Source organism: Camponotus vicinus, unplaced genomic scaffold (assembly GCF_025532165.1).
Source record: "Camponotus vicinus isolate PSW18456_S1 unplaced genomic scaffold, iyCamVici1.0 SCAF_1, whole genome shotgun sequence".
NCBI classification, from domain to species: domain Eukaryota; kingdom Metazoa; phylum Arthropoda; class Insecta; order Hymenoptera; family Formicidae; genus Camponotus; species Camponotus vicinus.
In genome coordinates this window covers 36,833,047-37,078,512 of record NW_028141945.1, presented here as the reverse complement: position 1 = coordinate 37,078,512, position 245,466 = coordinate 36,833,047, and the positions used below count along the sequence as shown (strand labels likewise).

The 245,466-nt window shown below is 34.8% G+C and overlaps 12 protein-coding genes and 1 non-coding gene across 43 annotated transcripts in view; 8 read left to right on the top strand and 5 right to left on the bottom strand.

Moving 5' to 3' along the window:
• Positions 1-1,911: 1,911 nt before the first annotated feature.
• LOC145970087 (uncharacterized) lies at positions 1,912-8,837 on the bottom strand. Its single transcript, XM_083096584.1, has 8 exons — positions 8,612-8,837; positions 6,783-7,043; positions 6,259-6,700; positions 5,963-6,096; positions 3,664-3,847; positions 3,291-3,467; positions 2,823-3,126; positions 1,912-2,733 (listed from the first exon to the last, which is right to left on the bottom strand). The coding sequence occupies exons 1-8, from the start codon at positions 8,767-8,769 to the stop codon at positions 2,549-2,551; spliced, it is 1,845 nt and encodes a 614-aa protein (XP_082952710.1). The 5' UTR covers positions 8,770-8,837; the 3' UTR covers positions 1,912-2,548.
• A 1,226-nt stretch (positions 8,838-10,063) lies between these two features.
• On the bottom strand, positions 10,064-13,542 carry LOC145976685 (uncharacterized). Its single transcript, XM_083107994.1, has 6 exons — positions 13,416-13,542; positions 13,109-13,290; positions 11,736-11,946; positions 11,376-11,534; positions 10,889-11,210; positions 10,064-10,760 (listed from the first exon to the last, which is right to left on the bottom strand). The coding sequence occupies exons 1-6, from the start codon at positions 13,512-13,514 to the stop codon at positions 10,591-10,593; spliced, it is 1,143 nt and encodes a 380-aa protein (XP_082964120.1). The 5' UTR covers positions 13,515-13,542; the 3' UTR covers positions 10,064-10,590.
• Positions 13,543-41,836: 28,294 nt separating this feature from the next.
• On the top strand, positions 41,837-43,131 carry Rpl17 (ribosomal protein L17). The gene is made up of 5 exons (XM_083088074.1): positions 41,837-41,966; positions 42,224-42,310; positions 42,401-42,560; positions 42,671-42,841; positions 42,929-43,131. Exons 2-5 carry the CDS (start codon positions 42,230-42,232, stop codon positions 43,072-43,074), a joined length of 558 nt encoding a protein of 185 aa, XP_082944200.1. The 5' UTR covers positions 41,837-41,966; positions 42,224-42,229; the 3' UTR covers positions 43,075-43,131.
• Positions 43,132-43,684: 553 nt separating this feature from the next.
• Positions 43,685-59,798, bottom strand: LOC145964892 (synaptic vesicle glycoprotein 2B). Of its 5 annotated transcripts, none has more exons than XM_083088066.1 (10): positions 59,642-59,798; positions 47,143-47,379; positions 46,999-47,058; positions 46,383-46,466; positions 45,976-46,300; positions 45,737-45,858; positions 45,356-45,594; positions 44,800-45,244; positions 44,245-44,532; positions 43,685-44,160 (listed from the first exon to the last, which is right to left on the bottom strand). In XM_083088066.1, exons 2-10 carry the CDS (start codon positions 47,177-47,179, stop codon positions 44,105-44,107), a joined length of 1,656 nt encoding a protein of 551 aa, XP_082944192.1. In that variant the 5' UTR covers positions 47,180-47,379; positions 59,642-59,798; the 3' UTR covers positions 43,685-44,104. The 5 variants fall into 5 exon arrangements, with proteins under 5 accessions (XP_082944192.1, XP_082944185.1, XP_082944178.1 ...); XM_083088059.1 differs by lacking the exon at positions 59,642-59,798 and adding an exon at positions 55,182-55,295; XM_083088052.1 differs by lacking the exon at positions 59,642-59,798 and adding an exon at positions 52,718-53,352.
• Trnar-ucg (transfer RNA arginine (anticodon UCG)) lies at positions 50,214-50,286 on the bottom strand. Its single transcript has one exon. It is a non-coding gene; the product is annotated as a tRNA-Arg (tRNA).
• A 3,749-nt stretch (positions 59,799-63,547) lies between the features above and the next one.
• LOC145964885 (uncharacterized) lies at positions 63,548-67,351 on the top strand. Of its 2 annotated transcripts, XM_083088047.1 has the most exons (4): positions 63,548-63,761; positions 64,795-65,052; positions 65,268-65,729; positions 65,811-67,351. In XM_083088047.1, exons 2-4 carry the CDS (start codon positions 64,804-64,806, stop codon positions 65,928-65,930), a joined length of 831 nt encoding a protein of 276 aa, XP_082944173.1. In that variant the 5' UTR covers positions 63,548-63,761; positions 64,795-64,803; the 3' UTR covers positions 65,931-67,351. The 2 variants fall into 2 exon arrangements, with proteins under 2 accessions (XP_082944173.1, XP_082944170.1); XM_083088044.1 differs by lacking the exon at positions 63,548-63,761 and having other exon boundaries at positions 63,989-65,052.
• Positions 67,352-69,080: 1,729 nt separating this feature from the next.
• Positions 69,081-74,328, bottom strand: Ari-1 (E3 ubiquitin-protein ligase ariadne-1). Of its 5 annotated transcripts, XR_014436567.1 has the most exons (10): positions 73,624-74,327; positions 72,928-73,108; positions 72,319-72,597; positions 72,059-72,232; positions 71,917-71,979; positions 71,613-71,828; positions 70,974-71,531; positions 70,603-70,829; positions 69,638-70,496; positions 69,081-69,540 (listed from the first exon to the last, which is right to left on the bottom strand). XR_014436567.1 is itself a non-coding variant. In XM_083088014.1 (9 exons), the coding sequence occupies exons 3-9, from the start codon at positions 72,526-72,528 to the stop codon at positions 70,415-70,417; spliced, it is 1,530 nt and encodes a 509-aa protein (XP_082944140.1). In that variant the 5' UTR covers positions 72,529-72,597; positions 72,928-73,108; positions 73,624-74,327; the 3' UTR covers positions 69,081-70,414. The 5 variants fall into 5 exon arrangements, 4 of the variants coding, with proteins under 4 accessions (XP_082944140.1, XP_082944157.1, XP_082944150.1 ...); XM_083088014.1 differs by having other exon boundaries at positions 69,081-70,496; XM_083088031.1 differs by lacking the exon at positions 72,928-73,108 and having other exon boundaries at positions 69,081-70,496; positions 72,319-72,678; positions 73,624-74,328.
• Aduk (unc-51 like kinase 3 homolog Aduk) lies at positions 73,644-79,919 on the top strand. Its single transcript, XM_083088038.1, has 8 exons — positions 73,644-74,960; positions 75,755-75,906; positions 76,223-76,437; positions 76,566-76,792; positions 77,599-77,860; positions 78,013-78,210; positions 78,414-78,598; positions 79,678-79,919. The coding sequence occupies exons 1-8, from the start codon at positions 74,853-74,855 to the stop codon at positions 79,780-79,782; spliced, it is 1,452 nt and encodes a 483-aa protein (XP_082944164.1). The 5' UTR covers positions 73,644-74,852; the 3' UTR covers positions 79,783-79,919.
• Positions 79,920-80,506: 587 nt separating this feature from the next.
• Positions 80,507-96,528, top strand: LOC145964796 (uncharacterized). 5 transcript variants are annotated; one of them, XM_083087944.1, is made up of 7 exons: positions 80,507-80,648; positions 88,206-89,557; positions 89,698-89,879; positions 91,301-91,327; positions 92,617-92,859; positions 92,989-93,246; positions 93,349-96,528. In XM_083087944.1, exons 2-7 carry the CDS (start codon positions 88,274-88,276, stop codon positions 93,542-93,544), a joined length of 2,190 nt encoding a protein of 729 aa, XP_082944070.1. In that variant the 5' UTR covers positions 80,507-80,648; positions 88,206-88,273; the 3' UTR covers positions 93,545-96,528. The 5 variants fall into 5 exon arrangements, with proteins under 5 accessions (XP_082944070.1, XP_082944042.1, XP_082944060.1 ...); XM_083087916.1 differs by having other exon boundaries at positions 80,517-81,164; XM_083087934.1 differs by lacking the exon at positions 80,507-80,648 and adding an exon at positions 81,402-81,629.
• A 399-nt stretch (positions 96,529-96,927) lies between these two features.
• On the top strand, positions 96,928-104,502 carry LOC145964812 (ubiquitin-conjugating enzyme E2 Q2). 4 transcript variants are annotated; one of them, XR_014436565.1, is made up of 7 exons: positions 96,928-97,247; positions 98,310-98,657; positions 98,736-98,895; positions 99,260-99,411; positions 99,529-99,826; positions 99,907-99,999; positions 103,620-104,502. XR_014436565.1 is itself a non-coding variant. In XM_083087958.1 (6 exons), the coding sequence occupies exons 1-6, from the start codon at positions 97,086-97,088 to the stop codon at positions 99,936-99,938; spliced, it is 1,152 nt and encodes a 383-aa protein (XP_082944084.1). In that variant the 5' UTR covers positions 96,928-97,085; the 3' UTR covers positions 99,939-100,461. The 4 variants fall into 4 exon arrangements, 2 of the variants coding, with proteins under 2 accessions (XP_082944084.1, XP_082944101.1); XR_014436563.1 differs by having other exon boundaries at positions 99,907-100,061; XM_083087958.1 differs by lacking the exon at positions 103,620-104,502 and having other exon boundaries at positions 99,907-100,461.
• Positions 104,503-104,632: 130 nt separating this feature from the next.
• LOC145964822 (zwei Ig domain protein zig-8) lies at positions 104,633-220,699 on the top strand. 7 transcript variants are annotated; one of them, XM_083087987.1, is made up of 10 exons: positions 104,633-105,105; positions 105,533-105,652; positions 114,465-114,635; positions 140,100-140,232; positions 144,004-144,077; positions 144,705-144,854; positions 154,631-154,844; positions 182,511-182,688; positions 209,196-209,335; positions 216,177-220,699. In XM_083087987.1, exons 4-10 carry the CDS (start codon positions 140,154-140,156, stop codon positions 216,272-216,274), a joined length of 933 nt encoding a protein of 310 aa, XP_082944113.1. In that variant the 5' UTR covers positions 104,633-105,105; positions 105,533-105,652; positions 114,465-114,635; positions 140,100-140,153; the 3' UTR covers positions 216,275-220,699. The 7 variants fall into 7 exon arrangements, with proteins under 7 accessions (XP_082944113.1, XP_082944134.1, XP_082944117.1 ...); XM_083088008.1 differs by lacking the exon at positions 216,177-220,699 and adding an exon at positions 210,284-210,575; XM_083087991.1 differs by lacking the exon at positions 114,465-114,635.
• A 4,494-nt stretch (positions 220,700-225,193) lies between these two features.
• LOC145964777 (cilia-and flagella-associated protein 96) lies at positions 225,194-228,892 on the top strand. Of its 4 annotated transcripts, none has more exons than XM_083087880.1 (5): positions 225,194-225,415; positions 225,821-225,930; positions 226,009-226,196; positions 226,645-226,921; positions 228,260-228,882. In XM_083087880.1, exons 2-5 carry the CDS (start codon positions 225,858-225,860, stop codon positions 228,652-228,654), a joined length of 933 nt encoding a protein of 310 aa, XP_082944006.1. In that variant the 5' UTR covers positions 225,194-225,415; positions 225,821-225,857; the 3' UTR covers positions 228,655-228,882. The 4 variants fall into 4 exon arrangements, with proteins under 4 accessions (XP_082944006.1, XP_082944014.1, XP_082943996.1 ...); XM_083087888.1 differs by having other exon boundaries at positions 225,663-225,930; positions 228,278-228,882; XM_083087870.1 differs by having other exon boundaries at positions 225,663-225,930.
• Positions 228,893-244,384: 15,492 nt separating this feature from the next.
• Positions 244,385-245,466, top strand: part of LOC145964745 (uncharacterized) — an 8,560-nt gene continuing 7,478 nt past the window's right edge. For all 6 annotated transcript variants that reach the window (XM_083087852.1, XM_083087814.1, XM_083087805.1 and 3 more), the window contains exons 1-2: positions 244,385-244,913; positions 245,132-245,466. The exon at positions 245,132-245,466 is cut by the window's right edge and continues 2,071 nt beyond it. In XM_083087852.1, coding sequence (XP_082943978.1) covers positions 244,433-244,913; positions 245,132-245,466 — 816 coding nt within the window. In that variant the 5' untranslated portion in view covers positions 244,385-244,432. The remainder of the gene's footprint in view (positions 244,914-245,131) is intronic.

Sequence of the window (245,466 nt, the reverse complement as noted above, 5' to 3'; positions counted from 1 at the left end):
AAGTGTCTATTATTCTTCTCCATAGGCACCGATACAGCAACATACATATTTTGTATCACAAGTCTAGAGACGCCGCTATGGCGATATATATTTTATAATAAAAGTAAGATGTGTGTGTGAAGAAGAATAAAGAAATTATTTATAATATTTATTTGTCAGTCGATTATATATAATGAAATTATTTATGACACTGAGAGCACAGCAGTGACAATAGTAAAATAGAATTTTTTGTTTGTTTGATATAGTAACATTTTTTAATGTTCATCAATCAAAGTACTGTACCACAAAAATATCTTGGAGTTGCTGGTAGGTCATATTAAAAAAAGGTGGAATGCAAAGAGTTAATATATATTCGAATGTGAGATCTTTATTTGCCTCATGTGATTGCGTTACCTGAAATTTATGTTGTAATGAAAATATTTCGGAAGTTTAATTATGTATTCTTAACAATTATTGATATTTTTTGTACATATTTATATGAAAGTTCTTCACATGACTGCAAAAAGCAGCATGTTCATTGTTGTAAATCACTGCCGTTTTATTCTGTGTTGATATAGCATGTGTGGTATGTTCGCATTCTGTATTTCTACAAATAATGAGTTCAATTGAATAATTTTTAATTTTTTTACTATTTTTTTTTTGATAACGTAGACAAATTTTAGATTTCTCGTAAATTTTTATCCTATTGTGATTATTGACCTTATAAAAATTTTTTGCCTCTTAATTTTAGCATTTTTAATAATTAATAATTAATATAATTAATTATTTAAGGAAAATTATAAAACTAATAAATGAATCATGTACGATCGTGAAATATGCAAGGTACTGTAAGGAACTATTGCAGTAGACGAACATAAGTATTCGGCTTTGCATAATAACTTCTATATAAAAACTTTCAATTTACGAATATATTCAAACATTCAAATTTATTTATGATCTTCTTACATCGTTTATTTCTTCAGTATGAAGAAAAGAAAACAAGTCAACTTCGTCTTTTTTACATACAAATACAAAATACAATAAATACTTTTTTTTACATCGATTTTCAAAAATTTTTTTGTTAACTTATTCTATTAATTATACATTGCTATGATCGAATTCAGAACATAAAGTACTGACATTTTAGAATCTTTTCCTCATTTTTCTGACTTAATTACTGATTAATGACTGTTGAATTTTTGTAATATCCATGATAAAAATACACATTACGTTAGCATTACACGCTAATTAACGATATTATGCTTTGTATCTCATTTGACTTGTAACTGATCGGCCTGATAAAAATTTATAAGATGCATAAAACACGCGTATGCCTAAATTGATACATAAAATTCATGATATGTATGAATTATATAATACATAATAAATTATATTATATATTATATATTTATATATAGATAGGTCTAGTAAGCGCTCTATATATAAATATATAAATATTATATATTTATATATTTATATATAGAGCGCTTACTAGACCTCCGCGGGATGCAATTTAGCATCACTTACGCGTCGAAAACAAATTCGTCTAATGTAACGCGTCACTATCTGTAATATATAATGTTAATATCACGCTGAAGAAGGATCAAAAGATGATCCGAAACGTTCGCTTTTTGTTATTATAATGTGTTTTTTAATAAACTAATATTGAAAAAAGAAAGAAGTGTTGTTGCTTCTCTGCGCTCCAACTACCGCGCGTTGGCTCTTATGCCATTTTTTTTTTACTTTTTTGATTACTTGAGCCAAATCTCTAATTATTAAATATTATATATTATAATTATATAATACATAATATATATAATACATTGCATATGACAAGAGCTGAATTGATAATCTTTCGGTGTTATGGAAACTATTGTGGAAATTCGTCAATAAAAGTGATTGACTAGTTAAGAGGGATCACTAAAGTTTATTACATAATTCGATATAATTCTACATATATTCTTATATGACATATGTTTTAATTTTAACACGTTGTATTTTTAATCTTAAAAAGATTGGAAAACTACAATATACTCATAGAAAAAAATTAAAAAAATATTATTCACAATTTTAATATATTTATTACAATCGTATTAACCTCTAATACTAGACTGACCATCAGGGGGGTCACTTTCGATTGATCCGCCATTTTTCGGCAACACTCGCTCATATTCAAATTTTAATTACTTTATTTTGAATGTAAATGATACTTAGTAATAAATATTATAGATTATAATGAATATTATATGTAGAGAATAAATCTTAAATAAATTATAATGATAAATTTTATAGTATTTCTATAAGTATTATACTATACTATACTATAGATTAACAATTAACGTTTTTAAACCATGCGGTACGATGTCTAGCGTTTCTAGGAAATATTTTCATTGTGTATTTTTTTGCTGATGTGCGCTCATTCGCCAATCCTTTGTAATTAATATTTCAATAATTATTGCGAAAAATGCAAAACGGAAAAGGACTTTCCTGTTCGATTTACTGCGCTCTATCTTCTCACGAGTTTTGGTCTAATCTTTACATCCTGTATTTCTATTACGAATTGTAGATTTTATGGTGTATACAACAGACTGTGTTCATCATAAAAGGAAAGTATTTCGGAAATACGAACGCCATCGAGTGGATAAAGTTCTGCCAAGCTTTCATTTGGTACATAATGAGTGCCTTCAAATTTAGAAAAATATCGTCCTATTTCAAAGTTATTGATCCATTTTGCTGGACATATCGATATAAGATCTAAAATAAAAGATATACATAGTAAAAGTGAAGATCATACGTATAGAAAATATGTTATTTATAAAAATGTTGCAAATCTCTTTTCATACCTTGTTGCACGTAACACATTTTATGATTTTCAGAGAGAATCATGTAACATGGTTGATCGATAATATCTTCTCTTTTGCATATGCATCGATATGATGTATATGGGGGCCTAAACCAATTAATGAATTCTCTTACGAAAGTCGAATTGTGTTCACAATGCCAACCAATTATTACACCATAATGTTTTTCCTCTTCTTTATATATCTCTGAATAGGATACTATCATTCCGATCGCAAATTTAACTTTATCCATCCTTTCCACATTTCCAAATTTTAATTGTTGTCTTATTCTATCATCGGATCTAACCTGTGTGAATATATAATAGCAACATTCAAATATATAACATTCTATCAAGCGATTTCTAAAATAATATAATAATTTAAATTTTAAATAATTATAATGCGTATATAATTTCTTTATAAATTGATACATGGACATTAAAGTATATTACATGATGTGCAGTAACATACCTTTATTATCTTTGTAATTTCTTTACAGTAAATATCATATTTTATGTCAGAGTCATTTGTCAAGGATCTTAAGATATCAGTTAACATGCTAAGCCTCCATTCGTAATTTAGATTATGATTATTCAATAGACTATCATCACAGAAATAACACACCCTCAAAATAATTGTCCTTGTTTCCTAAAAAAAAAAAAAAAAAGATATAGTAAGCCAAATTATGATTGCTGAGAAAAAAATAAAAATAACATTTATTTTTATAATTATAACACTTATTAATTATAAAATGTATTGACTCATTCACTTATGTACTAAACATTTAAATCTATAAAATAATATGCTATTTTTATTAACCATAAAATTAATATAAAAAAATTACACGACTTTGCCATTGATTGTAATGCCATGAAAATTTTCTGGGGTCTGACAATATTATATTATATCTATTATTATATCTTCCTCTGACAATATTTGATGAAAAAATATTAAAATATTCTAAATTGTCCCAACTTTCGTTTAAAAAGAATTGTTCTCCTTCTTCTTTTTCTATTTCTTCTGTAGAACTGAAAATAAAAAAAGATATTCATATATGTATACATAGTCCAAATATGTATATGTATACATATACATATTTTGATATATAGAAGGAATGTTCATTATAATTAATGTTCATGTTTTCTGGAGCATTTGCAATTGATTGATTAAAAATGTTATGCATATGTCTTATTTTAGCAAAATGCATTGTTGAAAATGCATGTTGAAATTTGTTGAAATATCAAAATTATGAGACAGCAAACTTTTTTCAATATAAAAATAAAAATAAGATATTAATTGCTTAACAATATAGTTGCTTACTGTATTTTTGAAAAAATTATACAATTTTTTATTTAAATTATATTTATCATTCCGTATAGTATCATTTTGTCATTCTATACATGTTATATAATAGATAATTATGAAAAATTAATAGTATTTATCAATGAAATATATTTTTATGGTAAATGTCTTGGAATATCTGCAACTTTATCAGTAACCTTGACCTTGACATATGTTATCAAAGCCATGATCTCCTGTAACCTCCAAAAGATATTAGACGACGGTCATTGTTTATTAAAAAGTTATTAACAATTAAATTATATAGTAAGAACAAGTATTAAACACGAGAATGTATATTAATTAAAAGAACATATATTAGCTGTATATTTAATTATTTAAATGCATGTGGGCAGGGGAAGAGCCCTTTCCTTTGCAATCCTACTTCGAAAAAATTGATCTAATTCAAACCTATTTGTTTTTAAATTTAAGGTAGGTTTGAATTAGGTTGATAGGAGTTTTCGAGATGGAGATGCAAAGGAAGGGGCAAAGCCTTTCCTCCACCTACCCGTTTATTTACAGAGCAAATGCATGTATCTTTTAAGTAAACGCGTAGACGGGGGAGGGGTTCTATCCCTCTCCGTGCATTATCATCCCAAAAAAACTATCCTAAGTCAACTCGTATCCAAGATATGGGGATATACCTCGCTTCGCATGGTTCTACGTGAGTTTGCAACTTTCTATATGAAGTGAGATATATTCCCCACTCCCAAGAAAGCTAATTTAATCCAACTTCTATTCGAGGTATGAGATGTATCTCGCATTTAATACTTATACTTACTATACAATTGAATTGATAATAACTTTTTAATAAATAATGACCGCTGGCTCAAACTTTTCGGAGATTATTCAGGATCATGACGTTGACAATATATATCAAGATCAAGATCATTGATGATCATTGTTGTTATTCTAGACATTTATAATTTTTCATAAACTTTAATAATTTTTATAAAATAAATTTTATTATAACGTTTGCTAATTTTAAAAAAATAATGGATATAATCGACTGATATATTCACATCTTTATACAAGCGTAACGTTGCATCGAAAACATATAATTCTTTAAATGCATGTGTATATATAATTGCGTGTAACTTTTTATATAAATCTATTTATTTTGTATTGATGACATTTAAAATATATTCAGATAACTCCTCGAAAAATATATAATTCACATAATGATATATATCAAAAATTCTATTCATAATATAAGTAAAATGTAATATATATCAACTTTATCATCTTTTAATGTGATTATCTAAATATGTGAATCTATTTATGTATAAAATAAATAAAAGAAGTTTTATTTATTATAAAGAAAAAGAGATTTTTGTAAAAATAAATTATGTTTTGTTTAAGATTCTCAAGATTACTTTGATCTTTTAACTGAAGAAAAAGATTTTGATTATACTTTCTACGCATATAAAAATGCAAAGCCTTTCCCGCACTCACCACTCCTTCCCTACTCATCGCTTTGCCGTGCGCTTGGTATAAGGTTATAGTGAGACGATTCTCGTCGCCGCGCACTTCTGGACGCACACCGATTGGCCGAACTTTTTTAATTCATTTAATTAATTAATTTTAATTAATTTCTCATTAATTATTGCGAAAATCACAAAATGATAAAGAAGTTTCCTTCTTAATTTGAGCCAATCTATCTTCACACTTCAGACGTGCAAAAAATTGTCGCACGCCTTGTATACACACACACACACACACACACACACACAGAGGGAAATGTATATACATATAAACAAAATCCAGAAAGTTTGAAAGAGCGCTGAAGGTAAAATTATACTTACTATTTCCATATGATTTGAATTCTGTTGATATTTAAGTGATACATATTATTTTCATTATTTATCATCGGAATGCCGAGTCTTCTGGCTACGATTTGATATGTAATAAACAATACACATCTGTGAAATTCTGAAATCTATGTAATAAATTATATTAAAGAATTATATATATTAAAAAATTATATATATTAAATATTTATAAAAACATTTATAAAATATAAAAATTATTATAGTTTTTGTTTATGACAAATTATTTATTATTATTACTATGTAATTTAACATAATCTAAAATAACTTACAAAATGTAAATACTTGAATTCCAGATCTGATATCATTAATAATTCATATAATTCAGAGATGTCTAAATCAGAAAAAATATATTGCTCAAGTATACTCATAATTTGTTTCTCTTCTGTTAGCTCCCAGAAATTGTCATAGATATTATTATCTCTCCAAAAAGAAAATTTTTCCAATGGGATCGAGGATATTGAATGCGTAAGATGTTTATTTTTAACACGCAATAGTATTTCTTGCACAATACCATCTAACCATGTATCTATGACTGAATACGACACGCGTGGTAGAAAATATTGAGCCATAATAATAAGTTGTCGTTCGGAAAGCTGCTTTTCTCTTGGCTTATTTAAAAATTTTACTTGTTTGTATAGAAATCGATATTGTATTAGACAATCGAAAATTAGGCCAAAGTAATAATTATTTGTTAAATTGGAACCGTATTTCCTATACAAAAATTTCCATATTAATTGTAAAATAATTATTTTAATTTGTAATATTAATGGCTATTTAGTTTATGGAATTTTACCAGGGTATTTCTGCAGAAATAGTTCTATTTAGCTCATCCCAAACAAAATAATAAATCATATCATGTTTAGCTATGAAATATAGAATTCTTTTCAATTCTTCTTTGTTAGTTTCTGATAAATTATCATCAGACATTAATAATACATAATATTGTAGCTTTTTGATATATTGATTTCCTGCTTTTATCTGTTCTTTAAAATTTAAATGATCGAAAGTTTTCTTCCGCTTCTCTGTATTATATTTTTTCGTAGCAGTAAAACATCTAAAATTTATAAAAGGTAAGAAGAATATTCTATAGGTAAATCTTGAAACATATATATGTAAAAATGTGTATTTATTTAACTGTTATTATATAAATAAACATTTATACATAATTGTATATTGTTCCAGAGAAAGATAGAGATGTATGTGGAAGGAGGTCGGACGTGTCTTTACGCCCATTTGATCAACGAGCGACAGAATCCATCCGTGGCAACGGCATTGACGCATATCCTGTGGAGAGAGCATTCACACATTTTTCAGCCTAACGAATAATTGCTAGAAAACAATATTCGCAGACTAGAAAAATATGTGAGGCGCAAGTGGCTGGATCAGGAATCGAACCCGAGTCTTTCGCTTTCCGGGCAACTGCTCTAGACCACTGAGCTATCCTCACACCTAATGCTGCTTTTTAACACAGTGATATGCGACTCCAGAGCGATGTTGGTATCTCGCTCGATGGATGCAATGCCGATTGCCATGGAGGATCCTTGAAAAGGTCGCTCGCTGACCAAATAAGTCGGTGGAGGTATTCGCGTGCATGCTGGCTTCCGACTGGCCTTCCGTATGAAACGGCACCGACGAGCACAACGCCATAGAGTGACCATATCCCCCAAGATCCCTCTAGTATATACTAAAATCCCCACTGTACCAAATAGCAGTGGCGGATGGACCCTAAGATAGGGCCGGGGCAAGCCTCCAGAGAAAGATAGGGATGTATATGGGAGGAGGTCGCACGTGTCTTTACGCTCATTTGATATACGTTGCATTTTATATTGTTGCACTTTGAAATTGAAATATTAGAAAATATAACAATATCATAATTTTATGTTTTATATTGTAAAATATACTTTTTTCAGAAAATCGAAATAATAAAAATGAATAAACTTGTAGTGCAACAGAAAGAAAAAAATATTTTTGGAATATATGTTTTGTATAATTGAAAATAATTTATATAAAAATTATATTCTTAAGCATGCATTAATTAAAGACAATAATAAAATATAGAATAACTTTTATGTTCATAATTTAACAGTGGAACCTACGAGGTAAAAAGAGGTTGAAATTCTAATTTATAATAAGAACAAGTCACAAATCATTAATACATTAGTAAGCTTTCTTTATCAAATGGTGCGCAGTTTGGAATTGATCAATGAATCCCTGTATGACTCTTAAGATTATGGCTTTACTAGACTTCGAGCCTTTACTATTATCGTATTTAATCGTACACCGAAAAAATTGTATTCTCAACTTAAGAATGTGCCACTTATTTTTAGAAATAGCGCCAAGAGGATTTCTTTTTTTTAGTATATAATCTAAAGATAAGTGGCATATACTTGGGTCTTTTTTTCGGTGTAACATAAAAACGAGTTCAATATGTAATAAAAAGATAGATAATAGACACAACTTAAATTAATAAAGTAATTACATAAATTTCTTTTCGACTATTTTTCGACTATTATTTTTGAGGTGGTTAAACGATGAATATCGACTATTATTTTTGAGGTGGTTAAACGATGAATATCAGGTGTGAAATAAATATAAAAATTAATATAAGAAACTTATAAGTACCTTTGGTAATATTTTCTCTCCCAAAACCTGTTGCTTAGCGTTATTTGGTGCAATCTATTACACGTGGATTTAAGACTCGCGATATCGTCTATGCTGATATTCTTGTCTTCCAAAATTATAATAATCACTTCGTCGGACAAATCTGTTATTGTAACCATTGTAAAAAATCTAATGAAAAAACTCACAATGAATATTATTTGTATCACTAATTTTGTTTATGTACTTATATATAACGAATTAACTTATACGAAACGAATCACGAATGTGAACGCACGAGGATTATCTTCTAGCACTGTCCATAGACATATAATATATAGACTGTGCGTCCCCTCTCTCTCCTTTGTTTCGGTAACATAAAATTTTGGAAAGAGAGAGCTTATGTTCATGATAGATGAATTTCTTCTTTATCTAACGACGCGTGGTGGGGCGGAAAGAAGTCCATCATGTCATATGTCAAATACAATGGCCATATTAAATTTTTTGCTCCATTCTAGGTATTGATAGAAACAAAGAAATTAATACCGCGAAAGCATATTGTCTTCTAAAATTTGTACAAATTTTTAGCCAAACGCGAAGTGTATATACGTCTATGGGTCTGTTCTTTTTAGCTGCACTGCTGCACTAGTGCAATAAGTTGGAAAGAGACAAACATACTTTCTTTCACTCTAACTAATTGCACTAGTGTAGCAGTGCAGCTAAAAAGAACAAGCCCTATGGCGTCTGTAACGTACACTTTCTTCGATGTGGACAAAAACTAAAAATGCACCTTTCTTAATGCCAGCAATATTTCCATGCGTTTGGCCTACCAATAGAATGGATAGAATAGACACATATTTCTTGGTCTTGATTGGTCAAGAAAACTAGTGAAGGGATGGAAAACTAGGAACTCTTAGAAAATAAGTTTCTAGATAATCCTTGCAACTGTTCTAGAAATTTGGTTTTATGGTTTTGTTCTAATATTATATTCTCTAATCAAATTCATCAACTTTATGATTGCCAGTTGCCTATTATTTATAATAAAAAGTCATTGGGATTTCAATCGGTTGATATCTTAAATTTTGAACAATTTAGTTACATCCTGTAGAATTTATAATTCTTTTCTTTCTCACAATCTATTTTAATACTAAACATGAAAAAAATTATAAAATATCAGAAAAGAATAACGTGAAATTTGGCAATCAAGTTTCAATCACTCGAAAGTAATGTATAGTTTTAATCAGAAATAAATGTTCAGAAATCATAAATCAATAGAATCATAGAAATCATAGAATTATAGAAAATCTCCCGGTGTTGTGAAAATTCAAATCAATTCGTCAATAAAAGTGGTTGATTATTTAAGAGGGATTACCAAAGTTTATTACATAATTCGATATAATTTTACATATATTTTAATTTTAATACGTTGTATTTTTAATCTCTTAAAGAGATTAGAGAAATACATTATATCCATAGAAAAAAGTTAAAAAAAATTACTAATACATAATTTTAATATATTTATTACATTAAATGTGTTGTATTAAAAACCCTCTAATACGAGACTGGCCATCAGGGAGCCATTTTTGATTGATTCGCTACTTTTCGGCAACTTCCGCTCATATTTAAATTTTAATTACTTTATTTTGAATATAAATAATATTTAGTAATAAAGATTATAGATTATAATGAATATTACATATATAGAGAATAAATCTTAAATAAATTATAATGATAAATTTTATAATATTTCTAAGTATTATAGACGATTAACGAGTAACGTTTTTAATCCATGCGATACGATGTCTAGCGTTTCTAGGAAATATTTTCATTGTGTATTTTTTTGCTGATGCGCGCTCATTCGCCAATTCTTTATAATATTTTAATAATTATTGCCAAAAATTCAAAATGGAAAAGCACTTTCCTGTTCGATTTACTGCGCTCTATCTTCTCACGAGTTTTGGTCTAATCTTTACATCTTGTATTTCTATTACGAATTGTAGATTTTATGATGTATACAGCTGACTGGAAAGTATTTCGGAAATACGAGCGCCATCGGTTGGATAAAGTTCTGCCAAGCTTTCATTTGGTACATAATGAGTGCCTTCAAATTTAGAAAAGTATCGTCCTATTTCAAGATGATTGATCCATTTTGGTGGACATATCGATATACGATCTAAAACAAAAGATATATATATATATATATATATATATATATATATATATATATATATATAGTAAAGGTAAAAGATCATATTCGTAGAAAATATGTTATTTATAAAAAAGCTACAAATCTCTTTATACCTTGGTGTACGTAACACATTTTATGATTTTCGGAGAGAATTATGTAATATGGTTGGTCGACAATCTCTTCGTATTTAACATTTGCGCAGAAATATTTATATGGGAAGCTAAACCTTTTCATGAATGTTTTTACAAAAGTCCAACTGTGTTTACAATGCCAACCAATAATTACCCCATCATGGTTTTTCATTTCTGTATTTTTTATTGAATGGGATACGATCATTCCGATTGCAAACTTAACTTTATCCATCTTTTTCTTTATCTTTTTCTTTTTTCCAAATCTTACTTTTAATTCTTGTTTTATTCCAACATCACGTCTAACCTGTAAAAATATAAAAGTAACATTCAAATATATAACATCTAAATGAGCGATTTCTAAAATAACATAATGATTTAAATTTCAAGTAATTATAATAATATGAATATAATTTTTTTATAAATTGATATATGGAGGTTAAAATATATTATACGATGTGTAATAATATACCTCTATTATCTCTGCAATTATGTTATAATAGCTATTATCTATTATTTCATTGCTCCAATCAGTTAGGATACATGCACATATGTGGAACCACCACATGTAATTTATATTATGATTATTTATTAATTTATTTTCAAAATAATACATCATCTCATTTATTATCTAAAAAAACAGATATAGTAAACAAAACTTTAATTGCTAAGAAAAAAATAAAAATAACGTTTATTTTTCTCACTTATTGATCATAAAATGTAAATGTAACTTATTGATTTAACGTACTAAACCTATAAATTAATTATTTTAAATCTATAAAATTGCATATTATTTTTATTAACTATTGCTAAAATTAATATAAAAAATTACATTTTTTTGCCATTGATTGCGATAGTCATCATATATATTCCATAAAAATTCTTTGTGGTATCTTCCTCTAACAATATTTGATGGATAAATTAAATTGGATTCCTTTCTTATATAAAAATACTCTGCATTATCCCAAATTGCATTTGTAAAAAGTGTTCTTATATCTCCATTTTCTTCTACATATTCCAAATATGTACCTTCTTCCATATAACTGCAAATAATAAAAAAAGATCATCTATACACACACACACACACACACACACACACACACACACACACACACACACACACACACACACACACAAGGTGTGTCATTTTAAGTGATGCAGCTGAATATCTCTTAAAGTAAAAGAGATTGGAAAAAATGTTTCAGACAATAGTTGTATGGTTTCGAGAGGGACATAAGACGGTGCTATTAGTTTGACCTTGAAGAGTCAGCTGAAGGTCACGTGAAGGTCACCTCCAACTTTTTAAATGGGATACCCTATATGCTTTGCATATTCTTGTAGCTCATCTGGAGAGCTTTCCAAAACATTATAATTAAGTTAGTTTTCATTAAGTACTTTCCGAGTTATGAGGCTTGAAATCATTTCTTAATTTTACATAAACTGGAAAATATCTTATAAAATATTCAATTTTCAATTATCTTACCTTAATACTTTTATGTACAAAATAATGAGAGGAATCAATTGGTGTAAAGAAAACACATAATTGTTTAGAAAAAAAAATGTAATTTGCAATTACTAATTACATTTTTTTTCTTGAAAATATATATATATATATATATAAATTTTAAAATGAAAATAAATGACGTTGATCAAAAATCGCGAACAATTTTTAAGTAAATCAGGTATTTGAAGTTCATTATTTCATCACAGTTACTTTCAAGGTCAATTTTAAGATTGACAGAGGCACTTTTAGAAAAAACGTTTGATACAAAAGTTTCTTAATTTTTCACGTACAATTCGAATCTGTAATAAAAAGTATCATGTTCCTCTAAAAAAATTCAACTTCCGATCCGAATGGCGTATTTTCGGTCGGAATCAAAAGTTGAAAATATCACCATTTGATAGAGCGTACCCGATTTACTTCAAAATTGTTCGCGATTTTTGATAAAAGCCATTTATTTTCATTTTAAAAGGGGTGTACGGGTAGTCTGGGACACCCTGTGTGTGTGTGTGTGTGTGTGTGTGTGTGTGTGTGTGTGTATATATATATACACACACAATATATATATAAACAATATATATATATATATACAATATATATATATATATATATATATATATATATATATATATATATATATATATATATATACGTATAAACAAAATCCAAAAAGTTTGAAAGAATTGTAACATAAAATTGCTTACTATTTCGGTTTCCATATAATCTTAATCTTTTCAAATTCACGTATATAGTAGTCACAGTATGTAAAATTATTTTTGTCATATTTCTCTTCCTTCTCTAGGCCCAGCACACAGCGTATGCCGAGTCTTCTGGCAACGATTTGATATGTAATAAACAATACACATCTTTGAAATGATTCTGAAATCTATGTAATAAATTATATTTAAAAAATTATATGTTAAACATTTATAAAATATAAAAATTATTGTAGTTCTTGCTCATAGAATGGCAAATTAAACATGTAATTTAACGTAATCTAAAATAACTTACAGAATTTAAATACTTGACTTCAGAATCTGATATTATCAATAATTGATATAACTTAGAGAGCTCTAAATGAGAAAATATATATTTCTCAAGTATATGCATAATTTGTTTAGCTTCTGTTTGCTCCCAGAAATTGTCATAGATATTATTATGTCTCCAAAAGGAAAATTGTTCCAATGGGACCGAGAATATTCGATGCGCAGGTTTATTTTTCTTAAGGCGAAATAGTATTTCTTGCACAATACCATCTAACCATGTATCTATGACCGGATATGACACATGTGGTAGAAAATATTGAACCATAATAACAAGTTGTTGTTCGAAAAGCTGCTTTTCTCTTGGCTGATTTCTAAATCTTATTTGCTCGAAGAGAAATCGATATTGTCTTAGACAATGGAAAATTAGGCCAAAATAATAGTTATTTTTTAAATTGGAACCGGGTTTCCTATATAAAAATTTCCATATTAATTGTAAAATAATTATTTTAATTTGTAATATTAATATTATTTAGTATATTAAATTTTACCACGGTTCTGCAGAAATATTTCTATTCAATTCATCCCAAACGAAATAATAAACCATAGGATGTTTAGCTATAAAATATAGATTTCTTTTTAATCTTTCTTTCTTAATTTTTGATATATTACGATCAGACATTAATAATATATAATATTGTAGCATTTTCATATACCGATTTCCTTCATCTATATCTTCTTTAAAATTTAAAAAGTTAAGAGTTCTCTGTATTGAGACTTTCTTTGTTTTGTACATTTTCACAGCAGTAGGACAGCTAATATTTATGAAAAATAAAAAAAATATTATATAATAAATCTTGAAACATATGTATATAAAAATATGTACTTATTTAAATATTATTATGTAAATAAACATTTGTGCAAAATCGTATTTTGTTGCATTTTGTATTGTAGCACTTTGAAATTGAAATATTAAAAAATGTAATAACATTACAATTTTATGTTTTATATCATAAAATATATATATTTTTCTCCAGAAAATCAAAATAATAAAAAAGAATAAGCTTGTAGTGCAACAAAAAAGAAAAATTTTTTTGGAATAAAAAAAAATTTGGAAAACATATTTTGTATAATTTAAAATAATTTATATAAAAAAAGTATTCTTAAGCATGCATTAATCAAACACAATAATAAAATATAGAATAATGTTATGTTCATAATTTAATAATAGAACCTAGGTAAAGAGAGATTGAAATTCTAATTTATAATAACAAGTCACAAATCACTAATACATTAGCTTTCTCTATCAAGTAGCGCGCTGTTTGGAATTAAGCAACGAAGCTTATCATCGACATATAGTACTGGACGGAGGAACCGAAATCGTTGACAGATGTAGAAAGAGACAAGACAAGGGTAGTAGCGACTCATGAAGCTACTGAGCCATGAGATACTTCAAAATTTTATATATCTCATCTGTGTCTAACCCACTCGTTTTGCATAATAAACATGTAGAAACCATATTATTAATTACATAATATCGCTGTATAAAGTATTATTTTTATATGCTGTTTTTGCATATGTATAGAATAATAAAGGTTCCAACTTATAAGAATACGGTACTGTTCTCTTTCTTCTTTTAAACAAAATTCAACCAATGAGAAGAGACTAGAATGAGAGATCCATGCTCCCACATCTACTTTTCTCTTTCTAGCTCTCTCAACACGAAAGATCAAAGAAATCTTGCCACGTGCTCCGTCCAGTACTATATGTCGATGTTTATTATGACTCTTCGATCTTTTAGATATATTAAGATTATTGCTTTACTAGATTTCGATTTTTTACTATAATCGTATTTAATTGTAATATAAACAACGAATTTAATGCAATAAAACAGGCACAAAGTTAAATTAATAACATAAATTTTCTTTTCGACAATTGTTTTTGAGGGGGTTTAACGATGAATATTGATTAAATTATTGAAATTAATATAAAATTTTTATATATTAAAATTAATATAAAAAACTTATGAATGAAAAAGTACCTTTTCCAGTATTTCCTTCTCCAAAATATTCTATTCAGTGTTATCTGTTGGAATCTATTACACGTGGCTTTAAAATTCACGATGTCTTCTGTGCCGATATTTTTATCCTCTAATATTAGAAGAATTACTTCTTCCGGTAAATCAGTTATGCCAATAATCATTGTGAAAAAACTCACAGTATTTGCTTTTCACTAATTTTGTTTATGCATATATGTATAACGAGTCGCGAATGTGAGCGCACAAAGGTCTTCTAATTGTCCGGATGCATCCGTAACGTGCACTTTCTTCAATGTGGACAAGATTGAAAATACAATTTCTTTTAATGCCGGAAAAATTTTCATGCGTTTAGTTCGATCAATAGAATGGATAGGATATACAATAGTTTTGTCTTGATTGGTCTCAGTAAAATTAGTGAATAGCAAATCTCACGAACTCTAGAAAAAAAAATTTCTAGACAATCTTTGTAACAGTTCTGGAAATTTGATTTTGTTCTAATATTATTCTAGTAGAATTCATGGACTTTATGACTGTCAGAGTTGCCCACTGTTTCTAATAAAAAAATCACTAGGAATTTTAATTGATATCTTGAACTTTGAATAATTCCATTACATCTTGCAGAGTTTGTAATTCTTTTTTTTCTCAATTTATTCTAAATACTAAACGCAAAAAAATTATAAAAAGATCAGAAAAGAATGAACTGAAATGTGGCAATTAAGTTTCAATCACTCAAAAGTAATGGTTTTAGTTTCTTAGAGATAAATGTTCAAAAATCATAAATCAATAGAATCATAGGGATTATGGAATTTTAAAACAAAATCAACGCGGTTTTTTAGAAAATAAAATTGCACGCAATCTAAAATGAAATTATTGAGAAAAAAACTATTATTATTCACTGATATTATAATTCCATATTTAATAGATGACCTATTGACAGATAATTCATTAATTATAAGAAGTAAATAAATATAATATAAGTAAATATAAATAAATAAAATATAAATATTATATGCATTCGGAGAAAATCATTCAAAATACATGAGCATTTACTCAGAAAGTCAACCTCACGCAATATACATATATGCTCTGGCAATTTCAAAAGGGTATTTAAATGCCAATTACATTAGCGCTTCGAGCTCTTCATAAATAATTATCAGTATCAAATAAATGTCTCCTTAGATATAAAAAATTCCAAAATCTCTCATTTTTAAAAGACACTCTCTTTCATAGAAGTTACAGGAAACCTTCAGTAAATTTTTGATTCGTTATATTTTTCTAATTAGTCATCGGAAGACGTAAGCTGAAATCAGTGATATAAACAAGAATGAGAGAGAGAGAGAGAGAATAGCTATTCGAGAAAGAGTATTCCACCTGAAATCACCGATATATTCACTGATATTTCACGCTGAGTCAGTTACATTTTTATTTAATATATAATCGGACGTGGAGACCTTTATTTGCCTCATGTGGTTGCGATGTTAATCTGAAATTTATATTAGAAAATATTTCGAAAATTTAATTATGTATTGTTAACAATTACTTATATTTTTTGTACATATTTATGTGCAATTTCTGACTGCAAGAAGCAGCATTCGCTGTAAGCCACTGCTGTTTTATTTTGTGTTCGCGTGTGTAATTTCTACAAATAGTCAGTTCAATTGAATAATTTTTAATTTTTTTTTATTGATAATGTAGATAAATTTTAGATATTTCGTAAATTTTTATGTTATTGGAATTTTGACCTTATAAAAATTTTTTGGCTCCTAAGTTTAGCATTTTTATATTTTAATACGATTAATTATTTAAGGAAAATTATAAAACTAAATGAATCATGTACGTACATGAAATATATACTGCAAGAAACTATCGCAGTAGACGAACATAAATATTTGCAACTCGGCTTTGCATGGTAAACTTTACGATAAAAATTTTCAATTTAATTTGCGAATATATTTGAACATTGAAATTTATTTTCGATATTCTTTTATAATTTTTTTCTTTTGATAAGAGAATACTGATAAGATAAACAATTTTATCTTTTACACATACAGCAAATATTTTTTTCGTTTAGATTCTAAAAGATTTTATTTCTTTAACTTATTTTATTAATTATATATTATAATAACCTAATGCACATACGGTTTTGACATTAGAATTATTTCTTCATTGTTATCACTTATGACCGTCGAATTTTTGTAATACTAGAACCTAACATTGCGCATGCAATATGCACGCCATTTATCTTTTTAAATGATAAATAAAATCGAAACAAAATCTTTCTATCTAATTCTTCCTTTTGTCTATTTTTCATTTTATCTTTAAATAAAACATTTGAAAGAATATTAACTACCCTAAAAAAAAACTTATAAATGTAAAAAATACGTCAAGTACATAAAAAATCAAAAAATCTAAAAGAGTGATAAAAATAAAATATTTAAAAATCGATATGAGATCAATACTATTAGCCAAGTACAATAAATTATGTGATATTAATTCGTAATCGATACTAAATGAGTTAAGATTACTTTAATTCCTAAAGCATTTTTCATATGATGTATATAATTTAAAAAAGTTTTACACAAATCCTAAATCGCATAAACGACCTTTAGGTCGAAGTAAGATATGAAAATTTGGCGTGCCCTTCTCTCCGTCGTTTACATATCTTGAATAAAATAAAAAATTTTAATATACAATATATATACAATATATATTTGTTAATCTCCTTTCATTTAGTAAATACAATTTACATTTTTATAAAATAAGCTTTGGACTACAGATATTACTACGGTATTTTCGCAATCATAATTTAATAATTTATTTTAAGAATATTCAGTTCCGCGCGATATGGAATAAATAAATAAAGTTAACGGAAAGCATATCATTAAATTTACAATAATTGACTCGCGATTCTGTAACGAAGGCGTCAAATTTTATAATGCTTATATTTAATCATTAATTTAGCATCGAATTTTTACATTTTATATAAAAATTTTCCGAATTTATTAATGACTCTTTGACATGAAAATACAAACAGTTACTCTTTTATGAATATTCCAAAAATATATACTTCAGAAACAAATACTTTAATTTAATGAATTATTATTATGTTAATTACTATTATGTAATCATTATACGTATACTTTCGACAATTCTTCGTGTAATTTACATAAGAATTTACAATCGTAAATACAATTTCATATAATATAATTATAGTCATAATTGTATTGTATTTTACAATTAAAATATCAATGTTAGATTATAATTAAAATATAATTATAACTATTTATAATTTACAATTTACAATTTACAAATTTATGATGCTATCAATATCAAATAATAATATTCGATTTATTCAAATATTTAATAACATCGATATAATAATTTGATATTGATAGCATTAAACATTTGGATTTAATATTATATTTGATTTAATACACATATATTTTTAAGTTTTAAAATAAAATATAACATGTTAAGATTTCTTAAACGTTAATAATTATGCAATTTCTTTAATATTTCTGAAGATAATTTTGATAATTTAAATTTCACTTTTAAAACATTTTTATTTTTAAAACATGTTATATTTATTTTCACAACGTTTTTAAAAATAAATTCAACTTAATTAAAATGATTTTAATTTACCCCTAGGATTATTGGAATATTAAAAGAAAGAATGAATCTTTCTTAATAGCCCTAACAACCCTACTATTAAAGGATTCTAATAATTTTAATAGCTCTAACAATCCTACTATTACAGAATTCTAATGATTTTAAGAGCCCTAACAATCCTAATATTAATAGAAGAATTCTAATGGTTTTTCTTAATAGCCTTAACAACCCTACTTCCTGATTAACTAAAATTATTCGAGATTTGAGGGACCTATCTCTAATCATCACCTTACCTAATCATGTATATATTTTAGTCACGTACCCTAACCGCGTGCCCTAACCGCGTACCCTAACCGTACTCTTCAGGCCAGTTGAACCTACCTTTCGTTGATCCTGGCCACTTTCTTTCTCGATCTCTAATCAGAGATCGAAGAAGGAGATAATTACTCCTTCTTTTGCCGGATAATTACCGGCAAAAGAGCGTGAAATATTTACGCTCATTTAGTAACGATCGTTCGATTTCACGATCGTTCGTTAAATATTGAATATAACTTTATTTTAACTGAAATAAAGCCAAATTACTACAAATTTCTATAAATTATATTTTATAATAAAATATAAAATTAATATGTGTATTTATCATATTACAAATTATATAATTAATTAATCATTTGGCTTTATATTCAGTTAAAGTAAAGTTTAAAAACAATATCTACAAACAAATTCTACGATGGATGAGCTATGAGCAATTAGAAGATAAGTGCGTATTATAAGAATAAATTAGCATCAAAAATTGATAAAATTGATAATTGTTAATGCGTGTCCTTTATTTAATAAATTAGACAAAATCTTTACAAAAAAATCTTTTCTTGATCTCTTCTTTTTTTAATTAATATTTCAATAAATTTTTGCAATAGATGGAAAGCATGAGTTCGAAAGAACTTATTAAAATTATTTAATTTAATTATATATTTAATTTAATTATTTAATTTAATTTCTTTAATTTAATCCATTCTAGCTTATCCATTTTAAGGCAACGGATTTATCTACAATCTACAATCTACAATCTACAATCTACAATCTACAATCTACATTCTACATCTACATCTACATCTGCAATCTCTACGAATCCGTTACCTTAAAGTTAAATATAAGTTTTTTTCACTCACCGGCACTGATGCGCAACAGCGGAGTTGTTGTTATCGAAGCTAGTTGTCTGTAACATACAAATATAAAATTCATTTATAATAATGCTCACAAAATGCAATTAATATTTAAAAAAATTTTTATCACGCGGAATTTTATCCGATGTGTAAAATAATAAGCAGATAAACACGTATGGAAAAATTTTATAAATTTTTGAAACTGTTTTTTAAATAGAAAATTTTATATGACTTTTATAAAAATCTTTCTCTTTAATTCATTTAAATAATAAGATCGAATTATTGTTCGTTTATAACAAGTTAACGATTTATAACAATTAATATATAAATAATAGATATTCACCATCAGGTTGCTCCGCCGATGCAAGATGCCTCTCCCAGGCCTCCTCCTCCTCTCATGTTGTTGACGCGCGATATTTTAACGGCACTCCCGCACTCACGAGCGATATTTTTATATCGCTATTTCCGCTATTTTACGCGCGATACTAAACGCCACTCCCGCACTAATTCGGTACGATTAAAAATTTGGTCGCGCGATGTATATATTTAATATATATATACTTTGTACGACACTCCCGGTTTCGGTACGAGCGAAAATCCCATTTCATTTCACGAGAATCAACTTCGAGCCAACAGGTCGGGAATGCAACGATACAATCGAGTTCTAACTAATTCGGGCCGAATCACTTGACGAAGCACGAAGCACGAGTGTACGTTGCATAGCAACGTGTGCAAACTCGAAATCCTAGTTAGTTGGCATCGGAAGTAGAGACTCGTGACAATAATGAAATTTGGATTTTTATACGAAAAGTCCAACGCGGAAGCGCGAAAACGCGACGACGCGAGAATACTACAACGCGAAAACGCGGTAACGAAACGCCGCCGTCCGCGACACGTTGATGGCACCGACGACGCGAAAGGGTACTTGGCTTCCCCTTCAGGCTCCTTAAGATTCATCCTAAATAGAAAAAATTTAAGATAAACCTCAAGGCACCATCCAAGTACTAAGCCCTCCCACCCCGACAAGGTGTACCCCATGGGAGGGTTATATTATATATACTTTTATATATAATATAATATATAATTTATTTTGTAATATACTATATAAATTTTAATTTGCAAATATGAACGATAAATAAAAATGTAAAAGATAAGAAAAAATTTATTATATAAAGCAATGTTCAAAATAATTGATTTTAAAACTAATTATTGCGCGAAATTAAGTTTTACATTTTTACTTTTAAATAGATATATTTTAATGTTATAAATTGCGTAATTACAAAATAATTTATATTTGTTAAATATAAACTTTTAAAAATATGATAAATAAAAAATTTCTATTTTTTTATATATGAATTATTTAAGTAAATATAATAATATGAAATATTTTGTAAAATATAAGTATCTAAAAATAAAAATTAATAAAAATTTTATAAATGTTTTAATCATTTTAAAATAAAATGGAATATTTTTTATAAGTATATGTATTATATATGTTACAATTCAAAATCACTATTGAATCACTAACAAAGAAATAAAACGAAACGTGAAATATGTATATTTTGAATATATACTAATGATAAATAATTTATATATTGTTGAGTCCGCGGAACGATATATATCGAACGCGCGCGACACAATCGGCATACGCTGACGCTCGTGCACTCGTAACTAATAACGCGATTTAACGTGCACAAGAATTTTAATAAACCGCGAGTAACATACAAAAATTCAGAATAATCGTAAAACGGATCACAAATAGACGCGCGTCCGCACAGCTTGACAGCTGGGCTCAGACTCTCTGACGGTCGTTGTTTATAACAACATCTTGACAACGCGCGCGGAAACGATCTTCTTCGAAAGAATTCAACGGGTGACGAATACATTCAGCGGGACGGGACGCAAAGACGCAACAATATAATAAATAATGAATGCGATAAATAATTTATATTAATGACTTACATTATATCTCTTATTGGTCCATCCATTTCCAAAACCTCCTTCTTTCTTTTGCTTTCTTCGCTTTTTCCTCGTGGCACTTTAATCCTCCTTGCACTCATTTGAATTCCTCGTTGCACTTACACTCATTCACGAAAAGTTCCTCGTTGCACTTGCAATTGTGTTCAGAGAAAGAATTTGATAATATATAAATCGTCTCACATCACTACTTCACTGCTCAAGAGCCACTGAGCGAATGATCGTAAGTCAGAAACACTACCGCGGTACTGTTTATATCGCCAAGGTTGACTATGTAAAGAAAGAATTTGATAATATGTGAAACGTCTCTCACGTCACTACTCAAGGTTGCTGTGCGAATGATAATAAAGCCGTGTAACGTATTAACAATAGCGCGATACTGTTTATGAAGGTCGAACACGGTGTTATTGATAATTCTCTCGTTGCCGAAATATTTTCTGTAATATGAAATATTTGCGCGAGGAATATTAAATTATAGAAGTATTTTAATTTATTGATTAAGATTAATTGATTATTTATTAAACTATTCACTCATGAAGTCTTTCGTTATGCTAATTATTTCCATCTATAATTCGATTGTTTCATTTCGTGTTTCCTTATAATCTATTATATTTAGATTATCAAGTAGAACAATAAAGTAACACGGATGAAATATATTTTATTCTAAGCATTAAAATAATAATTATTGTCCGTAAAGATCGCAACGATCGAAGTGATGATTTAATATTTTGGATTCCTATAATTAATCGATTCTCGATTAAATTGTGTTTAATTAACAAGGATTGAGAAAATTTAAAGCATTGGTCGAAATATATTTAATTCTACTATATTGTTAAAGAAATATTATAATAAGTATCAATGATCGATATCATAACATAATTAATTCTCTTATCCCCTTTTACGTATCCCCTGTTCCAATTTTTATTCACAGTAATGAATGATTGCGATTCGATAAAGATTTATCGTTCCGATACAGTTTCATGTCGTTAATTAATTTTTAATTAATTAATTTTTATTAATATTTATAGCAAATTATGTTTCGATATTAATCGTAGTTGTGTTTAGTAAAAGAATTACAATATACGAAGCGTTTCTCACCACTACTTTATTATTCGAGAGTCACCGTCCGAATAATGACAAAGCGGTAACGTATAGCGCGCTACTGTTTATATTATATTGCCAAAGTCGAATGCCGTGTTATCGATAATTTCGAAATATTTTATACATTATAAAATATACACTAACGGAATATTAAATTATGGAAGTATTTTAATTTATTGATTAAAATTGATTATTTATTAAACAATTTATTATAGAGCCTTTCGTTATGTTAATTATTTGCATCTATAATTCGATTGTTTTACTTCGTGTTCTCTCACAATTTAAATTATATTTAGATTGTCGAGTAGAACGATAAAGTAACACGGATGAAATATATTTGTGACTCTAAATATTAAAATAATAATTATTGTCCGTAAAAATCGCAACGATCAAAGTGATTATTTAGTATTTTGGATTCCTATAATTTAATCGATTCTCGATTAAATTGTATATTGTTTAATTAAGAAGTATTGAGAAAATTTAAAGCATTGGTCGAAATATATTTAATTCTAATATTGTTAAAGAAATATTATAATTAGCATCAATGATCGAAAGATCATTACACAATTAATTCTCTTATCCCCTTTATGTATACCCTGTTTCAATTTTTAATCGCGGTAATGAAGCATTACGATTCGATAAAGATTTATCGTTGCGATACAGTTTCATGTCGTTAATTAATTTTTAATTAATTAATTTTTATTAATATTTAAAGCAAATTATGTTTCGATACTAATCGTAATCGTGTTTAGTAAAAAAATTACAATATACGAAGCGTTTCTCACCACTACTTTATTACTCGAGAGTCATCGTGCGAATGATGACAAAGCGGTAACGTATAGCGCGCTACTGTTTATATTTTATATTGCCAAAGTCGAACACCGTGTTATTGATAATGCGTTGCCGAAATATTTTATACATTATAAAATATACATTAACGCTAAATATTAAATAACAGAAGTATATTAATTTATAGATTAATTAATCGATTATTTATTAAACAATTAATTATCATATATGTTAATTAATCGTTTAATAAATAATCGATTAATTAATCTATAAATTAAAATACTTCTGTTATTTAATATTTAGCGTTAATGTATATTTTATAATGTATAAAATATTTCGGCAACGAATTATCAATAACACGGTGTTCGACTTTGGCAATATAAAATATAAACACTAGCGCGCTACATTACGGCTTTGTCATCATTCGCACGGTGACTCTCGAGTAATAAAGTAGCGATGAGAAACGCTTCGTATATTGTAATTTTTGTACTAAACACGATTACGATTAGTATCGAAACATAATTTGCTATAAATGTTAATAATTAAAAACTAATTAACTTTTGATAAACAACATGAAACGATTGTATCGCAACGATAAATATTTATCGAATCGTAATCATTCATTACAGCGAATAAAAATTGAAACAGGGGATACATGAAAGGGGAAAAAAGAATTAAATATATTATGATCTTTTGATCATCGATGCTTATTATATGCTTATAATATTTCTTTAACAATATTAGAATTAAATATATTTCGACCAATGCTTTAAATTTTCTCAATCCTGGTTAATTAAACAATATACAATTTGATCAAGAATCGATTTAATGTGATAGGAATCCAACATATTAAATAATCACATCAATGTTTGCAATCTTTACGGACAATAATTATTATTTTAATACTTAGAGTCACAAATATATTCCATCCGTGTTACTTTATTATTCTACTTGACAATCTCAATATAATTTGGATTGTGAGAGAACACGAAGTAAAACAATCGAATTATAGATGGAAATAATTAGCATAACGAAAGACTTCATGAGTAAATAGTTTAATAAATAATCAATTAATCTTAATCAATAAATTAAAATACTTCTATAATTTAATATTCCTCGCGCAAATATTTCATATTACAGAAAATATTTCGGCAACGAGAGAATTATCAATAACACCGTGTTCGACCTTCATAAACAGTATCGCGCTATTGTTAATACGTTACACGGCTTTATTATCATTCGCACAGTAACCTTGAGTAGTGACGTGAGAGACGTTTCACATATTATCAAATTCTTTCTTTACATAGTCAACCTTGGCGATATAAACAGTACTGCAGTAATGTTTCTGACTTACGATCTTTCGCTCAGTGGCTCTTGAGCAGTGAAGTAGTGATGTGAGACGATTTATATATTATCAAATTCTTTCTCTGAACACAATTGCAAGTGCAACGAGGAACTTTTCGTGAATGAGTGTAAGTGCAACGAGGAATTCAAATGAGTGCAAGGAGGATTAAAGTGCCACGAGGAAAAAGCGAAGAAAGCAAAAGAAAGAAGGAGGTTTTGGAAATGGATGGACCAATAAGAGATATAATGTAAGTCATTAATATAAATTATTTATCGCATTCATTATTTATTATATTGTTGCGTCTTTGCGTCCCGTCCCGCTGAATGTATTCGTCACCCGTTGAATTCTTTCGAAGAAGATCGTTTCCGCCCGCGTTGTCAAGATGTTGTTATAAACAACGACCGTCAGAGAGTCTGAGCCCAGCTGTCAAGCTGTGCGGACGCGCGTCTATTTGTGATCCGTTTTACGATTATTCTGAATTTTTGTATGTTACTCGCGGTTTATTAAAATTCTTGTGCACGTTAAATCGCGTTATTAGTTACGAGTGCACGAGCGTCAGCGTATGCCGATTGTGTCGCGCGCGTTCGATATATATCGTTCCGCGGACTCAACAATATATAAATTATTTATCATTAGTATATATTCAAAATATACATATTTCACGTTTTGTTTTATCTCTTTGATAGTGATTTAATAGTGATTTTAAATTGTAACATATATAATACATATACTTATAACAAATATACCATTTTATTTTAAAATGACTAAAACATTTATAAAATTTTTTATTAATATTTTCAGATACTTCTTATGTTTTATAAAATATTTCATATTAATATATTTATTTAAATATTTCACATATAAAAAAATAGAATATTATTTTATCGTATTACTGAATGTTTATATCTAAAAAATATAAATTATTTTGTAATTACGCAATTTATAATATTAAAATATATCTATTTAAAAGTAAAAATGTAAAACTTAATTTTGCGCAATAATTAGTTTTAAAATCAATTATTTTGAACATTGCTTTATGTAATATATTTTCTCTTATCTTTTATATTTTTATTTATCGTTTATATTGGCGAATTTAAATTTATATAGTATATTACAAAATAAATTTCACAAAATATATTATATATAAAATTATATATAATATAACCCTCCCATTGGGTACACCTTGTCGGGGTGGGAGGGCTTAGTACTTGGATGGTGCCTTGAGGTTTATCTTAAATTTTTTCTATTTAGGATAAATCTTAAGGAGCCTGAAGGGGAAGCCAAGTACCCTTTCGCGTCGTCGGTGCCATCAACGTGTCGCGGACGGCGGCGTTTCGTTACCGCGTTTTCGCGTTGTAGTATTTTCGCGTCGTCGCGTTTTCGCGCTTCCGCGTTGGACTTTTCGTATAAAAATCCCAATTTCATTATTATCACGAGTCTCCACTTCCGATGCCAACTAACTAGGATTTCGAGTTTGCACACGTTGCTATGCAACGTACACTCGTGCTTCGTGCTTCGTCAAGTGATTCGGCCCGAATTAGTTAGAACTCGATCGATTGCTCGGAATGGTCGTTAATGGGTCCCTTCTCTTTGCTCGTCTACAGCCACACGCACTACGTGTGTTAACCCTGTCGAGACTCCGTCGAGTGGATTCCCCTAGGCACGATTTTCGCTCGGTAAAAGGGGTTACCTCCCCATTTTTTAAATTGCTGAATGTTAGCATTTAAAAAATTTGGGTATCCTCTTCTTTTGCCGTCTACCAGCCTGGTGTAGCATATAGCATCCGCGGGAGGCATAATATGTCCGGGCGGAGCATCTGAAATCGTGCTTAGCGGGTCCAGGTTCGATACGAGATAGGATAATTATGAAAAGCGAAAAAGAGTTGGTGAACTTCATTTTCCTCTATTTCCGTCAATCGTTTCGTCTTCTTTCCGGTTCGGGCTTAGTCTTTGCTCGTTGTATCGTTGCATTCCCGACCTGTTGGCTCGAAGTTGATTCTCGTGAAATGAAATGGGATTTTCGCTCGTACCGAAACCGGGAGTGTCGTATATACAAAGTATATATATATTAAATATATATATCGCGCGACCAAATTTTTAATCGTACCGAATTAGTGCGGGAGTGGCGTTTAGTATCGCGCGTAAAATAGCGGAAATAGCGATATAAAAATATCGCTCGTGAGTGCTTGAGTGCCGTTAAAAGTATCGTGCGTCAACAACATGAGAGGAGGAGGAGGTCTGGGAGAGGCATTTTGCATCGGCGGAGCAACCTGATGGTGAATATCTATTATTTATATATTAATTGTTATAAATCATTAACTTGTTATAAACGAACAATAATTCGATCTTATTATTTAAATGAATTAAAGAGAAAGATTTTTATAAAAGTCATATAAAATTTTCTATTTAAAAAACAGTTTCAAAAATTTATAAAATTTTTCCATACGTGTTTATCTGCTTATTATTTTACACATCGGATATAAAATTCCGCGCGATAAAAATTTTTTTAAATATTAATTGCATTTTGTGAGCATTATTATAAATGAATTTTATATTTGTATGTTACAGACAACCAGCTTCGATAACAACAACTTCGCTGTTGCGCATCAGTGCCGGTGAGTGAAAAAAACTTTTATTTAACTTTAAGGTAACGAATTCGTAGATATTGTAGATGTAGATGTAGATTGTAAATTGTAGATTGTACATTGTAGATTGTAAATTGTAGTAAATCCGTTGCCTTAAAATGGATGAGCTAAAATAGATTAAATTAAATAACTTTTAATAAATTCTTTCGAAATGCTTTGCATCTATTGCGAAAATATATTGAAGTATTAATTAAAAAAAGAGGATCAAGAAAAGAAATTTTTTTGTAACGATTTTGTCTAATTTATTAAATAAAGAGCACGCATTAATAATTTTATCAATTTTATCAATTTTTGATGCTACTTTATTTTTATAAGGCGCACTTATTTTTTTCTAATTTCTTATAGCTCATCCATCGTAGAATTTGTTTGTAGATATTGTTTTTAAACTTTACTTTAACTTAATATAAAGCCAAGTGATTAATTAATTAAATAATTTGTAATATGATAAAAGTTATACACACACATGAATTTTATATTTTATTAGAAAATATAATATACAGAAATTTGTAGTAATTTGGCTTTATTTGAGTTAAAATAAAATTATATTCAAATATTTAACGAACGATCGTAAAATCGAGCGATCGTTACGATGAGCCCGAAATATTTACGCAGATTTGTCGTTAATTAATCGGCAAAAGAAGGAGTGTTTATCTCCTTTTTCGATCTCTGATTAGAGATCGAGCGAGAAAGTGGCCAGGATCAACGAAAAGTAAGTTCAACTGGCCTGAAGAAAAGCTTTACGTACAATAGTACGTAATGTCGGACATTTATTCATACGGTTAGGGCACGCGATTAGAGAATGTAATTAGGGCACGTAATTAAAATATACGTGATTAGAGATAGGCTTTCCTCGAATAATTTCACTTAATCGAGAAATAGGATTGTTAGGGCTATTAGGTGATCATTAAGATTTTTTAATTTTTCTTTCAAGAAGTAAAGGATTGTTAGGGCTATTATGTGATTAATTTAGGTGATTAATATATTTTGTATCTTTTAAAGAATCAGGAAATGTAGGTTTAAATAATATTAGGGAAAACAGATTAATAAATATTTCAATAATTATATTATTAATATTATCAATTTTTAAGCGGTCAATATTTTTTGAATGTTTTTTTATAGGTATTTTATTTATATAAGAATGAAAATTAAATTGTTAACACTCAATAATTTTTATAGTAATACGAATTTTTTTGCGAAATTTTATGTACTTATGTAATACGAAATTTATGTACTTTTATGTAATACGAAATTTTATGTATGCGAGAGCCCAACACTACCCCGGCGGGACCGCTAAATAGATCCCGCCGGGGTGTGCATAAGGAGCATTTTCCACGTAAAAAAAAAAGGATTGTTAGGGCTATTAGGTGATCATTAAAATTTTTTAAATATTTCTTTAGTGCTAAGGAAAATATATTAAAATTCCAATAATCTTAGGGATTAATCATCGCAAATCTTGTTTGGACTATGTAAAAATTTTTAGTAAATTTTATATATAAATATTATAAAATTATATATATAAATATTATAAAATATTATACATATATTTTGGATATTTTTGTGTAATAAATTATTCCATGTTATAAATTATTTTGTATTACATTTCAAATTATATTATATTTTACATTAACTTTTGTATTAAATTCTGTATTGAAAAAAAATAAAAAATTTTTCCTCCTCGATGGTATCTCTCAGCAGAGAGAAGACTGAGAGATGTCATGGCCCGCTTTTAGGTGATCCCTGGAAGCGATACTCCCTGTGTGGACATTAAAAACATGGACATGAACTACAAAACCAATGTCCACGAATGTTCTCTGAGGGTAACATATATGTCCCTCTGATAATATAAATAATATAAATAATAATATAAATAATTTAATTAATAATAATTTATTATATAAAAATATTAGTATGTTCTCTCTTTTCATGCTATTATTTATTTATGTGTCTTCTTTTTCTTTTTCTCAACATCATTTATTTATTTATTTATTTAGTTCACTCTAAGTAAGTCTTTTAAAATGCAAAACTAAATATTATAAAATTTGACTTCGAAAAAGCGCGGTAAAACAATCGAATAAATTCAAATTATTAGCATAACAAAAGGTTCCGTGATACATCAATCGTTTAATAATTAATGGCTGCGTTCAGCAGAAAAAGCTGCTTTGCAACTGTTGTAAAATTCGTGAGCCTGATTGGTGTATGCTCTTAATTTTGATTGAAGAGCATACACCAATCAGATTCACGAATTTTACAACAGTTGCAAAGCAACTTTTCCTGCTGAACGCAGCCAATTTAAAATAAAATATACCTCTATAATTTAAAATTCCGCGTGTATATGTAGTACGTAAAATATTTCGGCAGAGAATTATCAATAATATCATGTTTGGCGACGTATAGCAAGCGCGCTATTCATGTCACGACTTTGTCATCATTCGCACGGTGACTCTCGAGTAATAAAGTAGTGATGAGAAACGCTTCGTATATTGTAATTACTTATTTTTGTACTAAACACGATTACGATTAGTATCGAAACATAATTTGCTATAAATATTAATAAGTATTAATTAATTAAAAATTAATTAACGACATAAAACTGTATCGCAACGATAAATCTTTATCGAATCGCATTCATTCATTATTGCGAATAAAAATTGAAACAGGGGATACATAAAAGGGCATAAGAGAATTAATTATGTTATGACCTTTCAATTATATTGATACTTATTATATGATATTTCCTTAACAATATTAGAATTAAATATATTTCGACCAATGCTTTAAATATACCATATACAATTTAATCGAGAATCGATAAAATGATAGGAATACAAAATATTAAATAATCACTTCGATCATTGTGATCTTTATGAACAATAATTATTATTTTAATACTTAGAGTCAAATATATTTCACCCATGTTACTTTATCGTACTACTTGACAATCTAAATGTAATTTGCATTATGAGAGAACATGAAGTAAAACAATCGAATTACAAATGCAAATAATTAACGTAACGTAATGCTCCGTGATAAATTGTTTAATTAATAATCAATAAATTAAAGTGTTTCTGTTATTTAATATTTCGCGTTAGTGTATATTTTATAATATATAAAATATTTCAACGAATTGTCGATAACACGGTGTTCGACTTTGGCAATATAAAATATAAACAGTAGCACACTATACGTTACGGCTTTGTCATCATTTGCACGATGACTCTCGAGTAATAAAATAGTGGTGAGAAACGCTTTGTATATTGTAATTTTTGTACTAAACACGACTACAATTAGTATCGAAACATAATTTGCTATAAATATTAATAATTAAAAATTAATTAATTTTTGATAAACGACATGAAACTGTATCGCAACGATAAATATTTATCAAATCGTAATCATTCATTACTGCGAATAAGAATTGAAACAGGGGATACATGAAAGAGGACAAGAGAATTAAATATATTATGATCTTTTAATCATCGATGCTTATTATAATATTTCTTTAACAATATTAGAATTAAATATATTTTGACCAATGCATTAAATTTTCTCAATCCTGGTTAATTAAACAATATACAATTTAATCGAGAATCGATTTAATGTGATAGGAATCCAACATATTAAATAATCACATCGATGTTTGCAATCTTTACGGACAATAATTATTATTTTAATACTTAAGCCCAGTTCCACAACTTACTTTAACCGAAATTTAACTCGTTAAAGGAGAATTTATATTGCGTTCAATGTCTGATGTATGACGTCCGATTGGATACAATGGGTTTGGGACGCAACGTAAATCCTCCTTTAACGAGCTAAACTTCAGTTAAAATAAGTTGTGGAACTGGGCTTTAGAGTCACAAATATATTCCATTTGTGTTACTTTATCATTTTACTTGACAATCTAAATATAATTTGGGAGGGGGGGGTTGTGAAAGAACACGAAGTAAAACAATCGAATTATAGATGCAAATAATTAGTATAACGAAAGACTTCATGATGAATAGTTTAATAAATAATTAATTAATCTTAATCAATAAATTAAAATGCTTCTATAATTTAATATTCCGCGCACGAATATTTATATTACAGAAAATATTTCGGCAACGAGAGAATTATCAATAACACTGTGTTCGACCTTGATAAACAGTATCGCGCTATTGTTAATATGTTACACGGCTTTATTATCATTCGCTCAGTGACCTTAAGTAGTGACGTGAGAGACGTTTCACATATTATCAAATTCTTTCTTCACATAGTCAACCTTGGCGATATAAACAGTACCGCGGTAATGTTTCTGACTTACGATCATTCGCTCAGTGGCTCTTGAGCAGTGAAGTAGTGATGTGAGACGTTCCATATATTATCAAATTTTTTCTCTAAACACAATTGCAAGTGCAATGAGGAACTTTTCGTGAATAAGTGTAAGTGCAACGAAGGATTCAAATGAGTGCAACGAGGATTGGAGTGCCACGAGGAAAAAGTAAAGAAAACAAAAGAAAAAAAGGAGGTCTTGGAAATGGATGGATCAATAAGATATGATGTAAGTCATTAATATTTTAATTATTTATCACATACATTATTTATTATATTGTTACGTCCCCGCGTCCCATCCCCCTGAATGTATTCGCCACCTGTTGAATTCTTTCGGCGGGAAGTACGTCGACGGAAGAAGATCATTTCCGCGCGTTGTCAAGATGTTGTTATAAACAACGACTGTCAGAAAGTCTGAGCCCAGCTGTCAAGCTGTGCGGACGCGCGTCTATCTGGGATCCGTTTTACGATTATTCTGAATTGTATGTTACTCGTGGTTTATTAAAGTTCTTATACCTTAAACCGCGTTATTATTTACTGCGCGAACGTCAGCGTGTGCCAATCGATTGTGTCGCGCGCGATACATTCGATTGTCGCGTTCGATATATATCGTTCCGCGAACGCAACAATATATAAATTATTTATCTATAGTATATATTGTTGTATAACAACGATGGTCAGCTGAGTCGAAGAATAGCTGTCAAGCTATCCGGACGCGTTTTACATTACGGATCGTTATTGCGAGATTTCCCCTGTTATTATTTGTTGTTTGTGTATTCTGTGTTTCTAATTAAAATTCTTAATTTCCGTTAAGAGTGTCTTATTTTACGCGGTCCGCGAGTGCCCCATTGTGTTGTGAACGCGCTTCGATATCTCGAAGTCGGCGCCGCGGACCTAACAATATTCAAAATATACATATTTCTCGTTTCGTTTTATTTCTTTGATTGTGATACAATAGTGATTTTAAATTGTGTAACATATATAATACATATACTTATAAAAAATATTCCATTTTATTTTGAAATAATTAAAACATTTATAAAATGTTTATTAATTAATATTTTCAGATACTTCTTATATTTTACAAAATATTTCATATTAATATATTTATTTAAATATTTCATATATAAAAAAATAGAAATTTTTTATTTATCATATTTTTAAAAGTTTATATTTAACAAATATAAATTATTTTGTAATTACGCAATTTATAACATTAAAATATATCTATTTAAAAGTAAAAATGTAAAACTTAATTTCGCGCAATAATTAGTTTTAAAATCAATTACTTTGAACATTGCTTTATATAATAAATTTTCTCTTATCTTTTATATTTTTATTTATCGTTCATATTTGCAAATTAAAATTTATATAGTATATTACAAAATAAATTATATATTATATTATATATAAAAGTATATATAATATAACCCTCCCATGGGGTACACCTTGTCGGGGTGGGAGGGCTTAGTACTTGGATGGTGCCTTGAGGTTTATCTTAAATTTTTTCTATTTAGGATGAATCTTAAGGAGCCTGAAGGGGAAGCCAAGTACCCTTTCGCGTCGTCGGTGCCATCAACGTGTCGCGGACGGCGGCGTTTCGTTACCGCGTTTTCGCGTTGTAGTATTCTCGCGTCGTCGCGTTTTCGCGCTTCCGCGTTGGACTTTTCGTATAAAAATCCAAATTTCATTATTGTCACGAGTCTCTACTTCCGATGCCAACTAACTAGGATTTCGAGTTTGCACACGTTGCTATGCAACGTACACTCGTGCTTCGTGCTTCGTCAAGTGATTCGGCCCGAATTAGTTAGAACTCGATTGTATCGTTGCATTCCCGACCTGTTGGCTCGAAGTTGATTCTCGTGAAATGAAATGGGATTTTCGCTCGTACCGAAACCGGGAGTGTCGTACAAAGTATATATATATTAAATATATACATCGCGCGACCAAATTTTTAATCGTACCGAATTAGTGCGGGAGTGGCGTTTAGTATCGCGCGTAAAATAGCGGAAATAGCGATATAAAAATATCGCTCGTGAGTGCGGGAGTGCCGTTAAAATATCGCGCGTCAACAACATGAGAGGAGGAGGAGGCCTGGGAGAGGCATCTTGCATCGGCGGAGCAACCTGATGGTGAATATCTATTATTTATATATTAATTGTTATAAATCGTTAACTTGTTATAAACGAACAATAATTCGATCTTATTATTTAAATGAATTAAAGAGAAAGATTTTTATAAAAGTCATATAAAATTTTCTATTTAAAAAACAGTTTCAAAAATTTATAAAATTTTTCCATACGTGTTTATCTGCTTATTATTTTACACATCGGATAAAATTCCGCGTGATAAAAATTTTTTTAAATATTAATTGCATTTTGTGAGCATTATTATAAATGAATTTTATATTTGTATGTTACAGACAACTAGCTTCGATAACAACAACTCCGCTGTTGCGCATCAGTGCCGGTGAGTGAAAAAAACTTATATTTAACTTTAAGGTAACGGATTCGTAGAGATTGCAGATGTAGATGTAGATGTAGAATGTAGATTGTAGATTGTAGATTGTAGATTGTAGATTGTAGATTGTAGATAAATCCGTTGCCTTAAAATGGATAAGCTAGAATGGATTAAATTAAAGAAATTAAATTAAATAATTAAATTAAATATATAATTAAATTAAATAATTTTAATAAGTTCTTTCGAACTCATGCTTTCCATCTATTGCAAAAATTTATTGAAATATTAATTAAAAAAAGAAGAGATCAAGAAAAGATTTTTTTGTAAAGATTTTGTCTAATTTATTAAATAAAGGACACGCATTAACAATTATCAATTTTATCAATTTTTGATGCTAATTTATTCTTATAATACGCACTTATCTTCTAATTGCTCATAGCTCATCCATCGTAGAATTTGTTTGTAGATATTGTTTTTAAACTTTACTTTAACTGAATATAAAGCCAAATGATTAATTAATTATATAATTTGTAATATGATAAATACACATATTAATTTTATATTTTATTATAAAATATAATTTATAGAAATTTGTAGTAATTTGGCTTTATTTCAGTTAAAATAAAGTTATATTCAATATTTAACGAACGATCGTGAAATCGAACGATCGTTACTAAATGAGCGTAAATATTTCACGCTCTTTTGCCGGTAATTATCCGGCAAAAGAAGGAGTAATTATCTCCTTCTTCGATCTCTGATTAGAGATCGAGAAAGAAAGTGGCCAGGATCAACGAAAGGTAGGTTCAACTGGCCTGAAGAGTACGGTTAGGGTACGCGGTTAGGGCACGCGGTTAGGGTACGTGACTAAAATATATACATGATTAGGTAAGGTGATGATTAGAGATAGGTCCCTCAAATCTCGAATAATTTTAGTTAATCAGGAAGTAGGGTTGTTAAGGCTATTAAGAAAAACCATTAGAATTCTTCTATTAATATTAGGGTTGTTAGGGCTCTTAAAATCATTAGAATTCTGTAATAGTAGGATTGTTAGAGCTATTAAAATTATTAGAATCCTTTAATAGTAGGGTTGTTAGGGCTATTAAGAAAGATTCATTCTTTCTTTTAATATTCCAATAATCCTAGGGGTAAATTAAAATCATTTTAATTAAGTTGAATTTATTTTTAAAAACGTTGTGAAAATAAATATAACATGTTTTAAAAATAAAAATGTTTTAAAAGTGAAATTTAAATTATCAAAATTATCTTCAGAAATATTAAAGAAATTGCATAATTATTAACGTTTAAGAAATCTTAACATGTTATATTTTATTTTAAAACTTAAAAATATATGTGTATTAAATCAAATATAATATTAAATCCAAATGTTTAATGCTATCAATATCAAATTATTATATCGATGTTATTAAATATTTGAATAAATCGAATATTATTATTTGATATTGATAGCATCATAAATTTGTAAATTGTAAATTGTAAATTATAAATAGTTATAATTGTATTTTAATTATAATCTAACATTGATATTTTAATTGTAAAATACAATACAATTATGACTATAATTATATTATATGAAATTGTATTTACGATTGTAAATTCTTATGTAAATTACACGAAGAATTGTCGAAAGTATACGTATAATGATTACATAATAGTAATTAACATAATAATAATTCATTAAATTAAAGTATTTGTTTCTGAAGTATATATTTTTGGAATATTCATAAAAGAGTAACTGTTTGTATTTTCATGTCAAAGAGTCATTAATAAATTCGGAAAATTTTTATATAAAATGTAAAAATTCGATGCTAAATTAATGATTAAATATAAGCATTATAAAATTTGACGCCTTCGTTACAGAATCGCGAGTCAATTATTGTAAATTTAATGATATGCTTTCCGTTAACTTTATTTATTTATTCCATATCGCGCGGAACTGAATATTCTTAAAATAAATTATTAAATTATGATTGCGAAAATACCATGTTCTTTCCGCGTTCTTTTCGCGTCCTTATACAAGATTATCATTTTAACAAAAGAATTTTATCGCTGTCTCTCTCGTCAGATAATATTCCTAAATATTGCTAATTAAATATAAAGAAATGTCGAATAAGAGAGTGAAGATTCGATGTGATAAACCAACGATTAAATATTAACTTTATAAAATTTAACGATCACCTTTGATATTATAGAATCGCGAGTTAATTATTATGAATTTAATAATTTGTTTTTTCAGTTATATTTGTATTTACGAATTTTGTATCGGAAAATATTCATACATAAATTAATAAATTATGATTGCGAAAATCAAATATAATATTAAATCCAAATGTTGCGAAATCATCGTGTTTTTCCCGCGTTCTTTTCACGTTCTTTAGACGAGATTGTCGTTTTAATAAAAGAGTTATCATTGTTCCTTCCGTTAAATAAACGTTAATGAAAGTTGCGTGGCTCGTACCGCCGAGGAGTCAAAACGATTTTCATCATGGAGAATTATTTCTCACCGGTTCTTGTGAGATCCATTCGCGACGTCTAGTTCGGTGCCCTGTTGAAAATTGGGAATTTTTATTGTAAGATTGAAGGAACTAATCCCAGGTTTTCTTGGCAATTTCCGAAAGCAATGATTTCGGTAGTAATTCAACGACGATACGCTTCTTTAACGTCGAATTAATTTAAATAATATATATTTAGATGAGAGAAATGTATGTTTTCTTTTCTTTGTTAAAAATGTTCTATCATTATTAGGACTGGTATTATTATTGTCTATATATGTAATGCTAGAAAGATTTAATAGTAGATTAAATATGGATATAGCGTTGTGTATAAATTTTAATTTTTCAAGTAATTTCATATTGTAATTAATTTGTATAAATTTTTTGATAAAAATGATTACGAACGAATATATTTTTAATTAATATAATTTGTCTCTTTTGAAAAATTATTTCTAGGTGCTGGGGATATTAACATTAATTTTTAGTTTCTTTTAAGAAACTACTTGCAGGTATTGGACATCCATCGCCATTTTGAAATATTAGTTTTTAGGTATATACCATTTTATATATATGTATAATAAAATACATGCACAAATTCACGTATCCAAAATATTTTTATAATTTTTAATAATGTTATATATTATATATAAGCGAAATTATACATGAATGTTACATAAAATGTGCGAATACTTAAAAATTTCGAGACAAATCGAATGGGTATCCCTATATCAGTAAGATATTGATTAAAAGAAAATTATTAATTTAAACGTTATAAGAATAAGAATCTAGAGAATTAATCCAAAATTAATTGTTTAAAATTATTTGATTTATTTTATTTTGCATACTGTTCGAATTGAAATTTTTTAAATCTTGCTGATATCGGGTTCGATTCGTCTCGCGCGCGCGAACGGTACCTTAAATTATATGTGTTCGCACATTTAACACAAACTCCAATAATGCATGTATTTTATTATTTATAAATATAATCGTTCGTAATCACATTTCAATAAAAAAGGTCGTTAAATCCATTTAATTTTCAATAAAGAAATATATTTCTTAATAACGAAAGAACATGTTTTCTGACGTGCATATATCAATTTCGTGAATTGAAGATAATGACGAGGGATAATTGTCGTTGATTTATTACTGAAATCATTGCTATCGGGAATAGTCCGGAAGATCCAGGATTCGTTCCCTCCTACAGTGAAGTTCCCGACGTTCAATGGATCACTTAACTTTTCTTCATAGATTGATCTTGCGAAATTTGATGTAGAAACAAGATGTTAATCGTTCTCCATTTTTAAGATCGCTCCTCTTTTTATCGGATATTACCGGTATGTCACTCGCGTATCTGATGGCTTCGATTATTATATTATAAAAATTATGCGCAATATTTTGAATATTTTCGATTTATTTATTCGTCGCGTTTTATCGCGAATTTTAAATCGCGATTTATCTTATAAAAATTCGGAAATAAATCGGTCGGTGAATTGTATATTCGCAAACATTACAGACCTCAAATGTTTGTCGAAATATTTTTTATTTTCTATATTTACGTGATAATAATTATATCGCGCTCGTGTCTATTGAGAGCTAGGATTATTATATTATAAAAATTATACGTATCGCGATCAAATATTCCACATATTATCGACTTATTTATTCGTCGCGTTTTCGCGTGAATTCAAATCGCGATTTCTCTTATAAAGATTCGCAAATGACTCGGACAGCGAGTACTATATATAAACATTACAGACATCAAATTGTCTATCAAAATATTTTCGCATTTATGTGATAATAATTATATCGCGCTCGATATAATAATGTCTATTATATATATCTAATGTAATTGAGGGCGCTTCGATTATTATATTATAAAAGATATACACACACATATCGCAATCGGATATTCCGAATATTATCGATTTATTTATTCGTCGTGTTTTCTCGAGAATTTTAAATCGCGATTTATCTTATAATTTAATATTATCTTATAATTTAATCGTTGACTTATACATCAAAGCTTTGTCTATCTTTCCACGTCTTTGAATATTGTCTTTAATAATCCGCGTAAAATGCACTAATAATATAAATATTTTTTTCTATAATTAAAAAACGGTAACTTTATTAATGACTGTTTTAATCGGGATTGTTTACACTAGATAAATCTTATTAAATTCTATTATTACATCGATTATTAGAGGGACCTTAATAAAATCATTCAATTTTCTATTAAACGTGGCGATAACGCGATTTTTTAATTATATTTCAAAGCTTATAAAGCTCATTTTATCTTATTTAGCTAATCATGCGCGAGATAGGATATGTATTTTATTCTCAATCGCAAAATTCGTATAAAGTCGCGTATTAATCACAAATAAATTGGACAGTTAATTTTATGTTCATAAACAATACGGACCACAAATGTTTATCAAAATATCTTCGTGTATCATCATTTGTATGATAATAATTATGTCGCGCGTGTATCTATTGATGGTTTCGATTATCATATTATAAAAATTATACGTGTATCTCTCGTAATCGAATATTCTGATTATTATCGATTTTTTATTCGCGTTTTCTCGCGAATTTTAAATCGCGATTTATTTTGTTTTTAATTGTTGATTTACATCGAAACTTATTTTATTTTTTCGTATTTTGAATATTTCCTTTGATAATCTATACAAAATGAGCCGGTAATGCAAATACTTTCTTCTACAATCGAAGAAATGATCAATAATCTTATTAATGACTCTTTTAATCACGATTATATATATTTACGTTACATAAAACTTATTAAATTCTATTATCGCATATCGATTATTAATGATAAATGTTGCGTAATTAATCACTAATCAGGCTTGTCTGGACGATATAAAAATTTTTAGTAAATTTCATATTATACGTATATTTTGGACATTTTCGCGTAATAAATTATTCCATGTAATAAATAAAAATTATTTTGTATTAAGTTTCAAATTATATTTTACATTCACTTTTATATTAAACCCTTTATTGAAAGAAAATAAAAATAAAATTAAAAAAAAATTTTTTCCTCCTCGTATCTCCATCTTAACGGAGGCATTTGCCGGGTGAGGAGGTTTGAGTACTCTAATGAACCTAAGAGCTATGCCGGCGGTAACGTACGTCGATATTCATATAGACTATTTTTATATTTAAAATAATCTTAAGTATGATCTTAGATCGCGTCTTGAGATTTCGTTCAGTTAGTAAAATAGTTGCATTTTCCAACTTACTTAAGACGATCTTAAATATAAGAGTGAATTATGAATGCCGGCCGTAGTTAAATAGGGTTACCCATGCCGGAAAGGTCGAAGGGAAAGAGTCAGACTAAGAGAGATCAAAATTATATATATATATATATATATATATATATTATATTAATTATATTAATATTTTTGAATAAAATGAAAGAAAAAGACAGTAATTGAAAAAATAGAAAAAAGGCAACTACAGTGATTTGAATATCTCAAACCCTCTCTCCTCCTCTCTCTTTCTCTCTCTCTCTCTCTCTCTCTCTCTCTCTCTCTCTCTCTCTCTCTCTCTCTCTCTCTGAGTGATTTGAATATCTATACCCGAGGGAACAAATGTCCATAGAAAATAATTTTAAATATTTCGATGGACTCCATAGGGAGGAATAAGCATGACAAGTGATGGTAATCTTTATGATGTTAACACAAAGGAATACAATAAACCATAATAATCCAAGAACTCGAAGAAGAGAATATATTGGATAGAAATGTATAATGATTGGAAATGATTAGAAACTAAAAGATAGTATGCATACAACCTATTTATTAATAGTAATACTATTTTGTAATTATATTAAATTTTATAATTTAATACATATTATTATATAAAGTATTAAGCATAAAAATATTATGCTGGTATGAAAATTATAATAAAAATATATAAAAATAATGTTAGCTATATTAAAAAGGAACATATAAATTCTTTATATTTTATATAAAGGAAGAGACTTATAATATTTTGCAACATCTATGCTATATTTTTCGAATCTTAATTATAAAAACTTCAGAAGAATCAGTGATTAATTTGACAAATTCTATATATGTATTAATAATTAAATTTTTAAATAATTAAAAAAATGATTGATAAATATCAAAGATCAGTTTAATGCTAATTATAAAGATTTATAGAAATACGGTTAAAAGTGTTTTTATCCCACAGCAGGCATTTTGTGTTTTGTAAATAAAAAGATATAAATATAACAATGAATATAGAAAAATATTTATTTCATCTTTGAATATTACAGTATCTTTCGCGATTGAATAATTTATTTACTATCAATTTACATACATAAGTATCTTGTTATACAGCACTAGTGCTACCGGCATTTCGTGCATATAGCACGGAACAAAACCAGAAATTGTGCACATTATGTATTACCCTCTGAGAAACATTCATGGACATTGGCTTTGTAGTTCATGTCCACGTTTTCAATGTCCATAGAGGGAGTATCGCTTTCAGAAATCACCTAAAAGCAGGCCATGACATCTCTCAGTCTTCTCTCTGCGTACAGGAAGTCGGACGCCACTCTTTCTCTAGTTACGAGAGACGACTTTTCCTTCAAAATCGTGGTGTCGAAAGGTACGTATCGGCCGGCGATGTCATGTTTCTCGAATCTGTCCGCATCTAGCTCAGCGTTGAAATACGCGTCCTGCGAAAGATAATTTCTCAAACAGAAAGTTTCGAACTGCAGGCTAGGCGTGATAAATGTTGCGTCCGTTCGCGATAATTGACGCAAAATCGCGAGAGAAATACGGCATGACGGATCGCTGCTGATCGTCATACTTGTGGTCGCGGAGAGCTAGCTCAAATTGTGATCGATTTGTCTGTGATTTCAGGACGCAATGGGTCGTTACTCCCACGAACCGGTCAATCAGACCAAGTCGTGCAAGGCACGCGGTTCCAATCTTCGCGTGCACTTTAAGGTAAATATTTTTCTCTTGGTCTTTTCGAAGGAACATAACCTCTCAAAAAAGATCTGTGTTTACAGTCGATATTTCTCTCTTGTGTTGCAGAACACTCATGAGTCAGCTCGTGCTATCAAAAATATGGCTCTGCGAAGAGCGCAGAAATACCTGAAAAATGTCATTGAACATAAAGAGTGTGTTCCTTTCCGTAGGTTCAACGGTGGTGTTGGTAGATGTGCGCAAGCCAAACAATTTGGCACTACGCAAGGTATCTAGTTTCTGTGTACATTATTTTTAGGTCAATATATATAATTGACCAAGTGCTTGAGCTATCAGAAAGTTTAAAATATATTTATAGCAGTTTTGTCATTATTTTAGGTCGTTGGCCTAAAAAGTCTGCAGAGTTTCTGCTGCAGCTTCTGAAAAATGCAGAAAGTAATGCAGATTATAAGGGACTTGATGTGGATCGTCTTGTAGTTGAGCATATTCAGGTTAATCATGCGCCTTGCCTTCGCAGAAGGACATATAGAGCTCATGGTCGTATAAATCGTAAGTGCATTACATAAAAAAATTTGATTCTTTAAAAATTTATTCCATTGAAATGCATATTATTGTTATGATTTGTAATATTTATAGCTTACATGAGCTCGCCTTGTCACATTGAAGTGATATTAACAGAGAAGGAGGATGTTGTTGCGAAAGCCACGGAAGAAGAGCCATCAAAGAAGAAGCTTAGCAAGAAAAAGCTTGCTAGACAAAAGGAGAAAATGATGAGGGAATAATTTCATACTTTATGTGGACACGTTAAATAATTGAAAAAAATGAAGAATTTTACTTCATATATTGTCTTTTTATTTACTTCCTATTCTAAAGAGCAATATGCTCTAGGTATATTTAATTGCACTGTATGTATACATTTGCTATAGTTTTCACTTATGATATAAAAAAAGAAAATTAGGGAAGTATATAAAAAGCATACATATCTCTCAAAGGATATCTCGTTTTCTCTTTCATGTTTGCTTTTAAATTACTTTAACCATTATGCTCAATATATATCAAATTGTGTTATCACAATTAAATAGATAAATTTATATTTACTGAATTTTTACATAAATATCTTAAACATATACACGGAGAAAATAAAAATTATAATTTTCCTAATTGTGAAACAAATCACGATATTTTTATTTAATATTATACATATATTGTGTTTTTTTACAAAGTATTGTAATTGTTCAAATATTTTGATGCACAAACGAAGATGTATAATTCAATTTTTATAGTAAAAATATCCTAATATTACATTACAGCTTTACAAAAAATGTAAAAGAGAATGTATTTTTCATGTAATTTATACAATTTTCTTCGTGTATATAGTTGGACACATAAAAATTATATGATACATTAGTTTATTATATATCATTTAATTCATACTTTAATTACTTTATCTAAATTCAATATGATTATATAATATATATTTATATATATATAAAATTCTACTAAAATCTAATTCTGTTACATCTTTCTTATACTGATTAGCATCTTAGATGCTATGCTCATATTTTCTTTACTATTTCACTGCTATTGTTCCTTAAAAAAATTTTTTTATCTAATAAGAGTAATTACAAACAATAGAGATTCTGAGATTTTCAACACTTCAAAAAATGAGAATATTTTCGCGATATTTTAAAATTTTACTTTATATAATACTATAATGTAATCGTCAAGATCCTTTAAAATTCAACGCGACGCTTTTGTACTCGAAAGAAATACATAAATGATTGTAGACTGATGGATATACTTCTACTAGGGTCAGGAAAGTGGTTCGCGTGTTGTGTTTGGTAAGAATAAACACAGTAAGCCTCCTCCTGCGAAAAATAAAGTATGTAGAATTAGAAAATTTAAAAATAAGAAATTAATATAAAAGAAAACGTATATATAGACGTATTTACCAATCAGGAGAGCAGCCACTATGAAGGTCGGTGCCGGACAATACATGTCCAGGAGTTGGGCTATAACGATATTACCAATTATCCCGCCAAGGCGGGCGGCGACCATTGATATAGCGATTCCGGTTGCACGCAGTTGCGTCGGGAATACCTCAGTAATGAGACAATCCAGAGCCGCGTTACCGCAACTTATCGCTCCGCTAAAGATTGCTGATACGATCAAATTCTGATACTTGTTGTATACGAAATATAAGCCGATCGAGCAAAGTCCCGATGAGAATGTACTAAACACTGCAAAGAAGTACATAGATTGTTATATTCATTAATATTTGTAGTATAAAACAAATATCTAAAAAATACTCAATATAAAATATCGTATTTTTTTCGCGATAAAAATTATATAATAAAATTATATTATTATATAAAATATACAATATAATTATATAATAAAATTATATTATTATATAATAAAATTATATAATAAAATTATATTATTATATAATAAATTTATATAAATAAAAATAATATTCTTATTGTATCTATATATTTTTTAAATACCTAGAAAAAATTTACGTCCAAGGCGATCCATCCCCAGGACAGCGATGATGTTGGCAGGTATAGCGGACGCCACCGTGATAAGGGATTCCATAAATACGGATGTTCCGATTTTATCGGAGCAAACGTTCTCGATGCTATGTGAGCCCTTATTAACGACATAGTCGGTGACCTGGCATATCGAAGCTACTATGCCCGGTTGATCACGATGAAATTCGTCGAAACGATTGAATAATTCCGGGAACCACATCATGAGACCGTAATAACCGATGTGAAAAGTGAAATTAATAACGATCGATATTATCGTGAAGCGAAGAATAGGCGTTACAAATAGCAGTCTGCTATTCTCCACAATGTCACTCAGCATAGTTTTGCACTTGCTCTTTTCCTCGATTTCGTCTTTCACCGGATTCGATTCTTGAAAGTCATCAAGAATCAGTTCTCTTACCTGTGAAAATGTGAAAAATTACGTTACGAATATTTTATGCATGGATTCGATAAAAATTGATTTTACTATCTTCATGCGATTATACGTTAAAGTCGCCTAAAGTCTAATTACCATGTAGGTATCCTGTGGTTTGCCGGTATTAATGACATATATTTTGCGAAAGATCTCGAGCGCCTCCTCGTACTTTCCGGAGGACAAGAGATACTTGGGAGATTCGGGAAGTAACAGAAGCAGCCCCGTCACAACGAACGACGGAACAGCGCAGATCAACAGGAAGATTCGCCAAGAATTGTAGGTGAACGTTGGACTCGTGAAACCCATCTCTCTAGGAATGATCAACCACGCCAAACCTATGAATGCAAAGCAGATAAATCAATGTATATATATAAAGACAAAATATTATTTAACATTAAATTATTAATATATAATTAAATTAATATTTAATTAAATTAATATTTAATTAAATTATAATATTTAATTATCAAAGCTTACCGGCCACGAAAAGATTTCCCAACGTCCAGAATGCCGCCATGAAAGACAGCATGGAGCCGCGTTTGGACTTTGGCTGAAATTCAGCAAAGTACGACCAGATGACCGGTCCGCTTCCTCCCAGCCTAGAATGTTACTAAATTATTTAATCTTTTCGTTGCTGAGAGATTACTGCGTGATCAGATCTAGCTACGTCGTGCTAGCTAACGATTGTCATCGCGTCGTGGACTCTTGATACTTACGCCGCACCGTTCAGGAAACGGAACAACATGAAGAGTTCGTACGTTTGGCTGAAACTAGAAGCGACGATGCACAGGGCGTTCATGAATGAGATGGCGACCAGGACTTTCCGACGACCGAGAGCGTCCGCTACGGAGCCCCACGCGTACGCCCCGGCCATCATCCCGATGAAGATAATCGAGTTGAGCCATCCCTTCGTTTGGGTGTTGAGCTTCAGATCACATTGTGCACTCGGCAGGATGAAGGACATGGAGATCACGTCCATCTCCTCGCTCGTGCTGACGAAGCCGCATACCGCGAGCAGGAAGTAATGAAACTTGCCATATTCTACAAAGATATATGATAAGTAATGATAAGAGCATTTTTTTAAAACAACCATTAACGTCTTTAATCGTCGGAATAAACTCACCGCTTAATTCGATGGCTTTCTCGAAATCAGCTTGAACATAGGATCCCTTCTCTGGATCGAGAGTCTTGCCTTTTAATCCGATACCTATGATTCCAGTACAGATATAATTAATTATATATATAATTATAATATATATATATATATATATACAGGGTGTCCCTCAGCATGTGCTCACGCACTTGTGAGGAGGTAGAACGCAGTAAATTAAATAAAGAAATCCTATTCCATGTAACGATTTTTGTAATAATAATAGAAATATTAATTATTGAAAGTTCATCATAGTTACTTTCAAGGTCAATTTTAAGATTGACAGAGACACTCAGAAAAAACGTCTGATACAAAAGTTTCTTATTTTTTCACGTACAATTCGAATCTGTAATAAAAAGTACCATATTCCCCTAAAAAAATTCAACTTCCGATCCGGATGGCGTATTTCCGGTCGGAATCAAAAGTTGAAAATATCACCATTTCTTTATTTAATTTACTGCGCTCTACCTCCTCACAAGTGCGTGAGCACATGCTCAGGGACACCCTGTATAATTAATTTATTAATTTATAAATCGCGAACTCAGCTTATGATTATAAGAATACATAATCTTTGGGATTTATAACTTACGGGCAAGTTCGAGGTCCTTGGAACCGCAACCGTTTAGCCGCTCGTCTTTTACATCACACTCTGCGATATAAAAATTGAAATTTGTGACGTAAAAGTGACCGAAAGAATTTTAGTAAGTTTAGAAAGGAAGAGAGCTATACGTACTAATATTGCGCTTTGTGTCGGGTTCACCTTCTACCATTCTACGATGTCGGCGCGTGTGGGTGAAGCTGCCTTGGTTAACAAAATCAGATATCGAGCTCTCGCGTTCGACAGGATACTCGGTCGACTATCAAGCCGGTGTAATTGTTACGGATCGGTAAGTCTGGGCGAAGTCTTCCTGCTGAATCTGCGCTGATCTGCTGCTCGTCGGCGGGGCTGGGTTTTGCGCTCGCTCGTAAACTGAAACAGATCGAATGGAACTTGTTAAGGAGAAGTGATAAAGTTTAATTTTATCGTACATTCCCATACAGCACCGAATATTGCAGCAATATTATTAATATTGTTGTAATATTGCAGCAACATTGCAATATTACTGCAATGTTCTGTGCTGTATGGGTTGCATCGATTGTGTCCATATCAAAATTTCGTTTCTACCGTTTCTACACCGTTCAACGATTCACTCACTTGATAGAGATCGGAGAAGCGCGGATGACATTATACGAATTCATCTAGCAACGTCGAGTGTATGTGTGATGCAATATTCCTAAAGTACTAGTCGTTAGTTCGGTACAGTGGGTTGACATTCCCTCGCGTATGAACCTATAATTTCGCGATGAAACGCTATCGCGTGTTGTCGTTAATGCGAATTCGAGCGAGATTAGCCAGTAATTGGATTAATAGTGGAACAGAGCCTTCCCAGGTAGCACATATTCGTTTCAAAAAGTTCTCACGAATGTTTCTTTCAAGCGTTTTATAATCGACTATTGAAAATGTTTCTAATTGGTTAAAATGTCGACTTCAAAACCATTAAGAGATAATGTTTCTTTTCTGATAAAAAAAACGTTTAAAAAACGTTTCAAATATGTTTTTTTATGTTAAACGTTTTTGTTATGCGTTTAAAACACGTTTTTTTGTCATGTTAGTTTGTTTCTCATGGAATTAATAAAATAAATGCATTCATACACACTCTCTAAAAGTAAATCAGTATTTTATCAATGAAAAACAGTAAATAGAGTCACTGATACAGCAGTTATCAGTTATTATAGCACTGTAAATCAATAATATTTCACTGAAAGAATTAATAACACATTGACTGTTTTAATCAGATTATCTATCCTTGTATAAAATTAAAAATTTTATCTATATTTACATGCATATTAAACATGAATCTTAAATAGATGATGATTTATTTTACTTAAATAGATAATGAACGGATCATTTTCGTTTATTGGCCGGACATTTACTTGTCACGACACCGACTTATAAAATCGATTTAATATCTGAAGTTCCCCTGTTGAGTATCAGAAATTAAGTAAATCGAAGTAATACTTTTAATTTTATCTGTCGTCTTTTGCAAGCTATATAGTTCTTATGATTAAATCTTAAGTACGAAAAAAATAACTTACCGTAGCAGTAAATGAACCAACTAGCGATTACTGATTTTACAGTGAAATTTTACTTCCACTGACTAATTAGTGAGATATAAGATAAAGCAACAAAAAATAAGCGTTTCTACTGAAGACCAATGAAATATTTCTTAGTAATCTTATTCATATATTTATAAATACAAATTAATATAGTTTTCGTAATAATTATATGTGTGTGTGTGTGTGTGTGTGTGTGTGTGTGTGTGTGTGTGTGTGTGTGTGTGTGTGTGTGTGTATGCATGTATATGAATATGTATGTATATACAGGGTGTCCCGAAACTAACGCTTGATATTAAGGCAGATTCTCTAGCCAATTTAAAAACGATTTTTCCTCAGCGAAAATGTCGAGGGAGATCATTATTTTTTGCATATTCCCAATTTTTGTCATCATGTATCTTTCTAACTAAGCCTTAAATTAAAATTCTATTAAAGTAAACTCTACCTAAAATTAACTAAAGAATGTGACTTTATTAATATTTTATTCCCATAAGCCTTAGTTTGCGAAAAACCCTTTATTTTCAATCGTTTATAACGAAAACTATTAGTGCCGCGACATTTTCGCTGAGGAAAAATCGTTTTTAAATTGGCTAGAGAATCTGCCTTTAAAATATCAAGCGTTAGTTTCGGGACACCCTGTATGTATATATAATTTGAAATTAATTAAAAATTAGTTTTTATTTTGTTTATAGAAAAATTTCCTTAACTATGGTTTTAAAAACGTTTCTTATTAGTGTTTTACGATTAAAAAACATTGGAATTACGATTAAGAAACGTATATAAAACGAACGTGTGCTACCTGGGTTAAGATCCGAATAGTGACCTAGCATACGTCTCGAGATTATTGGCTGTCTTTTGCGCACACACACAGATAGTCTTTTTCCCCATCTTTCTTAAGACCAATATTATCAAATATATGTCGCTGCGCGTTTAAAAAATAATACATTAAATAATATTTTTTTTTAAACTTATTAAATACATTTTTTCCTCTGCAAATGTAATTTTTTACGTTTGAAATATGAGATATATAAAATCCGCGCATTATATAATTTATATTTGCGTTACTTTTTACTCTGTGATAATCGAACAATGTATTATTACATCGGGCATATTAATCGCGATTATCACCTTCGAAGCGTAACTTCGGGGTCCTTGATATACTCGGGAAAAACATTGAACGTATTTTAAATTTATACTGTGTTTCGCGATCATTTTAATTATTACTAGTTCCCACAATTCTATTATGAGCGGCGTATAAACCATTGTACGTAATATCTTTCGCGTTCTGATTCTCGCTCGGTATCATTAGCTATCGACGTTACTAATCATTAACTATATCGACGAAGTAATCGTAGCACACACACACACACACACACACACACAAGTAAAATATTATAAATCTTAAACAAATTATCATCGTGGATAGCAAGAGATAAAGTAGCAATTTCTCTGAAGCAACATAATACTAATACTATAAGAACACAATAAAATAAAATAATTATTTTAAAAAACAGAGTACTTTAATTTTTTATTTACACAGAAGAAAAATGATGAAAAATAATTAATTAGTTACATATCCGTCATCTGGATCATTTCAAGGATAGATTATGCAGTACCCATGATTCAATTTGAAAACAAAAAAAGAATCTCCGACCGTGACAGGACTCGAACCTGCAATCTTCGGATCCGAAGTCCGACGCCTTATCCGTTAGGCCACACGGTCTTGTTGAAGGGTAGTTTCTCAAGGGAAGTATTTCACCACTCGAGAGACAATTTACCCTCTGTTATTATCGATTTGCCTCGGAGGTTTAATAAAATCTGATGCATACATTTTTTTATGTTTTACATATTAAAAATAATAAATATTCAAGTATGAAGAGTAGAAATAATATGTCAGATACGTAATATGCTTGCTGATAATTAAGTATATATAGTGTAATTTAATTTTATATGTATATATATATATATATATATATATATATATATAAATATATATATATATATTTTTATATAATATATTATATATTTTTTATATATATATAATATATTATATATATATATATATATATATATATATATATTATATATTATATATAATATATTATATATGTGTGTGTGTGTGTATATATATATATATATATATATAATTTATTGATATTATATTTTTATTATTTTCTGGCACATATATTATACGTTATAAATAAATACGTCCAACAATTATTTAACAAGCTATATATTTAATAATATTGTATTTAGAGGACTTTATTAAGAAGCTTGACTGGTCATTTATCGCCGGTACTGAAAAGAAGAAAAGCTTAACGATATAATTGAGAGGGGGACGTTTCGCGGTTTAACACCACTCTAGAAAACGACACGACATCCTGTACCAAATACTCGCTAATGAACGAATATCACGCGCGTCCCTTTACGACGCGACACAAAATCGTTTCATTTACGATTAAATTTGTGAACTTGAGCACATTTGTTCCATCCGGAAATTTTAAAACTTCTAAATTATGAAAGTGGCTCTATTTTTCAATAAAGTATCTAATATTCAGTAAATAAAAGAAATTCTCTGGAAATTATTCTTTTGTAACTGATTGACTGCAAAAACATTATTATATATGTACAACTATTAAGGGAACGGCATGAAGTGGAATGTGTCGACACAATCGAGATGCATAATTTATATTTAAATGCAAAAACATTTATGCAAAAACATACATCCGTCGAACTTTAAGACAGATTCTTAGCTAACTTGTAGTTAGCGGTTAATTTTTTTTCTTACTAAAAATATCGAGGGAATAAATGTCATTACTTCTTGCAACTTTCTATTTTCTTGCATCATACATCATTTACTTAAACCTCAAAATAAGATTCTATCAATAGAAAAAATGTAGTTTTATTATCCATTTGGCTATCTATTTGAAACGTAGTTTGCGAGAAATCTTCTTTAATCTTCTTTAATCTTGCATATAATTCTAAAAATATTTATACCTCAATATACATTATACATTTATATTGAAAAAAACACACTCAAGTTAAAAAAATTTATCATTAAAAATCATATTTCGTGAAACTTTAGAATATCTTCTATAGATTGCAATTATAGATGATTGCGAACATAAAATTGCGATAGTTTTTGTGTTGTATTTATAAGCGATTAAACACATATATGTAAAATGTGACAATTATTCTATTAAATATTATTTTTACACTATTACTTCAAATTTATTAAGCTTTTTATTTTTTAATTTATTTTTTAACTATTATTGTAGCAATGTGAAAGTCAAAATATAGTTGAAGATTTTGAATATTTAAACAGCCAATACTAATCATAAAATCATAATCGTAAAAAAGGTCGATTATAACATTACATAAACAATGTCCGAGTTAACATTATCAGCATTGTTCATTAACGAGTTAAATGTTGTATCAATATTTATGCACGTCATTGAAATGGAATGTAAATTTCACAATTGTAAATATCTTGATAAATAATAATGATAAATTAATCTACTTTAATCGCCATAAAAAATAAAAATCAACAGGATTGAAATATTCTTTCGATCCATCTGTAGATCTTTTGATTGTAGATCCTTTTCTGGATATTTAATGAAATAATACGCATTTTATTTTTTCAATGTAAGGCTCCATTTCGATGTTTTGCAGTGTCAGAAATAAAATCGGGAGATACGTTATTTCCTGTAATATTAGTGCTGAAAATGTTTCTATGACAACACTTGTACAAACGTCTGTCTTAATAAAAACACAAATAAAACAATTTCGTACGCGCGCCTTAGCGACGATCGCATGTGATGTTGAAGAGACGATGCTAATGATACGCGAAGAGGATACGAGGTCGAGTCATTTTATAGAGAGCTCGAATTGGCGCGCTTGTTAAAGGGTTCTTTACTGAAAGGTCAAATGATTTGTAATTACTGTTAACTTCAATATCGAAAATATCATAATCGATCTAACATTGCCAATGATTTTGAAAGTGAGGAAAAAAATGCGTAGAATGTTGGAAATCATGTTATGATATCATGCACGTTAGACGATGACGCAAAATAAGGATTAGAATAGATATAGTGGAAATTTACAATTTGATGTTACAGATTGATGCATTTGCTCTTCGAGTACTTTCGACTTACTTTGATACGGCGTTTCTTAATAAAATCCTGCGCGTGTATTCTTTCTGTAAATGCATGTGGTGCACAGAATGCTTTTCTGCGAAGAACGTTTTCTATCTCGAAAACGATTTCTCTCGGCGTGTACGATTTAAATCCCTCGCAAGATGATTCCTTTCGTGAATGCTGAATCCGCGATACGTATTACAATCACAATTCTCGCGAATTTCCGCTGCGTTTCGTGCGTAGAACAATATCTTATCTCACTCAACTATCTCTCGAGGAAACTTACTAGGACCGATCGCCAACATCTCGGTGTCCTCAGCAATGTATCATAGCGCACGTTTGCTTTCTGCGTGTCGTCTTTACGGAAATTATCGAGCGTCGTAGCTTGCTGGCAAATATACGTCGCGCCAACTCCAAATATGTGTTGAATATGGCACAAATGTGACATGGACAATAGTTTGACAGGCAAATACCCGCGATTTGAGCCTACATCGACGACTCAGCAAGATGCACTTGTACTCCACGAAAATCGCGTGAGCTGGAGATTTTGATTCTGACTAGGTCTATCGTTGTATCAAGTACGAGTTGCAAGTCGACATCTAATGATGCTGGACCTACGATGCTTGCGGACGAAATGAGTGTCTGAGCATTGAAACGTTAAAAGAGAGCTACCTGCCACCTCCCACTAATATGAACCAATATACTCTTCAGTGGTAGAGTGGCCACTGTACGTATGATTTCAACTGTAAATTACACTTGGAGGGGCAAATGAGTGATATACGTGCAAGAATAAACGCAGTCTTCTGCGAGTATGAATTCGTGAGACGTGAAAATTTTTCAAACAAGTTTATTTGCATAACCAACTAATAGTGATGTATCTAAAAATTACATGCAATACTAATATACATAATTGATATTTACTGAGAAATACACTATAATAGCCATAAATATATATCGACTTTATTATCGTAATTGGAACAAGGATTATTCCTTGGTGGAGAAGGTTCAAAGATCGATATAAAAATATTGAAACTCAACATTTATATAATCAAAGTACGAGAAAATGTAGAATCAATCTGAAAGAGAAATAAAAAAGAATACGCGTGAAATAAACATATTGCACGAGCATCATTACACGAAAAAAAATTTACAGAATAAATTACATGAAAATATATTCCCTTTTGGAATATTTATTGTAAGGTTGGAAAATAACGATATTAAGATATTTATATATTATAGAAATTGTAAATTTACATTTATTCTTTATTAAATATTTGTATCAAAATATTTAAATAATTACAATATTTTTTTGTAATATGTATATTAATAATTATTATTGAATAAAAACGTTGCGTTTTTTTTTATATGTTAGTGTGTTCCACGAAAATTTTATTGCAACTTTTACTGTAATAATTTCTTCGCGTATATACATGCGTGTATCAAACGAATGCGATTCATCAAACAAATGATTGTCCATCCCTTGGACAGCGCGCAAACGATATTAAGATCCTCGAAAGCAGTTTCAACCGGTTACGTAAACGTAAACGAATAAACTGAGACAGCAGTTTCAACCGGTTACAAAAGAAATAAAGTGTCTCCGCCGCATCGTCGCCCCAGAGTCACATGACGTGATTCTTCGGCACTGCAACAATGTTTGCCAGGCATTTTTAGATTTTTATGCTAAATGGAGCAGATTATTTTACCTCGTCACAAATTATCAATGCAAATGAAGCCTTCGATTGCGGCCTCCGAAGCTACAAGTAGCTAGGATGATACATACTGTCAATATTTTCGAACCGGTCAACAGGCTTGGCGTCTCCTTTACCATTTATTTATTTTACCAATAAAAAACAATTTCATTGAAAAAGAGTGTTCGCACTTCAATATATTAATGGTCTCGATCGTGCTTTATTCTTCAAAGTCTAATATAAATTGCATATGCATTGAGAATTTAAGATTCAAAGAAATTTGTATCTCTTTACTTTAGGAGAAAAATTACATATTAATTAAGGATTTAAATACTTAGAGACTTATGTGAGAGATACAAATTTCAGATAATAACTTCTACATTCTAATTTATATTTGTCATGATATTTTATGACAAATAAATTACATTTAATGACAAGTAAATTAGATTTAATGACAAATAAATTAGATTTTATGACAAATAAATTAGGAATTAATATTTCATCAGTTTCATAAATTAGGTATTAATATTTAATCGTAATAAAGAAAAAAACGTATTACAAAAAAATATGTAAAAAATTTTATAGTGAATAATTATAAAATTTTCTCAGCATTATATATATTTTATAAATTAATATTTTTAGTTAAGGTTCTTGTCCTTTAAAATAATAGAGATATGTATATAAAAAATTCAATTACACCTAATATTTCGTTAATTTCATCATTCACTAACATATCTACTCTACATGATACTCTTAAGATTAATAATAACAGTTTTGCGAAACAAGTAACTTACGATCTGTGGGTTGCCAAGCTTCCTTGTGAAGTGTTCGCCCGAATTGGGGAACTACCAAAGTGAAACGAGAAATCACAAAGCTTATATAGTTACTAAGACACATCGAGATCCCCCACTCTGATTGTAGATATACAGCAAAGTGATTTCTATCACGCGTAGCTTCAGACATATATTGGAAATAAGGGCATAGAGAAAAAAACATTTCAGCTCGGACGTTTCGAATCCTCGACATTGATGAAGGGTGCACTCACCAATTGCATCGGCCATGTAAAGGGTATCGTTATTTTCGAAAAGAAAAAAATCATACTCTAAATTCATCGGCCAGATTTCATCAAATCGTCTTCGATGAAATCTGGTGCGAATTATTCATTATCCTGCATGATATCATTTCGTCGTGCTTGTCCCATTCCGATTGACACAACATGCGTTACAACCCGCGTACGCATATGTCAGTGCGTGACGGCCCGTGTTAACGCCTGATTTCGCATTTCCATTCGCGTTCATCTTGTTGCGCAATCTTCGCATCTTGAGAAGACATCCCATGATCACGGCTCTCTTGATTCGACATGTTGCCGCGATGTATTACAACGATAGGCACCATAAGTGCCAACGATGCCGAATTATAATATGTGTATTCAGCTAAATATTGTATTTCGATAAATTAACACTTTTGATAAATTAACATCTTCATTTGCTTTGCTAAATCTTCTGTATGCACTTTGAATAATCGATGCCTTCCATCTCAAGACTGAATCTCAATCATACTATTCCCTGGTATCACTTCTTAAGACATCTTATCTAAAATTTCGTTTTATAGCATTCTCGTCGCGATTAACGAATAATGAGAAGATACAAAGAATATATAATATAATACACAGAAAAGAGAGTCATTTACGCAGAAGATTTTACGCACACTTTTGCACAAATGCATATGAGGACTGGAATGTATTAATTGACCGAAGATTATTCATTGCTATTAAATCATCATACATATATGAATGATGATACAATATTATTTTCGTGTTTGTCGATTCTCGAATGAATTGCACTATCAGTTAACTTGCCAAAAATAGCAAGACTGAAATAAATCAATGATAACGCATAATGAGTAAGCAATTGTATCCTATATTTACTTTAAATATCAGATTAATTATACTTGACGTTTATATTGCGCATGTCATTGTACATTATACGTTTTCACACAAACAAGCTTTATATTTATACTCAAATTAAGAGGAATGAATATTTCCCCGATATTTGTGTTATATGAATTTGCAACGTTTATTGATTGTTTCTTGATCTTGTCCTGTTGCAAATCTTATTCATTATTCTTATAAAATATTCGAAACATAAATGTTACAATTGATTTATAGATTCAATTAAAGAATGATGCGAGCCAAACAACTAGCAGGAAAATACATATATAATCGTTAATTGCGCAGTAGCGGTATTAATCATTTATGTTTACCGGACTTAAAAACATGTATGTTGATACGAAAGATTCACGTATGATTCGATGGAAACGTGCGATAATTGCGTGAATGTTTGCTAGAAATTTTACCACGGGATTTAAATGGCGCCGAATGAAAAAAACACAGCTTCTCGACTTACTCTTTGCATTGCGTGAATCATCCTTTCATAACCGCGATTGAAATAGAAAAATTTACATAAAGTTTGTTTGTCTAATTAGAATTTTAAGGAATTTTATAGTACTTTGGAAATATGTTCAACGATTGATTCATCATTTTTAATCGTATCTGCGATTTGATTAAAATTTATTTTTCGATCGAATGAGTTTTAATTTGTCGAGCTTGATAAACTCGCAAAAACAACAAGAAGATGATGCGTCCTCTTATCTAATTCCAGATCAAAATTAAATGTAACATCGATTTACAAAGTGCTCCTGAAAATTATTGCATCACGATATTGCACTATTTATCATTGACGTCACGTGTCGATTGATATACGCGACGATAACGTAATCGATTGTACATGTGTCTTGTTTCTCGTCGTTAGAAAATATTACAAGAGCATATGCATATAAATTATCGGATTACCTGCTACATATTTATCTTCTCTTAAATTTAATGCGCACTTTTTCTACTCTTTGATTTTTATGATTTTTTTTTCCCATTTATGTATCTCGTTGCAACATCTCGAAAAAAATAATATCGATATGTGTCGATAATGTTTGTACAAATTTAAATTTGCAATGTAAAAACAGCGTGACGTTATATAATAGGTAATATATTATGCATACGTGCAATTAACAACGTTTGTCCTTGTGTTGTACACACTTACGGATGTAGCGCGAGTATGATGCATTTATCATTAGACTGATATCGTTTTCCTATCTGAAAATTCGTGCAAAAATACATGACAATTCTGTCATGTGCGAATGAATTTGTCATAAAACATCTAAGATATCTTTCATGTAAATGTAAATGTTAACTAATTAATTAACAGTATTATACACCATCTGAATTAATCAATGCATGATCTAGTTAAAGGTAACATGTAACTGCGCTTTTTTCTTGTTAAAGTATCCATTCTAAAATACGGAGCGAATCGTTGTACACCTCTCATTCCGGTGCCGTAAATTTAAAAAAGCCACGTGATCGATAAAGCAATCGTATATCTATCAAAGTTTGTCTCCGAAGACAGGCTGCGATATCGCTATCTCTAATGTTCTAGCACAAACTCCGAGAAGATTGCGAAAGGAAAACTATAATCTCGCGGGAGAGAATCCCTGAAATGTATGTATATATATGTATACAGGGTGTCAGGGCAATCTCTTCCCAAAAAAAAGCTCTTCTAGCTTACCTCGAGAGCTTTTCAAAACACTATAATAAAGTATTTTTTCATCGAGTACTTTTCGAGTTATGAGGCTTGAAATAATCTCTTAATTTTACATAAACCATAAAATATCTAGTAAAATATTCATTTTTCGATTATCTTACCTTAATACTTTTATGTACAAAATAATGAGAGGAATCAATTGGTGTAAAGAAAACACATAATTGTTTCGAAAAAAAAATATGTAATTTGCAATTAACAATTACATTTTTTTTTCGAATCAATTATGTGTTTTCTTAAGAGCTTTTTTTGGGAAGAGATTGCCCTGACACCCTGTATATATCATATACATATGTGCCTTGCATATTCCGTGCGACGCTGTCATTGTACGCGTATAAATGTGCAAGACAAATTATACGTGCATACGATACGCAGCTCGTGCTGTACGCAGTGACTCATCCAGAATGCTGACGTCATCATCGGCGTGCTCGAGGGGTAATCAACCGGCAAACAATGCAAAAACGTGTTGTGGATTGAGCGAGCGCCGCGTAGTGCCCGACCGTACCATCGTAGGTATTAACGTTATCCAAGAGTGTAGGTGCAGAGAGAGAGAAAGAGCGAGAGAGAGAGGAAAATCCCGACTCTCTCGCCGAAGAAGCGCAATCGCGAGAGATGATCGGCTCGCGGAATCTAGAGGACTCGAAAGAAGCTCGCCTTCGCTCGCCCATTAAACGATCCGGCATCATCAATCTTCATTCTCTCGAATTTTATCCTTCAATTTCACGCTTCTTCCAAATTAAGCGATTGTCTCCAAATTGTCAATATTTGGACCACTGACGACTTTCCAGATGGACCGATTTACCGTTTAACTTTTACCCTTATAAAAAGTGCCCATAAGCCTGTTGCTCAACATTTTTCCAACTCGAGATTGGACTTCATTTTCGGCTTAAAATAGAATCTATGAGGTAAATAGAATTTATGAGTAGATTATGAATATGCAAGTTTCCAGATGGATCGAGTTATTGTTTCAAAGAAAATAATCGATGAAATTAAAATTTTTTATAAAGGTAAAAATTAAAATTTTTATAAAGGTGAAAATTTTAAATGATAAATTTTATTTTAAGTCGAATAAAGTCCAATCTCAAGTCGGGAAAATTTTGACCAACAGATCTAGACATTTTTATCCGCATTCTTTAGATTTGATATTCAAATTGCCTTAACTTCGCAGCGAAATTACGAATGCAATGTTGAAGGTCTCTTAATTAAAATCATTATTCACTATCTTTCTACTGCTTAAAAAAATGTTCATTTTCCGTCGTAAAATTAAAAATTGTGATAAAAATTAAAGATAAAAAATATCAAGAGATTATCAAAGATATAATTAGGGGAATATTGCTAATAATAAATGATATATTTTTATTTGAAAATTTGAAATATATTGTGAAAGTCGCTTCTTCGAGAAACACAAAATCAAATTTTGTTTAATTAAAATTTTCAGACCAATTTTGATTACTAGTATTATATAATTCCATACTTTTTTTGAAGCAAAAATCGATTGCAAATTTATTCAAGAATCTGTGTTTCTAAAATATATATTTCCAATTTCAAAACAGTCTAAACTTCGTTGCAAAATACCTACAATACGACGTAGATAACAGACTCACCTAATCATAATATCTCGAAACGAAACGATGTCGAACCAGCGGAAGCTCATTCAACAAAGAGGAAACGACCCGACTTGAACCCTTTGAACACCTTATCCACCGCGGGACCTGTCACTTCTATTTTCTATTACACGGTATGATATCAAACACGCGTGACTTGGCGATGCATCCATAGAGACATAACTAAATCACGGAGAGGTCAGTCCGCGGTGAGTATGTGTCTACCAATCTGTTAGCAGGGTTAGTACTACTGTCATTCCAGGGACGTCGAAATCGGGTGAACTAAATTCTAAGTCCCTTCCAACCGGCCGGAATTCTCTTAACATTCTCTATCGCCCATAAAAAATTTAATCGGATATAAACATGTCCCGGACTTAACCACTTATCAGCCAATAAATATATTTCGTATCGCGACACATGACATATGACACGCGACAAGACCGAGAATGTCGGGCAAATCATAACATCCTACATTCGATTTATCGTGTGTCTTCAGATTGCGATTGCGGGCAATTAATGCGGCGATTAATATGAAAGAAACCAACGATATGCGATGCAAAAGGAAGAGAGATGGGCCCAATCTCTGCGCTCCTGCGCCCTGGCTCGTGTTAGATTGCTGTAGAAGGCTTTATCCACTTTAGTCACCGACCGTCAAGCAATCATCCTATTGCCGTGCTGTAGTATCATGAATGACAGTAAGAAAATGCTACCGAGAAGCAGGCGATTGCCACGAGTTCCCCTGAAATATTGCGCGCTGTTCACTCGCGCCATCGTATTCCCACGGTCCATTTCGCGAGACAAAACTCGTCATTTGAATCGCAATGTCGTAAGCGCGTACGCGACATTACAATCGAAATAGCTATTGCAATGCTAATTTGATAATTTGATAATAAGAATTGATATTACGTTATTATCGTCCATGTGACGGCTTCTCCTCTTGTCTTAATTTTCGTTGCTTTAAAAAAAGACATGAAGAAAAATTTAAATTTAATAAATTAATTTAAATTTATTAAATTTATTAAATTTCATTTATGACTCGTTTTCAATTTATTCCGAAATATCTCAGCGTCTTGAGTGCCACGTGTATCCTACTCCGATGTGAAAGGCAAGACTTTGCGAGATGCTCCTTCGCAGCTAAATCTGCGAAGGAGCTTTAAATCGAAGATCGAAACTTTGCAGCATCGATACTCGCGTAAAGCTTGTACAGGCCCTACATGTATGTAAGTTAATCCGATTTAGCTGGCAACGAGATTTGCATCCGTCTTTCTTCCCCCGTCTCGCTAGACTAGTTCCGGAATCGAGTTCATATCCTGGCAATTAAAATAGACCGGCACGCGAGCGTTACCTATTCTAAATAGCTGAACTCTATATATGTGTATATCTGTGTAAAGAGACGCATAAAACGCGATCGCGGATATTATACGGTACATTAATATCACCGGCAGCGATCTAGAACTGGTTCCGATCGACAGTCGCGCACGCTGACGTAGCGCGGCGGCTCTTGTTTTCTTACCCACCTAGTATGCATACATCCGGTCGATCTGTACTCCAGCAACTTTCCTACTTCATTCATGGACGCATTCAGTGGCCTTTGAAGGTTGCACCGCCGGCAGAAAGGAGTGGTAGGCATGGGTCGCGCGTGTCGCGGCGCGGGGGGAGGCGGCTACAGAAACGTGTGACCGAGGGAGGGAAACTTGGCCCCGCGGGAGAGAAGCCGCGGCACGTATGTTACACACACACACACACATACGCACATGTGTACGTATATGCATGGACCGTACGCGGATAAACGGATCGAGCATTCTGTTCGAACGAAGTGAGGCCCATACAGTACGGACCATTGTTGTTACATTGCAGCAATATTGCCGCAATATTGCTGCAATATTACGATGTTGCTGTGCGTGACGTGAGAAGCGAGAAGGATCCAAGCAAACACGCACATCCAAGCACACAACTCTCCCCATACAGCACAAACCATTGTTGTTACATTGCAGTAATATTGCGGCAATATTGCTGCAATGTAACAATGGTCTGTATGGGGAGAGCCTCGGTCAATAATCCCAGCAAACATCAAGTAACAGTTATATAATTGTTAGGTATAATTTCCTACTCAACAATATAATTGTTATTTAATACGTAACAGTTATATAACATGTAACAGTTATATTGTTAAGTGGGAAATTATAACTAACAATTATATAACTTGATGTTTGCTGGGATTATTGACCGAGGCTCTCCCCATACAGCACAAACCATTGTTGTTACATTGCAGTAATATTGCGGCAATATTGCTGCAATGTAACAATGGTTTGTGCTGTATGAGGAGAGCCTCGGTCAATAATCTTTCTCGCTTCTCACGTCACGCACTTCTGTGTCAAAAAATATCGCGAGAAAGATAAGGGATCTCGGCGAGAGAGTGTGCAATGTGCTCTACGTTTATTACGTATAAACGTGCCACCCTGAGAGCGAGATACGGGTGCACGCTCACCTGATTACGACACTGCGGGACCAACCGGCGCGGACCAGTTTCAGCATAATCCTTTCGTGGAAACGCACCGTAGAACCACCGTTGACCTGTCGTGTGTGCGACGCATTCACCGAATATGCCTCGCGTTGTCTCATTGGCCCATATTCTGAATCCTCTTTTATCGATAAAAGTGCTCCTAAAAGCGGCCTGTAGCCAATCAGAAGGCTTATATGCCACTTTTAGAGGCACTTTTATCGATAAAAGAGGATTCAGAATATGGGCCATTGTCTACGGATTTACTCGAGCGCCTGGATATCTCATAAATTCCGATGTCAAACCGAGCCCTCTCATGCGCGAGATTAGAAATATTCCCGGCAAACACCAAATAACAGTTATATAACTGTTATAATTTCCCACTCAACAATATAACTGTTACATGTTATGTAACTGTTGCATAACATGTAACACTTATATTGCCGAGTGGGAAATTACAACTAACAATTAAATGTTATTTGGTGTTTGCTGGGATTATCTTTAATTAATCCGGATTGAAACAGTCGCTCCGAATATGTGTCGTGAATGAGATTTAAATCCCCTTCCTTTAAGTGCCCGATCCAAGTCATGAATTCTCAAGGAGCGAATATATTCTCGAGCCAATTTCATTGTGGATGATTTCGGTCTCGCGTGGGGGGAGAAGTATGCATGGGGGAGGGGGAGGGGAAGGGGAAGGGGGTAACTACGGCCGCGAGACTTTCACCGTTTCTCGCGTTGCTACGGGGAATAATGCATCTCTCTTGGCGAGTATGCAATTCTCTGAGGAATCCGAGACGCGGGAAAGCTGAATGAACGCTAATCTACAGTGACGTAAGCAACGCTCGAAGAGAAACGAATACCACCGCAATGCAGATTGAAATTCAAGCCTGTAAACGTCATTCCGAATATATCGCTCGCTCTTGTCGTCGCATCCCATACAGCACAGACCGTTGTCGTTACATTGCAGCAACATCGCAATATTGCTGCAATGTAACAACAATAGTCTGTGCTGTATGGGATGCAACAACTCATACAGCACAGAACATTGCAGTAATATTGCGGCAATATTGCAATGTTGCTGCAATGTTACAATATTAGTAATATTGCTGCAATATTCTGTGCTGTATGGGAAACAGTACAGACTGTTGTCGTTACATTGCAGCAATATTGCAGCAACATCGCAATATTGCTGCAATGTAACAACAATAGTCTGTGCTGTATGGGATGCAACAACTCATACAGCACAGAACATTGCAGTAATATTGCGGCAATATTGCAATGTTGCTGCAATGTTACAACAATATTAGTAATATTGTTGCAATATTCTGTGCTGTATGGGAAACAGTACAGACCGTTGTTACATTGCAGCAATATTGCGATGTTGCTGCAACATTGCTGCAATGTAACAATGGCCTGTGCTGCATGGGATGCGACAAAGAACGACGAGGAACCCTCTCAAGAACCCAAGCAGGGTTTCCTCTCGAAACCCTCCGCGACAAAGACCGTATAATGGCCGTATCTTCTCGCGGACGAGCGTGGTAAGCCTCGTCGCCCCACGAACGTACTCCCGGCGTTCCAACGAAAATTCCGTTCCCAGGTACACACAGGTACACCACACAGGTAAGCACGTGCGTGAGAGCCGCGCGCTGGAAAGGGTTGAGGTTATCGGCGGCGCCTCGCGAGGGAGGCGAGCGGCCGCGCGGGACGGACAGAGACGGGACGCGCACCACTACGCGTGGCCGGGCCTCGTGTATGCACACGGTGCACGTGTCGAGGCGGCGCGGTGGTGGGGCGAAAACGTGAATGATCCATAGAGAGCCGGCGCGATGGTGTGCGAAGGTGTAGCGCGCGCCGCGCTGGTGAGAGTGCCGTCTCGGCGACTCGTTCTCTCGCTCGCCGACCGTGCTCTCTGTGTTCGCGTCAGGGTCTCTCAATTCGCGTCCGCTACTCGACACGGTGACCGATGTAACCGTCTCTCGAATCGTCCATCGTCCGATACACAATATATAAGCTCGTTGTCGAGGGGAGTCGCGAGTGACGTTTCTCGCTTGTCAAAGTCGAGCGTCGTGACAGCGTCTTCCTTATCCTCGGGTCGGATCGAGCCGTGAAAGACACTGAGCTACGTCATACAGGGCACCGCGGTGAGGTTGGAGTCTCGAGATAAGCGGTAGTGGTAGTGATGTGAACATTCGTGAGTCGGGCTGGTCGGCAGGCCAAGGGAGCGGTACGGGAGAGAAGTCGAGAGGCGCGACGCGGAGCGAGAGCGGAGGAAACGGCGCGGCGCGGTTTCGGCTTCTCGGCATCGGCTTCGGAAATGGCCGCGGGAAAGTAGAGAGCGGAGCGGTTTGTCGCTGGCTGGCTGGCTGGCTGGTTGGTCGGTCGGTTGGTTGGATGGTCGGTCGGGTGGCCGGGTTGGATCGGTCGGTCGAGGTTCGAGTTTTTGGAGCATCGCGCGCTCGCTTCCATCCCGGCGCATCGGACGGACGCGCGCGCGCGCGCGCGCGAGATCGATTCACGCATTCGGACGATCTTGGAGGGACCAGCGTGAGATGTAACGTAAGAGCGGTGCCCGTGTGTGTGTCACGACGACGACCCGAGAAGGCAACGGGAACTTGTACGCGAGGGACGGAATAATTCGAGAAACGTTTGATAGCGGGACAGGATGGCCGGCGACGACGGGACGACGATGAACAATGAGATTCTTGGCGCACGGGGTGGCGCGGAGGAGGGGCAGGATACGTCAACGCGCGGGGAGCTGCATTCCAGAGTGGGCGGCATTCTGGAATGCGATCCCCCCGGTAACAGGAATTCGTCGAACGAGCGAGCTGCCGCCGACGACAGCGAAGACGGTGTCTGCCGATATGCGGTCGGCGCTGCTAATCGCGCTATGTCTTTCTTCGAAATGTGTCAGGTATCGTATATCGGTTATTACGCTTGTCAATTATCCGCACCGGTTCCTAGCCAGCAGCCAAATTATCAAAATGCTTATCGATATCTACATTTCTCAATTGGATGTAGAAAAAACTTGTCAAGCTTATTTAATCCTGTGTCTCTTACGATGTAACTTTTGCGATAATCGCTATAAAATTAGTTTTACACTCGAGAAAAATGTCTCTTATTTTTTAGATTCGACTTCAACATCTCTTCCCACAATTGGGCCCACCACCACGATACAACATTCACGACGATTCTATAGAATCGACCGCAGAGAGTCTGGCCAATGATGTAATACGGTACTTGTTAAAAGAAGATATCTATCTTATATCCCAGGATCCAGTATCTCGTAGCATGAGGCACAATGTATATCAAATGCTCAACAAACACAGCATTCTCTTTACGAGTATGGTAAATCGTTTAAACGTTGTTCCGGACACTGCGTATGAAACATTTATGGGAGTTGCCAATGAACTGTTCTTACACGGCGTTATTACATGGGCCAGAATTGTTTGCTTGTATGCTTTTATGGGCAGATTAGCTTTATGGGCTAGAGACAGAAGAATGCACAGTCTTAAGAAGAAATTGCCACTATATGTTTCTAGATATGTTGGTGAAAATATAACACATTTTATTAAAGGCTATGGTGGATGGGTAAGTACTTATCGCTAAGAGAGAAAAGCATATTCAAATTTTTACCTAAAGTACATATACCTTGTATTGTTTTTTTTACAGGAGCAATTATGCGTAGAATATCCTGTGGCTGAAGAAATTAGCGGAGCAATTTGGAGGAGTTTATTAATGACAGGAGCCACTCTTGGTTTGATCGCTACAATTTTGTCGGTGACTTCCTGATGGAGCCTCACAAGATCATGTGGTTTGAGTATGTTTTGTCCAAGAAATTATCGCGTACTTATGTTCCACGAGAACACGTTTGAAAGAGAAATGTGAACAGATTTTTTCTACAACGTACGTACAATATTACAACATTTCACACGACATTGGAACGATTCGATTCAAACGGAGAGTTTGCTACGTCTAAACGAGAAACGTACAAGATTAACAAAAGATATTTCAACGCGTTGACGTACATAATTTTCATATCAACGTCACTCTGCTTAGAAACGTCCTACTTTTTATATAACTCCAGCCAGCATATATAGCATGAGCGACAGACAATGACGCTAGTTTCCTATTACAATACCTTATAACACAAACTAGTGAAATTTATATATGTATAGTAAACAGAATATATCTTATTTAATTTTATAATAGACATTTTTTTTAATATTAAAGTAATTTTCAATAATAATACTCAAAATTAAAGAAATTATTAGAAATTTCTATGAAACAAGAATCTCTCTTTCTCTCGAAATTTTATTGCATTTAGGTAGAGAAAGAGGGAGAGAAAGAGAGAAACACAATATATTTATTTATAATTTATTTTAGGTAGAGAATATATTAAATAATAAATTTTTCGAATATCTTTGGTCGTAGAACTGATTACATCCACACAATTTTAAACATTAAGAGATGTATGTAATAACAAAGGGGAAAAAAAAAACAAGAAATAGTTAAGAACTGTACCGTGATGTATATTCAAATAACGGCTACTTTTTTACTTCGATATATTCTATTATTATACTTGCAAAAATTTTATATTCACAATAAATACTTTTATAAAATAAATATGTTTTTCTTATAATCATTATTGAAAGAAGAGACAGGGAAGAAAGATTGAAAAAAAATACTACAAAGAGATAAAACTACTCAGTTTATAACTTCACAGCAAAAATTTAATATAATTTCTTATCTTTCAATCTAGGTGAGATTTGCATCTGTATATTTGTATTATTTATGTTTGATAAAACTCAATAATTTCTCATATAACACTATCAAATATTATTATCAATGGAAATTTACAGGGTAGAACACACACAACTTACTGTTGCTATGAAAATTTCAATATAGTTTTATGCTACTATATATATATAAAAACTGTGCTCACACATAAAATGATACAAGGACTTACTTGATATGATGTAAGTAAATTTGTTTTCTTGGAAAACACATTGAATCAACATTGTAGAAAGCATTTTAATGTATCATTATAAATTATAAGTAAAATAAGTTTTAATATATATATATATATATATACTGTTGCGCATTATGTCATGTCAAAGGGGGGATCAGTCTTAATTACTACGAAATACTGTAAACGACATATTTCTAATGTATATATATGTTTGCAAATAATCAAAAATAATAACTTCATATATGTGAAACAATCGTTATTCCTATTATGATGAACATAATCCTTCTAATACACACTATATCTATATTTAATCTTAAAATATGAATTAATGAAGAACACAAAAAATACATAAAAGTGTTTGACATTCCATTGATATTAATAGTACTTTTAAAATATTACATTACATTCAGTACATTATTTTCTGCAAAGAAAAATGTGCTGCAATGTGTAGAAAATTAACTATTTTTTCACATCACAAACTTTTATACATGATATGGATAGTTTTGTTTAAAATAATATGATTTAAAGAGACTATGCTTATATACGAATTTATCGAGTTCTTTATATGATTAAAATATTTCAATTATAAGCATTTTGAATACATAATAAGTATAATGTTATAATAGGATGCGGGATAATAATTTGCCTCTCTTTATTTCTTAATCAAAGATGAAGATACATTTCTGCCAAGGAAATATATTAACTGTCATTTTCAGCATTCGTGAAATCTCATACATATTTTCATATTCTCATGAGACTATTGAGATCTAAATCACTTAAGATTTACAATGTATGTATATGAATATATATATGTAGTATTTACAATATACATTATGTATTTAATTATGTTAACAAAAGGCAACATCGAACAATGATGACAAATCTATCCCTATAAGAATATGATAAAGATGATAATGACTGTATTCTGAAATTCATTGCTAGTACTGAAAATTTATGATATACATAATGTGAAATAAATTTGCAATATCAACAGTGATTTTCAAAATGCAACCAATGTATCATATTCTGATTTATAATTAGTCATAAAAGTAAAGCCGCGCAATTTTCTTCTATATTACAATTTACTAATAAAATAGTTTGTTTTATTATTGTGTAAATTTTGTAATATTTATTTATGAAATATTCTCATAAAATCAAACGAACGAATAATGAAATCTTTGACACAAGAATTTGCAATCTATCCCAACTAAAATGCAATTAAACATTTGCATCGTTGACAAGAGTGGTTTCTTGGATATGTTTGACAGTTTGACAGCTAAATATTTCAACTCCATATATACCACATATTATTTTTATGAATACGAAGACTCTCAGCCTAAAAAGCTCAAGTTTGGGTCATGTACAAGAAATTTTGAACATTTATGAGTTTTATTTTTATACAGGATCATATCAGAGCTCTTTTAATATGCTATTGTAATTTACGAATTGAATGAATATAATTATAAAATCACAAACTAGAGACTTTTTTCTGGCGGAAATATATCTAACAATTTCTTTACATCTAATCAAATTTTGCGACTGTACAGAAAACAACTGCATTTCAACTTTTATTCAGATCCTAATGTATAATAGCAAGAATCAACACACAAATTCCGTTTAATAAATCTTCAAAATTTTCTACATTTACTTTGTTATTATTGATATTACTATGTTTAAAAGTATTTATTTTTATTATATATATATATATATATATATATATATATATATATATATATATATATAATATACACATACATTACATTAACTGTACAAATGGAACTCATTTCGTCTGCCACTTATATTGACGATAATAAGTGAATATTTTATTGTAATCATCAACCTTTAATTATTTAGCTAATGTACACAAAACATATCGTCAGCGTTATGTAGAGATAATAATAAAATTAAATGAAAGAAATAACACAATGATAAAAGAATCATGATAAGGATAATAAAATAACCTGAAATAATTGTAAGATTAAATTTAAAAAATATAGTCAAATTTATGTAAAATTACAATCAATATTTTAATTAAAACATGGTAACATATAAAATACCTAAAACATTATGTAAACAGAGAAAGAGAGGGAGAGAAGAGAGAGAGGGGGAGGAGAGGAGAGATGTGTGCATATGTATATTACAATTATAAATTATTTGGAATATATCCATTTTTAAAAAATCGAAATGTAATATAATGCAAGTTAAGATAAAAATATATTGTATAATTTATCATTTAAATTATATCAGATTTACAAAAAGAGAGAAACAATGATAATAGTGTAAGTATTTTGTTACAATTTAATATAAATGTGTGTTCTACATCTGTGTAATGTTGTTTTACAACATGCAATATGATACATGTGAAGATATCACATTTGGCCCCCTTTGAACTGCGCAACGTCAGTATGAATAACAAATTGAAATATATGTCTGTAGAGAAAGAAATAAGAAATGTATAAAAGAAGGATAAATATAATAAAAATTATTTCCTTATTGTTTTACAAGATAATAAAGATTATATCCTTACTATTTTACAAGATGTTTTGTGTTGAAATCTTTTTTAAAATGATATAATAAGGACGGGTATCATTTTAAACATTAACAATAAAAATACATAGCACTGACGATACGCATATAATTTAGTGTCCCTTAAAGATTGGCAGTTATAGCCTGGACGTATTGTGGTCCAAAATAGCACAAAACAGTTGAGATGTGATCCATCTTAGTTGTACATACCTGACCCATTTTATATTTTAAACAGCTATCCTTAAAATAGTAATGGGAAGAAAATAAATCATCAGTATTTAAAAATTGCAATCGATTAACATCAGTAAAATACATTAAAATATTAATTTTTTAGCTGAGTTATTTTAACATATTGCTAAAAATGTTAATAATAATATTTGACTAATAATGATGCGCATGTTGTTCGTCTTAATGAATATAACTAATATTCTTACCATTATCTAAAACAATGGGGCATTTTATCAAGGATTAAGAATCTACAATGATGTACAACACACAGCAAGCACAAATTAAGATAGTGTCCAATCAACTATTTGGCGATCAGATTGAATTTTAATAGTTCGAGTTCAATATTTATCATAAACGATAATATATGTGTGACCACAGAACATATTATGTATAAAGTGCATATAACACATTTATCACTTTGTGACATACTCCATTTTTGTCTCTTGTGTTAGCTCCTTTTTTTTCTTAGTTTATCACAGCTGGGGCAGAGGTGGGAAGGAAGAGAACTTGTGTGTCACACCCCAAGAAATGAAACTCTAATAAAGATCCTCTATTCCTTGTAATCCCACCATTCCTTCTCGTACCCTTCATGGACATGTTCTAAAAGTACCTTTCTTCGACTATCGCAGTATCTTCAAAAGCAAATAAAGTGTTGTTTTAACATTGCAGTTGTGTAAACAAGATAATTTTATTTTCCTAAAATAAAGAATATATTATATACAGATGTACAATTCTCACCTATATTTATCTTGAACCTTTTGTTTAATGTCTGCAAGATTTTCACTGGTGATATCTCTTTCGAGATATTCAGAGAGGCATTCTGTGGCACTCTCTAAATCCTTTTGGTTATCTTCAAAAATCACAGATTGATTATTCTTTTTCACATAATAAGCAAAGACATAAGTATACATGAGAGTCTGCCTACAGGAACATAAAATATCCACTGCTTTTTTCAAAAATTGCACCTGAAACATATATAAAAAAAGATTAGTTTGTATAATTTTGTATTCAATAAATTCGAGTGATTATATATATATATATATATATATATATATATATATATATATATGTATTATTAAATATATATTATTAATATTATGTTGATATACCTCAATCCATGACATATTATGTTGTTGCATTTCTTCCATTTTTTCTTTCACACTGGCATACAATTTACTCTCAAATTTCAGCGATTGCATGTGATTCATATATCTATTGCAATAAAATAAATATCTCTGTAAAGCTGATCTGGATTTTTCTTGTGCATTCCTAGCTACTTTAGCTTCCTCTTCATCGTAGCGATTACAATTATACCAGCTGGAACCGTGTGGTTCCCATGGCCCAAGACACACCCAGCAAAATTCAGTTTTACAATTTTGATTTTTGCAAACCATGTGATTACACCCGCCATCTTTTTCGATAGTAACATTACATTTAGGGCATTCTTTTGTATTGGCAGCAATCCAGTTTGACGTTTCGGAATCGTCGTCGCACTTTTTAATCCATTTTCGGAGTAAATGACACTTTACAGGATCATGCCAATTTTCACCACAGTGAAAACAGAAAATATGTCCACATTTGCAAGTAACTGGTCTTGCTTCTACATACTGCACCTTAACAGCATTATTACAATCAGGAGAAGGACACCATCTCAATAACCTATTGCACTAAGAAAAAAAAATACATGTAAGAGACACTTATATTTATAATGTCCAATAAGTGCAAATATATTCATTACAAGTATTTACTTCGACAAAGCTGTTGGTGATTAAATGTTGATACTTTAATTTAACTTTGGAATCTTTGACAAGCCGCATAACACTAGCATCGTCGACTAAAATGTCGCAAGCATGAGCAGCACATGCAATTGTTTGTCCAACTCCTTCTTCCATGATTTTAGTCGTCAAATATTCTCCCCAGCACCCGGTACAGAAACGATGCCCACATTCGAGACCAGTCATCATCTAACATTTTTTAAAGTTTTTTTATCTTATTCCTTTTTATTAATACTTTTAAAAACTACTTTTAAAGACCTTGTTATAGTAAACTTACTGAGGTTGGTAAGATCATAAAGCAAATTCCACATTCCTCTGTTCCATTTGTCATTCTTTTGGACTTAAACATAAACAAAATAAATTTTATTGTAATTTGTGAATGACACAAAATATAATTCGAGTAAATTCTACACATTTACCAAAGAACTTTGTGAAGATCGACTTCTACTTATTAACGGACCCTTTCTAAATGGATTAATGACACGTGCTTCAGCAAATAACTTTTCTTGATCACCATCGTAAAAACGCTCCATCAATTTTTCTTTATCCCATTTAAAGTGATTTAATAAAATACGTGTAGTTGTTGCTGGTATCTGCAGATTAGCGTATACATAAAACATGTGTTCTAATATTTATCATGAAATGTATACTCTTAATTATTGTAATCTGTAAAGCTTACTTCAACAACAGTGTTGACTTCCTTTATAGAATCAACCATGTGTTGTACAATCTCTTCTGTAGAAAGTACTTCAAAAGGATATTCATCGACATCGGTAGCTCGTTCACGTGGATTACCAGATTCTATTTCCATGGCAAAGTCAACATCATCGCCACTTGATTCATTACCAGAATCAACATCGTCATAAAGTGTTTCCTCTTCCGAATCCATTGTTGTGAGAAAGTAATAGAAGCAATCTCTCTGGATTAAAATCCTTTTCTTGATCAATATATACCGCACCTATACACGTAGAATTTGATAGAAAAGAGTCGCAAGAATATATCTTGGGATTCGCGCTGTATCAATTCAATCAATATCAATCTTGAAACACAATATAAAAATATATAGTAACACAATATAAAAATATTCACATCTCTGAATAAACAATAGATATAAGTCACTATCACATTAATATATACAATACAAATTCATTAATCGTGTAATTTACATTTTTATACGTGATATGTATCTGGCAAAATTAAACCGAAAATTGATGTTTGTCCACCGCGTGTCAACTTCAACAAGATAATTCGCAAATAATTCGCGACTCCGAAAATTTGATACGCGCACCTGCTACGAGAAAACAGCTTATGTTTCAGTACATGACGTCATCGTTTCGATGCTTCCCAATAAAGCATCCAGAAAGGCAGTCTCTCGATAGGCGGATTGTTGACACGTCGGAAAACCAAATTCCCGTGATAATGTTTAAACTCTTCGGCAGTGTAAAGGGTTGCAAAATTTTCAAACGTTTCTGTTACGGAAAGAGAAAGGGGAGCAAAATCAGCTGCCAAAACATCCGAAATGAACTCCGGTAGCTGACGGACTAACGGCTAATCTCACGGCGAAAACGGCCAACAGGCTCGCTTGGTCAACCAATTAACGACATTTACCGCGACCAGGATAGGTGCGATCAACGGCTGGACGATAATATGTTCGCGGAATTGATATTTTGTATTATTAGTTTCGTCGAGGGCAATTTTCATTCTCTAGGAATCGCGGGTATCGTGTCACGTGTCGAGCGAAATGCGCCTCTAAGAATGATCGGAGGCCATCGGAAGAGTCGATTCCGATTCGCATCCGATAAAAATACATGCGCGAAGGACGAACGTGTCGCAATTGAGATTCGCTAATTAGTGCGCGTTATAATAAAATACAATGACACGCGTATTTCAAGGCTGGTCGCGCGATCGTGACCTAATCTCGCGTGCGGAGCATCATTTCGAGCGATGAGAAATTGATGTCTCTCTTCTTGTAAACAAGCCTTACCGAGAAATTTCACAGTTCCTTGCGAAATTGAGCGAGAAATCCACCGTAAACAAATCGACGGCGCGAAATTCGCGTTACATCGCAACTTATCTGCGTATCTTGCTAAACCTGTATTATATTCCTGGGACGTTTTGTCGAAAAACAGAGTCGGTAATTTTTTTCTTTTTTTTTTTCTTTCTTTTCTTACGTCGCGGGGACACCGAGTTACTTGGAAATGTCGCACTCGCGAGTACCACCACAACACTGGAGTTACGAGATCACGTCGATGAACGATAAACGCTTATCTTATTTATCCTTTCCCATCGCGGACAATAACCACGATTCAAGCTCGAGGAACGCACAAGTTTGCCGTGAAAGAAAGCGTTGAACGAGTCTATAGCGGGAGCGCTGCTGTCACGTCCACGACGACGCGCGGCATCGGACCAACTCTCGGCGATCGAACGACGAGCATGCCGTCGTCTTCCGTCGTCGACGTCCGCGACCGAAGACGAGCTCGTGTACGGGATAATCGCACGGGAAATTTCGCGAGACAGAGAGAGACAGAGAGAGAGGGATCGTTTCGCGAGGACGACGGAAGAGCGATGTCGCGCCAACGTCGGCTCGTATCAACGAACGGTCGCAAACTGCCGCCCGTCGCGCCCCCTGACGCACGGCCGTGACGTTAACTCCGTCGCGATAACCCTCGTCCGCAGCGCGTCGTGAAGTGAGCCTCGCGACGCGTCACGCACAGCTGACGCACACGCGACCGTATTCGCGCTAGTTCACGCCGACGATTTACTCGGCCGCGCATTGTTTACCAACGAGTAGCATCCGAGGAGTAATTACGCTTCCGATGCTGAACAGAGATCGCGTTAGAATGATCACTCGTGCTTTCTCGCGTCAATAAAGATCGTGACAGTTGTTGCCTGCGCATCTTTTACAGCGTCGGCGTTAAACATTAACCTGTAAACTGTAAATTACACATAGCACTTTGAGCACTGTCACGTGAATTATTCCTTTTTCATGACATTTCATACCTTCCACCGAAGAATCGATTAATATATTCAGTTAAAAAAATGAGATTTATTAATTTCATGCAGTCTAGTTCTTTGATTTTATGAACAATATGCAATTATTTTTATATATCTGTTGAGATAACGCAAAGTAGCGCGCATGAGCAACGCGTGCTGGAGCAAAAATTGTATTATCATAGTAATATTTAAGATATTTCACTAGAAATGTCGCGATAAATGAACCTACTTTCGGTAAAAATGAGCCTACCCACCGTGAGTGATTATTCTATGCTGGAAAAGATTGGCTCCGGAAGCTATGCGACCGTTTACAAAGCATTTAAGAAGGTACGTGTAGATTTTTCAGATTCGAAGAGTATGCATATGTATCGAGACCGAATGGTTATGATCTGTTTGTTTTGCACTTCCTTAAACTTTTTGATCTTTACATAAAATAAATAATATATTCGCGTAAAGAGAAAGGAAGAAAAAGAGAGAAAGAGAAAGCGAAAAAGCTGAATGTAGAAAGTGCAAGCGGAACAAATAGACTTGATATCGTAGTTATCATATATATATATATATATATATATATATATATATATATATATATATATATATATGCACTTCTTACATTGCAATGTGTTGTATATACATACAAAGATTCCCACGTGTAGATGTATGTATTTACAACTTATAAAAAGATAAATACACGTTCGAACGATAGCATTTATTTGCATATTTATTATCAGATTACAGTCGTATTTGCTTTCTTTGGCACCCGTGACACTCAACTTTCAAATAACATCTGATTTTATAGATCTCATGTTTCACGATAAAATACAAATTTTTCAGTGGAGATTACAGAGTTAATTTTGAGCGTAAAATATATCACTCGATGCGGCTGTATTTTTATTAAAATATATAGTATATATATAATATATTTTATATATAATGTAATATATATTAAATATATAATAAATATATATATTTTATTAAAAAAAAATATATATATATATACACATATATATACATATTAAAATATATTTCACACGTGGATTCTCAAACTTCTTAGATTCAAGACTGCATTAATATAAGTTATGAAATCTCTAAATTTCATTATCTCTTTTGACGATTATTCTTAGGGTGGGAGTCGAGAGGTAGTCGCTATCAAGTGTGTGGATAAAGGATCGCTCTCTAAGTCAGCGATCGACAATCTCGTGACAGAGATTAAGCTGTTAAATGTCCTCAAGCACGAGCATATCGTAGAGATGAAAGATTTTTTCTGGGATGAAGGGTTCGTTACATGAGACTTTATAATATAATATTTTAATATAATATATTAATATAATATATTAATATATTAATATAATATATTAATATAATATTTTATTGAAAATATTACTGAATTGTACTAATAATAAATACTTAATACTTAATAATAAATTTTAATAATGTTTCACTATTTTACTGAATTGATGAATGAATTATATTATATAATCACAGACAATTCGATAAAAAATCATTTTCATCACTATATTAACATTATATTTTTATATGTATTTTTTTTCTAAAAAAGAAAAAAATAATAATGCTTATATACGTATAAACAGGCATATATATATGGTTATGGAATACTGTGACGGTGGAGACTTGTCGAGATTTATAAAGAAAAAACATAAACTACCCGAAAACATTTGTCGCAGATTTCTACAACAGCTCGCGTTAGCGTTGAGATATTTGCGCGATCATAATGTTTGTCACATGGATCTCAAACCACAAAATTTACTGTTAACGAGAAGACCTCAATTAGTGCTCAAAGTTGGAGGTATATCGTCAATTTATTTTATTTTTCATATATTTTCGAAAAAATTGGAAAGAAATATATGTACATTTTTTTTGTTTTAACAGAATGATATACTCAACAGTCGAATCATTACTTCCTCGCCATTTCAGATTTCGGTTTCGCTCAGTATCTCTCGAATTCGGAGCACAAATTCACGATACGTGGTTCACCCCTTTACATGGCACCTGAAATGCTGTTGAAACACAAATATGACGCTCGCGTCGATCTGTGGAGTGTCGGGGTGATCATGTACGAGTGTCTTTTCGGGAAAGCTCCCTATTCTAGCAGTAGCTTTCAGGAGCTAGCAGAAAAAATCAAAGATAGTCAACCTATTGAGGTGATTGACATTTATTTTACTTGTATAGTATAGACAATATTGTTACTACACTGAGAGAAAAATTATTAACTTGACTAAACTATTCAACTAAATTATTATTTCTTTAATTGAAATATTTAAATATTTGAATTAAATACGACATATTAAATCTAACATGACATCTATTTAACTTAAATATTTAAATGTTTCAATTAAAAAAGTAATAATTTAGTTGAACGGTTTAGTCAAGTTAACAACTTTTTTGTCAGTGTATACCTGAACTTTAAAACTAAAAGTATTTATAGATATGATAGAATGGTTTCTATCATATCCATAATGTTTTTAGTTTAAAGCTCAGATAAAAGAGAAAAAAAATACAGTATCTTCTTGTCTATTCTTGTCTATTCTATAGCGAAAACACAAAGATTTTGTCCATTATTCTTCTCTTTTTATGTCCTTTAGACTTTGTTCTCAGATAATCCTTATATTATTTGTCTACAACAAAAAAATTTGTTTATTGTAATCGGTAAAATCAAACAATTCAAAATATTTGTAACGCTGAATAGGATACATTTCTACAAATATATATGAGGGAAAGTTAGTAAGAATATATAAAAGGGAAATTTTTAAAAATTTAAACGCATCGTTTTGAAATATTTCTCTTAATATGACGTTATAAAATAAATAATACAATAAATGATACACAAAAATTGTTAACTTGATCGATACGGTATAAATAATACGCATATTAATTCGCGTTGAGAGAGCTTCATACATAATTTTTAATCATGAATCATTTGTGTAAATGTTAGTATTATTCATTATAGATACCAAAGGCGGCTCATGTATCGGCAATGTGTAAGGATTTACTTATGGCTCTGTTAAAGCATAATCCTGCCGATCGAATAACGTATAACGAATTTTTCGCGCATGAGTTTCTGGACTTAGAGCACGCGCCGACGAAAGAAAATTACGATAAGGCTGTGGCATTGGTGTATCAAGCCGTTGAAATGGATGCTGAGAAGAATGTAAAAGAAGCATTTTATCTGTATTGCGAGGCTCTTAGATATTTTATTCCAATTTTAACAAGTAAGATCGATATTTCTCATGAATATTTTTTTTTTCAAACTCGAGTTGAACAATCGTCTAAATACGATCGACATTTCGATTTAAATTTCTCGTATTTTAATTTAAGTATTCTCTTACGAATATTTTATTATAATTAGACATTATTTGATTAGATGAAAGTGATCTAAAGCGAAAGGAAATATTACGGCATCGTGTGAATGATTACATAAGGAGGGCAGAAACGCTTAAAGTAGCATTTGTAGACGATAACGATGAAAAGTGTGCGCCATCTGAAAATAAAGGAAATACTTCATCCTTGCAAAGGATACCGTCTTTAGAGAGAAGCTCGGCATTCGCGTACAATGAATTACGTTTGTATAATATTGAATCTTTCAGAATAAAATGCTTATAATGCAATATATATCTCAAATGGAATTTCATATAATCGAATATCGTTTCTGGTTATCTAATGCGAAAAACTAAGGATATTAAAAATATTTTAAGATAATAGAGTTTAAAATTCTTCATATAAATCATATAAACAATAGTTGTGACATAATTTATTTATCAATAGGAATTCTCAGTAAGAGTACTACAGGTATGACGGATGCACTTGAAATAGGAGAAGCTGCTGAACAATATCTTGCTGAGGGTAATTATACCCTGGCTTTAGAAAAATTTCAATCTTGTTTAGGTATACTTGTGCCTTTATTGGGTAAGGAACCATTAGGCCGAAGAAGAGATTTACTACATAAGCAGGTGATTGGATGAATTAGAAATAAATTATATTCTATATCAAACTATATCAGATTAGAAAATCTTTGTACATTTTTTCATAAATTTTACTGCAAAAATTTAATATACAAAATATCGAATACAAAAAATGTACAAAATGTTAAAAAGTTATTAAAATCTATCATTAATATAATTTTTTTTCTTTTTCCATCGCTTGACTAGTTAATTTATGTCCATTCAATATATTTTGAATTATTTCAAATATTTTAAATATTAAAGAACATATATACACAAATATAATATGTAAACATTCTTAAATTATTCAAAATGCATTAACAAATGAATATTATTTTTACTTTTTCTTAGATTAATGTCCTTAAATTAATAATTAATCTTAGATTAATGTCCTTAAATTAATAATTTGATGATAAGATGATGAATCATTTATAATGACTCATTGATCGTATCGATAAACATCGATATTTCTCGCTATTTTATTCTTTCTTTCAAAATATCTTGTACATCCCTTAACTTTAATAGCTTAAACGAAAAGTACAGAGTATTAAAGAAAAAAAGTAGTAAAAGTAGTAAGGTAAAATCTTGTAAACTCATTTCAAGTAATATAAAGCAAGTATGAAAAAAAACTTTAAAAATAAATCTTCCGGAAATTGTATTAATTATACGACGCTCAACTCACGAACATGAAAATAAAATAGTATAAATAAAGCATGAACATCAATTTGAAATGAAAATATTGCAATGTTTCCGTTTACTTGTATCGGTACATGTTACACGAGGCAACTTGTGAGCTATAAAAAGAATATTGCCAGAAGGTTAAAATGCTATTGTGCTATTATTACATTAGTTAAACTAGAATGTAACGTTCACGTCGAATTTCTTTCATAAAATCTAATTTAAAAGATATAACTCTTACATTATTTTGTTGGTTTTGATCGAATCGATATATATATATATATATATATATATATATATATATATATATATATCGATATGTATATATGTATATATGATATATATATATACATATGTATAGAATATAATTTCTTGAAATGTTTAAATAAGTTATTGATCTTTATCAACAGATACAGATTTGGATGAAGGCAGCTGAAAGTACCAAAGGACTCCTAGCTACAAAAGACATAGATTCCTCACAACGAACATCCGACGAGCAATGTGTACTACAGTAACGTATAATACGATGGGGATAGCATCGTAATTATTTTATTTTAATTTTTTTGCATTTCTGTAATTTATAAATTTGCAATTTCGCACTCATGTATTATTCTTTAAATTAATTTATACAATAAATAATTTTGTACTTATACACCGCTCGGAGATTTAATAATTAATTTTTGTGGTTATTAATTATAACGCGCGCGCGGTATATATAATATAAATATTTGATAAAGATACATTAAATTAATGTCCTTACGGATCAATGTCAAAAATCAATATTTCCCTCGCAAACGGAAATGAAGGATTTTTTGAAAGATGGGGGCGCGCGTGTCGCATGGCGCCCTTACCGATTTCTAGTATGGTCACGTGACCAAATAACGGTCACTGTTGTTTCAACACGTCATGGAAAATTCCCATTTCTGAGCTATAAACCTCCCCCCTTTTATGTGTATATATATATATATATATATATATATATATATATATATACATATACGTATATATGTACATCCCCTTCCCACTCTCTTCCCATTCGCCATGCAAAACCTCGCTACACCCAATCCGCCATGTTTGCGCTTATATACAAACCCCCACCTCTTCGAAATTCCCGTTCCCCCACCACGCGGCCACCGGATGTGCGGCAACGTCGCAACCGTTAAGTACATAAGGACTGCAAGGGGGGTAAGGGGGGAACGGGCGAGGGGGGAAAGGAGATAAAGGGGGACTGGGCGGCTCGGGGATAGGAGAGGAAGTAACGAGAAAGAACTGGCAACGTGTACAACATTCAAATCTGATCTGAAAGTGTCTGAAACCCAGTCCCGGTTACTTGGTAAAACAGCAGAAAACGCGGAACGGCAGAGAGTCGGCGACGAATGAGGTGCGTTTCGTTCGCGTCGCGATACAACACGATATATAACACCGGCGATGTGATATCGCGCGGCTGGTCTCGGCTTGTTTCGACGTGTCTTGACGTTCCCCGGCCTGTGTTTCGGCCTTCCCCCTTTTCCCCTACGCCATCCTCGACCGTTCCCTCGGCCATGTACACGAGTGCGACACGACGAGAACGTAGCGCGACGAATGTATTCCGCGTTAAGAGCGCTTTCTGAGAGTGCGCCGTGACTTTACCGCGTCGGTCGTGTCTTCCTTCCGGTTGCTCGCCGGATCAGCCGTGTACGAATTTTCGCGCGCGTTCCCGCTCGCGCTCGTTGGCTCCCTCAAGCAACTTGATGTAAATGTCACGGGCGCGCGGTGCTATCGTGGCCGTGTCGCGAAGAAAGTTCCGCACGGCGGCGTGGAATTATGTGCATAGATATCCAGCTTAACGAGAAGAAGAAGATGGGCGACAAGATAACCGACGAGGAAGTAGAGATCGTCGAGGCTTACGTTAAGAAAGGTAACGTTTGAGGTTAGCGGCGACGAGAGGTTAGGTAGACGAGAGGTTAGGCGACGGCGACGGCGACGGTAGCGGGAGCCGACGCGACCGCGCCAGCGGAGTTCGCCGCGGCGTGTACCTTTATGCCCTTCTTCCCTCGTTCCCCCCCCCCCCTTCCCTCGCCTCCCTCGCGTCGTCCCGCGCCTCGCGCTGTCCTCTTTATTTGTGGCGCGCACACATCGCGATCCCCTTCCCTTCGATTAATCGTACTATTCTCGCTCATGCGAGTGTTTATGCCTTCCACGAGACGCGTCTCGTAAGCCGGCGAAATGTGCCGGTAATTGTTGGTCGGCCGCTGACAAGTCGAGCGTCTGTGTCGTTCGATGATTCGATTCTGCTCTACTGGAATGCAACGTGGACGTCTCTCCTCTACGATAAGAATAAATTGTTAAGAGAACCGACGTAAAGAAAGTCGATATCTATTAGGTTAGTAATGGTGTACTTTATAAATGTTTTGGAACATCTTTCGATTAGTGAATTAATCTCTTGGTACGCGCATTAATTTTAGAGAATCGCCCGGTACAAATATTAAACGTAAACAAACGTTCATTACCAATACGAACGTCAGACGATGTTTGTGATCTTTCATTCTCGCTCTACTTGTTTATCATGTGTATCTAAATTTATGTGACAAGTATCTTTTAAATATGTAAAATTATTACATCATATATATTAAAAACGAGAGTTTATATTCTCGAACAAATACGGTTTATTTGATGAATTAAAATTTGATTTCTCATATTCCAGAATGCAGAATTAATAATATATTACTATGGATTGCTTAGTAGTTTTAATATTTAAATATACGTGGTTTTGCAATTTAAGGATTTCTTACATTCAGTCATTTAAAACCCTAACAGCGCACATGCCCGAAAAACATCCAGAGGTCATCCAGAGGATATAAGATATCCTCTGACTGTCCTTTGAATGTCCTTCGGATGTCTTTTGAACATGTGTGTTGTTAGAGAATATGCTATTGTGCTGGGACATTCAAAGTTCTGAGGAACATTCGCGAAAATTTCAAATTATTTGTCGAGTAATGAAACTAACAAATGTGTCTTCTCTGAAATATTATCTCGCGATATTACAAATGTTGCGCAACATTTATATTAATATGGTGTTGTGCGCGCGCGCACCTACACACACACGCGCAAACATACACGTACACAAACATTACACAGTATAAAAGGTACATCGTCTCGAGATATTCTTTGGATATTTGCCGCATAAATTTGAAGGGACGTCATCGCGCTCTTAAATTTTTCGCGAATCCACCTCGCGGTACATTTTTCACGCCATTATTACGAAGGTAATAATGCCGTGAATTTCCTATGCGTCGTATATTTGCCGTTAAATTGCTTCGCCACGCCGTGCTTCTACGTAAATTACACGTAATAATGCAATACGTCGAACGCGCGGCGTCTTGTTTGCGAGCGCGTCGTGTAACATGGAGCCAAGCTTTACTTGCCGCAAGTGCGCGCTGTGTGTCCGTCGACCGGCTTGCTTGCCTGCGCGCGCTATGTGTGCGCTATATACAACGGGAGAGAGAGAGAGAAAGAGAAAGAAAAAGAGAGACATATATATATGTATGGCTCCGCGATACATAATGTATCCGCCCCTATGTACTACATAAAGCGCGAGGAGTGATGTAACAAAGAGGCAGCTCGCGCCGAAGATGGCCGAGACTTGCCGAGCTCGCTCGCGTAGCGCTATGTCTCTGCGCGTGCTTTCGGCGTTACATGGGAGCCGCGCGAGCCTCGTCAGCTGCTACGAGTGAACGGCGCCATATGCAATTTTGCGCGAGCTGCGCAAAAAAATTACGCCTGCGTAAAGGATGGCGGTCCGGATCTTTTTTTTCATTCGTCTTCGGCTCCGACCCCCCTTTGCTCTATTTTACTTTTCGCCATCCGGAGGATGAGAGCGGTGGGGGGGGGGAAGGGAGGAGGGAGCGGAGACGAAATGACCTTCGTCGTGTTGATTTTATTTCATCGGCCGCGAGAAGGAAATGCGCGCCTTATTAACGTTCTATCGTGATCTATCCTTATATTTCGCCCGCTAGAGTTCCCGCGCATTGCGTAACATTTACTCGTCATGGTCGTACTTTCGTAAGGTGCAGGAAATGTCGGAGAGGCTATTATCATGTAGATTAGAGGATCGTATAGCGCGCGCGGGTAGAGGGAGAGAAAGCGTGGATGCGGAAGCGAGATAGAGAAAGTCGAGTTATAGCAGAATGGTGGATAGATTGGGGCAGAATATACATGTATCCGGTCCGCCATATTGTTCTGTTAGTAACTTCCCTCCCCTTGCTCTCTCCGCGCCACCTACACTTTGCCCTTCTTTCTCCCTCCACTCTATCCATCCCCACCTATCTCCACCCCACCCTTGGGCCAATATGCCTTCGCTTGGCATAGCAACAGCGACGTTAGAGGGCTACTATAAATAGATCACTATGACTTTCCAGTGTTGCCACAACAACTGGCCCAACATGCTGCGCGATAAAACTAGATGCCATCAAGGCCGCAACGTCGCACGATATGAGCTAATCAGATATATATATTTCCGGTATACATACTATATTTTTTATTTAAGGGATATATAATATATTGTAAATAATAGATATTTAAGGGACATATAATATCTTGTAAATAATAGATATGTATACTCGAGTATGTATATTGTGCGCAGTTTTGGAAATTATTTGAAAAAATGTGCATTTGGCAGGAAGTTTAATTATATTTACATTAGACAAAATGTGCGTAAGAGAATCCTTAATCTATATACTCGCGGGCCATCGAAGAAATGTATTCACGATAGTCATTTTTTTATTGCAAGTTTCTCAAGTATCGATCAAGCGACGTTGCTTTTCCGCGCGCGCGTTTCTATGTATTCGCCTATATGGCTGAAAAGTGAGACAAGAGAGGGAATGGGCGTGCCCGGAGCGAGAACCGGCAACGCCGCGCTCGTAAATCATGATTAAAATAATAAGTATAATACATATGTAGTACATAGGCGGCCGACGGCTTTATATACGTAAGAGCTGCGCAATGGCGTGAGCGGGAGCTAACGTCTGGCTGGGTTCTGCGCAACTTCCATACTCCTACTCCTCTACGCGAACCCCCACCATCGGGGTGAACCCCACGGATGAGTTCCAGGAGTGATGGAGAGCAGCGAATCAAGCGCGGGCGTTAGAGGGAGGGGAGGGTTAGGTACCTGAAACGACTATATACTCCCGCGTGCGTTTACCAATCTTGGCACTTTGCCTGAAAGAGCATATCGACCGTGCGATGTTGTCACATCGTCTGCGCGATCTTACGCGCCAGTCCTGGCTACTCTTTGAGTGGTATGTACCTAGCCTGCATCTGATCCATGTCACACGATGCGCGCGATTCGAGATCGAGGGCCGTCATTCGTTTCGACTATCCACGTATAGGCGCTATCGCATCTCAGAAAATCAGAGATATTGGGATCAAAATTGTATTTGCAGCAAATTTTGCAAAATTGCATGTAAAATAAATGAAATTCGTTTTCGAATGAGTATATATCGAGTGTGCACAATGATACATTTATTCCAAAAATGGCGGGATTTTATTCATCATTTCAATGAAATAGTAACATGACGGTTTCCCTTGAAAGTTGGTTCTATAGTAGAATATTTTTAACATGATTTTTAGGGACATTTGATATATGTTTAATATAGAGTTGTGTCTTATCCTTTTATTCGTTCAATTTCTTCCTTAGTTTGTAAAAGATAAATTTATAAGGAAATGATTTTCCTCCTGTAGAATATAGAATGTAATTAATTTTTACTTTTCTAATATAAAGATTAAATTATAATTATATTATTAGTTAGAAACTCGGTTGTATCTAGCATTAAATATGCAGTTCTATTTATAGAAATAGATAGATATGGAAAATTTATATTTTATATATATATATATATATATATATATATATATATATATATATATATTTCCTTCAATTAATATGAAAGATTTAAAGAAGAAAGATTCGAAAAAATATGTGTGCAATATTATATGAGCATTATAAAGAGGATATTATATTTAGACACACACACACACACTCTTGTAATCACAGAGTTTGCATACTAATTAACTGAAATTAATTGGACGTGCGGGAGATTGACGATTCTGCCTTATTCTGTTGAAGAACATTTTAACGTGAAAATATCGCGTTTTTTCTCGCGAATCTATTTTTCGATCGCTCCATTTTGAGCATTATTGAACGCCGATTGCACTCGTTTCGAGAATTATTCTTACGCTTCAAGTGACACGGAGTGAAAAAAAAAAAGATGAAAAAATTTCAATCAAGTCTCCTCTGCAAGTATACAGGATGTCGCAGAATCAGTGGGTCACTTGATCGAAAACATGCTATACTTATTGACCGGTGTCTGTCAAATATACTACACCAATGTATTTGAACACATTTCCAGACACGGTCGCGGGCAATGACATGTCCGCGTCGAAACATCGCGCTGTCACTGAATCCGCCGTGAATCCCCAAACGATCTCCAAACGAAGAGCCGCGCGGGCTCGCGGATATCTCAAGAATGCCGAGGCCGGTTCGAACGCGATCCGTCGAGGACGACACTGGCGGGCACATATACCTACTCGGTACAGTCCGCGCAGAGAGTGCTGCCAAGTTAGCGTAGAGTACGCGGACTAGACTACACGGAAATGCGCCTAGTGTCCCCGTGGAGCCGCGGGCGGACAGCTCGTCGTTACGACGCGGCCTATCGGACGGCTTGAAATCGAGGCTTGCGCCAAAGACTGGGAAAACGCGCCCGATAAAATATGCTGCTGCTGTCCTCGTTCGAGTGCGCCGTGATCCTTGGGAAAGCTCCAACGGCTCGCGGAGATACGCCCGGAGCATGTACGTAGTCGGCGGAGGAACGATACCGTCTACGTACCCCGTTCTTCCCCAGTTTCACCTAAACCCTCAACGCATATCGAGCGCGATGGTGGTGATGGTGGTGGCAGCGGCGGCGGTGGCAGCGACGACGACGACGAAGACGACGACGACGACGACGACGACGACGATGACGGTAGCGACAGCGATGATGGTGTAGTGACGATGAGAATCTTTCGCGCCACCTGGTATAATCGTATCGGCGCACGAAGTGAAACGTCGTCCTCATCGAGGGAAAGCGTGAAAACTGCAAGAATCGAGATCATCATTTAGAGAAACGACTTTCTCGTGTGTGTTTCATCCACTACAACGTCCACCGTTGATACGTCATCCTCGTCCTCGTCCTCTTCTCCTCTTGTTCCTCGTTTTGCTCCCCGTCATGTAACATGGGTCGCGCGCGATATCGTCGGCGGTACCCGTAGGTGGACGTACCGCACGTTATAACCTCAACGAAGGAGACACTGTGGTCTATCGGACCGTTCAGCTGCGATGTGATTTCGCGACTGAATCAAGGGAAACCCTCTCGACCGTCGAGGATGAGGAACGGCTTCACGGATATACCGGTCGCGAGTGCCGACAGCAGCACCGACGCCATATGGCTCGAGAAAAGCAGTCCATCGCGGATGGCACCTGAGCGAATGTCACTCAGTATGTCTTTCCTTCGTACATGTCTTATTCGCTTGACACTTGAATGTCGATCCGGGAATTCAAGCCGGTGTCCAATGTCTTAGGACAATGACACTTTGTTTGTCATCAATCATACAAGTAGAATGACTGGCGTAATGCGTCCTTTGATAGATGTAGGTGGGAAAAAAACAGAGGTCACCAAAATTATACATGTCAATTTCTTACGTCGTCACGTAAGGGTCCCCGAGCGAATGACCGATTAAAGTATGCGAGTGTTCGAATAAGTTTCCGATAGAATTGTAGAATCGACAAGTTGTAAGAATCCTCGTTGCTATTGGAGAAGGGAGGATTGTTTACCCTGCGGTTTATGTTTTGATAATCGCGACGCGATGCGCCATCGTGTTATCGAGTGTGAGAAATTGATCGAGGATCTTTAATTAAGGCTCATCACGTGCGCGGTGATTGGTTTTACCTATTTATCTATTTATTCTATCTTTGACTTTACACGAGACTCGGCACGTTTACTCCTTTATTTACGCTACATGAAAATTTTCAATTGTTTTGACGCGGTTTCGGTAAAAGGAAGCTTAAAGCGTGCGATTGTCTTTTAAATTGTAAATATTCTTTTGTATTTTAAATGTATAATCATTACGTCGTAAAACGAAAAGTTCAGTATATTACTTACATTCGATGAAATAAATTGTGCGATAAAAGATCGTTTTAATATATAATATATAATATTTTTAATATATAATATATTTTAATATGTAATATTTTTATAATATATATTTTTCTTTTTTCTGAAATTTAACTTGATTTTTCATTGAGAAATTTAATTTGAAAAAAATGCATATTTTAACTTACATACACGTGAAAAGTGTTGAAACTCATTTGTGTTATCATTGTTTCATTAATTTGGCAAGGCTTCCAGTGATTAGTATCGCGTGTTAAAGCCAGTTACGTCAGCTGTGTAGTGGCCAGAGTAAATAATTATTTGTGTTGGTGCATAGAAATTTCGTTTGCATATTCTGTTTAAGATTTATTCCTATGATACATACGTATATATATGATATATGAATACGTACTTCCGCGAGGTGAATTAATAAGTTTATAAAGTGTTTGAAAATAAGATTTGGTCGAGTTTGTCATTAATCAAAGAGATAATAATGTTGAAGACAATATAAAGAACGTGTCTATATATCAGTAGAATTTTTTGCGATGCTCACTCTCTTGTAATGTAATTAATTTCTTGACTTTTACAATATAATAAAAAAAGTGTGTGAGCTTTCTACACTTAATGTAAATATTTTATATCACACATCATCAATCTTAATATAAACATGTCATATTTTTTTGATGCAACATACATAATTAGTTGTAAAAATTAAGCATTGAATAATGATGCTCGCAGCAGAGACAAAGCTTATACGTTCCTTATTTCTTTTCCAGGTTTCGATAAAGTTGTTGTTAAACAAGAACGTCCAGATGAAGCGGAGATCCGTGAATTGGCTGCCAAAATGGTGGAAGCGAACAAGACGAAAATGTTAAACATGCCAGCGGTGCAACAACCGAGGCCGCAATGCCTCGTACCGCAGCAGCAGCAGCAGCCTAATCTTCCCAGTATTCTTGGATATCTGAACAAACGGCCAAACGATGGATCGTCGGCTCCAAAACCGCCGGTTACTATGGAGATTAAAGCGCCAGCACTCGACGACGACAGCCAGAGAGGACGATTCGGCTGGACAAGCTTCGACGAATGTCACATACCTTATATATTTCGGTCCGGCGAAAAATATTGCGCCGTACGCATCCTAGAATCTAAGCTTCTCAACAAGTACCTGAGCTATCTCCACGCGGACATCTACAGCTGTACGTGTATAAGAAGTTATTATATCACGGAGGCTGAAAGCAAATTATTCAATGATATTAACACTAAGCATTGTGAGAATCAATTCGGGAGGGACACATTTACGTGCAAGGATTTAGTGGTGCGACTCTCGGACGCTAAGGAGTTTTATACGTTTCTCGATGTATGTTACACGAAATTGACCGCAGGTAGCAATCCGAATGTAACAAGCGGACGCAAAGCGGAGAAATGCGGTTTCATACGAATAAATAAGGAGTCTGTAGTACCTTACACGGTGAAGGATGGTCTACAGTACGTGCCGTTATTTTATTTCGAGGGTGAAACCGAGAACCTCAAGTTAAAGGCGGAAAAACTCGAAGGGTGGGATCTATCGTACTTGAAGTTCTGCTGTAAAGTACAGGGTATACGTAACGAACTGTTTGCCAGTGAAACGTGTTCAGTGATTAGTTTGAATGATATTAAGAGTTACTTTCCACCGGGTACCGGCTTCGAGGACTATTGGCCGACCAAAGTAATGGACTCGCAGTTACTGGTGAACAGCAATGGCAATGGTAGCGGCGGGGGATGGACGAAACAACCGCCCACACCGCCGGCGACTAAGCCTACTTCTGTGCAAAGCGCAAATAAAATAGTACCACCTTTAAACGCGCGTGCCACGCCGATGCCTAACATAATGCCGCGGGGAACTGTCGTGAGTACAGCGCCGCAAATGACGCGACTACATGGACAGACCAGGTCCGTAGTGACAACACATCCCGCGCATTCTTCTCCATCGGGACTTCCCGCCGGTAGATCGAACATAGTATCACAACCTATGCTAAATAATGTACAAGGTGTAGTTAACGGCTGGTCGGGTCTCGTCGGCGGTCAACCTACCTTTCAACCGGCCCTCAGTTCCCAAGCTAGTTCCCTTATACGTGCGAATATGCTCAACGTAAGCTAATCTCCTAAGTGTTTAAAGTCGACTATATAATAGTGATGCCTATTTTATAAATCTCAATATTATTTATGCTAAATTTCTATTTATATTTTTGTGTTCAACTTCACATCAAATGTACAGTTTTTAATTTTCAGCAAATGTCTGCTGCCGCCAAAAACTATCCCCAACAATCGAGAAGTAGAACGGGCAGTAGTGGAACAGCAGCTCAATATCCTGGAGTATATCCGACTACAACCATGCAAGCCCAAGTTGCTCAAGCTCAGCCACCACCACCTCTTGTACGAGCAACTGTTCACTCCAATCAACCCAACCTTGGGTAAGCATTAATAAAATTTTCTAAAAGTCATGCCACTTATACACACACACACACACACACACACACACACACACACACACACACACACACACACACACACACACACACACACACACACACACACACACACACACACACACATATATATATATATATATATATATATATATATGTATGTATATGTATATATAAGTGGCATATGACTTTTAGAAAATTTTATATATATATATATATATATATATATATATATATATATATGTATATGTATATGTATATATGTATATGTAATAAAGTTTACAAAGCTTTAGATAATTTCAAAAATATCTTAATTTTTTTTCCAGTTCTCTGATATTTATTCAAATTTGGCACTTTTCACTTTTAATTAAATTTTTTAATACAGAAAATGATAGTATCTTGTTTTTAGTTGTTTAGAAAAATATTGAATCTGTGGTACATAATCTCCATCATAATTTCTGATGATAAAAAAATGAAAATTATTCAAGTAAAAATACTTATGAAGGTCATTTAGTTCTTTTCTGTACTTTTTCGAATCTAATATTTGAAATTTAAATGATTCTGTATCTTTCTTTCTTTATCATATGAGTAGAAAACATTAAAAAGTACACATAATAAAGAAAGTTAATTAAAATTTCTGATTTGTACATAAAATTTCGAATAAAAATATTTACAAGATCAGTTCCAATTTTTTACAAGATCTAAATAGATACTTTGAAACAATTAGAAATGAAATACTATCATTTGTTATATATTGAAAACTTAATTTATTAAAAGAGGTATATATATATATCAAATTTATATAAATATTTTGGCTACTTTTTTGGCAATTTTATAGTATTTCCACCTACACACAGAGTACATGCTTGCTTATGATATATGGAATCAATTAGCACAGTAGCAATTGTATAATATCCTATAAAAATATTGCATCTGTTTTATATTGTTACATGTGTGTTATTATATTGTTTAAATTTTAATCACCTATAATTTTATCTTGTTTTTGGAATACAAAATAGTTTTTCAAAAAAAGAAAGATCGTACATTTAATGAATCTAGTGCAGTAATATTAATTATAAACATATTGTTAAATAAATTTTTAGTTTAGAAAAGAGAAATTATAAGTATATTCTCTTTCCCTAATCAAGTAAATTAATATATTGAGTATATTCTCTTTCCCTAATCAAGTAAATTAATATATTGAGATAATTTGTGAAGGAGAAAATGTTCACTCTTTGCATACAACACATTAAGCATGAAATATTAATCTCATTACTGCCATATATATGTTTATATCAGCTTAAAAAATTGTGTTATATATAAAGTATAATTATTTATTATATGTAGAGTATCTGCACTATAGCTTTCTGCATTTGTACATACAACGTGTTTTTGTTTTTATATAGTTATCCCACCTATGGGAAGGATGACTGGTGAGTCTTTGTAAAATATACTATAGTCGTATAGATTATCATAAGAAATAAGATAGCATGCACAAGTTTATATCAAACTGATTCATACAGAAATAAAATTCTAATATTAATACTTATAATTAATCTATATGACTGTCTTTGAAGCTTCTTTGCGTGATAAATACATTGACTCAGTTGTAAATTTCTGCTTTTTATAATATATTTATTAATATTATCACACATAACTAAGAGAAAATTCGTGCAGTTTTTATGAGGAGCAGGAAGCTGCACAAACTTTCTTGGTTACTTGCATACACTTGTTACATAATATGATACATGTATTTAATATTTTAAAACATTTATAGTTTTGTATCATAGTGCTGTCAATATGAGTACAATAGTCTCAGTATATAAATATGCAGATAATTGAGCCAGGAGTGTTTGTCTCTCATCTAAAATGATTTAATGATTGAGTAATTCCTATATTTAGAAAAAGATTATGCATTAATTATAAACGAGTCCACTAGTTTGTCCATACAAATAGAAAAAATGGTAGTATTATACCTCAATTAACAATTTTATGAGAAATAGTATCATTTCATATTATTACACATTAGTTTATATAATTATAACTTGTATATTCCAATATTATATGTATTATTTTATATATTATTTTTATATATATTATTTTATAATACCAACAAAAATGCTTTGGCTAATACTTGAAATAGTGTTGACAGCACTATTATAAATTTTTTTATAAAATTAATGAATATATGTTTATGTATTTTTATATATATTTTTTATTTTCACATAAATTGTTTTTATATAAATTAATTTTAATAACATTTTGAAATTTTTTACAATTTGATTGCAAAAAAATACATTTATAAATTTAATTATTCTTGTTTAAATTTATTGTAATTTATATAAGCACATAAATGTCATATAATTATATAATTTAATCACGCACAAAATCACTTGTATATACAAGTTCTATATTGTTCATGTGTATATACAAATTTTTATTTCTTATTTTCTGATGTTGCAATGTATTGAGCACTTTATTTAAATGAATTTAAATTAATTTAAATTAATTTAAATTAATTTAAATTAATTTTAATTTAATAACAACATAAAAATAGAAGCAATAAAAAGCACAAAAAATATGCATTTATCTTCATTACTATTCATTGCTAAAGAGGCTGAAGACTTTAATAGAATATATAAATAAATAGTATAATAAAATTAAAAAATAACAATTATTCTACAAAGTAATCAAAAATAATGTAATAAATTTTCTATTTCAGGGTGACCACTACATATACAACACCTACATTAGGTGTACCTAATGCAGTCACAGCAAGTACATATCCACAAATGCTTGGCTTGAGCGAACAAGTTCAAGCTTTAATGCCAGTACATACGTCAGCATCGACTTTATTACATCCGCAAAGACATACACCATCTGTACATAACACATCTCATGTAAAATATCCACCTCCCCTAATACCAGTCAATGGTAGCAGCGGTAGTAGCAGTAGCAGTTCCAGGTATATATTAGACTTATCATTATTTTAAAAGTATTGAATGAAGAGATATGTGCTTAATAGGAATTTTTTTTGCAATATTTATTGCGTTTGATTTAATGAACACTTTGTCATATTTAAGTAATTTTTTAGGGATACCCGAGGGAGAAAACCATTAATACCGATATCAGAAACACATATGTCAACTTGCCATGTACAACCTTACCAAATACAGAAAGCACTGGTTGAAGAAAAGATGGTACCTTGCATCAACTTCAAACCTTATATCTACACTGAATTGTTAATGACACTTCCTGATTTTATTTCCAACTTTTTTCCTGCCTGTGACATTGAAAGTTGTAAACAAGTCCTTACAGATGTTTTACATATAGACTTATATCAAGGAAATAGGTAAGATAAAAATAGATATGGAAAACAGTATATTCCACGACATGTTTTATACTTTTGCATAAAGAAAATTATATAATTAAATTATATAATTTATATTTACAGACAACAAATGAAGATGTTAATGGAAGCAGGCAAATGTTCTTCGTTAGTTGAAGATCTACCTTTAATCCAAGTTAGGAGTGTAATGAAATACATGCCACAATTCAAATATATGTTTAATAGAGGAGATATGGTCATGCCTTCCCCGGCTCATTCATCTGAAGAGCACCCTGCCAAAAAGCGCCAACGTACCAGCTAGGATTGGCTACAGCCTTACTGGCCTACTTACGATTACTATCATTCGGCGTTCTAAATAAGCCGATAACACATTGATTTACACATTGATTACGTGCGTAACATTGTTATGAGACGCCCTCGAGATATTTAACTAAAGAATTATATCTCGTGTGTGATACTTAACAAAGTACATACGACCCGAACGATTCAAGTTTATGTACAGTGACACCAGAGAGCTATTTCTTTCTCCAGTGTATTTACTGAAAAGAATGTAACTGTAAATAAAACCGAAACATGTAAATTATGGTTGACACTTAAGATCTGCTTTTTGTTTATTTTATTTTATTCAAAATCTGCTACAATGTGAAAAGCTGTTGCGGCACAAAATAGACAAAAGAGAAAGAGAACATTCTTATTTTCAAATTAAATATATCTTATTATATCTCATCATTCCACACATACACATACACACATAGCATACACACAAACATACATACATACATACATACATACATACATACATATATATATATATATATATATATGTATATACACATGCACCTGTATTTAAACGTGCGGATGCAATATATATATATATATATATATATATATATATATATATATATATATATATGTAATATATATTTTTTTTTATTTCTACCTCTTTATAACACTAAAAAAATAATAATCTTTTAGACTCTCCATTTTTCATAGTGTTTTTGTTACATTAATATTTTGTTTGTTATATGAAAATTCTGTTTTAAAAAGAAATCCGGAGAAAGAAAATGCTGTTATCCAATTTACAGATGGACATGACGTGAACGCTATGGAGTTATTCAAAGTGAATAACCTATTTTGCATATTAAATGTATATCAATAAAAAGCGAAAAATGGAAGTAATGCTTCTTCAAGTTCCTAGCTATTACTAGTACGTATTCTGATAACTAGCTGCAAGCTAATTTAAAAATGTTAATCCATTTATTCATTGTGAGTTTTTATACCATTTTCATAAAATTTTGTTTAATAATATTGAACAATTTTTTTCGTTTCATCTGTTTAACAAATACACTGTATACAAGAGAGTGCAATGATAGACGTATGAAATGAATAAAGTGAAACAAATGCCTATTTAATGTGAAAAGATTGCAGTAAGCAATATTTTTGGGGAATTACATTTATGAAGAATGAATAATATATAAAAACTGACATTTTCACAAAATCTTAAAAAAAAAAAGCAAAATTGACGTTTCTTTGTTTCTGTATTTTAATATTTATATTTACAAATAACATTTCTCTCAATATTGCTGCTGCATCTTTCTGATATTCGTATTGTAAATTTTTGCATTAGACAATTTAAAATGGCAAGTTTTTTTCACATTTAGCGAAATTTGTTACACAGTTACACCTACATTTTTATACCTATATTCAGTATTTGTCGAGGATAAGTATCTCACAATGGGGTTAACGTGAAATTCATCACATGTGATTAAATTAAGAAATATCAAAAATATATATAAAATTATATGAGATAGAAAAACAATATTTATTTATGTTAAATGTGTTATATTGAGAAGGTAACAGTAAATTTATCTTGTCAAGATTTAAAAAGGAAAAAAACAATATGTGTGGTAGAGTAAAGACCAATGCAGTTGTGTTCAAAGTCAAATTCAGTTGTGATTGCTTCACGTTTAACCCGGTTCATATATATATGTTAAATTTATGTATGCATTTCAAACTCTACAACATGTATAAAAGATTATTAAAACATGTAGAGCGTAACTGTGAAAGAAAATGCAATGACGTTCGAGCGATGAAAGAATCTATTTAATATTAAAAATACATTGAAATAGTCTTCCATCTTGATCCACAATACGTCACGAACCAAATTTTGTTTAGTTAAATTATTTTAGAACATTATCAATGCACACATTATTATTAATGAGTCTTCGATAATTGTCATTTAATTTCATTTATAATAATAGAATGCAGGACGTAATAGTGCCCTACGTGTTGGGACAGTGTATAAGATGCTATTTTATCTCTTCTCAATGTGGGACAGAGGTTTAAATAGTTATTATCGACCGGCTATATACTTTCGTCACTCACTAACTTTAGCATTAAGAAAGCTCTAAAAGAAATGTACATGGCAAATACAAGTGTATATAAAGAGATAATTATAACGACTGATTCACGTCGAACGTGAATCTTCCACACAAAGCAGAAAAGATTATTCGTATATCCTGTCGTAATATGAATATATTTCATCATTTATGAATATTTTGTTGAGTTACAACTTTTGAAATATCTTATTGCTATTGAGATTCTGTAGTATCATCTACTGTTGTAAGCTATTCAAAAGATTGTAGAAAAAAAATTCAAAAATGACAAACACAATTTACAGTTATTATTTAAATAAAAACATTTGAGCGATAAAATATTTTATTAATTTAATTTTGATACAAATAATTTTTTATTTAATTTAATTTCTATGATATTCGATATTATATATGTACAACAGATTTATCAAAAATACCATGTATGAATTTTTACATCTTTTACCTCATTTTTACATACATGAGTAAGTTTGATGCGATTATCAAACAATGATATATTTTACAGAAAGAGATATAGGACTGCATGTATATATGTAGCAAAGAGTAGTATACGTTGATTTTACATGATTCTTTAGTGCAGCAAGAAATGTTTATAGAATTTCTTGAATTATTTTAAAAGGAGCAGACACATACCAATTTTATTTTATTTTACATAATTATGTTGTATGCGTTGTATTCTTTAGAAAAAAGAAAAAAAAAGACGCAAGAGATGAATTCGTGTCCCCGAACGCGTTTAGAATAATAATTATTTTTAATATATTAGATTAGCATCTTTGTTAACGTCTGTTAAAATAATGTGTATTATACTTTATTACGCTATCGTTTGTACATATAGAATATAAGAGAAATAGATCTATACTAGATATTTCAAATAAATTCATGATACAATCAATGGAAACGAGTTTTCTTGGCATTAGACCTGCATTCATCAGACGCATACATATTTGAAACGCGCGAACGCGTTTATCTTTTGCTTTTTGTATTCTCGGGAATTCATTCGAGAGATCTTTCTCTCCTGTCATTTCGACTTCGAAAGAAAATTAAATAATATCTATGCAATTATTTAATTAATTAATTACACGTACCTAGACTGCCGTTGATAAGAATCGCGGCGCAAATTTAGCCGCAAGAAAAGAGCGCAAGCCTCGTCGTTCGAATTCGTTACACGCGTTCGTCTACTTCCAACTTCTGCCGCATTCGCACCGGAAATACGTCACGCGCTCGGTTTTGACAGACGGCAACGCGATGGCGCCATCGACGACGAAGTATAACGAGCTCGCACGAGACTGGCCGAGGTACTCAGTCGCAGTCGCCATTTTGTCGGGTAGTCGTCGGGATCGTCGTGTCTCTCTCAGTCGTCGGTATTTCGTCCGTATTTCGTTCGGGCGAAGTGAAACGCGCCACCGAATTTGGATACCCGATAGCCCCACGCGTAACGTCACCCCGCAAATGGCTTGTCTGAACACTCTCAAGCAGGAAATCAAAACGCTCGAATCCGTCTTCCCCAAGAGCCATGAGAGGTTTCAGATAATGTCTGCGAGCGTGGACGAGCTCAGCTGCAGATTCGTCGGTAAAAATGGGAAGAAGTACGAAATACACGCCAATATCACAGTAAGTGTAACCCGCGCGCGCGGGTCTACGAGGAAAAGTACGCGAGTGTGCTTTGAACGTTTATCGGCTCGTTGTGTGCGTGCGTGCGTACGTGCGTGCGTGCATGCGTGCGTACGTACGTCCGTACGTACGTGCGTTCGTTGTTTCGTTGCTTCGTTCATCTCGCACGGGACAGACACTCGCCTGGTGTCCGTCTTCTCCGGACGTACGTGGACAAAGAAACAACACTCGCGATTATCACTCGGTGCTGGACAAGACGATATCATTTTATTGTTTCCCTTTCACGCGATAGCTCGATCATTTCGACGCTGGTGCGATCGATTTTCTTTTTTCTAACATCGTATTTCTTTCGTAGGGTGAGAATCCCCATTAGCGGATTAATAGCGTGATAAAGGTTGATGCCGGGGAGATAGTACGGTCCTTTTGCGGAGGATAATTGCCATTTTTTTACAGTTATCAAAATTGTTTTGACACAATGTCAGATGAATGTAGAAGGAGAGAGAAAGAGCGAGCGAGCGAGATGGATATGGACAGAGACAGACGAAGAGAGATAGACAGACAGATAGACAGACAGACAGACAGATAGACAGACAAAGAAGATTCGTTTTCAAATCTCGCATCGTACGATGTTTCGCATTTCATCGATCCCGCACATCGAATGCAATTTAATCGCAAAGTAGAGTAGCAACGAGTTTGATTTTTTTTTTCACGATACAAAAGGCGCAACGATAGTGACGTGTGTGTGTGTGTGCACGAAAAATATTGCAATTAAGCGCAATCCTTTTTTGTAATGCATATCGTCCTTCGTGGTTATATTCACGTAGGTATTTTAGCATCTTTCGTGCATCATTTACTGATTATACGACAGATGTCAGTGTGTGCATATTTCTTTGTGTGTGTGTATTAAATGTATGACGCGCTTGCGTGTATTCGTGAGAGACCAGTCTGTGTTAAGATTTTTATTTTTTCTGTTTTTATATTTCAATATAATTCCTATTATATATTTCAATATAGTCCTATTATTGTATAAGAATTGTATTAATATTAACGATGTTTATGTAGGAAACTTACCCTTCAACGCCACCAGTTTGGTTTGCCGAATCCGAAGAAACTAGTGTTACAAATGCTGTACAAATTTTAAGTAACACGACGGGACGCGACAACCACGTAATCAACCAAGTTGGAATTCTTTTGAAAGAATTATGCAGATTACATTCGTTACCAGAACCACCAGATGTCGAAAGACTCAGAACTGCTTTGGATCCCTTACGTTTAGGAGGACCAAACGAAGCAGTGGCGCAAAGGATGGATGCCGAAGATATAGATGATATTGACGAGGACGAAGAGAGCGAGACTGAAGAAGACTTACACTTGGATATGGATGAAGGAGACGCTAATGCTAAGAGTAAGGTAAAGAAGATAAACTTATGATACTGATCTAATGCACAATCGCTACTGTTGTTATGATCTTAATGTTTAATGATACAGAGCGAAGAAATGGATTTGGAACATCTTGCAACATTGGAAAGGTTGAGACAGAATCAGAGACAAGATTATTTGAAAGGATCTGTTTGTGGAAGTGTGCAAGCTACTGATAGACTCATGAAAGAACTACGTGATATATATCGAAGTGACAGCTTTAAAAAAGGTAAAAATTAAATCAAAATTGACATAGCGCGGTAGTTGGGGCGCAGGAAAGAAACTAGACTTTCTTCTTATTAATTGCTGTTTATTTCAAACTAAAGAAAACTACAAAAGTAACGAATTGTTACTTCTGTAGTTTTTTAGTTTGAAATAAACAGCAATTAATAAGCAACTTTGCTAAACAGCAATTTTGATTTAATTTTGATTTATTTATTTGAGCCAAATTCTTAACTATTAATTTTAAAAAAGGTAATTTTTTAAAATTTTGGAAGAGGAATTTCATATATTTATACACATACATACATAATTAAGTTGTAATAAGCGATTGACTTATTATATGTATATAAATGTTTTTCGATTCTTTCCAGGCATGTATAGCATAGAACTAGTAAATGACAGTTTGTATGAATGGAATATCAGGTTGATGTGTGTAGATCCTGATTCACCACTTCACAGCGATCTCATTCTTTTGAAAGAGAAAGAGGGCAAAGACAGTATTCTTCTCAACATGCTTTTCAAGGTATTTTGTTTTCTATATAATATTTATAAGTTTAAATTTATACATATTAGCTTGTGTAGATTTAAGCAATTTTATAAACTTTTTAACTATGTTAGATATTGTAATTTTCTATCACAGGAAACTTATCCATTTGAACCTCCATTTGTAAGAGTTGTACATCCCATCATTTCTGGTGGTTATGTTCTTGTGGGAGGTGCTATCTGTATGGAACTTCTTACAAAACAAGGATGGAGTTCGGCATACACAGTAGAAGCTGTTATAATGCAAATTTCAGCAACGTTAGTGAAAGGAAAAGCACGTATACAGTTCCAAGGATCAGGCGGTGCTGGAAAAGTGTGTGGTGGACAAGGCCAATATAGTTTGGCGCGTGCCCAACAGTCATTCAAGTCTCTTGTACAAATACATGAAAAAAATGGTAAGTATTTACTTATTTTCTTATGCTATATTTAATTTGCACATTGCATACAGAGTAATTATTATTTTGTGCTCTGGCAGGTTGGTTTACACCCCCGAAAGAGGATGGCTAATGAACAGCGATTACAAAGTACCGGAAATATGACACATGCTTACAACTGAGACTTTAATTCGGTGTGTGCCCAACAAGTAATTGTTATGATAATGATTTGATACACAAACACAACAGTAACTAGGTAACTTAAGATACTAAATTAATCTATTGTATAATTCCTTTCATGGCTAAAAAGCTGCCGTACTTTGGTTGTATCCATATATTTTCGGTCACTAGCTGTAGGTCGCGAGTTGTATCAGTAAATGTAAGGTATCATTTCATTCGAAATTGATTCTTATGTTTCGAAAAAATCCCAATTATTATTATACTATGTAATAATTATTACTATATAGTAATTATTGCTATATGTAGTAATTATTATTATATATAGTAATTTAATACCCTTGAAGATACATATGTTGTACGTGCGAAACAGTATAAATATTCTGAAAAATGCGTTTGCGCAATCGTGCTTCCTGTCTTTTTAACGGGAGGAGATTATGTGTGGTTAGCATTTTAGATTAATATAATACTGAAGAGATTTTTAAGTGTTTCTTTTATTGTTTTATCATTTTGTAAGTATCATTTTTTTTATCTCTTATAAAAGAATGGTTATCCTCTGTGCAATTTGATTGATATATTTATATATAAGCAAGTAAAAGTATGATAGTGAAAATGCATCTCCAAGGAACATGGATACCATTTCTTTTCTCATTCTTGAAAATTTTTGTCAGATATCTTACAAGCGATATTCAAATTATGCAAACGCACAACCAAAGCATTTCTCTGTAAATTATTTGGAGATAAAGTGACTAAATGTGTAGCATATAAGTATAGCTTTTCATTAGGAGGCTCTAGAGAGTACAATCATAGAAATGACAAAAGTTTCTGCAAACTTTTTAAACTTGCAATTAAATGTTTCGTACAACTAATTTTATCTACATTAATCAAGTCAGATTTTTGACACGAGAAGCGATATTTTTTTACATTCGGCAAATATAGCATATTTTGTAGTATTAATAGATTAGGTAAAATGTAGAATCTTATATATTATATACTGCTTGTATATTGTATACAGCACAGTATAATTAATATAAATATTTATCTTTTGCATAGAAAGTAAGATACTTAATATATAGATGCTAATAGAAAAAAACACAAATTTTCTTTCTTAAAATAGTAAATATTGCAAAAGTTTACGTTAGTCTTTTCTTTGTAATATTATCAGTGAAATGTGGCTTATAACTTTCTATAATATATATAAATGTAAATATATATATATGTGTATATTTATATTTATATATATTATAGAATTATATTATATAATATATCCCTTTATTCAATATTCGAATATAAGAATTTGAAAGTTGTATAGATGTATATATTGCAAGTACTCTTTAGGGTCTTTTTATCAGAAGACACAAATGCAATAGAAGCTTCAAAGTTTTGGTTGTGTGTTTCATCTAAATTCGTCTAAAATCTTTATTATTTTCTATATGTGTGCGACACATCTGCATGAATATAAAATAATATATATATTGAAGCTAAAATTATAAGAGATGCATAAACTACATATTATTTGTGACAGAATTAATTCTTATGTACAAATTTGTTTTTGAAAATTTGTCAGTTTTGTACAAATGTTAGAATCTAGTAACAGTCATAATAAAAAATGTCCTTGGACAATTTTATGCATTATGATAATAATGCATAATAATCAATTTTGCATAATGCAGTAAGTGACCAATGGTGTTACGTATGCATTTTAAAAACAAATTTGTCTATTAGAATTAATAGAGATATTATAATATTTATAATTTTAGCAAATTAAATTTTCACTATCAATTATTACATGAAAAATGACCCAATGTCCGTTTTCATAAAAGTCGTATTATATTTGTTATTGTTAAATGCATTTTTACATTATGGCATTGAAACAAAGCCGCTGAAATTGTGAAAATTACAATTATTAATTGATAATTGCCTTCTAATATTCTTTAGATTTGTATTGCACTTCTAAACATCTATACAATTTGTTTCGTACATACATACATACATAAATACACACATCCTGATTCGTATACACGCATATACACACGTATATACGCATACATATGTACATACACATACATTCTGTTCCTTCTCATGCTTCATCTTCCTACGTAATTTCAAATACGTAATCTCTCTGCACAACCATCATATTCATAATTATGAGCAATTATGCTATATTTCCAGTAAGAGTAAAAAATCTATAACTTCTGTTGTAAATATCATCAATCGACAAGTAATGGCTGATTAAACTATTATATTTCAGGGATTTTTATTTCATATATCATTACTTTGATAATAACTTTGTTAGAGTACATGTCTTTAATAATTATCGCGTCTAGTTTTGTTAGAATGAATGAATATACCTGAACGCCTATTAATCGTATGGAGATGGAGCAGTACATATGTTATTGGCAATAACGCATGTACAATGTATCAGTACACATGATTATTGGTATAACAATCGTGGTAGCGTGGAGGTCACTAGTTTCTGTTCGCGGTATAGTTAAATTCATTTGTGAGCAGATCATATGAGAGCGCGCGCACAGTATCGTCATATAAATAATAGATTCTTAAGTATAGGTGTGCGATCATCGAACTCGTTGTCAATGGGTACTATTATTTGTACAGCCACGCCCGTTTGACATGCCGAGTACTGGTTGTTCAACGTCGTTAAACGTTACGTTTCTTTGCCAAAACTTTCTTCGTGTCGTCTGTTAAGTTTCTTTCCTTTTTTTTTTCTTATAATGTAAACGTGTATAATCGCGAGGAGCAATGTGACATGTATATTTTTGCTACAAATATCGTTAAGACTCTTTGTTTTCTTGTAACATTCGACTCTTGCTAACATTCATAACGGCTTCAGAAATTTCAGAGCCTCGATATAAGATATAAACGTCATATGCGATTAGTTTAAATTAATTATATTTACAATAAACGAGATACTATATATATGGTTAACGTGCGAGAGGTGTGTAATAAGATAAGAAGATAAAGATAATTCCGCGCAGTGTATCGAGGATTCGTTTCCAGACTGAATATTTTGATGAAAAGTATGCGCCTAACAAAAGAAAAAAAAAACACAAGTGGAAGTTTGAATTATATAACTGTGAAATGCATTTCTCAAATTTTTAGATTATGCGCAGTGATATATATAGTTAATATAAATTTTCGTTATATTTCAAGTGATGTTTCTATTTAAAGACTGATAAAAATAGAACTTGACGTTCTTTTTCTTCCACATTATATTTATAAAATGTGTCTTTCACGCGAGACTTCGATTCGTGAGCATAAGAGTAAAAAGTACTCGAACAATTCACCCGCATTGTGTGGGATGTGGATTGAATGAAACTTTCTATATACATTGGTGAATGTGGGACATTATATATGAAATTGATTCTCTTAAGATTTTCGTATGAAGGCACTAGTGCCTGTTGAAAAGACATGGATTACATGTATATATATATATATATATATATATATATATATATCTGATTTTTGAAAATGTATTTGTGGCAAAAATAATCGTCTCTAAAGTCTCTTCCAATTTTTGTTTACTTTCCACACTTTGTTATTATGTGGATATTTGTTTATTATGCATTAAGTAAATAATCGATTGATGTAATGACGAATTGTTTCTTTTTGTTTAAAGGGAGAGCACCCGGTTCACGCGGAACATAAATAAGTGACCGAAGCCTGATATATAAAGTATGATACAAGCATGATATGGAAATCATTACATCCACATGTACCTGGTTCCGCATTCTAATCAAGATAGCACGAGAAGTAATAATCTCCGTTTCGCCTGAACCGTGGTATTTGATCGTATCCATTTGATACTCTGGATATAACGACTTTGTGTATCATGTTAAGTATGTGGTATAACTTAACTCTCATATTGTAACATTTTCTGACGAGGGTATAGACTTTCGGATCGAAGCAGCGTGTGTCGTGCACGTCGAGAGAAACTACGGTTGAAATTCCTCTCATTTTTTAGTTTTTACCAACTTTTTCGCATTGCACGCCCGCTCTTCTCTCTTTTCCGCGAAACATTCTCTCGTATATCGTTACCTTCTCGACGTGGACGATGTTCGTCGAGTCTAAGCCCATAAGTTAACTTATGTCTCTACTCTGTCCGCGTACCTACTTGCGTAATTAATTCATCGGTCAATCGAGAAAGATCGATTAATTTTTGTTAATCGGTCAGGTCGTCTCATTGTCAATATCTCTATAATCTTAAGATTACTCTACGTATCTTAAATCTGCTCCACTTGTATATCGTACCATTATTGATTTGAGTGAAAGTTTCCATAATTCTAATAATCGAGCATTATACTTTCTCTCTCTCTCTCTCTCTCTCTCTCTCTCTCTTTCTCTTCTCTGTCTCTATCTCTATTTCTATCTCTTTCTACATTTTCTTTTCTATTTCACACACCACAATTTCACGTTAAGTTACGTTAATTATTGTTTAGGAAAACGCTACGAAAAATACAGAAAATAAAAGATTTTAATAAAAAAATGATCTGAGGATTGTATGTGTGTGTGTATAGATATAGATGTTTACCCTTTTTTATAATTTTATAATTGTGTAAACATATAATGTAGAATGATTTTACATGCTATCTTATGATTCCAACATGGTCAAATATTCACATTTTTATTTATCGTAAATATATTATAAAACTTGCATTTTAATACGTGCGATTCGCTTTTTTTATTTTTTTCTTTTTATTTCAAATTTTTATTTCACTTATTACGAAGATTACAGAGAACACTATTGATTACAATATATAAGATCAATATACATTTTTTCTGAATCATGCGAACTAGTAAGTTATTAAATAATATTGTATATTGGTGAGTTTTTTAGATTTTTATTAATTATTTCGAATATCTAACAAAAAAATCGAATCGCGCGCTTTAACCAGGCTTGAGATAAATTTACAAAATCAGTTGGCAATCATGGCCATGTAGGGATAAAAATCCACTAGAGAAGTACCTTCTGATCGAAGCGATCGATCGATGAAGTTCGTAATTATATTTAACACACACCGAGGTTCGTGATTTGAAGTTAACATCATCGAGATCTTCGCAGGAATCGGATAATCGAGGATAAATCTTTTCGCTGCGTAAATCATGTACGTATGAAGCTCGCGTAGTAAAATGTAATGCATGTATATATATGACGCGTAACTACACGTAACGTCAACGAAACGTCAAATATCGGTTTTTGATGTCGACGACGGTCCATTTTTGTCACGGTCGATATGTATTGCTTTATCCGAGAGACTCGTAGAAGAATATTTAACGTTATGTCGCTGTAACGTTGACGTTACATACAATGTATATTTTGCTTAATCAATGATAATGGACAATTTGAAACAAGTAATATCGCACATGTGGCTGATATACATATAAATGATGGTTTTCCGACCTGATAGTTTGAACACCATCATGAACATCGTCACGAAATTGCCGCGGATTTCAGTTCGTAAAGATGGCTCGCGCACCGGCAGTATTTAATGCGCATTTCGCCGACATTAATCCGCGCATTTTTTCTCGCAGATTCTTCTCCTCTCGTGATTGCTAAGCGAGCGTTATTAAATGTGTCTTTGTTCATGGAAAGCCGCAGGAGTATGAAAATCGGATTTAAGCGAGCACATTCGGATGTGGTACAACGGACTGGTAAGTCTAATTACTCCGATTGAGCTCGTGTGATGATTTGATATTTATATCGTATTCAATTTTGCGAGACGATATGGAAGCTAGAAAGATTTTCATACAAGTGAATCGTGTTTTTCTTTTCCACTGAACTTGATTTCAATGCCCGTATTATGTAGCGTACGATATTACGTAGGATATAAACGAAGAGCGAGAATTTCGTGCTTATAAAAATAAAATTTTTACCGATTTTGCGCTTTATCTGCATCACACACACATACACGCGTGCAATTGCATTATCCGGAATATTTTCGTAATCGTGAAAATAGAAATTTATTTCTGACTTTATGCTCGCGAGGTGGGAGATAAATAAAATTACCGGCATTTCCGCAGGGGAAAGAAAAAAGCGAAGGTAATATTTAATCCCGACTATTGAGTTTTTGCGAGATTCGCGCAGTCTCTTTACGAGAAGCATGAAACGTACTGATTGAATTTTGCTTATTTTTTAGCTTTGAACTAGCACGATTCTATTTAGCAATTTTTTCGTAACATTGGTAACGTATTAGAAAAAGATTGTTTTCCCATTTGTTTGTTTCTTTAATTAATCATCTCGTCAAAAGACAATGTATCTTTTTAGATTAATACTTGTGCAAAATAATTTGAATAAAATCTTTGTTGACAATCGCAATATTAGATTGATTGACCATAAGCCAGAGAAGAGATCAATCATATTCAGAATATAAAGCTTCCTAAAAAATTTCTCTTTTATATAAAAATCTAATAAAAAATAAAAATATAAAAGTATAATAAAAGTAAAAATATAAAAGTATAATAAAAATTTTTTTCTCGGTAGATTGCAAAAACTGATATATAATATCTACACATGTTTTATCATTAAATTTAAATATACATATTATTCTAATAATACACACGTGGAATATTTAGATTTGAAAATTGACTCCACGCATCGAAATTGATATTCATCGAAACGGTATATATATATTTTTTATATAGAGAATAATATGCCATATTTTTAAATTAAATACTAAAACAAATGTGTATATTATATATCAGTTTTTGCAATTTACCGAGAAAAATATCTCGCATGCACTCGTGATTTCGCAAACAGGATTTCAGAAACGCGACGCGATGCATTTGGCTCACGCGATTAGTTTCGACAGAACTCATTGATATTGCCCCCCTATATCGCGCTAGTTGTTTGTGACATTACGTTGTTGCGGATGTGCGTGCATTGAAAGATTCACATACGTTCAAGCAATTTGATCAAGCTAATTTCCTCTGCTCTAATTCTCTCGGAAACGGAGAATGAACATTTTCGGTTATCGCGGTAATCGCGGCTGCCATGGTCGTTTGGATTAATTCGCCACGAATAGCTTCATGTGGAATTAATTAGTTCGACGATGCACAAAAGGATATCTCTCAAAGGAAAGTTTTCAATACTGAAGCATCTCTGTGTGAATCTAAACTCTCAATTTAAGATTCCATCAAAATAAAGTTCGTTTATAATTAATGGGATTAGAGATTGGATTGGTCGAATTAGATTAATTGGAGGAAGAGTTTGTTATCAGTTAAGAAATTATTGTTTTTAATTATATTATTTATAATTAAAAGATTAAAAATTGATTAAAAATTAAAAATTAATAAAAAATTAATAAATATTAAAAATTGATAAGACTAATTTGTTTCCGATATTTTCGATGAAGAGGAGACATTTTTCACGAAAAGATGTACATCAAACGCGTTTTTATTGCCAAATATAATTGCTTAAGATATTCATTGCGAATTCAGCTCGTCTCTTGTAAAGTAGATGGGATAAAGATAAGAAAATGCGATCGTGATACTACAGAATCTACGTGAATCTACGCGCTAGAGGAACCGACAGCTTCATATTCGACCGTCCGTAAACAATTTACGCATGCGAGGGCCGCGTTTAAATGCGGATAATACGCTGAATCACGAACAAAGGGCGCTCATAATTCGAATATTAACAGGGTCTCTGGCACGATTCAATTTATCGCTAGGTGTATTATCCAAAATAGGATATTCTGCTGATTTCGTCGATCTTTGCGAGTTGGTCCTCCCTGTTCGTTCTGCTGATTCTCGTCCTCGATGGATCCTCGTCCTTCTATTTCACGAAGCCGACACCGGACATCGGCCGCGGGTGCGCAAACAAGTCGCATATACGTCGAGAGTCGCACGTACATGATGCGCGAATGCACATGTGTATGTGTGTTGGTGAATCTACACCTTCGCCACGAGCTAGGCGAAGTATCAACAGGTGCTGTCAGTCGTTGTTTCGCTTAATCGGTTTCTATTCTCGAGACTTCTAAGCTCCGTTTGGCAATTCGTGACACCCCCTCCCGGGGGATCTTGGACGTTACCCGTTCTATGCCAGTTTAGTAGTCCGATCGTGCAGCTTGTTAAAACTACAAATCGCGCGTTTATCCGATAACAAGGAAAGGTAGTCTCCCGGATCGCAGGCGGGATTCCAGTGCAACGATATAATTCAATGCTCAACAATTATTTTCCACGATTCACGTTTTAGACATTTAGGTGGAGAATTCATTTTGCAACGATTTTTATTTTTTGCTGGAAAATCAAGATTTATATTTCGCTCTCTTCCTTTCGAAATAAAATCCCAACGATTTCGCTTGTAATATAGAGATTGCGAGTGCTATTTTTAGATTTGTTTTTATAGCGTCAATTTGAACCATTTTTTCCCGCACCAGGCCGTATCGCCCCGGGCCAATTTTATACCACTTGATTCACGTGTAATTGAAGACACGTCTCTCCACTCGAAAGTAATAAAACGCGTCGTAAGCGCGGTCGACGATGAGAAGTTTGGCATTCGTTCCACTCGCCCACGCCAAGCCCATTCCGAGATTGAATCCCGCAAAACTGACTGCACAGTCACAGTGTTATAATTAATTTATAATACCTCTAATTGCGCGGGCCATGTCGGATGCGGCCGTCCTGGCATTTAATTTGCTCGCTAATTAAACAGGCTGCGCCCCGTTGGAACGCAACGTGCGACCATTTCGCGACGCTCGTATCGCTGCGCTCTACATCGAGTCACTCTTCCGAAAAGCCCCGGTGCAACGCGACGCGAAATGCAATCGCTCGATTACGCTCGCGCTTCATTCTACGGTCGCAAGGACGCGATTTACAATATAATGCGAGATGCGTGCGGAGATGCGAAGCGGTAATTACTTATACAGCACAGACCATTGTTGTTACATTGCAGAAATATTGCAGCAACATCGCAATATTGCCGCAATATTACTGCAATGTAACAATGTATATAATGCAATAACCCATACAGCACAGAATATTGCAGCAATATTATTAATATTGTTGTAACATTGCAATAACATTACAATATTTCCGCAATATTGCTGCAATTTTCTGTGCTGTATGGGAATATCTCGGACAATTTTTTTTCTTTCTATCCATACAGCAACATTATTGTTACATTGCAGAAATATTGCAGCAACATCGCAATATTGCCGCAATATTGCTGCAATGTAACAACAATGTATATAATGCAACAACCCATACAGCACAAAATATTGCAGCAATATTATTAATATTGTTGTAACATTGCAATAACATTACAATATTGCCGCAATATTGCTGCAATTTTCTGTGCTGTATGGGAATATCTCGGACAATTTTTTTTCTTTCTACCCATATAGCAACATTATTGTTACATTGCAGAAATATTGCAGCAATATTGCCGCAATATTGCTGCAATGTAACAACAATGTTGCAGTATGGGTAGAAGGAAAAAAAATTGCCCGAGATATTATTGCATTATATACTTATTGCGTTACATTACATTATCGCGAATATCGTCAGTTTCTCATTTAGAAAGAACCTCCCTGTGAGGGAGCCTCTCATGAATATTTCTCATTTCCACGCGGCGAGAGGACGTAGAGGCGTTTCTATCTTACATCGCTGCAGATATGCCGTGCTATTGCAGCTTGCCGCTGTCACGTTTTCTCACACCTGCAGTCCATTACATCTTCCGATGATTCGTGAGGCATTCGTAGTTCCGATTCGTGCTTTTCACCACTACGTGTCCAGCATAGCTCTGCGCGACGAGAGACGTAATATGTTAGTAAAATTGCAGTCGCTTGGGCGTTACGTCGGGCATGAAAATGGCACGCACCCCCGCCCCCTCCCCCAACGGGACGGGATGCAGAGAGCTATTCGCGCAATATATAATAATAAATGATACTTAAAATATATTATCCGTATTAACATACACGCGATATATAAGCGCGCAGGGTATCGTTCGCCGGACCGATCTCGCAATTTGCCGCCAGTACCCAAGTATAATCATTTCATATGACGCGTAATCATTTTACGAGCGCTATTAGCACATTATGCAATTATTACGAAAGTCCGAGCCGGCCGCGTGCAACGTCCGGGATGATTATCGACAGACAGGTAACGATATGTTGATGGCTCCTATTCCGGCAGTGGTCGATAATATAGTAACGTGTACAGAGGGACGGGAGAGGGACGCGGTTATGTATTTTAGATAGACAATTGGCATGTAAAATGGTAGCCCCCGCGCTGCACGTTATAATTGTATTGCACTTTCAAAATCAAGTTGAACTTCATCGCGAGTATACTCGACGCTCGACATTGTGTACCGAGTTGTGTACGCTTGCGGTCTATTTTATTAACATTTGCGATCGATTTTATCGGATCGGCCTCTGAATAATCGATATTAAATTCCTTTACGTATGCATCTCTGTATTATGGGTCTAAGTTTCACTTTTCGGCATCGATTCGATTTTATTTTTCCTTTTCATCGTAAATACATCTTTATTATTTTAATTTTTATTTTTATCATTAGATATTTTATTGAGTCCGATACTATCAAAAATACATCGCAAGATACATAATTATGCATGACGTGAAAATAAAAAGTATATTGTATTGTAAATACGTAAAAAAGGGGAGAAGGAATGAGACAAAGGAGCGGAAGGGACGAATTACAGTACGTGAAAATTCATGTCGAATAAGAAAAGATCTATAACACGTTCGCAGCTCGTTCGGTCGGAGAATCGATAGTAAATCGGTGAAGCGTGACGTGTCGCGGAAAAATGATGAAGTATTTAATATAAAGTTAATGTAGCTTGTGAGAACGGAAGACTTGATCGATGCTAGTCATCAATCAGATCTATATCTTGGGCAAATGTGCAGTCATTGATCTCACTACGTTTTATAAGTTTTTGAGATGCAATACGCGAGCGTAAAAAAAAATACTCTGCGCTTGCAATAAAATTATAGATACAATTGCACGATATCGAAATATCAATAAAATTTCTACGAAAAAATGTAGGAAAAATGTTATGCCAATTGTCATGAATACACGTCAAATTCCAATAAATTTTATCATTTTTTGTCGAAATTGTAGTCGCTTTTAGAATAGAAGGAAATAGAGAAAGAAAGAGAGAGAGAGAGAGTTTTGAAAATATCAAAAGGGAACCGAAGCAGTGCTGCCGTATAATTTTGGGGTATGCTGAATTTTGTATCCCGATACATTCATTTGTTCGGCGATGCTGGAATCTGCCATCGATGTGGCGGAATGAAGGATACCTGACATCACCGTTATTGCATAATTATGTAAATTACAAACTCCAGCGATCGACAATCATACGGATGTTTCGATTGGCATAAAAGTATTCGATATATTTGAATATCGAGGACGAAAATATGAAACGGGTTAAATCAAATTTATTCTCTTTCGTGTGTTGCAACATTACCTGTCATATACCGAGTCTGTGGCATGCCGCGCAGTTTGCAGCGCTCGGAATCAAAATGCGTCATATTCATACAGCGATAGGCTATCGAGTGTCAGCATACTTGGTCGGCATTTAATTTCGGTTTCAAAGCTCTCGCGCTCTGATATTGCTCTTTTCGGTTTTTCACAAAATGGCTAAACCTTGTTTTAATGTTTTACACATGCAATTCAAAAATTGACAGTCGCGATCTCCGCTTTCATTTCATTTTTGTAGAATCAATACTTTAATTAATAATAGGGAAAATAAAAAATTATGAACAAAGTTTGCCGTCCAGATGACAAATATAGTCTTTTTTTTTTTTTAATATTTCCTATCCGGTTTTGTTTTGGATATAATCCGGATACCATTTTTTTATCATCAATTATTTTAATTTAAAAAAAAGATGACTCGATTTATATCACGTATTTTCTTTGCATTTAGCCGATGGATTAATGTGATTCGCCGTGACGATGTGGGATGCCGTTGTGGGAGATGGTCGCGCGAAAGCCGCGTGTACATCCGCACAAACACACACTTTTGTGCGTTGTCCGTGTTGCGTTTTACGGAGTCGTGAAAGGCACAAGTCTCTCGCGCGTGGAGAACGAGGGGGGAGCTCGACGGGTTGTACGGGTTGGTGTCGGTGCCGCAAAGCAGGGGCCAGCTTGGGGGTTGCAAGGGGGTAGATGCGTCGGCGTGTTGCGCCGTAGCTTTTGCCGCGGCGCCTGGCAGTCCATTGGCGAAGCCCTAACGAGCAGCGGGCGAGAGCGGAGCATTCCTACGGAAAGATTCATAAGAACTCGAGCGGGCGAAAGTGGACGTGCTTTTTTTTTCCTCTCGCGAGTCGGTCCATTTTTTTCGACGCACGCTGCTCCAGTTTCCCGGCGACGGTGCGCCGGTGCATCCCGATATATTTCACGTCGCGTCGTGATAAATAAGCGTCGCGTACGCGCAAACACGTAAACACGGGGGATGTTTTTTCGTGCGGTCTCTTGAGGCGCTGTGAAGTGATTCGCGCGATTCGCATGTCATTCGGAGTCTGACGGAAAATTTGAAAAACGGATGTTTTCCGACGGATCCTCGATGAGCGAGCATCGTGAAATTTTAGTGCTTCGGACCTCGAATCTGTCGACGACATGTGATCGTACGCGAGAGAAAGGAAGATAAATCGCGCGTGATTTGCACGCCCGATTTCAAACTAATCGCTTTTCGTATCGGCCGCCGTGGCTCGTGGAGTGATCGTCAAAATTGGGATAAGCTTTATTGAATTGCTAATAGACCGAATGTGTGCTGCTCTTCCATTTCTTCGTTTATTACGTAAACGTAATCATTGTTTTATTGTATATCTTTCAAGAATAATGATAAGTAGGCGCTAAAAAGTTTGCGACAATTTTTTTTCTCAAAAACGACCTCACAGATTTCGTCTTTATGCAATTTCAATAAATTATTTTATTCGCATTTTTAAAATTTATAATGATATATATAAATTTTATATCATCTGTAAAGTTTGATGGCATCGTATTCATCATGCTAGAATGAGCGGAATAATGAACGATGCGTTGTGTAAATAAATTTATCAATATAAATATTCATCAATATCCGTGAGAATAAATGTGAATAAAAGATGATTAGGCGTCACGATTGAAATTTCTGTAGTGGCGAATGTACGTGAGTTCTCTTTTCGACGTGTGACATAATCTTACCGCACAGCTAACCCCCGTCACGTTGTTAGTCTCGGATTAAAAACTGTACACCGGTCATCGCAAAAGTAGGACACGTCCGGTCCCGCCCTTCGTGGCATTATCTGGTTCGGTCGAGGAGCAAAGGGAGGAGATAGATAGAAAAAAAAGAGAAAAAAAAAACGAAAAACGCACATGAAATTACGCGGGGAGAGATCATATGAGTTCCGTGACATGACTCCTCGCACCATCGATTGTGCAATGGGATTGACATTACGAATGCAGAAATTTTCTGCGCTAGACGGCGATAGATTTTTTTATGACTTTCATCGAGAGCTATGGTTTTTTTTCTGACGAGCGGGACAGAAGAGCCAAACGTGGATGGTTGTTATTTAAATCTCACATTCAATTATCATTATCGGGAACAACTTTGTGTTTATCGGAAATCAGAATTTATAAATTAACGAACGATTCGACGAGTGGCACGTATTTTGTTTACGTTTTTGCAACGTTTTAATGCCACTTAGTTTGCTTACATTAATTCAAGTCAAATTCGATAACAGTTTGCAAAACGTTCGATGATGTAAACATCGTTAGTGCAGCAGCTTTCGGTATGTTTAATGTATTTCGTGCCGCTTAGAACATGAACGAGGGCTTCCACTCACGTAATTGAATAGACGAAAAGAGAAATTTCCCTTTTATTTATATTTTTCCTTTCCTCCCTTTTATTTATATTTATACTTTGATTATTATTTCTTTATAAATATTTGAAACATGCGTATGGAATAGGGGTCTCTTCTCTTAGCTCCGAATAATATTTGTACGTAAAACATGAAACACATGAACAGAATGTTTCTATTTTATACAATAATTTCTAGATAATAATAACGTAATACATCTGTTTGAAAAATTCAGCAGATTAATTCGCGCGTTAGGAAATTTCAGCATCGTTCCAAACGACTGATTCGCTCGTGAAATTGTAAATCGGTGGTGCGCCGGAATTGTTTCGACACATTGAACCGTGATTTCGCGCGATTATTCTCGGTCGTGGACGATATCCCAGCTCGCAGATGTACCGTAGTGTCTGACAGGATACCGCCTCCTGATCGACCGTGGATGTCCACTATCATTTGGAGCGATATTTCGCGCGATGCTACGGGACAGATTCTGCTTCGCAGCGATGACGACGGACGAACCATAAGTACGATGGCGGAGGAAGTAAATAATTATATGATTTAGCCGTTTAAGCGACAACGAAGGGTGGGAAGAGCAGTCGCGTTAATATAGTCTCCTAAGCGTGATTCTTCTCTCCACAGCGGAAAGTGTTAATAAGGGAGAAAGTTGTGATTTTTGACAGAGCCAGTTTCACAGTGAAGTCGCATGAAGACGAACGAGCCTATGAATAATACGACAAAAGGGCGGAAGAAATAAAGCGGAGGGGGAGGACGGAAAAAGTGGAAAATTGGAGGGCGCAGCGCGAGGGGACTTCTAATTTCGTTGTCACAGAAAAGAGTAAGTGTATCGATAACATTGATCGATAATTATCATTCGCTCGTACGTGCCCGCTTTATTAGCACATTTGCGTTCCCTCCGCGCGAATCGATAGCGCTGTGATTTACATATTTTCCGATAACGCCGCATACTTCAACATGGTGCGTTAGAGCTGTAATCGCATGTAATTATCCCGCATGCGTATAACAAGCTCGGTGGACTGTTACCTGATTCAGAATTTCAATGCTTTTAATTTACTCGCGATTTAAGGTAGCATTTCGACACGTTAATTTTGCCGCGAGCGATTATTCGTCGGTAGATATATAGATTCGATGAGAACCACGCATACATTTCGTGCTAATTAAATCCATAGGCGTGAATATTTTATCACGCCACCTTACGTATATACCTGCTCGCGAATGTAAATACACTGTACATATATGATTACACTTTATTAAAAAATTATATTAACATTCCAATTATATATTGTTATATTTGATTTTATTCGGAATAAATTATGTGTGATAAAGATTGAATGACGGGCTCTGTGCGAACATCTATTTCGTAAAAATTATAACTCGACATTTACTCGTATTACCATTAACAATGGAATATTCGCCAATTAGAATAAATGCAACACGTAACGACGCGTACTCGCGATTTTACAATATGGCGTCTGGGAGAGGAATAAGTTTGCACACTCGCGGTTTTATCGCTCATCCCGATTTTCATTACATCTCTCTCGCTCGTGAAAATATTTTAGTGCGGCAACGTAAGACGCGATATCCCGTATAATATCCCGTGATTTGCATTTTCACGCTTGCGGCCGTCCTCACATTATAGAGGAGAAACACTTTTCTATCTACATTAATAAACGAGATTTGTGGGAGCCATTCGTTTCGGCGGGAGCGGAGCGTATAATAACCGACTGCACACAGTATCGCGATTTCGGATTGAATTTATTCATTGCGTGTAACCGTTGTGCAATTGTTTATTTATGTACTTAGGGTAGATGCATCGGTGGATAATCGGTTGACGGGGATATTGTTAAATTAAATGATAAATTTTACGCGATCAATTATTCCGCGGCTTCCCGCGAACATTAACGCTGCCGTAACTGTATTTTCGGATGATTAGATCGGAATTATTATTATACGTGGCTTATTCTTGCGCGCGCGCGCGCGGAAAGGGACGAGCTGTCGGATAAATGGCTGTATCGCAATGTCGTTATGTACATACGTGACGCGCGTCGAACGCCACGCTACACCACCACGTAAGGTGAAAACGGGTCAAGAGGATCCCCGTCATAAGAAAGTTAATCCCGCATATGTCGCAGCTTACCGAGAGTGTCGGCAAGAACAGGCCACTTTTAAATGATAAATTACTTCTAATGGCGTCAGTTTGCTGGCTGGCGCGAACTTTGATGAGTTTTTATCCGTCGTGCGGCATCCACCCCCTCAGGTGGGGGGGTGGGAGGGAGGGAGGAAGGGAGTCTCGCGTCTTACGCGCGCTTTTAATCCCGACAAGCTTAATCTTTGCGACGCTCAATTTTTGCCGCCTCCAATCTTTGATATGACTGGACTTAGATGGAGAAATTCATTTAAAGATACGCGCACGCGGTTAACAATTCGCTACAATAGAATGTTACGTTTCACGTGCAAAACGTGCGTCCCAGATGTGACTTTAATTTAAAGGTCTCCGCTGATATTAACGGCTTTCTCAGCAACGAATTGTCATTCGTGTTCCCTTTACGAATGAATCCCATCGTGACGCGTATACTACAGGATTCCCTTAAGCTGATTTACATCCAGGTAGCTTAATTGGAGAAGCGGAAGAGCCGTTACTAGTCTCTATGATTCCATACTAAATTCCAATCAGAGTCGCGATGGCAGTTCTCGCAGTCACTCACGATTTAACTTTAATTACCGTCTTAGTTTTGATAACGGAAGAAATTGTTCCATAAAGTGAATTTTCCATTTTCCGACATTCCGCAACGACGCGCTCGCATTAACCCGTCGATATGTATCGCTGATATTTTGCTAAACACGATATACGTATCATGGTATGGCTTGCGGCGATATCGTACTTTAACGTTTCAGGCGATTATAGTAATTGTATTGCGACGTTATCGGTAAAAGTGTCTACGGCAGGAAATTACAATTCTCGAAATGACAAATAGCAACAAAATTAATTGCCTTCCTGGATAAAATTTGATTTAATTCATTTAAGACGATCGATTAATTATGATTGATGTAGAATAAAAATCTTGTGGACATAAAAGATTTGTGATAATAATAAGGAAATAATTGCAGCGAGATATTAACGCACTGAAGAAATATATAAATTATTTCTTTTTAGCGCGCCATATGTATATTCTGGCATAGCCTCGTTCCATTCCGTGAAAGTTCGAGAGAAATAGTAAGTAGGGCGAGAAATAAGTGGTATTAGACAACTAATTAAATATTTTATAGCGGAGCAGTAACAACTTTACCAGTAAATCTTGCGGGGAGAGAAATCTCATGGTTTGTGAGGAAGAGCTTGTGTTACAAGGCTGTACAATATAAATTGTGAAGTGCACGGAGCTATCTCTCGACACTCGGCGCCAGACGGTTACCAAATACTCGAGAGTCTTCATCTGTACCTGAATCTTTTGGTATCTGTTATTATCGTCGATTTAATCATACAATTTTGATTTTCCTTTAATCTGCCTCTCTCTTTCCTCCATCTGTTTTGTTTCTCCCTCTCCCACCTGGAACACTTGGAATAAACACGGCTGCTTTTATAAACGAGAATTTAATATTACGATTTGTCGGAATTATACAGGGTATTTCTTAAGTGCGAAAAATTTTAGGAGATGATTCTTTGTCGAAAGTTAAGGGAGGTTTTTCATATAAACATGTATTCCTACATCCCTTCCTGTGGAGTTACACTCCTCTAAAAATGAGGGTAAAAATTAGGTCTTTATTTTTTTTCTCAAATTTGAAACAAGTTAAGGAAATGAAATTAGATGGATATTTTCTACTAGTAAAAAGGTTACTTATTAATATTTTTTTCAGCCTCCCGTATTCTTATAAGGGGATAAAACTAGCAACCCCTATTCAATTTTTTATTAAAACTTTTTAATGTTTATATGAAAAACCCCCTTTAATTTTCGACAAAGAATCATCTCGTAAAATTTTTCGCATTTATTAAGAAACACCCTGTATATTTAAACAACAACTTTCCCGATATTTGTAGCCAGCGACCTTTGCAATGAATATTTCGCAAAAATCCTACCTCCCGCGCTAAGAGGGGCTTATTATCTCAGTACCGTCGATTTATTCGCCGGGAAATATGTACATGATCTTCGTCTGGTTATCTCTCCTCCCGTGTGGCCGAAGCTGAATGTAAGCCGCATTGCTGGCGACAGCTTGATCGCTCCTTAAATTACTTTCCACGCCCGCGAGCATTGCTCGTGGCAGCGAAACGTTTATACTTGTCTTCCCAGCCGTCCCTACGGCATCTTAGAAGACGCAATCGCGCATTCGTTTAACTCGCTTGGCGTGTTTACTGCATCGCAAGATTATATTTTGCTTTATAACGGTGTAACTGCAACGAATGTTTAATGGAGTGGCACAATAGAGGGGATGCACGCGCCTATGCGTCTGTCTTACGATTTCGTTCCAGGGGGAGGAAGAGCCCACCTCCTCCGCCTCTTCATCATCCTGCTTCTCCGCTTCCGTTGTTTCCCTTATACTCCATATATCCCGTATTCTACATCGCGCCACGTTGCACAAGCGCTAAACGAATTCTCTCTCGCTGCAGTAACGTCTCCTTACCCTCGATACGCTCGTAAGTTGCCACGAAATGTCGTCTTGGGGCGAAAGTTCGCAGTCGCTGTAATTGAACCGCCATATCGCGTGCAGTTATCGACCACGGATCCAGGATTGCTACGTTATACCTTTGAGAGTGATTTCTGGATGTCGGGCGCGGATGTCGTTGCCATTTACGGTATTCGCATGTGTAGTCCACTTATGTTCCAGCAAACCGTGGGTATTCGAAATACAGAGCTAGGAAATGATACCGCACTGACGCGGAATAATGAGGCGTGACAAGCGACGCGTATCATTGAGAACGTTTTCCATGGAGTGACGGATGATATGCGTATTGTCAACATAATTTGATAGAAATGTGCTTTTACGTTTGTAAAAGGGTCACCCACTTTCAAGGACCATTCCTCACAATCATTTTCATTTCGTTTTTTGTCGTGATTTTGATTTGCTTTTGATGACAATTGCCATGGCACGGTTTTTTGCTCCAATATTCGAATTCGGAGTCGATTGCCTTCTATTGCTTGGGATAACGCGAAATTCTGTTATCATTCCTGAAGTAGCTGTACACGCGCAGTTCATCAGCTGCATCGTCCCGATAATTCTTGTTCTATTGCTTGCTTCTCTTCAATAGCATCCCGAGTTTTCGTCTGAAACTCTGCGTTTCTCGATAGAAATCAGTTGCAGCGATCGATATATTGACTATAGCAGCCGTTCCGAATGGCTTATTCCCATCGTACCGATTCGATTATGTTCATTCTCGAAGGGATCGTAAGACGAGCCCTTCGACGTTCTTTCGAATAGTCGTTCTAAAAAGATCAGAAAGTATTTTAGAATGCGTCGCAATCAACTCCTGATTTCTAGTTTAATGTTATTAGGGCTAGAGCTGTCGATGCTGTCGATGTTTGAAGGAAGGTATACATAATGAAAAAGAATTCTTCTTTTCGTTGCATCTTGATGCCAATGTGTTTCACGTTGAATCCTCTTGCGATCGAATTATTTTGCAATATATCAGATGAGAGAGAATTGCATAATATAAAACTTTACTCAAATATAATGTAGAACACGTTTTACATTCGCATATATAATACAAAACTTCATTCGAAAAGATAGAATACGTTTTATTTCGCAGACAAATAATTCATTTTCAATTATTATTATATAGTATTTTTTTAATATTTAAATTGATAATTTAAACTTTATAAAAAAATTGTGCGTACAATTAATATTTTTAAATTTTGCGAAGAGAAATTTGAAATAAATCCAAAGTGGTAGAAAAATCTCTATCGCGTTGAATCAAAAAGCTTATTATCAGATACATTTTATGCTCGATTTCTTATATCATGAAAACTTTACACAAGAAGTTGAAAAAGGGAGTATATATTAGCAATGTCCTTGGTTGTATTACATTTGCGCTTGTACAAAAGCGCGAGTTGACTCCCTCGTTACACTGGTAAAACCATTAAATTTACATAAAAATGTGCCCTCTTGAGATCCGGCCATTCGGTGTGGGCGTGAGGTCGAAGAGGCGAAGTTTATCTCAGGATACGGCTTTATGCTGTCAGATTAAGGAGTCGGGATTTAACTTTTAACCTGAGATTAACTGCTAACCGATACGTCAGCGTGTGTACATTTCTCAAATGGCTGTAAAGATGGTAAATTTCTTTTTCGCTGATGAAGAAGATAATTGTGCTGTGACATATAAAGCCTTCTGTGCAAAAGTAAAACTGACAGTACAGTTATTGTATCATAGCTAAAAAAAATTTCGAGAATTATAATAATAAAAAAATCTCAAAAAAAGATATAAAGTTCCAACAATTTAAGAAGATCAATAAAGCTCTGAAATATGATACACGATATAAAATTTCATTTTTTTCTATAAAAATTCAATCAAATCATAAATCCCTTTAAAGCTCTTTATAATCGATCTCAACATTAGATTTTGCTCAAAGTCGAAAGGTAAGCAGTTTGTTGCGCGTGCGTGCTTAATATTATACAGTGAGGTAAAAATTAATGAACAAGCAATGTAAATTTTCCAAGTTTCCTCCCTCGATACTGTCCTTCGATGCAGAGAGCCGTTATCCATTAGTCTATAGCATCGTTAATGACAAAATAAAGGATACTCGCGGCTATTCGTATTTTCACTTCCTTTCCGCTCATTCGCGGGCGGTTCGGGATGGCAGGAAAGAAAAAAGAAGATGGTATATCCGAATCTCGGGTCCCAGAGACCCATTAACGCGCCAAGGGAGAAACTTTCCACGCGAATAATGCAAATTATCCTCGAAACGCCCGAAGGTAGTCGCGCGTCGCACTTTGTCTCTCCTTCCGCTCGAGCTTTTCCTCCCCCTAGTTCCAGCCTTGTAACCAGCAGTCTCTATCTCGCAACACTCCGTTCTTCTTCATCCCCCTTACTTCTTTTCGCTTGCTAGTACTTGCCCTCTCTCTCCTCACTTCCTACTCCTTTCGTGCGAGATTTAATCATTCGCACGAAAGTCCGACCTCGCGACCGAAACGACTTAATCCGTTCACATTAAATGCGAGTAGGAACGCGTGAAATCTACTTTGGGACCGGAATTATTCACAAACGTATCAGCTATCGCGAAACGGCCCTTTCTTTCAGTCTTTCATGATGTTTTTTTCACATTTTTTTTCCTTCTGAAATATGAATAATATAAATCTACTGATATGTGTATGTGATATATTAGATATTCGCGAACAAAAATGTCAATCGATATCTTTAATTTGCTATTAATGTATATGCAACATATACGCATCCTGTTGTGCTTCCGTGATGCACGGATGTATAATGCACCTTAATTATAAAATCGCCGGTTCGCGTAGATAACATGAAGTTATTTCCATGCGGTCGTTACGCTGCTTAATTAATTCCAGAAAAAAATTGGCGTGACGCGAATCGCTGGATTCGAAACAGCTGTCGTAATGCGTCATGAGATTTTGTTTTTTTTTTCAGGGAAAAAGGAGATTCAGTTACAAACGTTCTTTCTCGTAATATATCAAATATTACTATTTTTTTAGTTACAATATCGCGCGCAGCTGCATGTCACATTTGACTAATTAGAATGCTGTCAACTGTGACAGATTCTTTTGCTTTTTGATATTTTTTTTGCAACGCATGCGAATACATATGCATTTTATCATAGAACGTTTTGCGTAAAATAATGTTGCGTTAGATTTTGCAGGGCAGCTCGCGCATTATGTAGCATTCGTTCCGAATGTACGACGGAAACCATACAGCTTGTTCCACATGCATGACGTGTGTATTGTTTCCCGTAATTTTTTTCCACAATTTTTTTCAATACATATACCTCGTTTCTATACTAGAAAGTACATAATGTTTTATATTCTGCGTTTATAAACTGAAAAATATATAACATTTTACATTCTAGCGTTTTGAATTACCTTTACTGCACGAATTATTGAACGATTTATGCATCGTAATATATGTACATATTTTACGTGCATGAAATCGTACATTTGCCAAATTATGCCAAGTGTCATGCTGATTTTAACAATCATTAATAGATATAAAGCTAGGCATTGAACATCGGGATTATTTCAGTAATATAAAAATGTAATAAAATTACGTTATCATGACATAGGGGAAAAATATGCCAAATGATACGTGGAGAATTGCCGACATTAATTCAATTTGCGAGCCGCATCAGCGGAGAATTGCTCTAATCGCGGAACTAGAAGAAAGGCCTCCACGTGAAATGATGACCATTTGAGATCTTATCGGAACGTGTGTGTGTGTGTGTTCATTTGTTCGTGGATGTTGCAAGGCGATAGTTTGACTTTCCTTTCATTTTTTTATTCGTTAGACTATAAATTATTCTCCGGGAAATTACGGCCCCGCCTCGCGATTGACCTCGATATTCGCTTTACTAATTTTAGAAGCGCTTGCCGCAAAATACATCATCTGTGTCGCGGCTCTACTCATAATCGAATCAGCATTTTTATAGCAAGAGTGATCACCTATAATAATGGTGCTCATACGCATAAATGCAATGAAAAGACGCGAAAGGTTGCGGCGAAAAAGTTTCTGTGCAATAAATCGAGAAGCATTAATCCTCAATACTTTACGATGGATAACAATGGGCCGATTATTTGATAGTTTCCGAAAATTGCGGTATTGGTATCAGGAAATTTTTGGTTTTTGTCGCGCTTCGACGAACGGTTCAATATATAAAACTAATATTTACGAGCGCCGTGTTTTCGCGGTAGTAATATTTTGCCTCTGAAAGCGATAGGCGAGGTTAGCCAATGCGACACGAGCGAAAAACGTTGTAAATATCGCTACATCATTGATCTATGCTGAGAGATAAAAATGGAAAGGTGATATTCCAGGTTATTCGATTAATAAGTACTTTTCGGCCGATTAAAATCTCTCATTTTATTCTCCTTTAATTTTTTTACAGCACTAGGTAATTAAATCTTTACTCGGTACATTTATCAGCGCGTGATATAATCTTTTTCCGCTGAAATAGCTAGTTAAAAAATAATTTAGAAGAAGCTCAAAGCTAATATACGAAGTCTTGTTTTCCCTTATACGCAACTTTGTTGGCTTGCACACACACACGAGAAAATTAAATCGGATTTTTTTTTCACCTAGAGATAGCGTAACCGTAGAATATTATTATCGATCTGACAAAACACTTGCGGTTCATGAGAATCAACCCTCTAGGAACTATGCTGTTGCAAGCGGGACGTTTTCTAAAAGCTTTCGTGCCGTATCTCCAGGCACAACGATGGGCATCTGGCGGTAGCTGCATCGGAGTAAATTAACATCGTTGTACAAAATTAGCGTCTCTATCTAACGAATTTTCGAATCATTAACGCGAAATCGTGAGATGAATTTTTTTCAGCCTTAGAAATAAAAGCACGTCACTACTCTCGACGTTAATCATGGTTTGTTCAACGTCTGACGTCGATTTCATACCGGTTAGCTCATATTTCATATTTCCATGACGCGATTAATGGACTTACTTCACCTACAAAATTGAGCTGTAAACTCAGTATGACGAAATTATGGCAAGAGCGTTTGCTGTGAAATTACAGACTTTTTTTCTTTAGCTGAAAGCGTAATCATAAAATATTTAAGGGTAAAAAGAGAGAGAGCGAAAAGGACACTTATAAACCTTTATAAAATATTTATGGAGAAGTTATCAATATTAAAATTTGAAGAGAGAGATAGAGAAAGAGAGGCGGACGCGAAATCGACGTTAAGGGAGTTTACAAGTAGTATTAACAGTCTCGGGGGATTTTTATCCATGAGAAATACATGTTGTCGCTTTCAGTCGATGTAAAACCAGTCAGATAATATGAGAAAGTGTAGGGAAAGAATATCTGTTGTAAGCAATGGCACAACGTTCCTTCGATGCTTTTATCGATTTCTTTATTGAGAAACACAAATATAATCCCGTTTCCTGTATCAGAGGATACTAAAAGCATATTATTTCATATAATACCGTTTATATCTCGTAACAAATATGGGGTTAAAGCGTTCGATAAATCTGATACGTTTATCTAGAGAATAACACATGTGTAATATCGATTACAAGTTTGTAGTGTGTTTATCGATCATCTTCATCATGTGCAAACTCAACGATCCTGTTACCTGAATAAGGATTAAAAAGTTCTCTTCAGATTCAAAGAGAATCTTTTTTTCTTCAAATCGCGATGGACCTATCAAAGACAATTTGCATCGCGTAAGCGGGAAAAATTTCTCAAAGTTATTCGAACATCGGAGAGGAAGAGTTTTTAATAATGAAATGTTTTCGAGGAACGAGAGCTCGAATGTCAGACAGACTTTCTACTAATAAAATATCCTGCAGCGGGATAAAGGAAAGGGAGGAGGAGAGAATAAAGAAGATGATGAGAGGAAGAATTGAAATATCCGACGGTCTGTATTCCCGATAATGATATCTCCGGAGGGTGACGATCCAAGTCAACCGATTCGCTTCTTTTCACGAGGGTTAGTCATCCGCGTGCCTTAACGACGCCAGCACCGTGTCGTGTCACGCGGCTGCTTAGTCGGCAAACTTCGGCTGATGGTTCGAGGTTGAGTAATCAGGCCGTGTGGCTAATTAGGTCGTTAATGAACAGATCGATGAACGCTGGCCGTTAGAAGGGTTCCCTTTGACGTTGCTCGACGATGTCGTCGGTGGTCGGTGCCAACAATGGCAGCGAGTACAACGAAAACGTGGGAATTAATGTTAAGAGAGGTTCTGTCGCGGAACCAGGAGAGGTTGTGATTTTTAGCAGGACTTCAAGCTAATAATTTTTCGAGAGAAAATAAAGAACTGTTATAAAAGAAATATATCCCCTTTATTGCCATTCGTTTTATACTCTTTTAAATGGAATCGGTACAACATTATTGATAAGTAGTGATTTCAATTTAATAAAGTGTAGCGCTATAAGCGAAATGAAATCTCACTGAAAAATCAATTAATGCTGGTTTCAATTAATAATATTTTAAAATGCTTTTCAGACATATATGTATTATAATATTATATGAGATAAATTCATAGTGTAATATATTTTGTAAAGAAATATCTGATATAGTCTTGTAGCACTTTTTGTGAGTTTGTTATTTTTTAGTTATTTGTTATTTTTTTATATTTTAAGAATACAGAAGTGTAATATATACGTATAAAATTTTAAATTTGAGTACTAGTTGCACATGTTTTATTCTAGACATGTATGTGTGTATATTTCTCTCAAAAAATAACAGAAAATCTAAAATAAATAAACTTTAAAAACTACATATTGCAAATAAATATTGTTATCGATTTTTCAATGAAATCTTACTGCTTTAATCAACGAAACACATACACACACATAAAATAAAATAATGGAACAAAGTGTGTTTTCATTGATTCATTTTAAGAGAATACTATGCAACTTGAGAAAATTATCCTTTCGTGCTATGCATTGTTTCCAGGATGATTGGATATCTGAGACTGAAGTATCGTTAGTTTCTCTACAGATCGGTTCTTACGAGCGGAACCATGAATCTGGCATGATATTACTCAATGCGATGTAACAAATCGTTTTGAAACAAGCTGGTGCGCGCAACATGCGCGCGTATTTGTTTCCTGTACATGTAATGTAAACTGGTCATAATAGGTCACGAAAATGTGATGAAATTGAAGCGAACATTAGGTTACGAAAACTTTGTCACATGTACAACGTGGAACAATCCACGCGTTACTCGGGAATATTTCGTGAAAGAGAATTCGAGGCATGCATGTGCACGAAAAGATAATACGTCAATTATCTATTTATTAGAGGAATGGCATTCGGAGCGACGAGAATCGATTGATAGACGTCACTCTTCAACATAGGCATTCGCATTAGATTCGGTTTAATCAGTTTATCATTTGGCGTTGATATCGATTCTGTATTATATTAGGTAACGTAATTAACGCAATTAGTTTGGTATCAAGTTTTTCATAAAACTATTATCGATTAATGAAGTCGAATGACATTTGCCTAATATATTTAGGGTTTCTTAATAAGTGCTTAAAATTTTAGATGATTCTTTGTTGAAAATTAAGGGGAACTTTTCATATAAATATATACTCCTACATCCCTCCCTGTAGAGTTACACTTCTCCAAAAATGGGGGTGAAAATTGGGATTTTATTTTTTAGATTTTTAGGTTTTTATTATAATTTTGTTTTTCCAATTTTTCCAACATTTACTCTAATTTTATTTTTATTTTAAAATTTAACGTAATTCGAAACCTATGCTATTTAGCATCGTGCTGTGCACGATAACGTATTTTATTTTTTTCTTGAAAATTACTGATTTTATGAAAAAAATAAAAGAAATAAAAAAGTTTCTAAATAAATCAAACTTTTTAATGCATATTTTTAGATGATCATATTTCGGCCCATTAAAAAGTTCTAATAAAAAATTGAATAGGGGTTGCTAGTTTCATCCCCTTATAACAATACGGGAGACTGAAAAAAATATTAATAAATAACCTTTTTACTAGTAGAAAATATCCACATAATTTCATTTCTTTAACTTGTTCCAAATTTGAGAAAAAAATGAAAACCTAATTTTTACCCTCATTTTTGAAGGAGTGTAACTCTACAGGGAGGGATGTAGGAGTATATGTTTATATGAAAAACCTCTTAATTTTCGACAAAGAATCTCCTAAAATTTTTCGCATTTATTAAGAAACACCCTGTATATGTTCATGTATAGATATGTAGCAATATTAGACAAAACTTTCACTTTTTTCTCTCTCTTTTCTATTTGCTCTCTCTTTTCTCCCTTTTTTTATACATTCCCCTTGTTTCTAACGGAATTTATTGTTTCGTGTCTCTTCGTTTCCGCCAGTTTCCTTCGATTGTGATATTTCAAAGAAAAAGAGTTTCGAACAAATCTGAAGTATCACTTATTCATATCGTAGCGCGATGCTCTTCTTGTTGTCGACGGGTTCTCTCGACGACGGATTATGCGTCAGTATGGCTGTTGAGATCGAACTAGACTTAAATTTCAATTGCACGTATGCTCGCAAATTCCGAATAGTTCACGTGAGGCTTCGTATTTACATCATTGTTGCTGCGTTGTTTTGCCTTTCTGCAGTTACGTGCATGCAGATGATACGATTTCGCCGTAAGCGTGGGTATTGCGTTCTGGATGATATTGTTTAAAGAGTTTTCCCGTGTGTTTGTTTCGTATTGCGCTATTGTCAGACACTCTCGTTTATTTACAACTTTTACTTTTCCCTTTATCCCTTTTTGAACGCAGTTAGGCGCAAAGTCAGTTAGCTTGATGATATACATTTCAAAATTCTCTCTCTCTCTCTTTGTGTAGCCATTGTGTATTGCTAATTTTATAATAAGGAAGAGGGAATTTATGAACGTGTTATAAACCCGCGAATGTCGGACCGATGTATTAACTTTAATGTGTAACGCGCGTACGAATTAAGGCACGTTCCTTTATTAGCATTTCGCAAAACGAGCGCAATAAGCCGAATGTTCCGGTCGGCTCGCGTGTTATCGCATTATGCAATATTAATTCAAAGAGCTTTTGAATGGGGCATTAAGGGAAGAACCGAGGAGGACGCGCGAGCAAAAAAAAAAAGCTGCGCTCTCTTTACATAATAAGCGGGCCGCGCTCGCTTTTCTTCTCCCCCGCTCTCCAACCACCCCCTCACCGCCTTTCTTCGTCGCTCGTATCTCTGCCGCTCGTCAATCTGCTCCGTTCGTGTTTGCCGCGCGGAAATTTCTTTTCTTCCTTCACGATTCTCTTCTCTCACGCCATCGCCTCGTCCCCGTTTATTTTTCCCCTTCTATCCCGGCATTATTCCTCCTTCGCTTTCTTCCGTTCGTCTCGGCAGCGAAGCGAAGTAAAATAAGAGAAAGGGCACGATAGCGCGTGACGTTATGGAAGTTATCTGCGAAATAGGAATTTGCAGTCGAGGAGAGAGGATGTCGCGCGAGCGTGAGGGAACTTTTCCGAGAGGAGAGCGAAGTCAAATGTCGACGGGGGAAAAAAGAAAAGAAAAAAAAATAGAGAAACGGGACGCGATCCTTACGCGCGTAATTAAAATCTTTCTTCGAGAGAATGCAGACATTTTACGGAATAAAATCGCTAATGCCTTACGGGCAGTGGGAGACTCGTTTTATTGCCTACTTTTCGTTGCATTAGGGAGTTTTTATTAAGTATATTATAATTAACTTTTTCCCTCTGAATCTTCCCTCAATTAAAAAAAAAAAATTCTCATGCGAGGACTTTAGAAATTCATATCGCGCGAGGACGGAAGCGATATATCTGATTTACCGGTCCATAAATATCCCTAATCTATACCGGAGACATAACTCTTTTGCGTTCTCCCGCTTTTTGCTCGTGTCTTTCTCTTTTTCTCGCGATCATGATTCGTTACTGCATCCTTCATCCCGTATCTGTCACTGTCTTCTCTTCTTTTTGCTAGCCTAGTTCTTCTTTCTGCTCTGCATGTCTCGACGGAACGAAGGCAATGGCTGGCCGCTGTGTTTGTAATCGCTGGTTGACATAACGAGCTTGTTATAATACGGACAATGTAGCATGATTTCTTTCGCTGACATTTTTCTGTTATAAAACATTTGAAAAGTTACCGCATTTATTCCCATCTCTTTTTTCCGTGCGTGTATAAAACAATGCATTTTTATTTCTTTGTGTATATGTTTGTATAAAACATTGCAATTATATTTTTTTTCAAATGAGACAGTTACACATTTGTGTGTAAAAATGTGATTGTATTTTTTCGAAAATAGAAACGTATACGTGCTTGTACACGGAGGACAAACTCTCGACCGAACAAGTAAAATAGTATTGCTCGTAACAACAGGATGCGGCTATTTACTGTTACGGTGGGGATTCCATGCACCTTACGAGCTATACTATTGCCTGACATTTGCATTGTCGTCAAAATAGCAGTATAAACATAAATCCAAGTTATCGTAAAGATCCGTGTATCCGTGTGTGTGTGTATGTAAAGTGTGAGAGGAGAAAGATATTGGTTTCCTTCGAATTTACTTTATAAAAGAGATTGCCAACAGTATTAAAGAGTTGTACGCTTGTAAGCGCTCGATAACATGATATCATTATCGTGTAATTACGAAAGTTAAATTTCTAAGTGAAATCTTACTAATTAACGTTAACGACGTTCTCTTTTTGTCACTCGTTTGGGTAATCTTTCGGATATTATCAGTCGCCATTCGCGCGACTGCTCTCTGCTGGAAAATTAGACGGACATTTTGGCCTTATCGTTAAATAATATCGAGGATGTTAAGTAATATCGTTGGACGTTATCGCGCAAAAAGATCGGTTTTTGTTATGAAAAAATTTACATATATATAAATAAGTACAATATCAATTATATTCTTTGCGTTAATTATGTATGTATAATAAATTAACGTATAGAAAGTTATCCGGAGTTAAAGTATCATCAGCGTTATAGAGTTTCAGAAGCGTTTCGAAAACAACGCCAAAGGCCAATTCGCATCACTCATGGATTTCGTTCTCTTTCTCCGATATATAACAGAGAAGCGACAATACCGCAGTTGACTTTCCTGTTTGTTGTAGTATCGAACTTTAATTAAGCTAGCCTCCCTCTATGCGAAGTTTCGTCGCGGATGACGAAATCGTTGAGAGAGAAACTCATCATTTCATGGAATAATTACACTGACAGATATCAGTATACGCGCAATCATTTATTACGTTTCCGTCTGTCATAATATTCAAACTTGGATGAGGAGAGATGAGTAAACAGAAGTATACATATACGTTTTTTTGACGTTTTTGAAAAGAATAATTAATATGTTGGGAGACTTTTTTCTTGTTTTGTTTTGTGAAACTGTAATTTGCGTCTCTTGGATCCTCTAATATTTTAAGAAAAATAAGTCCCTTTCTTCCTTCCAAGTTTTTGTTTTATCTTTCCTTTCTTTTCTTTTCTTTTTCTCCTCATTTCTTCTTTCTCTTGTATTTATTTTAATTTTTTCAGCAGCTAACGTTTTAATAGTATTTTACTACTATTCTAAAGTTCCATTTGTGTCGCATTCTTTTTATATGTTTAACTATATTTTACTCTCTATATATTTTTACTCTCTGTATCTTTTTTTAGAAAAATTATTTGATTCTTTATTTTAATAAAATCTTAAAAAGTTTTTGATATCTAATTTTTAAAAATCCATTCAAGAGATTAATCCTCAAGAGATTAAAATAAGAAGTACTTTAACTCATGATGTGCAGCAGAAGAGTTACATCGTTGACCTGTAAAATATAAAGTTATAAAAATACAATTTATAAATTGACGTATTCGAAATAATTAATACTTGAGAGAATTATATAGGGATATATACATTGAATTTTTTATTCTTTCTTTAAACAGATATATTAATTATTTTAAATCACAAAATAAAATATAAAAAATTTTGTATCCATTACATATTACGCGCTATATTGTAAAATGGTGTACTAAGATTGATATAGATGTTTAATTAATATCACAAATTAATAAAAGAAATAAATAAATTATTTAATTTCTTATTTCGCCAGCGCTTAATGCTTTTCGGAGTATCTCCTCTCTTGTTCATTGTTGCCTTTTCACTTAGCATTCACACAATATTCATTCTTGGAAACATCGTTAATTACAATTGAACACGAACTAATCAAAATATTAAATTATACTTTGCACAGCATGCCTGATATTGATCACGCGCACTTTATGCTTATCGCGTGACGAGAGAATCACGCGAAAAGAATACAATCATATAAAGTTATAACTGACGATGTTACGCAAATTAATAAAACTAATGATTCTCATATAACAGAGGAAATACAATGCTTGTGTGGTGAATAAGATTATTCGCTTTATTGACTGTTTACGTGATAGATTCCGAATAAATTTTGCAAAATACGCTTTTTAACAAATCATTGATATATAAATGCCAATAATTATTTCACGCAATTAACAAATATTAAAATGCGGACTTAATTAGGATCGTATTTACTAATTAAATATATCGTGAAACCGTTTTATTTTGGAGTCTATTAGTTTTATATCCGCGACGTTCTCTTAAAGACTGAGAAGTTCAGAAATCGCATTGACTATATCATCATGAGATATGATATGATATTATATGATATTATATAATGCAACGTATTTACAATTCGACTGATAAAGATAATCGACTTTTTATAGTTTACAAACTTTATAACATTCGAAAATATACAATAAAAATTTAACGTTGCATACCATAAATATTCAATCTTGTGTATCCGATATATTTTAAACATATACCGCGAAATAAACGTATTATTATTAAATGTATTGTTATGCATAATATTATTGTTTTTTATTATTTAATTCGATTCGCCAATTATTCTATTCTATTCAATCGAGAACTGTGGCCAAATTGTATTTACATCAGCAAAAAATTCAAAACAGCGATATGTTTGAATAAATATATAATTATAGAAATAATAATGATAAAAATATTATTAATTATCGACCGTAAATTACTGCCCAACAATTTATGATTTTTGTCCTTTTATTTCGATTTCAACTTGAGATGAATAAAATATATGAAAATAAATTGCCTATATTTTTATGAATTGTTAATTGTAAGAATTAATTAATTACGACTATTCATAATGGTTATAATTATTTGCAAGAAATGATTGTAACGATTTTGAGAAATAATAATACAGTTCACATTATTATCTGCAGATTCGACTCTCGCCAACTCTCTCGACTTTGTCAATTGCATACACAAATAGCGTATTAGAGGTTTTGCGCGTTAAACTTTATTACGTACGTGTTTTATATTGCTATGAAATATTTAAACATTATAAATTATTACACATCGTATATTTTGCTTTTTATATTTCAAATTAATCTTTCGATAAATAGGGAATATTGTCACATGTGTAAATTCAATGTTTCTCTGAAGCTTAAATTTATCTTCGCAGTTTTTACTCAAGCAAATACGTTAGACAATAAATTAGCTTCTTATTATAAAAAATATTGCGACTTAATCGTATTTTCTTGATTTATTAAATTCATACAATTTTTCTTGAATGACACCGCATGATTTTTTTGTCGGTAGATTATATATCGACGATATTTTATTTCGGTATTTGCGTTTGTTATGTTTTCAACAATCGCAAATATTGACGGAACACGCCGCGCATAAATTTTATTTGGTCAACGTACAAAATACGCACACGCGTACACGCACACGAAGATACACATAATCTCGTATCTGCAGTCGCGAGAAATATCAACGTGTTGTATTGTATATTCCGTCACGTGTGGAATAGTTTTATTGTATGATAAAACTTCTTTAGCTATTTTATCATTTATCGGATCGAATGTAACACATCCGTGGAACACGTATAAAAGCATTTCTTCCCTTGCTTTTTCCACTTTTATTGAATATTATTGGATGCTGCACTCAGGCCTGCACGTATTCATGTGATGCACGTTACGAGTGATCATGATATTCCGATTACTGATAATATGCTTTCCATTATTCTCCGACTATTTTTGCCTCCACGTTTTATCTCCGATATATTCGCTATTTATAGATCTTGATAGACAGTGTTATAGATAGTATATAAAGTGCTACATATAGAATAAAGATATGGATAATATTTTACAGACGATAATTTCAAAATATACACGTTCTCTTATAATAATTGTTATTTAATTATACTCATTATTTCTATTTCTTTTTCGCTAAATTTTGCTAATTTTTCGTAATAATTGAATAATCGATTTTATTTTATTACAAGCGATATGCGGTAAAGTATCGAGAATTTTGAAATAATATCGACACTTGTTGCCATTAAAGCAGTAAAAATATCGATAGTCTATTATATTTAAGCATTTTTAGATAACGCATTGTAAAGAAAAATGATCTCATCCCATTCGTTCGTTATCGCGAGTAGAATATCGCGAATTGTTAGCCGTCTGGGACAGTACGATGATTAATCGGCGAATTTCGTGATACGACAACAAAATATGGCAATGTAATGCCTTCTGATTCTACTGACGTGACTTTTTGCATTGCACGTTTAGAGAATATGGAAGTCCGGACAAGATTTACAGATTCACCGTAGTTTGGCGAAAAGCGATTTATTGCTGGCATGTATCGACGTTGAATACATAATGAAATTATTGATTCCCTACTGGTGTACATTAGTCATGCTGTCTATGGACCAAACAATATTTCTGGGAGACGAATTTACGGGGCTCTATTTGTATACTTTTGAGAGCGCGCGAGTCGTCGTTCCTTTCGTTCCTTTTCGTGCGGAAAATTAATCGAATGTTCGCGCAATTTGCAGGTCGTACAAGGCACAAAAAGATAATAATACATGCAGATTCTCAACCGATGCTGAAGATATTCTATCAGGGAAATCTTGCACAGCCGCGTGCATACATACATCACTTAATGGGTTCTTCCATTACACACGTAATGCGAAATCGCATTAGCATCCAAGGAAATGCTTGGCTAAGTCGAAACTTGGAATCAAGAACTGGAGGTTTCTAGAAATTCAGAAACTCAATGGCGATTACGTAGTTTCTCGCGAAACAGCGTGCATACCTATATTCTCCTTTCTTCGTTAATGAACGTAAGGTAATCGGACGGTGGTCATTGTATTCGAATACGTGTGTCTATGAATGCAACGCGCGTAATAATCTTGCTTAATTCGGATAATAACTGTACTTGCCACTACAAAATGTATTTTCCTCGATTAATCAAATTTAAAAAAAAAAAGAAAATAAAAATGATTCCATATTATATAAGGAGAATTATATACATTCGTATTCTACGGAATATAACGGAAAGAGAGAACATTTTACAACGACTGTATCTTAGAAAATACAATAACGTGTACCTAGCGATGCATATATTCTGATCAATCCGTTCCGGCATCATGGAAATGAGAATAACAGAACCGCATCATAATGTCGATACAAAGAGATGCTATATACATCTATTTTCCCTCGAAGCATATTCAGACGAACCGATGTACAATTGGCCAGTACGTTTACAAGAAAAAGCATCCGCTCGTGTTTGGTGAAAAAGAGGAAAACACGTAAACGAGAAAGAAATTACAGTGGAAAATATGTAGTATATCGAAAACATGTTTCATATTTTTGTGCATATATACAATTGACGAATTTAATTATAATCTAATCGGATTAACTTGCTCATCTTTGCATTCGTTGTGCGTCACGCTGTTGAAAATATTTATTTATCAATTGTATTAATAGATTTTGCATGCGTAGCGTTTATGGGCATTAAATTTTACGGTCAAAAATTATACAGTCAGGTCGATAATCGAGTAACATTTGCTACTACTGCTCTGCGCGCATCCGAAACAGCGATATAATTTTCTCTTTGACAAGTGCTTTCGTATTGCCAGAGTCCAATAAAATTTTCATTTTCGAAATACAGGGCTCTCTCTCTCCGCCAAATTGATATTATTGAATTCATCGAGAAAGAGACGAACGGTAAATGCAGTGAAACGAAGTATTTATCACCACATTAAGTAAAATTCGTGCGAATTTTACTTAATGTGGTAATAAATACTTCGATCAACACGTGCGTACGACGACGTACGAAACGATTCGCGTATGAAAATCCCGGCGAAGTATCAAAAGTGTACGAGTTGAATATGTGTAAACGATTGCGGGTTGAAGCGAATGTCTCTCCATTTCTGTCGCAAACACGCAGCGCGGATCAGCTTGGTAATCGCAAGTACGAATTGAACGACACGCACGTCAGTTTAATAGAAGTAAACGTGAATACAGAGGCGCAAACGTACGTAGGTGTATCACGTATCTGTTTCAGACATGTGTGTATGTGTGTACACGCGACGTGTATACACATAGATACACATAGGGATGCGTATCCACGTGTTCCAGTGCAATTTACCCAGGTATGACTGACGCAATGTACATAGGAATAGAGATCGAGCATTAGAAATGCGGGTGCATAATAATAAGACGTTGCAGGAGGGTTGATTCAAGGGAACGACAATTGAACTTTGGAAAACGTAAAGGTTTGAAAATTATTCAGGCGAGATTTTCCAAGGAAAAACAATGATAGGAGAGCTGCGGTTTGCTAATTTTCGCGGCAAACCGCTTCGCCAAGGGGTGCAATGTTAATGCGAGCCGTTATAGATGAGCCGATTCGGAGAATTGACAGCGTAACGGTGTGACATTTTGTGAATTTTAATTCCGTCACCGCAAAACCATTCGCTACTCCTACATCGAGAGACAAAGCAATGGAGATAATCGAAACGGTAATTGTTATCGCGGTCGTTAACACATCGGTGTTAAAGGGGTACCAACGATGCGCGCGCACGTAAACGCATCAATGGAATTGTAAATTGACAATTCCATTTTAGTTGATGACAGAGAGAAAGAGAGGGGGGAGAGAGAGAGTGTGATACAGTCTTCTTATTGAGTTGCTGCCGGTTCAATGGCGCGTTTAATGAATTTAAGCTTCCTCCTCCACTCAGGCTGCTTAGGTCATACACCGTTTAACCATACCTCTGTACACGTAATGAACTGTGATCCAGGTTGATAATGTACGCGACACTGCAACACCTCACAGATTTTTATTAATAGAATATCTTTAATGAATATCCTTATCTCACGCCCCGTAAAAAGATAAATCGATATCGGGAGATTTTAACGTAGCTTTAATGCAAATTACATATACACCGTCATTCTATTATATGCTATAGTTAAATCTCTAAAATACGCAAGAGAGACCTTAATACAGAGCAAAAATGCGTATAATAAATGTATATAGTTGGCGCGAAGAGGATATAAAAATTCTACCGTGTTCCATCAAACTGTCGTTAGGATGCCTTTATGGCATAACGGCGGTAACGGGCATTTGTCGAGCTAGAGTACAGTTTGTGCATTCGAAACGATGGTCGGTAGCCAAATGGAGAAGGGACCGCTTTTGCAACGCGCTCCGGTAGGATATTGCCGTACATAACGCGCGTATATGCATTTTGTTGATTCTGGTGTTACACGCCATCGTACTCTGTAATGTATCGTCAAAGTCGCGTTAGAAACGATTATTGTAAAAGTTGCCGAGGTAAATTGCTGCAATAAATTCGTATGAGCGTCTTATGGATGCGGGAGTAAAATCGTATCAATGCGTCTGATGCGACCAAATTGCACACTCATCATTTATATCTTTCAGAATTTTTTACGTGCAGCGGCAGTAATAATATGAAAAAAACTTTGCATTTTGATGCAACATTTTTCTACGTGAATTTTATAAAAATCTCTGCGATCTACTGTGTTATTGCTGGCGCGAGTGTGGCTGTGTGATACAAACGTGGCCGCTGTTGTCCTAACCACGACATGCCACTGTCGCCTTTATCATAGCATGGTCATTGTAGCCGCAACTACTTGATTGTTGTCATTTCGACATCAAAGCGTCATCAGTAAACAGCGTGTTGTGACCTGAGAGAACTTTTATTCAGCTCCGATCTGCATTCAAATTCATCTCTATCGATCCGACACACCCTTTTTCTCTCTTCTTTTTTTCTTTCGTCAGAATTTATTTACACGACAATATCATTATTTATATGATTAAAATAATTTGTAAATTATAATATTAGCGAGTCATAATTAGCGAATTATAATAAATTTTATTAATAAATTATATATTATATATTATAATATTAGCGAGATATCTGACATTTTATTTAATATATAAATAAAATATATAAATAAAATATATAAATAAAAAATTAATTTTGATGTGTAGCATATGATACATGTTGTAAATAATATGCTGCATATTAATACTTTATGTATTCATTTTAAATGCTAATGTACATTTTATTTTTCTTATGTATTTTAAAAATCTAGTCCAATTGATTTGATCTGGTCGATTTATATCGAACTTCTGCAATCAGCACGATTAATAACTTCCAGATCGAGGACTAACGGGTTAACAGGGTAGTTGGTTCGTCGGCTTTCGTGAGGTTTATTGAGCAAACATTGGCTGAAGTTGCGATTGCGGAACATCGTATTGCCAAAATCGATCGCTTTAGGCGACAGGGGACTGAAAAGGGAACAATCATTGTGATGCATGCGGTTAGACGTCGCAATTTTTGATTTCCCTCACTGATTCGTCTTGAATTTTCTTTTATTTTCTTTTTTCCACATATGAGTCAGCGCATAAATATAATAAATATTTAATATTATTCCCAAACAAGTGTGTTTCGCGTATATGCGACAGATTACATTGAAAAGTTAAGTGTAGGAAGTTGGTTACCGTTAGTTTAGGATGATCCGAGGAAGCGCTCGCGAACTCTTGTTTGCTAAGTTATCTCGTAGCATCGATGTTATCAGATAATTCTCGCGATCGATTGATTACTTGCATGTCTTAATAAAGTTCCGAACTTGTACTCTTAATAAAATTAAATTGTAATATAGACGCAAATGCGAAAGTTATATCCTTCCGTTATAATTAACAAAATAGAATACCACAGCAAAAATTCGAAATAAAAACATAAATCTGTTTGTTATTAAATAAAATTTTAATATAATTAAATATATTTAAATATAATTAAATATAATTAAATATAATTAAATATAATTTTTTGACATGATACGGAAAACTTATCACTGTCCCGATTGTTAGAATTTTCATAGCATTTTATTTTGTATACGATACAAAAATATGAACACAAGAAACTCTATGGATCGAAAGAACTTGAAGTATTTACAACGTGTTGCGTTACTTCCGTTTGGTTGATCGGTTTGTGGCGATCATCTCGATCGCACGTCGTCCACACCGACTGGAAAACGAGAAAATTTGAGCGCTTCGTTCACATTTCGCCTAGCGATGCCGCGATAGCATACTGATCGTTTCTAGCCCCCGGTGGTGCTCGCAATCTACGTGTCGTAATTTGCTCAATCGTTCGATCTCTTTCTGGTCCAGCAGTCTTTCCCTGCCAATCGGCCGGATCGCGCTATCGAGTGGGCGGATAGAACATTAGTTATCGGTAACAAGCGCGCGGAACAAGTACGTTACAACGTACCGAGGGCATGTTCTACACAACCATAAAGTGCGTCACACCATACTATTTGTGCAAACCTCACCGCGCCTAGGTGAGGATTTGTTTATCGGTTCGTGGACAAGGATGCTGAACAGACCATATCGAAATAGATCGGATTCGCCTGTGATCGAATTTTCCAATACCTATGTAAACCTTGTGCAATTTGCGATTATTGCCGATATCTGTGCGATTTTTCAGCGGTAGCAATTGAGAAAAATAATCGATCGATCACGACGAGAAGAATAAATCCTTCTCAATCCGATTGAATAATTGAATTAGAAAGGATAAATATTCCTCGCATCTCCCTGACCATTTTTGCTGACGCGGCTACTCCGTTTTTCAGCGACGCGACAGCGTTTACTTTCGGTTTTCCGGTTACCGGAATTTCTCTTACGGTCATCTCCCTGATTCGCGCTGTCTCGTTGATTTGTACGTAGTTTCGTAGTTTGTCTAGTTTAAACAAGCGAGCAGGTAGAGAGATACGACAGACTTTTATTCGACGCCGCAACTCGTTATCAACGCCGACATCTGCGCTAGATGGTGAAATAATTTGAAACTTGCGGATAAGCGACAGGTCTTCGGTTACCGCGTAACCGAAGGAAGGAAAACTGAAAATTGCTTGTCCCTTCTTAGTTGCACAGGGGAGGCGAGATCGCAATCGGGGAGGAGCACAAAGGTCCCTTATCCTTTGCCGGCAGGAAGCGGATCGGAAAAGAGGGAGAACGCTGTACGTGGAAGGTGACAGCCAGTGAAAGAGCCGCTACGGGATGTGGAGAAACTCCAAACTTGTCGATAGATTCGTTAGAGCGAAACCGAGGGATGGTTCTCTTGTGGAAACCGGGCCGACTGTCGAGACGCGCACCGTGTTTTCCACCCCGAATTTCCGGCCAAATTGAATCACGCGGAATTTCGCGGTAACAATCTTCTGTTTGACTTCGAGCGACTGGTTGATTTACTTCGTACTTGGGATCCGCGCGTCCTCGTAACCGCACAGGGCCTGGCGATTTCATTTCTCTCATTGAACGGTTCCGAGCTTCTTCAGCACATAACTCGATCACGGCGTAGATTGAGAAGATCGCGACGCAGCAGCCATATCAATGCTGAAGGATAACTTCTTGTTAGTAAATTTTTGCGAATGCGTTATTGACATCATTTTCTATTGAAATAATCAAATTTGATATATTTATACGTGAAATACCTATATTTAATAAGAAGCAGAGGAATACATATATTTCGATACTTTTATATCATAATAATTTATGATGTTTGTATAACAATGCGAGATATTATTACATTGTTTTAAATTATCTCTTTTAAGATGAAACGTTTATCGATAAGATATAAAGGGTGTAACCAACGCAATACATTTATAATGTTGTAAATAACAATGCACGAATGTATTATTCATAAGTCAGCGCATATTTTTGATTAAATTACCTTAGAATTTCCAGATGTCCTCGTTTTCGCAAAAATGTTCTCCAGTTAGAGCATCCATGTGGATATTTCAATTTATCCAACTTTCGTATATTTACACAGTCTGATTAAAAAAAATTTACATGTACTTTGCTTAGATTTGCCGTCGTGCTTTTTGTACAATTTCAATTTCACGTGGCTTGTCTGAAGTTTCATATTGTAGCCTATTCGAAAAGGTGCGATTCCCTAACATACAGCTTACACGTGCATGGCACACACATTGATTTCTCTATCGTAGAATGTTCTGTGTACTGCAAACTCAAGTAGAACAGACGCAGAAAATGAGAAGTTGGCTTCACAAGGCGTCCTGAGGGAATCGTTTGATTTGGCAGGAACATTTGATGTTCAAGTAGACCGATATTTACTGATGTCTGACAGTCTTACTTCGTGTTTGTATTAATTACTACATACTCGATCGTTTATGCATCCATGTTTTTGTAATACAATACAAGACATCGACGATTAATCTCACATGAGATTGTTGCGTGCGTTAATGATTTATCTGTCTTGTACAACATTTTCATTAAAATGATGATTTTAATTTAAATACCAACATTTGTTTCTTGTGTTTGCAGTAGTACCGGTGCTTATCAACTTTGAGAATAGAGATGAGTTGAGGATTGACTACGATGTTGAGTTGTCTTTCGGCCGTGGTGGCCTCCATTTTGGTTCACCAGATACGTTTTCTGTGCACCGCCAATACTTTGGGTAAGTTATAAAAAAACCACTCTTATAATATAGAGGAGACTGCTTACAACGGTAATAATTTTTATCATTGAATAAATAATTGCTACGGTAAATTCAGTGAATACAAACATGAAACTAATAGAATTAAGGATTAAGAGCGTGAAATATTGAAAAGTGAATTTAATGATACATGTGTGCACGATATTTTTACACCATTGTTTTTACTTAGAGAAAGTTAGTTTTTTATCAATGAAAAATATGGCAGGCGCAATTGCCGGAAAAGGGAAAATCAGATTATATTCGCTGAATAACGAGCCATGAGCTGAGCGGTCGATATCCAGACATTGTCCTATAATTTTCCAATTAAGGCATTGGATTCTCATAAATCCATGAGCACGGACGGCTTCCATAAATTTGACGCCGTACCGTACGACAAACCGCGGTTGAACCGACGTACTTTTAGATTCGAGGCGGCTTTTACAACGGTTGGTTGAAATGCTGAAATTGAAGGGAAAGAAGAACGACGAGAATCGTGCAATTGGTCACGATACTTCTGAACGGTACGAAAGTCTGTTTTCCTTTGGCAGAAATAATATAGGGCACTTCCGGAATGTATTGGATCTGGGCGCGAGAGCTTGCTGTCTTTGTAACGCGAAAATATATTACAACAAGGCATCTTGAGAGAATTCGTCGAAAAGTGCTTGTCCTTATTTCTGATGTACATATTCTACAAAAGTACGTATCCGAGCCAATTTTATTGTCAACGTTGCCAATTCGCTGTTGGATCAATCTATTTTCTTGTATCCTTACATTTAATTAGAATTTAATTTTAATTATAATTTTCTTCTCTCGTTCACATTGTTCTTCCAAGATGACTATATGAATTTTCTCACGTGAAACGTTAAATCATTTTTACCGACGATTTCTTTCAGATACACGTTATTTTTTGCGTCGAGACGTAAATCGCGTCTGCTAAAGTATCTAAATCGTATTTCGAAATCCTCGCTCGGAGTTTATCTCTGCCGTAGAGATTATGTGCCTCGTCTTTCTAGCGGATATTAGAAGTCCGTTCGCCTCATTCCTTTTCCGGAGCGTCTCTCTGCAGCGAGAGAATTCAACTTGTTAGATTGGTGTAAGCACGGGGAGAGGGTCCTTTTGCAGTTACCAGAGCTGATATATCTCTCGAGGATTATCCCATCGTTCTACAAGAAATAGTTAGGTCGAGACCTTGAGGAACGAGGATAGGAAAGCAGCGGGGAAAGCGAGGCAATTCGTCAAGGCAAGGCGGAAGGAAGCTTGCTCGTCGCGCGCGAGGGCGATCAGCTGAGAAAATAATTTTAAAGTGCATCTTTCTCACATAGTCGAGATTTCTCGGATCCTTGTGGAAATGAGAAAAGGCTCCCCGGCCAAGTCCCACCGACTGTTGAACCGAGTTCGTGCGAAGCAGCCGGCTCGCGGAGAGAGCTAGGACCGTTCGAGAATCGTCGAGTTTGATGGAGAGAGATATTGCCATTTCCCCTTGCGTGGCCTTCCCGAATTCTATCGCGGTTTTCTTTATTTTTCTACACTCCTCGCTTGTCTCTTCCAGCGGCGCGGCCTTTATAAGAGACGAGATTGCACGGTTTCCCGGTATCGTCTCGAAAAACGACGACGTCGCTGGGAAACTGGCTTTATTACCTCTTTCTGTTCGATCTGCGCATACTGTGCCAAGCTATGTAAAGCTATGCTTATAAGACGCCTGGTGTCTTCGATCGCGCGCGAGAATAGATATGACGCGGCTGCGGAAATTCTACCGAATAGCGTTGAAATGTAACGATATAACATTATCGTATTATCACTTGATCTTTTTTGCCATGGCATATTGGTTACGATATAATTAAAAATCTTAGCTAATTTCCGATAAATTTCCGAGTCTTTTATATATTCATTAAACTTTGAGAATAGACTTTTTTCTCTGCAAATAATTATTTATCTTGTATTACGGGTAATTTCTACTTCGATAGATATACACGCATAATACGACCATTGTTTGCAACATATCTCGTAACGGGACGTTTACTTTTGTCATATGTGTCTGTATGAATTTTCGAGGAAATATTTATTCAGTGCAACGTAATAAAAACAAACAAACGGTATTCGTATGCGTTCTAGCACGTCAAAATTATTTCGTGCTTTTGCATTTTAAATGGAAAAACACATGTATGTTGTTGCCAATTTATGTTAGATTTTAACGAATACGATTTTATATATTTATTCTGTCGCATTATAAATAAAATATTTCAGTAAAGTGATATTTCTTATTTAATCGTATTATAAATAAATATTTTTTAGAGAGTTTGTTATAATGTTTCTGTTATAATGTTTATTAATATATATGTTTATTTAATATATAATGTTTATTTCATATAATATATAATAATATAATTAATATAATATTGTATATATATTGTAATATTTAATATAATCTCTCTGTTATAATGTTTATTGACATAATAATAATGTTCTGTTATATAATGTTTCTGGTGTATTTAGAAATTTGCCATTGGTTACGCAGCTTTATAAGGAGAATATATTCGCGCGTACCATCTCAGAAAGTTATACATAGTCGCGTGTGCTTTCCGCTGATAAGGCCATTCAACGTGTCAGCAAGTAAAAGGATTCGCTTCGTCATGCGTTGCATTAGAATGGAAAGTGAAATCTTTTCCAATATCATACACAAACCGTATTATTTTTTCGAATGTAAACTTAATCTTTTGACGATTTTGCTTTTCAGAGTGGAAATGCGAATATTTGCATTTTTTTAAGTTTTCTATTTTGTCGTCGATGAAAAAATCTGTATCTGTGTAAAATGTAAAAACGATAATTAATCATGTATCAGAACGAAGAAGAGGGAAGAAAAAGAAATGTAGAGAGAAAAAGTAAAGCAAGTTTTTTTGCTTAGCTTTTATCTTTTTTTCGTTCTTCTATTAAAACGTAATTTCTGTTAATGAGAAAAAACATGCACATACATGATTGTAAAAAAATGTATATTTAGTAAACACGATAATTAAAGTCAATATTGTTTCGCTCTGATTCATCTCTGGATGAGCGATGAGAAATAAATGCGCAATTGTATGTCAACATTGAGCAATTAATGGATATCAGGGGATTTTTCACCCAAGATGATCATTTGATGTGCTTGTTTTTCTCAGAACGAACCATAGCACACCAAGGGATGCAATGGATGCTAGGGCTCGTTCTAACTATTAGCTCATGCTGCGAAAAACGCATACGGTAGAAGTATCTACAAGAAACCAATCCGACTGGCAAGAAACGTAGACTTAACTATTCCTGAAGGAAAATATGCACGTCAGCATTAAAAAGGAGACGTTTTACAATAAGAAATCACTAAATTTAATTTAACTTAAGAAATATCCTAAATGAAAATAATTCGCTAACTTTTATCAGAAACTTAATCTTCTTTCATTGCAGATAAATTAAAAATTTCTCTGTTTGCTGATTTGAGACACTTGATATCTCACTTCATCTATTTACGATTGAGTTTCTGTCTCGATATCTGAAATTTTTTCTATTTTTTTTCGTAGTTTTCCTAGTGTGCGTGAGTTTTTTATTTACTTTTTTTAAAATATTGAATCTATTGACTTTGAAAACAAGAGGAGAATATTCTATTTATTTTACACATGTTAAGTTACATATTTATTTTAGACAAAATTTGATCATAAATTAATCCTAAAATAATTCCACATATTTTTCGCTATTTAAAAAAATTTCTCTCTTTAAATTTTGTTACAGGTGCGAAGCCGTTTCCAGGATTTGAAAACTTACCGCGCTCAATTTGGCATGAACTTAGTTCACCTTTCACAGAGGTAAGTTGCATTTATTGTCAGACTTTTCAAGTTGCTAAGTTAGAGAGAGCTCAATGTGTAATATTTAAATTCTCTCTAGAGTAAGTCTCGTTTTATTTTCAATGTTGTATCACTTTTTGAAACAATATAAGTTTTTTTTTTAATATTTTAATAAGATATGAATATAATATACACTGGCCTTAATAAAATTGTCGAAATTATATTTTAAAAATAAATAAATAACTGATATAATAGCATATTTATAGCATATTAATATATTTTTTATATTTAATATTAGTTTTTATTATATTTTTTGAATAATTCTCTCGCCGCAAAACGCGTTTATTAATATAGATAAGTTTACTCGTGTCATCAAAATATTTACGTTTCAAGTTGTTTTTATGTATAAATCTTTAAAACGATAAATATACAACACGCTCGTACGGTGAACGTTTGAGCATTTTATATTTACTGTTTACTGTATTTTGGATGAAGTATTATATGTATTTAGGATTAACTACGTAGTGGTTATAATACACATGGTTTGTGTCGTTTTAAAAGCAAACTCTGGTTTCTTTAATTATATTACAAACATTTTAAATAATAGAAAGTGTGCGGATGTAAATTTCGATGCATTTCTCACCGTAGGTGTATGAAGTGGAGAGTTTCGTGACTGAAACAGGCGGCACTCCTGAACCGAGGCCATTTTTCGAGGATCCCGAAAGCAACATTACTGTACAGCTTGGTACTCAAGTCTACATGCACTGCAGGGTACAAAATTTACAAAATACCCTTAAGGTAAGTTATATGTTTTTATCTTTCGAGAAATATTCACCATAATATATAAACTTCGATTCATGCAGTTTTTATTGCGTAATCGAATATATAAATATTTCTGATTAATATTTTAAAATTCATATTCATATATAAATCTTTGTGATATTATTTTATAATGTTATAATTATTTTATAACATATGGAAGAATGATATTTTATTGTTAAAATCTTTTCAAAACGTTTTCGTGAATAGCATACGAGTATGTATACATAAACGAATATGTACACATAAACGTACGTATGAATGAACGTAACATTTTCAACGTATGCGATGTTACATTTCCTTCTAAAATTCAAGCACTCTACATTGTTTTATGAAGAGATCTTGTTGGTTTTCTCATCTCTTCTCTCTCATGTGCAGCTACTATAGCGGCACTTAGCTCATCTTAATTCTCCCAAAGGAAATTCCACGAATAGCGGTGGGATATTTTCCTCCCAATTTTGTGGCTATACTGCTCTATCACCATGATATAAATAGCAGTTATAATATCTTTGCGAACTCTTTTGTATTTTTTAAATAGATCTCGTATGTATTTATTCAATTTTTTTTCTATGAGAAGTTAGTTTGTCTAAAAACATAAATTATTATTGCATCCTAGGGTATCTCGCGTTAAGAAAACATTTGAAATCAATATATGAATAGTTTAGTTCGATATTTTTAGCTAATTATATTATTTTTAGCTAATTATTAACTGCTATGTGTCATATTTTAGTATTTTTTTTTTTCAAATTTCGTTATATATAACCAAGTTATTAATAAATATAAATGAAAAATTAGAAAACTGGATTTTGTGAAATATGATATGATATTAATATTAATATTAATGTCAGTAAAATTTTGCAAAGATACTGAAAATTTACAAATAATGAGTAATAAACTAAATAAATTATATATTGCTCATCTCCAACAATTGCTTGATGTTTTTCCCCGGAGCTCTTCTTCTCTTATTTCGCCGTTCCCTCATGAAACTTACATGATATTTATCGAAAACATAATTAATTACGATCTCGCGCACGTTAATTAGTAAAATATGATAGTTGCTCGGTGCATTGTATAGTACTCTCAATATTGATCTCACATGATGCAAATCGTATTATATTACGATGAAAGAGCAACGTGGAAACTATGCGAAAACTACGATTGCACAAGTATTACGATCCGCTAAATATCCGAAAATCACGTTACTAAATTCACGCGCCGTTGGTGATTCTAACAAATAATATATATTTCCTATATATATGCTTTTACATTGATTATATTGTATTATAATATAAATGTAAATAAATACGCGAATTAAAATTAAAATTCCGCATAATTTAGTACCTGAAAATACGTCTCTCTGATATACGTTACTTACTATTCGCGCGATAGATTTCGATCGAATAAATCACGTAAAATATGTGACACAGATCTCGCGAGATATACCTACTATTATTAAATGGTCGATATATCACGTCTTGCTATTACTTGAATCATTCGATTCAGCGTATATATTATTTCGCGTATTTCTGAATCCGAACTAATGGAAAAGATATAATTAAAATAAAAAATTCAAAGCGCGTAAATATAATTTTGATTCCAAGTATATTTAAAATGATTATCGTATAATAAACAATTTATAATTCAAAGTAACAGAAAATGGAAATTCTTACAACTGCAATAATAGAATGTTTAATTTAATCTGCTCTTTTATCACGTTACATTTTTCCATGTAAATGTGATTTACATTATGTTTTAATAATATATTCGTTAGTCTCATATAAGGTAAAAAGGAAAGTCTCTCTCTCTATTTTAATAGTGTTTAATATATTCGCGAAAAAAATTTATTTATCTCTTTTTTGGGATATATATATATATATATATATATATATATATATATATATATATATACATACATATAGTCATCTATAATTAAAGTTTCTAGATTTCACAAACACGCAAAAATAGAGAAATATCAAGATATATTTCTAAATATATTTTAACGGAGATTCTCTTTCTTTCTCTTTGATATTTATACCAATATTATTTGTAATAATGATTTATACAGATAACAATATTATCAGGATAGATGTAGTAATTTCGGTATATAATAATACCTATATAATAATAATAACAACCTAATAATAATAAACTACCTAATATAATAATATTAATATAATAATAATAATACAAATCATTTTCGCTCGAAGCTTTGTGGTTTAATTCCTGGAGGCAAACGCATTTGCCATTTATGTAATGTTTCTTCGCATGATACTGTTTCTGATCGATATATACCTATCGAGCTTAAAGCTATCTAATCCCTGACATATAAACGTAACGAGAGCATTCAGCAGAAACTAGTAGTCGTGAACCTTTGAAACAGTTTCGAACTTGATATTGCTGAAGCTCTTAAGACAAGTAACACTTTACTGTCAGCAAATACCAATATTGACACAATGACAAATAATTTCACTCTGACTTTCTAAGGAAAAAAATATTTATTTGCAATAATTTCATAAATGTTGAGTTTTCTATTTTATTTTTTAAAATTACTATTATTAATAGTTTGCTTTCGTTTCACTTTTTTTATAAATGATAGTTATTAAAATTCATATTAAGGCACGCGACGAAAATCACTGATCCATCTATTTCAACTACAAACCACTTTATATGGGAAATGCACGTTTGTCGATACATCGTTTATCATAAAAAAGAATAGCGTAAGTGCACCGTTACATTTACGATATATCGTGATCTATAAATCGTTGCTGAACTTACCAATCTCTCGAGCAAAGCTCGAGTCGTGTAGGAAGCATTCACAAACAGTGTAGTGGAACATTTCGCTCGTTGGTTCGCGAGTGCTTGAAATTCAATCTTTCTAAGTGGGAGTGCGATGGGTTGGGTGAAACAAGTTGTTTCATATAGTGAGATGAGAATTGTATGCATTTACCTGCATCATTTCGAATTTTTGAGCTCGATTTAAGAATTGATTTGTGATTTTTTTTTTAATTTATTGAGAATATATAAAATAAATTAAATAATATCAACTTTACACGTTATTACGAAATTAGGATTGTCATATCATGCCATATTACATTACGCAAATAAATATATTAAGTTAAAATTCTAATAAACACACGTGTCTGATCGATAGATGATTAATGTGTGCTTTTCTTTATAAAATATGCTAAATATTCTCAAAACTATAGAAGGGGCCTTTTAGGAGGAATTTACATCATGATCGATATTATCATACCGACTTTATCGTAAGAAATTTCCCGTCTTAACAAAAGTTAATTATTCCTAATATTTATGAGGCACAAGTCTAGTCAAAATTATATATCTATATATATATATATATATAATTTTTGTATTTAATGTTATAAACCTTAAATAATATAAATCACGTTATAAATAAATATTATATATGTTATAAATAAATATTATATACATGACGTGAATTTAAAAATATTTTATTAATAATTTATTAGATTATATATACATATATCACATAAATAATACATTTTTGATATATTTAACGAAAACGGAAAGTTATTTACTTTATTTTGTTTGACGAAAAAACAACTATGGGCCGGCAACTTCATTAATAGTAATAAAGACCCGTTTCTTTTCTTACGATCAATAATGTTAATAAGACGGTTGCTACTTTCTAATGAAGAATCCATGAATTTGCTGTTCCAGCTGTTTTATTCTCAGTCGCCTAGTATCGGGCAAGTACGAAGAATGATTGACTAAAACTACTTAAAGACAGCCCACGTCCGTAAGCTTCCATCCGTTGGCTGATGAAATAATCAATTTATGTAAAATATCTCGGCGTGTATATTTTATCGGCATATTATGTACACAGTTATATCAAACTACTATTTTATTCTCATTTTAAAATTTTAAATTCGCATATATGTATACGCTCAAGTAAAAAACTTGTATTATATTCATATGTTAATCAATAATCTCATTAATTAATTTCATCCTCTGAATGAAACAAAAAAATATTTGCAAAAATTATTTATATTTCATAATCAATTACATATAATATGATTTTAATTACATTTTGTTATTTTTTTCGAAATTATTTTTTTATGAGATTTAGATTATTAAGTGTGAGAATCGTAAATAAGTAAAATAAATGGGTGTATATAATTTGAAGTTACTAGTGCGATGCAAATAGCTGCGGTTCTTATAAGCAGAACTTCCGTACTTTGAATTGTCTCGAAGTCGTTTCGAACTTTTTCCCGTTTTCGCGACTTTTTGTGCATATAACGCGTGCGTTGACCAAACTTTTAACGGCATTCTCGTCTCGCCATATTCAAGTTTATAATTAGCTCAACGAAAAACTACTAGTATATTAATTATAAGCGAGCCGAGACTTTCCCTATAGTGATATCTGATATTATATAAATTAATGCATCGCTGAAACAAATATAAGTAGTCGTAAGTCGAAAAAAAAAACATTGCATTTAATACATATGTAAAGAATATTATTATTTACAGTCATATACGTTATGCAAATAATATATCACTCTTTTTGGATTAGTAAATCTGATATTCATATTCACATAAATCTGTATTTCATAAATTATATTCGTTTACAAATATTCACATATTTTATAGTATATTTTATTTACAATTAGTATAACATTCAATTATATGCGTATTATTCTTTGAGAATATATTAATGTATAGCGCGGTAGATTTAATACATCGAGACACATTCGAGAAATTTATTTGCGTTATAAAATAACATGCATTAAATATTTTGATTTTATCATATGTTATAATCTTTTCAAAATTATTAAATCAATGACATAGAAGTAATTTTAATTAATTAAAGTAGAATCCTTGTTTGATTAAAAGCTCTCTCTTGGGTTTTGTATGTTCCATTTCTTTTTCTTGTATTATTCTCGAGAGAGTTGAATTGTTAGAAGTTGCATAGGATTAGTATATAAATGGAATAGAGTTGTAAGTGCTTCTCAATTATCCACTCACACTGATTCGTTTGTGTGCATCAATTCCAAGGGGAATCGCATGCTAGATCGTCTTTCTAGTAGTGCAATATTGTGACTCACTGTGATATTGTTTTTTTAAGTTTGAGAGGAATACTTGCCTTAAAATAATATTGGAAGCCAAATAAATGCTTTCTGAATGTTACAGATACATAAATTAGAAATATGAGATTCTAATAATTCAATTCATATAACACACATAATTATAAATATGAAAATTTACATATAGTTACATATGTATACATATACATATGGTTAATATATACATAATAATATATACATAATTACATATACATGTAGTTAATATACAAATGCATGCTGATAATTATTGAGAATATATTATTTTATGTGAATATACAACGAGCCACTGAAATTGAAGCTTGAAAACAAAATTGTGCCTGGAAGGAAATTACATATTTATTTTTTTTATTTTTGATCTAATCAAATTAATTGAAACATTAACATATAAATCTGCAGTAATAATTAACAAACAACATAAAATTTTACATTTTTAACATTTTGCTTAAGTTTTTTAATTAAACTTTATTAAATTTTCATTTTGTAACGTTATTCATCTTTTTGTTGTTAAAATTTTCTATTATTATGTAGAATATATAACTTCATATTCGAATATATATCCTAATATTTGAATATCCATTTTTTTTATTATATCGCTTTCTCTGTTAAATGCAATTATCATATTATCGACGTAATCGATTCCCAGAGAGGATTGAATTATTAAGCGTTATGAGCTGGTATATTACATCCGCGCGAGTCTTGAGCTACGGTTCATAGCTCAAGACTACATGTATCTGCAGCTGCATATGCCGATACATGTGGTTAGGAGGATGTGTGCCTTCGTACTATAAATGCCAGGCTGCGCGCTTGTGTACGAGATTGTTATAGTCTACCATAACGTGAAAATTATGAAGGAAATTGGAAAAGAGGAAAAAGAGAAAAAGGAAAGTCTGGCAAAAATCTTTAATATATTATATATTTTTATATATTAAATTATATAAAAATACATATAATTACACATATAATTTAATGTATATTATAATTATATACATATAAAATATTTAATTTTATGCATAGAGAGAGAGTGTGTTTATGCGCGTCCACGCACACGTATGACTTATCATATATCATGTGCTTTCTGCATCGCTATATTTTTAATTAATTATCTGAGCAACTACTTCATTATTATACGTAAGTCGCGAAGAAAATCTTTTTGTGAGTTCAGTAATAGCGTATAATTATGCCAGCAATTACTCGTTGGTGTTTCAGAGCTTTTTCCTATGAGATATATTTTGTTCTTCTTTCCTTGGAGAGAGAGAGAGAAAGAGAGATAGAGAGAGAGAGAGAGTTTCGTACCATTTTGCACTTCGCATAAATTATTTTTATTTAATTATTTTTCACCTTTCAATTTGCGTTTGCTTTGTCTATTATCTTGTATTTAGTTCACCTCGCGTCATCGCTGATGAGCCTTAGCAGCTTCTTTCCTTCGTCCATGGGCAAAGTTTTGCCGCACAGCTCGTCAATAAGAGGTACAAGGATTAATTAAAGTTTCGCAAGCGTGATTCCCCTTCGACGATCCTTTTCCAACGGTGGACAATGAAGTTATTTCCCCTCGTTTCCCGTCCTTTTCAAGATATGCGCGAATTTGCGCGCTTCCCCGATATGACGCCATTTTTTTTTTCAAGTTTTGCGCGCAATTGTCGATGACACGGAGTTCGATTGCGGTTCTCTCTCGTCGTTTCATCGATGAACTAGCGAATCCAATTTTCTTACCTTTGTACCCGGCGATCCGAATTCCAGTTAGAACTGACTTTACGGATTTCGACAAGCGTCAGAGATCACGGTTACCCGAAACGAGATCTCTACCGTTAAAGTTGTAACCACGTAACTCTCGCGCGTTTCGCGGTGATTTAAGAGACTTCGCACTTAACCAGAGAGAGAGACTAACGAATTCCGAAACTTTAAGTATTCCAATACTATTTGCTATTTAGCATTATCAGTCACAAATCTATATTTTTAAAGATATAAAAATATTAAAATATTTACAAATGTTAAAAATTCTTTAGATTTCTAATATCAAGGTAGCAAAATGCAGATTTGAATTTCAAACTGGAATATTTTCAAGAGTTTTTACTTTTGTCAGCAGCAAAATAATTGCTGTATTAAGTAATATTCAGAAATGTTAAATTTCAAACGTACAAAACATTTAGAAATTCAATATCAATGTTGAATGGTTATTTGTCATGGAAAACGTAATGGGAAATGTGTAACATTTTCAAAACCGTTAATTGCATAGATATAACTTTTGTTTTTGCGAGTTTATTGGATGGTTTTGCGTTTAACTTGAGTGATAATTGATTGACGCATGAATATTTTCATTACATTCTTTGACATACTTTCAAATATAAAATGCGAACACGTGGCTAATGGAATATAAAAGAGGAAGTCGCCCATGTGTGGTATATCCGGGATAAATGTTTGCTTATAATGGAGTAAATAAACAAACAGCGTATTGCCATGTATTGATCAGCAACCGAAACATTGAATATATAAATCATTAATTTGACGAATGTCCGCGTATACTCGCGTGCGAGAACAAGCGTATCTATGAATATTTTATGAATAAATCCATCGTATCATCAAACTATCCGCGCACCAAACACCGAGTGATACGATAACACTTTAGTTAAGTATTGACGATTCACATTAATAGACTACCTAAAATATAAATATATAAAGAGTCGCTATTATATAAAGTTTAGAGAGTGCTAATATTTGCTACTCATCCATTACATATTTTAACAGGTAATTTGATCTTAAGTTAATCTAATAAAATATATACTTAGCAGAGATTGAAGCGATTAAAAGATGCGATTGCGCTAATCTTAGTTCGCGGTTAATTTTAGTCGAATCGATAATGCAGTTATATCGCAAATATATCGGTCGATGACAGGATGAGATTTCTGAAATAATGCGGCTGTATGCTTGTCGCAGCGTGGACAGACTCACGTGCTGCTTTGACGTTTGGTTTGCGGCTTAATTTGCATGTGATAAATGCGCCAGCACGGTCTGTTCCGCTTTCACGGATGGCAGCGGAAACGCGGTCTTCTGCACGCATAAATGCAAAATCGAAACTTTGGTAACCTTTCACCTCTTGTGGTGGCTCGGCTCCGATGACCAGCGGATGGCCGTTCGTGGCATAACTTTACCGCATATTTTACGCGGTAAGCACGCTTATTACACTTAACATGCGAAGCGATACGTAACTATGCTAATTATGAACGCGAGAGCAAATGGTGTTAGGTTTGCACGTGCTGAGGTATTTAATTTATATAAATAATTTTGGAAAATTATGAGGGAAAGATGAGAAAAAGAAAGAGAAAGAGAGAGAAAGAGAGAGAAGATTTATAGCATCTGAATAACAACGCATAATTTAATATACCCGGTTGTAAATGATATGCTTGTGGAGCGTCACATGGAAATCAAGTTAAATGTTGCGCAGGCGACTTAGACATAAACTTACTAAGATGTAATTATTCACTGCTGAGTCCTTTATAATAATGACAAATGACTATTCCTTCCGTTCTCGCTCTGTTCTCTATTTTAGGGTACGTTTCCAGAGAAAGAGAGGGAGAGAGAGAGAAAGAGAAAGAGACAGTTGTAACGGTAGCTGCAATGCGCCTATAAGGATTCTTCTAACTTCTCCATTATTAAACTTTCGTATGCTGGATCATAAGTATCGGGATAAATTGTTTCGACGTATTATCAAAGAAGAACTTGTACGATATCGCATCTGGCCTCAATTTGCTGCGATTCATGAAATTTGTACATGATGCGTGAATACAATTACCTCTCTCATATTCCGTAGTATTAATTAAAATTTGTAGATTCTGCTGCGCTGTGTATTATTTCGAGAGCACATTACGAACGAATCGGGGAAAACTTTAAATTATACCTTCGCAAAGACGAGGCTATTTTTCTTTTGCAGCAAGACTGGTATATCGATTTCCGTTCTCCCTGTCTCACAATGCAACAACGAAAGAAATTAAAATGCTGAAAATATTCTATGAGTTTATCTCCTTGGCTAAATTTGTCGAAGCTGTCAAAACTTTTTTTGTTTACACGCGAGGCTTTTATTTGCGCTTAACAGGAAATGGAAACGATACAATCGATTTTAAAAATACGGACATATATTTGCGTCAGATAACAGCCGTTAACGGTATAACTTAACGTGATTTACGGGTAATACGGTCCTATTTTTATGGCACGCTCTTCCATTAGCTTCGATGAGCATGATTTATGCAAAGTGTTCTTGGCGCTTTCGTGAAAAGAACAAGATTATTCTTGCACGTCCACTTAGAAACTCGACCGCATATAAATGTGTCCTGTCTGCGCACTCGTTTGTGTGTAAAGTCACAGGACGAATAGCGATTTTTCAAGAAATCCTTGGAGCTAATAATTTCGAAGATCACTAGCAGGTGAACAAGAAATTAAATGAGAAATATATGGACTTCTTTCCAGTTTTGTGACTTAAAGTGATTGTTGAGAAAAAAATCTGATTTCTCTAGACTATTATTTTTATTTAATACTATTAAATTTTATTTTTTCATTTAAAATTCACTAATTAAAAATTATAACACTTTCAAAAAGTGGAAAAATGACTACGAAAATTATCACGACGAGATCTCATGATACACTGTTTCCTTCTTATTACAGGTATCTTGGGTGCGTAGGCGGGGAGACGAGCTCCATTTACTCACCATCGGCTTGGACACATACGCAAGCGACTCCAGATTCTCCCTGGCCTTTGAGAAGCCTAATGACTGGCGATTGCTCTTGCGCTCTGCTACAGAACGCGATGCTGGCCTTTACGAGTGTCAAGTCAGCGCCCATCCACCATTAATCAGAACTGTCCATCTAGCGGTGTCAGGTAAGTGAGCGCGTCATTGCGCGTATGTTCATTTGACCGTCCGGGACTTGGCAACCTCGAAGCAATCAAGAGAGCTGCTATTTCCCACTACCAACGATATGCACTTTGATCTGACGACCGCAGTGCGGCTCGTAAATCAACGCTGTTTGTACAGGGTGTCTCGGATTCGTCGCCATTATCGAATATCGCGGATATTAATGGCGAGAGAGAAGAATGCTTATGTCGAACGAATTTTGCTTTAATTAGAAACCTACTTAAATGTACCCCGAATGTCGAATAATTTTATTTAAGAAAGAATCAATTTCACAAGTATTGAACAATTCGCGATTGGAAAAGCTAGGGCACCTTGTATAATCAGTTTCAAGTCCTTCCTCTAGTCTTGATGTAATTACCGTGATGCTTGTTTCGGGCTATATCGCAAAGTTTGTAGTCGTTCGCGTGTATTAACGCGAATGAGGCTAATTTCGCTAATGACGAAGATGACAAAGGCCACATGCATTAGTCTCTTAATCTACTCTTGTAAAGTACTTTCGAAAACTTGTTCCCCGTAGATATATAATCCAACGCGTCTCCCGGCGCGTTTTCGCTGGACCATAAATTACGGGTGGCCACTACGTCGTTAGGATCGTCCTCTTCGCGACATAATGGCGATCCCGATGCTGTAACGATGTTCTCATGACGCACGCGTTCCATGCCACTTAATTGCAGTCCTGTCTCTTATTCGTACCTTCTCTTTCTATCTCTCTCTCTCTCTCTCTCTCTCTCTCTCTCTCTCTCTCTCTCTCCTTCTCTTTCTCTTTTTATTCATATGTCTCTGGTTCCCTCTCGTTGTTGGCAATATATGGTCAGTTTCTGATATATGAGTTGCACGATCTCACATAACTATGCATAATAAAACAAGGAAAATAAAGAAAGATAAAATTATAATATCATCAAATAATATCGTCTTCTTTCAATCGCAGTGGATAAAAATATTTAATGGATGTATCGTGTTCTCTAACGCATAGTAATCTCATTAGCATCTATCATCGATGCACACGCTAACGGATAATTCGCGACTGACCTAGGCAGCTATCAATGATTGATTGATAGCTGGCAATATCGCAGTTGTCAGTTATATTTGATTAATGACGGACGTAAGACTGATAGACACTTTGAAGATCAAATTCAGCTTTCATCTAGGACGTTTGACGGTATCTCTATCCAGTTCTAGCTCCGTGTTGAGTGAGTAGTTGAGCAAATAGTTCTGTCGAGATTAATGAGACCAGCGCGAGTTGAAAAGAGAACTTGGAACACTTGCAGTTTCAGAATTTATATATTCGAACGCGAGCGATTATAATTATGCGCATAGGATAACTGTGAATTAATCACGGTGCCAAGAACACAGAGTGACGTATTTCACGAAGTATAAATTTACGATGACGAGCGCTTCAAAAGTGTTGGTAGAAAACGTCGTTTCGAGGATACGGTCTTTCTCGTTAGAAAAAATAGTTAAGTCTCGCATCTTTATTGGTCGGCGCGACGACGGTACTTCTTCAACTTTTCTTTTCTCATATTTTTCTTAAGTTATTTAAACTTATTTATATCTGTATAAGAAACGATGGATGAAGTTACTGATATATGCAAAAAATGTACCTGGGTATAAGATGCATCAAGATATATCACATCTTGAAGTTTCGTACTTTTAAAACATAATCTAAAACTTATATATTTTTAAGTAACTTTTTTTTTATAAGTTTGTTTACGTAATCTCGATTTGACGGATACAAGCTTGTTCGAAAGTGCACAGGGGAAAAAAAACATAATGCGATATAAGAAAACTAAAAAGATATAGCGAAAAATGAATGAAGAGAGGAGAGAAAAGAAAGGTGCAAGAAATATAAAATCAATAAGTATGCAGATATCGAAATATTTTTCAGTCACCGTAGCTGCAATAGAGGGTTATGAAATATCTGACCGAAATACCAGAGAGAGGTACAGGCCCGGGATAAATTCCATGTTCTGTGAAATAAACGGAATATTTCGTGGACCCAAATGGTGGAACGAACGATCGTGGTATATTATTCCTCTACATATCATTCGACTTTCGTTTTAACTTATAAAGTCCGCTCGAGCGTATCATTTTTCCATAACCCTTCGAAGTCGAATGTCGATACAACGAGTGAAGAGATCTTTCTTATACATTAAAGATTTCGAGGAGTGAGATACGTGATCCGCCAGACTGTGAACAGCTTGACCGTACATATTTCGGCCTCCTTTGCTATGATAATATGATTTCCTATCAAATTCGATTATGCGCATACAGCATACATGTATACATATATATAATATATATACATATATATATATATAATATATATATATATATATATATATATATATATATATATATATATATTCAATTTTAAATGTTTAATTTTAATTTTTATTTAATTTTTATTTTAATTTATATTTTATTATTTACGCGTCGTAAAATTTTGCTTAGTACTTGTGCCACATTCCCGTGTACAGAACATACATCACGAGGGTCTGTTCGAAATTTATTATCTTACTCTTGGGCAAACGGAAAAAAACCGCGAGTAATGATTTCCTTTGAGAATATGCCGATGCGTTCGTTAGCGTCGAGAATTCCCAAGTTTTATCTTATTTTCCCGACCTTTTTTCGCCCCGGCTGGCTGTTACTCGCCGTTTTTCCCTTATCGCGCGTTAAAGATTTCTATAACGATCTGTAAAAGTTGTAAGAGACAGTACATCTACATCATTTAATATCATGACTTTACGTTTCCATCGTTCTTATCTTTCCATTAATCAAGAAGCTGTCGTCGTTTTCCCACGAGCTTTATGTTGAAAGCGACAACGTTGTTCATTGCTATAGGCCGTTAAGCATCGGGGCGAGCGGGCCGTAAAAATAAAGTTGCATTGCAGAACTCAAGAAATAATTTCTGGTCAGCGGCAACTGCCTCGGAGGCTTTATTTCTGGCAACCGTTCAAATAGTTAGGAACTTAAATTCCGCGCGCGACACCGACTTTTTCGAGAGCGTAAACTGCTTGTGCCAGCCCCGCGGTCCCTCATTTCACCACCGTGATCCGTATCCGAGCTTTGGCATCGTGAATTTTACGAGCCACATTCTAATCGGGTTCCCATAATGGCCCGTCGATTGATGTCGGTTCTGTACAAAAAGAACGCGGGATTAGCGCGAAGACGAGTTTCTTCTCACATCGTCGTTCTAAATAACGGATATACAGAATAATCGGGAGCTCTTCGTTTAAAATAAAACGCTTTTAAAGGGAGAAAAAGCTCTCAAAGTTTTTCCCCCCCTTCTTTGCGATGCTATTATCTAATCGATCGTCGAAAAAGCTGCGCCAAATATCCTATACCGTTCTCTCCGAGACGCGATTTTATATTCAGTTAATATTCAAGAAGGGGGATACCTTCGATCCCGATGTGGCTTAGGAATGTCGAAATTTTCATGTGGAGATGCGATATACATTGTGCGCGATTCTAGACCAAAATCGTCGGGAGAGGAATATTCAAGCGAATCTCAGATCGAGGACGAAATATCGATAAAATTTCGCATTTTCGATGCGCGACGTGTGAGGGGATTTTTCGTAGGGGAAAGGGTAGATTGGTCTCTCTACGAGGGGACGATCACATCCGCAGACAAACCGTTTCGTTCAGTTATAGAGCCGAGATCCGAGGAACATAGGAATTCTAACGGCAGCTTATGCAATCCCATGCTGGGACGAAGAGAAGGAAATGTGTACTCTCGACTACGGTTCTCGCCATCCGTACTTTTCTCTTTCCTTCCTGCGTTTCTTTCCTCTCTACTTCCGATGCTCCCGTCTCAGTTGGTCGGAATAAATCAGGACTTGCCAATACCGGGCGCTGCGAAGTCTTATTACACAGTCGCAACCGATCTGTAGGCAACCGATCACGCTTATTTATAAAGAGAAGTTTATTTCCTCAACAGTCGATTATTCTCTTTCTTCGCTCGAGATCTCCCTCTTTGCCTTCCCCACAGTCTCATTATCCGAAAGTATATATCTAAAAAAATATTAGAATTCTTATCAGATTGAAGAACTGATTGAGATGGGGAACTTTACTGATACTTCATCTCATCGCTTTATTTTTTAATTCGCAATACATTTCGAATGAGAATTATTAAGGGATTATGCCTAATCATAAAAGTAAAAAAAAAAACCGATTTTTATGTTTTTACATTTTCTAGAAGTATATCATATTGAAAATATTTCCTAAAAGTTTCAAATTAATTGAATGCAAATTGACGGAGTTATAAGTGTTTCAAGAAGCGCCAGAATGTATAACTTTGTTTAAACACTACTATAAAGCTTCAGCTCTGATGTTTTGAAGATTATCAAGTCAATATAACAAAAATTTAAATAAACTAAAATTATATGGGCTCGGATTAGTAAACTTGACACAAATCTTAAACGCGTTTTTCTCGGAATCACTTTTTCAAAGTCGGTAAGCAAGATATTTCGAAAACCGTTACACTGATTTGCTTGAAATTTTACAGGCTTCTTCTACATATAAAAACCTAGTAGATGAACGAAGGATTTTGTTTTTTAATGAATACTTTTTTTTTACTTAATAAAAAATGAGCAATTTTTAAATCGAAAAAGAATATCTTAGTGTCAAATGGCTGCCATTTTGTCCCAAAACAATTTTTCGATTAATCCTTCGTTCATCTACTAGACAATTTCGTACATTAATTACAATTTATCGAATTTTCGATATCAGCTTCGAATAGTACTCCTCACCGCGCAGCGCTTTTTAAAAAACAATATCCGGGAGAATAGTTATAACTTTTACATTTTTTAATATTTTATTTTAAAAAAATATAATAAAAAATATAATAAAATATAATAAAAAATAATAATATAATAATAATATAATAAAAATATAATAAAAAGAATATAATAATATCCTTAATATTTGTATCTTTGAATAAAAATTTATTTGTAAAAAGAAAATGATTACACTTTAAAAAAAAATTCCCAAACATACTTTTTTTGGTCTGCTGACTAGGCATAACCCCTTAAGTCTGTTAGGAATATTTAAGACTAACGTAGCAAGTTTGATCTCTGTTGAAACTACATTGAATATTCCAAACGAATAGCGAATAGCAATCGCGTGCGAAAGATATGTATTAAAGAATTATTATAATATCGATTTTAGTATTATATACGTTATTCGCGTGTAAAATTTGAATGGCGATCGATCATGCAGCAATCACACCATCTCGGAGCCCTTATCGCTGGGAAATAGCTCGGCTGCGTTTATAGTCCGTATAGTAATATTGCCGACGACAAAAGAACGCAAATTCCAACGTGTCGCTCTATCGTTCGCGCGAAATTACATCGACAAATTCCTGGCGCGGATCTCTCTTGGCATCGCGAGGGAAAAGAAGAGGATGGTAAACCGAGGACATTATCTTGATGAAACAATGAGATCGTCCTTCGCATCAAGTAGGGATGTTTTTACCCCTTCTCTCGTAATAGCGTCGCATTAAATTATGTTTTGTAACGTTATATATAAAACGAGTCGCCTTGCACGTTATCGGGCGGGGTGAATTTTCATCCTCGGCGAGAAAAAAATCAGACGCTTTTTAAGCAGCTGACGTACGATTTTCGCGAAGCGAACAATTCGCGAATCAAATAAATTGCCTTCTCCTAATTATTTTAGTCGCGTTTGTTACAGCAATAATTTCGAATGCCTTAGATGCTACCGCGACGCGTACGCTTTATCTTCGACTAATGACTGTTATCGTTCTCTGTCTCTTATCGTATTCGATGTTAGGGATTCTTAGGGAATCCTGCTGCGCGAAGGATGCTCCCCCAAGCGGCATTATTAAGGAGAGCGTCCATTAAAATGGCAAACGTTGCAGCTAAGCACGCGAGCTCGCGATTTTCCGTAGAAATTTTCTTCGACTGGTACTGTAATTCTCCGTGGGACGTTTATAGGTGCATCGGAAGAAACAGCAATACGAGAACATTGGAAAGAACGTGGCGCGACGACGGTCCTGACGAGATCGAGGGGTTTTTGTGCCGCCGTAATTTTATCAGAGCACCTTTTCGGTTGACGAGCATTTCATGCTGGATTTCTGTGCGCAAAAATTTCCCGCTTTTACACTATCCCTCGATATATATATATATATATATATATATATATATATATATATATATATATATCTTTATAAATAATGTTATTAAAGTGTCGCGACAAGTTTTGGATGAATATACGGATGTGTATTCGATAGATAGAAATAAAGTTTGCACACGTAATATCACGCGCTTCGCGCTCGATCTGCGTGTTTATTTTCGACGAAAAAAAAATCTGTTAAATTTCCGCTCTTCTGAAAAAATTGGTTAATTCGACCGTTCATTTCGTGCGAGCGCACGATTGTCCAAGCAATATTCGAATGCGCACAATCGAGGTGGCAAATCACGGAAGATCGAGATTCGGAACGCATGGCTGGTCCTCAAGCTGCGTAATCTAGATGATAACGCGCAGATTAAATCCGACGCCGAAATACCAGGAGTTAATCGCATTCACGGGACACGCAGCGTCCCAGAAGCGTATAATTATCGCGCGCAAGCGTTTAACATCGAACTGGCTGCCTCGGAGGGATTCCTATAGGAGTAGCGACGATCCTAATTTCTCAGGGGCAAACGTTAAAATACGCCCTAATTTGCTGAATCGTGGATACTGAAACGAGATTTCGTCTCTAGTTTCCCTCTCATCTTACATTATCTCGAGCTTTGCGAAACTTTTCCATATGATAATTGCGCTTGATTATCTCTCAAAGAGATAAAACGAGAATCTATTCTGTGATGTAGTATTCGATGAGTTTCTAAAAATAACAACGTGGGGATGAAGGGAAATAGGACTAAAGAATCGTAAGGAACATGCCATAGAGATAAACCGATCATAATTATGAGGGTTGAAACGCATTGATGTAACGACCACGTCTCTCAAAGAGATAAAACGAGAATCTTTTCTGCGATATGACATTTGATAAGTTTCTAAAAATAACAACGTGAAGATGAAGGGAAGTGAGACGAAGAATCGTAAGGAACATGCCATATCGGCTATAGAGATAAACCGATCGTAATTATGACGGTTGAAATACATCGATGTAACGACCACATTCACATCGGCGACAGCTTTGCGTGCGACCGCTATCATTTGATATCTCGTTAACGCTGTCGCACGTGGAGACGCTTGATCGCACCGCGCCAAATAACAACCATCCATTAGCGCGATGCCGATTATGAGCACCGGTGTTGCAAATGCTCGTTCCAGCAATGCGAATTATCAGTCAGCCCTCTCTCCCCTCCTCCCTCCCTCTTAGCATCCATTAATTAACAATAACAAGATGAACGCAATCGGATTTTACCCTAATATTACCGATGCATCACTTTGAGCTCGATTTATTCAAGAATTTATCTTATTGTCGCCTCTGTAATTATCATGAGTATTAATTTTCTTCATTGATTGATTAGTTTTCTTCATTGATTTGTCATTCTGTAGCAGTATATCGGCGAACGATAAAAATAAATTATTCATGTAACGGAAGCTGTGATGGAATCTCCCTATTTTGTTGAAAAATTATATTTTTAAACTTGCTGTAATGATGCACAGTAAAAAATTGTGCGTCCATATGTTAAAATTTTCTTGTGTTACCACGTTTTGATTAGTACTTTAATGTAAAATTAACATACAATTTATATGTTATTATTTCTATAACGTTTTCATGTGTTTCATTTATGTCAGCTTCATAACTTGACACTTTGTATATGTCTCTTAGAAATGGAATATTATTTTGAGTATTTTTAACATAATTATTTTAAACAATCAATATGTCTCAAAGTCAGTTTAACATTCTAAGAAAAGTTAAAGTAAATCTTCAAATAATCTTGAACTTTGACACAAAATAATCAAATTTACTTTGATACAAGATAATCAAATTCACTAAAATCAAATGTTTCTATTACAAATAATTTAAGTTAAAATTTAAGTTGAAATAATTACTATTATATGTTAATGTCCTCAGCATTTCTTACGAGTTATTGTAACTATTTTTTCATGTAATTTTCATGAAATTGTATGTTATTTTTACATTACACTTAAAATCACAATAACAAAAATAAATGTAAAGTATCGTGTCAATTATTTAACATTTTTAGTTTGTCAATAAGTAACATACGACGAGAATGAGTTATTTTAACTTAAAATTTAGAGTGGACTTTCTGGGACATGTGAAAAATGTTAAAATCAACGTTTTATTTTGTACTGTGTATGTATGCATAGGGATGGATTTCTCAAATTAGCTTAATTTAATTTTAAAAAAATGGAGGATTTGTAATGCAATAAGTGTAAGGATTAGAGCGGTCGGAAAGCTGCGCGGAGGTATTTTCTCGAATGCAAACGTCAACCGCAGGGTTGAGAATTCACCACGCATACGATGCGAGTATATATGCGGTTCGCACGTATATTTGCCATTAAACTGCAAAAGTTGCGTATGTAAATCGAGTCTCCCCTCGTGATGATAGTCGTGTCGCGCGAAGCTAGCGCGATCTCGTCGTGACGTTGCATCTGGTCCGCCGACTCTCCGGAATCTTCCCATAAATAAATGCATGAACGTGTATATATATGCGGTATGTACGTATGTACAAAGCGCGAAAATGTGATTTATACATGCGTGTATTCGCGTAACCTGACGTCATCGTTCGTCAATCGTTGCGGATGTCTAGTCCAATCGTCGGATGCAATGTATCCGTGCAATTTTTCAACTGTGCCACGACGATTACCCATCTTCCTGTTTCATATTCTATTTTTTTTCCGCACCACAAGAGACGCGCACATGTATATATATACATGTATTGCCTCGCCGATTGTGTCACATATATAACGCATGCAATGTTATATATGTTCACGTATGCATTGTTTTCATAAAGGGATAGAAATGGATTAGCCGAGAGAATTTGTATGCGGAATTGATCCGTATTTTCGTTTGATCTTTGATTTAACCCGACAACAAAGTGTCGAATAATAGAAAAAAAATGTTTCAATTGCACGTAAAATCTGTTCTTATTAATCAAATAGATGTATAAAATATATGAAAAAAATCTGACAGAACGCTTCATATTTTATCTTTCAACCGTATGCCCGAAATATCTCGTTTGAACATGGCAGAAACAATCAGTATGCTACTGTACGAATGTACGGTATTCGCTCGCATGAAACTACAATCGATTCTCGTGGGAGATGTGCACCAACTACACCGAGTGCATTGTTAATACTCTCCAAGGTATAAATGAAAACAATATGCAGAGAAACTGCGAAGAACAATAGTCGGGGAGAATAATCGACCGTGATCGCTGGCGAAGCTTGCGGAAATGTGCCAGCTATTTATTGTGAAAAGGATTATGTTTCTCAATAATGAGAGCAAGAATATACAAGTTATCAGGAGAATACAAGATAAATTGGCGCAAGGATGACGAGTACGTGAGCTCATTGTTAAATTTCATCGATTTGTTTAAAAATTCTTGAACTTAAATTGCGGCCGCGAAACTATAACATGTGTAAATTTAAGTGAATAATTGTGTAATGGTTAGCAGACTTTTCAAAGTTTCTTACATTTTAACGAAATAAAATAGAAAGTTACAAGCATAAAAAGAGGCTAATACAGTTAAATTAAAAGTTAACGAACTTTCAACATTTAATATGAGTTTTAATTCTATTTAACTCCCTTATTAGCCACACCTGGTTACCTATAACAGGATAGTAGAAAAGGCAACTTTCTTTATTATGGCTTTATCTAAAGTAAAAGACAATTAATATTCTCAAGGAAGACACGTAATTAGATGCGAACAGTACAAAATAAAGGGTGAAAAATATCCGATGATGTGCGAAATGCAGTTGGATTAGAGCGTTTGAAATTTGAATTTCTCTTGCAAATTATCGCTGACATCGAATGCGTGCGCTTTGTGCTAGCGTAGATAGCGTGTAATACGAGTATTTTGTTACCGTGTAAAATACTAAAAAAAAAAAGAAGGAATCTGACGCAAATATCCGCGAAATGTTTTTCTAGCCGGTTATATCCGGTGTATTATTGAAATGGCGACGTGCATTAGATCTTTTCACGGTGCAGCGACTTCAGGCAAAGCTTTTAGCTCGCCGAGCTGATTTACGAAATGGCAGAAGGCCCTTCTAACAATGCTCGCTCGTCTCGCGGTTGGCCGGTGGCGTTGTTCACGACCGATGCAGCAATGGGGCTCTCGCCACGACTACTACCTCGTTTTTCTCGGGTTTCGCTCCGGTAAATAACGTCGGAGTTGGTTTGGCCGCGCGGTGAGAAAAATTAATGCTCGCCGTGGGCCTAGTAGCTCTTGAAGCTTTTCCAGATGGTTAGTAATGGCATTATACCGTGAGCATTAGGCTGCACTGTATTATGCAACCATTCTCCACGCTAACATATGCTCCAATATATACACAATGAAGTCTTCTGATAATTAAAATTGTAAATAAATAAATAAGTAAATAAGTAAATAAATAAATGTATGTATAAATAATAATACATATGTATAAATAAATAAATAAATAAATAAATAAATGAATATATATATATATATATATATATATATATATACGTTTAAAATTTAATTATCGGAAGATTATTTTAATATACAATATATATATCTTGCGAGTTGGTTCGTTAATATGCAACGCTGCCCGTATGCATGCCAATATTATTGATATCGGCATTCGATAGCACGTTATTTTCTTGGTAAATAATTAATTTTTGTCGCTTCTTTATTAAAATTTTAGAGCATATTTAATGGAATAATTATGACACCGTGTTAATTACATTATTAGCTAGTGCATACGTTTGATCCAATAATGTTATGCATTTCGTGCCTATTATTTATATATATATTATACGGCATTATCTAATACGCTGCACGTACGTTGGTATGGATATTACATACATTACATTATATGTGCATTATACATGTAAATTTATACATTCGATGCATATGATCACTCGCCAGTTCTTTCTTTGATATTTTATTGATTATACGACATGCATGCATGACAACATTTAAAATCTTTCGTAAATAATTTTACATAATATTTTTGCAAGAGCAAAGATGAAAGAATTGCCAAGGTAATTCGATTAAATCCGAGAGTGAGAGAAACGAGTGGATGTGAAAAGGGAAGATCCATATTGTACGTGACATAAAAACTGATTACGAACGATGCGCTTACTGTCAGTTTTTAAAATTCATGTCTCGAGGTGATGGAGTGGTGATTTGGCATCTTTAGGACGAGGAAAATTCGCGAATCGGCGTCCTTGAGACGAAAGGGGATCTTATAAATGTTCGAGAGGGCAAAAGGAAGAAAGGGAGACGGAATAGGTGGAGATGGGAGGGAAGGAGCGAACCAAACGTCATTCGAGGGTATACTGCCTCCTATTACCGAACTTTTAAAGCGTCTTTAAGCAATATTGTCTTCGCGGTGTAAGATGGAATGCCATCCATTTCGTTTTCCGCCTTCCTCGCAATTCCGGCCGTTTCAACCTCGTCGAGTTGCACGCTGCAACTCTTTTCATTCCCTCGCTACAGCATCCAGTAGCCAGATAGATGAGATCGCTCCGGTACAGCGTCACGCTTTAACTTTACTGATGAATTTCGTCGAGTCGAGGCCGTTTAGAGACTTTAAAATATTTTATAATATATTTCGAGTCAATTTTTCCTCTTAGTTTTTCACATTTCCATGACAAGCCATCGTTTGTTGAAATATTTATAAAATATTTAGCATTAGAATTTTTTTCACGATACTAGATATGTAGTTTTAAATCAAATTTCTTTATTAAAGCAAAGTTCGGTTAAAACAAACTGAAATATTAAAGTCCGAAATTATATTTGTATATTACACTTATGCCCGAAAAGGATTTTGGTAACATCGTGAGTTGTGTCGAGGCCGTTTAGAGACTTTAAAATATTTTATAATATATTTCGAGTCAATTTGTCCTCTTAATTTTTCACTTTTACACGACAAGCCATTGTTTGTTGAAATATTTATAAGATATTTAGCATTAGAAATTTTTTCATGATACTATATATACAGTTTTAAATCAAATTTCATTATTAAAGCAAAGTTTAGTTAAAACAAACTGAAATATTAAAGTCCGAAATTATATTTGTATATTACACTTATGCCCGAAAAGGATTTTGGTAACATCGTGAGTTGTGTCGAGGCCGTTTAGAGACTTTAAAATATTTTATAATATATTTCGAGTCAATTTGTCCTCTTAATTTTTCACTTTTACACGACAAGCCATCGTTTGTTGAAATATTTATAAAATATTTAGCATTAGAAATTTTTTCATGATACTATATATACAGTTTTAAATCAAATTTCTTTATTAAAGCAAAGTTCGGTTAAAACAAACTGAAATATTAAAGTCCGAAATTATATTTGTATATTACACTTATGCCCGAAAAGGATTTTGGTAACATCGTGAGTTGTGTCCAACATTCTGGAAAATATTATATTACCCACGTGTACGCAAACAGAAGTGACCTGAAACGCCGGTTTCAAACACGAGTTTATTCCAACGAAATTGAATTGCACCTGTAAGGTATTTGCTTCGTGCTTAGTTTTATCCGTTAACATTTATATACGCTTTTACGTACGATTCGTAGAAAAGATGTCTAGCGATGTGCGTGCCTGTAGAGAATAGAAAACCTTTTTCGGTGGATTTACCCCTCTTGAGATGAAACGGTCTATTCCAACTCAATCTTTGTATTTCCCCTTACGAATTTTCCGATCTTTACACAATTTCTTTTGGCGCGGATGCGAGTTTAAATTTATATCTGACAATCTGTAGTCGGAAGAGTCTCATAATGTCTCAATATTGACGCTAAACGATGAATTTTTTTTTTCAGTAGTTGATCGCAAAGTTATTGAGAGATATAAATGACCGTAAAGTTCGCTTAACACGACACTGATCATCTTTTAGTAGGTGATAAACGTTACGCTTTATTGAGATAAACGCGTCGTTTTCCGAATGAAATGCTGATCTTATCGCGATCACGTGCGCTACAATGGAAACAAGAGTTAAATCGCTAAGGGCGGGAGCGTATTTTCGTTCCTCTCTTATTGGCTCAAACGGGGGTTGTCCTCTTGGTTATCGAGGATTTATCTTCTGAATGTGTGCGAGCCATCGATTCCTCTTCCTTACCGAGGTTAAATCGAGCATCCCTCGTGAGCGCTGTCACCCTTCTCTCTACCAAGCGTGACTTTTATTTTATCCCGAGGCATTTTTCTCGCGTCCACGTCCCGCGCGACGAGGATGAAAAACAGATACGCCTTCTCGAGAGGTAATGGAGTCTACCAAGATGTATCTCTTTGTCTCGGTTCGCACGAATTGCTTCGTATCGTTTCGCTTGTTATCGGTGAAATCCATGCATCGCGAATGCGGATTACATTATATGCGATTGGTTATATATTACGCTCGATTGTTGAGATTGATCATTCTTGTTTCGAAGAAAATAACGAGTAGTATATTATAACAACCCGTATCAGATGTACGTGGTAACGTATATCGAATACATGTAGTAACTGTATGTACCTCTCTGCGATATATATCGTATGAGGCAGCTGCGGGAATTACGACCCTTCGGGGGTTGATAATTCTGTCTGTTCGCGTGCGGAGTTCAGACGATGGATACTTCATTGCAGATCTGTACTACATACGCCCTTGCGCACCTAACCGGTATGAATGCAAGTGCTCCTCTGCAATTTATGTCCCTATTGGGAATGATCGTTTCTGTTGCATCGTTACGTTTATAGCGCGCATTCGCACGACTCAAATGAGGAGCATTGACAGTTTCCTCTCTGTAACTCGCCCTATCTCTTTTGGTTCATCCGTTTGCCTGCCATTGTTGCTTGCAAAGTGGCTTCGAGCATCTGCGAAGCGAACGTACGTGCTATTCGCAAAAGTTGTAATCACGATATAAACACGTAACGACACCACAGCGAATTATTTATCTTTGACGTTTCGTAATGTCAATCGGATGTCGTACGCACGAGTTCACGTGTGCGAGATTTCACGTAGTGTTTAAATCCTTCAAAGCACAGTCGGAATTGCTAATAAGCAATTTCTAAAGCATTCTCTCTATAAATAAAACAGTTTCGCTTCTTCCCGCGCCATTAATTTCAAGACTAGACTTTATTGAAGAAGATTCTAACAGATTATCATTTCATAAAAATTTATTTAAAAAAAATTAAATTTTTCAAAAATATACAGAGTGAAAATTGCGAAATAATTGATCGTAAAATTTTTCAAATGTTCCCACAATTTTTATGAAAAAATTTCATGTGTGTAAATGATTTATTGAACGAGATTCGCGTTATTAATATTATTCATTTTCAACACAAATAAATTGTAATTAATATCGTTAATACGTTATTATTGATAAAGGGATTTATTGTGATTTTGTTGAAGGCTTCAGTACGAATTTTAATTAGTGTCGCTATATAATATTTGTCAAAATACCAATTATATTTGAAGTCCTGATTAATATTTATAATAAATATATACGTTTATTCTATCATCGACGAAATTCATTGTTGTAAGTGCTTACAATTTTGTTTGTGGCGCATTTTTAACAAGAGCAATTTTAAGAATTGAGCTAGTTTGATTTATGTTAAATATGTTCGTTATATTAAATTTTTTCTCCTTCTTTTTCTCTTTTTCTTTTGCCTGAAACCGGTGCTCGTACAAAACGCAAGACAAATATTAAATTCATCAGACATAATGTGCGGAAGGAGAAGAATAATTCATGGTGAAACAAAATATGTAAGGCAGCTCTAGAACAGAATAATGCGAATAATACATGTATATTTAGTATCACGCAGCGAGTCGTGCATTTCGGACGATAAATGAATTCAATTCGCAGTTCGCATTAGCAGTTCACCTCGCTGATGTACTCGACCTCGGTGCAGATGCATTTTCGTCGTGCCGATGTCGGTATGTTCGCCTGAGAGCGTCAAGAATAGAGTTCTGGAATTTAGATTAACGATCGTGCGTGACTTCAAAATTACCGTCGATCCCGTATCCGGCACTCTTCTCTATTTTTCTAACTTCCCCTTCTGCCTCACAGTATTTTCCATTTCCTCCTTTCATTCTCCATTCTTCGCGCGCAGGATATCGAATAAGTTGCGCGCCGTTATCCGCCTTACTGCGAAAATTAGGACCGTCGTTAACGAGCAGGCAGAGCAGAAAAAAGCTGGTAGCTCCGAGAGCTCTGGAAATTTGTTAAGGACCTGTATAACGCACACGATAATCGTACTGTTATCGTAGTACCCGCGAATTTTCTCTGTATATTTATATCTCCCATATTCCTTTTTTCATATTTATCTTTTATATTCTTTAAATTACGTGACTCGCATGAGGTGCGAGAAGTTACCAATGCATGGGAATATAATTTCGCAGATTGAATTAACTACTTTTCTGAATAATTTTATCGCGAATGCGGATAAAAGGCGGATTTCCGCCAAGTTTTTACGGGACAATCTGTCGCGCCACATGTTTCTTGCACAAAAGTTTGTAGGAAATAAAATTTTAAAAATATTCGCAATATCTCTCTTTTTGTTTACACAACCGCGTCACTATTCCTATCTCTCGCCGCGAACATATGTCGGCTTTGCTCGAGATGAAATGCACAAGAGCGGTGTGGCTCATTTACAATTCCGGGCTATATCGACAGGTACGACGCGAGGGGTGTTTTCTATTACCCTCCTCGGCTTGTAAACTAACCCTGTGTTAGTCTCTCGTATAGCGAGGCCCGCATCCTAGACGCCCGCGCACAGCTGTGCGAGAGATAGACCGGGTGTATGAGGAGAAACACAGACATGTAAGAGGTAGCGGCAAGCTGTCGACGAAAGATCTGAAACGAGGCGTGTGATGTGCATAAAAAGAGAAACGAAGGCGACGAGAACATAGCTGAGAAAAATGGCTGAGAGGCTCGGTTTCATACGAAACGTGGCCCGGATCTCTCGTGGTGTAGCGGCCGTATATAAGTTACTACTCAAAACAGCACGAAACTTGTTTACCCCGCTTTCGTGGGGTTGCAAGCCAATTTATTCTCGCGACGCTCGGGGCTTAATCTAAGAAAAAATACGCCTACAAATACTAATCATAGACACTAGAGTAGTCCAAGTGCTATTTAATCATCTCGATAGGTATTTTTTGGAGATGTAATCTTCATTTTGTTAGGCTTGAGATTAGTATGCTTTTTATTTTTCTACTTGAATTATTTTCTGCAATGTATCCTGGGTACGTGTTTGTGTGTGGCGTCTAGTTTACTTTCAAATATATGCGATAATTTTTCTTTAACATCCGCTCTGTCACAATGATCGATGCATCTGTACCTTCTTCAACTACTTCTACTTGTTATATCATGGTACGTTATGCCGGGGCCTATAAAGTGCCAGCTTTATACACTGATCGATAATGTCTTATTTCCGTACGCTATCTTGATGACTTCCGCCGTGTCGGAAGTTACAAAGTATCGCGTCACTTACTTACTTTTCAGACAATCAACGCTTTATCGCCGGCGTAACTAGACGTAAGAGAAAACGAAGAATTATTTTATAAGGCTTTCATTTTTATTTACGGTAATTGCAGCTTCGTCGATGTAGTTGAAAAAGAAACTTTGTGCAATCTCTGAGAATGTTTCAACTTTTATCCCGTATATTTAATAAAAATATTTTCAAAAAATCCCAAATTTATCTTGAAAGGTATAAACAAGTTACTTTCAGCAGCAACTAGTCATCTTTGAGAATACTTGTGATATATCACGTTCAAGAAGAGAGAGAGAGAGCTTCGTATAAAAGTCTTCCTCTTTTTCTTTATTATTTCCTCGGATATATAAAAATTTTTATCGATTATCTGATAGAAATTGCCTCATTACATGAAGGAGATTTGCAGACTTATCGTGACACTTCGCGAATCCGACGACGTTTTACGAGATGTTTCGAGTCTTTATGAAATAGCGCACTTTGCGCGCGCGATAAGTCCACATTACAGCGAAATGATTTCGTCCACGATACTCGGCATCGACAATAATGCAATGCGCGAGCTAGAGAGCATCGTGTAGAATTCGTTGCGACGAAGAAGCGTCGAGCGTGTATACGAATTAGGCAAATTTATACGAAAACCATAAATCCTTAATTATTTTCTAGCCGCGCGGGGCATTCCGTGTAAGCGTGCCGAAATTTGTGATTCAAATTGCAGGCCTCGCTATTAAATCGCTCTCCACAAACAAGCCCGCCCTCCTCTTTGCTAATATTTGCCCTCGCCTTCCGTGAGGTTGCCCGTTGTCGACAGTCGAGCGGGGGCGGAAGATCACCCCCTCGAGTCATACCTTAAGTGTCGTCTTTTAGTCTGCTATCGAATAAATAAGTGGTTTTACGAAGCTTGTTTCAGCAGACGGAACCTAAATTCCTTCCTCCCTTTTCCGTAACTCGCGTGCTAGCCGTTCGGCAGGAACAAGGAGCAAGGTAGGGATAAAGTGGAATTTCTCATCTTCAATACCTTACGATCCATCGACATACACGTCCAAGTGCGTTTCTCTCCTTATTGCGTATTTTTCCTTGACATATCACTGAGGCTTTCATGCGCGATATTTTCCTCGCGTTACTTTTCTGTTCTTTGCATCATTGTACTTTTAAACAATGGGGCGCACGGTAAAAAATTGTACGTACATATGTTAAAATTTTCTTGTGTTACCACGTTTTGATAGTACTTTAATGTAAAATTAACATACAATTTATACGTTATTATTTTTATAACGTTTTCATGTGTTACATTTATGTCAACTTCATAACTTGACACTTTGTATATGTCTCTTAGAAATGGAATACTATTTTGAGTACTTTTAACATAATTATTTTAAACAATCAATATGTCTCAAAATCAGTTTAACATTTTAAGAAAAGTTAAAGTAAATCTCCAAATAATCTTGAACTTTGACATATAAAAATAATCAAATTTATTAAAATCAAATATTTCTATTACAAATAATTTAAGTTAAAATAATTACTATTATATGTTAATGTCCTACAACAATTCTTATGAGTTATCGTAACTATTTTTTCATGTAATTTTTAAAATAAATTGTATGTTGTTTTTATATTACACTTAAAGTCACAATAATAAAAATAAATGTAAAGTATTGTGTCAATTATTTAACATTTTTAGTTTTTCAATAAGTAACATACGACGAATGAATCATTTTAACTTAAAATGTAGAGTAGATTTTCTGGGACATATAAAAAATGTTATAATTAACATTTTATTTTTTACTGTGTATTTATTTGATTCAAATAACTTTTTTAAAGAGCTTTGTAAAAAATATCGTCATATATTTACATGATATTAATGCAGGAAAAACACGAAATTCCCAAGTATCTTCTTAGCTTTTGTGAAAGATTATGGAGATACGCTATTCCGTACAACAAATTTTCTCGTGACGCTAAAAAGTTCATTCTCTCCTCTATAACAGTTTATCCTCCGCTTCGTCCCATCGAAAATTATCATTGTGCTTTCGTTTTCGCCAGCACAGCCTTGCACGGCTGAGTTATATCTCGTCAACCGATAATAATTTCGCGCCGACGACGCATCGGCCGACGTAAGCCGTTTCAATATAAGACCGCGTTTTATCACTGAAGGTCTATTATCGCAACTCACCCCATCCGGCCATTCTTTCACGGCGCTTGGTATATACGAGAGCAGAAACTATGCATTACTTGCATAATTTTGAATTTATATCCCGAGACGAGCCGAGGCGCTGGTACAACTTATTCTATGTAATATCGTAGAAGAATTCAGGGGAAAACTCGTGCTGAATATCGCCGGAGATACACGACAAAGTGTCATCAAACGTTGATTCTACCATTTATCGTGGACGAGGTAGTTTTGCGGGATTTCGTATGGGATTGCGTTCCATTTCCCTGAAAACCTTTCGAAATCGCAGGATTAAGTTTTAATGAGGCGTCCTCCAATCGCCATACTTACGTCGCGTCCAGTATCGGAGTTCCTGCAAATTGCGCAAACACTTGAACATTTCGAAATCCAACGCGCATTTATTCATTCGAGAATTTCGCGAAATAGCAGCGAGTGCTCGTGCGTCGAATCTTATCGAGTTTAATGTCAATGAAACATTGTATTGTTTTTTCCCCGTTGACTTTGATATAAATACCTAGTTTGTCATCTCGCCAAATGTACATTGATTTGTTTCAACGAACGATAAATTATTTTATTTGATCGCGAAATTTATCTTTGTGTTGTGCAGTAAATTAGTCGATGCACTTAATCGATAAACGTGAAAGGCCAGTGCGCAAGTATTAATCAACATGAGTCGGGAAATGTCTGCCACTGGTTCGTTAGTCACTCGTACAACGTCAGGGTGATCGACGATGCGCGATTAAACCAATGCAGTAATTGCGTTTTCATTTAATTCGAGATGGGCCGATCAATTTCCGCGAGCAGACGATGTTTTCACCGGCAGATAAATAGCACGCCAACTTAATGTGATCTTAGTAAAGTCTGATTTGATTTACATAAATTTCGCTCAGACCCTACGAACGGTCAATAAATTATTGATATATTACGCGATACATGGATGAAAAATTTGATTAAAATATACTCCGAAATATTTTATATGACTGGGCGCGTTATAATACTAATCTCAGTAAAAATACGTGTGAATGTAATTCCAATGGCCGGTCAAAGCATTTCCAAGCATAAATGGTATCCCACTGCAACGCACTTGGCTTATTTCCCAATAATCCTCGGTTTCTCGCACATTACATTTTACGCTCTCATTTACTCGAGTTCCAATACACTGGATTATTCGTCACGTTATCAGCAATCGATTACCTCTACGAATAGCTTTTAGTCGTCTCCCATATGATTTTCGTCTAATTAAATGCAGAAACGTTACTGAATACGATAATTGGAACGTCGGGATCAAAGGCTTTGTTTATGTCCTCAGTATCACTCATATATATGGAAAAAACTATAAAGCAGATTATTTTATTCTCTTCTGTAAAATTGTAAAATTGTATTATTATTATATGTATCGATATATCACATTATTCGAATATAAGCCGTTAATCGATGATCCGAATTAGCACTAATTCATTCTCCCACAATTACTCCGTGACTCCTGACGCATAATAGTGTACCTAGATAAATCACTTAATACATACCGAAGATGTTGATCCAAGTATATGACAGATCGCCGCAGCTTAGTAGCGTTCGGTTTAACTCAAGCATATTGCATTGTTGGATGTGTGACAATGGGACGATAAACAGTGGATTGTTATCATATATAATTAAGCTGAACATCCTACGCGTTATTATTAATTCGAATATATGGAATATACGCCCCGGAAAAAAATTTATATATAATTTTATATAATTATATCTAATTATATATAATTATGTATGATAAGATCTATTTATGTTATCATTTATATGTTTTTATATAAAGATATTTATAACTTCATATCGAATTATGCTAGAATCATATTAGATTTTTTTTTCGAATATTATTGCATACTCGATATTTTTGCATTATTTGATATGGAGTTATAAATATTTGGATATAATTATATGTAAGTAATAATAATAAATAGATCTTATTATACATAATTATATATAATTGGATATAATTATATCTACACAATATAATTAGATAAACTTTTTATCTATAATATATTATATAATTAAATATAAACTTTTTTTCCCGGGGCATTATTTTTTTATTAAGATTTCTTACATTTGCAAATGTGGTTTGTACACCTTTGCGAATTTCTTGATGTGATTTTCTAGACACAAACTATAAATTATATAAGAAGAAAAAAATTAATGGCATTTTCTAAATTTTGTTTTTGCGTTAATTTTTAAACTATTAAACGTTAAATGTTAATAATGTTTAGTTATTGTGGACGACGAGCGAAAATACTTTTATTGCAGATACGTGTTTGCGATGCTCCCGATTAAGCTCTAATATCTCTCTATTGGATAAAGGGAGTTAGCGGCTTTGCTCGATGCGTCCTGCTATCGGATCTTCGAGTCGGTTAAATTCCTGATTTTTTTTCCGTTTGCTAAAACATCACCCAACCGTATCTCGATAACGGTAAGTTTTAGAAGCGATCGATAAAGTCATCTCTTCTCCTTGCCCGATTCTCGACCACGGAATAGAAATTTATACGTTCTCTCATAAAACGTAACCTCCCTCTCGTCTTCTGTGGCTTGTCCCCTACTTTCATTCTTTTATGTTTTTTTTCCTTCCTCCTTTGTATTTCTAGTTTCCTTTTGTCTACGTGCTTAAGTGCATTTCTCCACATTCAGAGAGATCCGTACGAAGTTTAATACTGTAGAAAATGTAGCGATATTATTATAATGGTAGATAATATTGGATCATGAAATTGTCATAATATTCATTATGATTATTTATAATTTCTCTAATGTATACTATTAAGCTGCTTTCTCGGGAGATTAAATGACTAAATATAACAGAGAAAGAAACATTTCAATAAAGTATTTCTAATATATGCGGGAGAATAAAAGAAGTAGACAGATAGAAAGACGAATAAATTAAAAACACTCCAAGAAATAAATCTTTGGAGGAAGCTTTTCCTCTCTTATCGGAGTCAGAATTAGAAATCAGAATTAAAGAATCGATTCTGTCGCTCGAGTTAAACGTTATTACGCTTAACCGCAAAATCCCTGCGGTTTACTGAATAATAGCATGTTTAAGTAAATGTCGATCTATCGATCTCTCTCTCTTTCTCTTTCTCTCTCTCTCTCTCTCTCTCTCTCTCTCTCTCTCCCTCTGTTCTTTCTCTTTCTCTCCGAGGACTACATTCTGAACGGTCAATCGTTTATCTCTGGTCGTGTATTTTCGACAATTGAGACGTCACTAATTTTCGAATCAAAAGGCTGGAATATGTGCTTGTGGTCACATCGAAATGCGTCAACTCGCAATATCCGTTAATGTTCAGCGCAAGGACACCAGACACTGAATTCTGCGTAGCGTGAAATCGAGATAATGACTGGCACACCAATCAGTAAACTGGAACGAGTGGACTAACGAGGATATGTCTCATGGTGCGTGCTTTTGGTAAATCGCATTAAGAGAAATTAAAACTCGAGTCACGGGAAATTGCGAGTTTCGTCGAAAATCGCTAAATATTTCTCGCGCGTAATTATTATTACATCTGGCTTCTCTCATGTGCGAATCTTGACGCTGTGTCGCTCGACGTGACGCGACCATCTGTAATAACCGAGCCGTAAAATCCCAGCAAAAATCGAATGACAACTTGTTCGATCTAGCGTTAAAAAATACGACTAAAAAATACAGTTAAGATTATCTGATTTGATTAACGACGCTATATTAAAACGTCGTTGCCGCGAAAATCACGTGCGCGCGATTTATATCGATGACGCGAAACGAATTGAATGTCATAGATGCATCGCGCAGATTCAGCCCTTGAAAGGGTTAAAAGCGCATCGCTCGCTAATATACATAAATACAATAAGGGCATTAGCCTCCCGGAGGAAAAAAGATGTAGGATAATATTTGCGATAAATATAGCTTTGGCAATCGCCGAGGACCTGGATTTGAGACGTTATTGTTCCACCAACAGTAACGAGTCTCGGATTTGAATTCATTGTTTCAAAGAGCCAGTTACAGCGGCTTTTCACGAACGATATATTATCTGTTATTATTGCAGTCCCACTCGAAGCCACAATGGTCGGCTTTGCGCTCTGATCTCCATATTTTAATTAAAAGCTCTCGACGTTAGATACGTATGTCTCGCTAGTCTAGAAGTCAATTCGGTGATATCGTCACATTCATAATACAGGTGTACGTTGGCGAAAATACATATCGCCAGCGAGCAATCTTCCTTAACGTACACATGTGACGCATACATATGTGTATAACTTAATAAAATAATTCTTTTATCATTAAACAAACGTAATATAATATGCGATTATTAAAAAGAACTACTGGTATTACATTCACATCTTCGTATAAAAATGTAACGTTATTTCATACCGTTAATTTACACGGTGATTATTCGATGGTCGTCTGCTAATGTATTTGTTCCTTGTCTAAACAAACGAATTTAACTAGACGCGTCTCTTTTCTACCGTCCCCGAAGGACATTAACTCTGTCATGCAGTCACGTCCCTGGCTCGCGGCTAAAGAGAGCAATTTGTCTGTCCATTATCGCGCGACGCAACACAAAGGCGGAAGCAGCCAACTTTGATATTGGGCACGCGATGGTCTGTAGTATAATCGAGTGTAAATATATATATATATATATATATATATATATCGAGAAAGAGAGAGAGCCAAAAAAAGTGGAAATAAAAAGGTGAATGGAGAGAAAATGGAGGAAAAAGATAGGGCATAAAGGAGATAAGCGCGCGTAGTGTGGGTGGAGAGAGATCGTAGACGGGAACAACGTCGGAGAGGATTATTTTTGGCGCGAATGCGGTCGAACCTCAACGTTCGGGAATAGCAGCGCGGCGGTTTATCCCCCGTTGTAAAATGCAACGGGAATGCGTTTTCTCCTCTTCCTCTCTCTCTTCTCTCTCTCTCTCCCTCTCGATAGCGGGTCGTAAGACTACATATACCGCGACCGCGCCGATGGGCGAAACGGTTCCGACGAGATGCGGATGTCGGGGGTTGGAAAGAGGTGCGACGCGGCATATGGCGGTGTTGTACGACGCCGCACCAATCGTACATCACAACAACGTGATTCCCATGCATACTGCTCGCAATCTCGCCGAGTCCTGGGGATGCATATGCATAGACGCGTGACCCTTGGGGTCGCGTCGCGTGCATACGCGTCCCCCGTTTCCCCCGGGAGGGGACACGTGTGTGAATTTCGCTGTCCAGACGCACATGTGCGTCTCTCGCCTTCGCCAATCTCCCAAATCCCGTTCGAGGTCGCGCTCCGTCTGCACGTCTCATTCGGAGGGTTGAAGAGAAAAGGGTTGAAAAGATCGCTGCTGAGTCACTTGCGCCCTATATTTGTCGGATATGTCGAAATTAATCAAATTGATATATTTATCTTCTAATTGATATATTTAGATGATTATAATGTATCTTTAGACTCTTTGGATTTGATTTATTAAAGCAATATGCTCAAAGTTTTCTCTTTGATCTTATATAAGAACATGACTGTAATGGCCTTTCAAAATTTTCGGACAAATTATCTTGTATAAAAGAGATAAGTTTAATTAATCATTTCGCCAACTATATTAATTAAAATTAAGTAACGTGTATTATGACGGTAGTGACATTATGTAAAATATACAGTACAATTTAGACATATAATTTTGAACATGGATACTTTCTCTGTCTACTCGATCGCGTTTCTACGCGGCTCTTTTTAATCGCATTAACATTTCAGTGATTTCTGATACGTGTTTACGCGAGTAATATATATGTATATGCGAAAAAGTTGAAAGTTAGATGCGTAAACTTGAGATTGGTAGCTTGCTGTGGTTTCCCTATAGGAATTCTCGAGTTTCATGTCAAACTTTCCGATTCCATTTGATTTTGCTCGCACGACATATCTTTTCGTTTTTCCGGTTTCTCTTGCGCCCCGTGTTGCGCTTCGTATATCCTTCGTGGTAATTTCGTTTAGCGTGTCGCACAGGTATTCTCAGTAAACCACGTATCAACGATGGGTCTCGTGTTCAAAGTGTCTGCTTGTAATTGCACGCGGCCGTTTGTGGGCGCACAAGGGACATACGCGCGCCCTCGGGATACGAAATGCATAGAGAACACCCAGTCGAAACATTCGTGAAATGCAGCGTTAATCTCATCGCTTAATTACGTCGTATGATGCAGATTATCTAAACTCATTTATCGAGGGAAAGAGTTTAAACCGTAAGAAAATGTTTCCAGGTAGACATTTATTTCAAGTTTTTTTTTACAGTTTTTTTTTATAAAGTATTTCCATAGCATAGCTCGTTCTGGGCGATGTAGTATCCGAAAGTTTTTTTAGATTCACTTTTGTATACTTTTGTACGTTATTGCATAAAAATTTTAAAATCTTCCGAGTATTTTGCGAGTAGACTGACATTGTTCGTAATAAGATGAAAAATACAACACCTTGTTTTCGTTACTAATTATATACATTCCGTGATTAAAATTCGAATCTACTTCTATGTTAAAGTGTACGTGAACGCTGTAATTACGTCTGGAAACAGAGTTCTCCGTAGCTGCGGATAAATATACGGCAATGTTCTCTATTTGTTCGTAATGCATTTATTTTTACATTCAAGTCTTGGTTTATATCAACCTTCCGGTTAAATACAACCGTACTTATATAACTTAAACTACAAAGCTTTTACGTGCCAACTCGTATTTTCCGCGAATACTGTTGATAATGTAATTATTGCTACCATATTTTTTATAAACAAAACGTACATACAAAGCGCCGAGAGAAAAATTGTGACGCAACGGTTATTAAAAAATATCGGGAATGTTTGTGAACTGTGAAAACTAAAGGTATTCAAATATTTTTCACGCTTTGACTCAGACAGATTTCTTTTCCTTCGCGAGCTCGCTTTTCTATCGACGTGGTATGTGGGGTTAAAAGCAGCGAGAGAGAATTCGCCACGAATATCTCTTTGTACATCCCATAAAAACAACGTGGAGAAAGAGCAAAGAACGTAGGGTGACGTCGCACACGAAAGAAAGCAACTCTCAAAGGACGTGCACTACAAGTCGCAGCCTCAAAGGATATATCCAGAGCATACCGACCGCAAGGGAGACACAGACTGGTAACTCGATAAATAAAGAAGCAAAAATGGATAAATCGGAGTACGAGTCGGACAAACGACTCCGGTTTTCATCATCCAAAAAAGAGGAGAAAAAAAAAATAAAATTTCTCACTAAGCTTTTCGTGCCTGGTTGTGTTTCCATCCACTCTAACGGGTTGTTTTTTTTTCGGTTCCAATGGACGTTCCGAGTTTCATACTGGGAAAAAGATAGAAAAGCGGTCAGTAATGACATGGGACACAATAACAGATAGTTAACACATAGATGCGTTGGCTGTGAGCGAGTTTGTCCTATAACGATGCACGAGCGTTGTCGGTTGCGATCAGATTGAATAGCGGCGACAAGGTCGGGACGCAGAGCGTTGAATGGTAGCGCGGAGAAGAAAGGAGATGCCCACAAGAGATGCAAGCAGGACCGCTCGGTTGCTTCATTTGAGTGCAAATGGAGTTTTTCCTAAATGGACGTTGCAAAAGTTTGCCGCTGTCAGGCATTGTTTGGTCGGTAGCAGTAGGACGGGAGGAGCAGGACGCGAGGGTAGCAGTCGGAATCAGTCCGCCAAGGCTTTGATTAGCTGGCGCCACGAAGCGAAGGCTTCCATCCCCCGATTGTTCGCCTGGTATTTATAGTTGATTCCTGCTCTCATTCCCCTCGCGGCAATTGTCGCTCCGTTGTTTCTCGTCTTCGTATTTTCTTCGTCTTATTTCTCTTTCATTTCTTTTTTCCCCTCTCTGCTCATCGCGGCGTGACATCGCTCCTCGCGCGAGAAACGTAATAAGAAAGTGTACTCCATCTTATTGTATATATATTCCACACCATCATCTTACGATTCCATTAAAAAACTCGTTGATAATCTAAGCAACTTTAAAAAAAATTGTCTTTATTTTTCTGTCTTTCAGCTTCGCAAGTCCTTCCGCCTTATTTTTCCTTGTTTGCATCGAGGCGTGAATCGCTGTGTTGGTTCGACTACGTTGTTTGGCTGATTGTAGATAGGTCACGTTGCGCCGTTTGCTTGCTGCAGCTCTTATCTTTGTAACACCACACTTAAGACGATAGGTACAATTAATCGCGCACTTATCATCTATATTGCGTGTTACCTATTTAGAGGAAAATTGCTGAGTAAAGAGATCTGACTGCACGATATTTGAGGGAGATAACAATTTCGTGCTTAATAGCTTTACGATATACAAGAATTATTACTAGGCGATTATTCGCTTTTCATTTGCCTACAATCGAAAATAGAGATCTCGTATCGAAAATTCCTAAACGAGAGGTAAAACTCCCGTAGCTCAATTGGACGTGATCGAGAAACGAGCGACGGGCACTAAAAGGAAAAGCAACGATTTCCCGTTGCTTTACGATAGTAATTAAGCTTGACTTCGCTTTGGAAACCGCAACTAATGCTTGCCTCTATTCGATCCTGAAGCCTCATTTGCTCGCACATCCAATGACGTCGTGTTACTTTGATCTCGGATCGAGCACTTAGTGAGATCGCTCGATCTATGATCGTTAGCATTCATTTATCGTCCATTCCTGGAATGCGCGTTGCTTATAACTGAAAACACTTATGGCAGTTTTATTACATTTATTATTATTGGACCTAAAACATAATGTTTGCGCTTCCTGATCATTTGTTTATATTATCTATTCAAAATTCTGTCATCTATTGAACAAGAAAAAATTAAATCTAAATCAAATTCTGTTTATTAAAATATACATCTGGAATTAATTGTATTATATCGATTTTTGTCGCAGTGCCGAAGGTGGAAATAGTCGATGAGCATGGTGCTACAGCTGCCGATAAGTTCTACAAAGCAGGTAGCACAATAGAGCTGAAGTGTGTAGTCAGCAATATACCGCAACCCACCGGCTATGTCACGTGGCGACACGGATCTCGTACGTTGAATTACGACACGACTCGTGGTGGCATCAGGTAAGCTATAGACAATGCAATTATCTAATACCGCAAGATTTTAAGCAATGCGAAAGCTGATGCACGATACGTTAATTGATGCCGAAGAGGACTTTAGTGTTTAATTCATATTCCTCGTTACATTACACAGCATCATCTTGAGCGCGATGTAACGAGGAATATAATACTTACTGCTTAAATACAGCTGATTAACATTCATCTAGTAATTTTGGTCGTCGAGGATTCGGATGGTTTATTTGCAAACTGCATAGATACCCTAATTGCTTCGATAAAGAATACGTTCGGTGAATTTTCAAAGGTTTTTATTAAAGTTCTCGGGCCATCGGTCAACAGTTGTGGCGATTCTGTGTGACCTAATTGATTATAGATAGATGTGACGGTGTTCGTGAATCTCAAGTATCGTTTCGGATATCATTTGATTTTGTCGGTTTTTTATAGAATGATTTTCCAATCAAGCAACCCATCGATATAAAGTAATTTTATATTTTTTCAGATATATTTTTTTCTTTTTTTTTCACTATTTGAAATACGCGTGTTTTGTTCGTTTTAACCGTGATCGGTTATTTTACTTCATATACTTGACAGTTTTCACAATATTCCAAATAATAGCGGTGCTTGAAAAATCTGCGGGAAATTAGCAATATCGAGAACGATATTGAGGTTGAGAGAAAGGATGCGGCGAGGTATCAGCTGAACTGTTGACAATTTAATCACCCTCGAAAATGCTCGATTATAGTGGTCCGACACATGATGAACGAGCGTGCTGCTGATGCCAAGCGCAGGCAGCCAGGGCTCTGAATAAAACGTAAAAAACTTTCAATGACCGGATTGCAGGTACGATTAAAGACCGATTAGTACGGATTACCTACAGAATTATTTCGGAGCATATTAACACGCTCCATTTTGTTGCAAGAAAAATCGATAACGACTGCTAATTAAGTGTATCAATAGCGTATTTATTTTTTTAAGTTATTCATTGGGAATATAAACCGTTTAATTAACGTCCTATCATTTTTGATACAAAATTTCAGTTTTCTCGTAAAACTCCCTCTTACTTGCAAATACATAACACGATTATTCAAGCAGTATTTTTCATAAATTTTGCATAAAAGTACATTTGTGAGGAAAGCTCTCATGTCTATAAATGTTACGCACGAACTGCGTTGTAGCAACTATTTTCAGTTCACTTGGACCGATATTATATGGGGTGACATTATGTGGAGAATCAGGGCAGCATACAGGATACGTGCGCGATTTATTGAGAATTTCTATTACACTTTGATTGCTCCCGCGAGGCGTCTTGCCGAGATCGTTTAACTGAACGCGTCAAACACAGCGTTGCGAATAAACGACGTTCGATCGCGCTACCCTTGTCCGTCGTGTGATTTACTGGTTCACCGGATCCTCTCTCACCGCTATGCACTGCCTCTTTTTTCACTTGATGAACTATTCTGAAAAGGCTGTATTATTGCATCTTGTAAATTATCCTCGTTGAATCCTGGCAACATAGTTTTTTTTTGTATGTGTTTTTTATATTACACAGCCGAAAAAATTCAATCTTCACGTGCAATATATTCTTGATTATTGGTCCAATTTACTGCCAAATATTTTCCCAATAAAGTTTTTTCCTCACGATTACAGAGAGATTATAGTATAAGCTGATGCATGTAACACGTATTATTTTCTTATCTTGACCAATTCTATGAATAATGTATTTCTATCTACTTGTTGATGACTGTTGTTGAAAACTCTCACTAGCTTCATGTTAAACGACTAAGGATGCAAGGTTGATATAGTAGGCAGAGAAGTTAGTTAGCAGTATAACATTATTATACTCTCCAGCACGCGGTATTACACTTCACTATCTCTAGTACCTCGTATATAGTTCGCCGACCCTCTGTCTATTACTCTTCACCTTGGGCGAAGACTAACCCTTAAGTTGGTCAAGTCCGTGAGTGCATGCCTCGAGCATGCACGGCGATGTTAGGCTTAACATAATCAAGCAGTTTTGATAATAGGAAAGTCCATGATGATGAAATATCGTCGGACTTTCATTTCACGACACGCAATTAGAAAAGTTTTTAAATCGCCGCAACAAGTTCGTCAACATTTTCTTGCCATAATATAATTGTAGCTGTATAGCGCAATATATTACTAGCTGCTTAGTTTGTCTGTACAACATATCAATGCAATAAAATAATCCGCATAGCATTCGCATATATCAGCCTTTAATCCCATATGTGCGAAAGGATCGCAAAGGAATTAATGTGTAACTGACATAGTCGCAACTGACATCATCTAATATTAGCATTAACTGTAGCTTACATTCCAGATGTATTAATTTAGCATCATTTATAGCAATTGCAGCTTCGCCCACGCTAACTCAGAATTGACGTCGAAAATATTTGTAGAAATATTGAATCGAGATTAAGCTTCGCGAAATCAATCATCTTCTCGTTGGTAAAAATAAGAGGATGATTGAATTTTCGAAAGCTTCTATTGCTAGATTAATGATGTGTGCACATGAAGTTCGAGTTAACACATTAATAAGATCGCTGATAAATATAGTGTGAAATATATTGCGCGGTTGTATACAAGAGTGTCGTATTACGCTGATCGGCGCCCTGATGCTTGCTCGTAACATGCGGGCTGATCCATTACTCGGCAAATCAATTAGGGCACAGGCGCAACCAGCGTCGTAGCGCGGGAAAAAAAAGCGTGACGAAAACAAAGCATTTAATCGGATTTTGTTTTATCGGCTGTACACGCTGAACCCACGGCGGCAAATATTTCATGGCAACAAGGGGGACATGCTTCTTTTTTTTTTATATCAGTGTCCGCGATAAAATAGGTCCCATATTTCAAAATTCTATTCCGGTCACGGGATTTTTGTTATCCTCTTTCCGTCGAAATGTCGACGTTATTACTAGGCCTTCTGCGCGATATCTGAAGGATTTAAAGAAAAAGCAAGAGCCAATCATATCCATATTTGTGTAATATTTGTGTTGGAAATGTTTCGATTTATAAATATGTTTTAAAAAAAGAATAGCAGCCTTGATTAGAATTTTCCTACAAGCTTAATGTGGTGTGATATAATTCACATATAAGGTGAATTGAAAAATAGAGAATTTGTAATTGTATTGTAATATAATCGTTTATTTCCCGAAAAATTGAATAAGAGTGAAATGAAAGAGATGCACGTACGGACCGATGCTCTGGTCAAAAGTTTGTCGCTGTAAACTTTTATGAAACTTACGAGATGACTTCTTCATGGCCTTTCTTCAGAGTGGTTCACTGTATATGCATCGCGCGAGATGCTGCGGTTTTACAGCGAAACACGGGGGGGGGGGGAGGGGTGACTGTATGGAATACGTTATAAATAAATGCCACACGTCTATGTGTGTTCGCAAAGTTTTTTTTTCCCGTTGGCGTCCAATGGCGCGATTTAACTTTTAAATTGCCCTTATTTTCCGCGATCCTATATTTCGCGTTACGTTCGAAAATACAAGAAGAATTTCTTGGAAAATGAAAATAAATCTTATGCATATTCGAACTTATTGATCGTCAAACTAAAGAAGAATGATGATGAAAAAAGTTACAAACTATCGGCCAATGACGATTGCACGTGTGCATTTCTTTCTCATTTTCTGATATTTTATGCGATATTTTTTCTAAAGCAGCTTGGATTTTTTTTATGCATATCGCGTGCGAATATTCCTTTTAAATATGGTATTCAATATGAAAAAATTGATCGCGTGACCGTGCCTAAAAAGAAAATGAATTTATCGCGTTGTTAGTGGCGACGCCTCCGTCCCCAGGTGATAATTACGGTCACGCGAAACTTTTCCATAATTTTATAAAACTTTTCTACAAAGTACGATTAAAGAGGAACAGGCGCTTTCCTAAAGTCAGAGCTGCTTCTCATTAAGGACGGTGTTTATTGGAATTGTTATGCATCCTCCTTTGCATTTTTATGGATAATCTTGGCAGTAACATCGTTCTTGGGTCTGTTCCTCTTACTTCTTAGCGTGTGTTATCATATCCTCACGTTAGCAGATCATTCCCAGCGCAATGAGCCATTAATGAAAACACGAATGAATATTCATAGCGCTCGTAAATGTTATAATTTTATATTTCGAATAAAAAAAAAATAAAAAAAGAACGTTACTCTGTTAATATTTTTGCATTTTGCATGAAAACAGCTGATGGAAATGCCTGGGCGAATCTCATTTAGACGATCGTCTGGTAATAAAAAAGTACCTGGGTGAAACTCATTTAGACGACCGTCTAGTAATAAAATAATCAAGCGCGTAATAAATTTAATCCACGTAGGTGAGTAATTACGTATATAACGTGGTATATTACGTACTGTACGATGCATGAATATCGAATAGATAACGAAAACCTTCATAACATCAGTTAATTTATGATGGACATAATGCATATGTAGTAATATGCAAATTCACTACGTGAGTATAGATTTAAATAGTTTTGAGTGAGAGAACATAATATTAAATGTACGCCACGTTACTTTATCATGTTATCGAATGATTTCCTTTTTACGCTCTTTAGAGATTCGCTTTAGAATAAATTAAACCCAAAGGTTTCTATGTTAATTTTTGTCACAAGAAAACTTATCTAATTTTATAGGTATTAATAAAATAACATAGTCAATTAAATTTAATAATCTTTGACTTAATTTATTCAAATTATAAAATTGTTCTAATTTAACCATTAAAAGTTATTTTCTAGATAACGATTCAAAAATATTCTCAGTGGCTCAGTGTTTTGACATAAATTAATTAGCAATATGTTTGCAAGAAATAATTTTTAAAAAATATCATATATTTACGTTTTTTTTTTCAATTTTGGCACATAAATAATAAAGTATAATACGAATTCCTTTCAATCATTATTTCACAATCAATTTGGGAAATAATCTCAGCCGAGTTTGCAATATTATATTGTGCTGAATAAGTTTTTCACCGTAATTAATAAATTAAGTAAGTAATACATGTATAATTATTATGGATGCGATAGTTTCGTAATTTAATTCGCGATTAATTTTCCACTTACTAACGTATTTTGTGACGCAGTAAATGACCTATCTTTCGAAGCGCAGGCAAGACTGTCGCAAATGTGCTATCATAAGCGTACCAAGTTGTTTAATGAGGAACACAAAATTCAATCCAAATATGTTTTGGCCCGTTTTACTTCATACATTATTAAATTCTCGTAAACAAATTACAGCGCGGTTAAATTGCACTACGTATAATCGAGTTAACGCGCTTACAAACGCGCGACATTACGAACGACATGATTAACATATGGCGCATTCACGATTTTATTTTTATTTTGTGTTACACGCAAGTGATCAATTAATTATAATTATGACATAAATGTACTCCGAGTGAGATATATCGATTCTCATGTTTCAATTTTTAATTTTATTACACGGTGCTCTTCATGTGTAGGAATTTGTCGATCTTTGTGCTGTGAACAAGGTATTCTTTACTCTTCCCATTAAACAATTTATTAGAATACAATTTAATGAAACATTCAACTGCCCTTAATGTTATTAGTTGTAGCTTCAACGAAGGTGTCTTCTCCTTCTTCGCATAATATTATTATTCATGCTGCATTTCGAGCTAATTTTAAGCGCTTTGTGTCTCCGTGGAATTAGCTGAAATTTCCCGGGGAGAAGTCGGACTGCCACCGCCTTCCGAAATTCTCGAGAAGACGGTGATAATTAACAAAATTTACATAGCTCTATTGAGTAATCGTATTATTGAATTGTTGACAAAGAACTTGTCATATGGCCTCTCTCTTGTTCTTAGTCATTCATTTTAATGCGATAAACAAATTTTTAAGTTTTTTTCATACAAATGATCGCGTTAATGTCTTTTTTACAAAAGTAGAAGGAAAAATAATAAATACGTGAGATGTACGGAAGAAGTTTTAAAACAAGTTACACATGCCCTGTGCGAACCCTTGCTTGTCTCAATGTGTAGAGTAAGATCTCCTATCACTGTATGTGGCATTCAATTATGGACTCGAGTTCAACATTGCTCGAGGATTTGCCACGGGAAACGTGTTACCTTCTATAGCTGTAAGTCAGCCCCGTATCCATTTGATTGATCGTTACTCAACGGGTTTTAGCGGATCGATACGTTGCATGATGCAGCAAGGACCGCAACTTAATCATGATGTAGTCGGAATAAAGCGCTCCGCTATCATCGATTTTCTTTACGTCGAGTATATTAAGTCGAGAGAGTTTATTATATACTCGATGAGAGAATATTTAGACCAAACGAAATGCAGAAAAATTTCTTTGCATTTGACTTAAGGAATTTGTCATTTATTGGAATATTTATCAGTGAAAATGCAGGTTTTTTTCTAACTTGAAATATAAACTATTAATTTTAATATTTATAATTTTATATAATATTATATAATTTCACACACACACACACACACAGATATATAAATGTATAATCTTGTCTCTTTCTACATTGACGAGCATCGCAATTTAATATCTTTCAAGTGTAACTTTGCGATAACATTGTTACGTCGATTTTTCTGATATTTTTCTTTCGCAACTCTGTCTTCGCATCGTTGTAGCTTACGTGCATATTTCGGCGCTGAAAGCATATATATGTATATTTACGCGAGCATATTTACTGGGGAAAGGAACACGGTATTTCTCGTCACACGCCCATTTACACCGGTTGAGCTCGTTGTATGCCTACGTATCTAGTCGCGTCGCGCGCGTTCGTGGATGACTTCCGAAAGATGGAACGCGTAGAGTAGAGACACGGGAAGGGTAACGAGGGAGGCGTGAGTGGGCGACGGAAAAGGTGCAACGAAAAAATAAAAAATAAACAGAGAAACAAAAAAAGAAAGAAACAACAAGTACATCTTTCCTCTCTCGACTTTCCGGGCATACCGTGTGTATCCTCTCTCGAGCAGCACCCAGGGAATTTAATTCCATTTTCAATTTACCTAAACCTTTTTACGTAAACTTCGCTACCGACGTCGAATACTCTTTCTCTCTCTTTCTCTCTTGAATTTTTTCTCCTCTTCTGCGTGCCTTCCGTCCTAACACATCCCTCTCTTATCCGTTCTTCCACTATGGCACAGCTCCCTACCATTCAAGTTCGTTGAGCGAAAGGAGGCACACGTTTCCGCCACTTCTTGCCTCTCTTTTAGGAGTGTTGCATCGCGAGTCTCTGGGAGGGTCTCGGATAAAGCCGCTGAGAAAGGGGGATCGACACTGAACAGATAGGAGGGCCACTTGGTTTTTAACTGCCTTTTATATAGAAATGCTTTCGGAGATCCGTGTTCTTTCTAAATTGAACTTTTCACGACGGTGGATTTTCGTCTCTTCGATTGCGAAATGCGTTGATTAATTTGCGGTTTTTTCCACGTCAATCATGATTGTCGCTCTCTTCATCTCCGATTTAAAGTTGCCTTTTTTCCGCATTTCACAAGTTCCATAATTGCGAGTTCTATTAAAGCTACATCTCTCGTTAAATTACATTGTTATTAGTGCAGCGCAGTTAACGCGTGCACGCGATTACGTCGAGGACGTCGACAAATCTAATAGGTCCTCGACAACTCCGAGGGTTAAACGCCTCACGCGAGCACGTTACCACCAATACCAATACAATTCCTCGCAAGAAATCATTCTCATCGGGCGTAGGAAACCGTCTTGCGTCGCTTAAGATTTTCAGGAGACTTGGCTGAAATAGATTTAAAGCGACTTCTCCGCTGGCGGAGGAGCAGGAATAAACGTCCTTCCTTACACGAGAACGCGTAATGGCGTACACGGTAGTCGAATGGACGCTACGTGATCTGTAACAAACGTGTACGCTAACTGTAAAGACGGAATTTATAGCCGAGCTTGCGAGACGAGTTCCGCACGGAAGAGAGGTGCCCGATAAATTCGAGCGACACGTCGTTACAGTTTTACCGAGGCGAGGGGGAAAAAAAGAACTTTTTGTAAATTGTAACGGATATTCCATGGTACACTCGTTAGACCGATATACGATATCGAGGGGGACCAGCGGCTATTATTGCGTCGAACGGATAGAAACATATGGTTCTTTTAAGCCATTAATGGCCGTGGAATTTCCAGGGTGGAGCACGCTTCCTGTCAAGGAATGTTTAACGCGGTCATTCGCGAATTTCGTTTCGGTAGCGCTATTTTTACCGGCCGTTATTGCATCTCGCGCGCTGAAAGAGCACGATGATATATAAATACAAATGTCAGCGTCCCGAAACGCGGAGCAAAATAAATTCCGCCGACACCGTACGAATAAAAAGTTCCCGTTGGACTTTTGATCCCCTTCGTAAAAGCACGAGCTGCTTTCAGCTGATTGTCAAGCGATGTAAATATTTACGATAAATGTCAGTTTAATGATATTATATCGCGCATAATCATTTTACGGCTGTTGCGCGATCGATCTGCCTTCCTTTTTTAATCTCTACTTTTTCATAAATATTCATAAAACTCTGTCATCTCGATTATACGAATCACAAGAGTTGATAATAGTTGGCAAGGCTTTTTTCTCGTCTTATAAAAGATTTTCTCTTTTTTTTACTCCGCGATAAACATTTTCGTACGAGCGATAAAAAGTCGGCTATTTTCGAGGAAAGTAGTCGCACTTATGCGATCATGCTGCATTATGTTAGAAAGTTTGATACACCGAGAACTTAACGGCCATTACGGCCGTGCGGCTGCAGCGGGATAAGTTTTATTGCAGCTCGCGTTTAGAGGCTGCGACAACAGCGAGATTAGGCAACTATGAACTATGAGATTAAATGCCGAATACGACCTGTCGAGTAGTTAGAATTCGTAGCTTTCAGTTATAATCTACGACGTTATGCATGCATACATGTATAGAGCTAGCTACAATGCAAATACATAAGTTGAAATTCAAATAACAAGTCTCTGAATTATCGTTGCACTCAAGATTTAATTGTTCCCTCCTCTATTCTTTTGCAATTTGAAGAATCATTTTTTTTCGAAAGATTTGAGATGGGACACAATTTAAAATATTAGAGAGAGAAATTCCTTATTTAACAGGTAGATTAAATTAATTGTATACTTTTACGTCGAAGCAGTAGCCTTATATTTCTATGATCTACCGACGAGATCGTCGATAGTTGAAGCGACGGTACGATACTCGTCCGTTGTACTTTAAACCAAAATGACATCGAGTGGGTCCATTTAGCGGGAATAAACTGTTTCTTTCGCGAGTGGTTCGCTATGCCGGGATCGTTAGTCAGATAGAATGAGTCTCGTCTGGACTGCTTGGAGTAGACACTTGAGACCGGCCTAGGTATCGCTGTGCTATGGGTCAATTGTTTCCCCGGTGTAAACAGGTCAGAAATAAATCCCGGCTTAACGCCGGGCTTAAAAGCTCTTAAAGCGTACTCGCTCCCCCTCGCCCCAATTTACCCCCTCATCCTGCTATCGTCGATTTTCCACCGTCTTTACCCCCCTCGTCCCTCGTCCGCTCTCTCTCCTCGCATTCACTGATTCTCGATCGCTCTTTTCCGTGGTCTTTTGGCTTCGTAGTGGTCTTGCAAGCGACTTCATCAGACATTTAATTGCGGCGTCGCGTATGCGGAAGCCCCGCCTGGGCAGATATTTCCGAGTAATCCGAGAGTGAATGCGAAAATTCCATGGAAAATATTGTATCGATGAAAAGCGGGATGTATCAATCTTTTCCGATATATGGCCCGGCAATCGTTTATTAATCGTGGAAAACTGTGTAATAAATTAATACAGTTACTATATAACTATGTACATAGAGAAACGCGTGCGTCGCAATCTCGTAACTCTTTGTTAAAATAGTTACAACGATATACACGGTTATATGGATGGGGGATGCGCGGCGGGGGGGTCAAGTTATGCGTCCGCGGCGACTTTTAATTTACGTAATTTAGCCGCTCTTGCGCTCTGTCTCCTGCTGGAGTTATTAAAAGACTAGAGCTAGTAAACACGAGAACCATCCATCATCACGATAGAGCTACTGGCGTGGTGCCACTGACTGGAGACGTTTTAACGAGACTTCAAATCCAGGAACTTCATTTGCTCTATCGCGATGTTTTTGTGCCTCCTTAATGAAAGGACAGCGAAAGATACGTCGGGAGAGAAACATTCCAACTGCCCCGATTCTCGTTCATAAAACGGTGCCGTCGTGCTTTGCGCTCCTCGATAAATATCTGACACGCTCGACTACGGTCGCCTGAACAAACAAATTTATTTGAAATGGGCTCTGACATGGCGTGAGATTCCTGATAACGCGACAAAGGGTCGCGCATAATTGTGACGCGGGGTGCTTTATCGAAATCGTTGGTACTTTGTTGAAGACAATTTTCCCGAGCTCCGGCAGGACGGATTAAACCGTAGAAATACGCTGACTCTCGACCGGTCGACGGAAGGAGGCTGATTGTGCCAGCTTGTATCTTAATTGTTTTTGGTTGCTACGCTGACGTTAATGCCGTTCGTAAACAATGCGCTGCTTTCCGCGCTATCGGGCTTCTTGTTTTATAGACCATCCACGAACGTTATGATTCACATAACCGCCTCGCGTTTTCCCTTTCGCGCCCGTAATTTTTTTTTTTTACGATACTTCCGTAGTTTGCGCGACAACGTGTAATGAAAATTGCAGCAACTAAAATCGTAATGAAAAAATACAACTCCTTTATAAATAGACAAAAGTGTGTGGAAAGATTAAAAAATTCTTTTTTTTTTAAATTCCTATTCTTTTATGAAATGAAATACTGTTAATCCCTTTTCGGCCAGAGTTTAAATAAGGTGTTTCGCGTACGTATAAGTATAAAAGAGCGAGGCATTTAGTGGACACGAGTGTAACTTACACAATAGTATTTCGCGCGGTATGGGACCGCTATATTATGCGGCGACTTAATCGTCCGGGCTCGCAAAGTTTTTATGGCCCATAACTCAAAGTTTTCGCGGGATATTCTTTTACGTGTATAAGAAACGGGCTCGGTCTTACATTTCGAGAGGCTTCCTGTTATTTCACCTTTTTAGCGAAAGGACTATGTATCTGATTTCACGGCTGCGTTCCTTGTGATTTTCCACTTACGGTCGAGAAATTCTTACGCAGTTATCTGCGAAGATAAGTATCCGTATTATTGGATATCCGACACAGACCGGGATAACGAAACTGCATCTCTCGCTTCTTTTTATCCGGCTTTAATGAGGTGATATCAGATTCCTTTTCATTTTTGCGCTCCGGAGGAAACCTGGATCTCCACTTGGCGAGTTTCAACTGTTTCCTCGACTTTTCGTTGTGAATAACGACTCGGCGATTTCTCAGAGAGTTCCGACGTCATTACTTTAGGCGCCGTAGTTGACCCAACGCTTCGAATATCGTGGAAACTCGGAATAAAAGTCGGGATCAAAGGCAAAGGGTGGACATCGCGAGAGAGAAGTCGAGTGAGTTTATTGCTTCGAAGAGAAGTCGCTATATCCTGTTTTCTTAGATACTTTCCTTCGTACTCTGACGCCTTTGGTAGTACCTGGTGTCGTTGCATCAAAGGGCACGGATGCGATTGAAGATCAAGATAGGCAAGGAAGAAAAAGTTCCTTCTCGGGTGACCGCCGCGAGAAACCGAAGAATGCACTCTTTGCGAATATTGCTCGAGTTTGCTTCTCATTTATTCGTAAATTGTTTATAAAATCGTGACAGATGCAATTGTACATAAAATTCTCACGAAGAGAACGCGTTTAATCTATTAATAATTGCAAAGCGTTGAAATTTTTCATTTTCACTTCTCGTGACGTGTGACTTCTTGGCACGATTAATATAATTGGCATGCGCCTCCGAACGAGAAGTCGTTTTCCTCTCATCGCAATTGGGGTGAAAAGCGGACTGGCGCTTAACGATTCAATTATTCTCTCCGCTGTGGCGATAAGTCGTGGCATTAATTATTATTCTCGCGCGTAGCCGGGCCACTGTCCGCGATATTTCAATTTCCCTAGTCATCCAAGCTGTCGTCATCCACTTTATCGGTCCGACGCGGAAGCGTCGGGGGTGCGTTTCGGGGGCGAGAAAAAAAAGGGACGAGGATAATTCGTCGCACGTGCGGTCAGAAAAATTCAAGCCGGGGTCGGAATGCGCGCGCTCGCGTCATAAATGCGCGGAGCCGGGGATAATCCTGGACGTATGCAACGATTTACAGTCGCAGCCACCCCTCGAGTCAAGCCGTGGCCGTCGTTTCCGTGCGCGTCGATCGATGCGAAAAGACGGCAGCATAGACGAGAGAAAACTTCGATATCCGCGGCACATGCACGGGCATACGTATCGAATCGCATACAAAAGACTTCTAATATCATCCTCACCGAGCTCCCCGCACGTATGTTGTATATACTTGTTGGGTATACAACATATTTGGGATTCGATGCCGCTTCCGTGTAAATTGCCATTTTCCTCCGATGCCGATCATTGCACGTTCGCGGCGAACAAATCTAACAATTTCGCTTACAATAGCATAAAAATGATATGCGACGTGGATACTGGAATCATCCGCGTGTATTGTAAGTTGCCTGGTATTATTTGCGATTATTAACGAGAATAGCTTTTGCAGATTTAAATAAAATACATCGCGAAAACACGGCTATTTTTCAGCCATCAGAGGGATTGGCTTTTGATACGGTTTTATGTGATTTTAACTTTAGTTTCCGCAATGTGTTCAGATTGGTAGATAACGCTAAATAAAATTGCGCATATTGGAGGTCTGAAAATAGCGTTTAATAGATGGCGGTTTACCAAACTATTTGCACAAGGTGGAGCCCAACAATGCAAGCCTCTTCTTTGCAAGCTGGCCTCCCTTGATACGAGTGCTAATTTACCGCTACGAATTATATTCCTTGTAATAGTACCATGTTGCACAAAGGATCATTTTGATAAAACAAAACTGCGATTCGCACACAGAAAAAAAATAAGTGTCAAATCAAAACTTATATACTTAAACTAACGGGTTCTTTGTTTCGTATATACGCAACAATTTATAATTTTCTTAGAAGAATTTAATAATTTTAAATTTCAACAATATTATAGCCTTATTTTAATATTGTAATTGTCACCTCAAGAATATATAATTATTTAATTCTACTTTCAGAAAATTATCTTTGATTTAAAAATGTTATTTTCCATCTAACATTGTTTCTTTTCCATTCGAGAAAATTAAATCTTAAATCATAAGAATATATTTTTCTTGATTGAACTATATAAAATGGCTTCATTCAAGTAAGCAATTATTCAAGCAATTATATTTTTCCTTAATTAACGCAATATAATTTCATTTCAAGATTTCTATGTTAAAACTAAATATATTTTCAAAACAAGAATGTCCTTTTTCTGTGCAAGGAGAAGAAACGGAAGAACGTAAAGAAGCCAGATTATTGGTCGCAGATCGTCTGTGAAGCGGAGATCGCTTTAACTGAAAAAAAAGAATATTATATTATATTAGAATATTATATTATACAAAGATAAACGCTGGAAATTGCAGATGGCAAAAGTTACAACTTGTCATAAGATATCGCGAAAACGATGTCAGAGAAATGGCGACGCTTTAAGCAGCGATTCATGTAAATTGAGAGGCAGGAAATTAAGAAACCGCATGAAGAGAGGGCGCGCCAATGAAGCGTAACCGGAAGATAGGAAAAAACGAGATCGACAATAAGACGAGAAGATAATAAGACGAGGCAAAAACGAGAATGCGGAGAGTTCATTAGAATTTATTTCGCGCGGGCATCAGCGGTGGCGTATCTGGAGCGGGATACTACAAAGAACGCATTCGAAATGAGGGGAGGCTGATGATGCGTCTCGAGATTATTCATTCAAGTGAGTCGCTAATAATGTAAAGAAATTGCGACGTTTCTGTGTCGGTTTAATGGTTCGTCGAGGCGACGACAGTCAAAACAAGCGATACATTTCGAGTGCACTGAAGCGCATGCGAGAGACTTAATGCGCGCTAAAGATTTCTTCCGACTTGGAGAAGAGGTTCCCGAAGGAGAGTTTTCTCGAGCAATTATTCTCGATTTGAAATTATTTGCATAACGTTAAGTTTTACACAGGTTTTCAGTTTCCCATGACACTTTAATGGCACGTTTGGAGAATACGCTGAGTGACATTGAGAAAGATGTATGATCTTCGGTTAAGTAACAGCCTGATAAATCTTTTGCTCCTTAATAAGGAAGTAAACGAGTGAGTTGTTGCGTGCCGCTGGTGTATTGTAAGCACTGACAGAGTGACGGATGTCTCGCAAGTTTTTTTTTGCCTCGCAATTGTTGTCGCGTGTTGCGGGGTTTACGACACGAACGAATCGTGACTCGGTACTTTCCCTACGCTATTACGGTTTATTGCGTTACGTAATCTCGTTAAACCCTATAAATTATGTTTCTGTTAGTCATCGGGAGAAATTAATGTATTTTACGGAATTACACGCGAAGGAAGCAATAATGAATTTTGCGCGATGGAATGAACATGTTATTGCAGGTACAACTTAAGATAAGCGAGACTTTTCGAAACGCGGTGGGAAAAGTTATAACGTAAATATCATGGTCTTTACCTCTCTCGCGCGCGTAATTTATTCAGAATATAAATTCTCCAAAAGAGCGGATTGCACTCAATGCATAATGCGCTAAAAGAACGATACAGTAGATTACACGGAGCAGAATAATGAATTAGCGCCGTGAAATATTCATTCGGGCACGATTTGCCGTAATATTCTTCAAAGTTCGCGAAGATCGTGCGTGTTGAAAACCCACCCCCGATGCACGGTAGAATTACAACCGCACGGATACGCTACTTTACACGGTATCTTATCTCGCCACTCTCGCATTATGGCTGGCCGGCTCCAATTTTGCATAAAAGAGAACACCCCTCCAACAGGGACGACGGAGAGAAGACGAGAACGGATTATTTAATCATGCCTGATGCTGTTTACGCTCGGAGAGAGACGTAGGTACCGGTCTCGCGATCTCCTCGACCTTTATTGCGATGCGTCGCGTCCGAGACAGCTGAGAACGACGACGTCGCGCCCTCCGAGGAGCTGTCAGACTGAAAAATCGACCGTAGCCTTTTTCCCCGACATTTCTGGGGCGGCGCAATTGCGGGTGCCTGTCAAATTGGTATGCCGGCATAACGGCTACAACAGACGCCGCGACTTGGAACAATTCCCTTAATTCTCCAACTGCCCAGGCAGCAACTGCCATGCCATCGCGTGACATGATCTCCGCTGCGTTATTAGCGCGCCAAGCGCGTGCAACGGATCATGCGCGTTAAGTTAATTCGAATTCTGTGAATGCATAATATTCCGGAGAGCGATATCATAAGCGCGCTCGTTATCCGGCCATACTTGCGCGACAGGCACGCGAGCCATAACAGCAAATTTTCGATAAAACGATTTAACGCAATTTAAAGCTCGTTTCGTTGCTCCTCGCGTCGCGCTTTATCGCGATTCGTCGAGATCTCGGGAAAGCATTAGAAAATAATCAATGCGGAGAAGCGCCGGCATTATTTGCACATCAAAGCGTCGGTGGAAATATTGAATTGCAGAAAAAGTCTCGGGCTGCTCGCGTTTACACCTCGGTTGATGTGTTTCAATCAGCCATATGCATTTCTTTGTCGGAGAAATATAGCTTTCCACGAGCGAAATGTTGACAGAGCATCAACGGATATAAATGACTTGCTCATTAACCTTTTAGATTTAGATTCAATGTGTTGTGCGTATATTAATCATTGAAATATGACAGATCTATTTAAAGATAGGGAAATGCGTCGTCAAAAGTTGACTCCTTTCATGGCAAATTTGAAAGGCAATTTCGATAGAAACGTCGAATGCAGTTGTAAAATATAAATACTGGAACCAAATACGAGATTATATTTCTGTAGTTAAGACTTTATGAAGAGGTCGAATGAAACGGAATGAAAAAGTTTTAGTGTTTATATTTTGACGTTATGCAAGCAGAAATAAGCAGACAGGGAGATTGGCGTACAGAGATGCACTGAATCGCTTTCTGATGACGGAAGCTGCAAAGAGATGGAAGGAAAAGTGTAGCGATAAAAGCGAAAGGATGGCGAGCACTTTATACTAACGAAAGCTTTTTGCTTTTTGAAAACTTTCAAAGATTTTACCTATGTACTATTTATGTTGACTGCCATTCCTTTCGTGCCAATAAAATTGCGCGTTAATTAGAATGATTTTTATTTTAATTAATTTTTAACATAAATTTCTCTAAAATTAAGTTCCTCGTGTGATTCAAACGAATGTGACTTTTTCACTTTCCGTTTACAATTTATTGTTTCAACCACTCTTTTTATTTTATTTATATATTTATTTGTATATTTTAGTTTAGTTGGAAAATTTGTTCAATGCGTTCAAATGTGATCCAAACTCGTAACTATGCGTTGCTTTTAATTTGTTGTAAAATTCTTGTATTGGAAAATTTTTCGTGTACCAGGGACTACTCTTTTAAAGCCACATCCTGCGGGAATAATTCGTGGAATGTCGTAATCATATATTCGGTACATTTGTTCTCATTCAAAAGTTTTACGCGTAAAATTGTACAGAGTCGCAGTAAAAGTTTGACCAATGCTTCGAGATAATGGTAGGTGAGCTATTTGCATCGTGTTTCGTTTTTTTTAAACAAATGTATGGTTCCGTTGACATTGAGTCTCGTTTCGATCAAACGCAAATTCGTTGAAACCGTAGTCAAACGTTGGCGAAATGTTTTGCTTTTATTTTAGATCACTTGGCACGAGCTAAATTAAATTCGTACACTCAATATTTCATGTTCCTATATGCTTTCGCTGATAATCGTTATGTCAATTTCTTTCGTTTGAAATAAAAGTACAGAAAACTCGCAAGAGAGTTTCCGTCTGCCTAACTAAATTTAGACGCGTTAAAAGTTGATGGGATATTGACAAGGTGTTTTTATAACATGCGAGAAAAATTTTGATGGACTTGTAAAGTAATTGCACATATAATTTACTACATACATGATATATTTTGCATCATATATTTTGTATATAATGCAAATAATATTTAATATATAATTATATATTTGTAATTTATTTAATTTATCTATTTATTATATAACGGTTTATAATAAATCGGATCTGGGAGGAATAAATGCCCGATATTAAAACGCGATATACATAACGTACAAATTATGAGGTATCTTGTAAGAAAAATTTCTAACGATATCGGCAAATCTTGCATCTCTTTTATAAAACTTGGTTACACGAGAACGATATACGATATGAATGCAACATTGGCAGTGAAGGAAGATCGAAGGAGACGGGCTTCAAGATAGAGCCAGCGAGCGTAGCTTAGTACAATACGTTTCATCCTTGTCGCAGGATACGCTGTAAGTGCGTTATATAATCGGTAAACGCGCCAAAATAAAGATGGAAGAGGAAGGCAAGTAGATAGATACATGTGGGTATAGATAGGAAGGAAGGAAGGAAGGAAGGATATGCGCGCAGCCCCCAAAACGACACATCCGAGCTGGCAGCCTGCAACTTTTCCCATCAGCGCACAGCAAGCCCAGAGCTTGTTATGCGAAGCTTGAAGCATGTAACGCCAGATGCCGCATATTGGCTCACACCTGACCCAGGCCATCTGAAGCACTCACCCTCCACAACGTACGAGACCGGACTCGGATCCCTTTTCCGTTTCCACGATTTCTTTTCGATTCCGACGTTTCGTGGGATGAAAGGCCCGACTTCGTCTGGCTGTTTGTCCGCGCGTTCCGCGATTACTTCCTCTCGATCTCGCGCTTCTTGTATCGGATTGTAATTGGCTAGGATTGTAATTCCTACTTCGAAGCTACTGCTAGGAAAAGCCGAAGTCGACTTTCAAAGGACTGCTTTCACTCTGTAATTCGAATTCTTAGTACGTCGGAAGGAGACGAAATTAAATACCGTGCAACAGACGAGGAGAAACAAAAAAAAGAATGTCACAGCAACAATAGTACTCTATGATCCTTTGTTGTTTAAAATCTCGTCACAGGGATTATTACGTTTGAAGTTTCCCCGTTATACACAGTAAAAAATTGTGCGTTCATATGTTAAAATTTTCTTGTATTATCAAGTTTTGATTAATATTTTAATGTAAAATTAACATACAATTTATATGTTATTATTTTTATAACGTTTTCATGTGTTACATTTATGTCAACTTTATAACTTGACACTTTGTATATGTCTCTTAGAAATGGAATATTATTTTGAGTATTTTTAACATAATCATTTTAAATAATCAACATGTCTCAAAGTCAGTTTAACATTTTAAGAAAAGTTAAAGTGAATCTTCAAATAATCTTGAGCTTTGACATACAAAAATAATCAAATTTACTAAAATCAAGTGTTTCTATTACAAATAATTTAAGTTAAAATAATTACTATTATATGTTAATGTCCTCAACATTTCTTACGAGTTATTACAACTATTTTTTCATGTAATTTTTAATTAATTTGTATGTTATTTTTACATTACACTTAAAGTCACAATAACAAAAATAAATGTAAAGTATCGTGTCAATTATTTAACATTTTAAGTTTGTCAATAAGTAACATGCGACGAATGAGTTATTTTAACTTAATATTTAGAGTGGGGGGACTTTCTGGGACATGTGAAAAATATTATAATTAACATTTTATTTTTTACTGTGTACATGTCGAATTTCATTATAATGCACGACATTGTTCAGAGAACGCGCATCGAAAATAAGTAGATAAGGTCAACGAAGTTCTCCACGCGAGCTCAGATGCCTTTCTAATTTGCTTATATATTTGTTTCTTCATTTTATAGATATATCGCGACATATGCAGTTGTATTGGCATCGATTATTTAAGTACCCATGTCGATAATATACAAAGCATCATAAAATTTAATAAAATAAGTAGATAAAGTCAACAATGTTTACGACGTGAGCTGTCAGAAATCTCTTTAATCTGTTTATATATATATGTTTCTCTATTTTGTAGATAAATCGCGACATATGTAGTTGTATTGGATCATTTATTTCGATGATACACAAAGCGTCATAAAGTTTTAATAAAATAAGTAGATAAGATCAATGATGTTCGCGACGTGAGCTGTCAGAAATCTCTTTAATCTATTTATATATATATGTTTTTTTATTTTGTAGATAAATCGTGACATATGTAGTTGTATTGGATCGATTATTTCGATGATACACAAAGCGTCATAAAGTTTTAATAAAATAAGTAGATAAGATCAATGATGTTCGCGACGTGAGCTGTCAGATATCTCTTTGACGTGTTTATGTATTGGTTTCTTTATTTTATAGATATATCACGATATATATAGTTGTATTGGATCGATTATTTCGGCGCCTATTGCGATGATACACAAAATGTCATAAAGTTTTGATAAAATAAGTAGATAGGATTAATGATGTTGGCGACGTGAGCTATCAGATATCTCTCTGATGTGTTTATGTATTGGTTTCTTCATTTTATAGATATGTCACGATATATATATATTTGTATTGGATCGATTATTTCGGCGCCTATTGCGATGATACATAAAGTTGTGATAAAATAAGTAGATAAGATCAATGATGTCGCGACGCGAGCTGTCACATGTCTCTCTAATCTGTTTATATATTTGTTTTTCTCTCTATTTTATAGATATACTGCGACATATGTAGTTGTATTGGATCGATTATTTCAACGCTTATGCCGATAATACATAAAACATCATAAAATTTTAATAAAATAAGTAGATAAGATCAATGATGTTCGCGACGCCAGCTGTCACATGTCTCTCTAATCTGTTTATATATTTATTTCTCTATTTTATAGATATAGCGCGATATATCACGACGCATATAGTTGTACTGGATTAATTACTTTGGCGTCTATATCGGGTGATATACAAAGCGTCATAAAATTTTACTCTACTTTCTTATACGACGTTTATATTTTTTTGGCTAACATAACGAACGATTCCAATTTCTCATTAATTATTCCCATGAGTTTTTCACAGTGATTGCTGGTGTGCGATTATTTTTACGCGCGATGTAGTGACTTTGTATTGGATGCAATCGCGCATAACCGGTTGAATACGATATAGCGCATTCTTTGCAAGCTTAAATTTAATGCATTCTCTCTTTTTCTCCCTCCGTCTGTGGTATGCTCTCTATTTCTATCCCGACGCTTCGCAATTTCTTTTTCTACAAGAGTTAATTATTTAGCATTCTTTGCATGCAATTACGCGCAACAACTCCTATTCAGTTTATTATTTAGTAGCGAGAAAATCTTTCGTCAAAAATGCGAGTAAAGTAGTACGAGTTTTATATTCTCGCTTTTATTTCTTCACATGACATATAAAGGAACTTTTATGTCGCGTAACGCGAATTATACCGATTGATACTTATTTCAGGAAATAAGTAAAATTTCTTTTTTCTTAGAGGGAAAAGAGACGTGGAAATCATCCGACTTGTGACCTGAATCTTTACGGCGTTATGTCAAAAAGTTCTTCCGATAGTATGTTCTCCGACTTTTTTTACGTGTCTCGATCGGAAACGAAGAAGTCACGGGTACGATAAGGTATTGCGTCGTACGGCAAATCCGGGATAATCCGCAGAATTTCTGCGGAGACAACGGGAGACATAGTTTCGTCTCTAGAGGAGTATGTGGCCGCTCGTATTCGCGCGGCTCTCCTTGTACAGACTTCCCATCTCGTATTTAGGTTTACGCCGCGTAAAACCTGCTCGACAAACCCGCTAAACTTGGAGAAAGAACGAGGGGAGGGGGATCTTTACAGGCTCGCCTCTCCTTCTTACCTCTTTCGTGTAAAGCGAGAAAACGCCGGTGCGTTTAAATTTACGAACCGTAAACCTACGGCTTGGCCGAATGCGAAATCTTCGAGATAATGAAAAAGCTCTTGTCGAGGGCTCGTTTAATCTGCGTTTTATGCCTTCACCTTTTATGCCCCGAGAATTAATCGGCCGCTAGTACTTCTACGAAGTTGCACTAATACTTTTACTTTGGTGAGAACTGATCTATAAAATTGTTGTCCTTATAACAATTAAAGCCAAATTTGTAATCTCCTCGGAAAAGTAATTTAATTTATCGCATATAAGTTCAATAAAAACACTAAATTGCAGTGTTTTAATCAAAACTTTCATCGAGAGCGTATTTCTTATCTAGTTTTTAATTTACGCAATTAATATATCCATGATATATCCATGATTTATACTTATATTAAAAAGGAAAGTTTTGTAAATATAACCAAGTTTTATACAAATAATTTTGATAAATCTATTTAACAAGTTGATTCGTCCTCCACGTATTGTCATTGCGGGTATCGTGAGAACTGTTTATAGTTTACGACGCTTTACATTTGACTAGTCTGATGAAAAGTTCCAGCAAAAGTTTGCAGTGTCTGTCCGGCCGATTCGCTGGCAAAATCCCGACGGAGGTCGACAGGAAGGGAATAACAAAGAAACTTCACAACTCCCTTTAAGTCAGGAAACGAGGAGCTGCGACGAGGTTCCTTGCTCAAGATCTACGGGCTAAAGTACTGCGCGCTCAGATTTCTGACCATTAAGAAGTCTACCGAGTGACGTATTTTTACAAAGGGAAGCGCAAAAAAATCTGTTCACCATAAGCGATTTCTTTCGCTTATGCACAAATCACGAAGAAAGATATAAGACGCTTAATTTTTTTCCATGACGCGAAACATTAAGGAGACAAGTTGGAATACAATTGATAAATGAGATCTTTTTTTATGTAAGCCTCCAACAAGGTCTCTATCACATTATTACGAAAATAAGAAAAATACGCGGAAATTCTTGCGGGCGACCCGCGGAAATATCAGCAATACTATTTTATTACAACGGAGTAATCGAATCTCTTTTTTATTTTTTCTTTCTTTTTGTTTCAAGAGAAACTCGTAAATATATACATGTATACTTGTGGACAGAATAAGAGTTCTCGAGTAAAATTCGTAAGGGCGAAAATCTTTTGAGCTTTGATAAATTTGTCCGATTTCATTGGATCTAGGAGCAAGCTCTTTTCTCCGGTAAAAGGCTCCGAAGGAAAGAGTACTTATTGCCTGAAATGAAGAACAGAAGAGGAATGGTAGACAAAGCTTCGTATAATGAATTCAGTTTGAGGATACTTCCGTAATGTGTATATCAAGAAACGTTGTTCCTTTTGTTCTCGTATTCCGATTGAATAAATATAATTCATAATACCGAGGCAATAAAAATTTCTCATCAAGTGTAAGAAATTTTGCGCGCTGCTGCCGCGGCAATTTTTTTACCGCGGATGGGAGATAAGGAAATTCCGCTGAATAATTATCGAATCATTCTGACCGCGTTTATGCTTGCGTAATGAGTCACGAAAGTGCATGTTCCGGGCTCCTTTTTTTCTACCTCGTTGCGCATTCCGTTGGGTAAATTTCACACCGCAACCCTTTTACGATCTTCGTAAAACCACGCCGTTACCAACTGCTTCTCGGCTCTGACGTTAAAAGATGCACGTACTCATGAGAGTATGCGAACCGCATGCGTATCGTTTCATTCATAGAACGTGGTATAATAAAAAGGAAAAGGGAAAAGAAAAGGAAAGGAAATAAAATCAATAAGAGAATGAAACAAAAAGTAGACTGAAAGCTCTCTTAAATTTCTCTACACACTGCCGTTGCGAAATTCACTGCGAATCCATAAGGGAAAAAAAGTTTCCAGGTCGAACGCGAAGGAGGTGGAGCTCGAGTGGGTGAAGTTGCGTGTGGAAGAATTTGAGGATAAATTTTGCGCTTTATGTTCGAATTAAATTCCACGGCGTGGTAAAAAAGGCTATATTTGGCTAAGGGAGAAAGAGAGAAAGCCGGAATGGTTCTCCACCAGCATGGTTAGGTGCGCGATAAGCTGACAGCTTGGCTGGCGAGCGTGTGCGCTAAAAATGGCATAGCCAAAATGATTCGTTGACTGAGGAAATGAATTATGTTGTGTATGAAGTAAAACATAATATATTTTCCTTCTGTTGGTCCGCGCATGCAAAATACTTCAACTTTACCGGCTTAACGAGAAAACCTCATTGCTTCTTTAAATTCAAATGAGATACACTAGCAACATGCGAGACACATACGAATATTTTAACAATTTTTCATGTACATAAAAAAATTTCATAAGATATGTTGGAGGAGGAACAATTGTACTGAAAATTCGTTTATTAAGCATTGATGTCAAATATTTGAGACGCATATCTTTAAAGGGATTTTCCATTCGCGGATATATTCCGTATATATTCCGTGCAACACAGAGAGGCTAAGAACAATGCATGAAATTAAATTTTTTCGCGCACGGAGAAACGTTACGAAACGGATTAAAAACGAAGGGAATATCGTTCGATTCTATTTTCTTGCATGATAAGTAAGGTACGAACGCAACTTTGCGTAAAAATTCGAAAAATTCGCGTCACTGAGCGCTGCTTGATTTTCGCACGATACGTATTTAATCTCCCGTATCACCGCGAGAGAGAGAGAGAGAGATTTAACTCTTCCCGTTACAAATTCTCGCCGCGGGCGATTCAACGGCCGGTTTTTGCCGACCAGGGATTAAACGCTGACGTGTCAACGGATATCGGGGACAAATTCGAATACGCGCATTTCCGGTTAAATGAAATATAATAAAACAAGTGTTTATATGCAACTATGCACCGCGCCCGACACGCGTGACGGATGTCTACCGCGTATGAGAGCGGTCGTTGGAACGGCAAATGGCATGTGATCTGTCCCCGGATGCCAATCGTCGGAAAATTTCGGTCGTGGTAGAACCGGTAGAATGGCTGGATCAATGTTACGCGAGTTGCTGCATTGGCCTCCTGATGGATAAAGCGGTCTCTTGCGCATGCAGTACACGAGTCGCTCTGAACATTCCGCTCGTTCCCTGCTATTCTTTTTTTTCTCTACGATATATCCCTTTTGTGTTTCGATAATATCTTTTTTTAATAAAAGATTTTTGAAAAAAATCAAGATTGTATGTATCAATATTTCAATATTGTTAATGAAAGATAGTTGATACCTTTCACGCGATAGAGAATGTATACTCGATTCAAGAGACGGAATTCGAGTATTCGCTTACAAAAAACCGGAAACACCGGGTGTCAACGGTGGTAACGATATCGGTGGTGGCAACAAGTGCCTTTAACGTTTTAACGGTAACGCTGGCCGCATTCTTGGAGAATACTCGACGCGTTGCTCTCAAAGGGCCCCGCCGCAAAGGTTTGGCGGGATCATGAAGCATCCGTGTGGTCGTCGGTGAGACAGGAAGGGACAAGAGGATGCGTCTTTTGCGGCATCCGGGTTATTCGAATGTGAATTCTTTAACCTTTTAACATTTCCCTAAATCTTCCTTTTTCCCCCGTGTCTCCCGACGTCATCGGCATGTCCATCTTCTCAGTATCTTGCGCTCGGTTTTTTAAAATCCACAACTTCCTTTTATATTTTATGCCAGTCTCCTCCGCGCGCGTTCTTTCCTTTATATATGTATATATTTCACTTTTATCCCATTTTCTTTCCAAGATCTTTCTACACAACTGACTTATGTAACGTGCAATGTGTCTAAAACAACTATCACGCATTGTTATACATTAAAAAATTTCAAGTCAGATAGTTCGTTTCTTTTCTTTTTGCTTGTTTCTTTTATTATATATACGGCAGCATTATATATACAGCTTTTATTATATATACTGCAGTTTTCATCATTTATACTTTTCTTTAACACAACACAGAACCAATCCCATTTTTCTATTTAACGTAACATAAAACTCGGAATAGAAAATTCTTTATATTTGTACGCAGACTTGCAAGAAATTTAATTTTGCGTTATACATCATGCGAGTAATGCTTCAAGTGTAATAGGAGTGAGATAATGTGTGAAATTAATACGATGCTATATGTGAAGGCGTATGCAACGTACGCTAACGTTCTATTCTCTTTCTTTTTGTCCGAGATCAAGGGGTAAGAAAGCTTGGGAGGAGCGCTCGATCTGTCAAGGGCAGCTGCTGGAGGGTGAACTACTTGATTTACGCCTTTCTTCCATCTTCCGCTCGCAGACCATCCTCTTTGCCTTTCTCCGCCTTTCCCTTATTCTTCTCTTGAATGCTCTATTTCATCAGTTTAATTCGTGAAGCAGAAACGTGAGTGGTCTTAAGTGTTGAGCTAGCTTCTTACTTTTGCTTATAAACAGGCTTAAATATGACAGTACAGGTCGTCGATAGTAATTTTTCATTAATTTAATTTTTAAAGTAATAATAAAGTCTGTCTCGAGGTAAAAAAATCTCGACTGATTCGTTGCCCATGTAACTTTTGCTTCTTAAGCATTTCTCTGTAGATCCTTAACGAGTTTCTGATTCTTCGAAAGTTTCTTAGAAATGATTATATTCGAGGCTTCTAGTTGCAAAACTCGTTAAATTTACTATAAACTATTTTGAGCAAAGACAGGAAAAACTAATTATTTTGTCTACATGCAAATTTTGTTTCAACAACCGAAATATATCTCTTTATTTTAAATAAGTATATTTATTATTATATGTGTAAAACTTGTGTGTGTGTGTGTGTGTGAAATTTTTATACATATATATTTCGATTATTTATATATTTATCTTATACGTTTATGATTATTTTTACACTTTTTGTTATTTATTTCTATCTATTTTATCAGTATAAAAATACATAAGATAACAAGTAAATTCATGATATAAATTGCATTTCACGAGATATAGTTTTAAAGAATATATTTTTTAGAGTACATTTTTCTGATAAATCTGTTTTCATGAGAAGAAGCTCGTGTTTTCTACAATTTTTTAGGGGTTGTGTAAGATGGGCGGTTATTTTATTTGTCTACACTGTGGTTGTGAATTGCGAAGCGAATCTGTTTACTACCCAGTGCGACAGCGTAATATGAAAAAAAGTCTTTCGTCCGATGATAAATTTTTGATATAAACTGCCCTCGTTTTCATGTTCCTTACTTTAAAAAACCCCTCAAGGGCATTCTTACATAGCCATCTGCTATCGTCATAAATCACAAATTATCGTCAGCCGTCATCGGTCGTCATGATTGTATTATTTTTCAACGCTGCAAGACTTGGAAAAAACGCAATATCATGTATGAAAAATAAGAATTTACTAGTTGATCAAATGAAATATAAGGATTGTCTACTGTGTCATTTTTTTTTTCTGTCATATGTTTTGTTTCAAACGATTTTATCGTCGGCCATTCTTTTGTCTGACGTTACATTATTTGTTCAAGACAATTGTATCGTTGGTTTTCTACCTCTCTTTTTCGCGAACTAAAATCCTTTATCCATCCTTTTCGCACAAATAACTGTCAAGTGAACATCCGTTCTTTATTTCACGGAAACACGCGCGATAATAATCACCGTTATCAAGGTTTGTACGGAGCATTCTGCTTTCTGTTCCAGCGTCAAGACGGACATGGGTGCAGCCGGTGCGATATCTAGGCTTTACATTGCAAATGCGAATAAAAAAGATAGCGGGAACTACAGCTGCGCCCTGGCAAATGTAGCAGCAGCCACTATGGTGTCCGTCCACGTGTTAAATGGTAAGTTTTCCTCACGAACGTATACTTTCGTATTTCGATACATTATCATTAATATCCGAGGAAAAAACGGAAACTTTATTTCCGAGAAGTTTATTTTTCAAACGCAAAAAATCGATAAAAGTTATTTATATATTTAAATCTTATGTGAAAAATTGATTAAAAAAGTCTAAAAATAAATAATTAAAAAAATCTAACTTTTTTCTCTGACGTATGAAAATCACTTTTAATACACAATTCGATAATGTCGGGTGATAATTTGTCATTTCATTTCCTTAATTCTATCGGAAGACATTCATTTGCTCCGAGGAATCAGCCACACTCGAAATCACACAATTAAACGATCACTCGCTGTTCAGTACTGATAACGGTGTTTGGAGGGCTCAAAGGAGGCGAGATCGAAGGGATGCCAGCCACCTTCGGCGCCTATCGATATAATTTTCCACTCCTTTGCACGATCGATAATTGATTCCATGGCTTTTCAATACGGTGCTGATGCCTATTACCGATTCCTCCTTTATTTCCTATAACGTCTTCCGTTTCCCCGGCTTTTCCGTCTTCCTCACGCTTCAAAGAGGTCAGTTGTTCTTGTCTCCGTACATCTTCTCGCGCCAATCGATCGTTTAGGAATACAAAGCTGCGATTTCATCAGGGTAAATAACCGGAACCAAACGCGACCGAGACGGAGGTGCTGTCGTTGACGGGTCGCCGCTCGATCGCTCTTCGTAATCTTTGTCTGGTCTCCATTTCCGTTTTATCTCTGTCTCTCAAAGAGTTTCTCGCATTAAACGATATTCTTGATAATACGAAAATAGTTCATACTAGAGAGATAAAAATTCTCGAGGACATAATATTTTATATGCTAAATAATACATTAAAATATTATTAAGATATACGCTGTTTTAATTCTTCCATCATTATTTATTCAAATTATTATTTTATTTCTCACAGGTAACTGCATCCGGAGTGTCATTTAATTCCAGCGCATGGCGTGTTTATAGCAAACTTAAAAATATTCAAGTTGACCCATTTTCTTCTTTACCTAGTCAAGTTGTCGTACAACTATTCTTCATTTTGTAATTTTTCTCATTTTCTCTCCCTCTCATTGCATAATCAAATTAACGTTCAAAATGTACATTATTCTCGAGAGAGCACGCGCTAATTCTCATATTTCCAATTTCATTATGGAAATAACGTAAGCGTAAAAGTAAAATTTTATTACAAAAAACAGACGAGATAATGGATATTAATTTATCGTGCTGATAGATAATTTATCCCATGTAGTTAGATAAAGATCAATCTATCAAATTGGAATTAGTATGGATAATGATTGATGCGATTTCCGTCGATTTAATCGAATTCGATTAAATGAGACTGAATATATGTTATTACTGATATAATTTGTATCTGCGGGGAAAACTTACTCCAAAATACATATATATATGTCTAGGTTGATCCGTTTTTCTGTCCGGTGAGCAATTCTCGCTGTACTCGTCCGCTCTTCCCTTTTGATCTATCGCAAGATGACATTTTCTTTCCTCTCTGGTGCTTTTTCCCCTTCATCTTAGGATGACGTAAACCGCGAAACTTTGGTATCACGACAAAATAGCACGTACGTTGAGTCGATGACGCGTGCTCTTGTGGGAAATGCCGCTAAACGCAGGCTTCATAGCGGCATGGATGGGTGAGATGCCACTGCAGAATGCGGTCGATATCGTGGGTTGGGGAACGTCTTTCGAACTTATAGCAAAGGAGCTCAACGAGTTTTCACAGCGGCTTTTCGCGCTCGGGGCAGAGCGGCTCAGAGACGCCGCATCTAGGTGATGTGCATTATTTACGGCGGATTACCTTAAGTCGCGGCGGTCCAATACGAGAGTTCGATCTCCTCGGTAAAGTTTGACGAGGCAATAGAGAAATGTTCGCTCGTGTGATGTATAATCGAGTCTTTCTCTTTTCGAAAAGCCAGATAATCTCCGATTGTCCGAAACGATGATTACGACCCTGACGATTTTGCTGCAATCAAGAGACCAAGATTTCGCGATTGATACACGATTTGTATGATTAAATATACTTTTTAAATTCGTGCTTGTACGTTTCATTCTTTATTCGAATACACCCGACAGATGCTAATAAATGCGAAATTCCTGAATTCTACCGTCGACAACATACATCATCCGCAAAACAAGCGTCTTATTATCTCACAGCGCGAGATATGGGCCAGATGGAATTAGAGTGAGCTAGCGTTATTGTCGCGATGACTACGAAACGCGGCAAGTCGGAGAATTATTACCGCGGGTGTTGTATGCCGGTAACTACAAGAGCGATCATAATACTGGAAGTAATGCGAATTTGCTTGACAAGTAGTCGGACGCTCGAAGCCCGCATTCGAAAGTAGTTTGCCGCGACGGGAGTCGATCCACGTCCTGAAATTTCGTGTAACGTTATGCATCGTGAAATGTTTCGTACTTCCGCAGCTCGTCTATCCGTTTATGCATGAGATCGGCGCTAACGATCGTCCGTCAGAGTGAGCAATTTGCAAAACGGGACTCGTGACCATCTTTGACCATTGCGGCTTGAGTCGCATTCTAATGTCTCTACCAGTCCAGGATCGATCCTTCGAGGTCGCCCTATTTTGCATATCGCGAAATCTGTTATACATTCAAATTCCCCTCTTATTCCTAATGATTTTTAAAGCTTACAATCATCTTTTTTTGCGAACCGCATCAACAAATTGCATATAATATATATATATATAATATCATATAACATAATTGCATATAATATATATATATAATATATATATATATATATTTATATATATATATATATATATATATATATATATATGTGTATCCACGCATGCGTGTGTGCATTGTACGTGTATATGCGAAAGATAAAATAGATAGGAAAAATATATAAACGCCTCTTTCATAAAACGAGTAAAATAACATTTCAGCTAAACATCACACAATGGAACGCGCTATGTGACTCGTTAATATTTAAATATATTTTAAAGTTCTCTAGTTTATTATGCAAATGAGAAACCGCGCTTGTTGGCGAATGCGCGCTGAGTATAACAGTTATATATAAAACAGTGGGAGCCACTGCCTCCGACGTAAAAGCTAGGGAAACGAGAAAAAAAGGATGATACGATTTTAGTTTTCCTTCAGCGAAGCGCATGATATTATGCAGCTTTCGTTATTTTTTTTTCCCAATTAAAATATTCCCTCACAATATACGAGCGAATAAGCCTTAACGCAATTAATTCTCGAGATGTTATGATTATTAATTAAGCGCGAACCTGGCTCCGGAGGTGAAGCACATTACTCGATGCTATCTTGACGTGCGTGCTTCAAGCTCGCATGACACCTCTTTTCACTTTTATTTCTTTTGATCTTACTTTGCGACTTCTCTATTTTTATTCTTGGCAGTTAATCTCGAATCACCATCAAAACCGTAACAAAAGATCTCTATAGAATAAAAAAATGTCGCAAAATAAAATAAATTTGTTGAGAAAAGTAAAGAAATTAAATAATTAATTAAATTAATAATTAAAAAAATTTAGATAACGACAAAGAGTTAGTGTAAAAAAAAGGATAAATAGAAAATTGGCCAGCAGCGACAAACTGGATGAAATTGATGGGTGAAAAAGCGCGAGGAATGTGTGAGTGGCGGAAAGTTCGTTCTGGAAAATGAGTAGTTCTTGGCCTAGTTAATGCCTACGAGGAGACAAGCGACTACGGAGTTGGAGCAGCGGGTGGTTGGCCGGTTGGCATGGAAGCCGAGGTTAGAGAGGTTATTTCGCGGGGTGTCACGCCCTGCCCATTAATAATCGTAGCCGCAGGCTCCAGGAGGACTACACGTCGACCCGCCTCTATCCCTTCTATGACACGGAAGTCTGCCGTCGCCTCTTTGGCATCACTGCTCTCTCCGCGTCGAGAAGTCGCTCGCTCTCTCTTTCCCGTCTCCTTACATTGTCGACGTAAGGCCAGGCGTGAGGAGTTTGCAAAGCTCTCTCGTCGCAAGACGTAGTTAACAGGTCCGCTCGCGCGCGCACGACCATGTATAATACACAGAAGGAATCTCCGGAGGGCGCTTGACAGCTCATTTCGCATCCGCCTTTTTCTACCGCGGCGATTCTTTAAGTCCCCGGCTTCTCTCGGGCCGCTCTCTCTCCCGGAGAGACCGGCGGAAACGGAAGAAAATCGTATCGCCCGGTGTGATTAATCGCGCGGTTACGTGGAATATTATACAATTCTCGACTCTCGGTAGCGCGCGAATTAAAATTTACGCCCCTGCCTGCCTTAGAATAACGCAACAACACCGATAAATTTCATTCCACTTGAACGCTTGTGTGCGATTCTGAATTGAGTACAGGTTTTAAGGCTCTCTTAGAGTTTCACGGATATCGAACAATTATGGGAGATGAAATAAACATGAAACAGAGTCGAAATTATGTGCGGTCGGCTTTGATAAATTTAAGAGAGATTGACTATTATTCCCTTTTATGACTACAGACTTTTGCATGATGCAATATACGATCGGTAAGTCAATGAAATTATGATGTATTTACATCCGACGTTACGAGGCATCGCGTATGTGTGGGAGCAGCGCATGAATGATCGGCCAATTAATTCGTAATTAAGCGGAGGTCGAATGACGAAATGCTCTGCATAATTCGTGTGAAATGAACAGATTTATGTCGACTAGATAAACTGCCAAATATACTGCACGCGATTCAAAATTTATACTAAACTTATTATTAGATTATTAGGTATTAATTTTATTTACAGATACGCTTTTTTTATCTAGCTAAAAACTCAATGTTAGCACTCGACATTTGAGAACATGGGTTCATTTCTTTGTTGGATTAACGAAAGCATTTTCAATAGGACGGAACGTCTTAGCCCTAGTGAGGATTCAGACGATTCAATTAACGGGAAGATCCGGGATTAAGAACCGGTTTATCAGGAAGGCGCGTAAACAGAGTTGTAAATTTTTCTCAGAATAGGAGTGTTTAATTGAATCCTCGGGGAGAGGTAGTCGTTCTTATGACTGGCCGCTAAAAGTGCCACGCGAATAGCATGTTTTCGACTTGGAAGAAACTTTAGGATCGATGGAGCTAAATGTTTGATTGTGCCAAGAAAGGATAAAAATGAATTATAGAGTTAACGGCTGCACGAAAGAGAAAACGGTGACAAAGCGATTCGAATAATACAAATTCAAATCCATTTTACATGATCGACATATGCGTGCCGTATGTGCAATTTTCAATGAAATATAATATTATACATATATAATATTATATTACACAATATATAACTCTGCTAAAATGTATTATTAACTTAACACTGTATTTGCGCTCATATTTAGAAAGTTATATTCACATCATCAAATTATGTTTTAGAATTTCAGGAAAATTTGCACGCTAATACAGAGTATATATATATGTGTGTGTGTAGAAGACTGTAAAATGCGCTAATGCTATGAGCATACGGAATTAATTATAAACGTATGCATTTATTAACTGGACGAAGTGCGTCATGAATAGATTGATACACATTTACCACTATGAATCATTCCACTTAATCAGTTGGCACATGAAACAACTTCTTTTCAAACTATTTTCGTTCTAAGTGATAAAAGCGATACTTTTCCCGCGATTGTGCGACGAGCGATTTCGATCAGCCATTTACTAAACTCGCGCTGACCGCAGGCTCTTGTCACTTTTGAATGCGACAGTGGACCGCGGAATCACGTCGCATTTGATATTTTGCCACGAATTTTACGGATGACCGGATTTGCGTTTATATCTTGAATTTTCGAACGGTTCAAAAGCCAAATATATATATACTGAGCCAAATATATATATTGGTCACAATACCTACGCTTTTGTCACGATACTCCATGACAAATCAAATACAGGGATTGGAACGCCGTTTCATTTGATAGACGAGGAATATGTTTCGTTTGATATTCAGTTTGTTGTATAACAGATTACTTGCACCATACATATGCATCGCACAAGTTTTCCCTTACATCCACTTTGATCATCTTCAAACGTGAGAGATGATTTATTATTCAATAATTTTCTCCACAGGATTAATAAATTGAGACATTGATAACTAGACGAATAAATATTATAGAAGCCGATAAAATCGCAACGATAGATCGATAGCATCAAGACGTAAAAATAGAAATTACAAAAGGTAAGGTAAGAAATGGATAAATGAAATGTTATAATAACAAGACATTTCTACTTCGACAAAGTTGGAGAAAGATTGAAACATTGCTCTCGATTATTAGCGGAGAAGAGATTTCACGTATATAAATCATACACTTCTTTTAAAATTTATTCTCTTTCTTTCTCAATTCCTTAGAATAATATATCCTTTTTGCTACTAAATTTTAAATCGGAAACACGTTTTCCATTTTCTTTGTTCGAACTAAGGTATTATTGTAATCGTAAGATATATAGCACGAGCATGTTTGATTTATTCGAAAGAATGGCAATTTAATAACATTAAATTTTGCTAATATTTAGTATTTAATTTCTCGTAGACCGCAATTCGTGAAATAAAATATTTATAAAAATACGTATGTTGAAAAAATAATATTCAACTTGAAGCTATCACATTTTATCTATGGTGCAATATCAGCAAGATATCCGAGATGAACGGCGATTTTTCGCAAACATCGCGGAGATATTTTAAAAAAATTCGACTTGCGGTCTCGAAAATATCATTCAGCGCATCGTGAACAAAAATAGAAAAATAGACCGAAAGAAAAGAGGGGACAGTGGAGTGCATTAAATTAACGGTATGATGCTTCCGTATTGTTACAGGGGAGAATCCAGCTGCCATGCAACACGGCGGTACCTCGGCCCCGAGGGCGACCTTTATCTTCACCGTTGTGATATCACTATCATCGCTCTTAAGGTGACCGTGATGACCCCCCCAGTGCATTTTAGACCTGCGATTCGAATGGTGCTAACTTTCTCCCTCCCCAAGGAGACTCGCGCCCGGAATGTCCTCTCGAAGCGGACGGGAACTTTGGGCATTAGGCCTTCTCTGCCACTTTCGCAGGAAACCACGTGCAATTGGTGCGAAGTACGTATGAAATGGGATCTAGTTTCACGCGGGACGTCGCGATTATATACGCGTATATGCGTGACAACGATGGCGGATATCGAACCGAATCCGTTTCGAAATCTCGCGGACTTAACTCTCGAACGAGTAGCTTCGCTAGAGGCGCCGCATCTCGCAGTTTCAGCGAGATGCGAGACGCGTATCAGTTTCAACAGACAATTCCTCGAGTGCATCTCTTGAGGAACTTGACTAATCGCTTCCGGTGGCGATCGATGCGGGATTCGCGCGCAGAACGAACGATGCTCGCGCGCTGCGAATTTCGGGAGGAGAAACTTTTCATCTCAACCTTCCTCGTGTCTCGAGCTCCTGGTTCTGGTATGTCGATGCGATGTTATTGCGCACGTTATTCGCGTCCCCACAATGTTCAAATGCGGATCCGTTAATTAAGAGATTCCGTTCATGTGATATATAACGCGCGACTATGACATATGTTCGTATAACGTCGCCGGAGAAATGGCGGCCGCGTCGTGTGATTCGATCAACTGTAATCGACGACATCTTCGTTTTATGTTTCTTCCACCTGTCGCAAGCGTTTCGGTTAGGTATACCGACGTAGATACATGCTATTCGCTCCTGAAATATTTAAATGCAAATTAAAGATTTGCGAATATACATTTATATGTGTGTATCATTTTCTTATAAATTTTAATATATTATTTTTCGGAGGGTATAACAACGAAGAATTTTTTATCGATCGACGAAGACGAGTCTTGCGAGGATACAGCAAACGAGTTTTGTAAAGTCGCAAAATTTCGAGGACATGTATATATATACTTTTTGTATATGTATACATCTTTGTATATATATGTATATGTTTGTTAAACTTACATTTTACGTCTGTACACTGTTATGTATTTTTAGTATGAGAATCTCTTAATATTAAAGGAGATATTTCGAAACGTCAAACATGAATTTGTCGAACGACACCGTCCAAAGAATTTGGCATACTGATTGTTACGATGAATAAGCAGCTTTTTCAATATTCGTGAAACGGACAAATTTGCCAGTTTATTGCAAAAAACCTTGTTTCATTTCGATCAGTCTACAATGCAATTGTACAATTACATTCTGTTGTATACAGAATAATAAAAATGTTTCTATTCATCACTCAATTTTTGATAATTACAGACTATACAAAGTTCGCGGATCTACATATCATCCTTTATATTTCCAGTTTGCGTTACAAACGCAACTCTTTGAACGAATCGAGATTTATGTGCTGTTAACAAACGATTGGCATCGAAATAGCAATTTGGCAAATAAAGTGATCGACGATAATCATTGTTGATAAAAATCTGCTAAAGTATCTGTTGAACAATCTCTTCAAATGTCATTATTACTCAATTTCATCTGATAGAAGCAATATTTTCGAGGCTCGTAATGGGTCGAAGAAATCATTCAAGCAAGAAACAATGATTGCCATGTATCATCAATGTTCAATGTTAATTTTCATGCTCGCTAGCCCTGCGGCGACCAATATGCGATGAACATGGACGATAAAGATCGTTCGTTCATTCGCTCGCTTAAAAAGCCTGACGAATAGGAAATAAAATTCGCATTAATTGCATTAAAAGATCCGGTAGCCGCTTTTTATATGTAAAATTATTGAAATATTGTGAATACTATAATGGATTTTTAAAACCAATTTTTCGTTATATATGTGACTATATGTCGTTGTTAAATTCGGTTATAACGGTTTGCAATTCTTGGAAACGTAGATAATATAATTTCTCACTTCAAAAATAAAGGTATTTCGAAATTAAATTATTTTATAATATATAGATATATTAAAATAAACTATACAACTTTACGAGAATGAATATTAACTTATTATTGAGGGAAAATTATTGCGCGAGCGGTTTTTAATCTGTCACATTTTTTGTAAAAAAAATACCACGTTAAAAAAATATATATTTTAAAGATACTCGATATTCGAATAAATCGAATTGAATAAAACATTTCGGAGGATTACTCGATGAGAAAAAAATATCGTTGAGAAAATGTAAATGAGAAAGCTACAAGACCCAAATAAATCCCGAAAATATCGAAATAAATCCGTGGACAGAAATAACGTACGCGAGTAGCATTTGCATTTTAGAAATTTTATAGCGCGCACGCACAATGTAGTAGTGAGTGTACGATTGCATTAGGGATGTACTCGGGCAGAACTGCAACGCGCGGGCGGGATCGGGATACGTGTGGCACACCGTAAAAGCGCGACAGTTGGACGAGGATCGATCGGGCAACAAATTGCCGATCGTACCGATGGAAAATGAACCGTTAAGCAGCCCCACCTGACAATGACGTACGGTTAGTTTGGCGTAAATCAGTAGCTTTCTACTCGCGCGGATACACCCCCGCCCCCACCTACCCCGCGCTCGCCGGCTGTGTAATGTGATAATTTAACAGAGGCATTAATGTACGAGCAGGTGCAAAATATTTCAACGAGACGCGTGCGGCCGTGCGCGATCCGTTACGCAAAAACCACATTCGCGCGTATAACCGGTACTCGCGATAAATTTAATTATTATTCGCGAAAAAGAGAGGGAGAAATAGAGAGAAAATTGGAACGAGTATCGGGAATGCATTGAATCGCAACGACGTCCGGATATTTCGCGGACAAACTTTTGCATTCGGGCTCTTCTTCCTCTCTTCTTTGGGGTTTATCGTCGGCTTTTTCTATCACCGTTATACGCTATTCTCTTAAAGGGAAGTTTCGAGACGTCGTCTACTCTCCGTTTTCAACCCTTGTTTCGCTGCCAAGCATGAGATTCAGGATGGCTTTAATCCGCGAAAGGCCAATTTGTGAATTAATGTCAAGCGCGCAAACTTCAACGGACAGTTTTATAACTACGGTAAAGTAAGCGTAAATTTTGCAGAATATTCTCGCGCTTGTCCCGGCAGGCAATACGACCGAATGTCATCAGTTTCGATTGTTTGCTTGTTCCGACGTTCGCTCATGCGGAATTCATTTTCGAGAAAGATAGGAAAAGTTTTTCCAGCTGCTCTGTATGCAGTGAATATCGCTTATAAATTCTTAGAGATTACTTAGAAAGGATTCCTTGTCGTACAATATTCTTCTTATTCTTTTTCAGTTATTCTTTTAGTTTTTCGATTAAATAAAAAACAAGGGAAATTAAAAATACAACTGTCAAAATAATTATATCGCGTTAATTTCTATCGGCCCAAGCGAGTCCCGAAGATATCACATGTGTCATCGAAGATGTAGTAGAATAAGATTCGATAATAAATTCATTATAAGATAATCTTTGCCGTGGTAAGACTCGTAGAACTTCTATCATTTCCAGTATATCACAAATTAATGTATAATAAAAAGTATTAAAATACATTCTATTTACACTCGATTGTTATATAATTTTTATTTGTGGGCGACACGATTGTTAGATTTTGATATTGTGAATTTATACGCTTATATACGTCAATTTTCTCAACAATCTTTGCTTTAAAACAATTTTACATTTGACCTCGCTAATCTTGAGGGGAGAAAGAGAGAGAGAGAGAGATAAACTCTAATTAAAAACAGCCCTTCGTAGAATAAAAGCGTCGTTTCGGTTTTAATATCTATTTTTCCCTTTATTTTGCCTGGGCAATACGCCGCTATTGTCCACCGTGCGACGTGACGATTACCGCTCGCGCAAAGTCTGGATAATATCACGTGGGTATGTATACGTCTGTGCGTGAGAGTGCGCGAGATTACAAGCAAAATAATCTACGTGTGTTCGATAATATAATTCGAAATTAGAAGTTAAGCCGCGCGGGCAGCGTGTTATTTCTGAAGAACCGCAGGTGGAAGGACGAGCGACGGAATGTGCAGTAAATGTATGTATGACGCGTGCAATGTCTGCGGGGGTGTGTATGCGTGTCTGTATGTGTGTGTGTATATGCGCGCTCTCCAATATACTCTATCATCATTAATCATATTTCATCCCCATGCATCCACATACTAATGTATACACGATAATGGTTAAAACAAGTCTGTAAGCAAGTCCGTAAGTTATTGGTACTATTATATCATTATTAATGCAATTAAAATGAGAACACAAACTTATATGATGCCTGGTCGTCGTCCATCATTAAAGGCGGAGAAAGAAGGAGAGAGAAAGAGTCAAATAGGAAGCTCATTTAATATGTCGGTATTCATTGTTCATTATTTATAAAGGTTCGAATGCAAGATACAATAAAAATATATAGTACTGAACGTGTGTCTCTCCTCTTTATTCAGCTTTCCTTTCCGATAACCTTCCTTTACGATAATGACACCTCTCGTGAGATAATGAAGGACTGCGTTGCGTCTCCCGGAATTTAAGTAGCCTAATTGGCTCAAGTCCCTTCTACGTGTTAATTCCATTGTGCAAATTTGATGAACTTTTATTGGTTTTGAATTACGTCGAAAGGATCCGAGAAGAAAAATTATCGGGAGGACGTTACTCAGCATCCATTACGAAGAGAGATGTCCCATTAATTCTGCCCCATTGCATTCTTTATAACCGTCTTATTCATCGAAAAGAGAAACTCCTCGGTGAATGCCCGGACATTCTCCGGTATGATTATGGAAATCGATACCGTGGTAGTTACACGTAATTGATCTCACGTTCACGAGATGCTCTCTGCAACGTCTTTAAAAATACGCGGTGCGATTATTTCCTTCGAAGACCGGGATTTCGTGCCGACGTTCAAAACCGACTTTACTCGAGAATCTCGCGATGGTCCAGGGAAGCGACACAATGATAAACTCGCTGGACGAGTCGAGCTGCACGATAAAAGCTGCCGGAAGAGGCTTCGCCGAGTGCCGGACGAAAAATTGAATAAAACGAAACTACCGAGAGAGAAGCTCGACGGAAAAAAGAGCCCATTCCCATATCCCGGGCGGACCCCGGGTACGTTAAGCGTCGCGGTTTTTAAAAGCTCCCTTTTCAGCAATACACTGTCCTGGAAAAATACTAAATCAGTATGATGGCAGTGACGTTCGCGTTGCGTGAAAAAGAGAGAGAGAGAGAGAAAAAGGAGCGATACGCCAGAGAGAAAAAGTATATTCCCACCGTTGTTGACGTAAACGACACGACGTAACACCATCGTGCATGAGTGTGTTTTGGATAGACAAGTTATTTTATCTGCTCGTAATTTCTTTCCACGCGACTGTCTCGCGCGAAATATCCGTCTCTCCGCTTCTTCCCACGAGTTTCTTTCCGCAAATTTCTATGCGGGAGCGATATCTGACAAATAGGATTTGATAATCTATCAAGTCGAGAAACAATCGATCAGCCGTGAGCCGATCCATAGAAATCTCGCTCTAACGCGACGAGGCGAAATTTATTAAATTTCCCCTCGCAAATTCTCCTCTCCGTCAGACACGAAGAACTGTAATTAAATGCAAAACAATCGCGCGCTTCGAAATAATAGCGTTAAACACGTTGCTCCCTTTTGTCAACGTGACGCAGTGATATTTCCCTTGATTAAGGGAACCAGCCAGGCTTGATGCGGGTATTCCTAAAACAACATCGCCGAAACAAACCGCTTTATTTCGGGATAGCTCTCGAGACCGTGCTGTTGCATACTACTGCCATTGTCCTCCCTCTCGCGTGCGGGCGTTTCCTCTTTTTGTAAAGGTGGCAGAGCAGAGAAAGACATAAACCCTTTGTCATAATTTCGCACTGCGGCGGCACGTAGTGGATACGCGACGCATGGAATCTTGCGGTGCATACCACGATGTGGCTCATGCATCATCTCGACGCAGTCAAGTTGCGCATGTTCGAAAAAAAGGGAACACGGCCAGGGAACACTCGTAAAAATCACCGCCTTACTTTCCTCTTTTTCACCAGCTCTGATCATTCTTTCTCGTATCGAATTAATCGATTAATAATTCTTGTATCGATATTCTTTACATGATACATGTAAGAGCATACTTGTTTTACCGAATAAAATATGTTGGGAAATATTGACGAGCCCGAAATGAGTTACATCGGAAAAATGTTAACAGGAATCCCGGTACCGGTATAAATGGACGACGAAACGGCAAGAACAGTCGATAGCTTACGTTACGCATTGTGTGCGCTGATACGTGTGCATGTATGTATATACAAGGGGCTTACTGTACAAAGCTGAATCCGTATTGGCAGTCGCTACGTTGCCTGTTGGCATTGTGTACGTACCATTACGATGTATATGGCTTGGCTAAGTCAACACGCCGACAGAGAACGTCCATTACTTCATCAAACCCCGGCCATCGTCGACAGATCCGACCACCGCCAATTTGCCAACAATCGCGACACTCAGTCAGTATAAACAGGTCGGCTCTTTGACTACGGCACGTGTGATAGCCCAAGCAAGGTAATGCAGTTTAGTTCCGTGTAGCTTTAGGCCCGGAATACACAATCTTTTGTCAATTACTATATATGTGTCGCGCATCTCGCAGTTGTATAATGATAAATAAAAACGGAGAGCTTTTGAATAGAGACTTGTGGATTTATCATTCATATGATGCATGCATCGAATTGTATTCTGGAATAAATTCTAGAGACGATATTGATGCATTTTAGAAATGCAATACACGGATTGAGAGCTCTTTGTTCCCATATCCTTTATATGTGACCGCAGGGATTGGACAAAGGATTCGCGTTACAGTTTGCTGATTCGCATCTCTCTTAGAGAACCGGGAAATATAGAAAGACGATGCGGTCGCCGGCAAGGATTCGTCTCTGGCGAATTTTCGGTTTAAATTGCAGCGTTTAATCGCAATGGGTCGGTCGCCGGATTAATTATTTAAATCTCTTAGGCTAAGGTTGAATTAATGGACATGGTCCTTCAATGTTACCACGACATCGATAATTCTGTAGTTTCGTGACCGCTTCTAATAGACCGTCCGGTTTTCGTGTTGGAACACGTGTCTCGATTATAGAATACAGATAACTCGTTTCGTCTATTTTATTTATTTATGACTATGCCATTGTTGTTACGGCTATTGACGTGTCTTTTATAAATGTCTCGTAAATGAATGGCAGAGGATTGAAGTAATTGAATTGGAATTTCAGAAATCAGACGGAACATTTCTCCTCGATGGTGTTCCACTTAGAACGATAAACCCTAGTTTGATCCTTTCTCCAATTTTTTCTGCAATCTTTCCAGACAATGATTTAAGCTAGGATTATTCACGATAGATATTTTCAGCATCAACCATTCTTATTAATGAGATCGAATGAAGACAGTATTATTTTTTGAAATTATCCAATATCATTTATTGCTTTTCAATTTTTACTCCTAGTAAAGTACATATTGTAAGACAACTAAAATAATCAAAAATTGTGCTATTTTTTGTAATATTTTGAGAAAAATAAGATAAATAATTTTAAGGATTTTAAGGAAAATTTGTGTGTTGCAGATATCTATAAATTATTTGTTTTTTTTCGTGCAGTATATGAGAAATAAAGGCATAATAATTCTCGAATTAATTATGTGTAAAACGAGATAAAGAGGAGATTTTTATCAGCTTGATTTATTGAAACTAGTCAAAGATGGAGATCACCGGTCTTTCTTCACCACTTTCACGATTCTGAATTATTTTTCAGTTTACAAATTATACGTTATTAACCTCTTAATGGTTCCGAGGAATATTCAGTAACCAGAAGACACAGCATCATCATCAGTTTCCTCGTGACGTCGCAGACGCTGAGTTAAGCTGAGTCAAGCCAATCGCTCTCCTTCCATTTGCAAATTAAATGGTCACGTCCTTGATTTCAATTCCGCGAAAGGCAATTCCCCAGTTTCCAATGTAACTTGTCTTAAACTCGGCGACACCGGACGTTTAATCTTAATCGATCTACCACCTTATCGGCGCGACCGATGTATATCAACATTTTTCTATTTCCATCGCTGACATCTCCATCGACTTTCCTACCACTTTCGCCTCCGCCTCGTTCATCCCCCCCCCCCTTTTATATCCCCCCTTTTATATTCGTTTACCTTTCCAATTTCTTCCATTCCCCGTTCTTCCCTCGCCGGGTCTCGATTTCTTTCTTCGTCCGTTTCTGGCATTTCGCTTTTTCCGCGTTACCACTCTCCCGCAGCCCTCGCTCTCCTCACGGATTCCGCAACTATTCTCGTTCGGAAGCAAGCGTCCTCTTAGCTGCCTCGAGTCTTATCTTAATGGCTTGCCCTGGCAATCGAAAGTTTAGTTATTATCGCGGCCGTTGTCGCCCCGCTTCGCGAACTGTACGGTGGATCGCGCGGAAACATTGTGCCAGATAGGGACTGTGGAAATTACCGGGCTGACGCATACGCATGGCTATGGGCAAAGATGAACTCGGCCTTTTAGAGGCCTGGAAAACTTTCGGTCGAACGATATTGCCGTCACACAAGTTAGATCGCCCGGAACGTTATTAAAGCGAGATCGCTTCGACTGCTGCGACTCGGAAACAAAATGGTGGGAGATGGTACGAAGCATTGGCTGCGTTCAGCAGGAAAAGCTGCTTTGCAACTGTTGTAAAATTCGTGAATCTGATTAGTGTATGCTCTTAGATTCAGTCAAAATTAAGAGCATACACTAATCAGGCTCACGAATTTTACAACAGTTGCAAAGCAGCTTTTCCTGCTGAACGCAGCCATTGTAACGAGTGATTGATCCCGAACGCAAATTGATTGCCATTGTCGATGGGACTTTTTTCTTTGAATACTGTATCATTGCTCGTCATTTCTTTGAAGATGACGACGTGACTCCTGTTCTGTTTCAATACTACAAGGTTAGAACCAGAGTATCTAGAGAGAGTCGCCCTCGCGAGCACGCAACTCCTTCAATTCTATGCAGTCTATCCAAACAGGCGGTAATGAAATGTTTCCACTGTTACCGCAACGAGAATGCCGCTAGATATCCGTGGTGCCGGCGTCAACTCATTAAGAACATCTCGTTACTGATGGGAACCAGGTCAATTACTCATAAGTCTAGACTTAATCTTCAAGATGCCGTAATTTGATTTACATGACATGCATCATTATATTATCTATGAATATTATATATCGTTACATATTTAATTAGTATGATTTATTAAAGAAAATATTTTTTAAGTTGTACATTTAATTTTATATATTATTATATATATTGTGTATATTTAATTTGATATATTTTATATATTATACACAGATACATGACTAATATGTGTATATTTCTGTAGAAATTAATTGTAGAAATAAATTGTAAGGAGAAAGATTGCAATACATTGAGATTATTTGCTGTATTAATTTTTGCTGTTTTCTCTTCAATAAACGACAATCGCGTACGTATAAAAGTATCTATTTAATCGTGACGTAATTAAGCTTTAGGTTATCTTAGACAGAAAAAATGCTGAAATTGTACGAAAAGAAAAAGTATGAGTAAGAAACGTATAATAAATGTCCCAATTGTCGGTCGTCAATATGGAAAAACTGACCTCGAACGAGTAGGTAATGCATATTCCAAATAAAATTGCCAAAATACATTTGATAGATTTCTAGGATCTTGACAGATATAAAGCTTTCCAGGTTTCTTTGATGACCCTGTATCGGGTCCCTTTGATCAGTATCGAGGCCCTGTACAATTTCGCGAGGACGTCGTTAAAGGACGCCAAATTCTTGGTGGACCTTCCAATAAATTATTCGAGCAAAAGTTTGAAAGGATTTTTGAAGGCGAGGCACTTACAGAACCATGGCGCGAAGAAGCAAAGCAACGGGTATGCAGAAAATATACGAAATCAACCTGACCATTCATTGAGACTTAACTGTCAAGAAACTATGACAAAAAGGAAAAAAGCACTCGCATGTAGGATTTGTTGTATTGATTGAGATTTAAATTGAAATCTTAATTTTAATTAAATCCCTGTCAGAAGGAAAATTTATATCTCTTAAAGAGAACTCTTTCAATAAAGTTTAAATATAATTTAATGTACACAATTATGAAGGTTCGCTAATCAAGCTGAAGCTATTTAATTTGTGATTAAACAGCGCGTAAAACACGTCATTAAAATCTTTTCACTTACTAATATTTGACTTTTGTCCTTAATCGTATTATTCGAGATTGCTTAGTCCCGTTTAGTTTGCGTCTTAACGAAAACACTACGGAAAGAAGGGTCGAAAAGTACGTCCTTTTTATGCTATATACACTTGACGGGATCGTTTCAGATACAAGATGAGAAAAGAAAGATTGCTGGCCGCATGCTACCGACATCTCCATCGAAGAAACACTCGTCGCCCGGAGATTGGTATGGATGCTTCGCTAAATCTTCTTACTTCAGTCCGGGACCGAGAGTGGAAGTGAAAAAAAAGACGCCGGTTCTGCCTAATATGAAGATCAAACCCAATCCGCTCGGCGGTCCGGGTTACGCGGATATTTGCCTCAATCCTTATCCGTCGTATTCCCACGAGCCTTACGATCGCGTCCCAGGGATTGTTCGCAAAAGTAAATGTGTTTGCGTTACCGCCGCTTCGAATCTGATCTCTCTTCGCTCTCTCGCTTTTTGATAAATTATTCATATGCATAATTTTTAGCGGGCGATACGTCGCGGAATGTAAATGCCATTAAGATACTTTTAAAGAGAGAGTTACTCTTCACTTTTTAAAAGACGAGGTAGTAAGCGTACTCTTAGTATTGCTCACTCTTTACAACTGATTTATTTTAGAACGACGAGTTTATTTCGATATTGAGTTGAATATGATGAGAGCAGGAGTCACGTGTATACGCGCTGCTACAACTGCGCTGTTGTCGAGCACATTTTTCTTTTCTTTCTTATTTTATCGCACATATTATAAAGTACTTTGGAATCTATAATTCTTTCGTTGCGAAATATGTATTCTACAGACGGTATTCAGCACGAGAAAAGATTAATATGTCTTGTACATTGCGTCTTTATTCTGAAAAATTGTTTGAATTGCTTCTTACACGTGGAGCATAATTTATATAATGATTTTTATTATAATTTTCATAAATAATTATGTGTAATTAATTGTGTACCCCTCTCTCTGTGTCACAATAATTATTTTTGTATAATTAGAGAAAATTAATATCTATAACAATATGGAATTTTTTTGCACTTTGTGCTGTGTCAATAAAAATAATTAAAATTATTCTAAAGTTTAAATTATATTTTGTCGTGTTTCTCACTTTTCTCTAATTATTTGGTTTATTTATGTACAACACTACAAGGACTATTACTATGCGAAAAAATAGTAATGAGAAAACGGAATATAGACGTAGATTGGAATTTTTTCGGAACGCTTCCTTCATTTTATACGGCAGCACGTGATTAATTATAGTTTCATCGTAAAAAAAAAATTGCTTGTTCTCGCTGGCTTTTTGTGAGGAAAACATTTTTAGCTTCCACGTAAACTCTCTTCGTGGAAAAAAACATTCGACAGCAATTAAATAAAATCTAAATTAGTGTCGTAAATGTTTGAAATTTTTCCCTTTCAGAAAATTCCTTTAAAAAGTGTATAACGTTAAAAACTTTATGTATGATAGAATTTTCTGTCTTAAAAAAATAGAATTTAATTTTTATCGAACTTTGGTAGAGGTATTAGAGAATTTTCTTCAGTAGAATTTCCAATTTCCCTTTCTCTCTCTCCCTCTCGTTATTCATTTATATATTTATATTTGAAAAATAATTTTTATTCAATATATCTCTTTCAATATATACATAATAAATATGTTCGTAATATGGTTAATTTTTGACAATTTTGTGAGTTTTTAGCATTTATTTCAATTATTGATAAATATGTCTTTTCTGATTTACTAAATCAGATTACTTTGATGAAACAGAAACAGGCCGATTCTTGACGACTAGTGCGCCGTTGGATTACTTTTCCCCCAATCCCTACGAAGATGAGATTCCAGGACCTACTTACGTCCATCCGGTCGAAATTGCAAGGAAGACACTCGGTATGGCGCGATTCTACGTTCCTTTCCCCAAGAAGCCTGGCGGAAGTCACGATGGTTGCTTCAGCAAGTTTCCAGAGTACACGAACGATCCTTATGTTAAGGATAAGGATAAAGCTGCCGTCGAGTCCAAGTTTATAAGCGGCGGACCGTCCTTACGTTCAAAATATACAAATAGTATTATCGCGCAGATAACGAAGATATCGTGCAACGCCCGCAATTATCCGGAATATCGAGAACGAGTGTATCCTCTGCACTGAGAAAATTTTTTTAATTGCATGAAAATTTTTTCCAACTTTTTCTTCTCTTTTTATCGACGAAACTTACCCCTGTATAATTACAAGTCATATCAAACTTAATTAAAAATAATTAGATTTAATTTACTTTTCCGATAACTTGTTATTTCTTCTTCGTTATATTTTATATGATTATTGCCCTTACATTTTTATTGTTTACGAGATGATTTATGAATAAATTAATAATAAGAAAATCTCATCGGGCGAACCGAATAATTAATTAAACTTAATTCTTAAATTTATGTATCTATGCATTTCTAAAAATTTTAGTTTTCATTCTAGTTTATTAAACTAATTTCGCTGTGAACACCGTGGAATTTCCGGAAGAGACCTGAATACGCTTCTGTTACATCACGCCCATACAATACATGTGATTTCGTATCAACGAAGCCATTGCCTGCTATCGCGCTCCCATCGTTACGATGTCGGGCCGACAAATCGGCTTTTCGGTAATGACCAGTGGGCCATGCGCGCCACAAACATGGCTGAAGCAGTTTCCTGGGGACAGTGGCGAGCCCTTTCAAAGTGAATCACTCGGACGCGTTCGATCTTACGACCCTAATGAAATTCTAACGAACGTTCTATCGCCGTCGGAGTCCACTCTTGCAATCGCAATTAAACGTTCCCGGCAAACATCCCGTACTTCGGACGACGGGACCATCAGGCCGAATGGCTGGCAGAAATCGTGGTGACTCTAAAGAGGGAAAACGAAGTTACGTAACGTTCCTCGTATTTGACCAGGGACAAGTAAGGACGCGTAATTAGCGGGATGTTTTACTTGCCACAGAGGAGAAAAAAATAGCATGTCTGTCATTCATGACAGGACTGGAATTAACGAGCAAAAACGTGGTCAGACCAACACACATACGCTCGTAGTGTTATATACCAAAGAGATAAATGTGCCATCGTCTTGAATTGCGGCGTGTTAATGAGTCGTTGGCGCGCGAAGAGCGTCCCTTTGTAGAAGGGAAGAAGAAGAGAGCTATCTGAGAAATTTGTCGTTTCTCGTATAAAACAATACGATGAAACAAAAAGCTCTTTCATTATCTCGCCTCGCGGTATTTACAATGGTGGGGTGGTGCATGGCGAATTTTTTTCCGGCGAATAAACTTAGTATCTTGAACTCGTGACTTGCGTAAAAGTCTCGGCGATTTCGCCGCATAAGGCGGAGGAGTGTTACGTATAGAAATGCAATAAGCGTTTCCCCGTCTCTGAAAAATTTCTCGGAAAGCACGTGGCAGACAAGAAATGGCAGCGGGAGCGGGTATGATTCCACGAGATTTATTCCGCGGTTGAAGCCGACCATTTCTCTGTGCCGTGTCGTTGCGCCGGTATTAAACATTCCAAGCATTGCGATGCCTCTCCAATACTCACCGCTCTAGGTGGGTGCATTGCACAAGACTCGACTCGAAGCAGTCGCATGGCCATCCTCTCGCGATATATGTATAGGTACATGGATCGTATGTATCCCTGAACGCGTTTCCGAAAAAGCATTGAGAGACGAGAAGCGGTAGCTGAACCGAGAAACGCGCGAGTTCGAATATAAAATGCGCCAACACAAAGAATTTAACTTTGACAGCTTTAACGAAATCTTTTTAAGAAAGGCATCGCTTGAAATCAACTATACATGGTAAAAAAATGCAATAAATATAATTGTAAAAAGATGCAATAAATATAATTATGATTTCTCTATGTGTGATATTTTTTGTTAGCATCGAGTGGTACTAATAAGATAATTAATTACATCGATATGTGTGTTGTTGCAAAAGTTATTAGAAAATTAAACTTTTATTATTTTATTATTAATTTTTATTATTTTATTATTAATATTAATATTACTAATATTTTGATTATTTAATTATTTCTTACTTTTCCCCGGTAAAAGTGAAAACCTTGGAAATTCAATTAACAGACGTACATTGCAAATTATTAAAGAGTATACGTATTTCATTCGATTAATTATTATCGGAATAGTGAATAATTATATTGCCGTCCTTCGGTTACGTAAAAGATCTTATTAGGGTCAACGAGATTAAAAACGATACTCTTCTTTCCGTGCACGGAATCTGGTCGGATGTCTTTATCCCGATGTCCGCCGAGGAAAAACGGGAAACGTGATTTGATTTAGTATAGAGAGAAGTCGCAGCAAAGTTCGCACGTGATTTTTATTTATTCTACGCAGGATCATATTGTATGTCTATATAAACTCTCCAGAAATTATATTTCGCGCGATCGGGTACATACGTACTAGTATAAATAACCGTACATGGCCGTGGCTGCTCCTGTAATTTATCTTCATATGATTTCAATGCCTCGATGTCCGATAATTAAAGGATGGCGACTATGCGATATATGTTCGTATCTTAAGCCAGCCAGCGTCGAGCTAGTCCTTGTAAGAGAACGTTCACGAATGAATTCTCACACTTTTAGCATAAAATATACAATATCACAAATTTCGCTATGCATCCAAAAGATATTCCGTATGGAAATTTTATCGTCTCGGCAACATGCTAATACGAATAAATTGGCCCGTCCGAGCTCCGCAAATGATCGCAGAAGCGAGAAATCGCCGTATTACGGCGATCAATATTTCCTTTTTAGATAACGATGCAGTGTCCGTGTTATTTGCATTCTCTTGTGGCAATCTGCGCCTTTTATTGCATCCCGCTTCCTATTTGTTGATTGGTATGCGCACAGATAGAGCGGCACGATGCCAAGAGACGCGGAAGCAATGAAACTGAAGCAAAAAGGAGGAGGGAAGGTGTAAAGGATCGTGCGAGGGGTGAAAAAAAACGGAAACGGAGATCGGTGACGATCCGGATGAAAAGAGCGAAAAAGAGGAGAGCGAAAGGGAAGAGAGGAAGGAAGGGAAAGAGAAGGAGAAAGAGAGGAACCAGACGACCGTTCGTCGATAGCCGATCGGCGAACAGTTTGGTTTTGTCGGCTCGGTAAAGAGACGAGGAAGGAGCGATAAGAAGGGTGTCTCACCCCGAGGAGCGAGGGGTGCAGAATGTTCATACCTACGTACGGGATATTTGAGCGAGAGAGACGCGTCTCGAGGAGAGCTTTAGTAACGGAGAAGGCTGCATGCGAGCGAGCTTTCAGCGCAAAAGCTGCCGTAAAGCCGGCCGTTTCAACGAATGTTAGGAATATCTATCTCCACGAGCTAAATCCAGTATATACATTGTAAGAATGGCTTGAATGGGGATCGCTGGGAGATTCTAAAGAATATCGAATGCGGCCCTACATATTCTTCCGTGATCTCGAGAGCACCGGGGCGACTCGCACACATCCGATTATACAATAATATCGCCTTGCTGCACTTTCGAACTTTTCATCCACCCTGCGTGGCTGATATCGATATCACGCCGAATCGCGCGCCGTGTCACGCCTCTTCCAAATCCAGGAGCCATTGGTGTTATCAGCCTTTGATAGGACCCGTTCAGAGTGGATACCGAACGATATCCGCGAGGACGATATAAGCGACGTTTTATTGTGGGGTTCGCAGTGAAAACGATCCTTAAACACCTGCGTCTCGTTTCGCCTTCTCGGGTTTTATTATTCTGCGAGTTATCTCGGAATATCTCGAAAATTAACTCGCTCATTGCACGACTGTGTTTTGGCCCGACTGCCAATCGTATGCCGGCGCAATTGCCATTGTTCTCGTTGGGTTTCTGTGGGTGTACAAGCATCGGCATATATTCTTTTAATTTATGAAGAAAGTTTAAGCGAGCTGCCTTATTCCTGAGCTACAAAAAGTACGAGCTCATCGATCTCCTTGTATAGACGTTCAGTCTGCCGCGACGCGCGCGATTAGGAAGTTCCGCGAGAGCCTGCTTGAAATTTCGACGATAGTCACGGTGGGTACGTCAGCCGTAAATCGTCGTTACCGAAATTGGAACGCGTTTTCACGCGGTCGCGCAGGATGGACTAAAGTGGGTTAGATAGCGAAATAACCCCCCTTTCCGTTCCTCGATACGACAACGACGTCCTACGAAAGTGCAAAAAAGTTTATTATACATACGTAATATGTATGCATGTGGGGCGCCGTACCACTTCGTTTTATGTCTTTAATTTCTCGTGCCTTTTTTTTTTTTGAACCGAGAAGAGAGTGTAGCGCGAATTAATACATTAATTTCTCGGTGACGTTATTGCTCATCCTCCCCGCTCCATCGGCGAACGAATCACTGTCACTGTCGGATTTGAATTCAAAAACGAGTTAAACTGAAGTTGGACGTGTGACACGATGCCTTGTCAACGGAATGGCAATCTACGCTTGGAAATATTGCATTTAGATTCTATATTCGGAGTCATCATATTTTTTATATTTTTAATTGCGCTAAATTTTGCTATAAAATATTTTGTGCCATAATCTCACTTTTTATGTTGGATTTATTAGAGTACGCAATATGTACTCCGATGATTTTCCAAAGATGTGAAATAACTATTCTTTATTGATTTTTTACATTGCATTTTAAAATATAATACTTATTATTTTAAAGCTAATCGCTTTTATTAAACCAGTAATTTTTTATTTTTTTATTAATTTTTTATTAATATTTTTATATAAATAATCAAAATTGACATATATATGCACTTTTTATTTTTTAGAAGAGATATATTGGATATACGTGTATGATATATAGTAAGCAAAAAGTTACTGTTGTGAAAAAAAAGATAGTGATTGAATGTGTATTATATTGATGGGCTAAAAGCTTGGAAATAGCACGGAAATACGACTACATATATATGTTTCCGCTTTTGTCTTTACGGGAAATAGGAGGTATTATACATAAGCGGCTGCATAAAATAATCAAATATTATCCTATATATTCATGTACATTTTCTTCGAATACAATCTTGTACAAATATGATGAAAGAGAAGTGGTTTTGAGATAGAAGATTATTTATTTTCGATGTTATTCGATGTTACATCAAATATTATTTCTATAGAAGATTAAGTTTACAACGAGATTGCGAAGGTATAACTTTATATATACATTACCTATCTCTTATTAGAAACTTTATAATTGCGTGATCTCGAGACGTCAACCATTCGGGAAAGGAGAAAAAAACGTGCACAAAAGAAGGAACGTATTATCGATCAAGCATCTATTGGGGTGGAAGTACAACGAAGACGAGTCGTATGGACCGAAAGTAATTACGGCTATGGGCTTGTCACGCAAAAATGTTCTGCCAGTCGTAAGCTTTTCAGAGTTTTCCGGCGGTTCAATTCTGTTCCCTTGAATTCCCCTTCGAGGCAGACGAATGAAATTAGGTTTCCGGTATCGTTCGAGGTTAAACGAGCTGTGGATTTTCTCAGTTTCTCCCCCGTGTTAGTTTTTCTCACTTTTAAAACTAGTATGTGGTAGAATTGTACTCGAGGAAGACTGACTTTAGCGCTATTTAATATAACTTTATCTTAAAAATTAGGCATAATTAGATACATGTATTTCGTTAAAAAATATTATTAACCGAGAAAATATATATTTTCTCACAATAAAAAACGCATTCTCCACAATTATATTGTTTATCTTCTCACAATGGTAAATTGTATTTTATATAAACAATGTACTTTTAATTATTGTTACTTAATTGCTAGTATCGATGGTGTTATAAAAGCTTTTCCGCACATTATCTCTGAAGAGAACTTCTTCTCCCTCGCCATAACAATGAATTCAATTGTCTAAACGATCTTTCCAGCTCAAACGAACCGTAGGTTTACTCTACTTGTCCGCCCATTCGCGTACCTCGTCTCCTTCTATCTTCTTAATCGACCAAGTTGACATTGACAAAGTAGCATGGCTGCTTCTAATGCGATACTGATGATCTTCGTCTACATAATAATGACAAATCAAAGCTATATTTAATAAATTTATAATCTCTTTTAACTATATCCCACCGAAAAATAAAATTTTGATGGTACTTTTTTCGTGAATATCTCTGAGTATCTATCATGCAAATTTTCGTTTACCGAGCAATGAATTAATAAGAGATTTGAAGTAACGGCATTCGGATTATATCTTTCGAAATTAATAAACCAAATGCACATTTTCTCCGTAATCCTACATTTATCTACATAATTCTATATTTCCCGTGAGACAAAAATCCATTTTAATTATTTAGCGAAATCTTTCTCTACATTGCACTCTTAATGTTACTTCATCATGCAATTACGCTCAGTATAATTTACCGATGATCACAAAAAGAACCCTAGATCGTGCAAAAATGACACTATCGACAAGAGTGCACGTAATTTAGATTTCTGTTTTATAAATTTTTTACGCATTTTACAAATAAATTCCAATAGATATTTTTTCCATATTATTCAATATTTTATTTTATTTTCAATATTTTATTCTCTATAGATAACATTTGAAAAAGCTCTATTAAATAGAGCGTGATTTTTGACGCAAAAAGTCATTGCACCAATCGAATTCCAGAGAGACTCATGTTGTGAATTTATAACCATGTACCTAATGGTACAGTTTAAGCCTATGGTCGATCGTACTACCAGATATTCACGAGGTATAGAATGCAATATGCTTTGCGTTAATTCCTGGAAACAGACCTATTCGCTGTCTCTGGCACGTATGCTAGTTGGCACTCGTAGGTCCGTAATTCACTATTCATGATTTAAATGTGCGAACGAATCTATCGTAGATCATTGAAAAGCTTCGTCACACATAATCGTGATAAATTATTTTAATAATTCGATAATTTAAGTATCACTTTGTATTTTTCTATTTATAATTAATTTTTTTGAATGGTTAGAAAATTGTTAACAAAAAATTGCATATTCTAAAATATAATTCTTACTTTGCGAGAGTTATTTGCAAATATAAATTTTCTGACATATTTTGACACACACACACACACACAGATACACATCAAAGACATGTGTTGAAAGGCTAAAGCGCAATTTTATTATTTCTAAAACTGGAATTTGAACATGGAGAAATTAAAAATCATCAAGGTGTAAAGTATTCGGGAACCGAAATGCGATCGATATGAATTTAATTAAAAGCCAGTCGCTCGGTGTTTACCGGTACTTGTTTCGCATTGAACGTTTCAATATACACGCAAATATATCTCCAGCTTGGCCAAGCATGACGATACGTGCGGCGATATATCCATTTATCGCTCACAGTTATGAATCCTCGATATCCACGCGCGGACATATGAAGATAACGAAAGGCTTGATAGCCGTGGCAATCTGTTTCATTTTATGGGATACGCTGGCGAATCGATATAAACCGCCTTCACGCGTATTAAAGAAATTATATGTTCTTTGTGAAAATTTTCTGGTATTTTTTTTTGTTTTTAGTGGAATCTAATAATCGAGCACAATGTTTCTGCGAAATTTATTTGATACTGTTACTATTTTTTGCCGAATAAAATAAATATCTTGCGGTTATACACGTTGGACTGGTGCGAATAGTTTGTTTTCTTATTCCATGCGTGAAAGCTTTGCGCTTGAAGAAAGTGTGGCGTTGAAAAATACGCGACATCTATTTTGTTTATTCGTGGTCATGCCGGGGTTTTGCCGTAAAATACATAATGTCGTAATCTTTAAAAGAAATATTTTCTTGCGGTGCACGTAGAGTGTATTTAAAAAAGTGCAATTTTATATTCTCGCAGCGCTCGAAAAATAGCATCCTTTAATAGGTCACCGTACAGTAAAGCCATCGCTTTTCGTTTATTACCAGTTAACATTCGCTTTAGATAAAAGCTTGAATAAATTGGCTAATTATAAGCTATACTTTCTCTCTCTCTCTCTCTCTTCTCTTATATATATTCAGATAATCGATTTTTCTACGTAAATATCTTCGTTAATTGTCTCGTGATCAGTAATCTTATAAGCAAATATGCAATTTTTCTTTTATTATCAGAGCGAGCTATTTTAATATTTAATGATGAATAAAATTACTTGAAATTGTCATTTTCAAACAAAAAGATCAAGACAAATTTACTTTATATTTTCACACATAATTAATTAAAAAGCATTGGTTAACTGAATAATATTAACAAATTTTCCTTTAGTCATTTCTGCTTTCACTTTGAATCTTATATCGTATTTATGTCAAAGAGAGAGATGCTGATTTAAGTAACTTAAAAAAAATTTTATAGTTTTGAAAAGCGTTTTCTGTAATGTATCGCATACCATTAACCTTTCCAAACTGTTGAGCGCTGGATAAAATGTAATGAATCTATTTGAATGTTGTTTGAAACTTGCCGGGGTTGAATCTGCTGTTACTTGTCTATTAATACGAATAATTCTACTCTAATTTCCGTAATAAATATACTTTGAGTAAATAAAATTTTCGCTTTTTCTCATTTTTGCATTGAATCTGTAATTAATCCGTTTATATATTAGTTTTCAAGAGGAATATAAATGTTACAGAAATATCGTGCGTATCGATAATTGAACAATAAATCAAGCAAGGATTAGACTTTATGTTTCGTAAACGTAATTAGAAATTAATTCTGTATATTATAATACGCCCTTAACTGCGCTCTTGAGGCAACGAATAATTTAATCTTTCTTGCTCGCATATATTTCATGTATTGAATAATTTACCGGTTTCAGAAATACCTTACTCATAAAATACGTAACGTTTTTATTTAAAGAATATCTCTTTTGTAAAAAATTAGCAAGTATATATGTGTTTGAAATTTCCGAAAGTGGAAATTACTAAAACTAATTTAATTTTAGAGAAATGAAGGAAAATAATATAAATGTCCAATATTGAAAAAAATTGTTATTTAAAAATTTTTATTAAAAACTTTTAAAAATGATCTCTCTAAATCTGACATTTTTATCAAACATATATGAGAATTAATAAAGGTTTAATATAATTTGGTTTATATATAATTTGCATTTATTTATAACTCTCTGAAAGACAAGAGATAATGAAAAAATATGAAAAATATAGATGTATAAGAATTAATAAAAAAGATGTCTTTTTTAGAGAAAGAAAGAAAGACAGACCAAAAAAAACATGATAAAGAAATAGTCCTGTTTCTGGCCACATTAATTAAGCCAATTTTGGACACGTTAAACGATCGATAAGTGAGATCATGCAGTATGCAGAAATGCAAGATTGGTTTAATGGCTTGTACTTGACTACCGCATTGCTCGACGCAGTTTGCTATATGTTAGTAGGCCGTCTCATTGCCAGCCTTAATTTTACTTAAAGAGACAAATGGTGTTCGATAATTTTGTTCAGCAAAATGTTGTGCATAAGGAAAATTTTACTAACGAATCATTTCATTTGGACTCGCAATCTTATTTTAAGAAGTCACTTGGACAAACAATGTTCTCTCGAATTTTTTTACATCACTTTTGTCACATCGATTTTTTATTTTCACGATAAAATCACAAGACTGACAATGCAGAAAATACGCGAATTGAAATAATTGCAGAGGGTATTTAGTCGGCGGTTTCTGCGGTTGGTAGTTCATAGTGATCTGCAAAGATGTAAGGCTGCACGGAATACGGCTTAACAGCGAGTACTAGCCAGCTCGCTTAGAGTAGTCTGTAGAAGACCAATCCTGATGGTACCAAACTTGGTCTAGGATTTGCCTAGGGAGATAAGTGGTCCTTGTCGGGTGCACGAGGTAAAGCGGCGCGTCGGAGTTGCGCCCAGTAGAGTCATCGCCAGGGGCACACTGGTGCTTCGCTCAAACTCTAACCATCCCTTGGAATCGGTTGCACGGCCGACATCAACTGTTCTCCTCGCATTCGCCCCCGTCATTTCCCGCGCACCACTCACCTCATTACGCTTCCTGGTCTAAATGGGACGACGCATTACGTCGGCTTACCTATCATCGTTTCTACACACGATATCCAGGAAAGCCTGATACTGCTCGAAAACTGAGCCATCCATTTACGGATCCGTTTATCTGACCGTATCACTAACTATTCGAGACCGATTCTCTGATCAATGGTCTCCGAACAGGTGTTGAATTTTATTCGAATATCATCTCGTCGAATTTGTGTAGGATAATTAAGTAATCTTTAAATATAATTTAGTAATTTATTTCATTTCATAAGTATTCGATAAGGATAATTAAGTAATCTTTAAATATAATTTAAATAATTTATTTCATTTCACAAGTATTCGATAAAATAATTTTATATTTATTTTTAATAACTTTTTCTTTAAAAACAATTAATTTTGATATACTTGCAATGATCTTAAAAAGTTTACAATTTACTAGAACAATTTATATTATTTATTCATAAAAATTTATGATTTAAAAAGCTTCCAATGACATGAATTCATTTAAACATTCTACATGAAATTTTCCTTTAAATAATTATGGATGATATTTCATTGATTGAATTATGACAAATCTCTGCAACATCTTTTTTTCAACATTTTGAATTAATTATGTAACAGTTTGTTGTATATATAAGTAAGAGTTTGTTGTATATTGTATACATTATTACTTTATTTATCGTGTTAACAATAGTTCGCGTCTCCAGGAATACTTGAAAATTTCGCATTTAGTTCTGTTTATTAGCCAAGACAGTCTTTCAACCAAACTTTGAACAAGCTCGGCTTGTACTCTTGAGAGTTCGCCCACCACTTGCAAGTGAGTCGAAGCCACTGATTGACCGTATGGCGACCACGGAATAGGAATTCTGACAACAGCAACAGAAATCGAAACAGCTGTTGCGGTTTATCGATGTTAGCTTTGAGAATATATAGTTAAGATAAAGCTAAAATAGAGAACATAAAGAGTATTTTTAACGATATATCAAACGGTATTTTTTAATAGTTTAATTTCCCAGAGATGAGATTTGTTATTAATCTATATTCATCGAATAACGCAGTCAAATTATACAATTAACTATTTATGTAATATTAAAATAAGTGAATATATACATATAGATTAACGCTTCATAATAATACATTAATTTGCCAGACTGCATCAGTATAATACATTACATTAATTGAATTATTTAATTATATTATATTATATCATATATTAATTATATTATATTATTTAATAACAGAACATGATAATATTGAAAGCTGAGTATTTTGAGTTTATTTATTTGACATAAAGATTGCCCCTTTAGCATTGCAATAATACTATCTCTCTCTAGTGTTGCTGCATGGACGAGTCATTTTATGGCTACAGATAATACAGACATTCAAAGGCTAAAGAGAATCGAAATTACAGCGCTGCAACTGTTTGGTTAAATATGATCACGAGATAGAAGCAGTGCAAGTTTGTGTGTATAATTTGATAATATAGTGATATTAGTTACATCGTTTCTCTTCGAAGACATTTTTCATCAATTTTGATTATCCATTATATTACATACAAAATAGCCAAAGAGTGTTTGTATTTCTAGTCCAATATATTATATATATAGAGAGAGATACACTTCTCATTCTTCGTAACTCGAATAGAACTTTGCTGGTTACTTCAGTGCTTCTTCTACAAGGAAAGTATTCCTCTTCCTTTGCATCTCAATTGTCAGAAGTGTTTCCGTGCAGCAAGAGTACGTACCTTTAGGTGGAGAAGCGCAGAAGGAGATGTTACAAAGTTTTTACAGAGGTCATAATAAGCAGTAAAAAATAAAAATGAAAATGCGCGATATTTATCTGATACAATAACAGCTGCATTTATTGATTGATTTGATTCCGACTCATTTTTCTGCTCGCACGACCGTTAACTGCGCTTCCATTTCGTATCCTTTCCGGTTATTTGCTCTACGGATCCATTATATTTCACAAGAATCGAAAAAGAGAAGAAGTTTTGTTTCGTTTCTTTTTGACAGTATAATTTTTCAATGATGCAGTAACGACAGAAAATAATTTTACACATATAAATTTTGCAAATTTCCATTTCCAGATTTCGCAGGTATCGAATAATCATCATTTTACTTTAAATTCGATTAAGTATAATATTTAATTAACACAACGCGTTTCTCTCGACGATAAAATTGTATAAATTAATAAAAATATGGAAATTACTGATAAAATATTTTCTATATCGTTAAATACATTTTTTTTTAAATTGTGGCAAGTAAATTGATGAAATATTATCTCTATCCTCGAAATTTAATATTTTATTATAATCTGGAAATTAATATTCACTACCTCAAAATATATGCATGCGTTCGACCGCATTACGGGAAAATGAAATATTTTCGCACAGCAGTAATCTGCGGCCCACCATCTTGTGTAAATATTTATTTTCATAATTGTTTTCATATATATATATATATATACCTATATATGACACGTGCTAGTTTGAATGTACAATTAATTTTTCAAAAAGTAAAATTACATGCAAAAGTTATTTAATTAATTAATAAAATTTACTTAATATATATGTGGATAGAAAATTATTTTTCAAAAAACAATATTAATTGCAATTTCATACAGTTATAAAATAGAAATTTCTTTTTACAGAACAAAATATAATTTAGAAATATATATAACATTGTGAAAATAACGCGAGAAAAGACCGAATTAATTCTCATTTTCATTTATAATATACATCACAATGTAATTATATTTTTCTTTGTGCGTGTTTTCTAGAAACAATTCATAAAAATTTGTTTATTAAGACGACTAAATGTGGCGAATGATACTACGAGTACCTCGGTCATTATTGCGATGCGCCTCGTTGTTTCGACGCCTCTCCGAAAATAGTACGGCTGGAACTAAACTGAGATAACGACGTGCTTTTAGCGCGCTCGATGAAGAGGCCGGCTCTTGGAGTCGCGGCTTCGTGCATGAAGCTATGCACCCGACAAAACTACATTATGATTTAATTAAAATCAAATCTTTCGGTGAACGTACGCGGGCTGTTTTGAAATATAACGGGATGGATAGTAGCGCTTTTTTGTTATGACATACTTGCGTGCTAGCTTGGACGCTAAACTGTTGGCCAATTAGCGTGTCATCTTCCCTCATTCGCTCTTGTCGCCCCTAGTTTTGCAGCTCTCAATAAACTTTTCCATTATCAAATTTAATTAAAGTCGCTCTATACGCGTCCCACATACCGTCCTCGCGCAAACTTCCTGTAAACGTAATGAATTTAACAGAGCGACAATGAAATTGAATGTGTGGAGAAATGTGTTAGCATGGGAAAATATTTTTTGGCTAACGAGCCATCTTGACTGTTTAAATGGTCAGTCGAGATTGATATAGCTTCTAAAAAAATGAAAAAAATAAGAACAGGATATCGATAATCAACTAGAGAAAGATATAAGATTTAAAAGAGTATAAGATGCTTATTTTATTATTATTCACAATAGCAGTTCTTAATCCATTATGTAGATGTTTATAGTAGTATTTTTAAGCTGCCGTCTTCTTCCTGTAATTTTTTATTCCATTTTTGCGAATGAAATCATCTTAACTTGCGTGTTTTTATTCTTTATAAAGTTTCAAGAATAATGCATTTATATATTTTTAGAAATGTTTTAATTAAATCACATTTTCGTGTAAACTTAATACTAATTGGAGAACAAAATCTCTAAGAATTCTAACTCGTATTATAGAAATTTAAAAATATACATTAATAATTAAATACTTTATACATTGTGATAATAAATTTGGTAAGATTAATACATGTAATATTCAGTCATCATCGCGTTATGCATGCCTCGTAAACTGCATCTGAGACATACATACGCGGGGAAATAGTCATATGCGTAAGTCTGTGTCATGTACACACAAGCGCGTTCAGATGTCCCATTTGTTTAACTTTTTCGACCGCGCGTCTGTATTTTACACGTGCCATCGACTACTTTTTCGTCGCCCTAGCGCGAAAATTACAGTTTCCACGGAGTTTCGTCGTTAAGTACAGCCTGCACATCCGTGTTATAATGTCGGGAGCTTGTGTCCCTCCTGACGAAACTTACGACTCCGGTAATACGTTTTCCATTACCGGTATCCCAGCGTGAAATGCTCGATTTACTCCATTCATTTTTTAAAAAAAGACAGAACCATCGATGAATCTTTATATCTATTCGTGCCTGTAACTGTACGTTACAAATGTTCAAATTTCATGTTATAAAATTTGTAAATAACATACATATAAATGATAAATAATTTATAAATTATTCACAATTCGTTTCGTTGCTCCATTTGTCTTTCTAAATCTTTTCTTTCTCTCTTGCCCATTCTTTGCTTTCTTCTTGTGGCTCACACTCACTCATTAACTCGAAAACATGATAATTAATAATATTAATAATGATAATTATTAATATTAATGATGAAAAACATGGTAATTAATAATATTAATAAAATTAATAAAATTAATAATGATTAATTAAGAACAATTAATTACGTGACAATGGCCGGACACGTTACATGGTATTTCCGATCGTGGAACAATCGCCACAACACGCACTTTATTATGTCAGGACGAGAGAGCAACGCGAAGAGTGAAAAAATGATTGTTATTTGTAAGAAGCGACAATCGAAAGATTGCAACGAAACGGCAATTTATAATTTATATCCCTGTCGACGCTTCGATTTTCATTTACGATAATGAATGAATCGTCTTTCGATAAAGATTTATCGTCGCGAGTTTCGTGCCATTTATCAAAAGCAAATTAATCATTAATTGTAATGATCATTGTGAATTTTGTTCTGATATTTGTCACATTTAGGAAAGGAATTCGACGGGAGGTTCCGCATGAATAATAACAAAATCAACATATGTAAACATTAGCGATCTATATATGTTGCAAAATCAAACACTGTATTATTATGCTGCCGAAATATTTTATATACTTTAACATACACACATATGCTAATTTCTTGATTATAAATTAAGTATTAATTAAATGACTGATATATCAAAACCTTTCGTAATATTAATTATTCGATTTTTTATTCGTGTCTATTCGTTTTTAATCCAAATAACAAATTATAGATTGGCAAAAAATTTGAAGTTTCGAAATATATTTGAGAAGTATTGTTAGAGAAATAATTATCGATTGTAAATATCATAAAGAAACGACGATTTATAATTTTTATCTTTATTTCCTTAATTTTTAGTTGAAGTGATGGATAAATAAATAAAAATAAATCGCAAGAAATATACACTTTGATAAACAGCCATCGTCGCGATAAAGTTATAGTCATTTATCGAAAGTTAACGATTATTAATTATCCCGATACTTGCCGTAATGGCGTTTTTAAAAGGGATTTAACAATATACGGAGTGTCTCGCGCATCACTATTTTACTGCTCGAGTGTCACCGCGTAAAGGATAACACGCTAAGCGTCTGTAATAACAATAACAACAACTGTACGCCATAAAAGTCAAATGCTATATACGTTATAGTAAATTTAGTACCACTACAACAAAAGAGGACACATGTATGTAATAGAAAAAGCGATTATGACAATAAAGACGACGCCCGAGATCTCTCTTAAATGATTTCAATTTTTATTTTATTAAAAATTTGTACTATAACATCTTCTTTTATAGACTAAATAAAATAAAGATATTTTTTATACATATAATTGAGACTCAAATTATCGATTAAGCCTATTGAATTCAATTGGCCCAGTTACTGAGATCCGATAAATTCATAATACGATGCACTTTGACAAAAAAATTATTGCCATGATGTCATATCTTATATCATGATTACCGCTATTTTATATTCATTTGTTCGATAATCTATTGATGTGATATAATTATTGAATCATGTCATATACTTTCAGACATTGATTATATATAAAATAACCTCCATATGAAAAACAAATCTAAAAAATCTAACATTATTAATAAAACTCAGAAAATACAAAACAAGGATGATTGGCGCGTCGCGTTGGACTCCATCTTCATCAACGATGATCATTGGTGGTGTATAGCAACGATGATGGTAGAGACAATTGTCGAGCACAGCTGCTACGTCTCTCTCTTCAACGAAGCCGTCGAAGAAGCGGAGCGGACGTGTATTTATTCCCTCAGCCATCAGAAAGCAATAGACACGGTGAAAACGCTGTCGAAACAAGATCCAGAGAAATGCTCTGCCATTGTGGGTATCTGTCATTACGCGAACACGGTCTTAAACGAAAACAATGGCCATCTGTCCACCTGGCTCATTGCACGGATCATAAAGTATCTGATTTATCGCGCCAAAATCGAGCAAATCGGGAGACTTGAGGTACAGGATCTAGACCGCGAAATCGACGAAGAATATCGGGCAATTCCGAATATTGCCGGCTCAAGTAAATGACATATGTTGGTCGTTTCTTTTCCTAGAACAATAATATGATGAGTTTCCAACAATAATAACCGTATTTGGCAATAAATACGTTAAATTACTATAATTATTTTCTGTCCAATAAACTGCAATCTTAGATATCTAAATAACAATCAATTGCTCTTTTTATTTGCTTGTATCGCGATACAATTTGCATATAATAGCATTAATTTAATTATTCAGCTTCTTCGCAAAACACTACCAGGTTCCGCAAAGCCCACAATGACGACATTGAATATGCATTCAACGGCAAAGTCAATGCGCGTTCACATGTGGATGACGTACCTTATGAAGGACCGAGTCTCTATGTTGTGCTTAGCGGGTTTCACGATCCCGATTTACCAGCAGAATTGTTAAACATCGGAGTTCCTCTGGTCTGCATGTTAGAGATTAAACTTCCCGGTGAACGATATGTCGCGTATCGCCAGACGAAGGAAAAAGATTTCATTTCCCATGATAAAACGCGTTTTTTCGAGGACTATCGTATCGACGTGAATAAGCTGGACGAATTTTGGACG

What these genes read in the sequence shown, in the direction of transcription:
- LOC145970087 (XM_083096584.1), bottom strand. Translation starts at nt 8,769, where the DNA reads ATGGTTACAATAACAGATTTGTCCGACGAAGTGATTATTATAATTTTG. An exon ending in ACAATCAATGGCAAAGTCGT is followed by an intron (nt 3,468 to 3,663) that starts GTAATTTTTTTA and finishes TTTTTTTTTTAG; the next exon opens with GAAACAAGGACAATTATTTT. An exon ending in AAATTACAAAGATAATAAAG is followed by an intron (nt 3,127 to 3,290) that starts GTATGTTACTGC and finishes ATATTCACACAG; the next exon opens with GTTAGATCCGATGATAGAAT.
- LOC145976685 (XM_083107994.1), bottom strand. Translation starts at nt 13,514, where the DNA reads ATGCATATACTTGAGAAATATATATTTTCTCATTTAGAGCTCTCTAAG. An exon ending in ATTATATGGAAACCGAAATA is followed by an intron (nt 11,947 to 13,108) that starts GTAAGCAATTTT and finishes TATTATTTGCAG; the next exon opens with TTATATGGAAGAAGGTACAT. An exon ending in AATGTGTTACGTACACCAAG is followed by an intron (nt 10,761 to 10,888) that starts GTATAAAGAGAT and finishes CTTTTGTTTTAG; the next exon opens with ATCGTATATCGATATGTCCA.
- Rpl17 (XM_083088074.1), top strand. Translation starts at nt 42,230, where the DNA reads ATGGGTCGTTACTCCCACGAACCGGTCAATCAGACCAAGTCGTGCAAG. An exon ending in ACAATTTGGCACTACGCAAG is followed by an intron (nt 42,561 to 42,670) that starts GTATCTAGTTTC and finishes TCATTATTTTAG; the next exon opens with GTCGTTGGCCTAAAAAGTCT. An exon ending in AGCTCATGGTCGTATAAATC is followed by an intron (nt 42,842 to 42,928) that starts GTAAGTGCATTA and finishes TAATATTTATAG; the next exon opens with CTTACATGAGCTCGCCTTGT.
- LOC145964892 (XM_083088066.1), bottom strand. Translation starts at nt 47,179, where the DNA reads ATGGTAGAAGGTGAACCCGACACAAAGCGCAATATTA. An exon ending in CGTTTCCTGAACGGTGCGGC is followed by an intron (nt 45,859 to 45,975) that starts GTAAGTATCAAG and finishes GTAACATTCTAG; the next exon opens with GCTGGGAGGAAGCGGACCGG. An exon ending in AACCACAGGATACCTACATG is followed by an intron (nt 45,245 to 45,355) that starts GTAATTAGACTT and finishes ACATTTTCACAG; the next exon opens with GTAAGAGAACTGATTCTTGA.
- LOC145964885 (XM_083088047.1), top strand. Translation starts at nt 64,804, where the DNA reads ATGGCCGGCGACGACGGGACGACGATGAACAATGAGATTCTTGGCGCA. An exon ending in CTTTCTTCGAAATGTGTCAG is followed by an intron (nt 65,053 to 65,267) that starts GTATCGTATATC and finishes CTTATTTTTTAG; the next exon opens with ATTCGACTTCAACATCTCTT. An exon ending in TTAAAGGCTATGGTGGATGG is followed by an intron (nt 65,730 to 65,810) that starts GTAAGTACTTAT and finishes TTTTTTTTACAG; the next exon opens with GAGCAATTATGCGTAGAATA.
- Ari-1 (XM_083088031.1), bottom strand. Translation starts at nt 72,528, where the DNA reads ATGGATTCGGAAGAGGAAACACTTTATGACGATGTTGATTCTGGTAAT. An exon ending in TTATGATCTTACCAACCTCA is followed by an intron (nt 71,829 to 71,916) that starts GTAAGTTTACTA and finishes AAAAAATGTTAG; the next exon opens with ATGATGACTGGTCTCGAATG. An exon ending in ATAATATGTCATGGATTGAG is followed by an intron (nt 70,830 to 70,973) that starts GTATATCAACAT and finishes TATATGTTTCAG; the next exon opens with GTGCAATTTTTGAAAAAAGC.
- Aduk (XM_083088038.1), top strand. Translation starts at nt 74,853, where the DNA reads ATGAACCTACTTTCGGTAAAAATGAGCCTACCCACCGTGAGTGATTAT. An exon ending in AAGATAGTCAACCTATTGAG is followed by an intron (nt 76,793 to 77,598) that starts GTGATTGACATT and finishes TATTCATTATAG; the next exon opens with ATACCAAAGGCGGCTCATGT. An exon ending in TTTTATTCCAATTTTAACAA is followed by an intron (nt 77,861 to 78,012) that starts GTAAGATCGATA and finishes TTATTTGATTAG; the next exon opens with ATGAAAGTGATCTAAAGCGA.
- LOC145964796 (XM_083087907.1), top strand. Translation starts at nt 86,666, where the DNA reads ATGAGGAACGGCTTCACGGATATACCGGTCGCGAGTGCCGACAGCAGC. An exon ending in ACCTGAGCGAATGTCACTCA is followed by an intron (nt 86,778 to 88,205) that starts GTATGTCTTTCC and finishes TTTCTTTTCCAG; the next exon opens with GTTTCGATAAAGTTGTTGTT. An exon ending in TCCAATCAACCCAACCTTGG is followed by an intron (nt 89,880 to 91,300) that starts GTAAGCATTAAT and finishes GTTTTTATATAG; the next exon opens with TTATCCCACCTATGGGAAGG.
- LOC145964812 (XM_083087958.1), top strand. Translation starts at nt 97,086, where the DNA reads ATGGCTTGTCTGAACACTCTCAAGCAGGAAATCAAAACGCTCGAATCC. An exon ending in AAGTGACAGCTTTAAAAAAG is followed by an intron (nt 98,896 to 99,259) that starts GTAAAAATTAAA and finishes GATTCTTTCCAG; the next exon opens with GCATGTATAGCATAGAACTA. An exon ending in TTCTCAACATGCTTTTCAAG is followed by an intron (nt 99,412 to 99,528) that starts GTATTTTGTTTT and finishes TTTCTATCACAG; the next exon opens with GAAACTTATCCATTTGAACC.
- LOC145964822 (XM_083087991.1), top strand. Translation starts at nt 140,154, where the DNA reads ATGTTGAGTTGTCTTTCGGCCGTGGTGGCCTCCATTTTGGTTCACCAG. An exon ending in TGTCCATCTAGCGGTGTCAG is followed by an intron (nt 154,845 to 182,510) that starts GTAAGTGAGCGC and finishes TTTTTGTCGCAG; the next exon opens with TGCCGAAGGTGGAAATAGTC. An exon ending in GTCCGTCCACGTGTTAAATG is followed by an intron (nt 209,336 to 216,176) that starts GTAAGTTTTCCT and finishes GTATTGTTACAG; the next exon opens with GGGAGAATCCAGCTGCCATG.
- LOC145964777 (XM_083087880.1), top strand. Translation starts at nt 225,858, where the DNA reads ATGAGTAAGAAACGTATAATAAATGTCCCAATTGTCGGTCGTCAATAT. An exon ending in GCGAAGAAGCAAAGCAACGG is followed by an intron (nt 226,197 to 226,644) that starts GTATGCAGAAAA and finishes GGATCGTTTCAG; the next exon opens with ATACAAGATGAGAAAAGAAA. An exon ending in CCCAGGGATTGTTCGCAAAA is followed by an intron (nt 226,922 to 228,259) that starts GTAAATGTGTTT and finishes TTACTAAATCAG; the next exon opens with ATTACTTTGATGAAACAGAA.